The sequence below is a fragment of the Neodiprion lecontei genome, chromosome 6, assembly GCF_021901455.1.
Source record: "Neodiprion lecontei isolate iyNeoLeco1 chromosome 6, iyNeoLeco1.1, whole genome shotgun sequence".
NCBI lineage: Eukaryota > Metazoa > Arthropoda > Insecta > Hymenoptera > Diprionidae > Neodiprion > Neodiprion lecontei.
In genome coordinates, this window is record NC_060265.1 from 7,798,242 (window position 1) to 8,086,599 (window position 288,358).

At 40.6% G+C, this 288,358-nt stretch overlaps 6 protein-coding genes and 1 long non-coding RNA gene across 18 annotated transcripts; 4 read left to right on the forward strand and 3 right to left on the reverse strand.

Annotated features, from left to right (window-relative positions):
- Positions 1-25,820: 25,820 nt before the first annotated feature.
- LOC107227261 lies at positions 25,821-30,005 on the reverse strand. Its single transcript, XM_015668361.2, has 4 exons — positions 29,906-30,005; positions 27,678-27,864; positions 26,818-26,988; positions 25,821-26,553 (listed from the first exon to the last, which is right to left on the reverse strand). Exons 2-4 carry the CDS (start codon positions 27,751-27,753, stop codon positions 26,351-26,353), a joined length of 450 nt encoding a protein of 149 aa, XP_015523847.2. The 5' UTR covers positions 27,754-27,864; positions 29,906-30,005; the 3' UTR covers positions 25,821-26,350.
- A 22,684-nt stretch (positions 30,006-52,689) lies between these two features.
- Positions 52,690-195,097, forward strand: LOC107227262. 5 transcript variants are annotated; one of them, XM_046743409.1, is made up of 33 exons: positions 52,690-53,092; positions 57,685-57,855; positions 87,283-87,331; positions 103,867-104,125; positions 108,763-108,973; positions 109,663-110,624; positions 111,630-111,849; positions 111,923-112,216; positions 114,002-114,320; positions 115,390-115,693; positions 118,340-123,148; positions 159,773-159,989; positions 162,589-162,746; positions 166,035-166,180; positions 174,245-174,289; positions 174,382-174,561; positions 179,889-179,981; positions 181,012-181,257; positions 181,929-182,009; positions 182,300-182,449; positions 182,549-182,816; positions 182,985-183,473; positions 184,480-184,620; positions 184,839-185,029; positions 185,181-185,414; positions 185,580-186,107; positions 186,339-186,521; positions 186,604-186,706; positions 186,812-186,946; positions 188,464-188,575; positions 192,522-192,537; positions 194,290-194,351; positions 194,925-195,097. In XM_046743409.1, the coding sequence occupies exons 1-32, from the start codon at positions 53,058-53,060 to the stop codon at positions 194,335-194,337; spliced, it is 11,397 nt and encodes a 3,798-aa protein (XP_046599365.1). In that variant the 5' UTR covers positions 52,690-53,057; the 3' UTR covers positions 194,338-194,351; positions 194,925-195,097. The 5 variants fall into 5 exon arrangements, 4 of the variants coding, with proteins under 4 accessions (XP_046599365.1, XP_046599368.1, XP_046599366.1 ...); XR_006904975.1 differs by lacking the exons at positions 192,522-192,537; positions 194,290-194,351; positions 194,925-195,097 and adding an exon at positions 187,952-188,027 and having other exon boundaries at positions 188,464-192,454; XM_046743412.1 differs by lacking the exons at positions 194,290-194,351; positions 194,925-195,097 and having other exon boundaries at positions 188,464-188,591; positions 192,522-192,650.
- LOC124295085 lies at positions 108,887-114,088 on the reverse strand. Of its 2 annotated transcripts, none has more exons than XR_006904979.1 (3): positions 113,404-114,088; positions 112,055-112,273; positions 108,887-109,349 (listed from the first exon to the last, which is right to left on the reverse strand). It is a non-coding gene; the product is annotated as an uncharacterized LOC124295085 (long non-coding RNA). The 2 variants fall into 2 exon arrangements; XR_006904978.1 differs by lacking the exon at positions 113,404-114,088 and adding an exon at positions 112,767-113,362.
- Positions 195,098-195,133: 36 nt separating the features above from the next.
- LOC107227264 (endochitinase) lies at positions 195,134-202,035 on the forward strand. Of its 4 annotated transcripts, none has more exons than XM_046743414.1 (10): positions 195,134-195,276; positions 197,089-197,174; positions 197,374-197,718; positions 198,943-199,165; positions 199,942-200,065; positions 200,161-200,358; positions 200,442-200,523; positions 200,767-200,978; positions 201,066-201,356; positions 201,836-202,035. In XM_046743414.1, exons 2-10 carry the CDS (start codon positions 197,099-197,101, stop codon positions 201,959-201,961), a joined length of 1,677 nt encoding a protein of 558 aa, XP_046599370.1. In that variant the 5' UTR covers positions 195,134-195,276; positions 197,089-197,098; the 3' UTR covers positions 201,962-202,035. The 4 variants fall into 4 exon arrangements, with proteins under 4 accessions (XP_046599370.1, XP_046599374.1, XP_046599373.1 ...); XM_046743417.1 differs by lacking the exon at positions 195,134-195,276 and adding an exon at positions 196,301-196,600; XM_046743415.1 differs by lacking the exon at positions 195,134-195,276 and adding an exon at positions 196,741-197,003.
- Positions 202,036-202,909: 874 nt separating this feature from the next.
- On the forward strand, positions 202,910-207,738 carry LOC107227275. Of its 2 annotated transcripts, none has more exons than XM_015668381.2 (6): positions 202,910-203,896; positions 204,314-204,611; positions 204,781-205,022; positions 205,237-205,452; positions 205,684-205,868; positions 205,967-207,738. In XM_015668381.2, the coding sequence occupies exons 2-6, from the start codon at positions 204,382-204,384 to the stop codon at positions 206,375-206,377; spliced, it is 1,284 nt and encodes a 427-aa protein (XP_015523867.1). In that variant the 5' UTR covers positions 202,910-203,896; positions 204,314-204,381; the 3' UTR covers positions 206,378-207,738. The 2 variants fall into 2 exon arrangements, with proteins under 2 accessions (XP_015523867.1, XP_015523868.1); XM_015668382.2 differs by lacking the exon at positions 202,910-203,896 and adding an exon at positions 204,077-204,201.
- A 3,074-nt stretch (positions 207,739-210,812) lies between these two features.
- On the forward strand, positions 210,813-218,434 carry LOC107227271 (branched-chain-amino-acid aminotransferase, cytosolic). The gene is made up of 7 exons (XM_015668374.2): positions 210,813-211,286; positions 213,775-213,882; positions 213,963-214,172; positions 214,284-214,514; positions 216,365-216,674; positions 216,758-216,912; positions 217,514-218,434. The coding sequence occupies exons 1-7, from the start codon at positions 211,266-211,268 to the stop codon at positions 217,703-217,705; spliced, it is 1,227 nt and encodes a 408-aa protein (XP_015523860.1). The 5' UTR covers positions 210,813-211,265; the 3' UTR covers positions 217,706-218,434.
- Positions 218,435-234,975: 16,541 nt separating this feature from the next.
- On the reverse strand, positions 234,976-248,529 carry LOC107219749 (proton channel OtopLc). 3 transcript variants are annotated; one of them, XM_046743172.1, is made up of 15 exons: positions 248,435-248,529; positions 246,721-246,894; positions 246,188-246,362; positions 245,949-246,107; positions 241,925-242,054; positions 241,104-241,284; positions 240,016-240,124; positions 239,534-239,657; positions 238,658-238,821; positions 238,436-238,555; positions 237,007-237,144; positions 236,670-236,898; positions 236,006-236,231; positions 235,655-235,904; positions 234,976-235,589 (listed from the first exon to the last, which is right to left on the reverse strand). In XM_046743172.1, exons 2-15 carry the CDS (start codon positions 246,810-246,812, stop codon positions 235,263-235,265), a joined length of 2,424 nt encoding a protein of 807 aa, XP_046599128.1. In that variant the 5' UTR covers positions 246,813-246,894; positions 248,435-248,529; the 3' UTR covers positions 234,976-235,262. The 3 variants fall into 3 exon arrangements, with proteins under 3 accessions (XP_046599128.1, XP_046599127.1, XP_046599126.1); XM_046743171.1 differs by having other exon boundaries at positions 248,386-248,529; XM_046743170.1 differs by lacking the exon at positions 248,435-248,529 and adding an exon at positions 247,166-247,478.
- Positions 248,530-288,358: the final 39,829 nt, after the last annotated feature.

Here is a 288,358-nt window from a genome sequence, read left to right on the forward strand (position 1 = left end):
GCGTAAACTTCCTGCGATATCGCTTTGAAAATAGAAGATGTGTAAAAAGTTGAAAACGACTTCTTTTATGTACCCGGCATCCTGACGCCTCTTTGATACGTATCGCGAATTCCCGCGAAATCGCGCATGTGTAATATTCTCGTTCTCTCAGCGAGTACGTTGAATATTATACTCTGTAAATAATACGTCTCTCGGCTTCTTCCATCCATCGCCTTTCATCAACGCATTACTTGAATAATTTTATTCTCGACCGATTCTCAGCTTCGAAAGACTCTCTTTCGCTATTCTCCTTTACGAAAAATCACATTTCATCAGCTAACTTTAAGACGTTTCAAAACTTCCCGCTCGAAGGTCAAATCAGGGAAAGTTATCGTATAATTTATTCTGGATAAAAAGTTTGACCATTTTTCGCAAAAATCAGTTGTAAATTTGTCGAACCATGCGATGTATTGTACGAAATCCTTTCGTGTTTAAATAAAACGAAAATAATACTTGTTAACATCTCGGATATCCTGCGATTAATGATTCAATTTACATCTTATACACATTGAGAAATATAGATAATTATTTTTCGCAGCGATTATCGTAAATCGATATCCGGACTTAAGATGGTCTAAAATCCTATCTTGTCTCGGATAACGTCGGAAACAGTCGATAAAATCGGCTTGTTATGTTAATTTCGTCCGTTTGTGTCAGAGCCATTGACCATCGAAAGGTGACGACTAACAAGTATTTCCGTGTAGGACCAATGCCATTACGCGAACCGGATGTGCGCTAAATCGAAGATACGTTATGAATTTCGTTACGTTATTTTATAATCGTGTGTACAAAAGAGATGCGGTCATTGCGTAATCGTGTAACACAGTAATTCTAGATTCGAGGACAGTTTATCTTGGTGTTCAAAACACCCGACATTGATTTTTCATTCCTTTTATCAGTAGATCCCTGTATAATCCATGCAAAAAAAAATGGTCGAATAGAATTCCATAGAGCAAAAACATTTTTCTTTCACGCAATTTCGGTGATTTACTCAGGTACTATTATTGTGGATGTTGAAAATACCCTTGCAAAATCTCCGGGCAGGCGACATGTCCCATCTTTTGTAAATTGCATAATTTACATCGATAGATGAGTGTAGGTTTAGGTAGGTGTAGGTAGACGCTCGAGTGTGAGTCAAATTCTTTCGACCGTTCGTGCTTTTGGATTGTTTTTTATTTTATTTTATTTTTTGTTTTTTTTTTTAGTTATTTTCTCCTGGGAAGGAATAATTAACGCGGCCCGATGCACGTGTATATATGTATATGTATACATATATTATATATATATATATATTATATATGTTATGTTTATAGTTAAAGTTTACGAGTTGTGTGCAAGAATATTCGCACACAGACGTAACGAAGTGGCTGTCCTTGCCAACGGCGTATAATTTCGTAATTATACCGGCAGATTATATACAACGGACTGCACGGAAAGACGGTTTGAATTTTGATTAATGCAGCCTTCTTATTTTAATTTTTTTTTTTTTGTTAAAAACGAACATGTCCCTTCGCATTTCTAGATAAGATTATGTAGTCGCGTACATGGTATATTCTACTATCATGATTTTTTTTTTTTAATTTCCGCGTGTAATTGGATTTTTAGTACACGAGCAATAGAAGCATTCGCAGATCACAAGGGAAATAAAAGTTGTTCAGTTGAAATATCTCATAACTTAAGCATATGTATGTATAGTTAAATATGGGATATTCCATGCTAGTTTCATTCAACTTCACAGTCTTGTTCTGTTTTATGTATTACGATTGTTTCTTGCTTTTTTTTTTTTTGGCTTCTTTTTATTTTGTCAAATTATTACCACAAATACTGTTCATTAAATACCATTAATGAATTATGCACGTTGCAAAATTTTATGGGCTTATTGCAGGTAGTGCGTATTAAATTTATTACACACGAACGAAACTTTGCATGGAATAATCGAATAAAATATTATTCTTAACTTTGGAAATCGTTGGATAAATCGTACAGTCGTTAGGTACCTAAAATTAAGCACGAGAAAAGTACAAAGTAAATAAATAAATATTTAAACAAACTTAGATTTTTTAGCTAAACAGTAGAATTTACAAACGAATCGTATTTCGAGAAAAAAAATTTCAAGAGTTTTGGGACAATAACGTTACGTTCCGGCCGAGTTAGCTGACGGAATGCCCTATACGCATGTGACAGCGTACGTCGGGTCCGTACGGCAATTACATCCAAGAATCGCTTGTGCAGCGCGAGCGCGAAGTTCAGTGAAGAAGGAAAACGAGTGTCAATGACCATATCGACTATCCCCGTTTCAGAGGCGCTGCAGCTGCTGCAATTGCTGCCTGAAATTACATCCAGCATCGGTAAAAGCAGCAGCAGCGGCAGCTGATACGTACTACCAGCGATGAAATACTGTGTCCTTCCACGATTATCCCACGCCGTGTTCTGAATTTTAAATTAACCATACCTGCACGGAAAAAGTTCGTTAAACTTATTCCGTAAATGATTTATTCGTAGAGGTTTTTCAATTTTTTCTTTTTGTTTTTTTTTATTTGTTTCGTTTCTCTACCAGTTTTCAGAACTTTTTTATAACTACTAAATCTATGTTGATTCGAATTGCTTCCGTAATGAGTAAAGGTGTGCGTTGAAGGAAGCAGTAAGTTGATAATAATAGAAATGGAAATTGAAGTTCGCATAACAAATTAGAAAAATATGAAACTGTGTCGTCGGGTTTAAACAGAGTTCTATCAACATGGGCATTATTTCTCTGGACCCAGTTAAACCTGCTGGGTTTGTTGCAAAAAAAAAAAAATTAATTATGATGATAATAATAATGATACATGTGGAAGGCCCTAAAAGAAACTTGAGAATATATAGAAAGTAAAAAATGATTTTATACACCATGGAAACTTTCGTAGTACGGACTCTCATTAAGAGGGGAATCCGGTGAAATTTTTTATCATATCGTGTTTTTCATTTTTTAAATGACTATAAAAGATGGGATAAAAAATTCAGATTCTAAAAGAAATTCCAATCTTCCGCGATGAAATTTTTTTTTCCGAACGCGTACTACCAGAATCTACATTTTGCTGGAAGGAATTTCAGATCATATTTTTTTTCAGTCAATTTGTAAAACGACAAATTCCCCCTTAACCAAATTTTTATGAAGTATATACAATACTATATATATATATATTATATATTATAGAAAACTTCAAATATGGCAAGAAGAAGAAGGATTTGAAAGAAAAGAATATGTGGCTTATAAAATGACCGATTTTGACTTACGTTTTTCGATGTTCAGTCATAGATATAACTAACATGCATGTTAAATGACTGTAATTAATTCTTTACCGAAAATCAATGACAATTCCGTCGGAATTGGGAAAACTCCCCCCCCAAAAAAAAAGGCGTTGTTCGACTAGTCACTACGGCCTGCTGGTCGTCCGTAACGAGATTTCCAATGCTAATCGACGCATCACAGCGTACGATTCTGCCTGACATTTGCCTTTTTTTGCTTTCGCGTCGGAAAAATTGTCTAATTTTTTTTTCCATCATTCTCAATCTTCTATGCATACGGCCAAAGATTAACCATCTCTGGAATTTCTGTCGTGGACAATAATCAGCCGGAAGTTATCCATTCAGCTGAATCGTTATAGCTGATTTTCATGAACGTAAATTGAGAATCGCGCGAGTCTTGATCGATTTTTCAACCTCGTTGTTTCTTCAAATTAATTGCTGAAGATACCGTTTTTTTGGATGATTTTTCTTTCATTATTTGTACATTTTTTTCCTTATTGCTTTTTATGTTTATTAAGGTGAATTCGTGGTTTGTATTTTATTCCGAGAATTATGTGTATCTGTTATACTTATAAATATTCTTTGTGAATTATATTTTGTACACGTACTATGAGTATAGGTATACATTTAATATGCACATATAGAGCTATAATACCTTCGTTGATTCAGGCGCAACATATATCGAAATATTTCTACCTCTGGCTCTGTAAGCTGATTGGAAAAACGGAGAAAACAATATATCGTGCGAATTACGCCGCGGAATTATAGAATTGCAGAAGCGCGGATTTTTTTCATCCCTTCATTTTCCGGTAGATTTAATCATGTTTATCTCTGATTGCTGAGCTGAAAACGGTTAAATCTCTAATAGGGATTTCCTCAACAAAAATTGCACGATACTCGCTGATTAGGTTTATTGTTGAAAAAATGTCACCAGTTTTCCGAAACCAATTACATGATTTATTGTACTCGAATCATGTTGCGAGTGTACCTTTGTAACTGAATCCTTCTCCCAATTCTTTAAATTAAAAATTGGTCATCAGGATTAAAGGTAACGATCTGTCTCGCAGGATTTGTGCAGGCGATCAAAAGTTGTGCCTCTTAATTTCCTTGGCCATGCATGCAAGACTTAAATCTGCGAAAACGCGGTGCTTAGTATTCGCGATACGGAATAAATTTTTGCTTATTTATTCCCTCGCTTTTTCCCCGCGAAAACTCGGCGTATTCCGTATGCCGAATTCACGGAGCGTCTGCGAAAAAGGAAAGTACGAAGATCGAGGTTCGGATCCTCGATTTTAGGGGATGTCGGGAGAATAATTCGCGATCTCTCGATCGCGGCATAAACAAATCGTGTCTATCTGTAAAAAATATGGCCAAAGATCGCTGGGGAATGTAAATATAAGATTTTATCTCGTATTTCTGATGCTGCTGCAGTCGTTCAACGTTTAAAAACCAGAAAACCACTCGGCTGAATGATTCTCTGGCTTTCCGGGCTCTCCGGTCTCTACGTGTGAGAGAGTAGTCGTCCTTTTCCCGCATAGTTATGAGGATGCTGCGTAATGTACGCAAATGTCTTGTAACGCACGCGTTTAAATAAACAATTGCACAGAGAAAGAATAATCTGTTGAATTTAACAAAGTTTGCAGCGGCAGGTGGAATAATTATTTACAGTTCCAATTGTTTCTTATTGGCTATTGGAATCAATTCTGAACGACGATTTGTTATTTTTATACAGAGATTGTTTAAATTTTTTTACGGTTTACCGAATTTTAGACAATACTAAAGTCGCAAAATGATGACTTTTTCCCTCAACATGGTTTTATACAACGTGATCACATAGTCGTTGTTAGTATATACACAAGTTTTCTCAAAAACTAACGTACGAATTTATATATAAATTTATCATTTCACTCGTGCAAAACTTCAACGACGAAAACTCATTTGGTTTAATAAGTGGCTTACGTGTTTTCGTTCGAACGAACCTTCGTAACTTCAGGCACATTTCTTTCCATCATCGTTTCGCAGTTATAAAAATTAGCGGCAAAATCTTGAGAACTGGTGGTTTTTGATTAATTGAATTGAGTAATAATAATTTTTTCTTCCAACGATTACAATGTCTTCTGTCAATGCTCCTGTTTCTTTCTACGAGTTAGTTTAAATTTACCATCGTTATAGTTTCAAGTATCACCGATTGGTTAAAATTGTAAATAGAAATCGTTTTTCTTTCATTAAAATTGTTTCGCTAACTTTTATTTATTCCTTTTCAAATACTCTCTTTATCTTCATTCATTTTCGAGTATTTTTATTCACTAATCATTTATTACCAGCAGAGCAGTTCAATCGATGTTACCAATGACGGTGTCAGGTTGGTTCAAGCGTGTATCCGTGTAATTACATCGTTGAAGATACCTCGTATATTCGATGTTTTACAAATTTGATTTGATTACGTGAAACGGAATCTTCGGATCGATAAATTATTTCATTCGTTATCGAAGTTGAACTCTTCTTCAAGAAACATAAACTAACAGACACATATCGGGATAATCAATTTTACACGCGGTGTTCCAACAATGAAGGCCTACACCACGTGACGTACAATCAGGGTCAATTTCAACGGAGTAGATACTTGTTTCGGTTCGAAGCGGGGATATTCGAATCGTTACAACGTACGGACAAGACCAAATGCCCAGCTGCGATGCAGTCGGGATTGTAATGCCTGTAATTACACCGGGGCGCGTGCAGTGCGTTAATTGTCGACGTTGCAGCGATAAGCGGAAAGGGTGCAGGGCACCGGTGTAAGTTGTAACCCCGGGGGGTCTTTAAACCCGGAACTCTAACAGGGATCGTCCGTCTTGCCGCATGCACTGACATTATACTTAACCCGTTAACAATGATAAACAGATGTTCCGTTGCGGGAGTTCCGGTGCGAGGATACCTTATTATATACGTGTGCGCCTACCTATGCATACCTCGCGATGTGTTCTAACTATGCATGAATCGTGCATTCGATATTGCGCACGCGAAGCTGCATACGCATTGTGCGTTTCGGATGTATATGCATGTAATGACGGATACGCTTAGGTGTAGTCATTATCCGGAACAATGTTCTTTGAAATTCTAATTCAGCGATGTAACTGCGAGTACAGTAATTAAAAAGTGAGAAAAATCGGATTGAATATGAATAATTGTATTGTTTAAATTGTTATTAGATTCGATTGTGACTGGTTTTTAATGTAGCTTTTAAACCGAAAGCTTTCCCGCAGCGATTCCACCTTGGTCTGAAAACTGTCGTTTTTTTATTCAACAAGGAATTCATGAGAAACATTCAAAGCCAATCGATTGGGGGCTATTCGTTAGGGAATTAGGTTTTCGAGGTTTTGGGAGCAGTAAAAATCAAACCCGTGGTTCATAAAAAGCTCAAACTCAGTGACAGATGATTTATTTTCTACTCTTTACATCATATTTAAAAATAAATAAAATTTTCAACGGACAGGGCCAGACGTAGATCGGTTTGGGGTGGAACGCCTCATATATTGTATCGGTGAAAAAAAAAAACATAAGAATGTCATTTCCGTGACGACGTTTAAACATTTTTATCTGAATTTGTACAAGGAATTTTTCAATCAAATTCAATTGAATCTTTTTTGTTCAAGCTTCGGTTTGTCATATTTTTGTTTCCCCTCTGTTATACGTCTCTGTATACATTCTCAAGCTGATAGAACCGGAAAGTTGTTATTCACAGTGTAGGATCAAAGTAGTCACTTTTAAGTTTGACGCAAGATATTTGTATAAAAATTTTTACGAACCCAACCGCAGTAAGAATATTAGAACAACAGCCATCCGATAATTCTTACGGTGATCCATAAGCCATCGCCTATACTTGCCGAATTTCCGTTTCTAGCTAAAGATGCGAAGCAAGCTACAAATTTAGGTACATTACACGTATCTACATGCATGCGTGTATAAATTCCGTTTTATTTACGGGGTATAACGCACATTCGCGAGGCATATCTCTGACTGAACATACGGCAGTGAGAAAAAGTATAAAAGATTTCACTGGAAGTATGCAGACGGCCGAGGCGCCCGACGATCCGCAGCCGTTGCTGCAGCATCCTGGCAAAAACTAATTTTAACGTCTGCACGCGGTTGAAACGGCAGGCATCGCTGCATCTCCTCTCATCGACGCCGACGAGAACGAGGAGTTTAATATACGTGACCATTTTTAACGAGCGTGTACCGAGAGCGAGCTTTGCTGCTGCTGCTGCTGCTGCTACCGCATGATTAGGTTTTATACGTATTTCGCAATTCGGAATTATCCAAATTTTCATTATTCCACACATTGTTCGAGACGCTTTTCCGTTACTCAAAGATGTACGCTTAACATTGTTCATATTAGCGAATATCTCGGGGCGCCGCGTCTTCTCCACTTGTATCCTATTATACGCAGCAACAGCAGCCGCCGCCGCATCCGGAGATAAGAAATACACTCTTGGGTTGTTGATCTTCGCTCTTCCTCCGCGTATCGGAACAGAACTCGGGACCCACGATAAGGCCCAAGTTTCTATAACTAATCTTATCCCAGACGCTTCCGTGCTTTTATTACGATGTTGATTAATAACGTTTCTCAAATATCGCTACCGCCAAGCGTCGCTATTTCGAAGTAAAATGGGAATTGACAAAGACGTCGCAAACGTGCGATACTCTCGAAATTATTTGGACTGAAATGATACTTTTCTTTTCTTAGGACAAAACTACTCACAGATTTTATCTAAGAATAAAAATGAAAAATTCACAATTTTCTAGACACGAGTGAGATTTTACTCACGAAAATTTACCAACACTTCTAATTTGCTGGATATTTATTCAAAATTTACTGTATTCAAATCCCACTTCGCAACAAATAGAGAATAAGAAATTGACAATTTTAATTACCATTGCCATTCCGATTTTTCGTCCGTAGTTTTTTTTTTTTTCCCAGCACATTCAATGCGACGTTACAGCGTATTTACATCGTATGAAGCCGCGTAAAGACAACCGGTTCCATAAATAAAACGGGGCATATTTGTTGGTGAATAGTAATTGTTGACTTATCCGTTAGCACTGAAGTTGGTTTCTTAGGGCGTACGGTGTACAGACTGCACGTTAAATTCTATGTAACATTCATCGAGACGAAGAAGAAGAAGAAGAAGAAGAAGAAGAGGAAGAAGACCATTTTACGAGAAGGACAGAACAACGTGACACGTGTAGCAGACTCCTCGGTACTTGAGCAGAAACCCTTTCAGTAGCACTTTGGATCTGGTCTTGGAAAGTCAAGTCACTGCAGACAGGGGGGAGATCCTTCTGTTTATTATAATATACCCTCTGGGTACATCCGGTTGCGGTGAAGATTGTCATCAATTTTGTGGATGACGCGACCCTGTTACTATCTGAAACTAACGAATTTGTTCCATTTAACTTCCGAATTGGAACGCGGGTAATTCGAACCGGCGAAATCGTTCGTGCGGATAATTTATTGTTGCACGGTTTCGAAGGGCATTCCTGAGGAGTAATTGGCGATATTGTGAAGTGTGAAGTTTGAAGTAGCCGAGTTGAGCTTGATTTTTGTGTACGAGCTTTTTACATCGCTAATAGGTAATCGATCTTGTCATCCGGAGTTGGGAGTTACTCGGGAAACTGTCAGAAACTGAACCGTACGAGAGACGAGAATATTGCAATTGTCGAATATACAAAATTTCCTTCCTCACAAATTGGAGCTCAACTTATTATGATTCCGTTGAAGGGTCTTCGTTGACTTGATAAACAACTCCGTAAAGCTTATTGGAGATTCTTACAAAGCCGGAAGCCGACGTGTGTTGACGAAGAAAGTGAACGGCTGGATTGACGGAGAGAATTAGTACATCTCATTGTCAATATATTATTACGTTTTCCGAACAGACGGTCAACAATTTGATTCCGCGATAGGAGCAATTCGAGAAAAGAAAAAGGAATAGAGAGTGTTTGCCAATTTGCCAAAGATCGATTCGCGATCGAGAAAAGAGAGCGAGAGAGAGAGAGAGAGAGAGACGTTTACTCGAAGCAAACACCCCAGCTTTTCGAGCTGGTGAATTATTATAGCTATATATCTAAGGCTGTGGCCGAAAGACGGAGCCGAATTCTCGTGAGTAACGTGGCAGTTATTTTTCCCGAGAACGTGTGCGAACTTCGAAATGTCTGCAACAACATCTGCTGGTGGGTGATGATCGGTTGAGAGACGGAAAAGGGGACGGAAACTGTGCTGTGCTTAGCGATAATACATAATTAGACATCAGGATCAGGATGCCGCGGTGCTGCGAGTGCCTTGGAAGTCGTCGAAGGGTCGGTGGAAACGAATTCTTCTTCAAGTCGTACGAACCCCTCGAAGCTAAGGAGGTTGGTCGGCCAAAAATCGATGCGTGTTATCAATTTTATTCCCAGATAGTCGTGCACTGAGTATTGATCAAATTGTTGGCTTCCAAAGACACGAGAATCAAACGTCAAAAGATAGAAAGTACTGAAATTACGATAAACGAAAGTTTATAATTAGATATTTATGCTTCGTTCCAAATCCCTTCAAAGTTGTTAAGAATCTAGTTAATCTGGTTCGTTTTTAATCTATCAAGGGGTGTTTCGTATCGTAATCTTCGTAGTTATATTTAAATCAGTAGTATTAAAATAACATTCCGCATTAGTAATCATCAAGGTATTCATTGGTAGTTATGAAAAATCATGTAGGATTACAGGAATCTCTTTGTAATCTTAAGAAATTATATGAAATCTTAGAAATCATGAGAATTTATACCACGACTCATTTTGCAATGTTACCGAAACAGATTTTTTTTTTTCTAATGATCACAATCCGTGTCAGAAAAAATTTTGTAACATTAACATGAAAAAACATGCTTCAGTGAACTTGTAATAAATAGTCTATTACAGAATGAAACTAGCTGTCACAGAACGAAGTTGAACGAATCTACTAGATTTTTATGAACTTTGAAGTTATCCGAAATGAAGCAACGACATCCAAGCTTTCGTTTACAATTCCAGTACCTGTACCTTCTATTTTCGTATTTTCAAACAAACCTTTAAAACCTTACACTGAGAGAAATTTTAAGTTGCGGTTACCGGTCGGTCCTTAACTATTTTCATTTTTTACCACAATCGAAAAATATAGTTCTAGGTAGAAAATGAAAATTAGTTTCCTAGCCGTTACCGGAAAGTCTAGTATCCGTTACTATTCTTTCTCATTACGATCACTGTTGCTGTATTTTCTTACAACTGTTGCGAAAATTTAGCGCTTGTGCAGGAATAAATCGACGTTAAAGCCTTGCGTAACTAAAAAAGTAGAGTAAACTTCAGAAACTGATTTTGCGTTGCAATAACCAAAAAAGGATCGACGATAGCGCAAAATGGTTAGGCGTACCTCGTTTTTCGTAATTCCAACGATATTCAAACAGTTTTTTTAATGTAACAAATGAAATTTTTCTCAACGTACCTTACGAATATAAGAATTTGATAACGACTGAAATAAAATGACCGAACATCGTCGATTGTTGGCCAACCAATCTCCTCAAGGATCTGCACATTCAGACAAGAGCCGAGGGATCTCGGACGCCCAAGGATCACGCAAGGAAGCTCAGCGTCCGCTACGACGCGGTCAGACCCTGCGGCAGGAAAGAGAGGTAACCGTCGATACTCCTTTTATAACCAGTGCCCACCGACTACACCTACCATTAGGGTTAGGTATTAGCTAACGGTTAGCCGGGTCGGATTCCATTCGGGTGGCTGAACCTCGAGCCCACTCTAAACTTCGGACAGGTCGACCTTCGATCCTCTTTTCAGCGAACGAATGCCTCGATCGGACAAAATATCCCCTTGATAGGAGAGACTCACGGACCATTGATTAGTTCGATGCGTCATTAGTTCTAATTCTTATCAAGCGAGGGACCGGATCAGGGAAAATTCTCTCGAACGGATAGATACTCGGAGAAATTTCGTCTCTTTACGAGTGGTGTTGCATCGCCTGTCTGATGGTATGAGGACGTCAAGGTCACATGCACCATAAGTGTACGTGATTATTTTTCATAAAGTTTGCGATAAAAGGGCAAAACCGTCAGTACTTACGACCTTTTACCGTTTATTTATCCATTTTTCAATTTCAACGTTTTCCAATGTATCCTCGTATTTTTCGCGTCAATATAAAAGGGGAAAAAATACGCCTTCTTACCCTTAGGCGTGGCGAAAGTTCCTACAATGGCGCATACGTCCTTATACCATTAGACACGCCATCTGAATATCAGGGAAAATTGAACCTCTTTCTCTCCGATTGACCTTGACATCATAACCGGTAACTCAAGTCCACCAATCTTGGACGTCACTTCGACTACTAACCCGCAGGAACTTATCTAACACTTGTCTCGCGAAACAGGTTAATCAATATCACATAAATCGAAACACCTTGGAGTTTCGCTGTCGCATACAGCTGTTCCCTTGAGAAATAATGAAAGGGAAAACGTTGACCGGCGGTTTGTGCGTCCTCAATTGAATGCAGGATTAGATGTCTCACAACGTCTGTCGATTTCTCTATATCCGAGGCATCCAAGTGTTCGCGTTTTGTTCGATCGTACGGATCGAGTTTGAAACTGGATAGAAACTGAAGGGATCAAGGAAGCGAAGTTGGGCTCGAGGAATGTGCATCAGGATCAGGACGAAGGGATTCTCTTTACCGATCACCGTCGAATCGGCTTCTTCTGTTCCACCTCCTCGCTTTATTCCACTATAAACGGTAATTCGATACGTCGGAAGTATTGGAATAAGATAGAAGAAGAGAAGAGGGATCTTTTCCGTACTGCGTATAAGACTGCAGTGCAGAGATTTATCGGCCGGCTGCAGTCGCGAGCAGATACTAAACGGAAATCGAATCGAACGAAGAAATAAGGTCCAGCAGCCATGAACTTATACGTATAACGCGTTCGAACGTCCTGCAGGACGTATATGGCGGCGTGTCCTGGAACTTGACCTGCGGATTTTATAACGTCTAGACTCTAGACGGATACCGTTGCCTCTAAATCCTAGTCTGGTAAGCCACAGAATTTTTATACGATTCGGCGGCGTCTTTTTCCGTTCACTTTGATGTCGCCACTCGCATTTCCAACCTCCGTCCGATCAATAATCAAAAATATGTCGACAAATTTGCGTCATTTTTCTTTTTTTTTCTTTCATTTTTTGTCAGCGCATTATACATTTTTTCTTCAGTGTCGTCGCTGTCGTCTCAAGTTTTGCAGCTGTATATAAATATGTACATATATTGCAAGTTTTTCCATACAATTTTTTTGCACATTGACTGCATTTATTATCTCGTTGACCCCGTTTCGAGGGCGGGGCAGGGGGGGGGGGGGGGGGGGAGGGGCGGTCAGCTTCTTGGATGATTGCGAAGAACGGCTTCGAGAGATAAGGAATATGTATAAAAACGGCCATGCCTTCGCCTGGTCAGCCGTTTTTCTCAGCTACTCACCTCTTCGTCGCGACCCGCGCGTATTCGTGTTTTTTTTTTTTTTTATTCCTGTATTCTTTTTTTATCTGACAGTATTTTTTCACCCGATTAGGCGCGTGCGAGAGAGTGAGAGAGAGAGAGAGAGAGAGATCGTGATAATCGATAAGACAGATACCTGAAGATCAATGAGGCGTTGGGTTATTGCTGCTCGTTTGTACGAGACCGAGTAGATATTTTTTTTTTTTTTTTTGAATAGATTTACGGATGCGGAAAAAAGCTTGAAATTATTTTTCGCGTGGATAATTCGCGCAGAGTGTTCGGTAAATGGTACACAGGTAAAATAACAGTACGGGAAAAACTGTAATTCAACTATAATTAATCGTACCGCGAAAGGCGTTATAATATAGGCGAGATAATTTTCCGCGCTTGCGAGTTTCTCGATCGGTTAATGAAGAATCCGGGAAGAATATTTCGCCGCCTCGACCGATGGGATAATTAACGTAAGCTCAACGGCCAGCATAACCGCTGTGTTACATCAATGTGTGTATTACATGTGTGAAATAAAAATATCTTCTCGATGTTATATCGCGGATCCTTTATTCCTTTCCTTTTGTGCAATAAATTACTCTTAATGTCGGGTGATCGCTTCATACATATACATATACATTATACATGTATATACGTATGTATGTTTAAATGTGTATAATATGATTTTTCCTAAAGTTGTATATCTATAGATATACCTAAATATATTATTATGCACGAGTATAAATTATTTTGTCGCAATTCGAACCGTTTGCAAATTTACATAATTCTCGATTTGATCGGTTATATATGTATGTAGTTACGTGTGTGTAAATTCAACGTGCAATATAATACAGAATTTTGTCACTTCACTTTTACTTTAAGGATATTTTTCGGCAAGCATCCTTATATCTATATTCCAATCCTAATCTATGCTCAGGTTTTAAATCCGCTTTTAGACACATCTTTTTGATCCACGCAGAGGCAAAATTGTCGCCGTTTTACAATCTGCGAACTTGAAATTATTTCTTACACCCAGAGGGGTTCTTGAATCGAAAACCCTTCATTGTAATTCTGCAAATACTACGATCGTTGTATGCGTGATGCATGTTTTTCTTTTTCATCTTGTTTTATAATTCATCGAAATACGGAGCCATTGCACACTTATCGAGACACGGCGCTTGGGCGTTTAGTATTTTCCTAATTATCCATTTGTAACGCATCGCGCGCAGCTGAGGGTCGAATACGTGTGGCTGTTGAAATAAACGCGGTTTCGAATCTCGCCAGGGTGATAAGAACGAACTAATTCCGGTGCAGTTATTGGCTTATGCAAATTGGAATCGCGTTCATTGTGTGTGTGTGTGTGTGTAACCTGAGACGGGTTTCTCGTTGAGCAATACTTATTGCCTACTTACCTGCACCAGAGAAGCCGTTAACGACGATACAGAATTTACACTTACCTCACTGCTGCTTGCTAATCCCGAGGGAACGAAGCGATCCCGGCTATAATCGAGTCCTCGTTACCGGTTCCAATATTTCCTCGTTTCAACGATAGAAGCTCAATACTTAATATCGCTTCGTTTTATTGTGAAAAATAAATTTTTTTGTTTCTTGCTTATAGGTAACGTTAAGCGGTTGAATATTGCTGAAATTACGGCTAGAAATTTCTTTTGTTTTTCAAACAAAATTCTCTCGATGACGGAAGAGAAATTTCAGTCCGATCCTGGGTTGGAGGTTCGAAGATTGATGCGTCTTTGCCACTCCCTCGTTTTTTCGCGCTCGCTTTCTGTGTCTGGATTTTATCCCCGTAATTTTTTTGTATTCAGGAAAACCGATCCCTCTGTATAGCTGGTTACACGCCGCCTCGCCGACTTTTCAACTCATCGCTTTTTCTTCAACGATTGAATTCTTCGCGTCATAACTTTTTCCACGCCATAAAAACTTTTCCTCCCCTGTATGGTATATTCGCGGGGATATCCTCTGTACGCAAGGTAACGTGTTACACGCACGAAGAAAATACTTTTTCACAGTGAGGGAATAAAACAGCAATGCGATTGAACATCGTATTTAGATTAAACGCTTTTTAGATTTTTAGTTTAAATGTTTAAATTTACAAAATCTGAAATAAGTATGTTAGTTCATTAATTACATGCAGGCGTAAAAAAATTGCATAAAGAATCTCTTTGTTGTAAAATTATTTTGGATTTGAACAATAATTTATATGACGCGATTTGTAGTGAATTTATTTATATAAACAAAATGAATATTTATTTGAAGCTATCAGAGTTCTGAATTTTTCATTTCATTTTTTTTTTTCACGGTAAAATACCAACGTCAGATTCCAGGTTTTCAAAGCTGGCATTATTTGTCAGGATAAAATTTCACTTGACATTGAATTCGATAACAGTTTTCGTACCTTTACAGTTTTTTTTTCTTCTCTACACTCGATCCCATAAATCCCCAAACACTTCGATTTCGACGAGTATAAGAAACCGTTGTTACGTCGCTTTATTTTTCTTCCCTCAGCAGCAGCTTCTGACGGCAGTTTCAAAAAAAGATCCGAGCCACGTGCCAATTGTACATCTATAATATTGCAGTATAAATCCGTAGAGTCTGAATAAAAATCGTACATTTTCGCCGAAGACGCGTGCCAAATTTTCGGCAATAACCATATTTCAAAGAATAATTAAAAACCGGATCTACACCTTACACTTATCTAAAAAAAAAAAAAAAAAAAAATGTAAAATCTTCTGTCCAGAAAAAGTAAAACGAATAAACAAAAGTATTCTGTTCTCCGAAAAAGTAAATCATTGCCAGATTAATTCGCATATTTTCTGCACATTTTTCTCAGACGATTATCCCTAAAATAGTAGAATCACATTTTACAGATTTACGTGATACTTATCTTTCGGGAAAAATTTGCGACCTGATGACGAAGTGACGAAGCAAAAAAATAATAAATCAACAATGAAAAATCGTTGAAAATCCGTGAAACAACAACAATTTTAATTAATCTGTAACCGCGTATATTCGTGCAATACGAGACTTCAGCCAAGCCGGGGCTGATAATTCACGTATCTCTCTCTCTCTCTCTCTCGTTCTCCAATTCGATCTCCCTTCTCCCTCGCTCTCTGGGGGTTGCGGCATGCGCAGAAAGCGGCCCCGAGCTCCAGGAACTCGATTGTCGCGTGTCGTTTTCTGCTGCTTCCTCGAGTTAGTTCAGTCGCGCGAAGGCGGCCGTATCGGAAACCGCGCTGAACACCGCCCTGAAATTTCCTCTTCTTTTTCTTCGTTGTTTTTTTTTTTTATTTTCAAGCAACACGCAGGATTTTGTCAAAACGGCGAAAGAAGTGCCGACATTCGAATACAGTGCGGAATTGTTTTTGCAACCGCGAAATTATTCGCCTATAAATTGCGTACCACACACGTATATTTGACGAACAAGTGCAATTCGGGTGTGACCCGAATCACCCGGATGAATTGCACGGGATTTCGCATCGCCAAGTGTCAACCGCATGCGGAAACCTGACGTGCGAGAGAGAGAGAGAGAAATTCTTACAAACGTAACTGGACTTATAGAGGGAATATATCGAATCAGTGAGTGAGTGAGTGAGTGAGTGAATGAGTGAGTGAGTGGTGAGAGTTTTCCTAAGTCGTTATAAAGTGCGGTAAATCTATGTGCGTTATATACGTCATGTTTATAACCGGGTTATTATTTTGAACGAGTTTCGTGCAACATTCTCGTGCTACAATTTACAATGTAATAATTTATCGCGACGGTTACTTTTACAGATTTATTTGTATGTTATACGTGAGAGGTATAATTTATATGTATAATTAACGTAAAGTTTCATCTCCGAAGAAGCGAAATTCGCGATGGGTAAGAGGAAAGGTGTAATTGCTTTTGGAAATTCATCCTGTATCCATGAAATCTAATAAACCTCCTCACAGCCTTTGTGATACTCAAAGGAGCTTATGCATATACCTATAATGTCCTGGGAAAATTGCCTCTCTCAATTCTCGGTTCAATCATCTACTTTAATCCGCGTTGTGGATAATGTATAATACACAACCTCTCGTCTCGTTATTTCTCGCATAAAGCGAGGAAAATTCTCCTTCACGTCACACTTTCACGTTATACAACTTCTCGATGACGCGTATTTTTATTTTTTTTTTTTTTCCTTACAAATTTTCACTCAAAATCGTCCGTCTCAGTCGAGTTCTCGAAGCAGTTCGTTTGAACGGAAACTTCGCCAGTATAATTATAAATAAACCCCCATCACTCCAATCGCGTGAAAAGCGAGGTAAAAAAAATTGTGAAAATTTGCAACAGTGATCGGGAATAATTGGTGAATTTTTCTAATCGGAAATTCAGCGGCGTCTCGGAGTCATCGTCGTCAGGCTGGATGCGGCAGAATCGATGGATAAACCTGCGATTATACTTTAACCGCGGTGAGCGACTTGCCTACCTTCAATATCGTTGTTCAGGTTTCGTGCCTCGGGTTTTACGGTGCAGGTGAAAGTGAAAAATATTTGCGAAAGTGTACGGCAGGCTTAAGGCTGCAGGCTGCGGGTTTGAATTCCAGTACACTTTACTACACTGGATAACGGATCGAGGTAAGAAGCCGGGAATTTAACATGATCCGTAATTCTTCTTCTTCTTCTTCTTCGGTGTCGTTTCAAAAATGCAGGCCATTCTTTAAAACTGACCAAAATTATCACTGTCAATGTTCGATCGACACAAAAATTTTTCTCTCTGTAAATGCAGTGAAATTTTACATTTACACGTATACAATTTATATTATTAAATCACGTATCGGAAGAAACAAATAAATCGTAATTATAAATATTTCACCGGTTTATTGAAATCGATACACGCCATACATTCTTCACGGTTGCATTATTATAGTTTTATCTCTATTTTTTATTATATTTATTGAATATTACGTAGTATTTCTTTTCTTTTTTTCGTCCCATTCAACTTTACATCCGTGATATGATATTTTTCAAAACCGTGGAACGTACCGTGCGTGTTTGAATATAAAAGACCGGTGCAATCGGACGAGGTATCATACCTGCAACTAATTTTCAGAAATGCATATGCGTATATATCTAGATATTGTACAGGTATATCATTTTACGACCAGTGCCGCATTTTCTGCGAGGCATCGGACCTTTGATGCATCGGGAGTTCCCGGCTGCTTTATGCGAATGCGGAAATACATGTTATACTCGATACGTTACTAGCAATGCGCATTTTTCATGCAGTCTGATACGATTTTTTCTACATCCGCAGAGCTGGACTGCCAATATTGTTAATGGTAGCTGGCAGTGGTTCGGTTTAAATCGCTGTACATTGCAATGTCATATATTCGTGAAAAATGACGAATTTCAGATAGAATCAGAAAGTTCCGGTGAATCATCGAAATTTCGATCGATCGATTGTTAATCCAGAAATTATTGAACGTCGAGTAATGAAAAAAAATAAATAAATATACCAAAAAACAAACATGTATAATCCCCTAAATTTCGAGCCAATTGAATAATTTTCGTACCTAAAACATTCCTGACATGCATTCATGTTTTATTTCTCCGTAATTTATCCGATTGTCCGATCGTCGGGTGGAATCTGATTGCTTGAGGAATTAGCGGTTTCGCGGTTCTCAAACCGCAGATTAATTTTCGTGAAGTTCGAAGAGGGGCCGAGAATTGGTCGCGTTTAGATCAGGAATATCATACATCTTACATCATACATCACGCATCATATTACATAGTATTAATGTTCGAAACCAAAGTTTGGATGTTCAGAAAGTGACGTCACCCAAAATTTTTTTTTCTCGACGTCATCGATCTATAGTAATCGTCGACGACGAAAATCAACCAGCCGAATTCCTCAGTCTGGAAACAACCGCGCAACAGAGCGGACGGATGAGAATCGCTCTCCGCGAATTTCGAGTACCGGGTTCTCTACCTCCTAGTTCCTGCGTTCCAGGTCCGCTACCTGGTGGAACTCTACTTCAAAATTAAAATTACGAAAAGAAGTCGGTCAAGTATTTTCAATCCTTGAAAACAGATAATTATTGTTTGATTATCTGTAAAATTGCATATTTTCGGACCCAAAAAATGTGCTCGACAATTTGGTTGGATTTGATAAAATTCTAAACTCTCGTATTACTGGTATGAAAAAAAAGAACGCGATTGATAATACAGGGTTCTTCATTTATCACGCCCTAATGCGGGCCGCAAAATCTAAGATGCGACAAGGAATCATATAATTATATAATCCCGTAATCCGGACATTCGGATTTACTCGAAGAGAAAAATTTCCCTCTTATTCAATTGTTGGACATTTTTCCTCTTGCTGATAACTGCAAAATGTTGAATAAAAAATTCAATTCTCGCAAGCGAGTCGTTACAAATGTTTGAACGCGTGTTTACGGCTTTGAAAACGTCTTCGGAACGTCCGAATCGAGCCTGCTCTAAATAGATTCCCGAATAATTTCCTCGATACCGCAAATAAATATCTATCAAAAATCGCCGATTTTCGGGCAATGCAAATTTGCCAAATCGGGGTCGATACTCGCCCCTTTCGATCATCGCTCGCGGAGTTTAACGGGCACTCACACGTTCTTATCAGAGGCTGGTACGTGCGGCGGCATCGGTTATATATCAGAGCACGGAGTGTATAAGGGATCTGCAAGGCTAAGCGGAGGAAGCCGAAAGCTATGCGAGGAATTGCGCGCCCGGCGTGTCGACGGTCAATTTGCACGAACCTCGGGAACGTCGACGTGCAACACGAATAGAGTCGGCTGCCCGTTGCAACTTCGATTACAACTTTTCCAAGTTATCGCCCTGATGGCTGGATACGCCCGAGTCGAGTCCCGATGTATCAAACTTTGGAATACTTACGGAAGCGCTCGGCTGGCTCTGAATGTAGTTTGTTAGCTTTTAATTATTTATTTTCTTTTTCTAATACTTTTTACCCTTCATTTTTTAATCAGGATTTTCTACTCGTCGATATGCTCCTTTTTGTTTTTTTTTTACCGTCGATCGACGAGGGTGAAACAGGCGTGCGGTTCGAGTCGAAAGATGGAGGAAAGAAAAAAGAGAAATTCTAATCGCGTAAGCTGAGATATCGACAATTTGAAAATGTTTCAACTTCGTTGTTGGTATCTGTTCTGATTTCTTGTTGTACTGACCAGGTAAATTATCGATTTTTATTCAATGAAACCAGAGGAAAAAAGGACTGGAATATTTTCTTTTCATTTTGTAACCGGTGTGCACCGAGAGAAAATTTCATTTCCGGTAACCGTTCAGTTCTTAACTATTTTCATTTTTTACCACAATCGAAAAATATAGTTTCAGGTAGAAAATGAAAATTACTCTTCTAGCTGTTACCGGAAAGTATAGTATCCGTTACTATTCTTTCTCATTACGATCACTCTTACTATATTTTCTCGCAACTGTTGGGAAAATTTAATGCTCGCGCAACGATAAATCGATGTTAAAGCCTTGTTTAACTAAAAACATAGGGTGAACCGAACAAATTGATTTAGCGTTGCAATTACCAAAAAAGGATCGACAATAGCGCAAAATGGTTAGGCGTACCTCGTTTTTCGTAATTCCAACAATATTCCAACAGTTTTTTTTTTAACCATACCTGTTTTACTCGATTTTTCTAGTTACTGTAACAAATGGAATTTTTCTCAGCGTGATTACTCTGAAATATTTTTAGATCGAGAGAAATAAAAATGAGAAGAGAAACGATGTAACGTAGAAGAAAAGAAGCGATGACAGAATCTCTGTCCTTTCACTTTTGACACTATGTAACTATATAAGGCTCGCTTTAGTCTCTTGGGACGAAGTATGTTTGCAGTTGTAATGGCTCCTCAGCGTGCAACGATCTTTGTCACAGCGAATAGTGACGCACGCCTGATATTTGAGAGTCTTTTAAGATCGGAAAAAGTCGTTGTATAACGCACGTAGAGAATTATAGGGGTTAAGAGATGTTCCGCTCAAAGTCACGTTCGGCTTTAATTCACCTCGGTATACTTTTTTTTATCTCAACCGCTCCGTGTAGGTTTTATTTTTTTAATGTTCGTTTTTCTTCTGCACGATCCTACAATAATGTTTAAACATGTTTAAACGTGTAAATCACAGCTGGGTGGGAAATTGTCCCGTGCGGTTAGGAAGCTAAACGTTTCATGTTTACGCTTGTAATCTGTAAAAGAGATAGAACAAAAATAAAGGGATGCTGGAATCATAGGTTTTTTTCAACGGGTACCAACAATAATTCCCGCAGCAATCACGTGTTTCTGATCTATTGAAAATTATACCGCCTGTTTAACCCTTTGAGTCATAGTAGTAAGTATTCTTATCACCTATTTTCAATTCCTTTTTTTTTTTTGTACATTTAGAGAACTTTTCAACATATTTCTTTGCAGTTTTTACTGTTTTTGATAGTATACTAATGGGTTTTTAGTACTCGAGAGTAATTATTGCGACATAATGTAAATTATTATCGTTAGAAACAAATTGTTTGAAAAAAATCGTGAGAACTGAAGCAATAATTCATTTCCGAGAAAGTTACTCTAAACATATACATGTTTTACATAGATTATAAGTTTTTTAGATCGCTGATTACCAATCTAAAATCGGATTTAAAAAATTTAAGATGCCGGATCCAACATGGCGGATGAAAATTTCAAATTTGATCGAATCCGCATAAAAAAACTCTGTCCACGGGTTTTTTGGAGTCGCTGATTACAATTCAGTACGGCGAATCCAATCAGTGACCTCAAAAACCCCGGTATAGAGTTTTTTCAATATCCGTATTCGATCAACTTTGAAATTTTCATCCACCATATTAGATCCAGCATTTAAAATTTTTTAAATCTGATTTCAGATTTGTAATCAGTGATCCCAAAGACCATAGAATACTGTCTTGGTATAAAAGTTGACTCAGCGCAATAACGTGTGACTTTAAAACGTTTAAACGTCCGCTTGATCATGGTCTAGATGCGAAACAGTCGAAGGAATTATGTGTGTAATCATGCGATCGGAACAAGAAACGGAAATTATCGCTTCAACGGACATCGATTTTCATATAGTTATGAGTACACAGAAGGAGAAGAACCGAATTTTGCGTGACAGATAAAAATGATAATCAATATTGTACGTATATCGGGGATATAAATAGCCGTTAGCGAAAGATAAGAGACAAAACGTGTTTGCGGTGTATTTATAGACGTACATACTTACACAAAGTAACGAATTGAGGCTGAAATAACACATCGGCCAGATGCATCGCGACGTATGTACATACCTATATAATATAGGCGATAAGTTCACGAATCGGAGAGGGATTAATTCGGCTTATCTTCGCCGCGGGGAGAGTCACGTTATCCGGTTGTTATCGGCCAAATTTGATGGTCTCCTGGTTCATAAAAACTAAGGAGATATTCGTCTTCGTACGAAAATTTCCAACTATCAAAATTGCGCGGGTTATATGAGGAATTCGAAATTTTCGCACGCGACAGATCGTGCCGTACGAAACTTCTTTTTTACATTTTATTCTGATTCAAATCACGGCCGGAATTTTTTTAAAATTAGCAAATCGAATGAATCTTGGTACGAAACGATGTGAATCCTTTTAACTCAGGACTTATTAGTTTTTGAATGAAACCGGCACACTTATTCCCAACAATTTAACTTCTAGTTACGAAAACTCGAGATCGGATAAGACGATTTTGTTAAAAATTAGTCGGTTGGTTCGGTTTTATTCAATTAGGAACTGGTTAAATTTTTAGCAAAATTGGTCTAGTCGTCTCTGAGTTATCTGCAAACATGTAACTTTTTTGTCGGATAAAACTCGAAAACAGTGAGACTGATTTGGTTGAAACTCGGTGAACAGGTTTGGCTTAATTTATCTTACAATTAGCAAAGGTCAAATTTTCAACGACATTGTAGTTATTTATGTCAATGGGGGAAAAATTGATATTTCGTAACTTAAGTATCGTCAAAACTCGCGTAAAAAAAAACTGCAACAAATGATCGAAATTTGCTTGGATTTTGGAAAGCCACGATCATCATCGTCATTCGAAATTTGCTACAAAAACATGGCTAGGCAAGCCATAGATGACGGATGTTTAAACGGCGTAAAGCACGAGGCTGAAGTTAGTAACGTCAACGTAACGATGCGTCAGGAAAGAAAAATCATCATTGGCCAATTTTCGGACGACTTTCAAGGATAGTTGATTTTTCAGGAGCAGTGTATATTTTTTTTACAACGGTATATTAAATTTCGGAAAGTTACAAAGGTGCAAAGCGCATTTCTGCTGATGCCGCGTGTCTCGAGAGACGTCGTCTCTCTCTCTCTCTCTCTCTCTCTCTCTCATCAGAGAAAATGGGGGCCCCGCCTTGCACGTTATCTGTTTCCCACCCACCGACTTACGCGTCGTTTCCCGACGCGCATGATGTGTCACCCCGGGAAACAAAGAGAAAAAGCCACAACAAAGCACCGGCAAGCTCGGAGTGAATTCATTAGCGCGAGGTCTCCGGACGTTTCAGCGTTTAATAACTAAATAGCTTCCTTATATCTTACGGTAAGGTGATCATGTTCGAAAATATTTTTAAACGCTCTTATGCTCGTTGTCTGTATCGGATCAATACGCGAACGATCGACGATAAGTTGATTTTATCATTGCGGCTTTTGCACGACTGAGTTGATTAATTACGCCCATCATCCTCCACCCTTACACTTCAGACTTGTGTTAATATTGCTTGACCAAGTTACGCGTCAATTTTGAAATTGCATCGCATCGTATCGAGCTTTTCAACGAAAACTTTATCTCGAAACTTTACAGTTGCAATCTTGCATTTTTGCAACATTGTAAAAGGCTTTGATTGCCGAAGCTTATAATAACGGCGTGTGGTAAAAGTTTCAGTGTATAGAAAAAGAGAGAGAGAGAGATTTTCTTGCAGTAGTAAATTCGCGCCTCAAACCACGGTGCAGCACGATGATGAGGCTGTTTTTGTGCACTCAACATTTTCAACATCTCGCATCGTCGCAAGGAAAAACCAACGGCAGCTATTTTAAAAAACGCTCCGAAGCCCTCTTTCATACGCAAAGTGTGCCACACTCGTTTTCCAACCAACCACTCGGGGCTTGAATGTGTTTTTCTAATTCAAAGGAACTTTTTACCATGTGGTTGGTACACACACGGTATTTCCATGCTTGCCTTTCGCTGCGTTTCTTCAACGGGGTCGAGGCTTACCAAAGCTCGGAGAGTCAAAACCTCAGCGACAACATTGCCAAATCTTTTCAGCATTTTCTTCCTCTTTACATTTCTCCCCTATTCATTCAATCTTCGCTTTAGCTGCTCGAATTTTTCTTGCAAGCGCTCTATCCGTGCGAAAGATAAAAGGTGCGAACATTTTTTTACGAAATATATATATAATACATATAAACGCAATATTCCCACCCAAGTACACACACGCACATATATATCTCACCTTTTGCGATACGTCTAACTTTCATTCGTGTTACACACGCGTAACACACATCGCGTAATACGTAATTTCTCTTGACCCTCTCGTAATTTCCGAGGGTAAAGTTCTCCTTTTCAGTTTCTTCCATATACGGCTTGGTCACGGTTTCTACATAGATGTACGAATGTGTACATACCATGTTATACATGTGGTAGACCCTCGGCAAGTATTACCGCAAGCAGAAAATGGGCAACGATTTACGATTACGTTTCTACGTCGTGATTCGTAAATTTGCCTGCAGTATATATATGTATACATATATATAGCAGCAAACCCGTTTTCTTCACGCTACCTATAATGTAGACGGCAACGACGCACGTGACTAAATTCGTTTTTTCATGGTTTCAAAACCACCCCCACCCGTAATTTCTCGTCGGACCTTATGTAAGATCCCAAAAAAGTTGACACGAATTTTCCCGGCTATGCGGTAATTTTTTTCGCCTCTACGTACGGAGAGAATAGAAGAAAAAAATGACTTTTTCAGAGCTGCGGGAAATATGAGGGACACGTCAGGATTTCTTGATAATATATGCATCGTAAAATGTGGAATATACTCTAGAAATGGTGAAAATCATTGTGTCAAAGTAATATCCGATACGTTTATAGTACAAAAGATAGTTGACATGGGTATATTTTACCAAAAAACCATTTTATTTCCTGCAGTTTTCAGTCAGATTTACTCTTTTTCTTTTCTGCGTGTGCGCCTAAACGTGTTTCTAAAGATTTTTATATCCAGATTAGGAAAAATGTGGGAAGTTAAATATATCTCTCATCCTTCGGTGAGAGAAATTTGAGATCCTCACGAAAATTTCTTCAACATTATCGTCCATCCGCTGCAGGTATATTATGTAAGTACAATTTAGCTGGGTTATAGGGTGTCAGAGAAGCCAAACTCGGCCACTGGGCAGCGCGACATAATTTTTATTTTTTTTATTTTCATTTTTTTTTTGTTACTGGCGCAGTCGCTGCCCGCGGGTAATCTCAACGTGTCGTTACGTAATTGGTACCGATTTTTTACCTTCTTTTTTCCCCTTCGCCAGACACCCTCGTCTACTCTCGCTCCGTGCACTCGACGAAGCCTTAGAGAATCGACGCCCTTTAGACGAGAGGAAGGCTACGTGCGTGTTGCACGAAATTTCGCAAATATTTCGTACGTACGAAGCCCGCGGAAAATGATTTTCTGAATAAGCAAATAAACACCGATATCTGTATAAAACGTCACTTTATGGCCCGATTTTACGATTCAATGTATTTCATTTTTTCGTAAAGTATCTTATGTTTGTACAGATATTTGTTCTAAAAATATCAACGCAACTTCAGAACCGCAAAGTATCTGGTACTTTTGCACGAATGATTTTGCAACAAGCCAATTGCATAATTTGATATCATTTTTTGAGAGATATAGCGAAATTCGACATCGTATTCAAGTCTAACACTGCAGACTATCGTTTATTGGCGCACATTATTACTGGGATTATTTTTCCCGACGAACAAATGTTTATTCTTGTTCATTCGTTTATTGGTACACCAAGATTTACTTCTTACGAACCGACTAAAATATTATACAGACAAATATATTATCACATAACTAGTACAGGTACATTGCTTGATATTACTAACATGGATGCATATTATACCTATATAGGCACACGTATTATATACATGAATATTCTTATTAACCATAAGCTTACACCAAATTTTTTTTCTCCTCCAGAATACAGTTTAACGGTATTATTTTACAAAACATATCGTCTCTATTGTACCGAGAAGTTGTATAAATACTTTCGCTCGTGGCCTTTCCAATAAAACTCTCGTTTCCTGTAAAAAAATTATGAAAAAAGAAAAGAAACGAAAAAGGAAAAGAAAAAAAAAAAAAGTACGGAAGGTGAACGAGAGCCAAGAAAAAGCTTGAAATGCGTACAACTCGTCGGAAATTTATCAGAAATTTTAAAATTTCTCTAAAAACTCGTCGGCGATGGTGAAGTTTCGGTAATATTTCATCGGTTCGGTAAGATTGTTATATTTCGGTGAAACGGGAGTTCTGCAAGAAAATAGAGAAACGAAACTGTAGGTGATGAGGGCTAGGAGAGTGAAGATTAGCAGGCTGATCGTCCAGACGTAAGCAGCGCACGTATCTGCTGTCAATGAACCTGCGGTGCGATGTAAGAAAAAGAAAAAATTATACACGGAGAAGAATTCGCGGTGCGAAAAGGGGTGTGGGGGTGGGGGGGGGATGAAACGGAATATTTCACCTTTCAGGTTATCTTACACGTTATGCACGTACGTACAATGTTTTATACACCCACTGCAGCGGCATTTACTGAATCCATGGGTATTCAGCCCCCCCCCCCCCCCCCTCCCCTCATGTACACGTATTACAGATAATTGCAGCTGCTGGAAATCTGTATGCTAACCTGATATTCGAGCGATGCAAATGCTCCGATTCAATTCCGGCATCCATCCGTTTGGACATACGCATAAATTATTCTCGTTGCAGAAAAACGGTATCCAATTTGTGTCTGGACCCTGGATGATTTTCGGATAGACCGCGCACTCTCTCGAATCGTTGCATTTCTTCTCGTACACTGGAATTACAAATACTTTTATTCGCGATATGTTGCAAGTAACACGAATCGGATTACATTATTTTTTTTTGTTTTTTGCATCGTGCTTGGTTACTAAACTGTAAGTTCGATTCGGGGTGAGGATTGAATGTGGAAAGGAAAATTTTTCAGACATTTGCGAGTGGGTATCGAAAAAAACAAATTATTCCCGATCGTTTTTTTAAACAACGATTATCGTAGCAAGAGTCGTAACGTTGAACTCGAATGAAATCTCGCGTAAATAACATTATAATCGCGTATCAGATGATATTGCTGTGCGTGTAGACGAAAGCAAGAAATTGTATGAGGCACTCATGTTGCGGTATAAATTCTAATAGAGTCGAATTGATAACAAACAAGTATACATACATAAAGTATGAAACGCGACAGGTCGATGATTAGATAAATTGAAGGTTGACTGAAACGAAACGTTGAAAGAATCGTCATTTTACTTTGTTGCAATTTGATAATAAAAAAACTTTACTGGAGGTAAATTTACCCAGTATGACTTTTTATTAATGCTCGATTAAAGTTTAGACAATAGTTAACAAATTTCCTTAAAACTGAATACTTGCAATAATAACTTTACGATCTTCAACCTCACAGAAAAAAATGTAATATCGTACGCACAGCACAATGAAACTATGTTGTATAGTCAGCGTCTCTCTCACCTGATGAGGCGACAGCCAAACTCGTCAGAAAAACGACGGAGCAAAATGTTCGTAAATGAATCCGAAGAGGCTGCATTGTTTTGGCTCGGCTGAATCGGACACGTCTTATTGCGAACCGATGACTTCTACGGCCAGGAGAGAACTGCTCTGGCTGTTTTATCCTCGTGCTTTTACCGATGACGACGTTCTGTCCACACAAAAGTACAGGCGTATAAAATTACTGGCGCATTTGTATTACGCCGGTGAAAAGTGGGGACTACACGTGACGAAGTTGTTCGTTACGGTTCGTTGGGTTTTCTTTTCTCTCTCGGTTTGCGTTACGGTAAATTCCGTACTATGCGTATAGACGGTATGTTATACGCCGTGTTATCGTGTACGACGTGCGTGATTCAGGTCGATTTCAAAAGCATTTCACACATGCATCGCGAGGAATGCAAAAACGCGATAGATTACGTCTCGGTTTTTATATTTAATCAAACGGACTAGTTTGAATTACTGCATTTTTTCTTCGCTCAAGCTTTTGTTAAGAGTTATTTTTTAATATATGACAGTTACTGTTCGGAAAATCGATGGAGCAATAAAGAATTGTAAGAAAGAAGTTCACACGTAGAAATTATTCTGGTTAGTTAAAATTGTACAACTAACTTCCGTTACCATTTTATGAATTCGATGAATAACTAGCTCAACTCATTTATTCGCGAATCGTTATGTTTTTTTTTTTTTTTTGTCACGTAAAGTTTGTTCTCCAAGTATCGATGTTCCTCCTTTTTTTTACCGCGCAATTAGCGGTTCGTGATCAACTATGTCGTTCCGAGAACTAGTGATCGCGAAGAGGAAAATGAGGAGGAAGAGGATATTCTTCGTGATATTATTGAGAACTCGAGGGGTCTTTTCACGGGCTTGATAATTCAGCTTTTCTGCGCGAAGTGTAACTTTCGCTATACGTTTGGGAAATTATACGAGAGGTTGTTTCACCTTGTGTTGAAGAGAATTAAATTTCTATAAAGTAATCCGAGACAAAGGACCTTGTCAAGTTTCTAATTGAAACGATAAAACTCGAAGGGTCTCTTCTTCTCTTCCGATGCTCCTTCACTTACCGATTATACGCGAAAGCAAGACGGATAAAAAAAATTTCTATCCCCCACATTCATCGGCTCAGTTTTCGGGGCCGAGTTGAAGTTCCTAATTTGAAAATTGAAACAAAGAAATGAAACTTTGACGAAACAACGAAGTTGCGGATGGTCGGCAACCCGATGGCTCGAAATTTGGAAACGCAGGATTACGAAAATTCGAGTTACGATAGAACAAAGTTCCGAAAAGTTCCGATAGAGCAAAACACCGAAAAATAAAGTTTGGGGTGAGTAAAATTCCAAAAGTTAAAGTATCCTCACTCAGCGTAGTTTACTCACAGAGTGGGTGCAAAAAATCAGAAAAACCGAAAACCAAAATGACGAGGATACCGGACGTAAAAACGTGGAAAATCTAAAACAAAGAAAGATCAAATTGGTGGTGAAATTTCTCCAAGTCAGAAATTCACGGAACTGAAAATATTGTCTCATTCAGAATTTCGGTCTATCAGTTTTTAAGTCTTTCGAAACTTTGAGCGTCGGGTTTCGGAGCATTCGAAACTTTGACGTTTCGTTAAAGTTTCATTTCTTTACTTCAAGTTTCGCTAGCAAAAAATTCAGAATTTGGTGCTTTCGGAGCTTTTCAAATTCGGAATATGAATCCCGCCATCAATTCTCTCAAATAATCGCGTACAAATTTTTTTATCGGAATATCGTCTCAAATCGTCTTCAGTCAATCATCCGCAGATCGTCTCGAAGCGTATATTCGACAATTATCACTTCGACTATTTTCCGCATGTACCAAAGTGCAGGGAAATCAAGCCTTCGAACTTTCCGCTGGAGAATACTTCAGTCAGCATAATTTCGGAACTCTCGAAGAGTTTCATCATCCCCGTGGGGATGAAGCAATTTATTAACATCTCTCTCTCACTTCCGGCGCATATTTCATGCATAATTACGTATATCATCTGAAATCGTCGAGTCAGCCCGACGATAATTTTACCGTAGAATACGATTTTCGTATTCGCCTATCCGTGTATACTTATATTATATATTACGTACACGTGTCGTCTTTCTCAAAACCGAAGCGACATTCGTTGGACGGCCTAATTTTCTCCGACAACTACGCAGATCCGATTCATCATCGTATTTTATACGTACATTGTGTACCTGCGACAAGTTCGACAAGCTGAACACACAGTTGAAAAATAAATGAACTTGAAGCGGAGTCGAGCTGAGTTTTGCAGTTTGTTTTTCGTTGTGCAAGTCATCTCTGCTGCAGCTGCGCGTGCAGTAAATATAATGTATATGAATACATATGTGCATGTATAATTGTATGCACATAAGTGCAAAACACATGGATAAAATTGATACCAAGGGTAAAAAGAGCGACCTTGATTGCCGGGGAAGAAATGACCTGACGTTGTTTCGACGTATTGGCGAGTTTCTGCTGCAGTCTTTGTAAGTCGAGTGGAAAATTGCGGTATAAGGTAACGTTTTCCGTAACGCTGTTTTTAAGTACATCCATGTAGGTGCCAGTGCTGTGCGATTGATCGATTAATCGCTTTTCCGATTAATCTGTAGAATTATTACGAGGCAACGTCGATTAAGCGATTGATCGGAAAGATGGTTAATCGAAAGCTGGGATTAATCGATTAATTGAAATGTCCGTAATTCGGAAAAACGATTAATCGATTAATCGTATAGCACTGGCAGGTACCGTGTTTAACAATCTTTACCGAGAATGTGTATTATTTGCACAATCTCATCCGATACTTGCAGGAGGAATCGATCCTCGCGGAGTTGCAGGTACAGGAAAATTACGATAAGAATGCCGACAGTGACAAAGACGGGCATGGTTTAACCGTGAAAACATTCGCTGCAGGGCAGGAAAAATTGACGGTGAGGAGACGAGTTTCCGATTGGCCATAAATTTCGTTCTCACGGCTCTACAGGCTGTAGGGGTGATTCTCGTTGATCGAAAAGAAGCTGCGGAATTGTCTACGGAAGTTGAGATCATTGTTCGAGGGGATGCGTGTAAATTCTCATATCGGATTAGTATTGTATTACATTCTTGAAATCAGTACTTTTCGTTTATTTGATCAGTATGCTTATGAAAGAGAAAAAAAATACCGAATTTTCATGAACGAGAGCTTGGATGTTGTCGATTGGTTTTCCATTTAAGGTCTGTTCCAAATTGTGAAAAATATAGCAGATCCGTTGGATTTCACTACACGATACCGGATTACTTATTTATTTATTTATTTCACAAATTCAAAGAAAGTAATTTTTTCTAAAACGTCGGTTCTTCGGTACTCTTTTACAATTAATATCGGTGCAGTAAAAGTCAGTAGGTTTCATAGTTTGACATTGACTAATTGAATATTTTCCAAAACTAACCGTGATGAAAAAAGCGTCACTGTGGAACTGTAGAGCATAGTTTTCGGAATAAAACCATTCGCTGCCGAGTTTATACAAACGAATACGCTAGATTTTTTTTTCACCGTTTGTAAACGATTTGAGAAAAAAGAAAAAAAGAAAAAAAAAACTGGTATCAAATTAGCAGTTGTTCATAATTTTATTACAACACTTTCTCCTGGATTTTCAGGAAAATTTTTGTAGCTTACGAATACACACAATCGATGAATAATTAACGAACGTACGACTTCCTTGTAGCAAAATGACCAGCAAAGAATTGATTCTTGACTCGGCAACCACTGTAAAATGTATTTCTAACATTTTTTTAACCCACGTTCTGGATAGAGATCTATTTCAAGCAGGTGTATTTTTACCACTTATTTAATCATTTATTTTCCACGGAATCGGCACGCTGATCAATATAATAGTTGTACTCACGCCTGGATGAACACGAGATCCGTTAACGTATAACGGTTGTATAAAATTGTCTCAGTTTCCTGGATCTGCTTTACTTTAAAATTTTCGTGTAATAATGCTGGGTGAGAAAAAAGATTCTTTTAGAATTACATGGCAATTTTTTTATTATCTTTTTCAGAAAGAATGCTACTCGACTGCTTTTAATTCTCGACTTTTTGGATCGCAAAACAGAAATCTCACGTTTCGAATAATTAAACAATACGACAGAATTCTGGCCGCGATGTTGAATCGTGAGAAATGTTCGCCAGACGGTGAAATCCGATCCCAATTCTCCCTGGCCGATTTGACGTTGTTTACGAGTAATTATGCACGAAGTAGGTACGGAGGAACCAGAAGCCACCGCTCCTCGCGTCCTTCGTGACTGCAGATAATTTCTAGAGCCAAGAGCGAAGGCAGCCGTGCGACGTAAACTGCTCAGATTTCGTGGCCTGGCAAAGCCAGAGAGCTAATGACGAGATCGAATATCGCCGGCGATTCTTTTCTTCGGCCGCGGTTTCCTCGAGGACGAATTAAGAACGTCTAATTTGGCAAAGCTTTCGTTAAATTCCTAGCTCAAGGATCGAGAAATTCAATTTCTACATTCATCACAGTAAAAACGTACACGAGGAGCTTATAATGAAATGATGTAAAAATTCACGCGGTCTTTAATCTTTGGACTGCCGGGATTTTAAGAGCTTTATTCACCTTAGGAGGTCTCAAAAATATGTATATATAATTATATAACGTACGACTTTCCGCCAATCCAGAGGTTAATAGACGCGGACGAATTATTTAACCCAAACGCTGCTCGTCGTTTCGAGAATTCTTAATGGCACGGAGCTAGCTCTCTTCGCAATCAGACTCGGCCCGAAGAGAGGCAAGAGAACGAAAGTTTTTATATTCTGTTCCCCCGGCAACGGCGAGCGTTGTTATATACTCCCAGAGAAGAGAGAATTTCCAGGGCGCGATAAAGAGGGTAAATTGGTACGGACTACGGGATTTTCTACACTGCAAAACGACTCCCGGACTTACTGTTATATTCATAAGATGACGGGTTGTCCTTTCTTGTAGGTGTTTCGGTTGCGTATTTCCTCGCTATCCGCTTCCAGCACTCTTTGCACCGGAACGAATTCCCGCTTTTTTATAAATAAAAAAGATGAGGTCCTTCGGCGATGACTGAAACTCGCAAATCGTACCGCAGAATTCTTTTAGGCGAAAGGCTCGTTTGTTTGTCTCCTTCTTCGTCACGCACGCGGTACGTACAGGCTAATAAAAGGAGAAAAATATGCAACATCGCGAGGTTCGAGCGAAACATCCACCAGGTTCTGTGAACTCTTCCTGCACAACCCGCACTTCCGGTTTTTGAATTTTTTACGCATTTCACGCAGGGAAAGTCGCAGAAGCTGGACGGACGAAACACTTTTCTTCCAAATCATCCCACCTTAAAGTTCACGGAGAGACGGGTCATGTTTTTACGGTTTTTACGTTTAAAGCTGCACGCGTCCTCGTTCCCGCAGCTACCAGGTCTCTGCTCCATGCTCTCCTGCAAGGTAATATCCTGTTGCAGGCTACCGGATATTTCGCCATTTCCTACCTGCCGCCTGCGCTCCCCGCCACCCTACAACCCTCCGAGTAATTAAATATATGAAATTTCACCCGCAGCCGGCAGCAGCTACTGTTTCCAAATTACATATCCTCGTCATTCACGAAAACTCTCTGATCTTACGTTACGTGCAATTTCGAATGACAATGTGAGAAAACGACGGGTTGAGAGGAGCTTTTGAAAAAGTTAATGGCACGAATCGTTATCTCAACATTCAATAAATACGCATATTCGTTTACTCTGACGCAAAATCCAGACACTTTACGGGGAATTTATTCAGTGAGGAAAAATGTCAGTTTTTAAATCATTTTGAGGGTTTTTGTTATAAAATTGTTTCTAATCTTTTTTCAAAATAATCGTTGATATCCTTAGCCAGTGTTGTCGAAACTTCTTCAGATTCTTATACTTTTTGAAACGGCGTTTTCTCTCTTCCCAATTTGTATCGTACATCTCTTTCTTCACGGTGGACTTAATCTGCGATCTGCGGTTTCGGTCCGTCGCTCGGTAGGGTTTGATAATATTTGAGAATGGTGCCCCGGGGATCTCGTTGAGCCCGGATAACCCGAACGAATGTTATACATACTCGCATGCCTATTTCAAATTCAGTTTATACGCTGAACAGGCATGGCGAATCTTTACACCACGCGACCCGAGAAATCCTCGTCCATAGAAATTATTCCATACCTACGCAGAATCTCTTCAAGTTCCTGAAATAGTACTGTACAATCCTTTCAGATTTTATGAAATCTTTTATGATAAAGAATCCTGAAAAATTGCGGTCCTCGGCTTTCTAGGATCTAAGAGTCACTTGCGATTACTCGAGGTACGATAATTCGTCACGACAGATTTTAATCGAATACTAATTCCAACTCGGAGTGTAAACCAGCCGTTTCTAATAAATATCTTTATCGGTATGCTGAGAAGAGAACGCGAGAAGCATGGTTGACGTATTTTAACTTGAGACTCAGTACCGCGAAGATGATCAAAGCGTCGTCTTGATTAATCTGAAATTTCAGTACCGTCGGAAATTCATTCTCTTTATCCAGTTTTTCATGAATCTGAAATTACCTGAATACTTCTAATGAGGCAAATAAAATTTTACGTTTATCACATCGCTAAAATAAAGGTACCATAATCATTTACATACCTACCTTTTATGTTTCAGGTGAGAAACAATTCCAATCTCATAATCAAACTTACACCTTTAATCGCAGTGCGATCCAGAAACGTAAGTAAACCTCCAAATTATATACACAGCAGGTCAATTCTTGACGGGTGATAAAGAAATGGACACATAATTTGAGAAAAAAAATTGCGGTACGTGATTCGAAATATGTAACATTTGTGGATGTTTAGATAGGGTGAAATGATCTTTCTCACGCGTATCGGTGTAATGTAAACGTCGCTATTTGTTACACGTATGCCGGATTTGAGAACGGTCCGGGATTTTGAGAATTTCGAGCTCCTCTTCGAGCGACGTCTGCAGTCAATGTATAAGGTATAAGCTGGGTCAAATGGCGTTGAGCCAGGACACCGAAGGAGCCAGCAATTCGATATTACCGCCGTTTTCGCGACCCTTGTCGCGAATCTATCCATCCCGTTTGTTCCTGTTATGCAACATTCTCACCCCCGTTTCAACCGTTTCAAATTCTACTTCTATGCATTTCATTCCGCGATCCGTCGTCGCCTTGCGTCGTTCGATATACTTTTGGTTTATATTCACCCCGGAAGTTTTAGGTTTGTATATTACGGTGTTTTCGCTGTTTCTCATCGAATCGTATCGTGTAAAATAGAGCGAGAACAGAAATTGTTATTCAAAAGGTGTGAGAAAAATTTTACGAATCTCGCAAGTCAACTTAGTTGTCTTTTTTCGTTTTCGTTCTGTCGTTTCTTATTTATCGTTTTCTTCCTCTTCTTCTTCTTTTATCGAAATTTCGCGACTCGAGAGACGACGACCGTTCGAAAATTTCCCAACGGTTTTTATATCGCGAGTCGAAAACTGCGGGAGAAGCTCGTCGATTTCGTCAGTCGTAATTTCCGATTCGGTAGGAAAATGCGCCGTTGTTACAACAAGAGGCAAAGCTGGGAATTGCGGATGGAAAGGAAGACTACGTCGTTTTCGGTTTGCACGAGTACCTATAAGCGAGTGGTGAAACGGATTCGGGAAACTGAGAAAAGGAGTCTGCTCGAGGGTAAGAGGACGAGGGTATCTGGAGACATCCACAACCTATAATCGTCGCCTCTAATTTCATGCCAATTGCGAATCCCGCCTTGGCCCTTGGAATCTGCAAGTCAGAGTGGCTTCCATCCGATCTCTCCCCTGCGATACTTGAACATCGGTTCATAATATATGTACGTTGAACCGGATGTGCTATCACAATTGCCGGAAGCAAGGTGATCCGCGTTAAAATTCGCCTGCATGATCATTGATCCAGAAACCCAATTTCGCGGATCCTTCGACGATGCCGGAGAGAAGGATCGAAGTTCGATTAGGTATTTCGAAAACGTCGCTCGAGAAACGTTCCGCGCCTAATTCTCTCCCCAAAGACAGTATCCGACTATCCTACGAGTATCTCTGCTTCGAGGGGTTGCAACCTCATCTTTACTCAGCTACCACGAAATCTCGATGTGTCGGTTCGGACGTGCCTGGGAAAAATCTTGAGCTGAATTTCAGAGATAACCCTGCAGCGGCCCCTCAGACCAACCGAATTTGCGTTTGACCACGCCGTTAACCGAGTCCTTCATCCCCCTCCCCCCCCCCCCCCCCCCCGCCGTTTGTTCGTCGAGGGAAACGATCGATCATAACGAGATACCGGTGAAACGGATCCGGGGTTTTTTTTCTTGCTCCTCAAAAACTGCGATGCGTTGGCTAAGCGGTTTTGTCGGATCGTTGGGGCGGGATTTGAAGTTCCGAATTTGAAAAGCTTCCGAAGCGCCGGATTTCGAATTATTTGGTGGCGAAACTTGAAGTAAAGAAATCAAACTTTGAAGAAACAACAAAGTTTCGGATGGTCGGAAACCCGACGGCTCAAAGTTCCGAAATGCGAGATTCTGAAAATTATACTTCGATGTTTCACAAAAGTTTGATTATTTTATTTCAAGTTTCGCCGCCAAATATTTTGGAACTTGACGCTTTCCGAACATATCAAATTCGGAATTTCAACGCCACCTCGATTTCTTGTCCATACCGGTTTCTTTTCTTTCGAGATCTCAGTCGGTCAATGTTTCGAAGAGATAGAAAAAGGGGGAAGAAAAAGGAGAGAGAGAGAGAGAGATCGGCGCCCTTCGCGTCAGCACATCTTCGCAAAATCTTGGCGGGTCTCTCGAGATTTCCCGTGATCCTCAGCTGCCATCCAACAGGGTGCAACTATAAGGCTGATGAACAGGCATTGCTCAGCCGTGTTTGGAATTCGGGATCCTTCGGGCTTTTCCGGCATCCTCTTGGCTCCCCGCCGATATTTTCGCCGCACGGGGTATAGTCGCCTAGTCGTGACGTACGTGATCCACTATTCCGCCTTTCCGCATCGGCTCCTGACGGGATCCTTTTTCCTGCAGCTAAAGTTCGACGACCCCGAACCAGAACTCGCTCCGTTTCTGACTGCGGAGGAAAAGTTCAGACCCTCTCTGCCCGCCTGCCTGCCTGATACTGATGATGTAAAACGTCTCGAGGAAATCCCCCTGAGGGTATAGAACTTGTTTTTAGCTCTTTTTTTTAACTTGCGAAGGAAGACGAGACTCGGAACGAGGAAAGTTATTATAATCATCCTCGGGAAATGAAAAGCTCAATTTTCATTCGATGTCAGTGGTGTGTGTGCCTGTCTGTCTGTCTGATACGCTTTTTGTCGAAATATATCTGGAGAACGAATCGAAGGATTTGGGTGATTACGGCCTTGGTCACCGGAGATTTGCTCGACTCGGTACTGATTAGATTTTGGATACGATCGGTTCAACAGCTGTCGAGTCGTTCGATTAAAAACACGAAAAAAAATATCTCGAAGTGGATCGAAGGTTTTTTTTAATTTTAATCTTAATTATATTATCGCGACTTTTTTTTTTATCTTATAACTGACTAAATTTTGGATTTTATCAGTCATGCGATTTTTTAGTTATTTGAGTAACAACAGAAAATTCACTTGTTAATATGTTATAGGCTCGAAACGCATTCCGGTTGGAAGTTCTTGGCTAGTTCATTAAGGTCGGCCAAATTAGCCACTTGGTTTTTTTTTTTTTGTTTCACCAGAATTTTCACATCAATTTAAATACGAACGATTTCGAGAGTATACTTGGAAACTTTGCGAGTATACTTGTTGATAGACTACAATGCCACCTTTTACGGTATTTTATTTTTTGCAGTTTATATACTTGACGTAATTTTACTATTGAGGATCGTGTATGAAACGTACAGTCAGGTAAAAAAAATTGTTTAAACAGAAACTTGAGGAACCAGTGGTTCAAAAAATCTCCGTTAATCTAATCTTATTATGTCGAACTATCGATAAGATATAAATGACCGTTATAGGAAAAACTTTTTAAATAACTAGATTTCCTAAACATAAAATAAATTGTGGTAAAATCATTTACAAATGAAAAAGTTGTTATCTTTCATTAGGACTTCGAACAAACTTCATGGATTGTTCGGTAAATTTTTTTTATACTAGTGTAAATTTTTTGACTTTGTTAACGACAAGCTTGTTTATTTATTACAGTAGGAATTCAATGTTTTCAAAAAAATATAGTTTCAATCGTGCGTTCCAAGTCTTTGTTCTGTCATATTTTTCTTATGACACATTTTCGACCTTACTGTACGTCGTATACACCCGTAATCATTGATCAAATTGTTGACAGAAATAGCTGATTCGTATCACATTAGCAATTCTTTCACGTGACTAATGCACGATTACGGCGAGTAAATAAACTGGGTAAATTTGTTGCATTTAGTGCATGTAAACAAGAACAACTGTAAAGAAGTTTTTCGACCGTATTCGATGAAATTTGAAATTTCCGTCCACCATCTTGAATTATTTAAATCTGATTTCAGATTCGTAATCAGCGACCCCAAAAACCGTAGAATACTATCTTGTTGTAAAAGTTATCACAGCACAATAATGTGCGATTCATAGGGTTAAAAGGGTGAAGTTATCTACCGATGGGAGAGTTTACCCTGTACTTTAAACCTGCGTCTGACTTCTGTATGGTTATTTCGAAAGGCATGCCACACTATTTTACGTAGCTTCCAAGCACGGAAAAGAACGAACGGCACGGTTTTCAGACCATCGGGACTCTATCATCCTCTGTTAATCTCGCGTGTTTGTCGGCTGCTCGAAGCGTGCGGCACGAATTTGCGAAACTGTCAGATTTCTTGTGCGAGTTCAGCGCGGCTCTGCCTGCTTTTGCATACCACGGTATTAAGTTATATCAGGAATGGAAGCGGTTGTTCTATTTCCCCGACATTTCTCGTCTGTTTATTACTCATCAACTTGGCCTGGTGGACTTGACGCCGGCATCGTCCGTTTGGTTTCTTTGTTATTGTATTATTTCTCAGCGGACTGCATCTTCTACTTGCGTACAACAAACCTAGAATTGCCTTTCTTTCCTACTGTGCGTGATCGTATTTGTTGCATGTTCGTCGAGAAAATATCCATCTTTCAAAGCTGAAAAAAATAACAAATGACGAGTTTATTTCTATTATTTTCATGTTTAAAAAAAAAAAAAAACATATTTATTCAAATGTTAAAATAACGGTGAGTGACAATATTTCGATACATAATTTTATAACGACAATGATACATGACTTAAAAAAACCAACTCGGGATTAATTCGGTTCAGTAATTATCACCTCGCAGTAAAACTCACTCGACTTCAATTTTGAACGACCGCGTTTTATTCCCTCGAATTAGAAACGCGGGTATAGCCGACAACTTTATAATCCTGTATATAGGGCCGTGAATTTCGAATTCGTTTTGAGAAGAAAACTTTTGAAACGAGACCGAGACCGAGTTCGCGCAGCTGCGAGAAGCCCCGAAACTTTTCCCCATTCCCACCCCTAGTAATTTAATCACCCCCTGAATATATGCGCGCTCAACTAATGATCTCTATTATTGGATAATTCTCTACTCGGCAATTGTTTGATGTACTTTTAGCATGGAATTTACTAGCTTTATTCGTGCAAGTAATTTCGGAGTTTCTAAGTGACTGACAGAAAACTGTGCGCTATTTTTTCAGGCTTTCGGCCTGGTTAGTTAACCTGATCTATCGGAATATTACGATAAAGCGATCGATTTCTCGGAAGGGTCACGGAAAAGGAAATTTTTTCATAAACCAAGATCTGGAAAAGAGGGATAAAATCAGTTCCGATGCATGTATACCTTATCGTGTCGCCTTTGAATTTTTTTTTTTTTTTATTCTCTTCCTCACTTTCACTTTCAAATTATTCTACCTACCTTGTACTCGGAGGACGGAGATCAAAAGGAAACTTACGGTCCGTTTACACTCTAAGGATCTGCGGCCTCTTCCGTTTACTCGATTGACTTTGTGAGAAAGAAAGAAAGAGAGAAAAAAAAAATTAAAATAAACAAATAAATAAATAAATAAATAAATAAAAATAAGGAAGGAAAGAAGACGCCGAGGAATGAAGAATGGAAAAAAGCTTCGGGGAAAATAAGTAGGAAAAGCGAAAAACAAATTCCTCCCCAATTTAATGACCCCGATCCTCCTCCCACTGCGAAGACACGTCGTCGTTTCTTTACTCGTGTCTTAGACGGATCTTTTTCTTTATTTTATTTTATTTTTTTTTCTCGCTTTACAACGTCACCGAGAGTTTACCGCGCAATCCCGAAGCCAGATGGATTGCCGAATCGAGAGCTTTCAGGCGACGCGACTCCCTCGCACAACGTAAATTGCAAATAAGAAATTCTACCGGCGATTCGATCCGGGCATAGATCATTCAACGGAAAGAGAGACTTCGATGATCACCGATTCTCCGGATTTCCGCTACCTTCCGGAAACTGCCTACAACCTACCCTCCCATCCTGCGGGATGCCTTGACCCAAAATTATTGAATTATTGGACCGCCATATATGCGTATTCTGATCACCTGTATTCACCGACAGTCCCTGACCTGTAATTTCGTATGATTTTGAGCAGATATTGTTCATGTGGTTGCGTCAATTTCAGCAGGAAATCTCGTCTTCGGTCACTCTTGACAACAAGATTTGTATTTTTAAGTTACGCTAAATTTCCGTGCGGAACAATAAAAGTAATTGTGGGGTTTGAGAATTGTTGCGTAAGTGACTCGGGATGAAATTTATTTTATACTTCATTTTCACGTTTCATCTACGTAATTCTTGCAAACGAAGAGCTTTTCACACTGCGAAACCATCAGCCACCGTTTAATAATTAGATGTTATTGAAATTATCTTGATAATTAAGAATCGTTTTAAGTCCGTATGAAATTGATTGCAATAATCCCGTCAAGATAAAATCTTTCGACTTGTGTCGGTGTTACTTTATTTGTTTATTTATTTTATTTATTTAGAGCGAGAGATCTACAGATAAAACTGTTACGAATAACATCAATATAAAATATAAAATAAAATACATCGCCGAGTTACAAATATCGCTACTTGAAACCACACGAAGTTAAGGAGCGAGCTTAAATTCATGCGTATTGTACCGCACCGAGTACCTGAAGTAAAAATTTAAATGTAACGAATGAAAAGATACGAAGGAGAGAAGTAAAAGCATTCCAGTCGTGACGATGAAGGATACAAATGGCGCGGGGTGTTTTTTGCGACTGAATTTTTGCACCTGGGGTTTCTTGAGCTTTGCAAGCCCGGCTTGAGTGAACCGACAGAAAGATCTATGAGCCTCTTATAAGCGCTGTGAGGTGTACCAAACGACTTATACGCGTAAAGTTTTACCGCTGCGCAAAAAGCTCAAGAAATATTTATCAGTCAAATACTCTAGCATTAAAAATTTATGGTTCGTACAGCGATACGGTTGGTTGGATGCTGTCGCTACCGTGTCTTTCTTCCTTACCATCGAATCTTGTACGCACGTCACATTTTAAGCTCCGGCACGTGACGTAATTACGCTGGTACCAAGAACGTATCTCAATTTGTTTTTTCAACGAATGATAATGAAACAGGCTTTAATGTAAAAGCTGCTTTCATTCCACCGAAGATTATTTCCTATTATAATTATTCTTATTATTTTTTTTTTTTTTTTTTCAATTCTTCCCGTAGGTATCTCTAATTTGAAACGCTTTTCCGATATCTGTAAAGAGCAAATTTTCCAACACCTCTTTCGTGTCGTTGTGATTAAATTTTACATACATCCTCTCGGAATTTGTTGCAAGTTCTTTGAAAGTTATATTCGTTAAATATGTCGAACTTATTTTTCAATATCTACTGTGTCAATTATTTTTGTACGAACGATTTCGCAATGATTTACAGCAGCTATGAACGTGTGTATGGGGCATTCCATCACATCTCGATCAAGATTCCACGTCGATGTCTCAGATTGGCTTTATAATTTTTTCGTATCAAAGTACATGGCGAAAAACGCAACCGCAATTTTTTCAGATGTTTTCGACCCAGCGTATCTGAAGTATGATCTAAAAAATTGAAACAAAAACCCTAACTTTCTAAAATCTGCAAAAATTTAGTTAAAAACCTTATGGAATGTAAGAAAATTTTTGACACCTGATTTAGAACATGGCGATTTTATAACTTCGGAATATAAATAATAAAAATGAAGAACAAAAATCTTTATTATTATTTAAATTATAATATTATTATTATGAACGAATATTTTTCCGTTCATTCATATGTCAAAAATGCAATCGAATAATAATAATATTTATTTTTCTTATTTATCTTTCGAAGTTATGAAATCTCCATCTTTTACACGTGTCAAATCTTTTGTTATATTTGATAAGATTTTTTTTTGAATTTTTAAACGATACTTCAGATCCGTTGGGATGAAAAGTTTTGAAAAAAATTGCGACTGCGTTTTTCGTCATGCACTTAAATAACATACAAGCAATTAGAAAGCCAATGTTAAGACATTAACGTAGAATCTTGATCGAGATGTCACGGAATGCCCAGTATGTATGAAAAATGCATAAAATATGCCGCTTAACTAGTTCGTTGCTTCACAGCTTGCAGACGTTACACGTATCCGTAAGTTTCGTTGAAAATTCATGAAATCTCCTTATTTTTCACTTGAGAAACATACGTACATGATATGTAAGGCTCGTCGGGATCTTGAAATGTGATCGAAGCCGGGAGTTTAAATTTCAGTTTCAGTTTCAGTCTCTGTCTCTGTCTCGGTGCTTCTCGTCACTCGTCATTTTATCAAGTCAATTTGAATCCCAGAGTTATCTCTCAAAGAGGGACAATTGACGGAATGGAAACGAGCTTCTGACGAAATCGCGATATAAGTGGGAAACCGGATTTGAACAACGGTTTTCATTTCTCTCCGAATGTAGAAATGCGAGAGACCGAAAGAAATGAGAACCTTTGAACGAGAGGAGAGAACGAAGAGAAGAATATACCCGACTACTTTGCTCTCCGAGCTTTATATCCTATCCTAGCTACTTTCAAGACGTATGAGGGGAAACTTTTCTCGTATATATGCAGCTTCGAGTGCTACCGAAATATGGTTTCAACTCGGGGTAACCTCCTCCTTCCTCTTCTCAGCTATCCCATTCACGTCTTCATTCTTGCTCGAACAACTGCACCTACTTGTATTTATATTCTTTTCGAACTTCTCCGGAGCTTCACAGTTTTTAATTCTCATTGTTATATACCGTCTTTTGTGTCTTGCATTCTCTTCTTACACACGCTTCGGCTTTGTTGCTGGTTACAATCGGAGCTTCTTTACGATTTCTTCCCGACTTTCTGACCCTTTTTATTTCTACAATGGTTAAAGTCGCATCGAGGGCGGGGTTGAAGTTACCAAAGCGCAAAATTACCAATGTTTTGGTGGTGAAACTTGAATTAGAGAAATCAAACTTCGACGAAACATCAAAGTTTCGAATGGGTCGAGACCCGACGCTCAAAGTTTCGCAAGTGAAAATGAGAAAATATGAAAATTTGAGACTCGGAAATTCCGAATCATCAAAAATTTTGGATTTTGTGAATTTTTGCATTGGTGAAATTTCACCACTTTGATCGTTCTTTGTTTTGAATTTTTGATATTTTTACGTTTGGCACTCTGGTTTTTCGATTCCTCCGACTTTTTACACCCACTCGTTGGGTAAACTACGCTATGTGAATATATTTTAACTTTCGGAATTTGACTCTATCGAAACTTTTCTGTATGGTAACTTGATTTTTCGGAATCTTGCATTCCCGAACTTTCAGCCGTCAGGATTCCGACCATTCGAAACTTTGTTGTTTCGCAAAAGTTAGACTTCTTTAATTCAAGTTTCGCCACTAAATTATTCGGAATTTGGCGCTTCCAGAGCTTTTCAAATTTGCAACTTAAACCCCGCTCCCCGCATCGCATTGAATCGAAGCCAGATAGAGAACAAGCAAATTTCTTTCAGCATGCTAATAAGGTTTTTTCCTTGTCTGTAACATATTCAAAGTTGATCTTGTGGCGAAAATTCACGTTCAGAGTAACAAAAAATCTCTTATTTATTTATCTCTTTATCTCTTACACCATTTACAACAGCGATAACATTGAATTTCATGCACGATGAAATTTAGGCAAAAAAAAGGTACGAAAAAAAAGAATCACACTCCATTTTTCCTCTTTCTCAAAATTAACACTACTTTCAAACCGTAATTCAAAGACGGAGTATAATTCGAATGAAAAAACGGTATCACAATGCTTGCACGATATTCGCAAAAGAGAGGTCAAAGCTCGAATCTGATCCAAAGTTGGAAAGATGCGTCGAGATATAATACGGAGGTAGCAGGGTGCGCCTTTATTATCCTTCCATGTACATATATACATATATATATACGCTTCGGGAATGCCGAGAGATTCCTTCCTTCCTTCCTTCTTTCCTTCCTTCCTTCTTTCCTTATTCCTGACGTATGTATTGAATTTGTGCAGGTATAACTCGCGGATATATATCTTGCGATTTAACATCCATCCTGCTGCGATCCGTTCGTTCAACTTTTCCGTACACTGCGTACATACATACATGCATACATACCGCATGTACGGATAAACCTACGCGGGATAGAAGCTTCCGAAATTGATTTTGGATCCGCACTACACGGCCTGAGGAGACGACCGGGATATTTCGTCCGGGTTGCATTCCGCGGATTCTTTGCCAATAACCAGCCACGCGAGATTTCCTATCTTGCCTTCTCCTCCCGTTATTCGAGGATCACAAGCCCAGGACGTTATCATTATGCTGCCTCCGAAGTTCAGCCCGAGGGTTTAAATTCACTTAAAAATCAATATTTCAGGTTTCTTTTCTTTTCTCGTTTGGTTTTTTTTTTCTTTTTCTTCTCTTGCTTTCTATGTATTGAAATTATAATAATTAAACTCTCTCCCGCATACTTGCTATTATATTTCTGGAGCGCTTATGACGGAGGATTGAACAAAGCGAACGAATGACATTATAAATTGCATTGCTTTTTAACCTCAATACCTCGGGGACTTTTTCTCCAGCGCATTGCAACGTTGCAAATGGAGACGAAGAAGAAGAAAAAAAATTGCAATTATACGGTTTTTCGCTGTTTTAAATCTCGTTAATCAATTTCTTTCGCTGTGCATGCTGCACGGAAACTTTTTATCCGCATTAATATCTATACGTATTTTAGAATGCATGGAAATCCGAATTCCAAAGGAGCGGATTTTCTTGCGCCAACAAATCTTCCGCTAACCCCGCGAGGGAAAAAGTATACGTCTATACCTATACGGAAACTGTAAATAAGGATGGGAATTTTCTGGAACGGGTTTTCTGAGCCTCGTCGTTTCTTTTCGAGCAACTCTGGCCAGGGTCTGCACAGGATGGAAGCGGCACATGGCCGTTGGCCGTTCCTCTCAAGGGTCATCGAGTTTGCTCAAATAAAAAGCGAAACTAAACACACACACTCGGATACACTACGGGAAACAAAAAGAGGAAAACGGAAAGCCTGGAAGCCCTCGTCTTTCCGCTATATCGACCAGTCTTAAAGAAATTTACTTTTCCTGTATAAAGACGTCAGTTTTGTTGGATTTAATTGAGAAGGTATATCTCTCAGTTTCTTTTGTTAATTCGAGTTAGTTGAAAATATTTTCGTCCAGTGATTCGTAAATTTGAGTAAAATCATGAGGAATAGAACATCGTAGAAATATATTATATTTGCAAAACTATTGATGCGATCAATTCAAATTTGCCGCCTTTCAATGTTTTCCCACGTTACGTATATAAGAGTGATTTTTGGAGAATCAATCACCGGACTAATTTCACTTTTTAAAACTCTAATTTATGCTCGGTGTTTGTTCGATTAATTATTTTCATCATTTTACGCCTGAGGATTGTTCGTCATTTAATCGTATAAGTTAACACGCAGAATTGGCGACGATTCGATCGTATTGTAATCAAATTAGACAGGTTGAGTGCTTCGCCTGCTTTTCGAGGACTCGTAGCGTTTACCGATCTCAAATCGTAGACGACAAGGGGCGGCTCGTAGTCCAGGCACGAAACCGTCATTAATTCAATTATTTAGGGCCCGGTGAATAGAAATTTGGTATTCCTTTCGCGTTTATAAATCGTCGGAAATCTCTTGTACACAGAGATATTTTCCACCACGAAAGAATTTCCTTTTGTCGTTGTTTCCGCCTGTACAGGTGTACGTACGTAACTCGAGTGTCTGTGGGATTATCACGTGACGTTTCTACACCTACGTACATACGTACGACGAATACCTACCAAAGTTTCAACGGCTCATGGCTATAACGTATCATACCCACGTACAAACAGAATGAAAATTAATCCCTTTCATCGTACTGGACTTGAATTTCTCGTTGGCAAACAAACGCTGGAGCTCCGAACTTTGTCATACATACGCTTTGCACGGTTTCGTACGGAAAGTGCAATACGTATAGCTGGGTATATAACCTGTTATTTGAACACACAAGAATTCCTCGCCGCACGCGGAGTTTGGAAAATCGTAGAATTGAGGCGTAAATGATTCATCGGACAGTATATACCTGCATCAAGTGAGGACGCGAGTCCAAAATCAATGTAAACGAATAATGAAACACGACTGAGCAGAACACTTAAGCAAAGAATCAAGGACGGTAATTATCCATAACGGACAACCAGACCCAATGCAATAAAACAACGAGGCAACGAATAAACGAAACTTGAACTTGAACAATATTGTACGTCGAAGAAACGAATGAATCCAGTCTCAACAATGATCATTCAAACTTACGAATTAAGTTGTTTCGGACAGTTTCAGATTCGTCACGAAGTTCCCGATCATTCCCATGCACCTAATTAGCATCGCAGGTTTGAATCGCGTTGATTGATTATATGTATAGAGGCTAATTGTTAATTGATTATACGTATAGAGGCTAATTGTTAATTGATTATTCGTCCGCTATAAACAATCCGTCTTCGTTCATCGCTTTTGCCTTGTTGCTGCTATTCGATAAATTCAACCAAGTTAAATTGGAAGAGTTTCCCCTTAATTACCATAGTATTCGGAAATTAATGTCCGCACATCAGACCGCGTCACGTGAATACTTCGTTGTCAGGGATGAATTTGACCCTACGAATCTCCACTCGTGCGTTACACGGAAAATCGGCAAAAGATAGGTTTATACTTTTGAAACTCTCGATGAGACGGAAAAACAAGCAGAAAGAATCGAGATCGGCCTAAGAAAGGAAAAAAAAAAGAAAAAAAACAATCAATAAGAACTGAGAATTTTCGTTATTTATTGCGACAGTAAGAATTTTTGACAGTCAAATTTTAAATTACACAGAAAAACTTAAAATTCAATCTAAATCAATTCTTTTGATTCGTCTTTCAGCTTCAAAACTGAGAGATAACACGGCCAATTTCTCTCAAGGTCTTATCAGATCTGAGGTAAATAATTACCTCAACTTCTCGTATTCGTGTCGATTTGATTATATTCACGACAACTTGTAGTTGAAACGGAGCTCTCCGAAAAGCGTGGAGCCACAAGCAAAGAACGAAAAGTCTCAATTACAACCTGACAGCGAAAATTCGGAGAGAAACTTTTACTACCCTGAACGAGTCGCTTCTCTCCGAGTTTCTTTCCTTCTCGCCTTTCGGAGTCGAGATTACGGGTGTCGCTAAAGTCGGATAGTCAGTCGGTGACTTCCTCCGCCTTTGTTGACGGCTCGAGAGAATGGCCGGCGGTTACTCTTGCGCCGTTGGAAAATAGAGAAGGAAAAGGTGACAAAGAGGAAAGCGGAAAGAGGAGGGCATTAGCGTTAGTTGCTCGTTCCTCCGTCCGTAGTTTCAGACTTGTAAAAGGGAATCTCTCCTCCCTCTCGTACCTCGAACAATTTTCCCGGCTCTCTGCCCTTCCATCCGTACTTCGGATCGCCGTTTACTCGGAAATACAGAAGGTAGAGAAGTAAGGAGAAGTATCACGTATGGGTTTTCAACCGGAAAAGTGTTCGCCAAAATCGAGAAATAGCGATTCGACAAATCCCTTCACTTTCTTTTACAGGGTTCAATCTATGTGGAAAATTTCCTACATCAACGCCACCTTAATTTCACTCTGTTTTATTTGTAGAGATTTTCCGTACACGGCGATATTCATCCTTTACCTTCACCCTCCGTATTATACTTGGAAACAATCGCACTCCGTGACTCGAATCACATTCCTTGTGCAATTGCTCGCGGATTTCGCGCATTCTTAGCCGCGCTGTCTTGTCGCATTGTTTCCTCCGGCGTTTTTTAGTCTCCGCAAGTCGAGTCGGGCTTTAGCAGGAGAAATCTGCATCAGCCACTCGCTCAACTCGTCTTGCCCAACTCTCTACTAACGAGCAATTAGCCAAGTTTTCAACGTTTCAAAACTTGTCTGGTTTGTACGAACGGAAGCAACTATCTCTATCTTACTCGCTCTCACTCGCTGTATTCTAGTTTCTGGCGTTTTCGAGCTTCTGCAGAAATTATTTCGTCACACTGCGGCTACTCGAGGTACCGGTCAAAGTGTTCATGGCGCAGTCAACGAAACGCAGAGTTAACACACAACGAGAGAAATTTCTAACTGTCTTTACTGTCACGGTACTTAATTGTTGTTATTTTTTTTTTTTTTTTTTTTTTATCACCAACTAAAAACATACGTCTGTGTACATGATGAAAGTATACCTATGACTAGAAGTTGTAATACGTTTTATTATTATTTACAATTTTTCTCACTTGTACTGTACTTTCTTGAAACCATTGCGATAATTTTATGTTTGAAACAATTCCGTCGATCGAAGGAACAGATGTAAGGAACTTGCAATAAGCAAATAACTTGTCATTGAAAACTATAATTACACTAAATATCGTTATTTGCATCACATTTTCTTGAATAGTTCCGACAATATTCAAACAGTAAATCAGTCAAGACATCCATCTGTCTAAAATTTTCCAATAATTGTAACAAATGAATATTTTCCCATTACTTTGTTTTGAATTTCATTTTTACCCGAATCGTCAAAAAATTCTAAACGGTTATACTCGGTTGCAAAATTTCAAACCGATTACCTTAACAAACGTTTTAATCATAAAAAATCAATCAATTTTTAAAAATTTTCATCCTCCCAAAATATCAATAATTCAGAATTTATCATTGTTACAACCGGATTCTCTTGCTGTAAATCAGTAAAATCTCCTTTCTCACTATTCTATAAACAAAACCATCTGTTCTTACCTTACCTTGATTTATTTAATTTATTTTTCTTCTTTTGCCCAAGGGGTGGGGGGAGAGGAGGGGGGGGGGGGGGGGGAGCGAGTATAAAGATTTTCGAACAAGATATTGCGACAAGTGCGAGATTTCTCGCGGGTTACACAATAAGAACACGAGGAACGATAACAATTCGTTAACGGTCCTCGGATCTTTCAAGTTTGTGCAAAAAGGTTGTTAGCAGGCTTTTACCGTCGTGTCGAGCTTTTTGGCGGTTTACAACGGGCTTCGTGGGTCGTAAACCGAGTCGGTGGAGAAGCGAGGCTTTGTACAAGGTAGCTAGCTAGCTCTTTGCTGTACGCTTAGACAGCTCTCTGCTCGAGGTAGGCGTATGTTGTTATACCTGTCTTACCCAACCACCGCTGTGTTTCGGGTCCTTCCTCTATACCTCTCCCACTTTTTTTTATTTTTATTTTTTTTTTTTATTTTTGTTTCTCGCTTCCACCGAAAGAGAGGGAAACGATTTTCCGAGCTTCTGCAGCGGGCAGCGACGATTTTCTCTTTCCTGGAAACTCTCAGTCGCGAATATGATATTTTCACGTTTGGATCTTTCCTGCAAAAAACAGCATCAGCAGACTGTCGTACGTCCAGTATTTTTACAACATCTAAATTCGACGCCATTGCCAGATACGATCGGACGATTCTTTTACATCTGTTTTTTCTTTTTCTTCTCTTTCCCGTGGTACAGAGTTTTAAAAATTTTCTCGAGACCGATTTCGACTTCGGTTTAGATCCGTCCGTTCGTTCGGAGTAATTTTCTCCTCTTGTTTGGTATTTTATTTTATTTTATTTTATCTTATTTCCAGTTTCACAAAAATTACGTCACTGCAGAACGCCTCGCTGCATCGCTGTTCGAAAATTTTGCACGTCTTGTCAATTGTTCCAAAATTCTTTTTGTCGAGAGTGAAAATCTACAGCTGAATATCGTTGCGATGATACGTAAGAATTTGATTGCATAGGTACCTGCACGAAAGCGATGGATAGAATCGGCTCTACGCCATTGCGTGAAACGTCTGCACCTTTGGCTGCAGGCATTTTAAATTACACCTGACGAAATCCCCGAAGCAGCAGGTGAGGTAGGTAGGTTTATTGTTAGAGGGGCAGGTAAAATAATCGGCCTTTTCTATTGTGCTAATTTACAAAACTCCCATCGTTGAGGCTAAACAAAATGTCTATACATGTATACTTTGTGTACCTACAAATATTATACATGGACCGTTTGTTTATAACTTCCCGCGATTTTACAATATATATGTGTACGTCCATTCAAGCTTCCGTTGTTTCCTCTTTTAATTATACCGTGGCGGTTGAATTAATCTCGCGAACGAATGAATGTAAATTCTTTATTTTTTTTTGGGGAAAGAAAAAGAAAAAGGAAGAAACAAATCCGGGGGCAAACGAATCGATACAACAATTTGATACTCACGCGATTAAATCCTTTCGCTCGTTGGTACTCGAGTTTATGAAGTATTTTTGCGGATTTACAGTACTGTACAACCTTGTTAAGAGAGGAATTTAATTGCAAACGATATCCGTTCATACGGATGAAGGCGTCCGTATTTTATGGATGATGGTACCAGCTGTAATGTACCTTTATACGCCAATTTGTTCTTCCCTCTGGTTTTACATGCATTGCAGCGCCACGTCGCTCTTCGGATAAATGAATTTTTTAATCGAGGGCAGGTGTACATGCCGGGCTTGGAGGGGTGGCAATCAAAACCACCCTTTCTCCGCCATTCTCCTACCAACGTACAAATAACAATGCAAATTGGGGCTGATTCGGGGTCAGAATCCTTCGACGGGTCTCGTTCCCCTGTAATCCTTTGCAATTGGCCGCAAGCTTGACGGTAACAAGCCGATGAAATTTGCTGAACGTCATGCCGAGAATCTCAAATGTGGTGAAATATGGGTGAATTGGGAGAATTACCGATTCACTCACGTTGCGTTTAGGTTTTCGACTCTCGAGCTGATGCAACATCCTCTTTGGACGTATCAGAACTAAGCCTCAAGCTTTTCCGAGTGCATTGCAATGTGCATTAATTATCATCAACCGATGATTATTCTAGCTGTACAGAAATGAAAAACAAATTGTCATCCTTCCGATTCTCTTCACAGATTCGAAACAGACCGAAACGAACTCTTTAAAGCTGAACTATCAATCACCAATAAAAAAAAAAAATTCATTTACTCTGCCAGAGGATGACAACAGTTTTTCCAATTTTCCGGCAAGTCAACTCGTAAAGGCTCAAAAATAACAAGGAACCAATGTTCACGAGTAAGATACTCTCGGACCAATTTCTCAGACTGTCTCAGCGTTATTATTATCTCTTGATCATTGAGTGTTCCTTCGCGGTCACGTGCTTGAGACATATCCGAAGCATACGAGTGCGAGCTTAGCGGCCGATCTATAACCCCAATCATCAGGAATTCCGATGCGACTAACAATAAGAAAGAGGCATTTTGCCGACGTCGCGATCTAATATTCCCTCCTCTCTTTTCACCTCTCCGTTCTTCGGTTCAGTTCACCCGACTCGGTGCCGGACACAATGGACTCTGGTAACGGATGAGACGAGACGACGAACGGATGGAGAGAGTCCTTCCTTCCGTTCCCTGCGGAACGTGGACGGTCTCTCCAATTAGAGGGACGTCCAATTTTAACCGAGTTTACCGCACGGCGTGTATATCTGTACGGTTGCCTCCGCGTTTCGGGTCCCTGGCGGTTTTCCTTCGTGCTCGAAAGGTCTTAATACACTCCTAGGAGGATGACCGCAAAGCATGGCCGACCGCGAGACGAACCGCGGAAAGAGTGGAAAATGGAGGATTATGGAAGGAACCTGAGGAGAAGAGCCGGGGAGGAGAGGAGAGAAGGATCCAATTTTCGCCGAAGCCAACAAAGGACGAGGAGGCGAAGACGCTGGTTAGCTAAACTGAGACCGCGAATCGTCCGAACTGAATCGCAATTATGCGAACCACGGAGTGTCTCGACCGATTTCATAATCCGATAAAGATCGTGAACGACTCCTTGGAGGTTTTTCTGAATAATGGTTGCGAATATCGACAACGTTCAAACATGTCAACCTCGTTACAAGACCAAACAAGTCGTAATATTTTCACCCGCGAACAGCATCGTTTCGACGGTACGTACTTTTTTTAATTTTTAAACCATCACCAGGTAACGATCCTCGAACAAGACCCAACGGTATGTAGCCAGACTCTCCACAGTGATTGATTTACCACAATGCACGAAGTGACCATGACAGCAGTCTCAACGTCCGTAAGCTGGTTTGTTTCAAGAATGAAACATGACCCAGACTCGTCGGAGCAGGACTGGAATGGGAGGAAAAGGACCTTTTCTCGGTAAAGCCATCGGACCCTTTTCGTGAGCGTGGATGATCCCTGCACTTCGTCATCCCTTCGAGGGTGTCGGAATACTCCGAGAGACCCGAAGACGCGTCGCTTTGGTTGGACTATGGCTTGACGCCTGTGGTTCGGTGTGTCGGGTAGCCAGGGAAAGAGGGGACAAGTGGTCATTCAGCGTGGCTCAGAGCTCGTCAGTTGCCCTCAGGCCGCGTGGGTAAGCGGTTCACGGTTGTCAGGTGCCATGCCGAAAGTTATATGAAATGAAAGGAAGCACCGGCGATACTCCAATTCGAAATCCTGGACGTTGCGTGTTCCTTTGTGGGATCAATGGAGTAGACAAGTTCAGTTTCTCTGCGTTTTTCGATTGGTTACCTTAGTGGAGTGATGCTGTGTCGTTAAAATCTGTGGAGGTATAATGATTACGGTGTTGGTTCAAGGTGAATTCACTGCGCGTTTCCGAGTGTGTGTGTGTGTGTGTGTCTGTGCCCAACAGTGCTTGTCGGTGAAGGTGTGATGCGAGTCTCTCGAGTTCAAGGCTGGTGGTGATCATTCTCGTCGTTCCGTTGAACTTATAAAACGGATCTCAGGAAAATGGTCAGCTTTAAGAATTGCAACAACACGACAAGGTACGACAACAACTTTATAACCATTCGAAAGAGAAAAAGAGAAGGCTATCATCCGTTCGGTGCGGTAACAACGTTCCAAACAACGACGCGCGTGGCTTTCGCCCTCGGTTTTTCCCTCTTTTCTTTCGGAACCCTCCTCCTCCTTCGCTGCGGGTACTTAATCAACAATTTGCTCGTTATCGCAAAGCGCTCGTCGTTTGATCGATGTTATTCCTTCCTTCCTTCCTTCCTTCCTTCCTTCCTTGCTTCGTTCATCGTTTTCGATATTTTACACACCACCGACGGGTCTATCTTATCTCGAACGAACTCGGACGCTGTTATTATAATTTCCGGCGGAACATCTGCCCTTCGAAACGCCGGTACTTCGGCACGCATCGTGTAATACACTCTCACACATTGTTCCACTTGGTGTATGCTCTTCATGCAGGTACGCGCTTGTTACCCGCACCCTCGTCCACCAACACCAATCTTACACCGACAATCTACCATACGCGCATTTGTTCTCACAATCAGATGGTTGTACGAGGGGCACGCGTTTTTGGACGGTTTTGGGAAACGGAAAATTTTGATTTCCCTATTTTGAGAGGTTCTGGATCCGGTTGAAACCCACCAACTATTAAATCAATCCTGCGTTACGTCTAGTTTTCAGTGAACTAATTTTTTCTGCTTCCGCTGTTACGAGGAGGAAGATAGTAAAAAATCAACCATGATAAATGAAATATACTCATATTTTGCAAAAACAATTCCTTGAAAGTAATTCCAAAATTGCGCAATAATGATTTTTACCTGATGTTTCGTTACGTTAACGTTACTAACTTCAGCCTCATCCGCTGTTCTATGGCGTATGAATGGTTTTCGGTAACTGCAGATCATGCTACACATCGTGTACAGTTAACAGTAACTTTATACATAAATTTGCGAAGTGAAACGAGTCACCATTTACTCATTTCGTCATCGAATCTTCATTCAAGTTTATTAAAGACCACGATCATTTATCGTTCAGATTAATTGCGTTGTACCAACAAGCAATCGGATTTTGTCACCTTCTTAGTAAAAGCACACAGGCACCCAAGAAAAGAAAACAAAAAACAACACCGACATGTGATTATCTTTTTCTCGTATATTGTATTTCGGGCGTTATTTTCTCACCTGTGCGCAATTAACTAGTCGCCGGGGAAAATAACTTCAGTCTTTGTTGTTATTTCCGGTCGCGAAGCAGATGCAAGAGTTACGTGGTTGTAATATCCATTCGGTACGTTAGAAACGAAACTGTGCGGGCATGCGTGCGGTTGTGATATCCATGGATACCTGCGCTACGCAACCAACATACGGACAGCATCGCTTCGCGTGAAATTTACCGATCTATACACGTATATACGATGTATAACCTGTAATATGTTTCATACAACGTAGGTATACGGAAAATAAATGACCCACGCATCATCATTTCTTGCTCACTACACGCTGGGATCATATATTTTTCCATTCCTCCGTTCTTTTAATCTCGTAAAATTTTTCCACCGTGTATAACAATTTTGAAAAAAAAAAAAACAAACTATACTCCGCACAGTTTTCCAACAACGACGCACCTCGTTTATCATCCCGTGCATGTACGTCTGTTGCGATATCATTTATCACCTGAGCTCTGCACGTCGTCGGCTGCTGCACATGTCGGTGTACTCGTATGTAGTACTGCAGTACATGGTATATAAAATGGTTGTGATATATATACATATATATATACACATATGCGTACCTAGCTGGTACGTTATTGTGTACACAATGCACCTCACACTGCTCTTTTATCAGTCTTTACCGCGGAACGCGTAAACAGCCCTCCAATCCTTGTTAACGGTTTGGTCAGGGATCTGTTAAAGGGTCCTTACGGCTGTTTGCCTCCGCGCCGTTCTTCTCCTTCCTTATATCCTTTTCCCGTCGTATAACCTTTTTAAAAACTCGGAGTAGATCCGAAGTCTCACACGGCGTCTTTCCTATCGTCGATAACGCTTATCACTCGCCACCTACGCCGAGAGTTGTTTTTGTGTGCGTTACGGACGAGCTTACGCACACTTGTACGATTATGTGTTTTCTCACGGTATAAGGAACCGTTCAGTTTTGCGGTGCTATTCGAGGCTCGATAAGCTGCCTCGTTGTTCGTGAACGCGCATAATAAGGCACCGGTACCTACCTACTTTTACTCTTTGAAGCTTTTATAGCGATGAAAGGGGCAAACGTATCGCGAATCATTCTTTCGTGGTGTAACTAACCGATTCATTCAAGTTGTCGCACGTCGTGCATGATTATCTTGATTTTATGAGCGGAAGTAATCAGGGATTAGCTGAACGAGAATCTGAGGTAATCGGTTTTGATGGACTATTATGGAGAGAGCTTCCAGGGCGAGTTTGATAGGATTAATTTGGTCATAGTTAATTTCACGGTACGGTTATTGCACTTTGCGCCGTCTTATACTGAAATCGGTGATGACGATCACCTGGTATTTTAACCTGTGAATCATATTGCACGGGCGATTATACCGGATATTTCAGTCACAGAATTACTTGTACTTTGTTAGAAAGTATAAAAGTTGTTATGCGTCGTTGGAAGATTTTTAAAAAGTGTTGTAAATTTTTTCCAATGTTTGATTGTTACTTGTCGAATCACGGATACGAATATCAAGGATTAAGATTGAAAATAGTTTGGAAAAATGTTGGAAAATTAAAAATGATTTTGACTGTTGCAGTTAGATTTTTATACAATTTACGCCAAGTTGAAAAAAACAATGAATTCGAAACGTTCCTTGCACTATAGATTTCCGGCAAATCAGTTCCGAATTTCAACAATTGAAATACTCTCTGTTCACCGAAGATCTTTTTGTCGACCGAGAAAACGGACCCAATCGGAGCGACAAGCGTAAAACGTAGCTGGCAGATCTCTCTTCAATATTAAATCGCAAACGTTTAAAAATACTTTGATCCTCCCGAAAAACCTTCACCGTTTGAATCACCGTACGATGTTTGAATGAAAAATGCGAAAGACTTGTAGTACCTGTACTAAATAATTTTTCGCATCAATCAATTAACCGTTGTTTATAGAAGATGATCATTAATACTTTGTATTACTGTAAAGAGACTATTTGGTTCACATACTAAGTTCGAAGTTTGATTTACGGCTGATCGTAAGAGGTTTAAAGGTGCTGTATTATCCCGTAACGTTCGAACGACGTCTTCTCCCTACCGGAGATTAAGCTCGTTACCCGTCCACCAATATCATGATTATCTTAACCAAGACCGGCGGCATTATCTCATCGCGGTCTAATGCTATACACGGAATTACGTGCGAGAAGATAAGATACGAACAACGTGTGTATGTACGTATGGATGTACGTATAAGTGTCACACAAGGAACGTCCCTTTTTAAACGCTTACGCTACGTACATTATTGTCAGCGCTTCTACTTACACGTATAATATGTTTGCTTTATCTAATACAAGTCGTGATGCGTGTCTATTTATGATTTTGCCTTTTTCAGTTGCGTAGCAGAAAAAATTGACTGATTTTTAACCATTTCTTCGTTGATGATGTAAAAATTTTATACAGTTATGTTTGTACTGATTCGTTCAGAATGTGTCGAAATATATGGGCACGGGTTCGATTCGATGTTTAAAAAACAAGCGGGTTTGGGATAACCACGAGCCAGCCTTTGAACTTCCTGTTTTCAAACTCGTTTTGACCTGAAATCATGATAATAATAATGTAAATCGTAATAAGACTTTCGCAAATCTGACTTTAGATTCGTGGTCAGCGACCCGAAACCTCTCGTGGTGACAATTTTCATTCGAATCCGTTTATCTGTTTTCAAAATATCATCATTTTGTGTTACATTTTTATAATTTTGTTATTCAATACTATTCGAAAAGTACTGAACCTGTCTAATTCAAAATCTAATCATTTCTAAATTTCGATAAGACACGTTGGTTGATACCAAACTCATTGAAATCCGGTCAATCGTTCTCGAAAAATCGTCGGACAAAGAAATGTATCACATAAGTACGTACATGCAAGCAAAACACACAGACGTCCATCGGCAAGTAATTGGAGGCGATTTTCTAGACTTCAAACGTGGAGATTTAGAGAAAACTTAACTTTTCATTCGGTTTTCCTCTGAAAACAGAGTAACGGGACGGTAAAACAATGCAGTTGGAAAGAATCAGTGAATTGTAATTCTACTGAAATATTGGTAATGAAATGGAGCTTTAAAAATAAATAGTAAAATTGATAGAGTCGAATGAATCTGTCTTCGGAATGGAGAAAAAAAACCTCAAAATCGCAAGTTCACACACATACATAAAATAACTGTGATATACATCGTTGGTGTGTCGAACCCAATCTCAAAAACGTGTCAGCGTAAGAAAAGAAAATGATTTTACGTGGCGTAGCGAGCTGTATTACCGACCGAGCCACCGTCGAGCTTGCGAAAGTTGTTGAAAACGAAATGCCGGGGTTGAAAATAGGTCGGGAAAAGCTCGGTGGGTAACCCAAAGGAATCGAAGCTCGAGCTTACTAACGCCGGATATTCCGGGTTTGTTTTTGCAGTGAGGAGTCCACGCCGCATCGCCATCATCCGGGGACGCTGCGAAGCTCCGTCAACTCCCGGAAGTACCATCAAGGTCATCAGCATCGAAATGAACCTTCTCTACACGTCTTACCATCACGCCCGTCGACTCACTCGTCGTCAACGTCGCGCGTCTGCGCTCTCCACTCCAGGTAACGTTGCACTCCGACGTAAAATTGTGCCTCCATTTGAATCCGTTTCCGTATCGACTGTTTCCCGGGGCGGAAAATCCACTTCCGGTAATCTCCTACCCGTAGGGATCTGCAACTACGAACTTTAAGGTCAAACATCGGCTCAGGCTTTCGTTCGTTTCTGTTTTACCCGTTTTTTTGGAATGTTCTTATAATGCCGATGTCAAAACGCTTTCGTAATTAATTTTGAAAATTCCAAACATCGTACACGATCTTATATGAAATACTTTGAAATACATCCAGTCTTTGCTTTTTCAAATTTTGACGTTTTTTTTTCTACTCTGAACGAATTAAATTTCCTTGAATCGTGCAGATTCGTTATTTAATCCGGCATACTGTCTCGATCTGTTGTGTTTCGTTGTCCACAGTCTTGGGATTTAAAGAAATACGACCGAACTCTATCGTGCGTTTAATAGGTTGAGAAAATTACTGTAATTTACTTTTTCCTCGATTCTCTTGGTCAGATGTTTTTTTCTCAGGGTTCAACACTTGAATCCTTCGTTATTTTTCGACTCGTAATTTGTTGTAATTGGAATCTTGAGACCACAAATTAATGCAACGAACGAATATTCGGTTCCACACGATCATTTACCAACATCTGTTCGAAATAATCGTTTTTCTCAAACAGCTTATTACAACCAGGTAATAATCTACTAATTTCGACCAAACGATTTTCATGTGAAAAATTTAGTCTCATAACAGAATAGTTTAAAGTCCAGTTTGAAATTCTGCGCTTCATTCCGTGATGCTCAGACGAATCAATTGATTCTGCAAAAATCGAACGATTTGTAACAACATTGTGTACATATAAATGATCATAAATGTAATTAAGCTTTTCCGTTTTACGAATGCGGTATTCTATAATAATTATCTGGGAATTTTTTCCCATCCGAATAAAGATATTGAAACTGCAGTATAGTGTAACGAATCGGCGTATCGTTTGTTTTCTTTCTTTGTTTTATTTTTTACTTTATCGCGCCGGTTGGTTGAAACGGACGGAAATGCGGGAAACTGTGAAAACCGCGACGTCGAGGGGATGAGTCGTGAAATTGTTGTACGCCTGCGAAGTGCAGTTCGTTACAGAAATACCTTTGCACACCCACACCTCTGGGCATATTATACATTATACATCGTTACCGGTAGTTCATTAAATCGGCTCTCACCTCGTCTGCATTTCGCATCATTAATTCGACGGTTCTGTTCCGTTCCACTCGTGTTTCCGCACTGCCAGCATCCAGAACGCGGCTTACCTTTGCTGAATCCGCCTTCCTCAAGGACACTCGTCCTTATCCTTGCGACTCTCTCTCTCTCTCTCTTCAATCGACCAATTACGCCTGTCCTTCGCTGGCTCTGGATAAATCTGCAGAAACCCGTGCGATATTAAACGGGAATTGTTCGCGGCGTGTAGATGCCCGGAAATTGGGTGGGCGGGGTTCCTCGGTATTTGCGAAAGTATGAAATACGTGACGCCGCCTCCATCTATGTTATATACATGTTTCATTTACATCTTGTGTACCTGGATTTTGATAAAAATTCTTTTCGATAAATTCATATATTCGCACACGATCGTTTTGTGTATGTATTACTAGGTATGTATATGTACAACAGTAAGCGCCTCACGTAACTGCAGGAATTCTGTTATTAGGGACGAAGGTTTTTGCACTCTGTGCATTTTTGGTGGGCGATAAAATTCAGGGAAATAAATAAAATGAAACCAGTTTGGAAAATTTTGTGAATTTGGCTAATTTCATCGCGAGGTGGCATTGAAAGTATATGGGAATTGGTTTGTATTGTGTAGTTTTTTAAAACAGTCTTACTACGATCTCGAATATCTTCTTATATTTTTCTATGTATGTACAAGAGACATTGTTGTTGCAAAAATTTTGAAATTTTCACACCGAAGAAAATGGATGAATGACTCTGAAAAAAAATGTATATTGATATTCTTTACAACAACAAATTCAGATCGGTAAGAAATAAAAAAAAAAAAGACATTTTAAGTCGTTGTAAAATAGTTGTTACGTAAAGAATTGTTCTATGTACAGTTTTTTCAATTCTACGATTTTTGTGCATCAAATTTTTATCGGATGCTTCCTCGATCCAACGTGGAATATAGAGAAAATGTGTTGGATTTGAAGAATAAATTTGGCAAAAAGTGGTGGGGAAATTTTGAAAACTAGAGTTTGCGATAACCCGGGAATTTACGAAAGCGAATCGTGCAAAATATCAAACTCGAGCGAATAATACATCTTTATATTTGGCGAACATGGGGATACAAGGTGGTTGAACGGATAGGCGCGGTTCGACATCCCGGACCCATTAGCGGTAATAATGTGACCCAAAAGTCACGCGATACCGCCGGTAATTCTGTTTAGGAAATAATTTATAACCGAGACGTGCCGCCGCGGAGTTTCTCGTTGAAAAATGGGATCGGGGATGTTCGTCAAGCATTTTAACGCGCCTCATGCGTGGCGGTGAAAATTACCGAGTCATTTTTTCCCCGTCTCTTCTTTGACGCGGCGGTAAATCAGGGAGAGACATAATCGACTCGATTATCGTGTGTATCAGAAATGAACGACATTCACTTCCCGAGAAATCGAAATGACGAATCTCAGGCTAATTTTGGACCACGATTACATTTTCATGTAGCGAATCATTCACGAACGGAAATGAGATACTTTTATCCTGTCTTACGGTTAAATATTTCCGTCAACTTTCTCACCCATTTTCTCTGCAATTTAATTATTTTCTTAGATTTTTTATTCTCATTGCACGTACAAAGTCTGAAAATATAGTTTCATTCGTTTCTTTTAATGGTTTTTTTTTTTTTGTTTTTCATGCAAATGTACGGTTTAGTGATGTATGAATATCTAAACTTTTTTACAATTCCCCTTCTATTTAAATTCTTAAAAAATGCTCAAGAAATTCAGCGTCTTGATAAGATAATTTTTCTCTAGGCATAGTTTTTAGAACAGTTTGGAGTATTTTTAATGCTATGAAAATTTCAATTCTACTCACAGAAATCTTGATTTGAAACTTTTCAAACGTTTCAAATCATGTATTTTGCTTGATTAAAAGTTGCACCCTTTTCTAGGAAGAATATTTTAGCAAACAATCGGAGTACAAAAAACAAAAGACTGATTATTCAGAATCTTTAGAAAAAGGGAAGGATTATAAGTAGGTCAGTAGAACGTCGATGACTCAAAAACATTTCGATGAAAAAAAGACACGAAGAAATGAAATGTTTTGGATACATTATTTATCGTCTACTGAAGAAGTTTCAATCGAATTAATTGAAAAAAAGATAATCTTCGAAACGCACTACTTTCTATTAAAAATATTAGAATGGTTTTTTCGCGTTATTCTCGACCGAATTTGAGTCAGCCAGTCGTTCCTAATTATTGAAAAACCGTTTCCATTCGTCCTTAAATTTCGCGCGTCACCTTTCAGGAATACTCTCGGGTATCGGGGTGGACGTCGAGGGTCGCAGGTTTTTTCGGGGGCGGGGCGTCGTCGTTGGTCCTGCGGGGTGGATGTGACGGATAACGCGATCGTTAATCACCCCGCGTAGCGTTCACGCGTCGAAAGAATACGATGCGAGTTATAATAAAGCCCCCTGTGCATCCTCGTCGGCTCTTTTCTCGCGGGCTTAAAATCCACGTCGTGCCGTGTCGTGCCGTGCCACACGCCTAATGTCGTGCCTTCACCCTCGCTTCACCCTTTCGAGAGCACTCCCGGTCATAAATAATTCCCGCGGTGTATGCGGAGAAGAAGAACGAATTCAAAACCAACCAACCAACCCCTGCGTAACAACTCGATGCGGCTTTTGTCATGAAAGTCTCGCCCGCGTTTGCAGATTTTTTTACATTTAGAAAAATTCTATATCTTCACGTACGAACAATGCTGCCGATTAATTGCGATCGTTGTAAAAATTTCAAACGAGCCCTCAGAACTGACGATGAATGTTATTTGTAATAAGTTTTGTCATTCCGTTTTCGTTTTACTTGATGAAACTTTGTTTCATTGTTAAAAAGTAACGATCGATCGTCTTTACTTACGTATACGATGTATACGTGGTAAATAATTTCATTTAATTTAAGGCAGTTTTACATGAATTTTTATCAAAATATGGATTTATACAATCGAGGTGTATACCATATCTATACTGTACGAAATAACGATCTAGAACAACAGAGACCCTGATTTCTTGGAAGAAATTATTTACTGCGTTGTAAATTCATAAAAGAGATATTGCTTAGCGTAAAATGAAGCGTTTTCTCAGAGTCAGTTACGAAAAAACAAAACATCTTACGATAGATGAATTTTTTTTCCTCATCAGACAGATTTTTATTAAGAAACCGACGCTAAATTATTATAATATCAAATTTCAACTGATTTATCGATCAAATGTTGAATCATAATGACGATAGGTTGATTTGCATTTAATTCAACGTGATTCACCTTGAGATGTATATCGTTTTTTATACGTATAGCTTAAAAATGTGACGATAAAAAAAAAATTGGACAAATGTTTGTGATCTGCAATCGCAAACTGGATTTTATATTGAATATGAATTTACCGCAATCATGCTAAGCGAATGCTTTTGACGTTAATAATAATTGGAATGACTAGAATTGTCTGAATAATTGTTCATTGTATACAAATTTTTATATAATCTCTCAGCTCGTAAACGTTGAACCGTGGAATTTTATTCGTAAAATTTTCCACCCCAGCCACGTTTCACGTCGTATTGCTATACCGTAGACGTATGGAATGATACGACTACATATAACAATGAATAATTGAATTCCGTACCTACGATAGACGTACGTATTCGAAAACTCGATGAGGTCACGTTTTCCCTCCATGATATTTTACCCCCCTTTATTTTCTACGCGAGAGTCGCCGTTTACTATTTCGAATTCGAATATATTCGTTCATTCGCCTTCCTGGTTTTCTCATTCATCTCTGTTTTTACTTTTATTTCATTCTTTTTATTTCACAGAACGCCTTCTCTCTACTCATTCGTTCACTACCTCTAGATTTCAGATCGAGAACGACGAGATCGATCGCATCCAGCTCATATTTAAGCGAAAAGTGAAATTGATCGTGGTGTTTGTCTAATTTTATTGAAGCTAATACGGTTACCTGCTTGTACCCCAATTCATCGAACTAACATGTATATGTATAACCGAATCGATAATTGCGATCCGTTAAATTCCGAAGAGACAAATCTTGATAACAATAGTAATACAACCCTGCCATGGGTATACATACACCTTCTGCACATTGCAATTACAAGAGAGTGAAAAGTTCACAACGTTAATGTAACAATTCAGTTTCAGGGAAAATAATTATTTCGCAACTGTAGGATCGTCTCGAATTGAGTAGTCAATTTTTAAGAAGCAAAGTTTATACAGACTTTGGGAATTAAACTCTTTAATAGTCGTTCTAAATTTTTAAATCAATGGTTTTAGCTTCAATATTTCGTTACGTTGATCTTACTAACTTCAATCTGATCCAATTATCTACCCTTCCGCATGTGTATCAGATGGAGGAAATCGCGCGTATTAAGTGGAAAGACCCAGACGTGTGCAAATTCGATTGCAATATTACACCCCAAGTCAGCTCGGGCTTGAATTGAGTTTTAACGACGCGAAGGTTACGAAACAACTCCCACGTAAACGGATGATCGATAGTAGATAATTAATTATTTACGTCGTAACTTTATTTACTCCATTTTGAAATTTTGCATTTGTAACCGCTAATAAACATCAAGCTTACCAACAATCGCCCCGAAATCTCTTTCCACTACCTGTGTTATAAATTGGGCAGTTCGTAGGCGCGATTATAGACCTGCTTGTGCCGCTCACGAATGGGCTCCTCGTAATATTATCCTTCCTTTGACGTTTATGCCGTATACTATCCGATCCCCGCCTAGTCCGTAATTCGCTTTCAAAGGTTTGCAACTGTGTTATTGGTACGTTATACCCGTGTATACGATACGAAAACCCCGCTCGGTCGAAAAGCCGATTTATTTTTTCACACCGCGAAATTGTCTGAGTTCGAAGTCCGTAAGCTGATAGGTGCTCCGATTTCGATTACTCAATAATTCAAGGTAGCGCCGTGTAATTTGTGTTTGTCCAATGAGACGACGCCGTGTAATTTATATACCTCTGTTATTATAAGGGAGTTTCAACCCTTATTAAGACTTTCTGCAGGATTAGTTTTGGAATCAACTCTGTACGCATATGTACTGTATACGTATGTATGTATAGGCGCGTGTATACGTACACCTAAAAATACCACATCGTACAGAGTGAGACACTTTATCACCGTTTAACGAGACTATCACCTACACACCGAACTCTTGCCTGTGATTGGGAAAAAACTTTTAACAAGATATTTACTCCTAACTTCTCGTCGTCACCCGAACTCCGCAACCCTCGGCAATTTACTCGAGGATCTAAATGAAATTTTTTATCGAGTTGACGTCGATTAGGAAAATGGAAAAAAATTCAAGGCTTTCGTCGACTAATTAAGCTTCATCTTAGAAATCTCTGTATTCAACTAACTATAATATACACTTCTCGTGTTCTATCCGACGACTTACTTGTCACAAGTGTTTCAACGGCTGGTTAATGAAGAAATAAAAAAAATTCATATCTGTAAATTTTCACCGAAAATATCGAGCAATTAATCATCGAGAACGGGTTACATCAAAGAGTTGTTGCGTGTTGTTAGTGTGAAATTTGTATAGTTTTTTCTTGAACTCGTGTTTGTAGTTTCATTTAGAGAGAAACTCCCGTTTAATTCGGAATCTGATACCCTATTCTTGATTCTAAAAATCGTGTGCAAAAGTGATTTCTCACGTCCATTTAATACGTATCAGAGTGAAACTCAAGAATGCGGTGCATTCGGGAAAGGAGAAGAGGAGCCTTGTAGGTTTGTTCCTGTCCCCCGGTGTCTATAAATATCTGAACTCGGAGCGATATATCGCGTCGCGGCCCATTACCCGTTGCGGTTCGCACCACCGACTTAGTTAGTGCCTGGGATCTAACCCCCGGACTATCGAGTCTATCCCATCTTTTCCAGACTTAACCGAACCCTTCGAGTCGGACTCCGGAGAGTCTCGCAGGAGTCTCGCTGCTCGCTGGTCAGGGATAAAAACGCGGCGGAAGGAACCTCTTGCAGATTCGCTCTTCGGTTTCGACCGGATTTTCCACCCCTTACTTTTGCGCCTTTTCTTTTTCCCCTCATCTTCCTCCTCCTTCTCGTCCTTCTGCTTCTCGTTTCAACGGCTTTTCTGGTCTTGGTGCAGCACTCTAACTCGGCGCTTTTTCCCCTGACTTCTTTATTGCCCCGCGATATTTTCCTCCGGATCGGCGCTGCTTTCTCTCACTCTCTCGCTCTCTCTCTTTTTATTTTATTTTTTTTTTTTTCCTTCTTTTACACACCGTAGGTACGACTATCCTGCGGACCCGACCTTATCGCTACTACCTATCCTCGAAAGCTCTGCGGACCATTTCGCTTTCGTTTCTTTCGACGTCGTTATTCCACGTGTGTTTTACAACCCGTTATATATACGGGTGTCATTCTATACTCTTAACCCTACGAAGGTGATGTACGAATCCCAACGGAAGTTCTCTCTGGATTATGTACGGAACAAAGGAAAGGGAAAGGGAAGGATGAGACACTTTAACAATTCATCGATGCATTGGCAATTTTTTTTTTTTTCAAGACTTGAAAAAGTTTAACAGTAACCGCAACATGAAATTTGTAACAATTTTTGCGATTTACGAATTTATTCTTACGCGTGTATAACGTAACCTGATTGCCCCGAATAATTGCCGCAATTTCGAATAAGCTATCTCTTTCTCTCGAATCGAGGTATACGTATAACGGGGGGGATGTTAACGAGACATGATTACTCGTTGCGAGAAAAGAGAAGCAGTGAGAATTTATCTTAATAAAATTAGTATCTCAATCGATGTAATCATCGTCCTTGCGCGGGGTTAAAAAAAATGTCCTTTTTACTTTCGATCTGTCTCCGCGTAGCTATATTCATTATAAATTTCCCTTCGAGTCGGTATAATATATTTTATTATTCACCCTCGGGTAATCGAGTTTACCGATTCTCTGTATATTTGCTGCAGGAGAGGTAAAAAAAAAAAAAAAAAAAAAAAAGAAAAAAGTGACGAGCGACGGAGAAGGATGAAAATAAAATGAAAAGAAGGAAAGGAAGAAAGAAAGAAAGAAAGAAAAAAAAAAAACAACGAAAATGGAACGAAAAAGATTTACTCTCTTTATATGCAATGATGCGGAATTGAGAGATATCCCTCATCGAATTATTATTATCGATAGCAACTTTCCTCGGAGTTTCTATCTGAAGTTTTCGAAGAGTTTTCTTTGCATAGGATCCGCGGTGCGTATCGAAACCGTCGCTTGTAATTCCAGGTTCAAGTATCCATATTATATGCACATATTTGAATCCACCTGCGAGTATTATTACGTGATCTCATATATTCCAGGGTTCTCCTCTCGTTCCACGAAGGATAAGGTTGTTTGTTCTGGTAATTAAATTGCAGGGGTTTACGTTACGAGTTTTTCTGATACGTACGCTCGAGGATGAGAATATATAGTCTCTTTCTAAATGCATACCTATAATACGTGCATAGATGCCTAGATCACACATACCTCCATGTGTGCATATAACGTATCGTAGGCAAACACAATCTTAACGATCGATGGTAAACATGAGAAATTTCAATTTCGTCGTAAATTCCATATTGTATCCAATTAGCGAATTTTAAGTTTAAATAAACGTTCCTCCGTCCTAAATTATTTCCCCGTTCTTACCTTTTTCATTCCCGGAAGCGCGACAGATTTCCTCTCTGATTTTCTTTCTCTCTCTCTCTCTCTCTTTCGATTTTCTTTGTCTTTTGTGGAAAACTTTTCCTTCAGCATCAATTTATCTATATATATATTATATACGTATCTCTCCGCAGCCTCAACATCTCGGGGTCTTGAGACAACTCGTGCTCGGAAATATTACCGACATCACGCCGACACGGTTCTCGATCCTTTGTTCAAGATACGGAACCGCCTCGTTTAATTTAAACTTCGAAATCTGTAAAAAAAACTTCAGGTTACAGGTGCCTAGGAAATGAGGAAATGAAAAGACGCGCGGCAACGCGAAGAAATTGGGTTGCGAACGTGTATTTGTATGGCTTGGGAAATTTGCGATTCGTATTTTCCTAGGCATTGCGTGTTCCCAATTCGTCCAAAAATTGTTTCATTGTTGCATTCACAGATAACAATGCAACCCGCTCTCCACGAAGCCATATCCAATCCAATCCAAATATTCATCCGAGTGAGCCAAATTTAAATAAAATCAAAAATCAATCAACTGCAGGTTTTCGCCGAGTGATCGATTGATTATTTTTTACTAAATCACCGCAGGTTTATGCGAATACGACAAAAAGTAAATAAATAAATCGAAAAATAAAACCAAGATCATGCTCGGTGTCGTACCAATCACCTATAGTTTTTATTTTCGTGTTTGAAAGTGACGAGTTCTTCTTTCTCTTTGACTCTTTCCTTCTTTAGGTATACCGTCACTTTTGTTTTGCCATTTAATCATCGTCCTCGTCTCGTCTCTTCCATGCTGCTGTATATTGTGTGTATATACATGCGTTTAATACAAGTTGTACGTAATAAGCCGAGCAACTTTTATTTGAAAAATTTTTTCATCTCGACAAAATATGCCTGGCAGAGTTGCAAGATGAAGAGGTTGAGTAAAGTTCGCTCGAACTCTGAAGTAAAATATATTTAAATACATATTTATATGTATATCGTGTAAACTCCATCGTATTTACAGGCATAATCCATTGCTTTTGGTCGATCTAATTTTAACTCGGGATTTTAAAACTTATAATTTCAATGATCGTTCGCGTCTACCGCAGGAATAAACTTTTATTCATACCATGTAACATTGCTCATTGTCAGTTTAGGTTTAGGTATACATGTAATTATTCGTTTCGTTGATGCCTGTTTAAGTATTTTTTCGGTGTAGCTGGCAGGAGGTGATACTTGAAAATCAAAGTATTCTAAGCGGAATGAAAATTACGAGAAATTTGAAATGAAGAAGAAACGAACGTGGAGACACGACGAAAGCTTTACCTTGGACACGGTTATTTGCTCGAACGTGCTCGACTGTGTTTTTAGGATATACGGTGAATTGGGACGGCTTTTCACCTGACGTTTGTCACACTACAGACGGGGAATTCTTCTTCCCGACTTTTTCTCACACCACTTTTAATATACCAGGCATATAGGTGTGTGTGTGTGTGTGTATATATATATATATATACACATGTATACACATACACCCGCATTGCCAAAGATCAGTAAAAGCCTCGAGATATTACGCGACAGCGTTACAACGCGAGACGAGAAGAGAATGAAACGAAAGCAGTATATATATTTAGTTATATACATTTTATACTTATATATTACATATACATGCAAATGATCTGTACAAGTTACAGATACGAATGAAAAATTGATAAAAAATGATGAAAAAAAAAAAAAAGAAATAAACGAATATCGTCAAAGAGAATATTTATACGTCAAAGAGATGTGCTCGAAAGGGAAATTCGGATTCTCATATGGAGGCGATGAAGTTGAAAACTCATTCGCGAGAAAGCCGTGTGGTAAAAATAATGAGGTAGCTTTTTAATTAAACATCGTCAAATTTTACCGGCATGATGTATTTTTTTTACCCAGTATCGCCTCGTTGCCTTATAAAATTAACTTGCGTAACGTTTATACATGGATGTTTAGAGGAAAAAATGTTATTTTCGAGGAATTAAAACAACGATTTTTTTATAACGATCCTCTGATCACGCAATGATTATACATATATTTGATTTAGAGATATATATCCCCCCCCCCCCCCAAAAAAAAATGTAGTTACTCTACGTACACATGTTCACAAATAGATTTATTGATTTGAAAAAAAATATATTCTCATCATCGACGCTTTGAAAGATGTTGAAGAGAGAAATTTTGGCGACTCGTTATCTTGATTTTTTCGGTAAATCTTTCAGCCGTAGATTGTCATTTTCGATAGTAGACTCCATCTGCTTTCACGATTTCTTGTAAACGGTGATACACATATACAGTGTAAATGATAAAATTTCACATAGAAATCGTCGGGAATATTCAAACCCTGATACTGCGGGAACGCGATAAACGTACGATCCGTGAATTTTATACCGCGAAACGTGGCTTCAAAGTTGAAATTCGACCGACTATGTATTCAAACATATGTCCACCTAGTAACGGAGTTTATTCTCCGATTTCCACCCTCTCGATTTTGCCATTACTCGAAGTCGTTCTCCTCGAATTTCGCGCGTGTAATTATCTACTACTTACACCTATAATAACCTCTGATTCAATTTTATTATACAAGTGTCGTTATTTATGTATAGTTTTTTTACTCTGAACCAACTCCCCTGAAATACCTAGGTAGAAAATTATCAGACCACGACCGCAGGCTGACATTCGCGATTTATGTATTACGTAGTTTTTCGCAAAAGATGTGAAAACAGAATGTCGAACTCGGTGGTCGAAAACGGGTCACGCTCAGTATCTATACGCGAGCTTTATTTAAGCTAAGAAGAAAACTCCGATCTTTGATCCAGTTTCCTTTCCTACATTCGCTGTTTTTATTACACACTGACCCATATCGTATTTACCCACATCCGTCTTAAAGCTGCGAAATATTTTCCTCTAGCTGGCAGTAATCCTTTACGTTTTACCTGTATTTCATTGTCAGGGAGAAAAGATGGCGATGTGAGGAAAAGGGGGTGAGTTTGATCAGACGTTTAGATTTGGATCCTAGATTAAATACGGATCCGGTCAGCGAATCTCGAGTCTAGTTCGCTGAATTTACACCTCGATAATATAGTATGTACAGTGAAGAAAACGCAACTGGTATTGATGCCAATAAAAAAAAAAAAAAATGTTCGAAACCCTAGTAAATTGATAACAAACCGCGAGTGGAGGAAGAATCGAGTTACTTACACGAACAGCAATATTCTTTTTGAAATAAATATAAGCAATGCTCTTATTATTGCACGAAGTAACCATGATCAAAGATTTCAAGATCTAAAGATCAAAGGAAAGCCATGCCTACAGAGATGCATTACATCCGGTTCGCGATGCTATCTCGGCGTTATCTGAGAGTGGCGATAAAATCCGGTGGAAATTCGCCCCATTGAAAAGGCTAATTACGTTTCTCGTCGTATCCGGCATTCTCTGCATGCAGCGTCTGACCCTGATGAGCGAATCGAAATACTGCAGAGACGAACTGCAGCAAAATTGACAATTGGCTAATTAATTTCCCGCCGGCCGATGAAAGGACAATGAGCTGAATTAACGAAGAAGCGAAGTTGCCTTATTTTTCTTTCCCCCCACGGTACCTCGTATTTTAATTTTTGTTGTTCTCTTGAAGGAAAAATGTGTGTAAAAAAATGAAATCGGCTCTAATTGCAGTTTTTTTTTTCCATCGTAGCGTAATTTGTAGATATGTTAACTATTGACTCAAACTAACGTTCAGTTGCAGCGACTAAATTTTTATTCGCCCTTCCGTGATCGGCCATTTAGGCAGTTGATTCGACTGATTTTTTTTCTACATACCTTCAGTGTATCGGTATGTATTAAACCGCGGAATCCGTGCGGTGATTCGAAAGCCGTGTCACTCCGGCATCGTGATAAATGGAGACGAGCGACGACGGGGATAAAACGCCGAGTCAAATTCAAGTAATTTTTTCGCGCTTTATACCGTCGCAACGCCCGATTCTCCGTTGAAGATTAACCGCAACATCGTGCGGTATGCGGATAAGACGCGCGACGTTGACACGCTCGTAACGTCTGCTTTACATTTTTCATACGATAAATTTTATTTTCTCTTTTCCTTCCACGCGATGCGTAGGCGTTTGAATGTTTTTGAATTTACTATTTGAACGGGTAGAAAATACCGCGAGACGATATTATTGGTATAACTTTTGATTTTCATCTTCAAGTTATAATAAACAACGTTTCAAAGTGATATTGTCATTCAAGTTAATTGTCAAAGAAGAATTTGGCAAACTAAGATGAATTAAAATGTGCCGGCGGTACCGTTTTTTTTTTTTTTTTTTTTTTTTTTTCATTCTACGAGCGGCTGTGGATATATCAGTGTTTAAAAATGTGACACAAGGAGTTGAAAAAAATGTTACGGAATACGTAAGTGTATATATTTACACACATACCTCGGTCCACGTTTTCAATTCAGTCTATCGAGCCATCGCTGAAGGAGGAAAAAATTTTTCCACCGCTTGTTCAAAAATTCAATTTCGCCATTCCCTGGAAGAAAAAAAGTTGACATTCTTTCGACGAGAATACCATTTTTTTAAACTCCTTGTGTCACATACATACGTGTGTATATATATATATATATTTGTTCGTGGGCGAAAGTCTTTATTCCCCTGCAGATATCAGAATAACTTTAAAAAGGTAGGGAGAGTCCTGATTTACGAGTATTATTCGAACTTGCCCTCGTCACAAAACATTTGGAAAAATATACTTAGGCTCGACAAACTGTGTGACAAGAGCTGCTCGTATAATATACGGCATGTTTCTCTTCACTCCGCGGGTTCGATTCCGTATCCGTGCAAGGGTAGAAAAATTCACAATTTTCTTTTTCCTAACGAGAGAAGAGAGCCGACCGAGAGAGTGAAAAAGGTGGTAAAAAAAAAAAAAAAAAAAAAAAAACAAGCGAGAAGAGACTCGAGTGAAAAAAAGCACGAGCTTCCTGCCGGGACACGCGTCTCTTGGGGTAAAGTAACCCGCATTATTCTTCCTCCGGGCTTGCAAGTTTTTCAGATTAAGTATCAATTTTGCGGCAATTCAATCAGCTTTACTTACTTGGATTGTATATGTATAAAAAAATAAAGCAAAATAGAAAAAATCAGCTCTCACTGATTTGGGGTAGAATCAAGGCTTAATAAAGTATTGGTTGGAAATCGTTTTGTACATTCTGGAAGATAATTTAAAGTTGCATATGTACGTGACAGTATATCAGATTTGATGAAATATACGTACATGTCAATTGAATTGGCTTCATTTTGATACATGAGTATTACATGTAAGTGTAACCTGTCACTTTGAAGTAATCTTGTAAGTGAGAAACTTGAAATATAAGTATGTTAATATATACGCGTTATTCGCGAATGGTAAAGAGTCGCTAGATGAAGCGCGGCGTATATTGAAAAAAAAAAAGAATCGATCCTAAAAACCCTTTTACACACCTGTTATACTTCGAAAGGATCATAATATTGAGTTCGGAAAAGAAATATCGTTCGAGTGTGAAATTGTCCACAGTGCATAATGTAACGAAGAACAATATCGAAAGATGAAAATGACCTGTAGGTGAAACTTTAGTCGAACGTTGTTCAATTAACCGTTAACAGCGAGGGGCATTCTACGCCTGCATCTCGGCGAATATCGAGTCAATACAACGGGCGAAGAAGGAGAGAGGGAGAGAGAGAGAGAGAGAGAGAGAGAGAGAGAAAGACAAAGACAAAGGCTGACGTGAAAGTAAACGCTGCACGGCATGCACTGGACGATATAACGTCGAACTGGTACGATATGCATAAAACGTTGCCTGTGGGGGAGGTGCAGGATGTTCGAGAGGAGAGGAGAGGAGAGGAGCAGGGGAAGAGGGCGAACAGAGTCGCGGTCGGGAAGAGCGGCGTGCGCGGTCTGCGTCGTGGTTTACCCGGGGGTGGGTCGACGTCGGCGTCGGCGTCGGCACCCCGAACCACCGGCAGTCGTTTCCTCGCCGCGAGCCGGGGAAGCAACCCCACGCATCTTTCGCCTCCGAACGGCATCGCCGCACGCTCATTTCGCGCTTCCGGTTACCCGGGTGACATCTGCTATTTTTGTTCGTCTTATTTTTCCCCATTTTCGTCGAAAGAAAGTGCGGCTCGAACTCCCGTAATGTCACCCCGTTCTATCGTACAAGTATACCCGTACAAGTGCATCTTGTGCGCTAAAGTGCAGTTCAATATGAAAAAATCGGATCGGTGATTCGACGTATTATTTTCGACGATATTTCCCAATCGTTGATTTTATTTTGTTTTGATTTGCAAGTAAAAAAAAGCTGTTTTTTTTTTTTTTTTTCCTTTTAACCCTCACTTTTCATACCGGTTGCATCGTTTCCAGCTTTTAGTTACGGTAGCGAATTAATTTACCCGAAAGCTCCGATGATTATCGTGACAAATCGGGAATTCTCGTGCAGCTGTGCGAGATGAATCGGGGATGTGGGATTTAAAATATTGATGAACGTGGCGGTTGTGAGACGGGGACTGTGAGTTGCCGGGACGGGGGATGAGGGGAGGGAGGGAAACGGGGGGATATTATGAAGAGTGGAATTGCTTGTTTCGCGAAAGCAAGATGGTGAAATATTTACGGGGAATGAGATTAATACACCTGCCCGCAAGTCGGGCGGGCGGGCGACGAAGCGCAGATTGCGGGCAAATTTCATATCAACCGAATTAAGCGAAGTATAAATGGAAAGAATTAGCGTACGATATAACGAGACAATTGTGCGGGGCGATACTTTGCGTGCGAGATAATTGTAATTGCACGGATATGGTAATTGAAACGAGGTTTAACGATTGAAAATCAAACATATTATTTTTGCCATTTGTGGTGAAACACGGTTTTTTTAAAATGATTATTTTCTTTTTTTTTCTGATTATTTTTATTTCGAACGAGCGCACGTGCGTTATTACAACCGTGTTGAACTGTACCGGCAGTGAATGTTAATTTTTGTGAATTTGGTCCGATATTCAGGAGCGAATTTCTCGCTCATTGGGTGAGAAACGGGAACTAAAAGAAATACGAGAAAATTAAAATAATAATCGAAAAATTACACAAAAAGAGAGAGAGAGAGAGAGAGAGAGAGCGAGGGTCGGAAAGAGTCGGGAAGGGATAGAAAAAAAAAAAAACAAAACAAAACAAACGAAACATCGAAGAGGAAATGAAAAATGTGCGAAAAAATTTCCATAAACCCGTTAACCACACCTGGTGAAAAGTGTCGGAAAATGTGACACATGATCGTAATTTTCATGCATAAAGAGAGGGCTGCTATGCTGCTGCTGCTGCTGCTGCTGTTGTTGCAGCTCTCGGGGAACGAAGGAGGGGAAAAGGGAAAATATTGCCTTATCATAAATATGCATAAAGTAATGTTATACACATTTATATACGCCGTATAAAACATACCGACGTATAATAAACTCAGTTATAACCTGTGTTAATCATAGCATTTGTGATGTGAAAATGAAACGGTGAAAAGTTAACTTTTATTTTCACGTGTTTTTCTTTCTCCTGTTATTACACACTCCAAGATTTATATCCGTGATCGTCAAGTTTTTAATCAAGATGTTTACCTGCCTGTGGAACTTTTTCGACTGGTAAGAAGATCGTTGAAGTATTCAAACCTCTTTTACCCTTTCTTATAAGCATGTTTGAAAAAAAAAAAATGTTCTTTCTTACTACAGCTTTTCGGATGTAAATATTTTACTTGTTTTCGTTCATGCGGTAGTAAATTTTTCCAAAATCTTAACAGTTTGGTCAATACTCACATTGTACAGTCTTTTTGTTTTTTTTTTCTATATACACCTACACAGTACTTTTTATTAAACGATGGAAGAAAATATTTCATTGTTTCTCTTCAATTGATAATAATAAAACCTTTATTTTCTTGACTCTTAGATAACAAACTTAGATGACAAGGCTGAATCTAGAAGCCAGAATTAGCAGTCACACGTTCTATAATGTTCATTCGAATAAATTATCGAAGTCTGAAATTCAAAATTTTGTTTTCCATTTCCAAAAAACACACGTTTGACCGCTGACTCTGTCGGCTAACTTCAGCTTCATAAAAGTGTGCATTGTTGTTGTGGAAAATATAGTCGAAAATGAAGCGGCAATTGCCTCGAGATAATTACGTGTTATCGATCGATTGGAATAATGCAGGCTGGCAGGCAGAGCCGAGCAGAGCAGAGAGGCAAAACCCATCCTTCAAAACAGTATACGTATACATATATATATATCGTCAGCCACTATAATAAAACGACGACGGGGAAATCGAATCTTATAATTAATTATTTTCATCATACAAGCGCGTGGGTTTTTGTTGGTTGTGGCGGTGGGGGTGGGGGGAGAACTTGTAGGCGGAAAAGGTTTGCTCACCTGTCATCGTTCATTTGTTATCAGAATCATATCCGATCGGTGGAAAACGACGCATTTAATTTACGTGTCTTCTCTCCTCGCGTTCTTCACTCGATGATCGCGACTCACCGATGACTGCGATGTTCGGCCTCTGTGCCCACGTCATTATGTGCCGAACAATATGTGTGTGTGTAAATATATGTTTATACATATTTACAGAGTCGGAGGAAACGGTTCGCAGGGTGAATAATTGAAGAAGAGAAATCGCAGGACGAACGTCGTTTGCTTTGTTTCTTTCCCCCTTACATCGCTTCTATTTCTCTGCTGTCATTCCGTTTTTTTTTTTTTTTTTCGCTCATTACTTGTTAATTTTTCACTTTTTTGTCGCTCGATTCGTTACAATTTTCGTGCGATTACATTACATCGGTTTGTGGCAAACGCGAGCTATTCATTTCAAGCATGATCTTTTTGAATTCTTCTTCTCCCTATCGCTCCGTGTTGGAAATTGAAGCTCCAAGGAATATAAATTATTTTTCGCACGTCTGGAAAATGCGATCCTCTTTCCTTGTGGTCGCGAATTATTATACTCTGATCGTTGCAGGGGGATCAGCCTCCCTCTCCCTCTCTCTCTCTCTCTTTACCTCTCTTTCCCCTTCTCTGTCGAATGACTGTTCGCAAAGTGAGGCACTTGAAATAATTCACGGCTCGATCCGATTGTTTGTCAAACAAACGAGCAGTTTAGTGATGCAGGTTCGGAGCCGAGGGTTGGTTCGTTGTTTCATTGGCTGGACGGTTGGCTGTAGAGGATTGGAAATTTGTGCGTCGAGAGCGAAACGCACTCTCCGATGCGGTGATGCCTCGTTCGGAAAGTGATCTTTGCGCATCGAATGAAAGCGTGTTCGAGTGAATCCGTTGGAAAGAATCGCTTGCACGAATTCGCTTTTCGTACCGCCTACCGCACATGCATTTTCCTGTGTTAATTAAGGATCCAACGTCGCGGAAAAATGAAATAATATAACCATACTTGGTGTAAAAAATATTTATTCTATTTCTTTTTTTTTTTGTCGACGGTTCAAATTCGAACCAATTCAACGTCGCGGGTTGATTAAAAAGCAAACCTTCGAACGTCGTGCTGATGTGAAAAATTCGTTAATCGTGCGGCGGAGACGATGCTTTTTCTACACTTTTGACACCGGACCAAATCCCGTTTCCGTCGATAACCGCAACCACGGTCGTGTTTCTTTCTTATTTTCACTTGGCTTCTCTTCCCTTTGCTTCTTCGTCGACAACGTCAACGTGACATTCCAGCTTGGAACGGAGAGTAGAATTATTTATGCCTTCGTAGATTTTTCTAGTCGTCTGGCTAATGTATTACATGTTATTTATATTATTCAATTATTCAAACAAGCAATATATCACGAAAATAGAGCTTGAAACGTGAAATTGAGATTGGTTTAGTCGACTTTTGTCATGGGAACGCCCTTTTTATTTGGGGTTCAGTTTTTTAAACTTACAAGTTGCATCGTTTGTCCAGTCCTGATCATTCAATGCATGTTTATTTTGTGATTTGACTTCTTTACAGATTGTACTGAATCAATACTTAACAACGTTCGTGCGATACTTTTTCTGATAACGGAAAAACTTGAGAACTTCTGATCTGACGTGAAACAAGCTTCAAATTCATTAGAATTGAACAAACGAATATTATAGTTTAACGGTTTTATCACCAAGCAAATGCTTAATAAAATGTTTGAATAAAATCGGTATTTTTTGTCTGCAAAATCCGCGAATATCAAATTTTCTGTTCTGGGTTTATAATTATTTTCAGAGATGCTTCTTTTTGAAAAATAATTTACGTTACAAAAAGACGCACACACACAACGTTATAAATCTTGGAGATCCTTCCCGCTTGTATATGAGATGTGTGTAAAGCCCTCTCAACAAGTTCCTTTTTTTTCTTCTTTACCCTTTTGTGCCTTCGAGTATACGCCATGTCGTATAATAATGGGCGGCATCGTGCAGCTTCTTTTATTGAAATTGGTCTATCAAAGCTTGTTTCAATGTCAGTACATAGCACGCATGTTCCTGGGGGCGTAGTCGAAATTCCGAATATTTGGTGGCGAAACTTAAAGTAAAGAAATCAAACTTTGACGAAATATCAACGTTTAGAATGGTCCGAAACCCGTCGTTCAAATTTCCGAAAGTACAAAGTTCCGAACGGGTGAAATTCCGGAAGGGCATAACTCCGACAAGTCAAAGATCCGAAAGTGAGAAAATTTGAAAATCTGAAACATCAAAATTCCGAATGATCCAAGATTTTCAATTCTGTGAATTTCTATCTTGGTCAAATTTCACCACTTTGACCTTTCTTTGTTTTGGATTTTCGATATTTTTACGTTTGGAATCCTGGTTATTTTGATTCTCGGTTTTATTGATTTTTTTATAACCACTCGTTGAGTAAACTACGATGTGTGAGTATATTTTAATTTTTGGAATTTTACTCTATCGGAATTTTATTTTTAGGAATTTTGCTCCGTCGTAAGTTTACTTTTTGGAAATTTGCTCTATCTTAACTTGAATTTCGGAACTTTGAGCCGTCGTCGGGGTTCCGACCATTCGAAACTTTGTCGTTACTTCAAAGTTTGATTTCCTTACTTGAAGTTTCGCTACCAAATAATTCGCAATTAGGCAATTAGGCGCTTTCGGAACTTTTCATATTCGCAACTTCAACCTCGCCCCTGTTGCTGATGTTATTACCATGCCGCAATGCGTGCGTCGCATGCATGCCGCACGTGATACTGACGTCTAGTGCAATTCTGATTAGTTGCTTGCTGCCGGGTTCCGAGTTCCGATTAGAAACCTATTGTGTGACCGCGCTTCGAAATGCGACTCGAAAAGTTCCACCTGCTCGACAGACAATGAAATTCGAAGCTTCAAAGGGTGTTTTTATACAAGTAGAAAAGAGGGCTGAAAGAGAGGGTGAATTTTTTTCGGAATTCATCTCTCGGCAAAAAATTATTCATTTCGATTGAGATCTTTCTGATTCAAGTGTAATTAATAGACAGAACTGTCATTTGCGTTATTTTTTAACTCAGAAGTAATTGTTAGGAAGCATTGTTGTTGATGACAACGTCGACCATTCCTATCAAGACTATTCAAAAATACTGTTTACAAAATTGAAGCAAATCGGTTTCAGCCGATATATTTGATTTTATTGCCATTCGTAATGCGTTCTATTAATTAATTCATAGCAATGAAAAACTTCGCAAACGAAGTTCGAAACGAATACTTTTGATCAAACTAAATCCCAACCAAATCGAACAATCGCTTGTGGAGATACAAAGTTCGGAAATCCAGCTACTGTTTCAGTAATCTACACTCGTTCGAGTATCCACTTCATTAACAAATTTCGGATAGAATTTTCCGCGCAAAAGCGGTGTAAACTATAAACTATAAACAAAAATCGCGCAGCCTCTGCTGCTGCCGCGGTATATAATTAAAACGATAAAATATACCTGACCCCCTAATGTCACGACGATGTTACCATAATTCCGACCTAACGCGTGTTATCCTATCTCTCGACTTGTTATCTTAGCACCAACAGCTAGAACCTCGTGCCCGAGGTGATGTTCAACCAGCTCCGGCTTCGCGGGTCGGGGATGAGAAAGAGGCGGTTGGTGGAGTGAGGAGAAAGGAGAGCGGAGAGGATGGGCTAAAAATACATTCGAACGGCGATGTATTGGTTTCCTCCGTTGTGCAAATTTCGATGTTTTGTCAAGTTTATACGTACGAGGTATTCACTCAACTCGAGCTTTTCATCCAGTTCTCGATGTACGTACGTATCATCGTCGATGCCTTGTTTCTACCACATCCATTAAATAAAATCGGTAAATTCCACGCCGTTGAAATCAATCATCCGTGATAATATATTTAATATAATACACACACATAAAATATTCCTGTTTAATTTACCGTGAAATTCCACGCTCAATAGTGGTGCGAAATCTGCATTTTTTTTCATGCAAACTGAATATTCGGATATAATACGCTGCTGCATAATTGCATAAAATTTTTGCATCAATTATCACAGATGTACGGAACGTTTGTGTCGAGGTTTGTGTGCTTCCGGTTGTTCGTTCGTTCAGAGTTGAATTGAAAAGGAAACGTGCGAATTTTTTAAGCATCGTTGATTTTATCTTTCAATCGATTTCTCCGAAATCCCCGTTGAATTACAGTGGATTTCACTGCGAAGCAGAAAATTCTAATCCGATTAAAGAGTTCAGTCATCCGATCATTCATTACACGGATTGAAAATGGTCAAGTATTTGTAAAAAGTTCCGGAATATCGATAATGAGATTGTACTTTTAAAGAACGCGAAGAATTAGTGTACAGAAATTGATCGATCGAAAAATTAGAGAACTTACCAAATGGCCCGAAATTCCAAAGAGAGAAAACTTTGAACGATTAAAATACACAGGCATTTCAATCACCGAAAGCTTTCAAGTTTATTCAAACTTCAACTCATTCCGGAGTTTCGATAACTGCGAGTTTTTACACCAAATTCGTTGCTATATTCGGGTCAATCGTAGTTTCAGCTGTAAATTTCGATCAATGAGATTCGACCGCACAACTTTTTACCGTGCAGATTGTCGATGCTTCGCTCGAATTTATCATGCAACGAGGAATTCGTTGTCAACGCCAAAGGTTGAATAGTTAGAGGCGAAACGAGTAGCGTGACGGGTAGTAACAAACGTGACAATCCAATTGTTGAAATAAATTGAGAGTAATCAGACACCGGCTCGTCTTCGCGCCTCAGTTTATTGTGCATGTATCGCGTGTGAGGCGTAGTTTTATTATCATCAGTCCTCAGCCTCGGGATAAAAGAATAATCGAAACAAAAAATGAAAACCCTTCGCGCAACGTCTGCATCTGGTTCGGTAAAATTTTGCCGTGTGCCGGCTTACTAAAATGTACCGCACCTCCTGTTCGTCCTTCCGCACGGTTGTAGGTTGTACGGTCTTGCGATTCCTGTTTTCGGCACGAACGCGTGGCAGAGGCGAGAAACGGCGGAAGAAGGGAAGTCGAGCGGAAGGGACCGGAAATATGCTGGAACTTGCGGATACGCTTGCATTACTCAATTATAACAGGTACGCGTACTTTACGCGTCAGCCTCTTCGTTCGTTTTTTGCAGACGCATTTATTCCCGACTCAATTGTATAATGTTCACTTTATTGACCCGAAAAGCGGGACGAAATCGGCGTATTATTCCCTCCTTACTTTTTGCCCCTTCATCGGTGGAGAAAAAAGTAGCACTTTTTTCCCGCATTTACTAATTCGATTTTTCAATTTTCCTGTTTTCGATCTTTCGTTTCCATTTTGAACTACATTTGTCTCGATTATTTACAAACTTTTGGTAATTTTATAGTATTCAGACTGATAGATCACACTTACTTACGAGAGAAAAACACTTTCAAGTCAATAACGTGGCCAGAGTTGAATCGTAAAGTCCTGTGTGTAACCCAGGCAAAAAACGTCGCTTATTATCTTGTTACATAATGTAACATCGTAACCGTCTGAAGAAACTCACTACAACTCGCTCGATTCGAATCCTATTATGTGATAAATTTTAGATTCGAGAACGTACGTGTAGCGGAAAAAATTAATGAAGCAAGAAAGCTATACGGTTTTAAAGAACGAAATTAGTGATGCAGGTTGAGATCGTATCGAAGAGAATTGATGACGCCGTGTGTTCGACATTGTTGCGAAGAATGTTCGATTGTTGAAGACTTTAGAAACCTATCACGTCATGTTGTATCGCGTTTTTTTTTATCTTTTTTTTTTTTTTTTTTATTTCATATCATTTGTAGAGAATGTCTTGAGGGACGTTACAGAAGACGGATGGAGAGTACGATGGACTCGCGATAGTCGCTGCAGCAACGTATTTCCTAGATGAAATTTGGTCATATCTCGATCTCTATGATCAAACGGAGGGAAACGAACTTGCGGTTTTGAACTCAGTCGCAAATCGTTTGAGGAACGCGGACATAACAGGCTCGTCGTGTGCAAACGGTCGTAGGAGATGAGGAATAAAGTTATGGGATTGAAATCGAGGCAGGACGGTATTCTATCGATGATGCATTTTTCACTACGGATACTTGAATCATGTGTGCGATATCGCGATATTCGTATAATAAATCAATGAATAAGTGGGTAAGTGAAAAAGGAGCTGTAAGAGTGGAGTATCAACGATACTTTACTAATCGATTATGTCCTCTGTTGTTTCCTTTCTACACAGTTCGGAAAAATTTTTGGGAGATTAAGTTCGTTTTTATGAAACGGTCACGGGCAGTCGCCAAATTTATAAAATTTCTAACTGAAAAGAATGAATTTAAGGGGGAAATGAAACTCCTACCGATTCTATTCGTTAATTATTGATTCAACTGACTTTCCGGGTTCACAAGTTGATTGCACATCTCCAACCGGACGGTCGCAGTCAAATAGCCAACCCGATATGGCAGCCAACTACTAGAATAATCGATAAATGTCCGAGGGGAAAGACGACACGCGGTTAATGAATTGGAAAAGCGGAAATATCTTTCTGTCATAAATTGCGGATAGTCGATAGGTCCGTTGATTTCTTTCGCCTGTACTCGGCTGAAGGGTGAAAAAATGCTTCGGATCAGTTTCTATTCTGTAAATCAGTTCACAATCAGTCGAGGATTGTTGAGGAGGCTGGTTGGTCGGAAATCGATACTCTTCGTTAAATTTATCATGATATTCGTTAATTTAGTATTTATTGAATTAATATATTCGTAAGGTAAAAAAATCTATGTAGAATATTTTTAAATTGTTGATGATCTAGCGGATTTATTCGACTTTACTGTACGATGTCTCATTTTATTTACGAGTACAGTCGGGAATCCCAATTTCTACAAAGTCACTAAAACAGATTTTCTTTTTGCTCTTTTAGTAGTCAAATCAATACAGCCATTTGGTCGTCGTAGTCATTATCGACGCAATGTTGTAAAATTAAATACTTACAAACGATTTCAACGTGATAAGATAAAAATGTGTTTCAATTAATTTTATTTGAATAAAGAAAGCAATCATAGAATGAAATCGAACGAGTCAACGAGATTTTCAACACTTCTGAATCAATTCGCAACGAATCATGGATATTTAAACATTTGTTTGTACAGGTAATTCCAGTATTTTCTATATTTGTATTGTCAAATAGATGTTCGTACTTTGGTATATAGAATAATTCCACAGATATAATCCTGATCGTAAATAAATGATTATTTCGCAACGGTATTAATAAACGGTATTGATCTTCCACCAGACAAATACCTGTAAAGCTGTTTTCCAAAATCGACGATCACAACGACTAAAAACAAAGAAAATCGTTATTCACCACACTGTTTCGTTATACAATACGAAGAAAATCATCCGCGCGAATTCGTTTCGATCGATTCGTCGCATCGCATAATAATGTTGGAAGCGGAAACGCAGCGCTTTAGCCGTTCGTGCGAAACGCGAATAGGAGGTAATATTCACGCTTCTTCCACTCTATAAGGCTCAGACAGTCAGATCCTGCCCTTGTATTAATAATGCATCGGGGTTCGAGGGTTGGCGTTCCCGGACGAAAAGCCTCGGAAATTCACTTCTTGAAATCGGGGTGGGGGGATCAAATCGCCGTTGAAACTGACCCCTGACTCTTATTCATTACTTATGTGGGGCTCTTCTGCTCCCGGCTGACGAACGTTAAAAATGAAATCCCGCCAACTCAGGGTGGATATGTTTTCCCTTACAGAAATTTTCCAACCCTGTCACGGCATTTCCTTCGGGTAAATGCATGGCTCTTGACCAGGGTGAATATTCGCCGTGCGGCGATTAGCCTCGATTTAAAATACGGAAAAGGCTACCGAAAAACAGATTCGAAAAACTCGGGAGGGATTTTTCACCGTTCTTACAGGTGGGAGAAATATTCCGGCTTTTTTTTTTACTTCTTTTTATTTTTTACTTCTTTTCGGTGAAACCTGGCAGGTACTCGAGATTTATAAGGTACATATTATACGTAAGAGGAGGTTGAGAATAAAAAAAAAACCTACTTGTGTTAAAGACGAATGATCAAAGCTTGCTGATAATGTGGCGCTTGGTATCTCTCTTCACGCTGATTCGTACACTCGAAAAAATGTTTCACGTAGTCCCGTGAATTATTCCCGGAATTATTCGACACATAAAACGCTACCGACACTGGTCAAATAATTTTCAAACGGACTTTCATCATTTATTTGCCCCGATATGTATCAGTTAACTTTGTTCTGTACGATTGTAATACATCGGGGAAATTGTATCGTGGCAGGATGTTGTATCCTCTCGTGTAATATACACTCAGACTTCGGTAGTGTTGTTTTAGTTATGCGGAGGTTTCACAATTTGTGTTAAGTGCCAATTAAAATCGCGATATTGTCTTACGCACGTGTTAAATTACAAGATTTATATTATCGAACGAAATTGTTGTAGGCACATTTTTTTTTAAAAAGCATCGTTAATATCGCACTAAATGTTTTCTTTCAAGGATATATAATCCTGCTGAATCCCGCACTCTTCACGCATACTAAAATATTTCACTGCCGCGGGTGAAAACGAACATTTTCTACGTTGGGAAACTTTTTCCACCAGAGAGTCTGTAAAAGGAAATTTTTCGCAACGCGAGATTGAAAACTCACTGCTTTAATTTATTTCATTCCCCGGCTAACACGCTTTATACACATATTATATATAAATATACATATACATGTGTATAAATACACGTATAAGTACATGAATAAGCTTTTCAGTTCAATTTATCGCACTAAAAGCGACGTACAACGACGGCGTGTCTCGTCGCTGCTGCCGCTGCTGCTGGATGGAATACAAACCAAACTAAATTTAGCGAAAACCCCTTCGTCTTATTTTTATTTTTCATTTTTATTTCTCTTCTTTATCAACGTAGCAAATAAAATCTCCGACTTGAACGTGCCGTTTCACTGCCGCGTCCCAAATTCTCTTTTCAAACCTGGATTTCCCCGTCCTTGATACACCACGTAGGAGTCTGCCCTCCATACCTACAATACGCCTGGGTACACCACACCGTAGAATTCAGGAAAATATGCACGCGCACTCGTTCGCCTATCAAGGGATAAGAGAAGTTTCACCGTTGCATCGTGGACGACGAAGCAGAACGGTAAAATGCTAGAAACAAAGAGCAAGCCGGCATTAATTACCAGAGAGTGTCGTTTCTTTTTTCTTCTCTTTTTCTACTTTTACCCCAACATGTTTGCGTTTCATCCTCTTCTATTCTATCATTTATTTATTTTTTTTTTCTTCAAATTCTTTTCGCGGGATGCGGGCAGCACTTCTCCACGTGAAGTTCGTGCAAATACACTCTGTGCACGATTCCATGATCGACGAGACAATGAGACAACTCGAAAATTGCTCTAGACACAGCGTGTGCGAGCTACTCAAGCGTGGAAAAAAGATACACGTGTACTATACCTGTATACGTGTACGAATTAACGTTTCGCGATTCAATTCACAGTCACTAATTGTCCGAGTAATTAATTACCTGTATCGTATATGCGTTACTATGTTAAAAATTTTAGACTTTTTTTTCCGTTTCAAAACTCCATTTAACATTCCATTCGTATAAATGTAGGTAGTCTGCAGTTGTTTCGATTATGCTATTTTATAATTTTCTTTTTTCAGCGGCTTCTGTCTTCAAATTATGTATTGGAAGTCATTTATCACTTGCCAAGATTCCAGATTCTTTGTATTAATATTTCATATCTTTGAATTTTCAAGATCCCGATTTTACCTGTCTCTTGCATAGTGGGATTTCATAATTTCCAATTATAAATCTAAAATGTAAACAAACAAATTTAAGAAATTAGATGTATATTAAAAAAGAATAACTCGTGAAAACATACATCCGTTTTAAAATTGCCCGTATTATGTATCGTTCTTGTAAAAAATAATATACGCAACAATATAAGCGACTATAGGATACGCGGGGTATGAAATTTTTTCCGCAGATCCGAACGACGTTCAGTCATTTTTCTGAGCCGATTTTATCGAATTTATACCTCACGGTGGCCGGGGTGAATGTGAAAGGTTTTACAATATGCCGCTGGAGGGTGGGAGGAGTCGCGACGCGTCGGTGAGACGGGAAAGAATAAAATGAAATATAACGAAACGACGTCATGCGTGGATACACTGTAGTATGTATAATATACATATACATACACATACACACATATATATATATATATATATATATATATATATATATATTCGCATACGTGTATACAATGTGACGTGGGCTCGAGAATTTATGTGCTAATCTTTCCGGGGTAGCTGAAGAAAATTTTTCTAACGTTGAAAGTTTAAGAAAAGTTGAATAATTCGCTTTAATCTCGAACGGGAAAATTTCGGGTCAAGTACAACAGCTTTACCGAATAAATTTTCAGGTCATCGGTTACGAGTCATCGTGTAGCTATAACCCGGTGTATACACCTACAACCGCCGAACCAATAATTGATTTTCTCGAGGAGGAGGAGGAGGAGGAAGAACTGCGAGGACAAATAGAAATAGAAAAAAAAAAAAAAAAAAATAGAAATCGAACGAAAGCAGGAGAAGAGAAAAAAAGGAAAGAAGAAATTGCTGCGAAGGAAAGAAAAAATGAGCAGGATCAAAGACCTTGCGAACAATAAGCGTCGCGGCGTTCGACGTCGTTTTTCTGCCTCCCGCGTACACCTTGTCCAACTATTCCGTAGTTGTGGAAATCCCTTTGAAATTTATCCGCTCATTTCCTACAATAACGCAGAGCTGAATATGATGTCAAGATTTGTCCCCCAGTGAACATTCTGCTGCTGTTGTTACCGTCTTTGCGGTTTTTGTTTTTCATTAACCATCTGAATAGTAACTTATTTTCTTACTAACTTCCGTCGCGTCGCGGCGTCGGTCTATTAATTCCTTGCAAGGAAACTCAAGTTAAGAAGCTTTAGGTTTTACCTACCCAACCTTTAAGGTTGACTCAAAGCGTTTGTAGTTCCACAATATCGGCTCGCTTTTTTTAAACGATAAATTTGAGACGATAACGGGATAGCGAGGACTATGAAAGCTTATTAAGGCATCGCGCATCGTAGCTTCTGTGCTTTAGACTTGTAAACTCTGTGAAAATCACAAGGAAAAATATAATGAAGAAGTGACAGAGAGGTAAGAAGAAAAAGAAAGAACAAATTGTCGAGAAAGTATTCGTGGGATTAATCGCAATTCGTAACGATGCTGCACTGCTGCCTGAAAATTCGATTCGCGTATACTTGCCACAATATAATTATGCATTTTGCATTTCCTTATTAAAATAAAATTCCGATGAAAGGACCCGCGTTTCGTTTCTGTGTGGTAAAGGAAGCGAAAACTGACGGCCGAATTACTTCTACGGTAATACCAAGTATGTTTTTATCGGTAATAAAGAAAGAAAAATCTAGTTCTTTCGTGTGACAATTTCCCTAAAATTTCCCTCTCGTGACTGCGTTATCAATTTATATCCTATAATACGACGGCTAATCTACCCTCCGTTTCTGGTTTGTATACATATAACCCACGAGACTTTAATGAAGACAAAGAATGATCGAGACAACCGCCCGACTTTCCCTTTCGTCTGGTGGTCTTACTTATAATAGTTCGAACTCAACAACAGGGTTGTTAATTACACGAAAGGGGTTGGGCGCGGTTGTGCTGCCTTCTGCAGTTCAGTCTGCAAACTTCCCGCACACATATAATACAAACTTATTAACCCCCTGCCGCGTTGTTTTGTTGCTGACAACTTGAAAGCTGGGTACAAAGCTCGCCTCTCAGACTTCGGACTTGTTCGTATGTTTTCTCACACATCCGTTTTAATCAGGCCATTTTCAATCCCGAAATACCATTCCTCGAGAATAATTACGCTACTTCTTTTTTTTTTTAATTTTTTATTTTTTTTTATTTTTATACAACAAGTGGCTTATGGAAATTGAAAGAAAAATTAATTAAGGCGTAATTGTCATTTCTGTTTCAGGCTGGACCAGCCGGTGACGAGTTCAACGCCCGACATGGACAACAAAAAGGTGAATATTTTTCATTGCTCGTTGATGCGATTAGCCGTCTATTTCACACGTCATTCAAATTGAACTACGAGACTCGTGCGGTGTTGATGAGCTTCAATCCTGTTTCATGTATTTCATTTTTTCTCTTTTCATTTACTCGTTTGTCAAATCCAGCTTTTTATAATCGAAAACGGCAATAGCCCGCAGGATATTTTGCAATGTTCGTATATAGTAGAAAAAAAGAAAAAGAAAGAGAAAAACAACAACAACCACGCATATAATCAAAAAACCACCCGCAGGCGGATTCTCGTATTTCATTTTTTTTTACTTGGGAGGGAGGTTTTTCCACCCCATTTACCCCTTAAAAATTGTTCGTTAAGGTTAAGGTCCGTCATACCGTTAAGCGAGCTTTTAAACGTCACGCGCGCTTTAGCTTGGAGAGAGAAGAGAGAAGGAAGGTGGGAGGGTTGGCGGAGAAACGAGTACCGTCACATTTCTTTCTGACAAGTAGTGTCGGTCATAGTAATAATAATAACAATAATGATAATAACGTCGATAATAACACTCGCAATAACAGTAATGAAGACGATTATGATATGGGAGAGACGATGTGCAGTAATCGACCTCGGTGATGTGAATTTGCGACAAGGTCCTCTCAAGGTCGACGTTAAGCGGTTGAAAAAGGAAAAGAAAGAAAAGATAACCGAGGAAAATGGGGAAGGAAAAAAGATAAATTGTATAATCCGCCTCCGCGTCGGCTGCTTAATGAGTCCAGGTTCCACGTGACGTTAATTCTGTCTCTGGTTATATTGCCGGGGAAAAATGTACCTTTGTGAAATATTGATACTTCATTACCGAATACAGACGAACGGTACGTGTGTAGATGGGTGTATACCTTACGCGTATAACACTCGCATTGAGCATCTCAAGGAGAATGTAATTAAGGGGACCGCTGATAGTGAGTCGACTTTTATAAATATAAATTGGTGAAACGGTTGGAGAACTCCGTCACGTGGTTGTAATTATATTTTCCAAACGAGTGTCGAGTTCTTCGGAGCGACGAGAAAAGGTTTGTGATACGAAGAAAATGTCTTAATTCAGCCTTTCTGAAAATCGTTTTAATCTATCTGTCTCCATTTACATTTTATTCTTCACGTCGGAACAAAGGATCGGTTTTCTTTCTTTTTTCTTTAGAGAGAATAACGAATGCACGATGACAGATTTCGATACAATCGTAAGGGAAGTTTTACGGCATCGGGGTTTCCGTAATAAATTCACTCGGAATATGGAGGAGATCGCGAATTAGCGAGCACTGTGGCGAATGAAAAAAGTTGACTCAAGTCCTTCGTTAAAATCAAATTTGCCAAAACTCACTCTCACTTCTCTACTTCTCTCTTTCTTTCAAGTACCTGCCTTATTACTGCGGTGCAGGTTACTCAAGGCCTAATTAACGGGGGACAAAGCAATTCGGATATAGAAAATTATAATAATACTTCGCGATACAATTAAACTTGGAGTGATTTCTACCACGGTGAAGATATTTTCAATCGGATGAGAGTTCCGGTATAGAAGAAAGAAAAAAAGAAAAAAAGAAAAAAGAAAAGAAAAAACGGGTTCAATCGCAGCTGTTATTGGCCAATTTTGGCAAAGCCGAGGAAAATTCTGACTTGTACACCGATGTATATTCAGAGGCTGAGTACACGAGGTTTTTTTTATCCTTGGGTACGGAACGAGGCCAGGAAAAGGAAAGGGACACACTTTCGTTGCGGAGAAAAATATGTATACCGTACTGAATGTGGAAATAAATTTTTATACGTACCGAAACTGCAGGGATCGCGCAGCCTCGACAATGTTCTATCGGGGATATTTTTCACTCTTTCTTTTTTTTTTTTTGTACGCGTTTACCTTACACGCAAGCGAGCATCCGGTCGTAATATTCGTTATGTAGGTTGTACGATCTATGCTTGCCGCAAATATCCGCGCGGTATCGAGAGAAGTTTGAATTATTGTAACGGAACGTAAATCCGCGGCCGGTGTTTCCTGTGCGGAAATTTTTGTCACGAATTTTTCAACACTCAACATTTCCCCAAAATTGTCGACGTGGCGCTGACCGGCATCCTGTGTTTAAAAATAAAAGCTATCACGTGATACCTACTGTACAATGGTTATTGTCAAATCTTTTGTGCAGGTTTTATGTCGAAATACGATCTCGCGAGAGTTCAGTTTTTCATTGTTTATTTTTATTTATGTCATAAAGTACGCGCGGCGAGCACCTGCGGCTCTTTGATCTTATTGAAGTTGCCAAAAATTTATTCATTTCGAGGATGAAAGGATCCTGCAATCCGAGATAACAAAGCGGATGTAATAACCGCCCAGGGCAGAGCTTTGAAAGGCCGTTAGTTGGTTAAATATACTTGTCTAGTTTGCGTTTTGTGGGTAACGAAACGATGAATCTTCGTCAATTTTTCAACCCTCTCGCTGTATAACCGCCCCCGGATAACCAACGGCGAAATTAAAGGTACACACGTATATCCGGAATTTGCCCTTCGGTTAAAAAAGGATCGCTCTAGTTTCGAACCTTTGAACTCGCCGCAGCTGGCCGACGATCCTTTCTGTAAATGGTAAATATTCACTTTTATACCATTAATAAAAAATCACGCGGCAAATTCGCTTCAGAGTTCTTGAAAGATTCATTCATCGCTATTCAAGCGGCGCTGCACTCCAGGTTATACACCCAAAGATGTTTACCGGCTTCGACACAAACGGTCCAAGGGACAGGAAAAAACCAACTCGCGGAGAAAGGGGAAGAAAATTGAAAGATGAAAGGGCGAGGGTCGGAAGTTTCTCTTTCTTAGTCCAATCTGTGCCCAGATATTATATATTGTTTGGGTTAAGCTCCAGGCATACATACACGTGGACCTTTTGTAGGTATACGTGGATACCTACCGCGGTTTTCGGGGCGAGTAGTTCGGAGCAGAGCCAAGGAAACTCTTATGTCGAGCCCATCGAGCGGAAGTAACACGTGGCGAAGAGTAACCACGTGCCCATTTTTCTCCGTTTCAACGATGAGATTGCACCCTCTGGAGCTCTGCGTAACCAATAACTTCATCAGGGTGGCAGCCCTCCGTCTCTTATACCCGACGCCTCCTCTAAACCGCCCAGTATTTACCCACGTCGATGCGCGCGTGTGTGTGTGTGTGTGTTTGACTCAGTGAAAGAGAAACGGTGGAGAGAAATTTGTTTTTGGGTAAACGCCGCGAGGGAAGAAATCGCGCTGGGTTTCTCTAAAGTGAAAAGAGGACTCTGCGGTCGGTAGGATCCCCGTGTTTTTGGATAGCACGGAAAGCTCGGAAAGCTTTCGCTCCGAGGCTGAAAAAAAGAAAAAACTTTATCTTCCACGGTGAAGGCACGCCTCGATCGTTTCTTATCTCTGACTCAATAACACCCGGAAGCACCAGAACGCAAGAACCTGAAACCGCGCGTTCTATGCCGCATCCAAATTACCCTACCGAGTCCCGCACGCTGCGCTTGGATTTCTACAACAATACATTCGAACTAGATCTCGTCTCTCGATCGTGTAACTTCTATATCCATTCAAACCCCGGAGACCATCCCGCACGTTTGGACATCCACGAAATAATATCGGTAGCGAGCGTCTGACGTCGTAGAGCTTCTAACGATATTCGGAGCTGAGATGGAAACCGGGCTTAGTGAACCGTGTCTAAATATTTATTATACTAGGTGCGGGGCTGGAGGTACACCTACATTAGAGAGAGAGAGAGAGAGAGAGAGAGAGAGAGAGTTGCCGGCGATTAGAGAAGAAGGGGTTTGTTTCCCGAACACGCGATCCAATATTTACGTTGTAAGAAGCAGCCGGGACCCTGTGTACCGATCATGGAAATTCATCCGATCGGCACACAGCTCGGTCTTGGTTTATTATTATACCGGGAGGGGTAAAGTCCCAGCGACACCTGATCGAAAAGTCAGTCGATGAATGGCGGCTCGATTTTCTCCTACGGAATTAGGTTACCACTTGCAACGGCAATGAGGAGAAACCCTCCTCTTCCTCCTTATCCTGCCGCTGCATTCCCGTAAATACTGCAAATTGCTCTCTAACCAAATCCACTGTATATCCATCCTCGATCCAGACTTGCCTGCTGCGTACTAGGGTACCTGTAGCTCCGCTCTAGCAGACGCTTCTCGACCTCCCGACTGCAGCAGCTAACTTCGTGACTTACAGGTGAGCTCTAAATTGCCTCTATTCCACGACGAGGACGATGATGGTAGCCAGTATGTGCTATGCTATGCTATGCTTTTGCTGCAGGGACTCTGCACGAGGACAACCGGATATTCGTTCCGCTCGGTTAGCCACGTTGTGTCGCGCCTGACTCAACACGTTGATTTTAGCTCACCCAATCGTTCTGCTCCGTATTTTTAACCCCCATTCTACTTGTTTTTTTGTCTAGCTCATTTTGAGACGCCGTGACTCGGTTTTAATACACCGTCATCTCGTTTCGTGCTATTCATCCAGTTCGTGGGTCGTCGATGTTCGTTATTCCGATTTACAGCGTCTCGCTCGAAGTACACGTTAGACTGTTGTTGAGAACTTTTGTTTTCCAAAAACCTTCGAGTACTGTTTTGCGATTGCCCTACACGAATTTGATCCGTGAAAATTGAGCCAAGATCTCGGCAAGGCTCTTTTATCCTGTGACCTGTCCGGTTCCAGTCCCCGTGCTCAAAGTCTAACCTTTGAATATTTCGCGTCCGTTTTATCTGATTTATTCTTCTTATTCCCCGGTCTGGGAGACGGATCAGGAATAGAGTTTCCCAGAAGGACATGATCAAAGGACTCCACCGTCTTATCGGCGATGTTCTCGAGGCGAAACCGTGGGACCGTGGATCGAGCCCTTTCCAGCTCCATCGTCAGAAATAAGACCTTGACGACGGTGTCTGACGGTTTATCCTCGATCATCAAAAGTTTCATTATTCAGATGACGCGGCCGAGCCGACCGTCGTTGCGGTAGTAAAAAAGTAAAAGCATCTTTTCGGCTCTCGAAAACTTTGGATATCAGGACGAGGGATAGCGAGATTCGTAAAACGCGAAAGGGTCTCGGTACCGGAAAACTGAAAACGACCCACGGGGTCACGGCGATCGTGTCGCTCTCTCCTCACGTTTCATCCCCCTCGCGTATACCTACCTTATACATACACGACTTGGGATATTCACCGAATCCACCTGGATTACCACCGAAACTTTTCAAACGGCTTGCCAGAGCAGAGCACCGCGCGTAAATAACTAGCTTACCCTTCAACTTTTAAAACCGTGGATGTTACTTGTAGCCAGACGTTTTGCCGTCCAGCTACATCAGTCCAAGCCAATTCAGTTTATCGTAATATTTCTACGGAAAAAAAACGGAAGGAAAACAAATTTCGTTACACTTTCATCGATGTTTGTACCGTACTGTAAAATCTTCGGCGCTGTTCAGTTCGAAGTTTTGCCGTTCGACGATGTTATTCGTACAACCGGATGAATACGAATTGACGTGTGCACGTGTATTTCAAAAAAATTCAAACAGGATATAACGACAGTCCATTTGATATGGAAAATTGCTCTATGCAAAGAATATTCTTAAAGTATATGAGTAGCCATCAATCGATATTTTGACTTTGTAATATTTGGGGGAGAATTTCGTTTGTGGGAACAATTCAAAGTGAGTTACAGAAGAATCGGAATAAAAAAAATTCTGAATCGTGGACCACGATTTTGCACAGAATAACCTTTAAAAACCTTTAAAGGGTCGAGCATAGTTCGTGGAAAAATGCTATGCAAACAAGAAAGAGAAGAATGGTCGAAAACGAGGCGTTGATTCAGATGCTGATTTTGTTTGCCAGGAAATAACGGCTTGCAGGCGTTCAGCGGGGATTTTGCCCTGATCAACAAGCTGCGGAAATTTCACCGGGCGTATGTGGCGACTGCAGGAGAGCTTACTTCGGTAATCCCGCTTTGTTTGTACCTACGTACATCCGCGAATAACATGTGGATTATACGGGAACGTATAAACTCCCGAGGAGTGCGAATATGTATACCGGGTGCAAACTGCCGGCTGAATGCAGGATTTTCACCGGCCTCGAGCTGAAAGATCTTCCCTTTTATTCTCGGTCTTTTCCCTCATCCCTCACCCGAGTAATCGATACCAGAGTCCCGGTTGGCGTGTACTTGGCTTCTTTTTGCTGCCCGGTTGATCCCGCGGCTCGATTTCGTTCCATCTTGAAGGAACTTTCAAATTCCTCACCGAAAGGCTTCGTGAAGTTTCGACAGATATTCCCGGACACCCTTCCGTTTTGGTGTTTGTGCGGCACGATTTGGAAAATATCTCAGCTATAACGCGGCGCCTCGTTGACTCAAGGGTGCGGTAGAGGGGGCGTGAAAAATGGAAACAGCCGAAAAGGAGGCATAAAAGATACTTTAAGATATCCGGGGGCGTTGGTGGCAGCGGTGGGATGGCGACGACCGCCCGAAGATGAGGTGCGCAAAAAATTGGTCTTGCCATTTCGTTCGCGAGTCCCGCGGCTTCTCCTGATCCGTTCTCCTCCTTGTCGCCTCTCTCTTCGATGTGTGTTGCGAACGGCTAATGTGTTTATACAAGGCGATGCCGGTAGGGTTTCCCTTCGAGTCTCTCTTCTCCCTTACCATCTGCACCTTTCTTTCAATGTAAACGTAGCGTAAGAGAAGAAGGAGAAGAAAAAGAAGCCCTCGTCGTCGTCCCAGGCTCCGGAACTTTACGAGAGTGGTAACCCATTTTAGGTTCTTCGAGAAACGTTTTAGGAAATCCGCTAGAAAGTCCCAACGAAAACATCCGTCGACTCGTGCAATCGTGTTATGAGTTACCGATTGAGTTTTCAAAACACTCGGAGCGTGTATTGTAGTGTCTTTTTATCTTCCTTTTGGAACGACGTCTCGTTTCTTACAGTCATTGCCACGAATGAATGACAATCGCACGGTTAGGGGTAAAACATTACCTCTCATTCTTGTCATTTCCGAATAGATGAAGAGGAAAGTGGAAGGCGGTTCAATTGATTATATAATATAATACAAATTCGCATTATTTTCTGTGACATCGTGTTTATTCGGATTGATGAATAAGAAGAAAAAGAAAAGCATACGAGGTAAGGAATGGAAACGAATAAGTAAAGCGAAAAACGCGACGCTACGAACGACGAGTGAAAAGGGAGAAAAGTATCATTGGTAACAAAACTTTCGGTAAGATCTTTCCCTCTCTCGTCTCTTTCTCTCTCTTCCCGACTCAGAAAACTCTTAAGAACCTGGAGGAACATTAATATTAAATTACTTGTCGAGGTTCGCTACCTGGAATTACTTCAACTTTCAGTATCGTGTGCTTCTTTCTCTTTCGCGGAAAAAGTTTCGAGCTTGAGCCTTGATTTCCTAGTTGAAAATTTCCGCTGTGTTTCTCTTGGACGAAGAACCGGAGTGAAAAGAATAGACTCGAGGATAGGGAAGAACGGGGATTTTTCGTCGGCACGTAGAAAGTCGGTTTATTACAGATAGTCCACCTGGCTCGTAGTGAAAGAGAGAAGAGATTTATTTAGATTTAATCACCATTCTTAATCGAAAATCGATTTGTCGTCAACGAAAATAACTCTCCAACCGAGGCCGTAGGGTAATGTTCTTCGATAAATCATACAGGCTCGGCTAAATATCCCTTCGTTATATACCTATAGGTATATCATCCTTGGGTTAGGTTAGGTTATACGGGTAACAAGTTTTACTCGAATTGCGTATATTATACCCGCTCGCCTATATCCGGAGGTGAAATGAAAAGGAAAAGGGTGAATGAGCCAGCGAGATCGTAGAGAGAAAGACAGAGTCAGGGAAATAATGGAGAGAAATGATTACTTACCGTAAAATTTCTCGTGCATTGTAAATTGCCAATTTTGTGGCACAATAAGTCCTCGACGACCTTAGGCGCCTATAAATATATATATATGTGTATATATATATATATGTATATATATGTATATATATATATATATATGTGTGTGTATGTATGAATCACAGGTATACATGTATACGAATCTATGGCAACGCGGAGAGAAATAATGGGAAATTTATTGATACGCCGCATCGTTTTCGGAGCCAAAGAGTCAATAAGTAAAGTGGAAAAATAATATCGCTGGAATCTACCTTATATATGTATATATCATACTACAGATTAAATTTCTGCTTCCCTTGCCACTCCGAATTAACATCGTTTTTGTTATCAAATACGCGATAGTTATTGCAAAACGACGAAATATGTAAATTGTATTCTTGAATTCATCGGGTTTCACCTTTTATCAATATGAATGGCTACACCCGACACGACTTGACCAGAGATAATATCTCGCAGTTGTAATTTTTCAACATCCGAATGCAACGACGTGAAATCAACATAAATCTATATCAGAGTTTCCCATTCCTACACTCACACATCGATATTTCTTATTAACTTCACCCCGGAGAGTATCTTTCAACTCCTGAGTAGATATTAATGCTGTCATTATTATTCCCCCTTTTCTCCTTCCTATCTTCGCCTATTTATACGACGACTGGGATATTATGGCAATGAGATTAGTACGGAGCTTTCTCGCATTATATTCTCGCTCTTTCATCCAGTTTGTGACAGTTGTAGCATAAGGGCGTCGCGACGACGAAAGGGAAGTTGATTAATTATACTCGGCGGAGAACAAGGGACAAAATGCAGCTGGTAAAAGGGCTTGTTCTTTCTCGAGATCGGCGAGGATCTCGAAGTCAATTAGACCTAGTGCCGAAGCTCAAAGAAGTCGCGAGAAGCTGGAACGTCTGCGCGACACCGGTTATGAGAAACCTGGAAGCCAGGGAAGAAGCAGGGAATTCGAAAAATGATCAAGGAAGTCGGGAAAAAGTTGGGGAATTTTATGACGGTACGGAAAGGAAAGAATAAAGCTTCCCCCCGTAAAAACGTGCGGAATTCTAGGAAGAATCTTTATCAATGCGCTCGGTTCCATTACTATTAAATAGATCATAAACGTATTTTTAAACAATCATCAATTTGGACTTGGCACCGTCAGTTTGTGTTCTAGTAACGAATGAATTATAATCCGGTCAGGTAAACTCAAGTAAAATTCATATAATTTCTTCGACTGTCTTTAGTGGCACCGTGCACGAGCTGTGTAACATAATGCTTAAAAAACGATATCATTCACGCCATCGATTCACCCTTCGTAATGTTTTCCGCGGAACTGCTATCATGTACCGGACGGGGTTCTGAATTGAAAAGGATGAGAATTTCCAGGGATTGGAAGAAGTAATCTCACGTCTTCGCCGTGCATCAATGGACTGCAAGCAATATCTAACCGAGGATGTATATATCCTCACGTATTAATAGTTATTATTGGTCTTCTCGGATTCGGTATTACAGTGTTCTAATACTCGAACGTTCGTCTTTGGCCGGTGCATTCAGCTCCGGCAAACTCGAAACCACTGGGGGAAAAGATACACGCGCAGTTTTGGGGTCGGGAAAAGGAGCTTCATTTTCATCCAAGCTCGGCGGTATAAATACGGTCCGGGAATATTGCACTAACGGGCTTCACCGAACAAGAGTGCTCTGCGTCTTGAGCTCGACTCACCGAGTATACATTCAGGGAAACAGATACGCCTCACACACACTCCGGTAAATTGTTAGACAGTAATAATCGACGGTGAGAGTAAACTAAGGGATGACTGCATGCAGCCTGTGAAAAATGCATCCCCGAGGACGGAGTCCAACGGAAGAATAAGCGACTGCAGTTAGAAAGCGAAAACCTCGTTTTCCGAGTCTCTCTCGTACAGCTAATACCGCACTCTCGAGTTACCTTGGATTGCGGGAAGTTTCGGGATATATCAGATTCGCCTCAGGTATCGTTAGCTGACTAATTTCTTGCAAACCTAGGCCTCGTATCCCTCCCTTCATCCAAACCTGTACACCCGACCCGACAAGAGAGTTGTTGGCGCAAACAGAGGGTCGCTAACCTCAAAGAGGTTTGGCAACTGCTCTTCGGGCAGACTTCCAGGGCGACCTACGCGTCAGGAACTCCGAATCAGGAGGTGAAAGCTGAGAGGTAACTCGGCGAAAGGGGACGAATATGTATGTGTAGACAAGTTGTCGTCGTTATTAGCGGCGGTTGAGTCGCGAGGGACGAATCGACGAGCTGTTTCGTTCAGGGAATTATTGTAAGACTGTGGAAGAAAGTCGATCGTACGATCTGCGAAGATTCGGGGTGAGTATTATACGAGGCGTTTCTTCGTCCCTCTCCACCCTCACGGCTGGAGACAAGGGAATGTTTTTTCTACAAATCGGCGAACGATATTCGAGGAACATATGGCCTACTATACTTTCCTTGAATAATGGGGGCGTGTAGGTGGCGTGGGACTTGAAATATCGCGAAACAAATGAGAATGGAGAGAAGCTCGGTTGTATTCTTACTTCCGTGGATTCAAATCTCGTATACCTCGTGGAATGGCGTACTTCTCATCCGGAACGCGGCGATGAAAATAAGTATCAAAAGCCTTGAGCTTCCGTTTTTGAAGAGATCGCTCTGGTTCTCGCACACTATGGACTCCTATAGACGACGGTTTGGTGTCAATTTAACACTGTATATCAAGTGTCCATCCAACGTTACGTTTATGGTGCTAAATTTCCGCATTGACTCGAAAACATTTTTCTTCAAAAGTCCGCACCGGCCAGTTTGAACAATTAATTTTTTACAATATATCGTCACGTGCACGTTTCAACAAACTCCACGACTCTCAGCAGCAACACATTTTTCGCATGACTTCATTTTCATTCTATTCTACTTTGAGCGATTCGTGTTGCACAATGCGAGCTTTAACGAGACAAAAGGGAAGACCTTGACTTTAGCCTGCATCAACGTGGTGACGTCACCGCGCTTTGTCGTGACGCCTCGAGAAAGGAAGGCGGAAGTGCGGAAAATAGATAAAGATGGAGCCTGAAGAGGGTCATCGATGTGACGCCGTCTGTTCATTCAGACCCGGGGTGAGGGAAAAAGGTCGTCGTGCAGCATGCCGCGTCGGTAAGAAAGTCGGAGGGATATGAACAGGGAACGTGAATCCCGCAGGAATTTCATTATCCGCCTCAGCGATGCCTGTGTAAACCCAATTGAGGAATAGTTTACAATTTTTTATTCATATTTTCATCTTCAAAACCGTTTACTCCCGTCTTTCTGCCCTTCCCCCGAGCATTGAGTTATATCCGTGCCTTACGATACAAAATAAAATACGGATATAACTGTTTTCAAGCAATCGAGCCGTGTTTTTTTTTTTTTGCACGCAAGAATTATTAAAAGTTACTGGTAAAAACTGGGCTATCCGTTCACGGGGGCAACGAGTTTGATACTTGCAGTGGCTCAGGGGTTGCTTTCATTCAGAAACGGATGTTCAAGGGGACTGTTCGCGTAACCGGGGCAACAAACTCGGGGGAAAAATCGCGAGATCTTATCTGAGTGGCGATAAACTGTAAACCACGGTAATCAAAAGAAATTGCTCGATAGGATCCTCCGGGAGATGTTGTGCAGCCATTGCTCGAAACGTCCTCGGGTAGACGGAGAGCAGGATCGATTAACTTGAAATGGAATGGGTGCCGTTCGAACTTCAATGGAACACAAGTGAGGCCAACGAACAATAGTGAATTCTGTCCCCCCTCATCGACACACTTTCGTCGCGAGTGTCGTGGTTTTTTATTTATTTATTTATATATTTTTTTTCCTCGTGATCGGTTACACGCTCTCAGAGTTTGTTCTCGATGTCCTGCAGAAAGTGCAAAATTTAAGGGCTCGTGAAATCTCGAAAGATATCAAGGAGACTGCTGGGAGTTTAAACACTTTGTACCGAATCTGGGGTGCGCACCTTTTTTTTCTCTTTCGTTGATACGTGATACCATATTTTATGTACGTGTTTGGGAAAATATCTGGCTCGATTATTTTCCACTTATGTTATAGGTATGTACGATGAACAAAACGAAACGAGGTGAAGAAGAGTGATCGGTATACCGATGTCACGTTGCGCCGATATCCTCGCTGGGTTCACACGCGATAAAGTGGAGATATTTTCACCTTTGCGCAGTAGATAAACATAAATAAAAGATGACGCCTGTGTTGTTAGGGAGGGTTCGAGATACGACGAGGTTTACGACGGCTGGGCGTCGCCGATGGATTTCACACGAAAACCGTTGAATGACGTGACTCGGCTTACGTCGAAGACCTCCTTCTCCTTCTACAGGCTAATCAAGGCTTGGATATTGATACCTACAGTTTCGAACCTGTGGCTTTTACATGCTTAGAGTTTGCCGAGAGCTCTGGTCAATTATGTATAATTTATACCCCGTAACAATGTGTGTTCGAGTACAGGATTCACGTACGTGTTAATGTAGAACCGTAACTTTTCTGGCTAAACTGAAACCGCGGTGAACTTGAAATAAAAATAACGAAATATTCTCTGCTCGTTTGCCCTGCTCGTCGGAATACAAAACAAGTTTTAATCAGGTCGTTGTGGTTATTTAATCAAGGTTTATGGAGTCGTATGGCTAAATGTACACACGTGCCTGAAAGTGCGAAAGGGTAATAAGTTTATTTTTGCAAAGGTTATGATTATTTATATTCTCTGTGGAATCCCTCATTTCTTAATTATTTAACAAGGATGAAAGGACATGTAAAATCAATGATCTCACGAATGAAGGTTCAATTTGATAGAAGACATTGATGAAGTATTGAATAATGAAATTAATGCACATCTTTTCCGAAGAATTGCCGAAGAGCCTAGAACTAAAGCTTCGCGGCAGTAACCAAGGGGAAGTTTCTTGGGAAGTTTCCTCGTAATATAACGACGAAACGGCCGGATTCGTATATATTTTCACGACACAGTCATTTAACCGGAAACAAACGGCCGCAAATAATCGAAGGACTTCGTTAATTTGTCACTCAGCGTATCGGTTGTTAAATTACAAGCCTCGAAACAATTCACCGTTCATTTTTTATGCAGAATGCCTTATAATACATCAAAAGGTGAGGTTAATGCGGGGTGAAATTCTCTCTCTCCATTCCGGCAAATTTAATCCCGACCCATCGCTTCCACTTACCACAATAACGTGGATCAGGTTTAACAATTACAATGATCAAAGCATTGCGATTAAAGCTGCGGACTCTGCGTTGGGAGCTTGAAAGTTTCCGTGCGGATACTTGCCGCAGATCGAACGTTATATACGGAAAGTATGCCTCGTATTAATCCCATACAGAACGTCAGCTTCAAGGCAGGCGAATCCGCGGAGAAACTTATGAATTTTCCTCATATGGTACAGGTGGGATGTATCGGCGATCCCATAGAGCCTGCAAATGTTATCGGAGCGAAGTTATAGTTTTACATTTCCATATAAATAGTACACGTGCGGAAGCTTCGCGAGTATACAGCTATTGCCCGCGTTATATCCGCAGCCTGTTTCTTAATATCATCCTCGTCTACTAGACCATGCGCGATATGAAAAGGCGAGAAAAAAGAGAAAATGAAAAACAACAACGTTAAAGCATCGGAAAGCGTCGACGAATTCTCGAAACGCGATTGATTTCCTCGCGTTTCGTATTTGGAAAAACGTCGAGAGTGCGAATAAATAAAAATCGTACAACTTTTTTCACGCTTAATCGCGAGCGGCCGAGAGCCCGGAAACTCGCGAACCGGAAGCCCGGCCTGAAAGAATGATTCGAAACGCTTCGTACACGTCGTAATCCTCGTGATCCGGCGCTTCGCCGAGGGTGCCGTATAAAACTGGCGGAAATATTTCGTTCGTTTTCAGGTCATTCTTTTTCCACGGTTTTACAACCGCCGAGAGGGGCTGGAATTGTGGAAAGGGTGAGAAAAGTAGGAGAGGGATGAAATTTGAGTGCGAAATCGTGCCCCGTAGTCGTCGCACGCATTTGTACGGAAAGTTTCTCTTTGCCCTTGCACGCGGGACAAACGCGAATAAACGTCCGATCGGAATGGGAAAAAGGATCTTCTCAGCCTTCGGCGATTCCGAACGCGGGGGCGTTGAGCCGGAAGCAATGCATGACGGATCGCAAATGGCTTATTACCGCAAACACGCGCCACCGACGCCGCTCATTCTTTCTTTCCAACTTTCGTACGAACGACACGGAGAACGGCCAGATTCGCCGGTTGATCATCGGAATTGAGTTGCCAAGCCTTGCGTTTATTCCACTTATTCGAGGGTTGAGGGCTGAGGTAGGCCGTTGTTATGAGAATGCCATGCCGGGGACTCGACTTATCTTCGCTGTCTAGGCGGCGAGCCCGTGTCGATAAATTCGATCTCTTCCCCATTTCCCCGTTCCTTATTCCGCCGTCTTACCGCTCGCTTCGCTCGCTTTTTCGCTTCAACAATCCGTTGGACGCGGTGCCCTTATAACTCGGGGTTGTTCTACCGTGTCGAAAAAAACTGATTGGCTTTTCGGGGCCGATTGGTGAATCGATGCCGAACCTAAGTCTCTCCCGGGGATAAATTACCCATCCCTTTACAAATTTTTTTTCTCGGACATGTACGGTCCGAACGATGAAATGCCGGAACGAGGAGAGATCGAAGATACGGAATTCGCAACAGGATTTTTTTTTTTTCTTACACGTCTCGATCTGTTTGAAACCAAGAGACCAGGAGACGAGGCTTTGACGATGTCAGCAAGGTTCCTGCAGTGGAAGGAGAGAAGGAAAGAAGCGAAGAGGACGGGTGTACGGGATGATACAAGGTAAATCCTTAAATCCGAAAAAAGGTTCTGAGCCATCCCTCGGGATCTGTTCACGGCGACCGGGCGTAAAAGCATAAGCTGCGCGTTGTCGTTACACGACAGGAGAAGACGACCCTGATGGTCGGACAGTTTCTCTATCGCGTCTCTGTTACGCATTCATGTCCCTGATGAGATCATACATTCCTTTTCTTCTCCCGCATTTCCCCCTCGTTCAATCTCTTCTTTGCAGGAAAATTTCATCACGCAGTACGTGTGTGTAATAGTAGGTAAAATTTAGCTGAACGCAAAAATTTCACCACCGCGCTCAGGTTATACATGAAATTAAGGAAAGTTAGAGTTTAGATAGTCGTGTACCTGTGTAAAACCGACGGTGATGCGATGCTTGATGAGAGAGAATTTTATGGTATGAACTCTCTTACCTTCGTTGATGTACCTCGTTGCCTTGGGGCTGGAGATGAAAATTTAGGTACCCTAGTACAGTGTAACGTAATATCTGCCTCGTGAAAGAGCTAACTGACCCAATTACCTCGAAGCTGACCAATTTAACTTGTTACTGAAATAGTAAAAACGCGAAATTTTTCACAACTTGCATTTTTCGTACGGCACGAATATTATTCGCACGGTTATATTTTACCGTAGGTTGAAAAATGCGTCGAAACTGATCGTTCGGCGGTAACCATTTGACTTTGAATTTCAAGAGATGCCGCGTCGTTTTCGCCAATCGGAATCCTTTCCCATCGTCCGCATAACAATAACACGCGTGTTCGGGAATAAATTTAAAGTCGAATTTCAAGAGCTTTTGAAACCTGAAACCGCCCTCGCGATATTCTTCACTCCTGATTGAGTTACCCGCAGCCATGGCGACCTTTGTACGACGATCAGAAAATTAGTGGATACCAGTCGAAGGCGTAAGAATCCGGGTCATCACCATCGGGACAAACGTGCGGTACTCTATGCAAATTCCTCTCCCCGACAACCCGCCTGGGGTCCTCTGTGTATGCAAATTTTCTCAGCTTGCCCAGACAGCTAAACTCGTACACGAGTGCAACCAACTACTCGCGTTGCAATTCGAAAGGGAGACTTCAAAGCGCCTCGCTGCCGTTTCCGCTCGTCGTTACACCTGCAAAACACAAATACAACCACGGCGAGGGGTCTGTTTTCACAATTGACTAAATCGGATTGTACACAGAGTCGAGGTATTCAACCTGATTATATTCCGATTTGAAAATTGTTTTGTTCTTGGTCTTAAATCAGTTTGGATTATCTTCGAAGATCCGTTCCACGGAGGGTCTGGAAACGAACAAAGTTTACGAACGTAAAGTAATAATGTTCAAACAAAAGCTCACGAAGGATGTCGACCGAAGTCAACGATGTTCAGTTTTAGGAACAACGTTAAGCTTTGCTTTAATTTATTGTAAAAACGAAAATCGCATCGAAAATTCCAAACGAACAATTGTTCGAAATGTTTCGATAGTTATACAGTGACTTGAGCGGTCAAATTCGAATTTAAAAAGATCCTACACTGATGTTTCAAAAGAAGCACGTTCCTGGCAATCATTCACATTGCATCAGACAAAGACAGAACACAATTGTTTCGGTAAAATATTAAGTGAAAAAACGCAATGTCACCTTGACTGTTCGCAAAAAAATCCGGAGGTCATTTTATCATTTTCTATATCATTGACAGTGATGTATCATTTTGTTCGACCCTTGAAGAGCTCTTATATTTATTGTTTCAGGTTGTCCAAGGCGCCGCTTCGCCAGCGCTGGTCCAGATGCGCCGTAAAAGCGGCGGCGGTGGCGATGGATCAGGAATCGCGGGCTCCGGAATTCGCCGACGGAGTGGGCCTCAAGGGTTGCGCTCACCCGCTGCAAAGAGGCCCCTTTCGGCCCCGGTAGCCCTTCAGGGCTGGCTGCACAAACAGGGCTCCGAGGGTCTCATGCTCTGGAAGAAGCGCTGGTTTGTTCTCTCCGAGTACTGCCTCTTCTACTACAAGGGTGAGTTTCGGAATCGATTTATCGGCATTCGGTTATTGTTAACCCTGAAAAACAGGGCAACATATGGCAGGATTACGGAGTCCATGTCATTTTCAACCATTGCGTTATAGACTTAATTACGATGTGTAACGTACGTTATTGTCTAGGAGAAAAGAATTTATTTGATTTAGTTGAACAACCCGTTTTAAAATAAAATTGACTTGGACGGGGAATAGAGAATGATGATTAAGTTAAATTGGAACAATTTCAGTTGATCTAGTTGAATTATTTCGTTAGAACTTGCGATGAAATATTCAGTCAATTTCACGTTAGACTTGTAGAATATTCACTTTTCAACTGTTAATATTATAGTTGCCTTAAATCAAATTCTTTCAGCTGAGCAAAGTTTTATTACCTTTCATTAAATTTATGAATTCTTTTTTATACGCAATGTTTCTTTGACATTCTATTTTCTGTGGATCAAAGATAATTTTCTCGATAAATGACAAGTTGAATAATTCATAATTTCATAATTACAAGACAAAAATGGTGCACGATTGCTGATCTAAGAATTTTTTGTTGAAAGTGGAAAATTTTGTAGAAAATATATATTTCTATACATCTATAATGGAATTACCAATTATATCTGTAAATCGGATAAATTTTTTTTCTTCATCAGTGTACCAAGCTTTGATTTTAACACCATATTATAGAAACCTGGTGTTAAACGGTATAAAACTGATAAGATCCAGGGAGAAATTTTTGTCGCATTGATTAAATCATCAAAGAAAATGAATCCTTAAGCTTCTTATAAAAAGAATGTTCAGCTCATTTTCGGCCCGGAAATACGTTGACTAGAATAACGGAAGTTCGGACCATCGGTCAGATTACGTTTGAATAGTAAAGCTAACAGGTTGGGATAGCCGTAACACGATGTGCGCGGACAATAAGTAGGGTTAACAATAAGCCGGGAGTCCCGGGTGGGTTGAGTGTAAGTTAGCTTAACAGTTTGTTCGGTTTACTCGAGGATCGTTGCTTTCGGTTATATAAGTATCAGGCAACAGCGCAGGGTCGAGTTGTAAATACCGAGGCGAAGGGGGCATATTTTGTACAAAGAGGCGTATTAACACAATGCATAAAGCTCGAGGCGACGACGACGACGGCGAAGTCGATCCAATTAGCAGGTTGCTCAGCTCGCTGCATTAGCGGTTAACTCGTCCCTCGGGATCTGCGACACCATTCGACCGTCGACGAGGACGTTTTCAGGGTAGGCGTTTCTCTAGGGGTTAAACTATCCAAGTATACCGTCTTCAAATTTTAAGCAAATCGGCTTGATCGTTTTCGAGATATCGGGGGGAGGCGAAAAACAGGTTACGTTATTCTCGGTAACATTGCTTTTTCTTACGTGAATTAATTCTGTGGTAAAAGAAATTTGTCAACGATGCTCGAATCGAAATGAATATTTCGTTGTCAGGATACAAGACCCTGAACTTCTTCATCCGATTCCTCAGCCGTCTGTAGCTTCTATCACACCCGCCTAAATAAGGACTCGAACGTGTCTCGACGCAAAGTGTCGTTATCTCAGACCTCGCGCTACTCTTTCGCCTTGTCGTTACTCATTAGATATTCTCCACCCCCGTTCACCCCTGCGAGTCCCTTCTACTCTCTCGGCGCTGGGTGATCGCGCACTTACCACCTCGCAGGGCTGATTATTAAACCAACAGCCAGTTACCCTGTACAAGAGGATTTAGGTTGAAAATTAAACGTGTAATCATGCGTGCGGCACGTGCGTGACTCGAGGTGAACCTGCTATCGGACCAAGTGTAGTTTCGACAAACAGCTCGTCTGAAAACATTATAATCTAATTTCAGCGAAGGATGATACCATTTATTTATTTCGGATAATTTCTTTACACAGTCTACAGTCGCAGGAAGGTTGACACGACAACGAAATTTGTAACTTTTAACGAAAGCGACCTCACACGGTTATAAAAAAAGTCTCCCAGCAGGTTCACTACGATTTTTAAGTTGGCTTAACCATTTTATTTTTTATGTGTTAGCAAGTGAAAAAGAAAATGAAAATTGCAAATTTAATCTTGATATTACAAAAATGTGTTTCATATTCACCAATAGAAATTTAACGAATAACACAAATATAAAGTGCACCTGTTAGGATGTTATGTTTAGTTCAATTTCTTTAACAGTGCATTTCACTGTCGGCAAATTAAAAAGGGGGAAAATTATCTCGGACTATTTTCTTATATTCTCATAGCAAGAGAAGAAGGTTGGAACCTCAAAATTACCCTCATCTTTGAAAACACTGCAGCGATTATCCATCGCTGACTAATTTTCACTGTTGTTTTACCCTCATCCCCCGGATTTCGCATTGAACAATGCACTTAATTGCCCCCACCAGATGCCGGAAACGACCGAGGAGACTGAAACTAGGGACCAATTACACGAACTCCTTCATATCGCCTGCACCGGTACGCGGAACGAGCCGTTCTCTTCGTTCCTCGACGATTCTCTCATACTCTTCTTCGCTGTTTTTCCGAGTCGAAGCTGCAGTCGCGGGTTATTGTTTCGCCTACCTGCGATGTCATGGCTCTACGTGTATAGTCGCCGGTCCTCCACTCGCCTCTACTCGCTTAACAATAAAGTTAATCAAGGATCGAGTATCGGGCGAAATAGCACCGCTGCTCCGGGGCTCGCGTAATAACCGGCGTGAATTTAGCCCCGATATCTGATGCTCTCTGATAAGCTTCTGCTTCCGTGAGAGAGGAGAGAGTCCTGCTGCTCCTGCCATTGAATTTTGTAATCTCACCGCGCGATCCGGTAAACGTATTAGACGCGCACGTGCCACCTTCACCATTCGTTTAACTTCTCCGCTAACTAGCTACCGGGGAAATCTGCGATGTCCCGGTCCCACTTCCTTCCCCTATTAAGCGGGAGGGGTAAAGTTACCCAAAACCCACTAATCAACGTTCCATATAATTTTATTCGGAGTTTCGCGATTCCACGTTTAGCAAACCTGTGCACTGTGACCAGCCTTTGGATGCAGGGTGGTTGTACCAATCCTTGCGGGAATCGTCGTCCCGGTAGAGTCGGAGAAATGAAAATATATTCCACCGAGGTGACTGGAATTGAGAGTTATGTTCAGCGTCGACTTTTGGACGAATAACTCCCGCAGGATCTCGGATGCTTGGAAAGTCAACATTCCTTTCCAAGAGAGAAAAAATAACGACAGTTTACGGTCAGCTTCAAGCCTTCAGCTTTCAGGACTTGACTAATGCCGATGAAATGAAAGCCTCGGGTTTTTAGGACGTTACCATCAAACGCTGCTGGCTTCATTAGCGGGGACAAACTTGCCCAGGACTCGGGGGTCGATTGGCAAGCCGTCGGGTCGGTGCAGGTAGGTTGTTGCTTGGTTCGTACCTGGGGAAAACGGAAACGTAGCCTGGCAGGATGACGTCGAAGAGGTCTGCCCGCCGGGCCTTGCATTAATAATACCACCTCGGGTCTCTGGAGTTTCATTTTTCCACAAGCCTACGCTTTCCTTTGCTGGAATTCTGTCTGTACGTGTGAGCCTTTACAACCTCCGGGACTTCAGACTCCTTAGCGACGATGGAGAAAGACGCTGCCGGGGAATCGCGGGAATTCAAGATCAAAGCTTCTCGCTGCGCGGTGAACGTGTGCACGGAAGCTCAAATCTTGGCTTGTTTGGTCCGCGATCTGTCGTTCGTGTAATCGTTGCGGGTTTTCATTCACTAGTAGTTTGTAGCGCGGAGAGATCTGTCGCAGAGACGTGCGCTTGAAACAAGAATTTTATACAACTCGTCAAAGAGTTGGAGAATGGTTTTTGGAAAATGGTTTACCAACTGTCATTCTTCAGTTTTTGTTTTGTCAGATTTTACCGAAGCTTTAGAGAAGTTGTGGCATGAAACTTGAACGACTTGACTGATTTTTGAAACAGCCCTGATAAAAGATCAATCGCAAAAATAACCTTGGATGTAGAGTGCAATTCAATTTCCAAAATGATTATGAAATGGAGGTCAGCCGCTCGGTCACCTTAAGAGGCTTAAAAATAATTAAATGTACTGTGGTAGGGATTCTACATTGCAAAACGCGGCCTGATACACCGTTAGATCCGACAAATGTTGGTATATAGCGAAATTGTTGGAATTCTATTCGCTCCACGGATAGAATGGAACGCGGGTAACTACAAGCGGCTTATTACACACGTATATAACGTGTACACGTGTACCTACGTACATCTCGGTTACCTCGCTGCTGGGGAAATTAATCCCCATTTATGTGTATGTGTGTATATATATATGAACATGTCCAATTTATGTATATATGTACGTTTGAGAGAAAAGTTAGATCGCTCCGGGCTATCCAATATCGCCCATTCTCGATCATAGCGCAAAAATTTGACCGCAGTTACGGTGGGAATTCCATCAAAAAATTGTTATTACTTGTTGATAAAAAATTACCAAGTTTCGGACCAAAGGTCATACCGTTTTGGCGACATCACGAATGAAATGATAATTTCAAAGAGAGTAAGTTTGGATAGGTATTGTAGGTACAACGAGCTATAGCTGTTTGATGTGAAAAGAACTCTGAACTGAGCAATTTGTCGTGTCGCTTTTGTTGCAGGTCCCGAGGAAGAGAAATTACTTGGCTCGATACTTCTGCCGTCGTACCGGGTGACGGCGTGCAGGCCGGAGGACAAAGCGAACAAGAAGTTCGCCTTCAAGGCGGAGCACGCGAATATGAGGACATACCTCTTCGCCGCAGACTCGAGGGAGAGCATGAACCAATGGGTGAACGCGCTGACACTGGCAACCTTGCTCCAGGACCCAAACCCGTAAGCTCAAAACATGCTGTACTTATAAACGTATAAAATGGAATGTGGTAGTAGACAAACTCGCGGCACGCAGTGTGTATATATGGATTTAATTATCGCCCCGTGAATCAGGGTTTGAAAGAGGATCCTGAAAGCGTTCCTCAGCCGCTCGCTTCTCAATGGTCTGCGTGATGTACGATTTTCAAAGAGTAGCCTCTGCAGAGGCGGAACTCCGGCCTCCTCTCAGTCTTCCTTTTACTTCTGAACAGATGAAACACAAACATCCGTGATCCCGGCTCACCAAGTTGCCTTGCTGCCTGCGTACCAGCGGGATTCCCACTCAAAGGGTCTGCTCAGGGACCTTGGAAACCGGCTTGATATTTGCCCATGGTGGTCACTAGTTAGGGAAAATTAAACGTCGCTTATGAAAATGCACAGTTCTAAGATTGAATTTTTTTATCATAAGCTGGGTTCTGTGATCACTAAACAGATGATAAACGTGTTTTTGCGTATTGATAAATCAGCACTATAATTGGTTCGAGTTTCAGGCTAGGAAAACTTGTACAATTTGGTCAGGGAGAGTTGGACAGAGGTCAGAGAATTTTTTTCTATTATACAATTAGTGTCACCATGTCAGGTCCCATTCACGCAAACATTCCAATCATCTCCGTTGCGATGCATAACTCGAGCCTTTGTCATTCTGTTTCCAGGGGCGGAGGCGATATGGCGATAGCCTTGGAATTGGCGGGTCCAGCAGATGGCGAGCGAAGCGCGCGTCCGAGCGTCTCCTCGATATCCTCTATCCTGAACCAGAGCGCGGACGACAGTGACAGCGGTTTCCACGGTTTCCAGTCGCGGGATGACCCGAGCCACGCCTCGAACAACAACTCGAGTCCAAACAGCGTGAACACCGCGTCCTTCGCGACCTTGAACAACGTCCACGAGGTCCAAACGCAACCCGTTCAGCCGGTGATAAACGGGTGGATGCAGCAGTCCCCGCAGTACTCGCAGCCCGGGACTTCTCAGCAACAACAACAACAGCAGCCAGGGGCCTATACCCCGTTACCGGGGCCCTCGCACCAGCACAAGCAGCAGCAGCACCAGCAGCAAGGCCCGCAGCCAGGGCCCAGCAACGTGCAGACGGTTCAACCGATGCCCCGGAACTTTGGCCAGCCGCTTTACGCCAACGCACCCCCGAAGCCGCGCCGACTGACGGAGGGATCTAACGAGTACTCGACACCCTCGCCGGACCTCGACGCCCTGCATCCCGATTGTCGTAAGTCCCCCGTCTCTCCCGACGTACGCGCCGCCACCAAGAGTCCTGGGTCCGAGTACGAGAGGGGCAGCGTCGTTTACGTTACGCGGATGTCCCAGCCACCCCAGACCCTCAGGACCGACAAGTCGGGACTCAACTACGGTTATGCCTCCGCTCAGTCCCAGCCTACCGAGAGACGTACACCCGACACCTACGGTAGGAGCGCCAAGCCAAGGTCATCCAGGGGGAACGGCGACTACGAGGACGTCTACGGCGCTCCACAGCTTTATCAGAGACCAGCGGGTCCCGTTGGATACACCAAGGGACCCGCCCCGGCACCCATACCGATTCCCGTTTACGCCCAACAAAGTCCACCCCAGCATCCGCAGATGTATGCCGTTCTTCCTACGCAAGCCGGTGAGTTTAGGCGGTTTTTTTTTTTTTTTTTTCTCTCTTTGTCACGGGTTTGTGACTCTTGCTTGATTCGATTTGCTCGGAACCATTATACACAATTCATCTGTTTCAATTTTGAACTATACGCAACACCGGGAGAGATACGCGAATCGAAGGCAAACGCTTTTCGTAGTCATTAACATTCATCGACAAGGTTTGAATCTTAGGAGTTATTCAAAAGCGGGAGAAAAATGTTATCACACCCAATGACTTATACTCGTCATTGTTTAATATTTCACCGGTGTCTATTCACTCAGCTATAACACATATTTACGTGCAGAACTGTACGTGAAATTGACGCCGAAGGAACAAAAGCCAGTGTACGAAAAGTTTTAACTAATAATTGATCATTAGACAGGATATTCCCGTTTACAATCAACTCGCTATCGATAATCCTGGTATAGGAGTGCGGAGGTTTGGAGAAAGAAGTCTCAAAGTCAGGTACAAGCCATTTGGTCCTTGGGCGCGTTAAAGTTTTCAAATGATTGCGCGCTTAGCGATCGTTATCGAAATACGCGTCCGTATTATTCTAGCAGAGAAGATGGAGGGAGACGGTATAAGGTACAGCAAGTTGTAACTGTCGGCAACTGCAGGGAGTGTTGAAAAGTTTCAAATCTGAGGTTTGCGATCAGCAGTTAAGTATAATACACGAATCGCGAAGCACCCTCTTCCCACCGTCTTCTCCATCCTTGACACGTTTCTTCGTCTAATTACCCGTCAAACAGCGCGCGTCACGTTGTACCTGTTTTCTCCCGTTAAACTCTTCCCGCACGGCGATTGATTGTTCAAAAACTCTCGGCGCCTATTTACCTCTCAACGACGACGGAATAAGGTTGGCGAATGAAGAAGGAGCGAGAAAGTTAATTCTGCCGCCTTCGCAGCCTCTTTATCATCGTCCAATTCCCCGTACCTTTGTTTTACTAATTAACAAAGGGGTAAGATTAGCGTTAGCTTTCATTTTACTTTAAGCTCCTGTAATGAGACAGCCCAGGGCGCAACCCCCGCCTCGGCCGCACAGCGCTGACTTCTTGGAATACGAAGCGACGCGGAGGCCTCAGCAACAGCCTCACGTTCAACCGGGTATCGTTACGGCCCAGCAACGCCGACCTCAGCGACCCAAATCGAGTCTCGATGTCGTCAACCCGTCAGACGCGCCGACTAATGACGGATACTTTTACTCCGAGGAAAGGTAAGACAGGGAGAGAGTTGACGATAAGACGTAAATCGTCGATGTTTCAGTAAAAATTACGGAGGAGTCAAAGAAACGCGAATGAATATTCAAGGTACGCCGCCCAGATGCGCCAGTCCGCCGTTTACTTGCATCAGACGCCTCAGCATCACCAGCAGCAACGTAATCAGTCCTTATCGCGCGCCACTACGCCATCCAAACCCACCTCCTCGAGAGAACGGGACGCCGAATCCAGCGTAGGCAGCATAAGCGAAACTTCCAGCTTGGCCCTCAGACGATCTCAGAGGGATCAGAGTTCCGCCTTGCAGCAGCAACAGCAGCACCACCATCACCTTATCTCGTCTCATTCCCTTCAACGTCACTCTGAGTAAGTTTCATTCGTAATCATTTTCACCACCGAGTATGAGTCGCACTCTCAGTCTATCTGAAAGAAATCGTTTCAGACAAATTATTCGTTTCGTTAGGTCCAGGTTTCCTTGACTTTGTGGATGACTAATGGTATCGGCCTTTGACTCATGGTTCTCAATTCTTATACCCAAATTTTTCGCTACATACACAGACCCTTTTTTTTACACCTACTGCAAATATCGCTGCTTTATCAACGTCGACGAATATCATCTGAATATTTTGCCCCGAACACAAGAAACAAGATGAAAAAAACAAATTGTTTTTTCAAATCCTGATCGTTCGATTCGTGTCAGAATTTCCGGAGTTGATGTTGGGAAAATATTTTAACCTGCGTACCAATACGCACGTCTATAGATTTTCAATAAATCGTCTGATTGGTTATCGACGGATTTGTGTTACACGTATAGGTATAAACCACCACCGTGTAATTTCATATTTTTGGTATTAGGTACGTCGGTGCTATTATTCGTCGCTGATGTTCGGACGGTTTTCCTCTCAATCATTATTACCTATATCCCGGATTATCATTAACGGCCGATAATTTCCAACCGCGTTCTAAATACCAGTTTCACCGTACTCGTCACTCCATAGATAGAAATATTTCCCGAATTGAATCAATCCGGTAGATTAATACTTCAAGCTGTTATACCTTCCGTGCAGAAATTTGTGTAACAAAAGAAAACGGTCAGAATGTTTTCGCGTAAAGTGTCACTGAGTTACTCATATGGATGAAAATATTTTGGCAATATTATTCAAGAAAATTAATGATCATGTAAATGAACAGTTTTCGTGTACACTTTTTTTTAGTTTGAATTTACTTTGAAATTCAGTTTTATGTACAAGTCACTTCTCGTAGTATGATTGTAAATCGAGCGCGCTCACTTTGGTCTTGAACTTTCGCCGTAATGGCTGTTCCCCAACTTTTGAAACATCAATTATTACGCATCGATCGAGTGTATTATTATTCATTTCTTCAACCTCATCGCTTGTTCACTAATCTCCTCTTTCACGTGTGAACAAATATTTTTTTTCTCGTATATCTGTGCATACTCGATTCGTTCGTTAAATTGTCACGCTCCGATGCGACAAGTAACCGATTGAGACTGAAGCGTGCATACGAAACTCACCTCACCTGTCGTGACTCACCTCACAGTTGCTGCCATGTCAGGTACAGCTGATTGTTCTTAGAAGTTGAATTCCGCGATGCGTCAGGTGCGCTCCACCGCACTTATTCACACACACACACACACACCTCCGGAATACCGTCGTAGCCGAATGTCTCTCTCTACCTACCTGAATTTACGATTAGATCATCATTTGCCAACGGAATAACCAAACAGACCGTTCCTCCAATAGACACATTGTTATTATTTGTCTAATTTTCGAGAATTTAAAAAATTTTCCACTCGTAAAGCATCGAGTTTAAATATTTTTTTTCAAGTTTTCCACGTTTTCTGTCGTTTTATTGATTAGTTTATAAATTGGTCTAATAACTCTGCGAATCGGTTCAACGACAAAAGACACAAAGAGCCAAAAATAAGGGAGGGGAGAAACCGTTTCACCCGACGAGTGTAACGCGTATTCGTCAGACTGGCTCGAGACGTGCGTTCTGTTATAACACGCCGCACGCATTATTCTACGCGTCTAAAGTAAACGAATTTCTTGTATAATTAAATCCATCGCGAAAATCGTGTCTGTGCTATGGTTATAGTCCTATATGTGTTGCGAATACCTGTGTCTACAGAATAGCAAGCGAGTCACTGGTGAGACGATCGCTCCGAGAGCGAAGTTACGAGCAGGCAGTTCCCTCCGGCAGGGAACTTTTGCTCGGCGGTGTTCCGGGTGAAGGGGCCACTGTGCCTCGACGAATACAACGCGATTCTCGTACCGAGTACGACACGTCAACCGGTGGGAGGGCCAGGCGGTGGAACGAGCAGCAGTTTGCCAGGTCAGCATCGGCTCGTCTGCCCCGCACACGGCATCAGGTAGACCGAGACGAAGACGATTACGCGGAGCGATCGTCGGGACAGGATTCACGCGATGGGGAGCGGAAGATCCAACAGGTGAGTAGAGGAGAAAAAACTTTCCTGTGATACGTTTGAAAGAAAAAGTTTGCCAGTTTTTTTTTTACCCACCCCTGTACTTTTTCCCTAATCATCAACGCATTTTGTATTCAGCGTTATTCGCGAAATCGTTGATTATCGTTGGGTACAAGCAATTGGAGTTTAATGGTATTATACATATAACTGTGCAGTGCAGCTAGTTGTTCGGTCGAAATTGTAGGAATAATTTCGCAGCAATATCGGGATACGTCGCTTGTTAAACAAATATCAAAACATTGGTCTATTTTCGCATGTAATCACGGTGTGCATCTAATGGCTACAATTTTAAGCGGGAATGCAGGTTGGCTCGTATTTTGGTTAAATAATTACTCTCTCTTTATACGTCGTGTTTGTAATCATCGTTTACCGCTGTGTCGATAAATCACTAATAATCACCGTTAATAGTCAACGCAGCGGGTTGGTTTATACATGTGTTTATTGATATCCACACACATGTATAATACATCTTGTACGCGCCGGTTGTGAATTATAATTGTTATCGATAGTGGTAGGAAATTTTTGCCATTCGATTTTCCCATTTCAGCAACTATTACAGGTACCAACTGCACTGAAATATTCCCAAACGAACAAGAGACGCCGTAACGCGTTTGCGATGTAATTAGTCACGGTTGTTCCACTTTGCCGTTTAAGCGCACGTCATACGCCGGCAGACAGGCGGCGGCAACGTGTTGTTAGGTAATAATTCACGAGCTAGCGTGTTCGTTGATTTTTTTTTGCTGACAGTTCGGGTTTGCGGAAAAGCCTTCGCTCGTTTTAATACCTCGAATCGGCTGCTTGATCGCTCTGAACTAATTGTTCAGACGCATAATTCACACGACCGCACATTGCATCGCGTCGCGGTGAAATCGGGTGCGCTTTACCAACATACCATTCATACATGTGCACAGGTATAAGGGAGAAATAATCGCCGTTTGGATTCGTGAAAATTCACCAGCCGATTTTGTGTTTGGGGAAATTTGAATTGCCCGCGTCTTTTGGATCAATCTGATCGATTGATCTTGATCCGCAGAGAGAAGAGTCAATGAAGCGACTACTCGAATGGAAACAGCGAATGCTGCAGAGTCCGTTAACGAGGAAACCCGCTAGCTCTGGAAGTCGTGTACAGGGAATTGCCCAGAATGAACTGTCGAGCTATTACAAACAGCAGGCTTTCCTCGAACTCGCTGCCCACGAAGCAAGCCTCGCCGAGGCTCGGCAAGCCAGGAGACGGGACGATGGACATCGGACTCATCCTCGGAGCAAAAGCACTGACGGCAGACGATCCGTCACCAACAACGTTTCCCGGTACAACAGTTATTCCAGCGACGACGAAGGTAGGGACTCGTCTCCTGGTTTAATTATTTAAGCTTTCGTCATTATTTTACTCATACATACAAATACGATTTCGATGTGGAATTTGGGGATATTCTTTATATTCTCCATTTTCAAGCGCACGAAAATATAGGTCCATCATTGTTTACGTAGTGTTCTTTTCATTTTATTAATTGTTTTTTTTTTCTTCTTCTTACTCGTCTACTGTGTACACTGTCGGAAAAAATATGCTAATTTTAACCAGTTTTCCAATTTTTCCGTCCACTTGAGGAATGTTCAGAATCTACTGTGACATTTCAACGGCATAGGTATAATGTTTCAAAGAGAACAATTTATCTGCAGGTTCAAATTAACGAAATTCAGTGTTTAGTCAACAATTTGTTCCGTCAAAGAACGTACATAATTACCATATTTCAGTTGATACTCTATTGAAATACAAGTCACGCTTGAAATGAGGCAAAATTTATTGGCAAGCTATTCAATGGGAAATTGTTGCTCGGCAGTATTTAAATTTAATTTAAAGACTTAAACTTAATTTTTTTCCGACCTGTAAAAATCTGCCGACAATTTGATATCGCTTAAAGTGATGAATATCTTTTGAACTCACCCTTCAACACGCAACTTCAGGTTATTGGTGATATAAATTATGCGCGCAATGTCAAATGAATCTTAGAAGTGTGTTAGTTTCGTCACATGAGAAATTTAACGTTGACAAAAATTATTTCCGACTGTGTAAATACGTAGGATTTGTCGCTTCTTCGACGCAGGAATACTTTATAGTTTAAAATAATCTAACGATGGGGTTTAACTTACGCAATCGGCTAGTAGAATTATTAGTTTTGTTTACTATTACCATTATTATTATTATTATCATTATCATTTAGCATCATTTTTAGTTCTCTGTAATAACACAATGTTTATTGTATTAGCGCCTCTTTGCCTCTGTTTCTGTCGTACCTATTGTACATTTATATATACATTGAAATGTGTATGATACAATTTACATATATGTATATATTTCATATATACGAGTAGATACACGTATTATTCAACTGTACGTATAATATCTTTTTATGGTGGATTTTAATTAACTTGCTGAATAATGTCCTCGGGGTTAATCAAACTTGAAGATATCCCGCATCGCGTTGCCTCACAGCCTTGACTTCAAATTTGATTGCTGCAAAAGAATGGCCTCTCCTTTTGCTCGGTGTATTTTCATCCTAACTTTCATCGTCCTCTTTAGATCCATCCTCCCTCTCACTCGCTCTTTTTATTACTCTCTTCCTCTCCGGCTCTCATCTGTCTTCACCTCTTCCACTTTTTTCCCCCCATCCGTATAATATGTCTCTGGTTCTGACTTCTCCTCTACATAATACGTATACCCTGACACTGAATCTCTCTGTCTTTCTCTCCACCTATCGCTCTTCACTGAACTTTTTCACCCCTGTAATCGAGGGAATCGTATTAATACAGAGTAATACAGCAGTGTAAGAAGATTCTCCCGCCTGAAATGAAATTACCAAAATGTCGTTCTCTAGTAGACACTATATTTTGGGCACGACGCTGCATCGTTGACCCAAAGCGTCGCGGAGTAAATTCTTCCGCCAGTTTAACATACCATGGAGTGATGCAAAATTCAACACTATCAACGTTTTGCACGTTTTGCCCTATGTTGAGTTAATTATGGTGTGGTGACGTGGTACCGATATTTTCAATTACACGTGGGGATGCAACTTGTTGTCAATGGTTCGGTGCTGGTGGTTGGGCTGGGCTGGGCTGGGCTGGGTTGGAAGACTAACACGATCGAGAGGTACGGCAAGACGATAGCTCGCTCGAATACTCTAACGAATGAAACACATAGCCTGTCTGAAAACGGCAACGCACGAAGCTCTTCAATATATAGATAAATCATATCGTATTATGTGTATATGTATATTATACATAGCGACTAGAGTCGAAACTGCATACCATACAGCATGTCGCCGCCAATCCAACTAACAAAAATATTCTTTACCGACGATTTTTCGTGGCCTTAATGTACCGTGATAACAATTATTACTTATTTTCGTACATATCGCACACAGTCGTAGACTGTGAATTCTGCACACTAACTCTCAGCTTCTAAAACCGTTTCCGAGCCAAGATCACTGCGCAAGATTGCAACAAAGTTCGTGCAATTGCCTCTATAGGTGCCTAGATCATTATCAAAACTCAAGTATACATGTATACCTCTTCTGAAGAATCAAGATTCGATCACGCTTTCGTAGTGCAATACACGCTATCCGATAACTAGTTTCATGTTTAAAGTTTCAAGTATTCTATTTGCTATTGGATCGAATGTTGAGGGATAGTTTGAAGGCTAACGAAGTTTTGCCGAAGGTTACTAGACACGCCCAGGTAGAGGGGATAATTTTGATCCCAGTTCGCTACGTTATTGTTGTAAATAAATCGTCGTAACAGTTTAGAACGAACGGGTAGTTAACAGCGCAGTAATCTTGTCTTGGACGGAGTTCGAGCGACCTCAGCTTCGTCGTTATATTCTCGGTCTGGCTTTCCTAACAATTCTAGCGTGGTGGAAGGTAACGAACGTTCGTTCCGGTTGACTCGAGAGTAACGGAGGATATTATTATTGTTTGACCATAACTCAGAGTTGGGCAACGTGAGGCACAAGCGAACCCGTAGACCCTCCCACGCTGGCAGGAGCCCCCGGCAGGTTCTGGACGAGCGGACGTTGTCGTCTGCTGCCTCTTCTTCCGCAACCTCGATCACCACCACAACCACCAGCACCGCCATGATCACGACAGCCGCAACAAGCGCCGCCTTGAATTATCCGACGAGAGTGAGCGCGAACGGCGAAACCGTTTCCTCGCCAATTCATCCGTCGGCGTTCCCTCCCCAGTATGAGAACAGCCGACATAAAAACGCGTCCCGGGGGAGCCGTCAGCCTTGCGGTATCCCGCCTGACGCCGGATACGGGGAAATCGGCTTCTCGCCGTCGTCCTACGAGGCTATAAACAACCCGAGATCGACGGTGAGGAGATCGACCCGGAAGGAATCCGGGCCGGAAGTTGGCACCGGGGTGGATCCCAAGTGGCAGCATAATGAAACGCCGAAGAAACCTACAGGGATTCTGAAACAGACGAGCGCCCTTTGCCACCCTCCGTGCAATGACCAATCGAGCAACTCCGAGGGGAGGCTCAGCACTCTTGCCGGTTACATACCCAACGACACTTGGCACGGGCACAAGAACGTCCAGTGGAACTCTACGAGAGGTGATAAGGATGACTGGGAGACGAAAATTGACGAGGCCAAAGTAATCAAGGAATTCTCTTATCAGTACATCAAACCTGAGCAAAACCCCCAGGACTCAACGCCGCCCGATGTACAGGCCGTAAATCTCGTTCAGTCCAGGATCAAGTCCTTCGAGTCAAGCCTGGATGAAACACCAGGGTCGCTGCTCGCCATGCAGGAGCCTCTCAAAGTTTCTCCGCCCCAGGCAACGGAGGCTCACGTTTCACGACTCGATCCGACACGGAACACGACCGTCATCCGCGACTTTGCACTGGGCGATTCGAGCCGGGAGACCAAAGATTCCGTCGGCGTTGAGGAGGAAGCCTCCACGGACGATGGAAACAAGTCGGTGAAGGACCTCCTTGCCGATTTCGAGCGGAAATCGCAGCAGGCTCAGAAACAGGAGAATGACAAGAACGAGGAGTATAAACAGCAGCAGAATCGCGGGGTGTTGAGCGACACCGAAACTCTCCTTTACGAAACGGGTAGCGACCTCGATCAGCCGAGTAAAAATGTCGCGGAGGAAGACGAGAACCGGGAAATCCAGAGGTCGGTGAACGTCGAGGAGAATTTTACGGGGACGATAAGGAGGAGAAAGGACCTCGGTGACAAGAGCAGGAAAGTCAAGGATTCGAAGGCTGGCTCGGAGAACGAGGCGGAAGCTGCAAACACCCAGGAAATTTCCAACCCCTGTTACACGCGGCTGAGCGTTACCGAATCCTTGGTCACTCACGACGATCAGCTGTCGGTGGAAAGCGAACTGACCAGCCCGGCCTCGAAACCAGATGACTTCAACCCGGAGGAACACTACATGCCGATGGCACCGAGGAAGGCGATTCTGGACCCGTCGAACGAGCGTCCAAATTCAAAGATGATGGAGAGCCTCTTCGCGAGTCTGGACCACGAAGAAAATTCTTACGTCGAAATGAGCCAGAACGGCATCGGGCACTCACTTCTCGCACCCGATGATCAAGACCGGAAACACGACTCCGGTGATTACTCGACTCTCGATCCTCCCCACTACGAGTTCGTATGTGTTGCTGACAATAAAATGGAGCCGGTCTACATGGAGGTCAGCCAGCTTGCTGACAAGGAGGACACCGAGTCGTCGGGGAAAAAAGCCAAGACGAAGAGAGACTCGGGAAATGACGTTCTTCCGCCGAGGCCCGACCTTCCGGACATCCTGACTGCCCTCAAATCCGACAGTTCCGACGCTGACGACGAGTCATCCAAGGACCTCGACTCCCTCGACGCTCCTCGGCATCCTCGGTTCAGTCTCTCCGACACCTTTCGCCCGGCCTCGTATTACTTGGGAGCCAGCCAGGCGCTCATTGCCGAGCTCCACGACTCGTCGGACAGTGAACTTGTTTCGCCACCGCCGATCCCGACCTCATTGCCACCCCTGGACGACCTCGATTCCCTCGAGATTCAAGACTCCTTAGGCGAAGCGAAGAAGGTCGCGCCTCAGGTGGCAGCGAGTCGGGACAGCCTAAACAGCAGGGACTCACCAAAGTCCTGGAACAAGCCCGCGGGTCAAGTCGAGACGCACAGACCACCCTCGAGGTTCTCCGATACTACGATAAGCTCGACCTTCCGCGACAGTCGAATGTCGCTCGAGAGTGCCTCGGGCAGCGATTCTGTGGAGCTTAGAAGCCCCGAGGAGGAGGCCAGGCACCGTCAGATGAAGCGACGCCCGGTAAGCGACGAGGTCTGCGAGGTCCTCGACAGTCTGGACGAGCTCGAGTCCCTTGGGAGCCGTTTCGACGGGGCAAGTATCGACCTGGATCAGTACCTCGAGGAACTCCAGGCCCGGGACGCGTTCAACGTTGATCTGTACGCAAAGGACCTGAGCTACAACAGCATATACGGATTGAACGAGTCGATGCTCGCCACGGATAAACACCTGCGAAAAACAACGAGTCAGGAAATATCCGGCAAGGGTAATCTCCCCTCGTACAACACCCTGGATCAGCCTTACCAGTACGGTGCCAGAACGAAGACGAGCTCGGCCAGCAGTCTGCCGTCGATGAGGGTCAGCGACCTACCCCCGATGCATCAGCACTCCCAGTCCTTCACCGGCGACGTTCACTACGAGAACGTGGTCAGCTTTTCAACGCTCCGCAGTTCCCCCGGCGTTCGTTCAGAGCACGGCGACGGTTCTAAACCGGGGGAAAATTACCGCGGTCAGAAGATACCGTCCCATCAGCGACCCAGCCCCTTGATTTCTCACAGCAGAGACTCCAGCTACTCTCTAATATCCGGAAATGCTTCGGTATCCACTTCCGTTGCCTGCCAACGACCCAGTAGCGCTCAGTCATCCTCCGTCATGTCGCAGATGGGCTCCGTTTCCCCATCCGCGCCTGGTAACGGCATTCCAAACGCTTCGTACTTCGAGCAGAATCGCCGATCGCAGGGGCGACACTCCCGCGAAACGAGCCAGGACTCGGCCCGCTTCTCTTTATCGCCGAATCACAGATCATCCGCGAGTCAGGACTCGGGTCAGTACCCAGCGTCCACTTCCACCGTCAAGCTCAGCCCCCAGTCCGCGTACTACAACGCGAGCCAGGTGCAGAACGACCAGAACGGGGCGCCGTACTACTACAGCGACCTGCAGGCCGGTGTGAGCGGAATAGACGCGCTGATCAACCGCAACTCGGCCTCCTCGAGGCTTCCGCAGCTAAACAATCAACGCGGGGACGCGGCCTTAGCGGCCAACAAGAGGAACGACATCGGTCGCATGGTGAATCCCATTCCGAGACAGATGCCGCGGCAGATACAGGTCGAGGACATCGACGAGGCCAGGCGGATTGCCGCGGAACTTAGGAAGTCCAGCACCCAGTTTCTCGCTGAGAAGAAAGCCGGGCTTTTTCAGGTCGACAAGCGGAACATATATGAGGCCGACACCCTCAGGAGGGTCAAGTCGACCGACCCTCTACCTGACGTCTCCATGATCCCGGACCTCAACTCGCGGAACATTTACCCGCACGGTATCCGCGATAAGACGCAAGATGAGCCCAACACAACACCGAGCGGATCACGTTTTCAGGTGGAAATCGGCACCCGGTACGCCGCTCATCGGAGGTCAAGGTCGCTCGAAGGCCTTCTGGACGATGCCGAGCTACAGAATCTGGTCGAGCAGAGGTACGGCACCGGGCAAATGATCGGCTCGAGGCAACAGCGGGAAACCACGGTCCATCCTTCGCCCGTGCACAACCAGAACAGATTCAACGGCGAGGATCCCTGGGAGCAGGACTCGCTGTGGAGGGAGAGTCTGCGCAGGGTCAGCCTGAGGCACGCGAGATCCCTCGACAATTTGGAAGCCTCCGTCGGTCCGTCCGCTGTTCAAGATGGGCGGATAGCCGGAGCGCAGGGGTCGAAGGGTCGAGCGCGTATCACGAGGGGCGCGACCTACGTGAACGACAGCGTGATTCTGCGGAGGGAAGCCTCGGAGGTGGCCGGGGAGAGTCACAGGATGCGAAGAAGACAGGCTGCCGCGAAAGACCGGGATCAAAGCGAAGCGCAGGGAATGCAACGTGGGGAGGAAGTCGACGAGGGTCGAAGAGAGGAAGAGGAGGCGGAGGAAGGGAATCCGGGGCCCGAAGAAGAGACCTACGAGAGGCTGGCCATGGACAGAATTGGCGTCGGCGGTTACATCTGGGACTCGGAGAACGAGGCGTACCGGAAACCGGGGACTGCAGCGGCGGCTGTCCTCCAGCAACGCGACACTGAGCATGATAATCGGCAGAATTTTTTAGCCGAAGGCAACCTTCCCCCAGCTCCGGCGATGGCGGAGGCGTCACGCGGGTCTACGGCAACGTCCGGTTCGTTCGAAATCGACCGGGAGAAGCTGCGTCAGTGGGACCTGCTCTCGAGCGCCTGCTTACTCCAGGAACAGCAACGGACGTCAATGTCGGAGTCGGGGCGAGGGTTGCCGACGACAGCAACGAGCAGGCAAGAAGACGGATCGGCGCCGGCGCGACACCAGGAGTCGACGGCAGACTCGACGATCCCAATCGCGAACGAAACTTCGGGTGTTTTAACGTTCGATACGCGCCGTGTCCCGCCCGGTCATCCGGACGCCAACGAGGCCCAGGGCCAGGACGACGGGACGACGGTTACTCGCGGAGCGGCGACGACGGACGGCTCCAGCAGTGCAAACGGTACAGGTGAGTGGCCTTTGGGGACTGGGATTTTGAGGAAGTAGGCGGAAGGTCTGTGTTCCAAAGTCGCCGCTCCGGAGCCGCTCGCGCGAGTCGTCGTCGTCGTCCTCAAACTGTATTAGGACCTCCGGTACGTCTGTATACCAGGAATTCGTTTTTCCATTGTCGAGCATCACGCCGCATCACGCACATTCCGGTATCGTTTTACAATTGGCCACTTCGGATACACCCGAAAAAACCTTGTCTAAATACCATTTTCACGTCATTGTTATACCTGTACATGTTGTTTGTTAGGAAAGGTTATTCATAAATTATATTTGCAACGTTTTGAATTATTCAGATAGTGCTAATCTCAGGGAAAATTTCAGCTCAACTCCATTTACTCTCAGCATCCACATTTTATTATAAATCATTCATATGTATTTGTCATTTTACTGTCTCATCGTCAGTGTCTTTCTGACATATTACTTAATTTCGATTAGTTTTTTTTGTTACACTTTACTGTCGAGGAAACTTCGTATACGTATACTCTAGAATCTCAATCCAATAATCGTACGGCAATAACAGGTTCCGATCAAGAGATGCTACGAAATGCAAATCAAAAATCAGCAACGTATCAAATCGTGAAACGTAAGAAATGGCTAAAAGTAGAACTGAGATTAGTGACTACACGGTAGCGGAAGAAGGGTTTTTTTCGTGACGAGAATAACTCCGAAATGTGGGTAGTGGGCTTTTGCAGGATGAAATCGAGGATCAGTAAATTTCGCGTCCCGTTTAAGAACATTAAAGGCAATAACGCCCATTCGCAGATATTTCACAAGCACGTTCGCGGGTTCCAACTCACCGTAATAAATTATTACAACACGGATGTTTAATCGGACGAGTTAGCTTTTCCCATCGTATTTTTCGTCGCAACGTATCGCTCGGTAGAAATGGTATTCTACGGAGCAACTGGGTTGAAGTTTTTGCACAGTTTTAATCAAGAGTACAACGCACGTGTGTTTTATACATATATGACGAATTGAATTCCCTTTTTGCCGGAGAAGTTGAGACGGCGAGTTGGAACACGGCCTTGCGTCGCGTCTCGGTGGCGGTTGGGCAATTGCCCGATAATTTTCAGCCCTCCTCCGTAGTTCCTAATCTGCGTTTCATCCCCGACGCATAACGCGAGGGCCTCGATTCGTCGGAGGATATTTTTCAAACCGAAAGAGTAGGGATCTCCTGATGCATAATTGCGCTTTGTTCCGACGTTGGAATCGGCAACAATCAAAATGATCTGATAACTGTCAGCATCGGTAGTCGATGCACCCTCGGGAAGAAGTTTCAAAGTGTATAAATTGTAGAGAGGCGACGGGGAGAGTCGAGACCGACTTGTAGGCTAATTTCAACCCTCCGCATTCTTTCGTTACTTTTTTCAATTACCACCGCACAAAGGAAAGAGGCCATTCCGGTGCGAATAGCGCTTGGAAAAAGACTTGGCGAAGAAATTTTATTTCCTCTCTTTCTCTCTCCCCCTATCGTTTCACCGAATGGAACGTAACGCAAGGAAAGGGGAACTCGGGCGTTTCTCACGAAAGAGTACGAAACCCTCGGGAAAAGTGATTCTCATCCTCCATATTCTTCGCTTCCTCTTCTTACTCTTCTACTCCGAGCCAGTCGACTGGACAAATGCAAGTCGATTCTTCCGACCAGCTAATGTCTTTCGAAACTCATTTGATGAAACTTAATAAGTTTGGGTTCAAATATCGGCGCTCTCCTCGTTGCACTTTTTCAACCGAGGAGATACAATGTTGCCTGAAATTAATTCGTCACCGCGTCACAACTATTACCTTATGTAATTCCGTCTAACTATATCTGGTATCTTTACACATGTTGTACCTTTACAAAGATTCTCTAACGTACGACTTATTATACATACATATATACATGTTTTGTACAGCGATAGATAACTCATTATTAGAATAGATAAAGCACGACTATAAACATACATATTATATATAGAAAATGTCACGCCAGTGGACATCGAAGTCCTAAAAGAGAACAAATTTTTATATTTTAACTTACTCGTTCTATTTTTTAATCAATTTCTCTTAAATTTTTTTTTCACGCAGGACATTTTACCCTTTTATCAAAGTTTTGTACTATTTTTTATTTTTTTCTCCTTGATTATATAAAATGTAATTTAGACACACAACGTACGCGAACGTACAGCTAACTAGGCGTAAACACATGTAATTTTAATACTAGCATTTAAAAATAATTCTACCCTACTATATCCATCGGATGATTAATTACTAAAGTATATAGATTTTTAACCATAATGAGTATTATATTATTACTTACAATTGTACATATATAAGAAGAAAAAAAAGAAAAAATGCCAATTGTTGTACAACGCTGCGTATACAGCAAAAACACGCACAAATACTGACTGAGAATATAATATGAATATATACATACCCAAGCCTGCATACACGAGGCTCGAGGAACTTTCTTACATAATTTCGTATGCATTATGAAAATATTTTTTTTTTTTTCTATCTCTCACACATTTTTCCTCCGCATTTTTCTGCGAACCGTCTTTCGATGCAACCGCATATTTAGAGAGCTCGAACGGAAGATCAAGCCTGAACTCTTGGCTAGCTTTCGACATTATATTTCGCAAGACACCGATCGCATACCTCGACTACGTATTGCACCTCATTTGAAAGGTCATCCGCTCTTAAGCTCCGGTTATAGCTAGCGGCTCACCTCAGACATCTAGCCGCGTTAATTCGTCTTTAAAAATTGCTCATCTCTGCGCAGTTTCCCTTGCAATTGCCTCGTTGCACTCTGGACTCGGTTCGATAACGCGTTTCCACCTATTGGCATCGCTGTTGCGGTAGGTACAACGTCGCCACAGGGCTCGGGTGCATTAGACATTAGTCGGTAGCCGTACTATCTGCAGCTACTGTGGGTGTGTGTAGGTATCTATAATGCTGCAGGAGCTTAAAGCGGAAAAGCTTTCATGCGCCGCGGTGCGGGTCTTGAATTTTTTATCAGTACCCCCATTCGATGTATGTACCTGCAGTCCGGTAATTCGCGCATTATCCGTGTATGTGTAACATATACGTATCCCAAAGTACCGGGTCGCCATTTCGAACTCCCAGAGTTCGATCCGATGTGCCAGAGGATATGACTCGTCAAATATTCAAACACCAGAGCCGAGGAAGAACCGCGTTTGATATGCTGACTTCGACTTATAATTCCCATAAACCTTAATATAATGCCTGTATAAAGCCGCCTTTCGAATTCCTTGGATTTCTTGGAATTATTCTGTTTTTTGCCGTTCTCTTCACGCTTCCACAATTCCCGGCACGTGTTGCTCGATAGAAAAATTGTTGACAAACGATCGCTTCTGAACTTTCAAACTTTTTTTTTTTTTAGGTACTATACCTAAAAGTTTTTCTAGACGGATTTCACTGGAATGATATTCTCGCGGAGGGAAACAACGAACTATTAACTTGTCGTGAAAGAGTCGCAAAATTAATTCGTCGTTTTACTAATTTCCAACGAACCTAAGCTCGCTATTCCGCGTACATCTCCACCATTGAACAACGCAATTATGAAACGGTTAAACGCGCGCAATCAGCAAACGAATTGGGTCAGTCTCGAACCATGGCACGTATGCACAGTGAGATCTTGACTTGAGGAGTAACGTAGGATCGCGAAATCGCGAAATAGGGGACACTGGGAAAGTCGAGAGTACGATTGGCCTCCCTCTCTCTTTCTCTTTTTCCAACTTGATGTCATAACTCGTGGAATCCTCGAGGCACCGCCGAGGATGTCGGGGTCCAAGTGATAAAAATGAATTCTGTGTAATCTGCGTTGATTAACGGCGAACCGGCGGCACAGCGAGGAGCGAAGTACATCGTCCCTTTTTCCAAGGGATGCGCCGCAGATGCTACGAGGGCGATTTGGGACTCCGGACCCACCCGTTTGCTCTCTCTCTATCTACATCTTTGCTCGTATATTTCTCACCGGCGTATTCACTCGATCCCCCTCACGTATTTCGTTATCTTTTCGACTTCCAGCATTTTTATATCATATTTTCTAGTCATTTGTTATGCCAACTTTCCTTTCGCGGTAGATAAAAAATTAAATTATAGCCAATGTACGACACGCTTGGCAATATTTTCGCTTCTTTTGTGCAATGAACACTTCTGAGAAACTAATCGGAGAAATTATGTGCGGCTGAACAAACCGTAGGTAATAATAATTCTAGACGTTTGTTCAAAAAATTATTCGACAAGCTGAAATTCGTTTGGTTCTTTGAAAGCGATTGCACGTAAAATCATGTCTGGATTAATTATATTAGTATTCTTTTTCAAGTATTTATCCATGTAAATATGGCGTACCTCAAGAGTTTCAAAGCCTTTAAAGGTATAGAATGCCTGCACGAGTAGCCTAAAGGTAATAAACACATTACAATCAAAGCTGGATATTCCATTGGTTTTCAATATTATGCAATTTACGCAAAAGAATCGCACAATTTTGACCTACAGAGGTACGGAACAGTCAATTACAAGCTATAAAATTCTCAAGACAATATAATCGATTGTGAATAATCAGTTTATACGAATGAAGAATCGACGAGCAATTGGGACAATCTTCTTACACCGACGCCAGAATTTCTCGTTCTCGTCTCTTTGAAGAGGCTAAAAACCTGCAAAGCTTCACCGAGCCCGTGCACTCACACACGATGCATGACACGAATCGCGAAATCAATCGTCAATGTGTGCGTGACAAACAAAACCTGCGGACACACACGACTCCCAGTTGGCGTCAGGGCTCCAGGCGAAATCATACGATGTTTTGGTGTGCGTGTCGTGTGTGACGTAAGAGTTTCCGGCGTGTCGGTGTAGCATGCCTACTACTCAATGGGGACAGAACGAATCATATCCCTCTGCCGGACTCTCGGCCCCCCGAACGAGCATCTGAACTCGGCAGTCACTCGTTGGCGGTCCGACAGATACGACGCGATTTAACGAACGGCGACGCGTATGCGAAGCCACGTGTGCAGCGTCGCGACGCCGACACCTGTTCAAGGTGCTCGTTGTTGTGAGTCGACACCATTCGTCCGGTCCGACTCACGATCGGTCGTTTGTTTGCGTAGAGACGCGATGCTCGGGGTGAAAAGAACCGGGTCGATGTCTTTTTGTAGCTGAAGAAAATCAACATCGATTACAGCCTCGTGAATTATTGCACCGACGACTGTAGTGCGCGTGATTGATCAAGGCCGAAGGAAGTGTTTGTTTCACTCGCAGCCAAGTGAAGACACAAATTCACGGTAGTATTCGGTTGGATCGTTCAGGGATGAAGGTGATATTTCGATCGGACGAAGCTTGATAAAGCTGAATGCACGATGAATCGGGGTGGAAACATTGAATACATCGATACAAGTATCGTCGAGTGAATAAGTGCTGGAAACGGAGTGTCGTCTGGTGATATCGCGTTTTGAAAACGGGTTTCGTGACTGCAAACGGTAAATCAGAATCCCCGAATTATGGGACGTATATGACATCGTAAAGCGACAGCCGGAGCTAAAGAGACGGAGACGGGGTTGATGTTTTAGTCGGGATTTCGATCGCCCGTTTAACCATCTAAAGTGAGCATAAACGCTGACCTTTGAACGTTGATTATTTCATCAAGTGTGAAATAAGGTAATCAAGGGTTATACGTTCTCGTAACAGTCAAGCGAGTCTTGCTGAGAAAGACTTGAACACCGTTTCGGAGCGGGTGCAACGATCGGGGCTGTTACTTTTATTATTATTATTCTACTACTACTTATTCTTCTTCTACTTCTTCATCCGTTCTTCTGCAACTTCACACCGTTGCAAAATGGGAGGAAAAGTTGGACTGATATGCGGAAGCTGCTGGTCAGGAAAATACAGTACGTAATCGACACAAACTTTGTTATATGTTACTTTTTACGTACGTAGTTTGTTTTTCAATTTTTAAATTTTTTTTTCCTCTCCCCCTTCTCTTTTCTCTTTCATACCACCTTCACGTTTCATTTCGCTCGTAAGTCGCATTTGGTACTTTGCGGTTTTCTTTCTACCCCCTGCAACGCGTGCGGCTATAATTCCTTGCTAAGGAAAACCCGCGATTCGCGCAGCGAGAGGCCATGCATATGTGTAATAAATCCGATCAAGCCGCACGCACTGCTATGGAAACGGAGGCTATGAAAAATTATTCATTTGATTAAATTAATTGAAACTATCCAGGTGATTCTCGGTTATTAGAATTTCCGGGGGAAAGAACGAAGTGAAAACGGAAGAAGAAATAATTCAAGGGGAATTCGGTGGATATAATAATGAAAGTCCGAGAGCTGCTAGTCGAACAGAAAAGTTCACGTCGATCTGTTTACATACTCGCTAGCTCGATCAATTCTTCACAAAGTTTTATCTGTACCTTACTTGATCGGTCAGATTTAACGGCTTGCTAATAATAAAATTTAGACGGTAGAAACGTAAACTCCAACGCCTTGGAAAAACGATACAGTGACGGTCTTTGTTCGCTCTTTTGTATTTCATCAGTTGACGAGTTTGCAATTAATTGTAAATCCTCGCACCTGGAGGACTCGATGCTATAAACATAACCATCAAATTAAATTCCTTCGATTATACGTACACTTTGAGTAACTGATTCATCTCACTTGGACAAATTGACTTTTTATTGTTATCCGAATGTATACACTTTGGTATATACTTTATAATACACTTTTATTCTTTGCACCTGATCACGTTTTATCAGCAGCTTTGAAATCGATCGAATAACGAGTTCCGATAAAGTCTCAGAGCTTTCGACTATCGTGGTTTGAATGATCATCGAAGGATAATTGGGGCGGCAAACGAACCGGAATTTAAGATGAAGAATTTCCTTCCATCGAAACCCTCGCGAATCGTTGTAGGACTGTTTCAGGCATATCCTCGCGGCCTTTTCACCGACGACGATGACGGCATTCGTGTGCGAGCAGCTTCGTTTTCGTGATCAGCGAACTTCCCTCGCGGCTTGTCGTGCAGAATGGGGATTTTAGCACGCCGGAAAATACCGAAATACCAAACGATTCTGAATTCTTGGAATGTAGCCAGAGAAAATCTTCCGGCTTGTAAGCTTGCTTTTTCTTGCCTCCCGGCAGTCAAAAGTGAAACGCAAGAATACGAAACTTGTGATTCTTTCCCTTTCCATTGCGAAATTCTTTTATTATATTCAATGTCAACTCGCGAATACTAGGAGAATCGACTATTTATTCTGCTTTTTATTTCAACCTCTCCATCTTTGGCTTGTGAATGTTGCACTTTTGTGAAAAAAAAAAGAATTCTGCATATATTTCGAGGAAAGATAAAATACCTACGCTTTTGAAATCCAACCGTGGCGTTTCAGCGTTGAAAAAAAAATACAGAATCGAATGAATTACCAAAAGCTCTGTTTTCATCGTGCTTAATTCAATTCTTATTCTAATTATTCCTCGTAGTAGACGACAGTTTTTTTTCCTCTCTCTATACCTCGTGCAAGTGATATATTTGTTTCTTTAAGAAAACTGCCGGAAGTTGGCGTCGCGTTTCTTCGTGGAAATCCAGTTTAAATTGATTTAAATAAACCCTTATTCCTCATTTGTATATTTATTCGCATCACCGTAACGACAACATCCTACACCAGCATCGGTGGATGAATTTCAGAGGCAACGTTCCTGTTTTGACGTTCAATACGGCATTACGGAGATCACCTATACGCATTATATATAACCATCTATTACGGGATCTATTATAGTTGACGCGTGCGATTATTGCCTAGGGAATCAGCGATATGAGGAGAATCGTCGAGCGATGGATTGATGGTCTAAAAAATTCATCCGACGTTCGATTTGGCCGCATCAAATATTGACAATCATTGAAATTAGTATCGATTATCGGGGTGGGTAGCGATTTCAACGTATCCACATCGATGCCAATTCGCGTGCTTACAGCGTGTGGAAATGCTATTTTCCAGCCCACACTGATCGGGGCATGTGCATTTATCTAAAATTAATCGACTTTCTGTTACACGCTTCGAAGGAACTCCTGACTTGATCAATTCCCAGTAAATTGCAGTAATTAAAAAAAGAATCAGGGTGTACGTTCCGTTGCAATTTTATTATATCACCGAAATTTTCCCACCAAGTCAGCCATGGACTCCTTCTTTTCTATTTACAAGACGCCAAAATTATCATCGCGTTTGATAATTCAAGATGAAGCAATTTCGATAAGAGGAACGAAACACGCAAGCCGTCACGCAGGCTGCTTGTTCTCAAAGTTCTCTTCACGCTTCGTTCGCAGTCTCTCCTCGTCGAATGGTTCGTAATTTCTTGTCCCATATAACGCAGACGACACACCTGTTACCTGCGTCGCTGCTACTGCGGCAACGTCATTCGTGAAGGAAAAAGCGAGCTTTTCACGAGTGCGAAAAGTAAGAGAGGAACGAAGAGGTGTAGAAAATAAATGTGCGGACAAAAATTGAGAGCAATAGTTAAGGCGAGATGAAACGAGACGAGATTCTCTTTGTGCGTATTCGTATAATGTTGCCTGTATCCGTGGGTTTCTCCTGCTGAAAAGAGAGAATCGAACAGCGAGCGAGGAGAGCGGAAATTCTCGACCTCATCCCGGAGAGGTAACTGGACTTGTAACGGCGGTTACGTTCAAGTTGGGAAAGAGACTGCGCAGTTTCGAAGGGCCTGTAAATAAACAATAACCCACTCTGCTACTTTTTGACGGATCATTACTCGGCTCGGTAGCCGTGCGCGGATGCGGGTCGTTTCCTCGGGCAAAAAAGCTTTCTACTTTTGTCTCGTCTGTTTATTATTTATATACGTATATCGCATAGTTTCGGAAAGAGCAGTGAAACAGGGCGAAAAACATTCGGAAAGTATAAAAATGAAAGCCTTTCAATTTCTCGTTATCTGACCGCGTATTGCAAGAATAACAAAACGGAAGGATGTGTATATTTTTCTTTCGTCGCCATTTTTCGGTTAGATATAAATAGCGTGAAATGGATGGAATTGCATTGAAATCGAATCACGCTGCAGCTTTGCAGGATCGTGACAGTTGTGTATATTTTACTCAAAATGCTCATTCATTACGGCTATTAATTTTCAGCCTTCTCTCTGCAGCGACCGTGCTTTAAAAATCGATTCAAGCTGCGTGTGTAAAATTACACCTATACCCTTTGTCGAAAGACTGGCAGACTTTTGTTTCGCATCGTTTCGAAATAAGTTTTTCTTTGTGTCTAGTACCGGGAAAGAAATGCCTTTCTTCTGCTTTATTTGATTGGTAAAATGAAATCGTAATTTCATTTGCCAACCAGCTGCTGTCGAACTTCCGTGATTAATCATCGGCTGATCCTTAAAATTTCTGAGAATAAAAAACCGCAGAAATTACCGTTCCGGTGTACAGTACGAGAAGAGTGAAAAATATTTCATTCTCCAACGTCAGCCGTTGTGTTAAGACTTTAAAATATATATTGACCATTTTTTTTCGAAGCAATCAGCTGCTCAACCCGGATTAAAATAATTGCTAAACAGGGATGGGCTTGACTGTAATGAACTGACTGAAACAAAGATATTCGATTTTCTTTTTTCGTCGTTTTGTGAAACATGGCCAATTTCGATCGGATTCGGCATGAGTAACGAGACACCGTTACCGACATGAAAAAAGTCAGACGAAGTCAAAGTACCGTGCAGATGTGTACAAGGGTATCATCGGTCAAGGCCAAACGGCGTCAAGGCACGAGTTGCCTTGGCCTCCGGCATCCGCGTGGCATCTCTTGTCTCATTATACGTATACCTATGTACATATGTTATGTATATGGATATCCTGGACGCGCGTAAGTGGAAACGGCCGCTCCGGTCGGACGCCTTGGCTCTGGAGCCGCGTTTCGAGCAAACAAATACGAGTTTCCGTCGTGTGGACACACGGGTACGCCGTATACCGTTATCCTATCCTCTCGCATTCACAAACTCGACCTCGGACGATTTTTATCGCCGGATTCTTGCGCCAGATGGAGTTGCGCGTGAAATGACGCTCGAACGAATTAGGCTGTCGTCGTTTTTGATATCAGGAAAAAAACGGCGGACAAAAGTATCGAACTACTAGTTTAGCTAGAACTAGTTTAGCTTTGTTCTATAGGCAAGAGAAAAATCTTAGTCGAAATTACGGTCGCACGAAAATGATTAGGTTCGAGTTCTGTAACGGTGCAACTTTCGGAAAATTCATCATTTCGCAACTTCGGGATATTCTAAAAATTTAGTGAACCGTAATCTAGCAGTATGGTTGAAAAATTCATATTCTACAAGGTTATTTTTCGTGGGATGTTTTGTTGCATTAACGTTACTGATTTCAATATCGTCGGTAATCAGACGCGACGATTCGAACGCTTTGATTATTTTATTCTTGTCGCGATTTTCCCGAGTATTACGGTGTACGAAAGAATGACGTTAAGTGACACAGACGCGAATCCGTGTCTGTGCTTGGGACTCAATTGTTGCGCAAAGACGAAAAGAAACTCGTCGTCAAATCCTTTGTCGAGGAAAATAAGCTTAAATGTAGACAGATGATGTTTTTCAATTTGCTGAAACATTGCGAATACCGCTGCATGAAATTTGAAGTCAAGAATTAGATGCGCTCTTGAGGAAAAATACTGCTAACATTGGCTGTCGAAAAGCGGAGGGACGCTAAAGTTAATGTCGCGATTAGCCTTGATCAATGTCTGGAATTTAACGTACGGCTCATCCGGGAAGCGCTAGGCCCGTTCAACTAGTCAGTCCATATTCCACTGTCCTTAATTTTTGCTTTGACTTCAACCACCGATTTCTGAGTATTCGGAGATGATCTTACAATCAGGATCTGATCCGAATATCGGGGGTGAAGGATCCGGGCCCGTCGTATGTAACCTGTTGAAGTACTCCGATGGAAATTATTGCTGAGAAAATAGCGAGGTGTAAACACGTGAATTCTCGGATCGTTTTCGCATCAAGATTCAAGATTGTGTAAATGGCGAATCTGCGGCAGCGTCGGCGTCGCCTCTGCAGGCGTTTCGGCCTCTTTGCCTTTTAGGTATAAAGGTGGCTGCGACTCCGCTCTCATAAATATGGGCGCGAAATCGATCGAGACCCCCCGGCACCAGGGGTGAAGCGAAACTTTGGGCCAAAGCTGCGAAGCTTATGCGTCTCGCGATTCCGCGACGAACGAAACTCGTCCAGGATAAAAGTAACCCGTTGCCAACTGGGACACGCTCCTTCTATATTTGCCTTCGCGGCTTATAAATATAATCGGAAATTCAGGTCGCGATGCTTTCAAGTATTTGTATAATTCATTTCGATTATGGATACCCATATGCAAAATCGTTACGAACTTTATGAAATCACAGATGGATTTTACACTCGATTATTCGTACATTACGGGTGTGCAAAAATTCTCGGCGTTGCACGTAGACGACGATACCTAACGTTGGTTGTAATCGAGACTTTGCTTTTTTATCTCAAGCACTTCTGTATTGTACGCACTCCAAAACTGACCATATAGTGTAGAGAATATGGCTTGTTCTTATCGTGAAAGTTTGTGCGAAAAATGAAAATCGATAAAGTGTACGTTCGAAATTGAATGTTGTTCCAATTTAATCTCGGTAAAACAGCTGTGGATTTGAAAATACTAATTTGTTCTGTACATGGAGAATCTGCCGTTAGTGAAAGTAGTACGTGTTAATGGACAATTCTTTCATGAAGAATAACCATTTTGTATTCTAAAAACCAATAAAGGTTTTTCATTTTTAAAAAAAGCCGACAACTTTTGCTCACCCCTAGTATTTTCGCTGACATCTTTCCCTAATTCCCTAATACATGGAAGATCGAAACGACGACGGGCTGATTGAGAAGCTAATAATACACGACTTCCGAATTGACACTCAAAATGATTTTGACGGAATCTGGAATTAGATAGAGCGCGGTGTGTTCGTAATAGAGTATCAGTGGCGATAATCAATGTCCGAGTCTTCGATTATAGAAATTGTCAAAGTGCAGTTGAGGGCTTGATTAACGTCCCGAAAAGTGAAAAGCTCCTCTCAATCGAATCGAATATAATATTGCGAATGAAAATTCCATCGTTAGACAAGAAATATTTAGTCGTTTTTTAAAACTCCAATCTTGAATTGACGGCCCGAGATTTCGGGCTGATTGCCTTGCATTAGTTATCGCGATATAATGTTCGCAATATAAGTTCTTGTACAGAGGCGTGAGTTCGATTCAATCTTCCGCTTCTCAAGTCACCGTGCAGCAGCAGCAAATCGCTGTGCAGTAAATGCTTCGCGGAATTGTGTAAATTGGGAACGTTTCTTCACCCGTAAGCGTGTCCCCGGTAAAATATTGCGAAATGCCGTGAGTCGTTTTCTTCCAGAGGATAGGTAAAAATTCAATCAACCGGAAATAGAAGTCTGTAACATCTCTTACGACTCTCCGCTGCGACCCCTGAGTTAATTTACAAAATCATTAATTGGCAAGAAAAGTTAGTGTCATACGAATTCGGCGATAAAGACCGCCGGGGAATTGGAAGAAAAATAAAGGAGATGAAACGGGATGAAGAAATAAAAAAACATGGCCTCGGTGTCGTCGAGAGGAAGAGGCGACGATTAGCTGTCTCTACGCTAATTAGGCACGTCGTTACGTAACGCGTGGGGGGACAAGCTAATTATGTTTTCTCGGTCAGGCTTTATAAGTTAACCGCGTGCAGTAAATTGGTACTTCCGGCCGTGACCTACCCTCGGTTTTCCCCCGATCGTGCTCTACCCTTCGGTAACATTACACGCACGCACGTTTACCCACGTACACATATGTATTCCCGCGTTATGAATAACGCATTACGTTTTGCGCGTATGTACGTGTATATATGTATGTATATGTATTCCAATTCGCACGACACGACGTATATCACGCGTTTCACGCTCAGCGATACTTTTAATTGCCTTCAATTAAGAACATTCGCTCGGCAGAGAAGCTCGTCGCGGTGTCCAATTAACGCCGATGCAATTCTCTGCGACTTTGACTCATGTTACGCATTTCTGTCCGTTTGTTGTGTTATACAAACGTTTATTAAACAATTCCATGAATTCACCCGTGGCGCCTATCTTTTTGCGTGTGAAACTTGCCAGTTACGGTCATGATGTATATTCCACGCAATATTACCGTATTAATAACAGTCCGGAATCGCTTTCACTTTTTCCCGTTTATCATTTACTTTTATTTTGTCATGTACGGTATTACGTTTTCACATTATTCACCCTTTACAGTCGAGCTGTAAGTGTCTCCTTATTTTTTTCGCTAAACAATCGCAGAACTTTCTTCAATCTCTCGTAAAAATTGAAAGCCAGAAAAATTCACGCGTACGAGCCTTTCCTCCATTAAAATTGAATAAGAATAAAAATGAAAATAAAATACGCCGAGCTTCACGCTTATTCGCAATTTCTGGTGAAAAGGACCGTGATCAATTTCACACAACACGCACAGAGCGCCGCGTGCATCAAATCGAGTCGTTGCAGCAGTCAATCGCTGAAGTACTTTACCGTAGGATTGATGGCCAGTTCGACTCGGTTCAAATTAAAACATACGCCAAGCAATGCCCGAATCCACTCCTACCGGGTGGCGCGTGTCTGGTTCTCGTCACGATTATTCTAGACCACCTAAAGATAACCATAGAAACTTCGGAGCGTGTGAATGTTTATACAGTGTACGAAGGTGTGCACACATGCTTGCGTTGTTCGAATAGTTTGGTTGGGTTGGCCAAGGCGTGGCAACGCTCTCATTTCTCTGGGTCACGGCCTATCTGGCTTCCGGCATTCGTACGTGAAGCGAGAAAAAAAACTGCAGGTACGAGGCACGAAAATTTGTCCGTTAAAAAAAATTTGTTGGATAATTCTTGGTCAAATTGTTTATTTTCCGATGGCTAAGATCGAGGGTTCAACCATTTTTGTGCTATTTGAAACGACGGCGTATGTACTACTTCGGTGTATGGTTTTTTTTTTTTTTTTTCCTGTCTGGTGCAAAAATGTCTATCATATTCGTTAAACTTGGAGTTACCAATGTTAAAAAAAAATGTGTACACATGTATGGATAAAAATATGTCAGAGAAAGCAGAATAAAAAATGAAAAAAAAATATCCAGCGTGAATTGCGCTCCGAATGAAAAGCAATTCGCGAGAATCGGCATTATGTACGACGATTCAATTACCTTTTTGACGCCTCAGGACAATATGGCCGACGATGGGAGATTGTGTTTGGTTGTTCGAAGAGCGTCGATGCCTTGCAGGTTTTGAGGCTTCGGGGGGTCGAGGAGAGAGAGAAGGAAGGGAGGCTGAATCGAAGGGTTGACTTTTATTCGACGCCCCCCGTCGTCAACGGGAGCCGTTTGTACTTGGGCCTTCGCCATTGTGGTGCTTCATTGTTCCGCATTCTTATTGTTCACATTTCCACGAGTGAAATCAAAGACTTCGCGTTCGTCCCCGCTCGTTATACCCATTCATTCGAACACCCTGTATAAGGCTGCACCGGCGAAGCTTTTTCAAATTCAACTTTTCCGTTTTCCTCCGTTTTTTGTCGTCGTTGTTGTTATCATTTTTTCGTATACAACAGACGTTGTGACGTTTTGTTTTTTCTTTCGTCGCACAAAGCTTGCGGGGCGTGACTTAATGCATATTTTATCGAGGTTAAACCGAATCCTCGCTTCTGCGACAAACAACGACCATCCGCATCGTGTCGGCTTCGATTCGGCCGGTTTGAGACTCTTTTACGCTCGATGTTAGAATAGCTGCTACAGAAATCCGGGGACAATAGCTTTCGCGATCTGTTCAACCGCTTGTAATATAAATACGCGTTAGACTCTCTGAGCTAAAGAGCTTGTCTTAGCCGTGACATGACGCGAATCACACCTTTCAGCTAATTCATGCTAATTCTTGAGTTACTTCTTATTATTCTGCTTGTTTCGGCTTTCCATTGTCTCCGCTGTTAGGCATAGACGCTTTACAAAAGAAAATGTTAATAAGAAGGCCAAGGCGAACTGAGATACGTACGTAAGATAACGTACAATCGTGTACAATTACATTTAACGCCCTTCGCATGACAAACTCACTTTTATTCTCTTTAATTATAATAATCATCATTTTTACAACCTCGATCTATACAATATGGCGTTGATAAATTGTCAAGAAAATTGGGTTGCCTTGGCTGCAATAAATCTTTTATCGTAATTGTTATCGGCGTTATATTATACCGAGGAAAAATTGACTTCATATGGAATCCAATGTTGGTATCTATTTACCAATGAAAGCGGTTCGGTAAGAACAAATTTTACGATCGAGAAATTGACTTTGTATAGAATTTCACTGCGAATTAATATAGCTTGTCCGAAAAATGTTCTATTCATTTAAATATAACATACGATTCAAATTCGGAACCTCACATTTGCCCGCATAAACAGGTGATTGGCTCGAGTTAGATTAGATTATTCCCAGCATTGAAAATTCCAACCATAAGTGCCGCCCAACAATGCGAACAATGTCTTTAGCAGCTGGTAACTACATAGCCATACACACCTATAGCGAAAAAGAGGTCTAGTCAATTTATCATCTCACAGCAAAAATTCGCGGACAAATTACGACCGCCAATTTTTATCCCTCATTGAAATTCCACGGTTTCGTTGAAATAGTCCAGAAACAGCTTGCGGCGAATTACACCGAATGGAATTTTTTTTTTTTTTTACAGACACGTAAAACTGCGCAGCTTCAATTGATAATGCAACCGCGTGTATTATCGTAGATTTTCAGGGTAAACTCATTGAGAATTGCAGGCACAAATAACGGACACACCCCAGGCATGTGGAACACGAATAAAGTGGAAGCTGTCTCGCGGCTTCCGGAGCTTGGGCAAAGTATGCACAATATTTCAAACCGCTTCTTTGCCTATCCTGCTGTACCTGAATAACTTTCCCGAGTTTCTGGTACCTATCCAGGAACGTTATACTTCGCAAGGACTCGCCACAGTGTGGCCGGATTTACCTGACTGCAGTTACCGTAAAGATAAGGGATATATTGTTCGCGATAAAAGGGACAACCGCGTATTATAGGCATTGAAAACTTTTCCCGAAGACGCTGCGGGCGTACACATACATGCGGTCCGATAAAGTACGCGGGTGTAAGGTACGAAAGGAAGGAACTAGTCGGATGTACCCGAAGAAAGATTTGCCTTTTCGACCAACATCCATTTTTACATTCACTTTTTATCAAAGGATATTTCGTGCGTAGCCGGATGATTTGAAATTTTTATCGAAGCTTGCGTCGCTTTTGAAAACTTATTTTTTCCATGTATATATGAGGTATTCCGCACGAAACAGACCTACGTATGATCATCACTGTCGGCGATTTTTTCTATTTTCAAGTATGGTGCAGTGTGTATAACAAACAAAACAATATTTTCCAGCGAGTTTCTCCCAAAAACACGAAAACTCAGTTTTCGAATGAATAGCCGCAATCGATTGGCTTCGAATTTTTCTCACGAATTGTTTGTTAAGAAACAAAAATTTTGAAACAAAGACGAAAGTGGGCAAGCTTTTGGCTTAGAAGCTAGAGGCGAAACAAGTGATGGAAAAGTGAGGAAAATGTAATTGAATATAAATACAAATTTATATTTTATACGTTTTTTTTCTCACTTTTCAATTACCTGTTTCGTCTCTAGCTTCTAAACCAAAAGCTTATGCATTTCCATCTTGGTCTCAAAATTTTCGTTTTTTAACAAAGAATTGATGAAAAAAATTTGAAGCCAATCGAGCGGGACTATCAATTCGATAATTGAGTTTTCGTGTTTCCGGAAGCGGTAAAAATCAAACCCGCTGTTCAGAAAATACAAAACTCGGTGAAAAATGTTCTTTTTGTACGGTCTACATCGTACTTGAAGATTTAAAAAAAAATCGCCGATGGTGAGGGTGAAACGTAGATAGGTTTGGGGTGGAATGCCTCATATTTTAAAATACAACTTTGTGTGTTTGAAAAAATATCCGAATTCAATTTGCAAGTTTTAGATGACCCGACGTTTTTTTTTATCATTACTTTCGTCATCGAAGCGACGTTTCTCTGTATGACAATTAGCCGAAAATGCGTCGTGATAAGAAACAAAACTGTTGTAAATTCCCGCACGTGTAAATTTCTCGCGTAACGTTTTCGCGTACGTATATATGCGTAAGTATGCGTTATACGAGTAGATTATACACGTATAAACGTCTCGCTCTCGCGAGGTTGCAGAAATTGTTTTGGTAACCCGAGCAGACGGACGTAAATACCCGCTTGCAAACAATGTTTGTCGTTTCTCGGAAACAATGTTTGCCAGGGTAAATATAATTAACATATAGACAGAGCGGTTGCATTTGTGTAAACCGTTTAGAAAATTTTCCATTGCTTCTACGTGTGGAACAATTGTCATAAGGTAGGTATAATTATAACGGTTTTTGTTAGAAACAGAGAGAGAGACAAGAAAAAAAAACCTAGAAAAACTATTCAAACCCTTGAATTAAACGTCAGTCGGACGTATGAAACATTGATGCGTTAAATTTGCTGAATATGAATATTGCACGCAGCGTTTCGTACATGTAACCGCAGATCGCATTCACTTCCTGCGAGGCGTACGGACTACCTTTACACGTGCAATTCCGCTCTTTGATTACACATTTTGTACAGTTTTCCTCGGTCAAGATTCCGCCCATTCTTTACCTCGATGCACATCCACCGTGCAGCCCGACTGCCGAAGGGCATCTATTGTGACGGAATACCGGAACGTACAGCAGCTTTACATTCCGCATATGTGTATCAAGCCTCGATTCAACCTACCTGCCGTCTACTCGTGCAAGTTGTCGCAAATCGTACAAACTGCATCTGCATACGCCGTGAATGTCGAGTGAACCGACGTCTTTTCGAACTCGTGAACATACAAAACCCGTCCTTATAATGCAGTCATTATCCGTCCTGACGACCGCCTACGGAATTGAATACTTTGCGAGGAAAATACGTTGGCGTGTATGCAGAAATGGAGTCAATGTGGCTTATACTTTCCGTGTATGGAAATGCTTTTTTAATTGTCGTGTTTGTGGTTTGATGGTGAAGAGGGAGGGCTCGTTACACTCTCGACAAAATTAAACTCAATTTGGAATACTGCGAATCCCTTGAAATTTGGCCGGACCTTGGAACGACGAACTGATTTTCTTTTTCCAATGTACCCGTTGGGAATTTTCCATCCGAGGAAAAGCTGTTATATGATCAGCAACCTGTAATTGGATCATCGGTATAATATTTCGTATTAAAGGCAGAGCGCGAACGGTGTAATTAGTAGAGCAACAGCAATTAATTGGGGGCGCCTAAGCCTTCCTCCACGAAAAGCCCGGCTCTTAATCGGCTTGACATTGAAATTGGGCGAGGACGCTGATTCAGTGACCGAAATTCGCCGATCTGTTTAATTAACGTGCCGCGCACGCGAGCCTATTGGATCAATTTAAAACCTGAGTACTATGAGCCTGGCCGTGATATAAGCATATAGGTGGGTCGGAAGGGAGAGGGACGGGAGATCAAGAGAGAAAAAGAGCGAGAGAGAGAAAGGGAAAATTCAAATCGCCTTTCAACTCGGGGCGCAGCTTTGGACGTTGTAATCTCTTCACGTGGCTTTGACAGGCATTTCATAGCTCTCGCTCTATTTTTCATTGTGATCGTATATTAATATGCATATCTACGGTACTCGAGGGGAGGAAATCGGAAAACAGTGTGACGCACGAGGCCAATCTTCGGATGCCGTAGGTCGCAGCTGACGTTCTATCACGACTAGACTCTATACTCGGGAGTGTTTTTTAAGTAACAAACTTGGATTTGTTGGAAATAATCATGTTCAAATCATTGTCGAAATTCGGATCGATGGATAATGAGATTGTTCGAGATTTTGAATTCTCCAAATTTGATACAATCCATAATTTTTTTTCCTTCGACACAACTAATTTTATTCGGAAACTCGAACTTTCGAAACGATTGATTTGCATATTGAATTTTTCGAAACTTTGCAGCGATTGGCTTTGCGTTTTTTTTTTTCGAAATTTCAATGCTCTCAACTTAACCTTTCATCTACTGATTGAATTTTGATGTGAATTTTATGTGTGAAATTTGACTTTTTGAATTTTGATTTGTTGAATTCTTAATCGTATGGAATTTTGGTACCCAAGTTTCCGGAGTTGCTATTTTTAACAATGAATCCATAGTTACTGTAGTTTTCACCCGTTTCGAGCAGGTCGCGAACTTCGTGCCGAGATTGCAGGCTCGTTAAAAACTGCATCTACCACAGTTTTCTGGTTCACGAAATCCGGCTTATGCAGATACCCGGATAGTTGGCTCTGCTAAATATCGTGTGATATGTATCACACTTATTCCAGACTTAATCAGCGCTGGCATTATCATAACGCGGATGACAAATAAACTGGCCACGTAAACAGATTTTCGAAATTGCTGGAAATGAAAAATCTAACCCTGTCAGAGCCGAGATGAAACCCTGCGTTTTTCAATGCCGGAAACTTAACGCGGTCTAAAATAGATGGAGCGAGATAAGGCAGAATCGACTCGCTGAAATATCGAGGAAAAGATATCCTCAATATTCGTTCTAAAATACTTCAGACTATATCCTCGGACAGCTTTGCGGATCTCTGGGTTTCACTTCTGCTTTCGCATCGGCTAAACTAATCCTCCTCCCTTTTCGCATAATTTTTTTTTAACCCTGCACGAATATCTGATTTCTGCCAGTCGATGCTTGATCGAAGAGATGAAATCGGAACGCTATGAAAGCTGGTTTCCGAACAATTTTTCTTACCGCATTATATAGAAGCTCGCGAAAAGAAAGTGGTACGAGTCAAGAGGGTGGATGGAATTAAATCCGGTCCTCGAGATTTATCGGCGGCAAACGTCGGCCGGAAACTAGTGCGGCTGGATTAGTAACTAATTATTAACGGCTTATAGCGTCGGAGATTAGCTAATAACTTCGGGCCACCGGAAGGCGAAGGAAACAGGGTCTCCATTAGCAGCGAGGTGAGGGCTGAAGAATTAGAGATACATGGAACGACCGACGACCGGCCTCCACGTCCTGTTCGCTTCGCGTTAAACCTTTGCTGCCGCTGCACACACCTCGACAAAATCCATTACCGCAAGAGAAAACTGGTTTAGTAACCACACTTTTAGATCCGAAGTGGAAACTTGGCGCCGCTATAAACATACGCGACCGATTCCGAGTTTAGAAATTGTGCAACGCGAATCTTGCCTAACCGCGCGTTTAGTGCTTTTGGCACCTGCCGCTGGATCTGCTCTTCGATTCTCTGATATTTTCTTCATCTTTGATCTTATTTCCGGCTAGCTTTGTCCTCTGTAGCCTTTTCCTCCTTCTTCTTCGCGTTATCTCGTCTTATATAACGTGTGGATTATATTACTCGAGTGAAAAATCTCTTGGGAGTAAATACGCTTCGCTTGTTTTACGACCAACGATGCGCCGCTGCACTTATCAAACCGACTTGGATGTAATTAATTTCTACTTTTAGACCCGCAATTAATCATTCCATCGAATCTCGCTTAAGACTAGATCGCGTGTTTCATGGGGAGAATTTATTAATCTGTTATAACCCAGCCTTGTACTCTCTGCAAAGACCGACTTATTCATACGTTTTGAGAAACTCTTCTTATCGTTGGTCCATTTTTAAAAACTAAATCTCAGCAAAAATTCCTTCGTTCAAAAATTCTACCCAAAAGGAAGTACGGAAGGAGTAAAAAAAAACTTTTCTCGACAAAAGAGCAAAGCGGCGCCGGGGGACGGTATATTTGATATTCGGATGAATAATTTCTCAGCTTTCATCCGCACAGCTTCGTTCCACGTTATACGTGTACAGTGTACCGAGAATAGTGAAGCGGCGGAATAGTCGGATGCTTGCACGACGTCGCTAAATGGCAGTAGTTTGATTAAACTAATTCAAAGTAGGTACGAAGCTGAGAGAAGGTTGGCGTGCTGCTGCAGAGAGGAGATGAAATTCTCACCGTCGTCGGAGATTTCATATCCTCCCGTCATGCACTCACCGACCTAAACCTACCTGTAATGCGTACAAAGGTGACGTCCGTACGTCCGCAACTGCAGATTTCTGGATCTACGCGGTAGATCCATACAACGGGATGAAATTTCGGAAAACTTGTAATTGCAGAAATTCTCAGACGCAACGGAACTATTTACGCGTCACTACGAATTGTGAGTCGCGTGAACCGTTCGACGGATTTGTAGAATTTCGACTCTCTTCCGAATAACGTCGCGGAATATGCGGAGGATGGCAAATTTCCGTCCTGACGAACCGCGTACCGCGGATTTAACGAGCGCACTGCGACGGAAGGTATCATTTCCGCTTCCCCGCGCCCCGTTAATGCATCATACATACATATACCATCGTGTTCCATTCCACATACGTTACGGCCAATAGGCAGGTATAAACGACGCGACTGCGGACGCTCCGCAATCCACATTGTCTTCCTCTAATGGCCTGTCAGGAGATACCCGAGTGCACCTAACTGCCGCTGCATCCATTACTAGCCTCGACTAGAGATCGCGAGTGGAATGTCTGCATCCGCGTATAGATCGGGCAGGTATGCCAGGCCATGTACCGGCAATTTGTTCGAGGGTTTCCTGCTACCGTTACGTAACTTCCGACCCGGCAAACTGCTGTTGACGCTCGACTGTTCCACAGATTTGAGCAAATTTCAACCTCAAACAGGCCAATATACGCCTCGAATTGTAGACGCGCGTCGCATTAATGTCTCTTATTAATAACAGGTTGTATATAATACCTGATACTACGCGTGCGGTGGAGTTTAATTTGACGCGACTTGCAAGCTCGTCGTTCCGAATACCGCGAAGAAGCCAGGGGCTGTTTTATAACCAACATTTGAGTTCTATACTCGACTTGACTCGAGCTTATCGCTATTAGACTTTATGGAACTGTTATATACGCTATTGAAAATTGTTCAAAGTACTTCATCACTCATTATTATTACCCTCCGAATCCTCAGACTTAGGCGCAGAAGCCGTGACGTAATTCGTGCGGTTCAACCCGTTTGCTCCGCAACGTTGCGTGGGTGGAAATACCGTCTAGACAGACTAGAAATATCTCGCTCCTATTCGACGAAATATCTTTTATTGTGATGTGTGCGTAAAGTTTGGAAAGTTCGAATCTAAGAAATGGGTGTTCTCAATTCTGAGACGAAGATTTAGCGGCTGCAATATTTTCAGCTTTTTTTACACTTGACTAACGCGACCGAGTTCGTCCAGTTATAATCGCTTATTCATAGGTCTCTGTACGGACATTGCATCGAGGATAAAAAATTGTATCCTTGTTGAAGGCAAAAAGGACATCGCGTAATTGATTTCTTAAAAATTGCCGGCACACGTCGCGGCGTTTTTCTCCCTTTACACCTAAAAACGGTCCAACTCTACCACTTTTCCCGCAGGTATAATATACGACGGTCGGGAAGTTGATGGTCCTCGATTTCCATCAATTAAGACTCCCGCCTCGCGTGGCGATCGAGCTAATCCGGCGATCTCGGGACTTAGGCGGATCAGAGAACCGTTCTCGACTGTTCATTTTTTTGTCTTCGCCTTTCCCATTCGGCGCAGAACTTTTTCCACCGACAAGTCGAACTTCCCTGATTCACGGTCGGGTGTGTTTCATTTGTCGCCAAACGTTGTTGAAATGTCGGGAAAATTTTTTTCGACACACATTTTTGCGAATCACTGCTCAGCGCGGAACCAGCATAAATTCACATGGTATTATCCTCCTCGTTTTCGCGACAACCCGACGTGTGTTTATATGTAAATACATTCCGTGGTTAGTTTGTTGTTATTTTACAACAGCTTCATGCCACGGCTCGTGTTCGGCGGACCTCGAGGATCGTCGGATAGATATTGGCACCCGACCCGCAACAGTGCAGATATAATAATAAACGCGGAAGTTGCCCGGCGATCCTCCCTTTGCTAATTTCATCAATTCGGGGTCAATTAATCCCCGCCGCGTGTCGCGAGCTCCTGCTTTTATTTTTATTTCAAACATACCGGTTTAATGGGGGGGGGGGGGGGGGGGGATTGAATTAAAAAAAAAAAAAATTAAAAAACCGGATTTATAAAAGTTCCCGGCCTGTCCGAGAATTGTTATAAAAATCCTTACTCATACGACAGTCGGATAAATTCAAAAACTCGAGGGGCTTTCAAATTATTGGATTTCCGCTCATCGGTGACTCACGTTTTCCCCGCAACGTGAAACGTTAATCCAATCATAATTCGCCCTCAGCTGGATCTGACTTTCCAAAGAGATAATTGTCAAAATCTCGAATATACGTTATACGAGTCTGGAAAGTGTTGAACGATTCTATTTTTGATACAATGTTGTAGAGAAAAAGGAATTGATTTATTTGAAATTCAATTTTTCCTTCATTCGTTGACAAGAATTGTATTAACGTAGGTTGAAAAAAATCAGAAACAAAATGCTTGGGAGGAGTAGAAAAATTATACTCGTTCCATACATACAGGAAGAGGATTAGCCGTGAACAGGGAGAAAGTTGTAATTTATTCAGCGAGCTATCCGCTCGAATTCCCGTAACAATTTGTATCGAATTCCCCAGGGGGGGTGTGAAAATTTATATGCATACATGTATACATGTATATATACATAGATATAGATATACATATGTAATATGTATGTATAAATGAAATTCAATAATCATCTTTTATTTACTGCTTCGGGGAAGGGGACGATTTTAATTCGATTTTATACCTACGAGACAGTTGAATGACATTATTATAAAACGGAAACTTGACTGAACTAGTAGCATAATGAATAAATTGAAAAGGAAGATGGTCCTAAAAATTTTTCCCCCGATCCTTTCGCGCCTTAATTTGACAAATTGATTTAATTTTCGCTAGATGAATTACGAAACGCAACGCGGCGACGGTTCGCGCTTCATCGTTTATTCAGTAAACGATCTTCGTTACTCTCTGCGCCTCGATGCAGGCCATCTAACTGTTTGCATTTAATACCGACTAGCAAGTACGAGACGAGGTTGCGAGATGTTTGAGGAAAAAAAATGGAGTAATCTGCAGCAGGTTCTATGCGGTGTCCAGGAGAATTATTTACTGTTAAATTATACCTAGAAAACAGCGTGGCTCGGTGAAATTCGTTTGGTAATCAGAAGGCGTTTCTCGTCTCGTACGTGACTCGCCTGTCAAACTTACTCGCCCCTGTGCGGAAGAACACCGGAAAGCCTCGATAATACGTACTAAGGACGAAACAAGGAAACGGTAAACACCGCGGCGAGTCCGAGTGACGGCCGAGTCGTTAGTCTTATTTCTAATCGCGCGTCGGTCCGTCGGAATTAATTGTTCCGGTCTCGAGCTCAACATACGGGATAAATCGGTTACACCCTCCCTCCCTCCCTCCTTCCTTCCTTACCTCCATCTACGTCTACATCTCCATCTACATCTGCACCTATATCCATCCGTACGCCTAACCGACTACGTACACCGCAGCCTTTGACCTCGACGCTCCCTTTCGCGGGGAAAAAACGATCCTCTTACCACCCCGGAAGCGCCGGATCGTTAAGGACTCACCGAGATCGAGAAACATCCCTTTCGAGGTACGCGAACTGCTCGGTTGGTTCGTCGGATGGTTGTCTAGTCGTTAACCGCACCGGTTCCCGGCAAACAACCGACCATTAATTCACCCGAACCTAGGTGGTAAAAAAAAAGCGACAGCTTCTCCCTGCTGTCGATTAACCCCAACTCAACTCGGCCTTTTTAAATTTGCAGTCCTTGCTCGACGGAGCTCGGCGATAATTTTCACGACGTGTGTACGTGTGAAAACCGAGCAGACTCCCCGAATAGCGATAACATTTGTCTCTCACGATACTTTTATTCGTTCGATGTACGAATCGCACGCGGATACTCTGACCCTTGTTTCAACCGTATACGTGGAGTTTATTCGTTTTTTAAACGCTTTAATCAGGTCTGATCTCGCGTTGTTATATATCTGGTCGGAAGCGGCCTCGTCTTAATCGAATTCGGATTATCACTTGGACTGGTTTTCGTCCATGTAATCCGGGAAGTAATTACATTACCTTCTTGAATTCATAGCCCGAGGCTTTTACAAGTTTGTTTAGCTCTCGGGGTGCTCCTGCGGGTATAAACCGGGTATTTTGGGGTGTCTTGATCCTGCAGAGAGCGAGAGAGAGAGAGAGAGAGAGAGAGAGAGAGAGCCGTAAGTCTTCTCAAGTCTGAGAACGAAGCGTCATCCAAAAATTATTACCTCAACCCAACTTCTGTTCTGTGTCGCTGTCGTATATATCTATATTATACCTTTTAGGCTTTAGAGCCTGCAATTATCACGGATACAAGCTGCGATAATTCGGTCAGCTTTACACACTCTTCTCGAAAAGCATGATATATATTTGATACCGTTCGACACAGATAGTCCGATGCGACTGCGAATTACGGTGGGATTCGAGGGGCGAAAAGAAAAAATGGTTCTTCGGTAAATCCTCGTCGTGTTTGCAATCTTTGTTATTTCCCTTGCTCCGTTTTTCTCTCCGGTCCATCGTATTTTCTTCTATTTCTACGTTTTCTTCTTCTTCTTCTTCTTCTTTTTTTCCTTCTTTGCAGAGTTCTATCGGAATTTACGATTTGCACGAAATTTACCATGAAACCGAAATAGTAGGGTAGGGTCCTTCCTCTTTTTGATACCGGACTCTTTTCGATCTTCAATCTTTCTTTGTATATTCGCAATAAAAGTTCCACCCTCAACTTTCATCTTCAAGTTACACGTATACGTACATATATGGTATACACGTACATAGGTTTTAGCATGGCTCAAACCCTGCCGCGAATCAAGTCAAATATATACCAAACATAGCCGAGGTGTGTGTCTAACTCTGCGAAAACTCGATTTTTTGCCAGATACAAAAGACGATGATAACTAATATTTTCTTATTAATGTTTGACGCGTTGTCAATACATCCTTGGCGACGATCTATTTCCAAAAATTCAACAAGAATACAACGTACGAATTATATGTGAAGTGAATCAAATGAGAACTTGCGAAGAGGTCGACGTATAAAATCTCGGTTCGAAAATCCGGTTGTGAATAGGTTGAATATAAGAGACGCGATAAACATGAGCGAATGCATAAAAGTCAGGATTCTAGAAGAGCCGAGTCCTTCTTCTAGGTAATACTACGTCACATAAATTCTCCGTAATATAATCTGCGCTGAAAAATTCATTCGCGGATGCGTACACGTCTCATACACACGCACGCACACACACATGTATAATTCTTGTTATATATGTATACCTATATGTACGTATGTATAAGTGTCGGGATCAATTCGTTCGCCGTCTACCGTTCATAAAGCACAAACGAAATTTATCACATTATACTCCTGCTAATATTCATTTTACCCTCCCCCCATCCCCCATCCCCCATCCAGTTATTAAAAACCCCACCGAGGAATAAATTTCAGCTGGAAGATGCAGATGGTACCCTAACTCCAATTTCAACCTCTGTTTTCTCCCACCCCTCGCGATCACTTAGACCTTCGAGGGGTTTCTGCGGGGCTCGTGCTTGTGCTTGCGCTTGCGGTTGTACTTTACAGTGCCAGAGGCCGCCGCATGTGCTCTGTTACGAAATTTCCACCCCACTGATCGTTATCTTAAATCACAGAATGTACCGGTTCGCCCGTATACTTCGCTCGAAAGGAATCGCTAATTGCAACATCCGCGCAGTTTGGTAAAAAAAAAAAAAAAGAAAGAAAGAAAGAAAAAAAGTATAAGGAATCCGACTTTGGAACATTAATGAAGGGACCTTGTATCGAGGCACCGCGAATCGCGGAAATCGCTACAACTGCCGCAAGGCATTTTTTGCGGACGCGAAAGCTTCCGGCTAAACGCACACGGAATGGGCATACACCTGCGGTGCATGTGTATATAAGGAGTCGGTACGTGGCATATAGTGCATTTACACCGGTCTGCAGTTTCTCCCCTTATTTTCCTTCGCGATGCTCCAGATCCGTTGTTTTACCCGAACTACAATCCAGCCAGACAGATTTTATTACCTACCTTGAACTATTTCAGGTCGAAGGTAGCAGGGTACAATACGCTGTTTCAGCGCAGTGCAGCCATCATGGGTAGAATAGCAAATATTTAATCGGAATTCAGGTGAAAGCGCAGAGCGGAAGTGTAATATTAAGTAACGTTACCGAATGCAGTTTATTGCAAGGAAAAAAGAAAATTGACGACAAAATCGAGTTAAATTTCAGAAACTTTTGAATTTGTAGACATGGTATATTAGGGACGTTGTACGATTGTAAATCAATACATTTTCGGTGATTTTAACACTTCTGGTTACTTTCGAGAAGGTGCAAAAAGTTATAATGAGACTAAAATTAACGAAAAGAGCTTCGGTATAACGATTTTTCATTTGGAACCGCTTTGAATATGCAGTGAAAAATTTAGCAGGACTCGTTTGACTTGACTCCAACGGTGCAGGTTTATATTTTGGTTGAAAATCTGTTTCTTATTTTCTCTTTATATAAGTCAGTTCATTATTCGTCAGAATAAATATCAATGCGATCCGAAAAAATGAAACGTTCAAAGATACTGTTTGGTGACTGAAGATCGTTGGATGTCGCGCCGTCGCGGCGCGCGGCGTCGTAATTTCTCGAGATCGCCGAGCTCTATCGGCTCGTGGCAGCACTGCTGTTTGATTTTTCGCGAACGAGTGAGCAGACGCGCGCGCGAATTTGGAGCAGTCGTCGGAACGACGCGCTTCGGAGAACACGTTCGCGACAAGGCCTAAGGCCGATACACATCCCACATTGTGTATGGTCGAAGCTTCTTCGATTCGAAGTTACTCCGGATTGAAGAAGCTTCGACCATACAGATACCGAGGCGATGAAAAAAATTGTTGCGGTAGGATTGTAGAGAATCATTTTCATCAGTTTTAAGGCGATTCATTCTAGATGAAAAATCGTTACCCGAACTCTCGTTTATAATTTCGTTTCATTTTCTTCTTCTTTTGTGTATTCTAATCGAAAGAGAGTTACCAAAACCTCTGAATGTAATAATTTGATGTGAACTCAACGAGCGACCGTTTCTTAGAATGTATTAAAATGATGGATTTTCAACCGACAAATTTTCGTTGAACGTTAATACAACTCTCGAGCTTATCTTTACTTCCGGAAATTCACGGTCCCTGAAAACATAGTTGGAGTAAATTGAGGTGGAACTTACTTGGCTCCAATTGCAGGCGGTTGACGTCACGAGTTAAAAGTTAACCGCGTTCCGTAGGCGGTTGTACAAGGGTCGACCTGGTGGAATATAATTCGAGGCTTTAAACCTACATCCGTTAGTTCACCCATCAATGTAATAGCCAGGTTCTCTATCCGATGCAGCAGGCTTAGGTACTCCACTGTTGTTCTCCGTGATCGTTTACGACGATTTGACGTCCGTCGTAACGGCCTCGGTTTACGACAAACCGTAGGTATCGCGTTTGGCCCCCTTTTACTCCCAGACTGCATTGCCTTACATCCCCCGTTCGCCTATCGCCCATTTCTCTCATCCTTTCACCGCCCCGCGCTCTCCCCCCGCGACATTCAAATTTTACTACAGCCAAAGGATCCTGTACCCCCTAATTTCAAAGATCTCATAAACGGCACGCACCTTATACGATCTGCAGGTTTACACATTTTCCGATACCTCAACGTCGATTTTCATTTCAATGACAAAACAAAGCACGCGCGGAGAAAGGATTTTTCGACTTCACCAAACAGCCGTTTCGTTCGGGAAAAAAATGGTTTAAACAACAATTGTTGCGATATCGATGGTATAAACCACATCTACTTTGATTAACTGAAGATTTATTCAATTCAATACATTTTCAATATCTAATTTTACTTGGTGCAAAATAGATTGAATTTCGATTGAAAAATTCCGTTTCCTAAAACTTCAAGATACCGTTGAAGATGGTTCGGTTTTTCCATTCCGACGGGTCCTTAGTTTCCCTGGATTCCCTTTTTTTACGCGTCAGAAGGATGGAGATTCCGTACCTCCGGTATAATAATTCGTCAGAGTTCATATCGCTTGAGAAGTGGGACAACCGCTCCATCTAATAACGTCTTAATAGTCAAAGCAGTAAAGTAGCAACCGTGAAAACTTCATTTCCGCTCTTATCGTCCGATGCGACGACTCTTACACCGCCAACTTTTCGCCACGGACTGAGAAATCGTCGTACCTAAATCCCACGCGTCGTTACTTTTCCATGCGACTCTGCGTATTATCCAGAGACACCGTATATATAAATGACGAAAGTTTTTGAACCGCTATTTATAGTTTCGACTTTCGGCTGAACGTGTAAAGCGGGAACGCCGTAACCTTCAGCAAACAGATTAAGACTGAAGAATGTAACGAAATTGGAAATATTGGGGCACACGTGATAGTTCCGAAACTACAATCGGTCAGAACTTTATCGCCTGCTAAATTATTCAACAATTCCACCATGTTATATCCTCAATCGCGTGTCAACTCAGTCCGTAAAAAGAAACTTGTTTGGAAACTTTTTCCTATACAGTTACGTTAATATTTTTTTTTTGCCTTTTTTCCCGTACTTACATTATTACACCTAACCGAAACATATTAGTAGACTCGTTCGGAAAATGTTACAGCCTGTAATGTGACGTGGCTATATACTGTATCGCCTCAGATCGGTCACTTGGTTTTGTATGAATAAAAAATAAGAGAGGAAAACGAAGAAGGAAACGTCACGGTAAAAGTTTTACCACGTCTGCTTATTGCGAGTTTAGATAATGCAATCTATTTTTATGAGAAATCAATTCACCACCACTCGTGCGGACGAGGCACCCGTTTGTATGTTCAACATGGCTCGTGTATCCATATGTGTACGTATGTATGTACCTACACCACTTATCGAAACACAGAGAAAAAGCTCCGCTTCGCGCTTCGCTTCAGTCCGAGGCTCGTACATTTTTTCTTCTAAATTTACCAGTGACCTTTTTATCCCTCGGCTATTCTTATTATTGAATGAGAAAGCGACTCTCTCTCACTCTCTCTCTCTCTCTCCCCTTCTCTTTACAATCCATGCCTCTGTTCCTCTTCGTTGTCGATGAGCTGCCTCGCCCGATGTGCACGTATGGAGCTGGAACAACGGAGTTTGGCACGTGCTTTGCCTACCCTGTGAATCGGCGACATTTTCCCCCCCACCATTCCCTGTTTCGAATATTTTCACGAGCCACCCGAGGCATCTGGATCACTCGGGAAAGTGCGTGCGAGCTTTTTTCGAGTATCCTCTCTGTACGTAATTTTCAAACCCTTTGAAAATTCCGTGCCGATATCAGCCCCCGTGTCTGAGCTTTTGAGTAAAACGAGGATGAAAACGAATTCCTGTTGGATATTGCTACTGCACGCGATTGTTTTGCACACTCCACTTTCGGATGCCGACGTTGGAATGATAGGGAAAGGTATGATAAGATTCGAAAATTGAAACCTGAGTCGAGCTATTTTGATTTTAATTGCAGAATTTAATTGCAGGCATCAAACGTTGAATATACGCTACTCCAAATTATTTCTCATGCCGATCACATTGTTGTAACATTTTTTATAATGCAAAAATCATACCGTTCGACCAAAGTTTTGACGGTTGAGGGATCATTTCGATTCACGAATACCTAAAAGCTGATTCTTTACGAATTAATTATTATCTGTCAATAAATTATTCTGAACATTGATACGTCGGTTTTTATTGAAACAAAGATTTATTCATTGTCACGAGGTGCAATTGACTCAGCAAAAGGAGAAAAGATAATTCACTTTGTACGATTTTTATAAAAAGAATTCATTTAGATCGTAAGAATAATCATTTTTTGGTATAAAAAACAAAAGATAACAACATTTGGATGAAATTTAACAATGCCTTTACATTTTCTCCGCTCAAACCGTGGGGAAAAATTAAGGAAAAGTTCATCGGTCGTGCTAATATTGAGTGATAAGTTTTATTCCCGGAAGAGTTGAAATGGGTTCGATACATCGGCACGACAATTGTCAAGGGTAAGGTCAAGGCCACTTGGCGTTTCTCGCACCTGCCCTCCGATAATACCATATACCGGAATATTTCCGTGGAGTACTCAAGGCTCAACAACCACGACGAATCGATTTCTTTCACCAATTTCAATGCACGGTTCGTATATACCAACATACAATTTGAACCACCGCTGAGCGTGTTCATTCGTCCGAGAACCTGCGAAATAAGATAGATGTGACGGGAGATTAGACGCGGTTGCGGCTTTCGCTGCTGCTTCTGCTTCTGCTCCGAAATCGTCACGCTTACAACAGGCGTCTTCTACCTTCCTTCATTGCCTCAATAACGATTTTACCAATTTGCCTTATAGCGATTTTTCGAATCAGCCAACTCGAACTACTCGCTGCTCTTGGTTAAACCACTTCATCGCTTCAGCTTGTAGAAGATATCTGATGTGAAGTAGTAATTTTGAAGAAAAAAGACCAGCAAAAACTAAGCGGTTGATATTTGGCGGCAACTCTGACCGATTCATTGACGAACCGCGTAACGATTTCATCCCTGCAGCAGCAGCACCTAATGGAAATTAGTCAACGGGTCTATCGGTCAATTAAGGCTGGTAAATTACTAGGAGTATAAATTAATATGTTTGTCTGATTGAGGGGGCTTAAACGGGATCCAATTATCGCCGGGTCATTAATGACTTATTGTTATCTGATTTTTCGATACGTCAACCAAACCCCCCCCCCCCCCGTCGAAGTGCGCAGTATTTGTCATCCTGCAGTTTTGCCGGAAGCGAGGACGCGCACCTGGCTGAATTTAATCGAACGACTCAACGGTGAGCACTCTGCAGGAAGCGTAATGGCGAGTAATAGAATTTCCCCACTTCCATTTCGCAGCGAATCACCGACCGAGTGCATCTCCACACCGTGTGCTCATGTGTCTCTCTCTGTGTGTACGTAACTTGCGGCTGTGTGCCTTTAACGTATCTGCATAATACGTAACAGGTTTATCGATTATTAACCCTTTCATTGCAAAGAGCGCTTCCTCCTCCGCGCCTCTACTTTTTCATCTTCTAAACTTCGTCCTTGTGCCCTCGCTATACGGATCTGGGTATTGCTCTGCCCCTGACACTCACAATCAGTTTCAATTCAATCTTCCCCGGCACCTCTTCCGTTCCTCTATCCCCAAACTTCTCTGCCTTTCCAGTTTTCATCCGATTTCCCTACGTGCATCGGCTCAGGAGATATATGGCGTGACAACCGTTTTCCAACTTTGCAAGCTCCGGAGAAAATGCAAAAATGAAACTGGACCGTTGAACAAAATTGTATTGTTGAAAATTGATATTTTTTTAACAGTATAACAGAAATTGGAAAAATTTCTTTACGTAAGATCTGTCAATTGCGTAATTCGTCTGTCTAGGTAATTCGAACTGTGAAAAGTATAGTTGTCGAGTTTTAAAATACTTGTCACTGACAGCGAATTTGCTTGTTAACTTATTATCGTTGAAACAGTTTTTTTTACTCAACCGTCGGTTTACTGTATCATTTCTCTTTTCCGTTTACCCAATTATCGTTAATTGTCGACACGTTCCAGAACCGCAAAAGCGACAAATTGTAATCTCATTGCGTTCGCAATCTGAACACACGTTACGGCAGCTATCGTACAGCGGTATATTAGAATCCCCTGTACAACAATCGTCGGGAGTTCAAGAACCTTAAATGCAGAAAAAAATGCGGCCAGTGGTCACTCGGCTATAAATATCCTCTTTTCCTTATCCGCCGAGAGCAATATGAAAAAAAAAAAAAAGTCAATAACCGAGCCGCCGTCGTAAGAATGTGGATGCGGAGTAAATAAGAAATCAATGATAAACGTATATCTACGATTGAAAAGGAAATATGCTCTTCTTTCTCGCTTTGCTCTCGGTGCAGAAAAAAATGAAAGGAATTATTAGGAAGGCAATCGGGGGTTCTTAAGAGTTGAGAATGTAAGGGACAGGCGGTGAAGTGGAGAAGGGTCGTTGCGTTCACCCTCCTCCTCCTCCTTCTCCTTCGCGAAATTCGCGGGTCATTTGCATGTAAAATAATCCCTCGAAGGATCCTCCTCCTGCAAAGCGAATGGAATTACTTACGCAAAGGGAGGCGAGGAACGCGACGTCGCGTCGTCCAGGGGGAAGGTAAGGAGGAAAGGGGGACGAAGGGCTGAAGTTGGTAGGTGACTGGGCGAAAACCCTTTCTTTAAACCCGTCCTTCGCGACGGCTTGAATATTCAGGTTCACCCTTTGGCTTGTTGGACGGCTTGATAACCGACACGTGTTAATTTGCTACCGAATCGGACTCTTAGTCCGGCTGAAAGGCGTTCGCGATGCGGGTAGAGATTCTGATTGGTCGAAACTCAGGCCGACCATTGTGCCCAATCACGTCGGACTGCGTGGTTCGAATTATCAGAGGGTCAAGTTTTCAGATGATTATAATTAAGGAAATTGACCGGCCAAGAATTATCGATACTTTTCAGTCGATTTTATTAGAGGGCTTGTCGCGAATTAGGTATTTAGCGAGTTTTTATATTCGTAACCTAAGACGATATTCCGAAAAAAAATACTGGTTATGTAAAAAAATTCTTGAATGCCGAGGCTTCATTTTGAATTATTTAAAAATCGTTGAATGTCCTATAGATTCTATTTGACTTTATTCTACGATGGCTCGTTTTATACGGAAAACTGTTTTCTACCGAGTCCGTGAAAACATATTACTTTTTATCACTTTGGTATCGTTGAATATTTAATTTTGCACCGCTGCCCCGATATTGATTGTAATTGACAAGAAAAAAAAAATCTCTCAGCGGCTTTTCAGAAAATGGTATTCTGAATAAAATCGTCGATCGTAGATTGAAATCAAACGAATCTACTAGATTTTTAACAATTTCGAAACGATTTCACGCAAAGCATCGATATCCAACGTTTCCTTTACAATTCCATTACGTTTAAAGAGAATCTTCGTAGCTTACGTCGTTTGGTCGTTCGAATTTGATCCTGAATTTCGCATCACCCAGAAATATGGCTTCGCTTTACGCGCCGCAGAATCGATCTCCGTTGTTTCCGAGCCGATCCCTGAGAGAGGATGGACTTCTCTCGGTCCTTCGAACTTCCGGTAATCGGTTTAAGGCCACCGTTGAATTCATTCGGCGGATGAAACGGAAATTGCCATAAGCTCCCTTCCATGACGCAGTAAGTTCTCCTCTTGCCCATCGCCTTTACCGCTGCAATATCAAACGGTCCAACAGAATCTGCTTTCCGCGTTGCGGAACCTCCGCGTGTATTCCCTTCCGACAAACCAAACTCGATATTGCAGAATAGAGGCATGTCGCCGCTGTGAGAATTGCCGAAGAAACTTGTCAAACGTCTTCGCGGCTCGTGCATCTATTTTTCACAGCATGCGTTCCCGCCTGCAATTGCTGTTATTTCCGCTGGCGAAAGCTCTCGCGTGTTCTCTCGACGTTTCCGAGGTATTCCTCGGCCGGTTTTCACCCTCTGCATGTCTGCGTCTCCGCGTCCATGTGTCTCGGAGTTCTTTGGCGAATGAGATCGCGTGACGCGAATCCTCGGCACACGCCGTCGATCGATCGGGCTCGTGCTCTCACTCTGATTGAATTGAGCCAAATAACCGTCGCTGTTCTGACATCCAATGGAATATTACCCTGTATACCAGCGTTACGCTCCTCGTAGGCCACGAAACCCGGATCACGTCGGATTATCCACGGCGACGGAACAGAAATTGACCGTAATTGCGGATCGATTACTTTTCCTTTCTCTGCGGCGCGCGTGGATCGTTTCGTTAGAAACTCCGTTTATCTCGAAGATCGGTTAAAATGCCAGCTCTCCACATCGCACTGTTAATTAGAAAAATTTCATTGCCACACGGGGAAAATTATACCAATTTGCCTTAAGATCCTCGCTTTTAGCACACCGTATCGGAAATATTACGAAAGAAGTAAACAAAGTGAGCGTTGTACGACGTCGAGCGGATGGGTTAAACTTTTTACACTTTTATTGTAACTTCTTTTTTATTGCCGGAATAAAAACGGAGCGAATAAACTTATCTCACGACTATTGTATATGGAGAGAAAAGTTGGCTAATTGTTTAAAAAAAAAAAGAGTGTGAATCGTCATTTTATTACTATTCTTCTTATATCTTCTTTGCCAATTTTATTATCGAAAGCATGGATATACCTGCTTGGTCGATTTTCAAATCATTCGAAAGCGGCACTCGGTAAAGTTTTTATCGTTTACATCGGATAATCGTACTTTTCCACTTATCCCCTTAATTGATATGGCTGAAAGTGTCGGTTATACAGGTATACGTATAATGTGTGCAATGTGGATGTATACATGTACATGTATATATAAGAAGGAACTTATCGGATTAAATATCGTCACCGAACTCGTGACCGGCGATAAACCTGTCACGAAGAGTGAAACTTTTTGTCAGTTATAAAAAATCTACCGCGCCTGCAAAGCCTAGAAAACTTTTTTCACCCAGCCCCCCCGCTGTTTATTGGATAAACTTTCGAGTTTGATGGCTCCCGAGCCTCTTAATTCTGTCGTCTTCTTATCTCCGGAGCTGCTCCTTGTACCCTATAACTTTCGTTAAACCATGATCCGCACCCATGAGATGTATATTCCCCCAGAATTACAAGCATAAATCAAACTTTTCGAACCAAATTATATCACGCCCCATCAAAATAACGTAGGTATAAGAGTTTTGCGTGTAGGATAAAAAAAACAATAAAACAAAGTGAGATAAAATATATATATCCAACAATTTATTCATCACGCGTCATCAGCGGCTGCAACGCGATCCTCGCGCGTCTCTACGAGGGTGAAAAAAAATTTCTCGCGTATACCTTCGCTCTTGCGGAAACTCGCTTTACAATTCTTCGGTGAAAAAAAGTCTCCGGCGGGACTTTGCAGCACCGCCGCCAATGTAACGCCCGATAAGAAGAAAATGTTTTCTCGATCACGTCAGCGGCTCGATACCTGCCCACAGAGTGCGGTCCATTGTGTCCATGTCCCCTCGGCCTCGTCGTTTCAACCGTGCGCTCAACCTCGAGGATCTTATTTTATTTTCTCGTATTTCATTTCCTCTATTTTTCGCGTAGTCGAGAACGAGTCAATTTCGCGAAGCCTGCGACTAAAGAAGAGAAAAAGAGCGAGTGAGTTAATCAACGACTTAAGGATCGTATTCGACAGAGCACGGAGTAAAATGTGCTCACGTGATTTTTATTATTCTCACTTATTATTACCGTGGTTGGATCACGAATTGATTGATAACTCGAGGTGAATGACCGAGTTATCTCGTTTATTCCGGGCGTTAACCGGGGCCTAATTATTGGTTTTATTTCAGCCTCCGGGTCGGGATCGGTGATCGGACGAGACCCCCTGCCACCCAGAGCCATCAGCACGTCTCAGCTACCCCAGAGAACGCTGACGCAGCCTCCTCTTCCACGAGGAAACGCGCACCACCCGGCGCATCCGGTTCAGCAAACGACACTTCCGGTCACCCGCCCGTTAGAACGTACCGCCGCCGCTAGCCTAGCCGATATCAGGATCACCTTTGCCGGGTGAGTGTATCCTCCGATACTCGAGATTAATACTACAGAGTTTTGGGTAATTGATAAGGAGTCGAGGAGGGTTAGCCATCTTGGTCGCAAATCGCGAGCGCAACGTCGTTGCCACAATCTTGTGACCTCCTGAGGCAAGCACGAGTTGTACGGTAGAAGAAAAAGTGGTAAAATCGTTGAAGGAAAGACCTCCGGCAATGTTAGGGCTAATCGGACAACATCTCTGCTGTGGATTGGAAATTAATGTGAGAAAATTTGCTTGGCAAAAAACCTGAGGTGTCAACAATTTGAGAAACGATTTTACAACAGTAACCGTTCACAATTATCAAAAGCTGGTGATTTCTGTCGTATTCTAACGTTCGTGGATTCATTTTCTCTCACCATAAAAGTCCCCAAATATTACCTAACAAATTTTGTTAGAAACAGTTATCCGCGCACAGAGAAAAGGATTCATTGAATTTGTCATGTATGGCGAGAAAAATATTTGTTCGATTCAAATAAATGTTGTCTGATGCAACAAAAAAATTTTACGAACAAAATATTGTATTGTCAAGTGAAAACACATTTATTTGAAGTAACAAAACATTTCTATCCCCGTATTTGATCGCCACGTTTGGTGAGGACACCAAACTTTTTTTCGTACGTAATATGCATCGAAATAAATTTTTCAAACGTTTGTTTTCTGTTTTCTCAACTTTTGACTTCGAGAATGTGCATCGTTTGAGGAATTTCATGAACTTAGAAAAAAGTTTTATACCTACACTTGATATTTCGACTAGAATACTTTTACACCTGTTTCTTTTTTTTTTTCTTTTTTTTTTATGATAATTCATTATTTATCCACAGCCCACTTCTATAAACTCCCTTATTGTTTTGTTAACGAAAATATATTTGTTCTTCGATTGACGTAATTTTTTGAAACACATTTACATTCAGTCTCCTTGTCGAAACCCTTGGATCAGTTTTCTCCATCATTTGTTGTCGAGGAAAGATGTAACATGTGTCTAGTCGAGAAATAGAGTTATTCCTGTAAGGAGCCAAAAAAATAAATGACGGCAACATCGCTAACAAAAATGTGGATTTTCCTCGTTTGTCTAACAATAAGTTGTTTTACTCCCGTTCTCAGCTTTAAGCTCGGCAATAAACACCGGAGAATTCAAAATGCTTACTGGTATAATCGGAGTTGCGAGGGTAGGTTAAACTTCTGCCGAGTATTAACGGGTTTTATACGGCAGTTAAAGAGGGCGGGATCCCGGGGTTGCGGTAGGTTTTAGATATAACCTGTGACGGAGGAAAACCCCCTGGGGCGATTTTCGTCTAGCCGAATATCGAGTATAGGTATAAGCTAGGGAAACGGACAAAGCCGAACAAGAAGCATTGTAATGGTCGATAAAAGTTTGAGCTCACGCTGCACATCGTGTTCCTGTGATAAAAGTGTCTTTTTTGTACATTTTTCCCCACCCTTTATTCGCTCTGCGTACGTTTTTCGACTCGGTGTATCGCCGCTATAGAATTCAATCGATTCTGTCTTCAGAGCCAATTCGTTTATTTCAATATTCAATCCGACCGGCCCGGGGCGAATTAATCAACCCTTTGAACGGCGAAATTATCTGACATCCCAGCAATTTTATTCGCGTTCGTAGTCATTAAAGCGAAAAATAAAATTACGATTGTTGGAATATTCGTATGTAATTTCAACTTTTATTCCAATTATTTCACATCGCATGAGCTCAACGTTCCCAAAGTCTTTGAAAAACTTTTTTTAAATTTGTTATAGATTTTGATCCTTACGGTTGTCCAAAGTTGATCAGGCTACAACATCTGGAAGTTTTTTTTTTTTTTTTTTTGCTGTCTCTTAACGTAATTAGAATTCCGAGATACGGAAGTAATGAAAATTAAAACAAGTGCTTAATTTGATTGTCCTGCAGAGTCTGAGCCAGAATTGCACTCGAGGTGGGTTCGTTTATTTTAGCTTTTCGGTACGTTCGTCCGTTCGTCGAATTGGACGAGATCCAACCAGTGCTGAAATCTGCAGTGGGAGACAAAAATCCCGCGACTAAAAGTTTTGACAAATAAATATTACGCCCGCTGTACATATTACACGGATTCAGCATAATTTGTTCCCCGCAGAAGTGTACCTTGTACAGAAATAAATAAACAGCATCATCGACCGAACGGATCATTTCGCGGAATGTGAAATTTCTCAGGGGAATTTCTTTCTCACGATACGTAATATAACTAGCGTCTTCTTAAAGAGAATAAGAGACGTATTAATTGACCAACAAGAAGGCACCAAATTTTTTTTTCTTCTTCGCCTTCTTCTTTGTACGTCGTCGTTCCATTGCTGGAGATCAGAAACAACATCCGAGATCGTTACCGCGTCCCGAGCGCTTCGAATAAATTTTATTAACCATGACACGGAGAGTTTGAAGGCAGCTGCCGGCTGTGGTGTTTCAATTGAGAGTCGGATTGGCGTATAACTGGCTAAATAACAGCTCGACGCTTGGAGGCTGGTGGATCCGCGTTGAAGGTGACTCGGTCGGGTACTGTTATTGTATAAATTGAATCAACGCCAGTTTGTTTGTGACGCTTGTTACAGGGAGGCGAGAATCACGTCGCCAGGAAACGGCCAGTTGAAGCAGCAGCACCAGGACCAGTCCGCTCAGCGCAGGATGGCCGGACCCTTGAGGGTTATTTCCCCTAATGGACACAGGGTTTCCAGTCCGAACGAGAGCGAGTCCCATTCGCGCAGTCCAAGCAAGTACTTTACTCGTTTTACAGATGGTGCGCGGTTAAAATTAGAGGCCCGTTTCGCCCGTTCCTGATCTTGATCCCAACTGTGCCGCAGGCGCGACCCTTCTCCAAATGGTGCGAAAAGGCACGTTGATCAGTGACCGATGTCCACCGTGATGGTTGCATTTTTTACTTTTGTTTTCGTCTTTCAAACATGAACAGTTTCGACCGTTAACGCGCTGCGGGTTGAAGATTCCAACAGGTTTCGTACCGAGCTGTTGTTCGAGCTTTTCCGAATCCCAATCCCAATCTCACCGGGTATCTCTAACCTTCCTTGCTTCGTACGTGATTCGAATCGCAGAGTAGCGAAGGTCGGGGTTCAATCTACTACCCTGGGATTTCCTATTGTTTCCAAACGAACTTCCCGCGAAGGTACAGGTGTACTTCTCGGTGTGCATTCACTGCGTTATACCGTCGTGAAACTCGCTGCAACGGTCCAGATTATTATAATACCTAGTTCTGATTGTGCATTGTCGTCGCACGAATAGCGACAGAGATACCATCGGATTAATTTACCCTAAGTTTTCCCTTTGCCTTCTGCCAGCGCAAAGGCAGCATGTCCGGTTGTCGAGTTGAAGTCACGTATTCCCTCTTTCTCCTCGTTGCCGTTTTCCATCACCGATAATCACTCACCGCGTGCTGGACTGCAGGTAACGTCGCGTTCTCCTCATACTTTTTCAGAAGACGTAACGATTATGACACGCGATTAAACTTTGCGCGCAAACGGTTTGTGCCTTTACGGTAATTCGGTCAATTCTACGGTACATCGTACCGATCGGATTTTTCAACAATTAACGTTATATTTGACGGCAGTAACGAGTTAAACAGAAGTTTGTCTATAACGGTGTCCACTACTGATTATTATACCTGTAATATATATCGCGTGCTTATGGTTTTACGGACGTATGCGCCATTATACGACCTTTCACCACGCGTAAAGGTAAAGCGACGTGTTTTTCTCCCCTTTATATTTACGGGAAAGACATGGGGATACATTCGAAAACGTTGCGATTGAAAAATGTATCAATTAACGGTACAAGGTCGTAAGTACTGACGGTTACGCCCTTTCATCGCGAACTTTATGAAAAATAATCACGTACATTTATGGTGTAATCTCGCCTGTGCCCACATACGACCATATACCGTGTTACGTTCGTTATCATTTTTTGAGGAAATTAAAATTTTTTAATATTCTCCCGTCGTCGATAAATCTTCACGTTTCGAAGGTTCCTGCATCGTTTATGATGAAAGCACTTAAATGGCGGATGCGACTGTATACCAATTATAAATTTGACGAATAAAAATATATTTTTGCGTTGAAATGGCGTATCCACCAAACATAAGGCCTCTTACCTGTATTTATTTTCTCGGCTCGTTTTAGTGTAGATACGCGTTTTCGGTACTTTCGTAACGAATTCACCTTTTTGGCGTCTACGTCCTTATACCATTATATATTGGATTATTCGACAGAGCACCAAATCAGTTTATGCCTCATGCTTTCGCACACCGGCAGATGAAATAGCAAATCGCACGGTATTTGCGACCAGAATTTCACAACCATCTCACAGTGCAGACGCGACGACGACGAGCCTTGATTCGGCCCTAGGTCTCTGTTTGCCAAGCGCAAACTCTGCAGAATGCAACTGACTATAATGGTCAAATTTGTTGATCTGTAAACGGGGTTAATAATTACGCGAGGCTACGTGGGTGACACGGACGCAGAGGGAACGGAGCTCGAGAGTTCGGAATCGAAACTCCCTTCCACGAAATTTAAACTCTGATAATAACCGCCTCCGCAGCAGGTCCGGAGGACCAAGTTTCTGGTCCCTGTGCCACCTTGAGAACCCTTCGGGGTTTCGGACGTAAGTCGCGTGTCGGGTTTAATTATTCAAAGGGCAAGAAAGAAGGACTGCGGGACGTATGTCACCGCGGCGCAGGTTGGCTCTGGAATAATGGAAAGGCAATGCGGAGCCAGTGAATTCATTCGCTTCGTACCCTACCGTAACGTTAGGGTGCTCTTTGGACGCTCCTTGTTTACCGTATGGAAAGGAAGGTAAGGACAGATGAATTCCGGTAGGGTTTTAGTCGCGACAGCGACCTCGCCGCTCGCTGGTTCAAGGTACATGAACCAAAAGCTGCTCCGACCGGCGCAGGAGCCGGAGAAACGATGAATAATTCATTGTTTGCAGTTGAACTGCCTTTGGCATGCGAGCCATTATGGCTTTAGGCAAGAGACCTTGCGAATCGTCTCGTTGATTTCGCGGATTTCTCTTCGACGAACGACTTTAACCTATTAACCGTGAAAATACCGACATTTTCCATTAATGTCACCCCTTGTTTCCGCGTCCTCTTGCCACGTTTCACGCATCCCTCTGTCGGTATTACTCGATTTTAAAACTGCCGTGCGGCGATGGCGGGAAACCAAGTTTCGAATAAATCCGATTAAATTTCATAGGTGCACCTCCTACGAGCGTGATCCTCGACGCTTCTTGTTTTACACCTTGTTCTCAATGTCATGAAGTTTAATCGCTTTGCTCGCAATTGTCTTTGTCCAAATCATCTAATTCCAAAAGTTTCGATCCTTCTACCCCATCGCGATATGAGGGGTTGATCACGGTTCAAACTTTTGTTACTTCAACTCACGGAATAACTTTACGTTACGATCAAACAATCCTTTTCGTCTTCTTCTGTATATCCAGTGTTACACTTACACGGGTATGTACGGATCTCGTCGACGGAGTGTTTACGAGTTAACTCAACCCTGCAGCTTGAGTCAACTTGACTTGAGGTTTAAACGTGCTGATCTTATTTATTCTTTCGTACGTTGCGATAAGTCGAGCATGCAAAACATGCGCAAGACCAATAACAAATCTTGATAACAACTACGCACCCGATAAATCTTCGTGTCTTCTCACTTGTTGAAAAATCTACGAGATTCCTAGCAGCTGGAATAAATTGCGCAACAATTTTACGATCATCTGTTTCGGCAATTGAAATCCGGTTAATAAAGTACCGAAAGTACGCATAAATTGCCTTGCTTGATTATCTTCCCATTTACAAATCAATCTTTGTCGTGACCGAATCTGCCTGAGCGATACTTTTTTAATCCGTTATCTCTGTTTCCCAGTTAAAGGGATTGTTGACAATACGTTCGTGTTTGTGTATTGTAATTTTTATCCACTTTCTTTTTTCATTCGTCACCGAAACTCCAAAAGTGTATTTAACAATTTGATTTCGAACGAATATTTCCAGGCGAGCGAACAATCGGCAGTCCTGTCGGTCGAGATATCGAGAGAATTGAACGGGGGGGCGGAAGCGGTGTCGACGTAAATGGTCACGGCAGGCAAAACCATTGCAGTGCCAACAATCGGGACAACAATGAGCTTCTGAACAAAAGGGTGAGTCTCCTCAAAGCTTCGGGATAATAATATCCGTCGGCGTATTGAAACGTCGTAATATAAACTCGTGTACGAAATTATGCTGTCAATCTGTTATGTTTCGTTTAAACTCTGTCAAATTGTCTCAGATTGATTCCCTTTGCGCAGAATTATATCGTCGTTACACGCGTCGGTGTATCGATATCCATTTATCGCCATATGCATGCATCTACCTACTTACGTACCTACCCATGGTAATTCAAGCCGAGCTGTTAATCCTCGCGTCAAAACGTAGGGTTTCCTTACAACATTAAAGAGGCGCGATGCCAGCGGCTGTTATGTTCCATTATAGGTATACTGCATGTACCACGTGCAATAACCCATGTATTACAGGCTTAATCGACTAGAAGTCTGTTTAATTAATAATCAACTGGGTTACGTAACCCTCGTGTTAAATATGTTACCGCGCATGAGTCGTATTGCCCGGAGACCATATATTGTGTTCAAATTTCACCCTGCGATAATTACACGTGTAAATCGTGGTATAGCTGAAATTTCTGAGCACCAACAGATCTGAAAATGTTTTGGTTTTTTTCTCTCTTTACGAGATCATGGAATTCGTTATTTCAGTCTTGTATCACGTAGGGTGTTCTTTATTTCTTATTTTACAATTATTAAATCCGAATATGAGACTTCAAGCTTATGTAAAACAGATTTTACATACAAGCGAGGACGTGGAAGAAGTAGAGATGAAACGATCTAGCTGCAGATTTATTTATCCACACCGTGTGAAAATCGTTGATTATCTAATCGCTATTTCGAACAACGAACGATTCGAATATTCAGAGAGGATTCATCTGTTTCCAATTAAGTTCCAATCACCTTCGAAAGCTTTTCGTCATTACTCATTGGCGGAAAAACCGACGAGTAGGTATACTTCAGACCGACAAGTTCTGTTTCAAATTGAGAAATTAGAGCGGAACGAGTGGTAGGGATAAAAAGTGAGAAAGAGAGAGAGAGAGAGAGAGAGAGAGAGAGATTTGCTGCGGGCTGAACCGATAGCGGGATATTGAAATTAACTTTCAACGATATTAAACACGATCCAGCGCATTTGGTATAACACACGCGTCAACGTCAATTGTAAAATTGTAAAATATTGAAGCACACGAAACACGCCATGCACCGGACGCAACCCGAGCAGCACTCGACTTCCGCCAATTGTGTAGAACAAACCGTTTCACGGAAGACAGAGATAAAGAAAAACGAAGAGAAAAAAGGGCACGGATAAATACACTATTCTTAACTAGTTATGCTGCCGCACAGTTGCCAAATGCAAAGCGGAATTACGTTTCGACCTGCCTGAGCAATTGCGACTAACGATAAAGGAACTCAACGTTTTTACATGCTTGGATAAATATTAAGACTCCGCCAGCAGCAATTTTACACTTGTGCGCGTGTGTGAGTGTGTGTGTGTGTGTATGTTTTCTTTTTCTTTTTCTTTATTGTACTTGGACTATACAACGCACCGATGACTGGATAAAGTGATCGGAATTTCCGGCGACAAACGTTTGACGATGATAATTGGTCAGGCACGAGTATCGTTTCGTTTCGTTTCGTTGGGTTTGATATTTTTATCGAAGGATTTTGGGGTCGGAAAGTATCGAAGAACGTTAATTATTAATTAGAAAGATTTGCATCTTGCACAGTTTCATTAACAGCTCTCTTGTGCCTGCTTTGAATATATAGTAGAGCGGTGATAATTGTCCGCTGGTACTGCACTGCCGCTAAACTCTGCTGAAATAGTTACAGTAACTAGTGTCCCGGTAATTGTTATACTTGTCCTTAACAACGCATTTCCACCATTGCTCTACGTGTATTTTAGTACGTACGTAGGTACAATGTACGTACATACATACCTGAACTTCGGTACAGCGGAATTCGGCTATGTAGGCTGCTTTCGTTGGTGGACTAATCAATTTGAATCACGTTTCCAAAATTGTCGAGACCACGCACACTGGCGTTGCTGAAAGCTACGACTAAACCACACTTCATTCGCGGTATTTAACCCCGTAAATTTACTCGTTTCATTTCGTTTCTAATTACTTTCGTCCAGAAACATCGACGAAGCTTTAAGTACCTACTCCTTCTACAATTCGAATGCGATACAGTTGGCTAATCACCAAACTATTACTATAGTTACAAACTTCGTCAGGTTTGAAAAAAAAGAAGAGACAATGGTAGAAAAACCTTGGAACTGTTGGACTTTCCCCAAAATTCTCAACGGAACTTTACTCTTATTTGACTTACGGATGTGTGTTATACACGCGTGTGTGGGTGGGTGCGGCGAATCGATAGACAGCGAGGGGATCATCCATCTCGTTTGTGCTAATCGTTGGAATTAACCGGAGTAATTCGACAACGATAATTAACCTATATCCGTAGTAAATCGCAATTATTGCACGGAGACGAGATTGCGAGGGGACGATCAAGTCGCGAAGGCTTGACGAATATCACCGAGGATAAGATATTTCTTGAAATTTCACGTCTCTAGGGGAAAATCGTTGGAGAACATTGCGTTAATGCACACTGGCAATAACTTGCGCACGTGTTACAGTACGCCGAGTTTAAAAATTTTTTTTTGCATTCTTTGAATCGTTCATTGCATTGGCGATACAGTTTAAATTCTCTGGAGTAACACAACGCCTGGCGAATATATGTGTACAGCTAATATGTAGAATGTAGATGCAGGTATATCGCGTATAGCGTGTTGATTAATGCGTCAACCCTGCCACATCACTCACCCAGTCTCATAACACCTTCCACCACCGTACACTCTGCATTAATTACTGTATTAACTCTTGCGCCTGTCACGATGCCAGGGTATGAGAAGGGGTGTACCTATTTATATTCGTTGCTGTTTGCCGCTTATGTCCATATGCTATATTTTATAATACACGCCTCCCCATCAACGATGTTAAAAATGCCCTGCAACGTAAACCGTGACCTCAAAATTCCCACAAACGTGACACCCCGGCAAAAACTAGAGTTTGGTCGAATTTTAATTTATTTTTTGTTTTTCACTATCAAGTATACTACGATTTTTTTTTTTTTTTTTCATTGCGCAAGGAAAGTCTGGTGGTCTGTAATTAAATTGGCGGAGTAAACGAGCCTCGTTCTTTTCAATTTGGCTAATTTTCTTCACATAATTGCGGTCTTGATGTAAAATTGGGCTCGTATTTCGGCCCTCTGTAAATTGTATACAATATGCCATCAGGTATGGTTAATAATTCTTACCCCACGGGTTTCCGGATTGCGATGATGATGGTGACAGATTCTACCTCCGCCAAACTCTGGCATTAGTCGAAATTATTCTCCCTTGGTCATTAATTAATTTAATTTTTTAATGCATCAACAGCGATAACTTTTATTTAACATCGCTGCGACCTCATTCCGGAAAGAGTAAAATATTACGCTTTATTATACACAGACTGCTGTATGAAATGTACGTAGATTTTTCGTGTAAAACCCCGTTCGCTCCGCGTAAGCGCCTCAGATCCCATTCCTGATTTCTTCGCTCCCAGGAGGGGAACAGTTATACGTATACAGATACATTTGTACAGGCAGAAAAATGAGATAGTAACAAGTGAAGCCGCCTGAGGATTGTAAAATACAAATACGGATATATCGGAGGCATGTTACCAAAGTAATTTCCTTCTATCTCTTCGATGGCTCTTCGAGTCGGATAAATTCAAATAAAATCACCCGAGTCTTTCGACCTACGTTCTTGCCAGATTTTTTACATACACGTGTATTTTGTACAATCGTAAAACTCGTAGCCAAAGAAACTTTTTCGATATAATCTCGGTTGAATTGTCAACGATCGAAATTCACCCTCAATTAAAACAATTATTTATTGATACAATCGTCAAATCCGTCTCTGATTCTCTGTCGCTCAAATGGAAAATCGCTGCAACGAAACGTAAAAGCCGGAAAAATACCAGCAGCGATACAACGGTGATTAGAATTTATTTATTTATTTATTTATTTTATTTTTTTTGCCAAGAACCACGGCGCCTAATTATCCTCCAATCAGGCCAGTCCGGTTCGCCTGCACCAATCAACGGATCAATTCGTGCGCGGACTCGACATGCCAAATATAAACGGACGGGTCCTGCAGCTCTCCGAATTTTCTCTTCGCCGCAGTATCGTGCCTGGAATATAAAGTGTGCGCGTTTGAAAAGTGCGGCGAACAGTTCAGGCGGCTACTTTATAGCTCGATGTATATTATCGTGTAAAAAATCGTTGCATCCGCGTTCCGTCCGACGCGTCTTAATTGAATTCCGATTAAAGCTCGTAAGCGGGCATCCGGTATTGGAAAATAAAATTTTCCGTTTGCGGATGAAAGACTGGAGGGTGTGATACGAGAAGACGAAAGCAATCGTGCGATGTTATTATGCTGATTGGGTTCGCGTTTGAAGAAACGAGAAACAAAAGTGACGACACGGGGATGATCGAAGAGCCTGACGATATTTAAACGCCCTCGAACAATTCCGGAATATTCAAGGCGGATCGGAGATCAAACAGCGAAGAAAAGTAAACGCGTGAAAAATTGAAAACGCGCATGAAAACGCGATCGTTACTTCTATCGAAATATTATTGCATCGAGGTATTTGCAGAGCAGAGAAATACGCCATGTAAATCCGGTGTTGTAGGATTTTTTTTTTTACAAACAAAGATCTTCTCGCCAATTTCAATGATGGATCGTACTCCACTGGAAAACAACGAAGTCGCGTCTTTTGATTTATATTCGGAATCAGGATTCGCGAGTAGTCGATTTACATGCGACTGATCTGAATTTTGGCTCGACAAGACCGATCTAATTGTAAGTGAATCCCATCCAATGGCCGGAAGTATTTATTATGTAAGCTGGAAAGAATTTAAATTGTTACTACGTCAACAGAAAATTTTAGGCAAAATTGGTTTATGTTGTATTATTACAATAACGATTGAAATATAGTTGGAATTGCAAGAAAATATGTAAAAGTAACTGCTTAGTGTGATTAAGTCGTGAATTATCATATTTTATGCTTATTGCAACTTTAAATCAGTTTGTTTAGTTAGCTTGACTTTTGAAACCAAAAAATCTCTTGAAATAAATTTCTTCATTGACCAGCTACGAACTATCGCAGGTGACAGTAAGATTAAAATCGAAGATGACAGTAAAACTTGCTAGAATTTCTAGTTACAGCTACGCATCTCATTCATAATTCGCAATCATAGCAATATGACATTTTTGTTTCCTCGATTTATGGTAAAAAAATGGAAACAGCTGGTTAAGTAGCAACGTGCATGCGCCAGACGTCTATCCGATCATTGACGCGGCTGGCCGGTTATCCGAGCACATGAACGCACCCCGAGGTTAAACTCGAGACGTGATAGTAGGTACACCTAATCCATCGTCATGGGGATGGAATGCCGCAGATTCGGATGAATTATTCGGGACGAAATCCGCGCAAGAAACCTTCGGGATTCCCGAGGCCAATTGGCAGACCGCCCGATCCCGACTCCCAACCTGGTACTAGGACTGGTTCCTCAAGCTCTGCCGGGGGAGTAAGAAGAGATGAGGGCAGAGGCCGGAGCGAACCGATCCCTCTACAAAAGACACAAAACGAGGACAAGGAAAGAGGGGAAGAGGGGAGGAGAGGAGAGGAGACAAGACACCTACACCTACACCATTCGGACCAAACACACCTCTTGGACTCTCCGGTCTCCAGATACTGCCGGTGATCCACGGGACGGTTACGTCCAGTTGCAGTACCGGTTCCTCCGGGTTAGGAACGCCGTCGAGACGCGTTCGGGGCTTAGTTTAATACCTGAACCTTCGAAACTACTTGCGGTTGCGCTCGTTTTAAATATAGAAGTGAAGTTCATAATCTTATACTCTCTGGGTACGTTCCTTTCTCTTAAGTGAATATTTGAATGCGATGAAAACGCGGATTTTTCAAGAAATCCTCCACTTGGAAAAATTCCTTGTTTTCTTTTTTTTTTTCATCATAGTTACGCAATGCTAGAAGATAGTAACAGAGTCGCCGTCGTTGTTTTAGTGATATTATAGTTGGCGACAATACATTTTCTGAATATTAAATCTGTTTCTTCGGTTGACTGAATTTTTTTTTTTTTTCGTTTTTTTTTTGACGTCATCATTTGACGTTGCCCTAGTATCAAATTGTCATAACAGTTGCCAGAAAATATAATACTAATGTCGACAATCAAAAACCATGGTAATATGTCCCAGATTTTCTGGACCCGTGGCTACAAAACTCACAATCATCTTATACCAGGAACTGTATTCTTTCGTTACGGTAAAATTGATAATAGCTAATGACTGTATAATAACCATAATTGGAGGAATTTTGAGGTCATTAGCTACGTTTGGAGAAGGTTGACAATCAGGTTAAAGAATTTGATTCTTTTAATCGAGTTTCATTACCAATCAATTAAATAGTTTATACCTGCAGTTGGTTATTGAGAGTCGAATGGCTCAGGATTATTTCATTCGCCGCTCGAATATTTATACGTAGCTTTAAGTTTAACGAAGATCAGTTAATTGTTTTACCAAATGATTTGAGTTAGCTACGAATCGAATATTTTATGCAAGTTTAATTTTAACCTTTGTCTCGTTGAAACATAGCGCATAGTAAATTATTTACGCTAATCAAATCAACGAAGCTCACTTGTTATTTGTACGCAATGATTCGTTATAACATATTTCAAACTCAAAACAACGAACAGTTAATTTCGAAAAATGAATCGATGCACGTTACGTAACAGTTCTTTGCTTTTTTTTAAACATTTTTTTTTTCAAATTTTAATTTTAACCGCTGATTAAGGCTTACATTATACCTACAAGTGAGAAACTAATCCTGTTTAGAGCACCGCTTGCGCTCGCAACTTATGTGTATAATAATCGTATATGAGTCCGTGTTTATGCCTCGTATACCGAGCCGGCAAGGTTGATCCGGTACTGGAACTAAAGTCAGCGAGTTGTAAAACTTGGTCTCGACGTCCGTAAAGTCGTCCGAGCACGGAGGGCAGTTTCAACTGGAAGAGCCGTGAGCCTGGAGGAATGAATGGCTTCCCCAGATTAAGGGGGTTTTCCTTAATGCCGACACCTACGTCGCTCGGATGGCGTGCGATGACCGCAACAAGGGAGCTTTTGGTCCTTAACTTTTCCCGCTTATATACTAACAGCCACGCGAAAAGCTCAAAAATACAGTATTTTTTTTTCTCGCCATTAGTTTGTCTTCATTAAAAGGCACGGCGTTTAATTTTTTTTTTTTTTTTTTCTTTTCTTTCTTTCATTGTTTCATATATTTTTATATATATTTTTTCTCTCGGACTCTCTAATACGTTTTTCGGAGATACCATTGTGTGTCTTTATTATAGATATAATTTACCGCGTCACGGCGAAAGCGTTGGCTATAAATTTTTTCCACTTTTATATACCGTAAATAATGCAATTTTTTAAACGTTTTTCTCCAATTTATCATTGTTGGTATTATTTCGTTTCTACGTTTACGTGCGCATTTTTATGTAACGTTTTTTTTTTCTTGCAGTGACAACTATAAGTTCCCCCTTGGCAGAGTAAATATTTCTATGGGTATTAAGCGTAATCCAGATCGTACCGTTATTTTATAAAGCCTCGCATCTCGCCCAGCTTTTTCTATACACGCATATTTATAGCCGAAATACGAACAGAGTATATCTCTATCGTCCGGGTAGCAAAGTAAGCCAAGCCTAGTTGTACGATCGGGATTAATATAAATTCTAAACGGGATGAAATAAATTTGACTGCAGAATCTCAGACCCGTCAAATTTATTTCGCGTTTTATCGTGCTCGCAAATCAGCCATCGCGCCCTTTCTTTCGTCTATAGCCATGAAATTCACGATATCAGGATTCGATAAAATAATTTACGAACATTTAGTTTCCAGATTGTATCAATTCCCTGCACAATTTTATACCCGGAATCTATCTGAGACAATTTTTAAATATTTATTGTTAAACTGTGATGAAATTTTGACAGCTAGAAACGCAGAGAAGCCGTCTGGACAAATCGTTGACGTTTACTGTAATTGATTTAATTTTATTTAATATTTGATTTTACAATGTATGACTCAAAAATACCCCCGAGTTTGAAACTTGTCGCATGCCCTCGTGTAGTCTGGCGAAAATCCTCACCGAGGTGGAAAAGGATCAGGAGGTGACCTGGTCCAGGTTTCAGCCGGAGAATTGCTGGGTCGAACCCACGAGGAATTGGTTTTGCTACTGATCCAGCTACGCCGGCAAAGTGCAACGCTCTGCAAAGCCATGGAGACTTGTCACGTCGAAATTGAATCTCAGGTGTTTATTTTAACCGTCTTGTAACGGCGGCATTTTACAGGTCACGGTGGCGGGGTTGGATATTGTGGCCTGGGAATATTCCGTTGCTCACTTCCCATGGAAGACGAAAATTGCGGGTGCACGTCGTTGGGAGCACGTGGCTGGCCGATTAACCATTAACCAAGTCGCAGCTTTTATTCACTGCATTTCACACCTTGTACGCCATTAGGATGGCATATATAGTGAAAAATAACGCTGTCGTACAAGTGATAATAATTACTTGTTCTCCCTGATTTGTTTTCATTTCATTTATCCGAATAATACGTAATTGAATGTCGTAAATTTACTAAAATCAAAGCAATGGCTGTTTGGTCCAATTTCTCTTCTCCAACGACTATATATTGGCTAGTTGTAAGGACTGTTCAAATAATTTGAGGCATTTTGAATCTCCAAAACAGTCAATTGATTCGAATAAACAAATGTAACGAAATGGAATTTTTTTTATTCCAGTCAAGCAAGTATCTTGGGGATTTTAAAAACGTCTCGAATTATTTTAGTGGACCTTGGAGAATACTTCGACTTTTTGTGAGAAAAGAAAAATTGAATTAAAAAAAAAAAAACCATTGCTTGAATCAAACGAATTGTTGATGAAACGAAGAAAAAATTGCGAGAACAGGCGAATACATTTGCTTGTTAAAAAGCAACGGTTTTTTCCCAATGTTGTACAAGCAGACGGCTGAAAAAGTGTGTCAATTTTAGGAAGTTACGCCTCAACGTCTAATCATTCAATTGGATCGGAGTTTGTTTTATTAAAAATTAGTGCGCCGAGCCTGATGTGCATAATTTTTCACCGGAATGAACAAATATAAATCACCTTTTCAGTCCTCTGTTCATACGTACACCCTTAAGTTGTGTCCTGCTTAAACCTGCATCCCTTTCATATCGCCGCCATTTTATTCCCCCTGTGTATTAAAAGTGGAGGATATATTTGCATTGCACTTGACGAGTTTCTTCAAGTTCTCTTCCAATATCGAAGAATAGTTGGCTCGAATATTGTTACGGTCGTTTGGAAGTATATTCTGAATGGTTCTTCTGCAGTTTGAAACGCGTAATGGAGCATAGCACGATCGTTCGGAAAGAGTTTAATAACGAATGCAACAACCTGTGAGCTTATCGGAATAATTCCATCAGCGCGATTTGATACTATAGTCGATACGGCGAATAGTCTCGTTCGATTCCTGTTCACGAAATCAAATCAACTCTGAAAATAGAAATGCACGTTTAACCATTTGCGAACGTTTTTTAGCTTTTTAATTTTTTTTCCCCTCTAGCTCGAAACGAGAAATACAATTTTACGTATCAATTAGTTCTACTCTATATTATGAATTATTTTAAAATGCTTAAGTCTAGGTGATCGATCCTTCGTCATTATTATACAGATTTACCAAGCTGTTTTTCTTTCTGTTACTTTTTTTTCGTATAAATTTCAGGCGTATTCTCCTTACAATTTTCAATATTCTTTTCTTGTTCATGTATTAATTAACGAATGCAACGTCTTAATCGTCGGAGCGATGGCATTTCACGCGAAATAAATAAGTGGAGGAAGGAAAAACAGGTGCCAAAATTTGAATGACAATGTTGAAGAAAGTAGCGAAAAATGGAAAATGAAACTGTAATTAGAAATTCCCTTTCTCTCTATACTTGACTGTCTATCTGTATCTCTCTTTCTCTCCCTACACGCGAAACGGTGCAAATTAATTTTTTGTCAAACGAATTACGGGCATGAAATTGAACGAGATTGGAAAATATGATTATTTACGAATCGGTCTAGCCATGATGAATTTTTCACCGAATGAACAACGTTCAGGGAATCGTTTGCACTTTGGTTGTAACGTGGAGAATTTGAAAAAATTTCTACTTCGTCTGTACAAGGTCTTGGGCATTTTTATGGCTGCTTATGGACGCAAGCAAGCAGCAAAACCGTCTCTTTCCGGTCGGCGTGACTGTCTCATAGTCTTTCAATCCATAATGTCAGTCTTTCGCGTTATCGCGACAAAATCGCGTGATTAAAAAACTTGATGAAATCCAGGGCGTTGATTGTTTCGACGGGGGAATGTAGATTGGAGCCGCGAGGCCATCAGGAACTTGAGACGAGACTTAAGACAGTGGCTGCAGAGAGAAGACTGACGTTTAAACCAATGAATCGATAAACGGATTCGCGCGGTCGGAGGATGAAGGAGGCGGGAGGTGAAATTTCAATTTCAGTTTCGAATTTCGAACAGCGTCGATTAATCGTCGACGAGTTCGTCGCCCAATGTATACATAGACATATGTACTTATACACGTAGGTATATATATATATACATATATATATGATGGGCGATGGTACGTTTGCGGTTCAAATTTAATTAACGTTGTAAAAAGTTGTAACTCGGTGAAAATTCCTCGGTATTTATACACTTTGGCTATGTGTAAGTATGCGTATACGCATGCGTGTGCCTTTGTTCCGACTGAAACTTCTCACGGATTATGAAAATGTGCAAAGGGACAATGTTTAATGGAGGTTGGGAAAAATTTATCTTTCACGGTTGGCAAGTTTGTCCCTATTGTACGTTATATCTATATACCATGATATACTCAAACATCCGTTAGCTTACTTACGAGTGTAGAAATTTTGCGTATTGTTACGTTATACTTGCATTAATAGTAATTATTTTATCAACCGTGAAACTTTAGTTGAGACGAGTATATTAACTTCGCGGCTGAATTAACCAAACAGAATACGAATTAAACGCGATATTCGCACATGTATAACATGTAACATTTTTCTAGATTGTATCTCTACGCGGCTTTTATTAAAAAAAATTAATTTGCCCAGAGATCCGGAATTAAACAATTAGTTCGTGCCTGCAACACAGCGCAGTTTCACACTTTTCGCAATACCTACGTGTGTCATATGTAGCAACGGATATGCTACAGAGGAAACAGTTCGAATGAATGTGAGAGATAAAATAGAAAAGAGAGAAAAAAGGTTGGAACAAATGGTATTTCGCAAACTTTTCAGGAAGCGTCGAATTAACCCAACGCTGACGAATCACCCAAATTATTCTCGATCGCGTTTTTCTCTTCGTTTTTTTTTCTTTTCTTTTTTCTCTTACTTTTTGCGCGTACCGCGGGCAGCGGTGTTCACGAGGCTAGGCACGATCTCCAATTTTATTTATTTTCATTGTATTTTTTTTTATTCTGTTATTCTATTCTCCCGTCGTCGAAATCCTTTTTCTCCCTCGCTTCGCAGTCGTCGTCCTGTTTCCTTGTTGAATGTATGTGTTCCATCCTGTTTCCCGCTGATCCAACAGATTCGGTCATGGGCTGTTTTTTTTTCTTTCTCTCTCTCTCTCTCCCTCTCTTTCTCTCGCTTTTCTCCGACGGACGGATCTTACACAACGTCACGTCATTAAATCCCATTCCGCGTTCGTCTGGCGTCCGAAGGAATCAACCTAACGCGACTTCGTGCAATCACTTCGATAAGTAGACTGCGAAAAGGCGTTCAACTCGATACGGCCGAACGTTGATCGTCGAATTGTAAAAGCGCAACGTCGCCCCGTTTCCCGCTTTCTTCCGCCGATCTAATACCGCAACAACGTACCGGACAATAAGAAACAGGTAGAACATCGAAGAAAAAAGCATAAAGGCGAAGAAAATTATAACTCTGAAAAAATAATAAACCATGTCAACGAAAGTGGAAGCGAGTCAAACTTTGTTACGGGAGTGACTACCGTGCAACGGCTTCGCATTGATTATCAAAGCCACAAATGGACGGATACCTATTTTATTTTCTCTTTTTTCCTTAATTTTTTTTTTTTTTCTCATTTTACCTTTTTACGACCACGCCAGGCCAGGCAAAATTGAAGGTGTCGGTTGACTATCAGTCGTCGAGAGAGAGGCAAGGCGACGCGGAACGTCCGGGACGGCTCGTTGTGGACGGCACACTGCCACTAACGTAAGCCACTTAGGCATGCCGGCAAAGATCGCCTTTGCCTTTCTATAATAGAACTGGCCGGACGCTTGTTCGGTACTAAATAATACCTCAGTTCGCGTCCGCTCGATTCAGGCGAACATTCGGAAATCTGTTCGACGTCGCGCGGTTTTAAGAAGCTTTCCGAAATCGGCTAAAAATCGCAACCTCGACTGTGGGAATATATAATTACATTCGATTCTGCGAACGGTAAACAAAAGTGACTTAATTTAGTTAATCGTCTTCACCTGTAAAATATCAATATGGTTGCTCGTTTTAAATCGGTGTTTCTAATCCCTTAACACCTCGTGACAGGTGATCCACGTGATGACGTTTTGTACTTTAAATGTTCTTAGACCAGAGGTGAAATACAGAAGGTCTAGTTTCTGAAAGGTAAAATGTAGGAACTATCCGATATTATAATACGTTATAGATTATACGGCTATTTTTCTTTGCGGGGAGAAATAGTACAACGAAAGCAAGTAAACGTTAACCTAAATTATTTCTAATATTTTGGAGCATTGCATGAATTACTCTAACAACCAGCCATTCTGATTATTCAACGGATATCAGAGACACAGTTTTTCTTTCTTAAATACATAGATAGAGAGATTAGAGAGAGTATAGAAGGAAGGAATCTTCGAGGATGCAGCGGTCTGTATCAGACGGTGCGATTTCTAGGCAATCTCTCTGACCCATTGGTACCACGACAGTTCTTCATCTCCGTGATACTTACCTGGTATATAAGAGAGAAATCGCGTGGAGTTCCATAATCGAGATATTGAATTCCTTTACTGCTACGGTGAAAATGTTGTATCTAAATGCTGAGGTGAGTCTGGTGTCACGTTTGTGACCCAGGTTTACCGAATGCCCAGGGGCCCAATTCTAAAGTCACTCGATAGTCATAGTATCCAATGAATTGTAACAAACGACTTGTATCCGTGCTCTTAAACGAATTAGTCGCAACTAGAATCTCGCGTGCGAGTCTCTGCAGTCGAATCATTTAAGAATTGGGCCCCACGGTCCAGTTTTCTGCACCTGCCTTATTCGCTCTAGATTTATATTTAATTACGCCACTTTGTGACATGGACTGCATTACGTAGGCACAGGTATGCGATTTCACCTTTTTCAGCGCCTTTGGGTAATCGGAATCGCTTCAAATCTGTACACTGTATTTATACCGTCTTTGGGTTTCTCTTCTTGGTGTATAAACTTGATCTTCTGTCCTTTGTGACCTCTACTCAGATACACAGACTTGGTGAACGGGGCTGGAGACTTCTTCTTTCGATCACTTTTTAACCCAGTAATATTTACAGTGTACTTCTGTTTTCAGGCCAGACTAGCTGAACTTGATACACCCAGACGTCTCGAGAATTTGCAAAAGCTCGAGGAACTCAAGAAGCATCTAATGGATTTGGAAAAACAGGTGAGCCCCTCTCACAGCCGTATTGAGTTTTGAACCCGTTTTCCAACATCGGTGCTATGTTAACGCGTGTTAAGAAATGTCTAAAAGAAAGATGGAAAAAAGGCTAATTGGATACGTGTCGCTTGTGGATTCTCTGCGTAATTGTTACAAGCACGATGACTGTCGTGCGGAAATTTGTGTTAAAAAAAAAAAAAAAACAATCTTGTAGGCACCGACAATCCACCGTCGAATAAGTATTAGTGCAATTAAACATGCTCTCGACAAAGTTTAACAATTGCAATCCGCCGCTCGAGTGAATTTGCACAAAGCAGGATAGCTGGGATGGTAAATTTTCAAGACGCAGCGAATGGCGGGAGGGTGAATCGTGGACCGTGAACCGTGAACTGTGAACTGCGACTAACTCGGAGCTGACAAGGCAACGAATTAAAAGTTTGCAATCCACGGGGTGGACGGGTGGTTCGGTTCAATTTGTCCGCCTTTATGCAAATGTTGTTTATGAGGAGTTTTCCTCTTTCAACATCCCTGCACCGACCAGGAACTTCCTCCCTGAAAGACGACGTCTGTTCGGTTCACCGCCTGGTCGCGGTTACTAGACGGTGAAATGAATTATCTACCTCGCCAAACCGGGCACGTAATGACGCGACACCTCGCCATGCGTAAACGTTTTCTAAACTCCAGCCATGCTGCAACGGCAACCTGGGAACTCCCGCATTTCGATCTTTCTTCAAAGGCCAACAGAATCCTCTAACGCCCGGAAGGCATTGAACAATTTTCTTCCTAGTTTGGATATCATTTTTTGCGGTTAAAAGACCGTTTTGTGGTATCCTGTCGACTCTTCGTCAACTGCGATATTTTAACTATACAACTAGTTAGAGAAATTTTCTCTTCTCATAGTTTATAAGATAAAGTCTTCTTTTTGCTAGTGAATCATCGAATGAAACACGAAGGATCTACTCGAACCAAGTGAATTTTTCAAAAACTTGTTCCACCTTAATGTCTACCTAATCTTGTTTCGAAACATTTGTTCTAGTACGAGAAAGGCAAGCCGATGGTTAACCTTGTTGACAATATGGTGAAGCTTGGCTCGTTATACAACCGCGGTACGACGACTAACGGTACCGGTGGAGTGTCGAGTTCCCGTCACGACCTCGTCCAGGAGAAGACTAGGGAAGTACGAGATCGTCTGGAGTTTAATCAGCGTGTCCAAGAGCAGCGACTCCTGGCCGAGGAACGTCGGGACTGGGACAGGCTGAGTCCCGATCACGGACAGCTCCAGGTGCGGAGAAAAAGTTGATTGTACCGTGTGTGGACGGAAATATTCAATGCTGTTCAGCCTTCCGTCCTTTCGTATTCAACATATCCGTGAATATGATTGCGAGAGTAATAATGGGGGGAGCAAAAAATGGCGGACGGGAACGATTACGAGGTTTTATTTTGGGAACAGCGAAACGATTGTTCCGCGACCTCACGCGCCGAGTGAATTTTCATTCGTACCAGCTTTTTTAACCCCACCACGGAAACGCCGCGGCGTCTACCGGTTGTTACTTAACCCGCAAATGTGCGGGGACTGCAGATGCTGTAACTGAATATCTCCGGCTAGGTCACGCCGCGCCTTCTTTACACGCAGATACTACGCCAACTCTCTGATGTACACATTTAATGCCCCCTCTAATGTGGGACTTGGATTAAATTCCATGGCAAACAACCGGCGGTTTTCAAGAGCTGCGCAGTTGTTTTCGTCCGCCGTTAAGTACGTTTTGTACGTCCGCGTGTTTGCGGGGAATAGCTGTTTTTCTCGAGTAATTACTTTTCCAAGTTTATTACAAATGTTCGCGTAAAGTTCTTGTTAGGCACGTGTGCAAACTTGTACTTTGACGAATATTTCTAGGTAACATAAGCGGTCGTCATTTGCGAGTCTTCAATTTATCAGATGCCTTTTTTCCCCAGGCAAAGGTTCAGCAGCTTTACAAGTTGGATCGGTTACTCCAGGAGGAATCCGGGACGCTGCACAGTCTCCAACAGGACAAGGTGAGACAATATCTGCGGAGCATAATTATCACGAGCAGTAGGTCAGAGCTTTTGGACCTGCAAAAATAGTCGAATAGTTTTTAGAAAAAGGGTGAAACGCGGAAGCTTTTCAAAACTCGGTCCAAACTTGAGAGAAAAAAGAGAGTGGAAAAAGGAACAAAGAAAAGGGAGGTTGGGGGGTTGGAGTAGTAGCGAGATAACTTGTCGCCGGTTGAACGTGCCGGTGAGCATCGTTCCTCCGCGATTCTTGAATGGGAAAAATTAAAACCTTTTCTTCTCTTCGACCGTAGGAAATATTGGAAAAGGCTCTGGGCGGATTGAGGAACAAACTTCAGGGGAGCAGGAGCAATCCGGCCGAAGTGGAGCGCTACCGGAAACAGCAGCTACTTCTCGAGCGGGAATTGAGCAGAGTCAGATTGCTGCTTGCCCACAACTCGAAGGTATATACCGGACGCTGTGTCGTTGCTTCGAGAACTTTTGAACTATTTGCAAATATACGTTATCCTCTTCTTATTACTCTCTTTTCTCTTACTCTCCAGAAACTCGAGGAGACCGTGGCTGAAAACGCTCGCCTCGAACAGGAACTCGTCGTCCTGAGACAAAAGCTTCAGGCGTCCCGACGGTACGCCGGAAACGTGACCAGGGATCCCTCGGGAACAACTGCCGCCCTTGAGGCTGAGCTTAGACGAGTTCAACAGCTGGTCGGCGACCTGCAGCGACAACGTCAGGAACTTAGCATTCAGGTCCGTCAGTTGACGGAAAAGTCGCACAGCCTTGTGCAGCAGATACGACCGCAGCATGTGACTTGTGAGTGAGATCTCGGTTCGACAACGTGTCGCTCAGAGGGATTTGGCTATTTCTTGATACATTGACTTTTCTATTCCCTGAACTCTGTTGTACACTCTTCTCGCCGTCCCAGAGGTGGAAGTAAACAATTACAAACCCGAAATGAATCAATCCGACTTTTCACTTCAGCTCCGCAGGTTCATCACCATCGGTCGAAGAAACGCAGCCACAGTTCTTGGCTCGAGACCGACCTTGACTCGGGGATGACGCTGGACCATGGATTGGACTCGCCGACGAGCTCCGTTCCTTCCGGCTCGCCAGGCATCCGGCAAAACGGAAGTCCCCATCAGCATCAGCACAGCGCTTCCTCTCCCCAGTACAAGGACCCCCCGCCGGTACCTTACAAAGAGCACAATATCGGCGTGGGTTCGACGCAGCACAATGCTCAGACGTACTACAACCATTCGTCTCATAACCAGCAGCCCCAGCATTACCATCGAGTATCTGCCCACTCGCCCCAAAGCCAAATATCCGCATTGTCGCCCCAGCTTCGCGAACAGATCCATCAGCATCAGCTGAAACAGCAACAACTCCGGGACCAGATGCAGGGCAAGGGAAGTCCTGTGCAGAACAATGTCCCAGGACCGCTTTACGTCAATACTGATTCCAGGAGACAAGGTAGTATGCTTGAACTAATTCGACTTCCGGTATTGTATTTACGGTCCCACTGTACCGTGGAGCTTTTTCTCTGAGAATCGCGGATTATTCTGAAATTATTTTTTGGCCTACTTTACGGGTCGCCTTGCGTGGATTGAAGTTTCTTTTTTACCGCGAGAACAACGAATCTTTGACCTTTGATACGGTTTCCGGTTTTAGTCGGGTCAAAAGTCGTCCGAATATGAGAGAAACAATAGAGACCGCCGGGTGAATGAATGTAATGAAGCAAACGAGAGAAAAGAGAAGAAAATAGAGAGGCTAAAACACTGGGTAGGAAAAAGAAAGCTGAAGAAAAGGGCGCAAGAAAAACGCTAGGCAGAGCAGTGGGAACGAGTCCCTTTGTTGGACGGACGAATGAGCGAACGAATGAAAGAAAGGAACCTTGCAACCCTGGCTCACTCCCTCCTGCAGGGTCTCGTCTCACTGCGGACAAATACTTTTTAATTTCTGAAAAGATCCGAACGCTGTCTCGTTCCTCTGAAGGACGCCAGCCTAGCCCTTCACTTCCGGCTTTATAATAAGCTCGCCTTTCAATTTATTATATATACGTACTAGACCAATCTTTTAGCCTCTGCTGTATGGAGTAGACGTTTTTCTCCCAGTATCCAGTATTTGCCGAGTTTCGTATAAAAATTCGCTTCTCACTTTTCCGCCGACCGTGATTTAACGAGATTGAAGTTCAATTTTCAACTTTACAATGCCTACGAAGGTTTCGTTAAATTTTTGGAATGTAAGATATGTTTTTTTTTTTTTTTCGTTACGGCAATTACTTAATTTCGAACCATCGTAAACTTGCGTGATAACAATTTTTCCGGAAACAGAAATTGTCTCATTATCACGTTGCGAAATTCAATGTATAATTGGGCAACGCGATCCGTAAGCGATTGTGCCACTTTCGGCGTCGTATTGCTGATCAGGTGTAACACGTGATCGCGGAACTAAATTCTTTTTGGTCTCTCTTTTTCAGACTCAACGAAATACCTTGAGTCTAACTCCGGCAACCCTCCAGCTCCACCTCCAGAATACGTGCCGCCACCACCACCTCCGCCATCCGAAGAAGCGCTTCTTAATGGAAATTATGCGCAAAACGATGAAAGCAAATTCAGTGGTAAGTGGAAGAAAAATGACGAATCAAACTTGAATTTAATTTAAATCTATCTATAGCGAAGCATTGTATAAAAAAAAAGAGAAGAATAATGCCTAGTTATCGTATCGGCATACGAATGGAATTGAATACCTTGTAAATAACGCTCGCCAAATTCGGGAAAAATGTTTTGTTTCCTTTATTTCCTGCGATTTTCCGTACAAAAAGTACTTTTTTTACAGGCCTGATGCATGGACGTGAAAAACAGGAGATAAAAACTGTGCGAATAGTGAAACGGGAATCCGAACGACGGCAAAGGGATCGAGGCGACCGGACGGGAAATATTGGGATTCCGTTGACGAACGGATTGCAGGTACCAGGAAGCGCGAAGAGGCTGAACGAGGATGACTTCGGAGGCTCGCAACAGTTTGAGGTAGGAAAAAGACACTCTCTTGTTCGCCCCTGCAAACCAAGCATATATACATGTATATATGTGTACATATATAAAAGTTGAGGGCGCACGCTTTGTAACAGTTTTAATCCATATTGCAAACATGGTGCGAATCTCTATGTATCCCCCTCAGAAATCTCAGCTGGACAGGGTGATGGAGGAGTCAGCGGCAATGATTCACGCCCAGAGCAGCGTTCAGCTTTCGGAAATGGACGACGTGCAATTCCAGCGCAGCATGTCCCTCCCACGGGGATTTGGCGGGCAGCGACCACAGCCAGGAATTCATCAGGGTCCGGTGCCGGCGCCACCGCGAAGTGACAGTATGAACGCCCTCAGGAACATGATGGTCCGCCGCCACAGAGTACGGGTAAAGAGGAAACACCCCTGAAGCATCTATAAAAATTTCCCTTACATTTGATCGTGTTGAACTTTCGTTCTTCATTTCTGTTTTTTTAATTCCTGTAATAATTTTCGCTTCCTTAAAGTTTTATTTCTTCATTTTGTTTCTCATTTTTCACAACCCTGTATTTAGTTTGAGAACCAAGACGGAAGCTCGGACAGCACATTATCGCCTCACACAGAGAGTCCAAATTCTGGCTCCCAAATGGCGACGATGAGTTCGCCGAATTACTCGATCAGCCCTCCGTACAGTCCGAGTCATCAGAACTATTCGCCTATTCAATACTCTCGAGGCGGAAGTGGCGCGAGCGGGATTTCCGGCCAGGGGATGCCGGTGCCCTCCCAATATTATCCTCAACCCGCCGTTCCTCCAGGGACGAGCTTCGCGATATCCTCGAATCCTGGCAGTCCGGTCGCCACTTCGCCTCCAACCGCCCACGAGAGGCTTTTCGGATCGGCAGCAAGCATCAACAGTCTTCGTGATTCACCCCAGCTCTCTCCCGTATTCAAAAGCGAAGCCGCGAGGCAGATCATCAAGGAAATGGCCGAGAAGAGGTCCGAGGGACCAAGGAGAAGGCCCGTGCCTAAAGAAAAGAGGCGACACTACACGGTGTCCAGCAGCAAACCGATTCTCGATCTCGAGGACACCTTTTCCAAGATGGTACACGACCCTCGAAGTATCTTTTTGTTCATGTCATTTTGTTTTTTGCTTTTTATGTTTTTACAACAATTGGTTCGTCGTATTTCTGTTTCGTTTTTAACGGACATCGCTACCCCGTAGAATATTTTTGAATATATACCATCGACACTGAGACTTGAGAGTGAATGCATTGCTTGCCTGTTGTTCGTTGTTGTTGTCGTCATCTTTTCTTCTGTTTTTCCATTTATAAAGGGAATGGGTCGCGCGAGAGACGATCTTGACATGGAACGAGCTTTGAGGCCGCGTATCAATGCTCCTGACGTGGTCAGGTCGACCCTCAGCCACAAAGAGCTGAAATACAACGAGAGCACGATTGACAACCTGCTTGGTACACCAAACAAAATTCTGATCCCGGAACGCTACATTCCGGAACAGGTAGGAATTAATCTTTCAGGAATTTTAAATCGATACTTCTGTAAGGAAATAGATTTTCGAATTTTTATGTAATTTACTGTAGACTCCGGAGCTAAGTGCAGAGGAGCAGGAACACCGTCTTAAGAAGGCTGAATCAATTAGAAAGATGCTATCTGAGACGACGGTGACAGCGCCCGAAAATCCTGGTGAGTGTGTTCAGCTGCATATTATAGCTGCTGTTAGCAGCTAGCCGACTGAGATTTGTAGGAGATTGGCGAAAATTTATACGCAACGTTTTTGTTCATTTTTAGAGGAAGAAGTTGATCAGCAAAAGTCAAATACCTTGAAGAAAAAAGTTGCTGAAGAAAAACGACAAAGAGAACATATATTACAGCTTAATCAAATTCTAGCTAAGCAAGTTATGGAGAAGAGTAAGATGGTTGCTGGTGAGTTTTTTTTTTTACATAAGAGACGATAGGCTTATTGTTTAAATTTTGTCGATACTCATTTAGCGTTTGGCTTGATGCATGGCCCCGATTATTATTACTGTTGCCACAGCCATGTAGCTACGTATATCCGGTGAGCATGGTGACGTAATTGTTTTTCCTAATTGTTCCTTGTTTTTTCTTTGTTTGTAATTTCTTTCTCCGAGTAACTTTCAAAAGTAATTTCGAACATAGGATGCTTTATATAATCATTTATTTATCCTTTTTTTTTACCCGATCGTATATTATTTCGTTAATTAATACATATCTACAGTGGAGCAGAGATCGACAAGCTGGACGCACGATTTTCGGCGTATTATAATTTCGGTTGATCCTATTTTACGTGTTTATAAACCTTAGAAAATCAATTCAGATAAAATTATATTCCTATTTCTCCCGATTTTTCAACTTTTACTATCCTGATCAAATTATTATTACGTGTCTTTTTTTCGTAATCAAATATACCTTGGTGGGATTTTTTCAATGGTTCAAATTCCTTTGCAGAACCATATAAATGTTCCGCAAATCCGTCAATATTTATTTCCTTTTTTTTTCGTAAACCTCTCTATTCTTTCATTAGAATGTCGTGGAATTAAAATTCACTGCACGGTTGACATTGAAAAAAATTCTACCAAGATTATTATGTTTTAACTGTAGGCGTATCTTACGTTAAATGGATCTACACGAACTCTGATTTATATTTCACGAGCTGTAACACGTTACGCAATATATTATCGATGCGTGATCCATAGCAATTGCAGAGCTGGGAAAAATAAACCTCTCTTATCCATTCAAAAATGCAGCGACAACTATCAAATCACACGTGTAGATCCATGGATGGAAAAATTGGCGTGGCATGACATCAACGTTGACGTAAAATGCGTCGTTTCGAGCCGAAAAGTTTTTTTTTTTGTTTTCGAGTGGTTTATACATAGAGTTGCTGGATCGTGTTTGTGCTGTGTGTAGGTAACCAGGCGCACTGACATCACATGCTTCCATCTCCATGTAGGACTACTACACACGCCACATTATATGTTTTCAGGTTTGTTTGTTTTATTTTTTGTATTTTCTTTCTAATACCTTATTCGTTATTTGCATACTTACATACATCGATACATTCCTACATTATTATTTCTATTTTTGCTTTGCAGAAAACACATTCTTGTTTGTTCGCACATAATCAATGAATCGGGGAGTAATAAAATAATCATGCGAGACAATAAACAACTTCCAAGAAAAAAACAAACTCAACACTCAATCCTGTAACTCGTTATCTCTTCTTAATTCAGTTTCGACAGCGGGAAACACATTTTAATATCGAGATTGAAACGAACGAGTCTTGATTAATACCCATGTGCATTTATACCTTTCCATTTGTACGAAGATTGGACCCTACACAGTTTCATTATTAACCAATTGTCCATGTTTTTTTTGTACCTCCATTTTCTAATCTATACCTCGAAAACCTATTCCGGCAGTGAAAGCACTGGCAACGCTTCCGTTGGCGCCATCAGAGCCAAGCTTCGAAGAAGATGACCTCTCGCCAGTGACCCCGTTACCCCTTTACCAGCAAAGGGAGAATTTTTACTCGTAAGCACAAAATAAGGTATAGATATTGCACGCTGCATAATCAAACGTATTTTAAGTTGGTACAGTCGAAAAGGTACAACATAAACCCGTACGAAACCGAAGGGAAATTACTGCCAATTATATATATATAGGAATATATACATATATATATTATATGGGAAGAATAACTTGACTAAAAACATCGCATAAACTAAAGTTCGACGAATAAACCGATATATAGTACATCACTTGTGTAGTACACGTCAATAATTAACTAAATTACGGCTATATGTATAATTGAAAGAAAAAAGACTTGCTACAAGAGAGGAAACGACGTGTATCATAAAATCATGTAATAAAAATCTATATATGTACAGTAGGTATACATAACTACCTATCTAGGTAACATGTTAAGAATTGAGGACAGAATTTACATTTGCAATGATACGTGCGAATAAAAGATATATAATAAATGTATAGAAAAAATTGTTGTTGAATTCAAATATCAAAGGACTGAACTTTTATCATCGCGCTAACAATAATTTAATGTAGACACACGATATGAGTAATATGTGTGTATGAAAATAACGTAGAATTATCAATGGTAATAGTATACGAAATTAAATTCCGACTGCATACAAAATCGGCCAGTATTGAATCATTGCACAAATTTTGGTACATCGTAACGAATACCGTTTTCGTTTTTTAATTGCTTTTACTATTCTTAATCTTTTTCTTCTAAACTTCTGGATCTAATTACGATTTTGCGTTTAGATGAGGTAAAAATTTTAGCAATGAAGGTGAGAAATCACCGCGCCAGTTTTTTTGAGTTGCCTATAAATCTTGAAATTCGATTTTTCGATAATGAAATAACGAATAAATGTACTCGCGATCACAGCGCGACTTGAAACTTCCTTTATTACATTACACATTTGTATATAATATAGTATTCACAAAACTATTCATAGAATCATGTACGTTAATTATTGTACTATAATATTATTATTATTAAACTAACTATCGAGATGATGGAATACTTCAAAAGCGTAACAATTCACGTAAATGAAACGGAGTCTTCTCTTTTTAGTAATAAAAATACTAGGAATGTACGACAAAGCATTTTTGAAAATAATACTACCATTACTATGAACCACGTAATAATCGCTGTAATATTTAAATGCATGGAAAAATCAAAAAACCAAACACGGAAATCCTTGAATCGCAGAAAAATCTATAGTTATGAAAGAAAATGAGGCAATAAATAATATCGGAATTAAATTACTAACAAGTGCCAAGTTTAATAACCAATGAATATGTACGTGTAGATCGCAAGTATTATTTGAACTTGAAATTCCATTCGGAACGAAACTGACCAATTGTAATAACTGTATTAACATTGAAGAAAAGTAGCTGGATTATCGAATGAAAACGTGACAGGTATAATAACAAATATCGTGTAACGCGTGGCGTGTAAAACATGAAATTTTTCATCTTTATTTCCGTAACGGTATTCTTTTAGTTATTATGCGCAATAAATAAAGAAAAAATAGTCTACGTTACGCTTGACGCTTGTGTGTACGATTATATTAACACCGCATATAAATATAATAATTCATACTTATATATTTACAGTCTTGTAGTAAATGTTTAAATAACTAAATAATCAATTAGAACGAATTCTGAAATTATTATGTACTCGTTTGCTTTCCTATTCGTCTATTGGCCGCATACAACGTCAATGACTTCGGTACAGCTTTAAATCTCATAGCAGCGTACGTCGTTTAATGAATACAAATATAATATAATTATATTATAACTATATTATATTAGCAGCGTATTTTCAATCTCGTATTATTTTCGAGATTTTTTAATGTAGCCTGTAAGCATATTAAAGCCAGTTGATACGCCTAAAGTGTCGGTGCATGCACTGTATATAATAAATATACTATCGGTAAAGCGCGCTGTGATCATAACGGTTTTATTTACATCACATTTACAATTTTTTTAGAATTTTGTTTTTTATCAGTTAGTTTTTAAACTGAGTAATATTTTAGAAATTAAGAATCAAAATACAACATATTTGATAACGGACTAATCTGGTATTGTCAATTGACACAATAATAGCAACTTATTGCAATTTTTTCATACCCTTATAAATGTTATGTATCATTCCGTTACACTATAGAGGGAGTTAATTGCGGTACACTATCACCTTCGCTAAAGAAATACATTCGATTTAATTTAACGATATTAAATTGTTCGTTCGCGCGATTTACTCAAATTATAATTGTAAAATTATCACAATAACCGCGACTTGCATCAGCTGTTTAAAATTAGGTGGTAGACAATCAATTTCACTCATCTAGTGAAATAACGAATATTACATTCAAAAAGGATTATTTTAATTATCATATTTCCGTTTAATTTTCGTACTTGTACGTTGTTATTTCTTCGAATGCGTATTACTTTCAACTATCAATTAGACAATAATAATAAGTGTATATCGATGTTAGGATTATATAAATATATACATATTAGATAAAAAGTAACAAATACCGCGAAAGATAGAGAAAAGAGAAAATTAATTTATAAAAATTATAAGGGCATGTATACATAAAATCGACTTTTATCGCAGATTATAATTTCTGGGTGAAAAATATTGTAGTTATATACATACGTGTATATGAATATAGATACATGAAAATGATTAAATATTGTATCATAAAGTTATATTATATGTATGTAACGACGTGTATCGGTTTCGTAAAATAGACATACAATAACGCAGAGTATTATAATAGATATGAATATCGTGTAAATACAATGATCGTATAATATAGAGTAGGTGAATTAACGGTATATAAAAAGATCAATATCAATGATATCATACGTACATACATATGTATACATAAATATGTAAATGTATACAGATTGCGTGAAATTTCAACCTACGTCTTTTACTGTTTTTATTACCTCTCATTCCGAACTATGCATACAGTAAAATGTACCAAGTAAATTGCAACAGTGTTTGTCAATTCAGAGACTTCAAAATGGAGTAAGAAATTGCCGCTTCACACAGAAAATTGAGAGACAGGCAAAGTTGTGAATATTACAAAATACAAATCAATAATGTTTTTTATTTCCGAAACTCGTCAGTTCTATTTCCTTTTATTTGTGAAAACGCGATTTCGCTACTTTGTAGATGGCATGCCTGACCTTTCGCGTACATATGTATACTACGGTATATCCGTAGGTATGCAAAATATCAGTAGGTATTTACAGATGTATAGTTATGGATACGATCAATCCTATTACGGATTATAACGGCAACGCGTCGACAGATACTGACACAGAAATATGTTATATATGAATCATATACATATACATATATATTAAACAACAAAGAAATATTCGTTAATTATAGTCCGCGTGGTTGAAATTCTCAAAACTCGAATGTTCATAAATCATTATTATTATTATTGTTATTATTATTATTGTTATTATTAATATTATTATTATTATTGTGAGAAACAAAAAATTGATCCCCGTTATACGCTCAATTATATTGTTTTTACGTTACACTGAAATCTGTTGATTATTGCATAGCTGTATTATAATATACATATACATATATATTATACACGACTATAATATTTTTCAGTATTGGTCAGAGTGTGTATACATACTTTATACCCTCACGGCTGTTTCATTTCTTCAAATTTCATTTTCTTCTAAAATGATGTGAAAGAAATACCTATATGCCAAAAGAAACACGCCAAATAAGCTTGCGGCAGAAATAATTAAAATCGAGATGGTGCATCACAACGGTTGAAAATAAATTTCCCGTTATACATACTCTCCATATACTGTTTAACGAGAAATAAACAAACTGGTTTTTAACATTATCGTCACCTCATTCTGACACGTTTCAATTCTGACGCTGTTATCTGTTTGTATATTCCTTCAGCTCCAGCCATGCGACGGTATGTAAATACTTCGAGAGGAGTTGATCCATTTTTCAAACATCCCATAGCCACGAACCGATCATGTTCGAGACTAGATCTCAACATCTTTGGGGCCAGTCGTTGGAGAGCCACACGGTTATTGGTGTGTCTGGATTGGCAGGTAATCGAACACAATCTAACACCGTGATACAAATCCGTTTTTTACAATTGTTTATCGTCTCTTTCATGGCCAAAATGATAAAAATCCAGCAGTTCAGGATTATGCATTCAGGTTGCACTTTCTTGTTACATTTTTTTTCATCCTTCGCCGAATTGCAACTTTTCTGGTTCTGCAACCTCGGTAATTCTCGGGGTCAATGACACTCGGCCTGATGCCGTAGGACTTGCCCTCCGAGATTAAACAGAGTGCAAATAAAAGTTGCTTCTGCCTCGTATGCATAACATGTCGGAGTATATTTTGAAACGAAGAAGAAAATTCTGCGATTCCTATGATGACGAATTTTTAGACTTTCCGAGTTATATTTATTCATATGAGTATCTGATCGTAAATTATACGTTAATCTCTCTGTAATTGTTCAGAAAAAGACCCTTTATCATACTAACTGAGAAAATTATAACTATTTTTCCACATTCATAGGAAGAGTAATACAGGCTTCTGTTCTGACAATGAATCCCAATCAGTTTCGAACTAGGATAATGCGCGAGGTCTTTTCCGCGGCGATTTTATTCTTTCCTGGAATAAAAACTCGAGTTTCGTATAAACAATCATTACAAAGTGACTCAATCTATACTTTCCACATTTCATAGAGTGAGTTCACGGTGATCCTATTAAACCATGTCCATTATAAATCTGACGTGGTACCAAACGATTTTATTGACTGTAAAGTAAATGATGCGTAAAGAAAAATTCGGTTGAAACGGGCAGGTAAACCTCGTATTCTTGTTTGCGGAATTTTGCGGCGAAGAATATAATTTACTTACGTTGTACACCCGCATTCTGTACGCGGGTACAACCGATTGCAAGAAAGATGATGATACGGAATACTTCTGTAGAAGGGAATGCGAATTCTTGTAAGTTGTGCACGAAGCCACGAGCGAGAACAAAGGAATTAAATTATTGTTGGATTACGCGGACTACTCATAAAATTTACTACATACCGGAAATCGTAAAGTCGAGGGAAATGGTCGGGAACCTTTTGATCGCATGCTAGTTGTAAGATCACGCAGAATAAAAGAAAATTTGTGTAAAAATTGCACCGTCTAGATTCCTTCTGGATTTCTGAACAGCGATACCCAAAAGTCGCGTGTCATTGTTCTTCTCCGGAGTGCAGGTAAGTTTCTGCATTGCATTCCAAGTTGACTCACTGTCGTCGACGGAATAACAAGTTATCTGACAAAAACAGGAACAGCATGGTCTTAAAGCTTTGCATATGAGTGCAGTGGTCAGTGACTTGATCAACTGCACAAGTTGAGCCGTACCTGCACAACCCGCGATTTTCTTCAATCTTTCCTTGAACATCGACGAGCTTCTCGGTGTTCTGTATGCGCGCGATGCTCTGTCCTCTGTACTATTTCATCCAGCCTTGGTTTCAAAATCATAATTTAAATACTTCATACACACATTACTCATTACTGACTTCGTGATGTTTGCACAATAGACACCGCAAATTTCGTACGACAGAGTAAAGAGTACATATTGGCTTGTCTTGACATACTTATATCCTAATTTCCTCGAAAAATACAGCAAAGTGTAAACTCTTTTTTATTCAGAGTCCAAGAAGCGGGAGAATTGGGAACAGCGATCGAAATCAAGACTGAAAATCTAAAACAATGTCAGAATTTAACAAATAACAACATATATCTGTATATATCAGTTCGTCGCAGAAATGTCTCGAGGCGGTAGGTGACCCGTTTTTGGTCTAACGATGAATTTAATTAAGTATTGATAACGAATCAACAACAACCGTCTAGTCATCGATTTTAGTTCGTATTCCGAAATTCTATTTCCCCAATTTGAATCAAGGATTAGTATAATATATTATACATATATATATAATATATATATATAAAAAAGAAATTTCAATTTGCGAATGAAAAATACAGCGAAGCAAGTACTATTTCAGACAAGCGTTACAGTCACGTGACATTTAAACGCGACATGCATCCGATCTTGTTACATGGCGTGTATGTAAATTTTCGTCCAGGGCGTATAATATTAAACTCGTCGAAACGCCGAAGTTCGCCGTCGATTTATTATTTTATTTTACTTTTTTCATCATCTTTATTAACGGTTACGCTGACAAACTGCAGTTATCTCCGTAACATTACCGCAAGCGTCCTCTACAGTTTTAGAATCGTCGGTTGACCAGTTTTCGTAATGAATTTACGTTCCTCCCCGGATATAGATAACTTGTAATTGAACGCTGCGAGGGGTAAAGAGAGATGGGGGAAAAAACGAAATGAGACCACCGGTGCAACAATTTCCGAGATAGAGAAGCTGTTCGATGAGACCTCTGTGTCACGTATCGGATTACGGACGACGACGGTCTCTTCCTTGGTGCACATACGTGATGGAGGGGTGGGGGGAGGGGAGGGCACGCATGCTTCTCGATGGACTTGTTGCTGGTTCTCGGGTCGTCGAACCAACCGACCAATCGGCAAGACTCTGTGAGCCTGAATCCTAATGAGGGCCCCCGGTATATATTCGCTCACCCTCGCATCACCTGGAGATTTTTCAAACCACGCTCGGCGGGCAAGGTGAGTGAAGAAGATTCGTTTTTATTCGTTCTATCTGTGTCAGGTCAACCCCCCGACGTCATGTTCTTGTCCTACTTCGGTCTTCGATCTGGTTCAATGAATCTCTCCTCGAGCTTTTTCAACTTTCGCGGCTTGATCGTGTGGCGAAATCTGATGCGGCACACGCGTCTTACGATCGGTTTGAAAAAAAACAAACTGCTATTTGTGTGAAAAAAAAAAAAAAAAAAAATTAAATAAACAAACAAATGTCCGATTTGAAATTTCGAGACGCAACCGTAACTCGATGTTTATATGTTAATATAGAAGAGCCGAATGTTAGGCATTTTAAACGTATAATGAAGATATGTATGCATATAATTGTTTTGGAACAGGTTTTAAATATAGGTAAAAGTTCACATATGTTAATTAATTAACCGCTATAACATTAGCTATACCTTGGACCTGGAAATTTTAACACCTGGTTAAGTAGAGTTTTGCTAACTTATACGACGGCTTTGTCGCGCGCATATTAATTTCATGATGATTTTCTGTGACGAAATATTATGTGGGACTCGAGGGTCGAGCGACAAAATTATGGGAAGAACGCGAAGCTTGGATAAAACAATTGATTTGTACCGATTTCATATTGTCACAAGAGCGAGATATTTTTCACGACGCTTTTCTGTTTCTCCATAATTTTTTCATCCAATATACTTAATTATTAATTCGTCGTTGCTATGCGAAGAACGATCGAGGAATTTTTAATACATTCTGATCGTGGCTACCGGAACAGAAAACCGAAGGTTGTTACTGCGGTGTAACTTGCATTTTAATTCGATAAACAAACGATCCTTTGTTGCGACGAGCTCAGCTTGTAAGAAAGCAATCGGAGGCTCGAACTCAACAAACTTACAAATACATCGTACCGTAAATAATCCAATTTGCGGTAATCACGCAGAGACGGCAATTAAAAAATTGAAACAAAACTTGACGCAATGTCACAGATTGTTTTTCTATCTGTTTGTGTCATCCAAATTAATTGCTGAAAATATTTCACGGAGTCGATTAGCCAAAATCAAATTACCTGTAAACATCAGGCACAATATCGCGCGTATTGTTGCGAACGAATAGTATTGTGACATTAGAAGTGTAACGGGAAAGAGTCGAGTGACACTTGATGATCTGTACGACCGTTATTAGCCGTCTAGATCTTGTTGACGGAAACGGAGAGCGGCCGGAGAGCTACCGTTCGCGAATTGCGGTTTACCAACCAACACGTTACGGTACTTGGCGTTAATCCTCTGCATCATTGCACAATCAAAAAGCAAGGAATTATCAATTACAGGTAATTTATTTTGAAATCTAAAGACCGAAAATCATCGTTACGCACTCAACACTCGACAAGTCTAACGCAATGTCTGTATAGTGTACCCGTAATAAAAGACCGCGCCCAGCAGTGCAAGGTATCGCCTCGGTGAATAACTGTTAGAATTTTCTCCAACTGAAAACTTCTCGAATAACTTCCATCTCTTCGTAGCAGAATGTCAACCTGTGTCTGGAAATTTACGATTTGAAAACTAGTTTCAAGGAGCGACTATGTGTAAAACACGCTTGTATAGATACTACTGACAATAACCCACTACAAATGTGGAAAGAATTCACAACTCGATTCGTTGTATGCAATTGATCGTTTCGACTGATGAAAAATTTTTGGTATTGAGGTTTATTGGGACAGTTTTATAATTACGGTATGTACAATAATTTACGGAGCATACGTATAGTGATAAACCGCCAACATTTGGGATCAGTGTGTGATACGAGTAAACGTTTCAGATAACCCAAGATGACGTGGATGGAGCAGAAACTGACGATATTCTTTGTCGTATTTTCAGCAGCATTCTGCAATTATGCAATTGCTGGTAAGTAATATTTAAATCGTGATTAAATTCAAGGACCACGTAAAAAGTGGTTCAATATATTTTTGGCAAACACCTCTTCTGTCTCGGCGGAATCGGGCTGGTATTTCAAATCTTGGAATGTCATGCAAAGGTAGAATTATTGCCGGGACTGGTTAGAGGGGTTTAAAAACTTTTCTCATTATTTGACCGCAAATTTCAGGAGGTAACGAAGGAGAACCTGGAAGAGTCGTGTGTTACTTCAGTAACTGGGCGATATATCGTCCAGGAATAGGAAGGTACACGATAGATGATGTGCCAGCGGACTTGTGCACTCATTTGATTTACTCTTTCGTCGGTGTGAGCAACGTGACCTGGGAAGTGCTGGTGATCGATCCAGACCTGGACATTGAGCAGGATGGCTTCAAAAACTTTACAAACCTGAAGAACAAGTTTCCGGGATTGAAAACTGAGCTCGCTGTCGGCGGGTGGGCCGAAGGTGGACGAAAATACAGCAACATGGCTGCCATACCTGAACGGAGAAGATCATTCATCAGCAGTGTTGTAGGTGAGAGAAAAATCCAGTCGAAGGCTTTCCACCTAAGGGCACAATAACTAATTTACATACGTTAAACCTCTTTTATACTCTCTCGTTTCTCATTCTCTCCGCGTCTTGACCAATTATTCATTACATCTACCATCTTAAGAAATTCCTCTTACCAAGTTACTCCTATACATTCACACTTTCTCGCTGCATCAGATTTTTGCTACACCTTAAAAATGGAAAAGGAGAAATAGCTACCAATGAATCTGATGGGTGACCAAAGTGTCAGCGTGTCGTCGTTTAAATCTCTGTGCACACACGGCGAATTCATAAGCGCGTTGCGGAAATGTCGTAAATTAATTCTGATTCTTTGTTATTATAACGGCTCAAGAGGCGCTTGTAAATTTACACCAAAAGCACGTTCAATACGTCGGAATTAGTCGAGTTCGTCATTCAGTAAGGACAACAGATTTACAACTAGGATTGTCTAAATTTTGTACGATGTGATACGTCTATCCTAGTAATACGTTAATTACGGTTATATTTTGATAACCCAGACCTTGATTCAAGAAAAATGTCACCGCTTGTTTTTTTGAATCCTGATTACTTATAACTCAAGTAACAGAGTCACATCTACACGTGCACGAAGTGTTTCACTCGTAATTATAGCATGATTCTGCACATCATTTGCGCTAATTCTCGTGTCAGACAATAAGACTATGTTTTGCGTTTACACGTGGACGAGTTTTCGATTATTCTGGGTAAAACTGTAGTGAAAATTGATCGAAATAATGTAAACTGACATTATTCTCGAATAAGTTAACCTAGCAGTGCCCCTGAGAATATCTACGATAGATACACAATACCCAGTACATAATTGATTCGACCTACATCCAGAATCACAGTGTTTGCAAGAATCATTTTATCTCTGCAAGAGACAAAGTTCCCTTGTACTCGTGTTCGCATCAGCAAAAGGTGTTGACTTTTTAAAATTTTATTAAACATTTTTCTCAGAATCTCTTTTTGTATAAATTAAATGACGGACAAAGGTCCCAACCTCTACATAGCGATAAAAATTTGTGCATCTTGTACGTATGCGTGATACGAACATGTTGAATGTTAGTATGAATAGTCGTAAATAGAAACATTTATGGATAACGTGTGCGATGTTTGTCCGTGGGTATTAAATTCCGTGTTATATCACGCGCGGCATTTCCAACTCTCTTGATATTCTTCTCCTTTTTCCAGAATTTATGAACAGATATGGCTTCGACGGATTCGACCTTGACTGGGAATATCCCGGGGCCGCCGACCGCGGTGGTAAATTCTCCGACAAAAATACGTTCTTCTATTTTGTCGAGGAGCTGCGACGGGCCTTCGACAGGGAGGGAAAGGGCTGGGAAATCACCATGGCAGTACCACTTGCTAAATTTCGCCTTCAGGAAGGTTATCACGTTCCCGAGTTATGCCAGTGAGTCAAATACCTCGCGTTTTAAAACTGGAGAGACGAGACGAGAATGAAATGGGATTAAAAAAAATCCTTGCATCTGGTTTCTCTCAAGTATAATTGCATTTTTGTCTGAAGCATGCCCAACCGATGTATGAATAACGTTCAAAACAAATACCCCAAACCTTGGCAAATACTCGATATCACCACGGAACAATAAAACTTACGCGGAAAACCATTCAAACAATTCTAACCCTAGTCACTTACACCTATGGAAACTTCCACATTACTTAAACGGGGTCACCCAGACCCCGGTCAACTTTGGAAAGTCATTACTGTACACATCATTACGTTATGCACAGTTACGACTTGTACAAAATTCTGAGACAAAATTTAACGATCCAGATGTAGACTTCAATCTTAGATTTAGAGAAAAACAGTGGAGGATGTGGGAGCAATACTTGAAGCAAAGAAAGTAAAACAATATGCGATACACACGCGGGGTCTTTGAGACCCCAAAGTTTTTGGAATCATTCGTCATTTTACTTGCACAAACAACCCTGACTCAAGGAGGCTGACTTTAAAATTGTACGTGAAAGTCGGCTCTGGAGTCAACTGGACCCCAGATCAGTGGCTAGGGTTAATTTTACTCTGCTTGCAGTCCTTCGATCAAGTGTAAGACAAATTGTTCCACACCGTAAATACACTATTGAGTATCGGTATTTATTTCTCTTCGCGTTTCTTATCTCCAGCCTAATAACCAATTATAACATTAACAACGATAATTGACTATTACACAGGCTCGTAGATGCGATTCATGTAATGGCGTACGATCTGAGAGGAAATTGGGCTGGATTCGCTGACACCCACAGCCCGCTCTATAAACGTCCCCACGATCAGTGGGCCTACGAAAAACTGAACGTGGTAAGTGAATCATTCGATTAGTGTCTCTAACGCTCTCGACGACTGAGCTTTGAAGTATAAGCTCTAGAGACGTTTCCGATAAAAATTTCTTCCAGAACGACGGCATGAGGCTGTGGGAGGACATGGGTTGTCCAGCGGACAAGCTGGTGGTCGGAGTGCCGTTTTACGGACGCAGCTTCACCCTGAGTAACAGTAACAACAACTATAATTTGGGAACGTATATCAACAAGGAGGCCGGTGGAGGAGCTATGGGCAATTACACGAGGGCGAAAGGGTTCCTCGCCTATTACGAGGTGCGTAGAATAGATGCGCTATTCGTGGTCGACTTTGACATGTGCTTCTGGTCTATGAATCATTCAAATTCAAATTATTGCAGATTTGCCCGTATGTACAAGATCCGAATTCCGGATGGACGACCGAGTGGGACGCAGCGGGAATGGTTCCCTTCGCGTACAAAGGTAAGGACCACCGAGGCTTAGATGTTCAGGACATTGACGTTGAATCGGGATTTCAAGGTTCGAGGCTTGGAACGTTTCAGTCCTTAAGACGGCCCTTGCGACCAATTTTCAATTTGCATACAATGGTGCGAACGGGCAGTTATCCATGACATCTGCGCCACACCCTTTGGCACATCTTGAATTTTACCCAACGTACTCGGTAGCTCGATAACCACTCCTTCCCATTCCCATTTTCTGCCGCAGGCACCCAGTGGGTCGGATATGAGAACGAGAAGAGTATCCAGATTAAAATGGACTTCATAAAGGAGCGTGGCTACGCCGGTGCAATGACTTGGGCAATAGACATGGACGATTTTCATGGTATTTGCGGAGACGAAAACGCACTGGCTCATATTCTCCACGACAATATGAAGGACTACATCGTTCCTGCGCCTAAGCGAGAAACGACGCCAAGGGTTTGTGACCAATTGCAGTTAATTACACGGTCCATGTGATACATTTATGGAATACTTGATAAGTTTCGTTCACTTATCAACTCTTAGCCCGAATGGGACCGGCCACCAAGCACTCCGGCTTCTCCCGAAGACAACAACCGTCCATCCAGGCCCAGCACAACGTTCGCGGTCACGTCCACCACCCGAAGGCCGACTCCAGCGTACAAACCACCCAGTACAACCAGCACGACGAGACAAACCGAGGAAACTACTCGGCCAACGCGACCCTCGTTGACGCCGACGTCCCCGAAACCTGTGATTATAAACGAGATAGACGATACTTCGAACGAGATCACATGCGGAAACGAGGACTTCATGGCATCCAAGGACTGCACACTGGTACGAAAATTAAAATTGGAGATTCGTTGAGACTTGTTTTCGCCAGACGTTACTCTCTCTTTCTCTTTCTCTCTCTGCATAACTTCCTGTGGGAGGGCGGAGTTCGCGTTGTGCGGTATAAAATGTAATGTAGATTATACATCTGTTTGGTGAATGTATGGATAGCACTTTTCCAGAGACAAATCTCCATCAATTGTGGTAGATCTACCTAAGAATATTGCAACTCATATTAGCGGATTTGTAAATCTTGCCATAATTTATGATGATTTTACTCCAAAAAAGTGCAGTATGTACATATATTCAACACAGGATATGTAAAGTGTACAATATTTTTCTGTCCGTGTGCGAATGATGGTGGGAATGTAGTACAACAAGCAGGAATTAATCAACGCTCAGAAAATTATAGAGATACGGAAATTATTTGGAGCAGCACAATTTGCGCAGGCGTGACAGTAAGTACCGCAATTTTTCTGTTTCAGTATTATCGATGCGTGTATGGAAAACCTCTGAAATTCCAGTGTCGTGAGGGGACCGTTTACCATGCAGAAAGGTCAATTTGTGACTGGCCGAAGAACGCGGATCGCCCAGAATGCCGGAACATATGAATTTTGCAATTTCTGTTGTAACTGATTTCTTGGATTTAGATATTTTTTAACAATGTTCTGCACATTCACCTTTATCCAGCTGTATTATATTTTTAGCGTATGTGTATAGCTATACGCAAAAAAGTCTCAACACGTGTGCAACGAGATTAAGCACGCGGGCGATTGAACGTTCGGTCTAATTCCCAATGTCGTTTTCACTGCGAATAGTTTATCAACCGCCTCACTGACTCTGGTTTGGTTGCATATGCGTATTGGAGAACAATATCGTTGTTTCAGACACAAAAGAATAACTCATTCGAGTTCATTCAACGCCGGAGTGGGGTTGAAATATTAATTGAACTTGAAATAGAAATATTTACAACGCGAACTTGCGAACGTCATGCGGTCTGTTATCAGGTTTTTATACACAATCGTGTTATAATATTTAGAGCATAATTGCGATGAGATTTTTTTCATACACGCACGTGCACCGAAATTTTCTCTGAGAAATAATTATAGTCTTTTATCTTTAAGTACCATTTCTCATTTTTCTTATCGTTTGATAATTACACCTATATATTATGATTGGATTGAACGATGTTGAACAATAACGAATATTGTGATATGTAACTTATAAATATAAATATTATGCGTGTATCGTTTATAAAAACTCATTCTAGATCAAGCTTTCCTCGATGATGGTATCAAACTCAACTGTCAAACGTATCACGGACTTTGCACATGCTCCCGTATTTTCATTTCATCACAAAGCAAAGTATGGACTGTGAAACGGACAACTGGCCTTTTAATAAACCCTGTGTGGGATTATAGCTAATAATGCTATAGTGTAATTGCTATGAATTTTAGCATTGTTATTGCTATTACAATTGTCATTCCGATCTCGTCTGGAATCAATTGTTACTGATTTGGAACTAGTTTTCCTGCAGATTATATCACACGATTTTGTGAGGAAAAAATGTTTATTCACAGTTTATAATCGAGGTGGTAAAAAACGTTATTACAAGCATTGACAATATTGAGCATTGAATATCCTGCTATAAATAGACAGTTGGTATCTTGTGTGTTTATGTTGCTTGCGTGAAAAAGAGAAAAAAATTTGAACTCGAATTAATAGTTGGCGCTCGATATTAATATGAAGATACAACGAGCAAGTTAAAAAAACATTAGATCTTTATCAAAAAAAAATGAAGAAACGAGACGAGTAGCGAGGAAATCCCAGTAGACAATTTTCAAATACGAAAAGAAAATACCACGCGTGGTTTGACGACGAGTCCGAAAATAGCTGATCTAATAAAATTTTCACAGTCGCATGGCGAGTAACAATTTCTCAATTGTAATGCGTACAAGCGTCGTCCGCCCTTTAATACGACTCTTGAATAATTGATATCAGATAGGTTTAAATTTAGTCTGCGCGAGCGTGTCGCGGTCAGGTGTAACGCAAACTCTCGCATGTCAGGTGCAACGTCGACGAGCGAGGCTGCTGGCGTAGTTTTCGTTGAGAAATCTTTGAGGGAATATCGGCGTTTGGCCGTTAGATCGGCAGTCGGAATCTTTGATTATTTGTAAAGTCTGCGAGGAAGCGCGCGGTGTTGAATTGATGAAAATTGCCGGCGCGGATTGTGGATTTGAAAGTGAAACGCACGAGCCGAACCGGTTCGCGTTTCGTCGACGATCGAACTTCGGCTAAGCTCGGCTCTCGGATCTCGAATCTCTGACGTCAAGGCTTGCTCACCTCACCTCACGATCAGCAACCATCAGGCACTGAACTGTAAACATCTCTGTCTAACAGCCTCCGTGCGCTAGCGGTGCTTAAATAAATCATGAATTTCTCATCTGTTAAGTGATTATTCGTTTCTACTCGCCCACTAAACGGGGAAGGATAAAATGGGGCCTACGATCAGATTACTTTGATCGTTCAATAACTTCGGGATATAGGTATAATTAGAGAACGTTACTGTCGAGATGCATGCATTTTTCAACAACTTTTTCTTTCTTTCATTCGTTCGTTCTTTCTCTTCTGCTGTTTTTTTTTTTTTACTCACGTTGACAGGTTGCATTCACCATAATACTTCCCATAGCTGCTCAAACGTTTCTACCTAACACTATTCGGCGTTGAATTCATCGCTGATTCCTTTCTACCTGCATTGTCTGTGCCAGACAATGTTTTTCTAACCCTTGAACGTGTAATTTGTTCCAATTTTCATTGTGTCGTGAGATGCACGAGGAATAAGCAGCACTGGGTAAATGCCAGATGTTTTTTCACACGAAGTTCAATAACCTTGGGTTAATGGCACGACACCTCTGTGATATGCTTTTGGTTGCAAAGTGAATTGCCTTGTTTGTTTCTTCCAGGGAAATGAGCACTTGAGTTATTGTTGACAACTTCAACACAGTGTGGATACGACGCACTTGTTTTCAAAATGTTGGTGCGAAGTAGGAAGTATGATAACGAAACATTGGACGTTATCAACAAAGGATGTCTCGATCTTTATGACGGAATAGCGTGCGGCAGGGTTAGCATTTTAGCTCTACTTTGCCTCCTCACGTTCTTCTTGATCGTCTTGAAACTAATAAAATACCATGCGTGCAAGCACTCCCAGATGCATCACTATGCAATATTTTACGTATCGGGGATAAAATGTATTATTTGGTAAGTTTTATAAAATTACTTTACAAAACGTAATCCGAGGTTTTGAGTAACAAATGGTCCTGTGATTAATGATAATTTTCAAGAATATCTGCACGATAATATTACTCATTTATAAATTTGTGGTGCTACGCAGGATTCGAGTTTCATCAATTTTTTTTTGATTTTTCAGTGCCACAAGTTTCATCATCGGCGTACGATATCCTCAGCTGGATTTCACTGCAAATTTCCTGAAACTATTACAATTCATTCTGATATGCCATCTTCATTGGTCATCTGCGGCCAGAGCTCGGCATAGAGATGACATTGTCCAGCACGTCGTCAACCCAGTCCTGTCCCTTTATATACTCTATTGTACCACAGTGGTTTTAATGGGCATGGTCGACATTAGTGGAACCTGGACAGAGTGCCTTCGTAAGTTTTGTTTCTTAGTTATAAATAGTTATTGACATTGGAAGATTTATCTCTGATCTAATTTCTGACATGGTACTTAATCTGAAATTCTCTTGCATAACTTGGCATAACTCTTGCTGCCTGTTGATTGTGATGATATTATTCTGCTACTGATATCTGAGAAGAAAAAGAGTGCTAATTACAATTCTAATTATTACTTATCACGCTGTTTCAGGTCCCTACTGGCTCATGCTATCAAGCGCAGATTTTATTACTGTTCAAATGTTTGCAGTCGTTGCTCTCTACCTAACACATAGCAACAATCGATCTGTCATTTCAACACTCATGCTGCCTACTGCTTCATCTCAAACTAGAGACCTGTGGCTTGTCACGGCCGTTTATGAAATCTCCGCAGTTGTTTCTGTTGTCTTTGACGCTGTCATGTCATTGTGTTAGTAGTTAATTTCTTCTGGTCTATACTGTGCTGACTATGAATCAAATTGCGAAAAGAAGATTGTATTTGTTTACTTTTGAATAAGACGATTAGCTTTAAATTTGAGAAGTGCACTTACGTACTTTGGCAAATTGGAATTTAACTTGTAGTTGGCACAAGAAAGTTTGATAGAGATTATCATTTTCGTAATTCAATCAATAATTCATTGCTATTTGAATCTTTCAACAGTGGGCAGAGAAGAAACTGGTTGCAGCGGTATTTACAATCATGCACAAATCTACTACAGCGCATCAATTGTGGTAGTAATGATTCTAAAGTACCTTTTACCGACCTGGACGTTACTCTCTGTTTTTCAACCAGCTCGTGTGAAGTCAAGACCATCTGAAGTCGCTTTGACTTCACACTATAATACAGTAAGGAAATTTTTCAATCATTGAAGATCAATGAAATTTCTTATATAGGTCTAAAACGGAATGGTATTTTTTCAATGGGAATAATAAATCTTTTCCAGGATGGAACTTGTTACAATCAATATCGAAGAATGTTCTTTTCTCAAAACGGAGGACAACCAACGTCAATGTCGTATCCAACAATTCCTTACCCGTCCGAACCTCCGATGTATGAAGGATTTTGTGATTATTCGTATCCCGACAGTTCCCCCGACGAATCGCCAACAATTGACCAAAGAAAAGGGGTAGACATTGATGATGCTTATGAAAAACATTTTATCAGCATTGACCAGCATAGAGATTGTATACTTGGTAACCAGTACAGAATTGATAACAATAGACGAAACTTGCAACGGAGTTTAGACATGGATGATGATAATGATGAAATTGACAAACGAGCCGCACTTAAAAACAGTAATTTAACAACGATTAGCGAAGAGGGTAGTAATAACCTTGAAAGCCCTCAAGAGTGATCGGTTGCTCAACAATTCTAAGTCAAACCAGTACCCTAGTTTTAAAAGTGCCTAATGCGGTTAGTGAGTTATTGTGCTACACAGTTGTAACGTATCAACTACCAACCATGACGAAAATGGTTAGAAGTAATATTCGGAAATGCTATGCATACATTTGCGAGTCACTTTGCGGATGCGATAACATCGGCCATTAGTTTTACGTCTCGTGACAGTACTTTTGTCATTGAATGCGGAATGCGTGAATCAATTTTGAATCGATCGATTTAATGTACTTTTTTTTTCACCAATGCTATATACGTATGTGATATCTACATCAATGCATATGTAAATATAGAGGTATGCAAATCTATATGCAAATTTGTTGATAATAGATGAATTCGGTATTTCACTCAAAATGCTTACCGTTCAGATATTTTCAAGTATGAAAACATTCGTGGTGAGAATCTCTATGAGTCTGAGCTACTTACTAAACTCAGCTAATGCATGACTAATCATAGGAACTTTTTAAAGGGCTTGTAACATTGGCGATACTAGGAGAATAAGTTTACGAAATTGAATCGAAACAATTTTACATAAACTTGTATCATATTGATCTGAAGTTGAAAACATAAGACTTGTTTGGTATGAAATTAACGTTAGAGATAGAATTAGACGTTCCTGTAGAAAATTGAAAGTTTTTTTATGAAATGTATTTTCGACAGGTAGTATAATAGTCTTTCAAATTCATCCAAGGTTTTTTTTTTTGTTTTTCAACTGAAAGTCCTGACATTTACCGTGTAAACTGTTGCAGAGGTTATTCCAAAAATAAGCTGTGATTCGTTTTCTAAAGATTGAACAACGAAAAAAAGAAATAAGTTGCAAAAGCATTCTGTATATCACAGAAGTAAATTTTTCGGCGATTCTTCGATTGATGTAAATACGATGTGAATATAGAACCATCGTTATTGGATGATCTATATACATTTATCAATAATTAGCTGTGAAGTAATCGTATCGCTATTGTGTAACGTAGTTTTAATTACCTTAAAATAGAATACTTCCATACTCTATATATGTATATGAACAACGTGCAACAAGTTTGGTTGCTTTGTTTCAAGACTGTCTTCATGGAGAATTATAAGTAATTAACTGCTATAAGAATCTATGACAATTAGGAGTTAAGTAATTACGAAAATAGAGGTGAATTTTGAACTATTACGTTCTTAGCTTGCTAATTATAGTTGCATATAGTTATAATTGGTTCTAGTAAAGAGTATCTTCATTTCTCTGATAATTTTAAGCAACGACTGTCCAGTCCATAATAGCTCGATATCGAATTTTACTGTACGTACATAGATACAATCGTTGTTTTTTATCATTTATATTTTTGTTTTTTTTTTCCTTGTATCTTTAGTTTGTTCCTATTCATATTTCTATAAAATAGATCATCATTTATGAATAACGTACATAGAATGCATGTTCAATCAAGTTTTTATTCTCATTCTTAAAGTGCATTGCAATACATGAAGCACATAATTTTCGCAAGCGGAAATAAAATTCTCGGAATGCACTGGTTGTGAATTGTCATACATATTTGATGAATTAAAATAGGCGAACTCAATATTCTATTACATATATTCAGTTGAATTGAGTTTAAAAGAAAAAACTAATTTTTCTAAGACTTAGTAGTTAAGTACTCTAACATATTAGATCACACAAGATAACTATACAGACATGTTGTTTAAGTTAATCAAATTGTACAGATAACGATGAACTGTGTATTTAATCGTGAGCGATTTTTCTCAGTTGTTTGGTACTAACTGAAGCATATATTCAACAATAATTTCTCAGTATCATATTTTCAAACTTTTAACATAATTAGCTATGCTCTAAAGAAAAAAAAGAAAAAGAGAAAGCCAAATTACTTCATTTTTTTATCATACCGATAATGATTATAATTCCTCAACTGTCACATCAAGATGATGAAATCGAATTTACCTGTGTTGGCAGTAAATTGCAATTGCTCGGCATTGAATGATGAAAAAAAATGAGCTTACATATTAATCTGGCCCTGCATATAATACAGAAATCGAGAAATGAATTGGATTTGTGGTGTGCTCCAGTGAATCGTATTCAATATAATAACACGTTCGGCTATTTTACGCTTGTAACAGTTTATCTGCAACATTCTTGACTTTTGTGTTCTACTGTCAAGAATAAATATCGCGCCATGTAATTTTTCAAACTTTACTGTAATAACACGTCCTCGCAGTTCGCAGCTGCATTATTGAACATCACTTTTAAACTATTCCTTACAAGCTTACCGGATGAATAAATTACCAGCATATATGCAGATAATATTTTCACAAAACTTGATAATCGCAGCCGTCCAAATTCCAATTTCTAATTGTTAAAAAATTTCCACAAATTTAACAACAAATATTGAACGCTGCTGAAAAGTAATAACGTACATTACAATTAGGAACAAAAATCCACAAATTAGGGAAAAGTGTATTGTATTATAATATTCTTCATTAATTCACACTACGAATTGAATGGTGTAAAACGTATACAATTGAAGCTTAATCTAAACGAGCATATGGCTGTTTTGTGGTGTACATATTTTCATTCCGGAACAAATAGATTTTGATTTATTGGTATACATACACGTAGTATATATATCATATATATACATATATATGTACGAAGCCATATGTATGTATATTCTTAAGATATGTGCAAATCAACAAAAAATTCTCGTATTATTAATGAAAAAAATAAAAAAAATTACAATTCTTTGAGATTAGTGATTAAAGTATTATTGTTTATTCGTATAGAAGCATTGCGTGGGTAAAGAAAATAGGTATGTTTATGAATTACGAACTGGTATGATCTTTACCACATCGGATGAGAGATGATATTATGTTTTCATTCGCTATATGATCCTTGAAATCATAACAATACGTGCGTATGCAAATACTATACACATCTGATTCGTATTGCATTTAATAAACAGATATTACGCGATAGACGATTCGTTTCTTCAAGTTAGCTAATTACGTTAATCCTATAATGGCGGACTGCCGTGTTCAACTAGAGAGTTGATAATTAACTGAGTGCAATTTATATTTTAATTGACTGTTTTTAACCAAACGAAATGAAATTTCTCGAAAAGTAGTAAATGCAAATAAATATCCTTAAAGTTATAAGCGCCAATTTTATCTATTTTCGAGGTTCTTGTGAATTGCGCGAAAAAAAAACAGAGCGTCGCGTAGTTTCAAATACTTTTACGGAATGCAAAAACACAATATTAGTTAATTATCAGCATTTGATTAGCGAAAATAACTCTTTCATATGAATTCCGATAAATATCTCTACGATGTGATATAAATTACTCAATCTATGTAATGACGAAAATCGATTCGCTATCTTTGTTTTTCTAGTTATTTCAAATACTGTGCTTTTCGTCATACTGACGAGTATGACGCGTCTCGAGTAATACGCGTTTTCTGAATATCTACATCCATAAACCATCGTTTTATATGAATGAATAAACAGGCGCAAGGGCATGCGTTACGTGAGCAAACACTATCGTAAATTTCACCATCACTAAATATTGAAAACAGCTGTGCATATTTTAAAAATAGTATAATAGAACGAATATAATTCGTTTACCTTTTTTGTATTTCCGCAAAAGAATCCTCTCAGTTTTCGATTCTTTAAAACATTTCTTTCGCAGTGTTTCGGATGTGAATGAAGCGACGCAAGGGGTCGTTTCGTTGTAGATACAGTAAAATCATAATGAATCTACTAACTCGAATTTAGCGCTATTGCGTCTTTTTTGCGCGTTTGTCGTATGTAGCGGGGACCTTGGAGGTAAATTTTCTAGTAACGCTACAATTTTTGCAGCGTCATTAAACAAATATTTTTTATCCTATTCGTACACGGTACCAAGAGGGGTGGTGACGCTACGCCGTAAGGAAATCATTATACCACCTCGCTCTTTAATAATGCACAACACATGTAAACGTGACATGAAATTGTTGACAATATTTATCACTTTTCTATTAATGTCGTGTATTGTATATCAGTACGTAAATCCACGCGCAAATGTTTGCTTTAAAGTGAAGGTTTGTCGAGAAGAAGATAAAATGTGAAAAAAAAAACATTTAGAAAAAAAAAGAAAACCGAAAAAAAAAATTAAAAATGTTTCAAGAAATTGCGGCAGCACGCGCACTTTAACTCCGGCAAAGTTAACACGGGATACGCGCGTTTATCAGTATTACACATATTTTTTTAAATTCTTTTTACTTATCTGAAGCTCCCCCTTTTTTTTATTCAACGCCAAAACGATAACATACGTCAACATCGGCGTGCAATAAAGTGGGGGATACCATGTCTTAAGCGTGGTGCCCTGATCTGAATAATTAAAATAACAGCTCGTAGTTATTCAAATTATTCGAGTCGTTTCGCACGAGAACAACGCACGCTAAAATCGTTCATTCTAGTTTTGCATATTCGTGCTTCCGCCCGTGTACATACATATATATATATGTATGTGTGTGTGTGAATATATAGATACGCATGCATGCGTTTCTTTCGTAATTTCTGTTCACACCGTGCTCCGGCGAGCCTCTTCATAATAAGCATTCTTTGTCGCTGGCACATTTGCTTTGAACTTGAACCGATTGCCCGCGTGGCCGCGGCTGCAGCACGTCGTTGCTGATCGAGTTCCGTAAAAGGGCGGATTGCTTAAAGTGCATTTGAAAAATGTTTGTGACAAATTTTCTTTCTCTCACACTGACGCTGGTTCATCTCTATGGAATTCTTATATAATGGACATTTTCTTCGCTAATTCATTAATTTGAGACAAAGTGTATTTTTTGCAATTATTTTACAATCAAAAAGCATGGTTCATTTTCGACGCAAGGTACGTTAAGTCAGTTTTTCAAGTTGAGCCTAACCTAACCTAACCTAACCTAACCTAAGATAATCTAATACTTTCATTTATATGCCACGTGCCGGTTGCAGTGCTTTTAACTTCAATTCTATTAATTTTTCGTAAACTTATGTGTTTGCTACGCAATGATGCTCTACTAATTAATTTCCACTTCAAAGTGTAAAACGACAAAGCGTGTGAAAATGCATAATAATTATGTGTACTTGTTTTGAAGGTGTATGAGTATGAGTATTGTAACAATTGTTCGCATAAAATGAATTGCGCGCAGTTATCGTCAAAACTGGATGAAAAACGATTAATCGCTATCTACGTATCTGAATTTTTGAAATTGATGTCATTCAAGTTCATCACTGATTTCTGTACTAACAGAGATCAGAGCCTAGATTCTTGAAACAAGGATCTGAAATTTCTCATGCGATATCCTATGCTTTTGCAGACGATATCACACACGATAACCAGGATCCTAGTTTCAAGAATCCAGGCCCAGTGAAGTTCTCATACAGCTCATATGCCTGGAGTAAGCGGAGAAACCGATCAGTCATTGGGCACTGAAAAGTCTAAATGACGTTTAGAGACATTAGCTGTAGCTGTACACATACGGAAGTTGTTTCTGCAACAGCTAATTTTTCACCCTAGTCGATTACATTGGCAATGGAGAATTTCAACCCGTAGAATGACCCGTTACGCCTGCCCTAGGCTATTTGTTTGAATATCGCGCTTCGGATCGATTATAAGTTATGCTCATTGGCATTAAATATTGCGACCAATGCGGCAACTAATATACGCTATCTTTTAGGCATAGTAATTAAGGAATTAATAACACATTGCTTTGAACAACTCAAACTCGTTGAACACCCGGCCCGCGGTGGCGGTATGAGAGAGATATTATACATAGGGTATTGGCAAAGGGGACTGGACGATAAATAGAGAGAGAAAATCGAGTAACCTATCTATTCCTTTCTGTCAAGCATGCGCAGTGTCTGTTACTGCGCAGGGGCAGAGCAGGGTAAAGATTCTGTAATTTCATTTTTCACATTTCCCACCATCCAAGCATTCTGATTGGTTGACTAAACTTTGCAAACTAATCAGAATGCTTGGATGGTTGGAAATGTGAATAGTGAAGCTACAGAATTTCCACCCTGAACTACGCTTCTGACGCATGAGTAAATGAGTATGCAAACAAGAATAGACCGTCGCTCGATTATCTTCTCTTTCTGTCCGTCCGATCTTTCCACTTATGCTTAACCCCTGTATCTCTCTTACGCTATGTATAACATCTCTATGGTTACGAATCATGCTTCCGGCTGAAATTCTCTACGGGAAAAAATTATCTGTTCCAGAATCCATGTCCACGTTAGAGCTGTTCAATATTTCGGTGTAACAAAATTTTCTCGATAATTTTGTTTCAAAATATTTCAGTATCAAGATCATCTTTCAACACCTATAACGAAGTATCGATATGATACCAAATCTTTCGTACCGAAAGTTGAAACTACCGATATCAAAATATCGAAGTACTGAAACCGCAACTCTCAATTACAGTGACCGTAATATTGGAATACAGATTTCAAAAAATGGAATATTACATGCATTCACAGCACTTCCTCTACGTTTCCTACTATAAATAATCTTCGTATAATGTTGTATTTTCACATAATTCTACCTTATTATTAAATGGAGAATTTCAGACCGTATAGCGCGTCGCCGTTTACGGTTCAGGCGGCGTGTTACTGGCTGAAGTTTTCCATTGCCAATGTAATCAACTAGGGAGAAAAATTAGCTGTCGCAGAATCAATTTCCGCACGTGTACAATAATACTCATAAATGCCTTAACTTTACGGCTAACTTTTTTAAATCACGTCACTGCTACGTGGTAGCAGGTGTTAGAGGCTTCGACGAACAATCGGAACAATCATATGAGGGAAAGGTGTCCTGAATATCGTCTGTCGAATGCCCCGGTAATTCAAAAGGGTGGTGAAAAAAATTAGAATCAGAGTTTTCACGCGAGTTTAATTTAGTATAAATTAAATTTTTGTTTTCCACCGTTATAGAGCTGCGTCATTTTAAATTATATTCGTAATCACGGCATTGTAAAAACAACGGTAAACTCACCGACTAGAATATAATGTATGTAAATAAGTGTAACCCACGACTTCTGTCGCGACGTTAATGGATAGTGAAACTTGTACGTATATGTAAATATCGGCCCATGGGACTTAGATTGAACCTATTAACTATGGATGAGTGTAATTCCAAATATTTCGCACACGTACACTTTTTTGTCTAACTATTTATCTGTATACATTTCAAAAGTATTTTTATCTTGTGTTGATTTTCATCCTCCAATAAGATAATTTGATATCCAGGTGTTATTTGAATTATCATAATTGCGCTATGATAAGAGTGTGTTATTCGTAAAAGTCGAAGTATTTAGATCGTAAATTTTATCTAATTTTAGCTCTTATCGCACGGAGGTCTTCTCCGGCAGTTAAAGCAACATATCAGGTGGAGTTCATCGTTGAAAATTAGAAACGATGAAGTGGTCAGTCCTGACCGTTCATTCAAGGTACATTTCACTGCAAACTTACTAGTGGGTCCTAAGAAATACCTGAATTATCTAAGCACAAGTTTCACCACTTTTCATAGTATGCCGATCTCTCGGTTCGGCTGGCTGCTCCACACCAACTTCATCCGAAGCCCGAAGTTAGTGCCTTGAGCTTTGGAAAATACTTCACCGATCATATGCTGAAAGTATTTTATTACGAGGCACTGGGCGGCTGGCAAACGCCTGAAATTACTCCGTTAGAAAATCTTGTACTTCATCCCGCCGCGAAAGTCCTCCACTATGCTGTCGAAGTGAGAATATGTCCCATTAAGAATACGAATGAACTCTACATATAAAATTATTGACGCACTTTAAGAGTTGCGGTAACTTCTGATCATTGATAAAATGTCATGTATCTCCAGCTCTTCGAGGGAATGAAGGCATATCGAGGTGTTGATGGAAAAATCCGACTTTTCAGGCCTGATTTAAACATGGACCGCATGAATGCTTCTGCATTGAGGTCCGGGCTGCCAACATTCAATAGTACAGAACTCATAAACTGTATCAACAGATTAATCAGTATAGATCAGGAGTGGGTACCCCATTCAGAAGCATCTAGTCTCTACATTCGTCCAACTTTGATTGGAATCGATGTAAGTATTGCAAAAAAATGTTATTTTAACGAACGTGTTACTTTCACACGGTGAATCAAAAGTAAATTTGTAAATATTTTGGAATATATATAGCACAGTTGAGTATTCATCGCCTGTGCGTGTTCCGGAATGTCGCAAACTTGAAAAAAAGGAGAGACAAAGATTTTTCCTGTAAACGCTTCAATGTTGAATTACTTAATATCTCATTTAGTTATCTCTACAACGGTATTGCATGTTCTACTTATATCTAAATTTGACGAAATACCACAATTATCTGTATATATCAAACTTCTTTCACAACATTGCAAAATTGAGTTGAATGTGGCATGATACTGTTTGTTATTATCATCAGATAACATTACTGCGTCCTCAAGTGCTAGGGAAAGCCTTGGCTTGGTGCCTCTAAAAAACACATAACTGTCAGCATGATTCTCAGCTACCTTAGAGTAAGATAGCGTACAATAGTGGGGGTATAACTTCATAATGATTGATGAATTATTATAATGTTATCGTACATCAATCAAATGCCCCGATATTCGTGGACGGAAGCTTGTGCACCTATGCAGTGATTGTGCGCAGGAAACTATATGATTGTAAAATTATATAATTATTGTTGTATTCATTTCAAGATGAATATTAACAACAAATTGCAATCAATCCACCATGGGCAAACGATCGCAAAGCATTTAGGTACGATCCAGCATTTGGTACTCAGTCTAAAAAAATTTCTTTTTATTTTAACAAACGAATTTTGGATCTTATGGGAACGAATGAAAATGAATACTTCCGGGGGTAGCAAAGGTTCTTTGATGAAAGCTGTATATGAGCAGCAAATATGCCGTACTGGCCTTCAACATGTCTACCTAGGCAACGCAGGTCAATATAGTAAACCATTTATCTTGTGTCAGTGAGCAGTAACCTTTGACAACATTACGAAACTGTACTCTCTCGCTTATAGCAGTTGGAAATAGTGTCTGATGTAAAAGTTGGGAGTATACGTATATTCTATCTATCATATTCGTTTTCACTTTACAGTTCATCATCAGGTTATCACTTAACGGTTTGAAGATTGCCGCACATTATGTTTATTCAGAATTCAACTATTGTTATGTGTTTCTAAATTTTCTCAGTCTCACATATAATACTTCGATTGTTAACTAGTTACAATACGAAATTGCCTACAATAAATTATATAGTGTTTCGGAAAGAATTGTAAAATACATCATGTTATTTTGTTTCGCATTTCAAACCTGCAAAGTGGACGTGCAGCAATGAACTTTTGCATTCCATGAAAAAATTTCTTCTAAAATAACTACCAAGATATTTTTTTCAAAAGTTGAGATATTATATGTATTACAGATGTGATGTTTAAAATTTGTAAATTTGGCAATTGTCTTATCATACTTTATTTTGGTTTCGATATACTGAGCAAAGTAGATTTCTTGCCGATTACTTACAGTGCTGGTGGCCCCTATGAAAAGTAGGTTTTATCACATCTGTGAACGAACTTGACGTTGTATTGGTTACAAATTTTTTACTCCCTAGGACCATGCTACTAATGAGACAAGGCTAATGTCAATGATACATGACAATTTATCGCGGACTAAGCATGAGTGAGGAAAGAGCGTAGGTATACCCGAATTATGATGCTGAAATTGTATTGGGACTTTCAATGTTGTGAAAATTTTTGTTTGTGCAGTAACCGAGTAATTACAAATGTCTGGTAGATAACTACTCTACAATGTCAGCATGAAATATAAGTGATGCGGCTAAACCATTGTTACTAACAAAAACAGTAGTCTCAGATACTTTAACGATCAAAACGATTTTTTCTTTGTTTTCTATTTTAGCCTACTTTGGGCGTTGCCTCGTCGGAATCAGCTCTCTTGTATGTTATTCTCTGTCCTGTTGGGTCTTACTTCAAAACTTCTTCTGAGCAGGAAGGTGTTTCGCTACTTGCAGATCCTCGATATACACGAGCATGGCCTGGTGGCTGTGGTGATCGTAAAATGGGAAGCAACTACGCGCCAACGATTCAAATACAAAGAGAGGCTCTAGAAAAAGGCCTACAACAAGTACTGTGGCTTTATGGTGATGATGATCAATTAACGGAGGTCGGGACCATGAACATTTTCATGTTTTACATCAATGAAAACGGCGGCAAGTTCAATCTCTTGCTAAGGAACTATATGAAAGTTTTTTCTGTATCGATGAGTGAGCTAATGATCTCTCATATGTTACAGAGAAGGAATTGATTACGCCACCATTGAACGGACTGATCCTACCAGGCATCACAAGGCAATCTATTCTGACGTTGTCTAGAGAATGGGGTCAATTTAAAGTCAGTGAGAGAGTGATCACTATGCAAGAAGTCTGTCGCCTGTTATCTGAGAATAGGGTAAGTTCTTTGCATCAATTCAGTATTCTATCTGAAGCAAAGTGAATCGGGAAAAATTTCTAATCGTTCAATTGTATCGTTTACTACGTAGAAGTTAAGTTTATACACGCATTTATAATGAAAAGTATAGCTCGACTTCCAAGTGTTTCAAGGCCGATGAGATAGCATACTTTTCTACGTGGCTTCTAAAACATCACTATGAAAGTCGTAATAAATCTGTCTCATTTGAAATCTTTTTACTGCCGAATTTACGTAAAACAAACAGAATTTCGTTATCACAATTTTGATAATGGCATATTTGAGTATAACGTTATATCTTTTTCAATTAAACCAAATGACACGAGATACGGATTATATTATACCACAGAGCAAATGGCGTGATGACAGGTGAATTTGAGCAGAAACACATAAATTTGTGAGGGTAATCTCACGTCGGGATGAATTGAAGCACTTGCCTCGTTCATATGTAACTTGTTCTGGACATTTTTGCATTTATTTATAGATTGCCCGACTTGTTTATACTTCTGATACCGTCCTGTATAATCGAAGCTGCTTCGTTTCCATTCCAGTATTATGAACTGACGATTGTTTTTGTTTCTAGTTACTGGAGCTTTTTGGAGCTGGTACAGCATGTGTAGTTAGTCCCATTTCATATATCAAATACATTGACCAGGGACTACATATTCCAACGATGGAGCAGCCAAACCCAGTCTTCAAAATGTTTTTGAAACATTTGACTGAAATCCAATATGGATATCTGCCAAATCATCCCTGGGCATTCCCACTGGATTAAAATAAGTGACTGAATATACAACGATCCCAATGAACTTTCCTGTTTTGTACGCAGTTGGAAATTGTTACAAAACAAATCCTGGATCTTGTATTTTCATGATTGAATTCCCAACAATATGTCGAATGAATACCGTGAGTTTTAACCAATTGGTGTTACAGACTAGGGTTCACGTTTTTTTCTTGTAAAATTAGATAGGATTTCATAATGTGATATAAAAAAAATTGTTTGATTTCCAACTGATTTTATTTATTTGTGATCGTTAGTGCACGATAATTTGTTTTTAAATCTTAGATTGATTTTACAATGTCAAAATATCATCAGACTAGATAGACAAGTTGATCTATCCCTGCTGTTACGTAAACTTGATAATGTTGTCTCAGTCACTTGTACAGCACATATCTTGCACCGTTTTGCAAGAAATTATGAGAATATGTGAGTAAATGCAATGTTATAGATATACTTTAAATTAAGTGCAATGTTAACTAGGTCATTTTAATTTTACATTAAGTACTTTTGTATAAATACATGCTTTGAAAGAATAGAGATTGAAACTGAAAACCTGAGTGAGGAGGCAGAATCTGAGAATTCAAATTTAACACTATTATCAATGACGTAGTAATTCATTGCAGTATTTATTTTGTTGATGGATGAATTTGAAATTGACTGAATCTTTTTGGAAAATGACGTTGATGTAGGGTACAAATAAATTGATTTTAGCGTTGTAAAATAGTCCGGCATTTTTGGGGTAACAAATTATTTGTGTCAGAATCAATTTTAAAAACCCTTTTCCCACTGAACGAGAATTACGAGCAAAATCCTGGGTCCAGTTGCTGGAAAAATGTGAAATTTCTTTTCCGCTTTTCAGGTACATCTTCTGACCCGCTGTTTGCAGCATCTGTAAACGATAAGTAATCGTTCTTTATCGCACAATTACGGCGATACAGGATCTGAAAAAAGTATTCGGATGTTTTTAGTAAGGGACAAATTTGCGACCGCACAAATTTGAATGGGCTGACTTTCCCCTTTTTGCGATTTATAAAAGCACGAGCTTTCATCTGAGGATCTACATACTTGTAAAAACGGGGTTATTTTTTTTTACAAAAGTTTTATTCTAATTGCAAGTTGTTACTTGAGTTTTCACTTTACAGTTTGATATGTGTATTTTTGTGCTTAAATTATACTTGAATCTCGAATTCACTTAATTATTTATTATTATTTGTTTTGGACTTTCACTTCTACCATTTCCGTACACCTCCAACCACCTCCGACCACTTTCGTCCTCCTCATCCCCCTGCTCCGCCATGTATTCTATAACATTGATATTCATAATTATTCCAACAACTTTTCATTTGCTCTCTCCGTCTTGAATTTTCGTTGGCATAGAATCGGAACGCTGTTTTAGCTAGTCGCAAGTAAAGTATTTACGTTGGGTGGAGAAGCAGAATTATTTTTCGAAAAGTGTTCGTATGGAAAAAAATTCGGAGTAGCTATAATACATCACGCGTGCGCTAATTTTGATCCAGATGAAATGGATGCTCCGTATATTAGACGGTGTTTAACGCAGTGTCCTGATTTAAAGACTTCAAAGGTGATTATCAGCGATTGTTTTTTTTGTTGGGGACAGCATCCAACTGTCATAGAACGGCAGCATTATTAGCTGACCCGTTAACTGAAGAATATATCTAGTCAACGGCTGACCATCGAAGGGCCTAGCCACTTGAGTCTCGAATCAGTAGGAAAGATAAAATGCGTATTTCTTGTCTCATTGTGAAATGTTGAAACTAAAACTGAAATCATTATGCATCATATCATATCATCGTACATCATACATCATACATCATGATACATCATACACAGTATTGAAGTTCGAAACCAAAGTTTGGATGTTCGGATGTTCGAAAAGTAACGTCACCAAAATTTGACGTCATCGATTTGAGATTCAGCTAACCGAATTCTTCAGTCTCGAAACAACCGCGCAGTGGAGCGGACGGATGAGAATCGCGCTCCGCAAATTTCGAGTACCGGGTTCTCAACCTCCTGGATCCTGCGCTCGGGGTCCGGTACCTAGTGAAAATCGACTTCCAGGACAAAAGCTACGTAGTTTTTGCGCTCCAGGTCCGCGACCTGGTGAAACTCGACTTCCTTGACAAGCGCTCCGTAGTTCTGGCTGTCCAGGTCCTTGACCTGGTGACTTTTGACCTTCCGGACTAATTTTCAAGTTTACAAGTTTGATTAATGGAAACGTCATGTTTTATACTATCGAACCAATAAGCATGCTTCGGAGAACATTTTGAATCGGTAAAAGAACCAAACGACCAGAAACAAACATATTGCAATTGCAATTGGGCATGAATCCTCACACAATATTTTTGACGTGTTCTAATATTCGAAATATTAATTAGTATTCGAGGTGTAACCCGAGGTGGTTATCGGTGATTGTTGGAGGTAGTCGGAGGTGGACGAGGATTTGTGCACGGTGAGTAAAACATTTTCATGATATTTTCTGGCATTTGTAATTGTATTTTGTCTAAAATATTTCAAACTTGTCATGTTTACAATAAATTATTTCAATTCATTTTTCGCGCAAGCACAAATTCAATAGTTATAAATGCGCTAATGATATTTACTATATTATTAATCAATTAATTAATTATATCAATCCTTACATAATGTTTTTGATGTGTTCTTATACTGAGAATATTTATTACTATTCCAGGTGTAACCCGAGGTGGTTAGCAGTAGTCGTTGAAGGTGGTCGGCGGTGGTTGGAGGTGGTCGAGCTAGACTAGGAGGAGGACGAGGAAGACGAGGAGAACAAGGTGGACGAGGAGGACAAGGATTTGTGCTCGGTGAGTGAAACATTTTTATAATATTTGATGGCAATTGTAACTATATTTCATCTGAAATATTACAAACTTGTCAGGTTTACAATAAATTATTTCAATTTATTTTTCGCGTAAGCAGATGTTCAGTAGCTTCAAATGCGATTATAAAATTTATTACATATTAATTAATTGATTGATTATATTAATACTTACATAATATTTTTTATGTGTTCCTATACTAAAAATATTTATTACTATTCCAGGTATAACACGAGGTGGTTAGCGGTGGTTGCGGGTGATCGAGGTGGGCGAGGAGGAGGACGAGGATGACGAGGACTTGTGCACTGTGAGTATAACATTTTTATCATATTCATTAGAGTAGGAGTAGGATCAGGAGTGGAACTAGGAGTAGGATCAGGAGTAGGTGTAGTAGGAGTAGAAGTAGAAGTGGTAGAAGTCGGAGTAGGAATAGGAGTAGTCGTAGTAGTAGGAGTTGGAGTAGAGTAGGAGTAGAAGTAGATGTATGTGGGGAGGGGATATTATCATATCAAGTTGTCAGTAATAAGCAATTGCGGGTAAAATATTAGCTTACTTTTGTAAGTATTTATGAATATAGCCTCTATGAATATTCATTGTTGGTATGTAAGGTCTGGCAACGTACCTACTTTCTGTAAGAAATGTTGAAAATTTTTAACATAATTATGTTTCAGATCTGTGCCCCACCTAGTGATCCACTAGTACATATCCTCCGATGTGACATCGCTCCGCTACGTATGCAGAAGAAAAGATTTATTAAGATGCAGATTGCTCCTCTCTTCTTGCTATTGTGCTTTCAGCCATTGTTGTGCTGTGTGTTTAAAATTTAGGACAGTATATAATATAGAATAACATGTACATCTACGAATATAGCACTGCAATAAATCTTATAGAAATGAGCTCACATTGAGATTTCTCTGTATTTATAACTCGACGCGAGAAGGCAAAAATCAATGTAATGCCATCTGTAAGGTAATTGGACTCGTATTTGCACTACGAGAACTCGTTGGGCATTTTGCGGTGAAATTTGAAGAATTGTTGTACAAGAAATTAAATAACTATAAAAATGGATAAAAAATATTATCTCTAATAGTGAATGTAGCTAATACAGCTTTAACCGTATATTGATTATGTTAATGATCTATTCTGACAAGATCGGAATTAGATAAGCTCTCTAAATACCCTTTTCTAGTCTATTAATTTATATCATGTATATGTAAATGTATATTTCTTCAGTTTGTACCATCACTGCACTAGGATTACCCTTGCCATGTTTTATGGTACGCTTGTGTAATTTGTATACTATTAACCTTACGTTTTACTCTATTTGCGACAAGTTGCGAGTGTTTCTAATTTCTTGGCAATTATTTATGTACATGTATGTGTAAATATGTATATATATATATACTTATGAATGTGTATATACATATATGCACATATTTAAAACTAGACTTTTACAATAAACACAGAGGTTTTAGTATATTCACATACGGATTTCTGTGTATAGGTATACTTGAACTAAAATATCCTTATCTCTAATACGGAGTTCTTCGTAATTCGCATTTGTTCTTGTAACCCAATGTCCTACATACAATGGCAAAAATCGAGATCCAACTTAGCTGAGTCTCAAAGCCCTGTTCACATAAAAGCAGCTATTCGATAGAAATTATAGTTTATAGTTTACACAGCCCATTGCATGATATTTCATTATAAATACACATGTTTCAATGTATTTAGGAATAATTTATCAAATGTACAGAGGTCATGTGCAAATAATAAATGAATTGATTCGACCGCAGTTTGATGTATTCATTAGAGCTATAACAATAAATTTAAGCTTTGTTACTTGTTTTATTTTATTATGGATAATCAAAAACATTACCGACTATTCGTGCTGTGGAAGCATGGGGATTAAACCAAATGTAGCAAAAGATTAGAAACAGTGTACGTAGAGTACGGGTATTTTTCTAACAATGCAAACACGTGCCGCTAGCTTAGTTTTGACATATCTAGAATACCACGCCTTGCGAATTAGCTTTCCAGACAGAGATGAATGATGAATTTTAAGGACTGCATTATCGTTGTTGAATACTCTATGCCTCATGGAAAAAGAAAATCTGTAACGATAAAATTGATGCACCGGATCATCGTCGACTTTAAATTTCGAAATGTCCTACCATTTCCGAACACCTCCAACCATCCTATTTACCTATATTACTAGATTAGCTATGATACGAAAAGAGAAGAATTATTCATTTCGAAATGGGATTCTATTCGACGCGCGCTCGATGTATTCCATAACATTAGTATTGATAATTATTCCAACAACTTTTCATTTGCTCTCTCGATCTTGAATTTTCATGGGCATAGAATCGAAACGCTGTTTTAGCTGGTCGCAAGTGAAGTATCTGCGTTGGGTGGAGGAGCAGAATCGTTTTTCGAAAAGTATTCGGATGGAAAAAAATTCAGAGTAACTGTAATACATCACGGATGCGCTAATTTTGAACGAGATGAAATTGATGCTTCGTATATAAGACAGTATTTAACGCTGCGTAGTGATTTAAAGACCTAGAAAGGTGATAGGGAGAGAAAGAACGACGCTTCTTAACACTTCGAGTGTATTTTAACACACATTTGAAAGATACGAGCGAAATCTTTCATCATCCAACTGTCGCAGAACGGCAGCGTTATTAGCCGACCCGTTCACTGAAGAATATATCTTCAGTCAACGGCTGACCATCGAAGGGCCAGGCCGCTTGAGTCTGGAATCGGCAGGAGAGACGAAGTGTGTATTTCTTGTATGAAACGTGAAAACTAAAAGCATTATACATCATATCATATCGTCATACATCATACATCATACATCGTACATCATACATCATCATACATAGTATCAAAGTTCGAAACCATAGTTTGGATGTCGGATGTTCGGAAAGTGACGTCACCAATTCAAAATCAGCTAGCCGAATTCCTCAGTCGGGAAACAACCGCGCAGTAGAGCGGACGTATGAGAGTCGCGCTCCGCAAATTTCGAGTACCGGGTTCTCAACCTCACGGATCCCGTGCTTCGGGTCCGCTACGTATTTCGAGTACCGGGTTCTCAACCTCCCGGATCCCGCGCTTCGGGTCCGCTACGCGGTGAAACTCGACTTCCAGGATAAGCGCTCCGTGATTCCTGGTTCACGTTTACAATAAATTATTTCAATTCGTTTTTCGCGCAAGCCCAAATTCGGTAGCTGTCAGTCCGCTAATAAAATTTCTCGACTTCCAGGATAAGCGCTCCGTGGTTCCTGGTTCACGTTTACAATAAATTATTTCAATTCGTTTTTCGCGCAAGCCCAAATTCGGTAGCTGTCAGTCCGCTAATGAAATTTCTCGACTTCCAGGATAAGCGCTCCGTGGTTCCTGGTTCACGTTTACAATAAATTATTTCAATTCGTTTTTCGCGCAACCCCAAATTCGGTAGCTGTCAGTCCGCTAATAAAATTTCTCGACTTCCAGGATAAGCGCTCCGTGGTTCCTGGTTCACGTTTACAATAAATTATTTCAATTCGTTTTTCGCGCAAGCCCAAATTCGGTAGCTGTCAGTCCGCTAATAAAATTTCTCGACTTCCAGGATAAGCGCTCCGTGGTTCCTGGTTCACGTTTACAATAAATTATTTCAATTCGTTTTTCGCGCAAGCCCAAATTCGGTAGCTGTCAGTCCGCTAATGAAATTTCTCGACTTCCAGGATAAGCGCTCCGTGGTTCCTGGTTCACGTTTACAATAAATTATTTCAATTCGTTTTTCGCGCAACCCCAAATTCGGTAGCTGTCAGTCCGCTAATAAAATTTCTCGACTTCCAGGATAAGCGCTCCGTGGTTCCTGGTTCACGTTTACAATAAATTATTTCAATTCGTTTTTCGCGCAAGCCCAAATTCGGTAGCTGTCAGTCCGCTAATAAAATTTCTCGACTTCCAGGATAAGCGCTCCGTGGTTCCTGGTTCACGTTTACAATAAATTATTTCAATTCGTTTTTCGCGCAAGCCCAAATTCGGTAGCTGTCAGTCCGCTAATAAAATTTCTCGACTTCCAGGATAAGCGCTCCGTGGTTCCTGGTTCACGTTTACAATAAATTATTTCAATTCGTTTTTCGCGCAAGCCCAAATTCGGTAGCTGTCAGTCCGCTAATGAAATTTCTCGACTTCCAGGATAAGCGCTCCGTGGTTCCTGGTTCACGTTTACAATAAATTATTTCAATTCGTTTTTCGCGCAACCCCAAATTCGGTAGCTGTCAGTCCGCTAATAAAATTTCTCGACTTCCAGGATAAGCGCTCCGTGGTTCCTGGTTCACGTTTACAATAAATTATTTCAATTCGTTTTTCGCGCAACCCCAAATTCGGTAGCTGTCAGTCCGCTAATGAAATTTCTCGACTTCCAGGATAAGCGCTCCGTGGTTCCTGGTTCACGTTTACAATAAATTATTTCAATTCGTTTTTCGCGCAACCCCAAATTCGGTAGCTGTCAGTCCGCTAATGAAATTTCTCGACTTCCAGGATAAGCGCTCCGTGGTTCCTGGTTCACGTTTACAATAAATTATTTCAATTCGTTTTGCGCGCAACCCCAAATTCGGTAGCTGTCAGTACGCTAATAAAATTTCTATAACTTTATAATCTTCTCATAATCTTTCTGGTAGATTATATCGATAAAAAAATTATATTAAACCTTACACATTATTTTTGATTTGTTCTCATGCTGAAAATATTTATTACTATTCAAGGTATAACCTGAGGTGGTTGAAGGTGGCCGGAGGTGGCCGAGGAGGAGGACGAGGAGGACGAGGATTTGTGCTGGGTGAGTAAAACACTTTTATAATATTTGATGGCAATTGTAATTATATTTCATCTGAAATATTACAAACTTGTCACGTTTACAATAAATTATTTCAATTCATTTTTCGTGCAACCACATATTCAGTAGCTATGAATAATCTTACACAATTTATTATATTATTAATTAATTAATTAATATTCTTATAATATTTGATGGCAATTGTAATTATATTTCATCTGAAATATTACAAACTTGTCACGTTTACAATAAATTATTTCAATTCATTTTTCGTGCAAGCACATATTCAGTAGCTATGAATAATCTTATACAATTTATTACATTATTAATTAATTGATTAATTACATTAATCCTTACACAATATTTTTGATGTGTTCCTATACTAAAAATATTCATTACTATTCCAGGTATTACCCGAGGTGGTCGGAGGTGGACGAGGAGGAGGACGAGCTGGACGAAGAGGAGGACCAAGTGGACGAGGAGGAGGCGGGGTGGGTCGTGGGAGAGGACCTCTCCTCTCCTCAGAGGAGAGGAGGGGGAGGGGTGGGTCGTGGGAGAGGACCTCTCCTCTCCTCAGAGGAGAGGAGTGGGAGGGGCAGGGAAGGGGGAGAGGTGGGCGGGGAGGTGGAAGGGGTGGGGGAGGGGGAGGGGGAGGGGGAGGGGGCGGGGAGGGGGGAGGGGGGGCGGGAGGGCGGGAGGGAGGGCGGGCGGGAGGGAGGGAGGGAGGGAGGGAGGGAGGGAGGGCGGGCGGGCGGGCGTGTAGGGGGGCGGTACTGCTCTATGAACTCTGACGGGCTCGCATTGACATCCGACCTCCACTCTCTCCCTCTCTCCCTCCCTCCCTCCCTCCCGCCCTCCCGCCCTCCCGCCCTCCCGCCCCTCCCCCCCTCCCCCCTCCCCTGCCCCTCCCCCTCCCCTTCCCTGCCCCTCCCCCTCCCCCTCCCCCTCCTCTCCCCTTCCCTTCCCTTCCCCTCCCCTCCCCTTCCACCTCCCCGCCCACCTCTCCCCCTTCCCTGCCCCTCCCCCTCCTCTCCTCTGAGGAGAGGAGAGGTCCTCTCCCACGACCCACCCCTCCCCCTCCTCTCCTCTGAGGAGAGGAGAGGTCCTCTCCCACGACCCACCCCGCCTCCTCCTCGTCCACTTGGTCCTCCTCTTCGTCCAGCTCGTCCTCCTCCTCGTCCACCTCCGACCACCTCGGGTAATACCTGGAATAGTAATGAATATTTTTAGTATAGGAACACATCAAAAATATTGTGTAAGGATTAATGTAATTAATCAATTAATTAATAATGTAATAAATTGTATAAGATTATTCATAGCTACTGAATATGTGCTTGCACGAAAAATGAATTGAAATAATTTATTGTAAACGTGACAAGTTTGTAATATTTCAGATGAAATATAATTACAATTGCCATCAAATATTATAAGAATATTAATTAATTAATTAATAATATAATAAATTGTATAAGATTATTCATAGCTACTGAATATGTGGTTGCACGAAAAATGAATTGAAATAATTTATTGTAAACGTGACAAGTTTGTAATATTTCAGATGAAATATAATTACAATTGCCATCAAATATTATAAAAGTGTTTTACTCACCCAGCACAAATCCTCGTCCTCCTCGTCCTCCTCCTCGGCCACCTCCGGCCACCTTCAACCACCTCAGGTTATACCTTGAATAGTAATAAATATTTTCAGCATGAGAACAAATCAAAAATAATGTGTAAGGTTTAATATAATTTTTTTATCGATATAATCTACCAGAAAGATTATGAGAAGATTATAAAGTTATAGAAATTTTATTAGCGTACTGACAGCTACCGAATTTGGGGTTGCGCGAAAAACGAATTGAAATAATTTATTGTAAACGTGAACCAGGAATCACGGAGCGCTTATCCTGGAAGTCGAGAAATTTTATTAGCGGACTGACAGCTACCGAATTTGGGGTTGCGCGAAAAACGAATTGAAATAATTTATTGTAAACGTGAACCAGGAACCACGGAGCGCTTATCCCGGAAGTCGAGAAATTTCATTAGCGGACTGACAGCTACCGAATTTGGGGTTGCGCGAAAAACGAATTGAAATAATTTATTGTAAACGTGAACCAGGAACCACGGAGCGCTTATCCTGGAAGTCGAGAAATTTTATTAGCGGACTGACAGCTACCGAATTTGGGGTTGCGCGAAAAACGAATTGAAATAATTTATTGTAAACGTGAACCAGGAACCACGGAGCGCTTATCCTGGAAGTCGAGAAATTTTATTAGCGGACTGACAGCTACCGAATTTGGGCTTGCGCGAAAAACGAATTGAAATAATTTATTGTAAACGTGAACCAGGAACCACGGAGCGCTTATCCTGGAAGTCGAGAAATTTTATTAGCGGACTGACAGCTACCGAATTTGGGGTTGCGCGAAAAACGAATTGAAATAATTTATTGTAAACGTGAACCAGGAACCACGGAGCGCTTATCCTGGAAGTCGAGAAATTTCATTAGCGGACTGACAGCTACCGAATTTGGGCTTGCGCGAAAAACGAATTGAAATAATTTATTGTAAACGTGAACCAGGAACCACGGAGCGCTTATCCTGGAAGTCGAGAAATTTTATTAGCGGACTGACAGCTACCGAATTTGGGCTTGCGCGAAAAACGAATTGAAATAATTTATTGTAAACGTGAACCAGGAATCACGGAGCGCTTATCCTGGAAGTCGAGTTTCACCGCGTAGCGGACCCGAAGCGCGGGATCCGGGAGGTTGAGAACCCGGTACTCGAAATACGTAGCGGACCCGAAGCACGGGATCCGTGAGGTTGAGAACCCGGTACTCGAAATTTGCGGAGCGCGACTCTCATACGTCCGCTCTACTGCGCGGTTGTTTCCCGACTGAGGAATTCGGCTAGCTGATTTTGAATTGGTGACGTCACTTTCCGAACATCCGACATCCAAACTATGGTTTCGAACTTTGATACTATGTATGATGATGTATGATGTACGATGTATGATGTATGATGTATGACGATATGATATGATGTATAATGCTTTTAGTTTTCACGTTTCATACAAGAAATACACACTTCGTCTCTCCTGCCGATTCCAGACTCAAGCGGCCTGGCCCTTCGATGGTCAGCCGTTGACTGAAGATATATTCTTCAGTGAACGGGTCGGCTAATAACGCTGCCGTTCTGCGACAGTTGGATGATGAAAGATTTCGCTCGTATCTTTCAAATGTGTGTTAAAATACACTCGAAGTGTTAAGAAGCGTCGTTCTTTCTCTCCCTATCACCTTTCTAGGTCTTTAAATCACTACGCAGCGTTAAATACTGTCTTATATACGAAGCATCAATTTCATCTCGTTCAAAATTAGCGCATCCGTGATGTATTACAGTTACTCTGAATTTTTTTCCATCCGAATACTTTTCGAAAAACGATTCTGCTCCTCCACCCAACGCAGATACTTCACTTGCGACCAGCTAAAACAGCGTTTCGATTCTATGCCCATGAAAATTCAAGATCGAGAGAGCAAATGAAAAGTTGTTGGAATAATTATCAATACTAATGTTATGGAATACATCGAGCGCGCGTCGAATAGAATCCCATTTCGAAATGAATAATTCTTCTCTTTTCGTATCATAGCTAATCTAGTAATATAGGTAAATAGGATGGTTGGAGGTGTTCGGAAATGGTAGGACATTTCGAAATTTAAAGTCGACGATGATCCGGTGCATCAATTTTATCGTTACAGATTTTCTTTTTCCATGAGGCATAGAGTATTCAACAACGATAATGCAGTCCTTAAAATTCATCATTCATCTCTGTCTGGAAAGCTAATTCGCAAGGCGTGGTATTCTAGATATGTCAAAACTAAGCTAGCGGCACGTGTTTGCATTGTTAGAAAAATACCCGTACTCTACGTACACTGTTTCTAATCTTTTGCTACATTTGGTTTAATCCCCATGCTTCCACAGCACGAATAGTCGGTAATGTTTTTGATTATCCATAATAAAATAAAACAAGTAACAAAGCTTAAATTTATTGTTATAGCTCTAATGAATACATCAAACTGCGGTCGAATCAATTCATTTATTATTTGCACATGACCTCTGTACATTTGATAAATTATTCCTAAATACATTGAAACATGTGTATTTATAATGAAATATCATGCAATGGGCTGTGTAAACTATAAACTATAATTTCTATCGAATAGCTGCTTTTATGTGAACAGGGCTTTGAGACTCAGCTAAGTTGGATCTCGATTTTTGCCATTGTATGTAGGACATTGGGTTACAAGAACAAATGCGAATTACGAAGAACTCCGTATTAGAGATAAGGATATTTTAGTTCAAGTATACCTATACACAGAAATCCGTATGTGAATATACTAAAACCTCTGTGTTTATTGTAAAAGTCTAGTTTTAAATATGTGCATATATGTATATACACATTCATAAGTATATATATATATACATATTTACACATACATGTACATAAATAATTGCCAAGAAATTAGAAACACTCGCAACTTGTCGCAAATAGAGTAAAACGTAAGGTTAATAGTATACAAATTACACAAGCGTACCATAAAACATGGCAAGGGTAATCCTAGTGCAGTGATGGTACAAACTGAAGAAATATACATTTACATATACATGATATAAATTAATAGACTAGAAAAGGGTATTTAGAGAGCTTATCTAATTCCGATCTTGTCAGAATAGATCATTAACATAATCAATATACGGTTAAAGCTGTATTAGCTACATTCACTATTAGAGATAATATTTTTTATCCATTTTTATAGTTATTTAATTTCTTGTACAACAATTCTTCAAATTTCACCGCAAAATGCCCAACGAGTTCTCGTAGTGCAAATACGAGTCCAATTACCTTACAGATGGCATTACATTGATTTTTGCCTTCTCGCGTCGAGTTATAAATACAGAGAAATCTCAATGTGAGCTCATTTCTATAAGATTTATTGCAGTGCTATATTCGTAGATGTACATGTTATTCTATATTATATACTGTCCTAAATTTTAAACACACAGCACAACAATGGCTGAAAGCACAATAGCAAGAAGAGAGGAGCAATCTGCATCTTAATAAATCTTTTCTTCTGCATACGTAGCGGAGCGATGTCACATCGGAGGATATGTACTAGTGGATCACTAGGTGGGGCACAGATCTGAAACATAATTATGTTAAAAATTTTCAACATTTCTTACAGAAAGTAGGTACGTTGCCAGACCTTACATACCAACAATGAATATTCATAGAGGCTATATTCATAAATACTTACAAAAGTAAGCTAATATTTTACCCGCAATTGCTTATTACTGACAACTTGATATGATAATATCCCCTCCCCACATACATCTACTTCTACTCCTACTCTACTCCAACTCCTACTACTACGACTACTCCTATTCCTACTCCGACTTCTACCACTTCTACTTCTACTCCTACTACACCTACTCCTGATCCTACTCCTAGTTCCACTCCTGATCCTACTCCTACTCTAATGAATATGATAAAAATGTTATACTCACAGTGCACAAGTCCTCGTCATCCTCGTCCTCCTCCTCGCCCACCTCGATCACCCGCAACCACCGCTAACCACCTCGTGTTATACCTGGAATAGTAATAAATATTTTTAGTATAGGAACACATAAAAAATATTATGTAAGTATTAATATAATCAATCAATTAATTAATATGTAATAAATTTTATAATCGCATTTGAAGCTACTGAACATCTGCTTACGCGAAAAATAAATTGAAATAATTTATTGTAAACCTGACAAGTTTGTAATATTTCAGATGAAATATAGTTACAATTGCCATCAAATATTATAAAAATGTTTCACTCACCGAGCACAAATCCTTGTCCTCCTCGTCCACCTTGTTCTCCTCGTCTTCCTCGTCCTCCTCCTAGTCTAGCTCGACCACCTCCAACCACCGCCGACCACCTTCAACGACTACTGCTAACCACCTCGGGTTACACCTGGAATAGTAATAAATATTCTCAGTATAAGAACACATCAAAAACATTATGTAAGGATTGATATAATTAATTAATTGATTAATAATATAGTAAATATCATTAGCGCATTTATAACTATTGAATTTGTGCTTGCGCGAAAAATGAATTGAAATAATTTATTGTAAACATGACAAGTTTGAAATATTTTAGACAAAATACAATTACAAATGCCAGAAAATATCATGAAAATGTTTTACTCACCGTGCACAAATCCTCGTCCACCTCCGACTACCTCCAACAATCACCGATAACCACCTCGGGTTACACCTCGAATACTAATTAATATTTCGAATATTAGAACACGTCAAAAATATTGTGTGAGGATTCATGCCCAATTGCAATTGCAATATGTTTGTTTCTGGTCGTTTGGTTCTTTTACCGATTCAAAATGTTCTCCGAAGCATGCTTATTGGTTCGATAGTATAAAACATGACGTTTCCATTAATCAAACTTGTAAACTTGAAAATTAGTCCGGAAGGTCAAAAGTCACCAGGTCAAGGACCTGGACAGCCAGAACTACGGAGCGCTTGTCAAGGAAGTCGAGTTTCACCAGGTCGCGGACCTGGAGCGCAAAAACTACGTAGCTTTTGTCCTGGAAGTCGATTTTCACTAGGTACCGGACCCCGAGCGCAGGATCCAGGAGGTTGAGAACCCGGTACTCGAAATTTGCGGAGCGCGATTCTCATCCGTCCGCTCCACTGCGCGGTTGTTTCGAGACTGAAGAATTCGGTTAGCTGAATCTCAAATCGATGACGTCAAATTTTGGTGACGTTACTTTTCGAACATCCGAACATCCAAACTTTGGTTTCGAACTTCAATACTGTGTATGATGTATCATGATGTATGATGTATGATGTACGATGATATGATATGATGCATAATGATTTCAGTTTTAGTTTCAACATTTCACAATGAGACAAGAAATACGCATTTTATCTTTCCTACTGATTCGAGACTCAAGTGGCTAGGCCCTTCGATGGTCAGCCGTTGACTAGATATATTCTTCAGTTAACGGGTCAGCTAATAATGCTGCTGTTCTGCGACAGTCGGATGATAAAAATTTTTGCTCGTACCTTTTAAATGTTTGTTAAAATACACTCGAAGTTTGAAGACGCTCTGTTCTCTCTCCCTATGAAAAAAAACAAAACAATCGCCGACATTCACTTTTCAGGCCTTTTAATCAGGACACTGCGTTAAATACCGTCTCATATACGAAGCATCCTTTTCATCTCGATTAAAATCAGCGCATCCGTGATGTATTACAGCTACTCCGAATTTCTTTTCGTACGAACACTTTTCAAAAAACAATTCTGCTTTACCTACCCAACGTAGATACTTCGCTTGTGACTAGCTAAAACAGCGTTCCGATTCTATGCCTACGAAAATTTAAGATCGAGCGAGCAAATGAAACTTGTTGGAATAATTATGAATATTAATGTTACGGAATACATCGAGCGCGTGTCGAATAGAATCCTATTTCGAAATGAATAATTCTTCCATTTTCATATTGTAGATGTATTATTGTAGGTAATCTAGTTTGTCTCCCGGAAAATTATTAAATTTATAGTATGCATCACGTATTCATCGTAAATGGATCATATATATTAATATCGTACATGGACCGCATATACATAAATACTTTTTGGTCTCTGCAGCGTTATTACATCTGATCTACTAGTATTTATGATTTAAGTATACATTCTTCTCTCGGTTACTTATACTTTAATTAAATCCCTGTTTTTCTACGAATGTTTGAAGAAATTTATTCTCATTATCAATTTCTCGTATCGCCGACAAGTCGGTAAGTACAGACAGGCTAAGTACTGGCTTGGGCTTACCATTTTTCGAAGACTGTGTTACTGGGAAGGAGAATGCATCCAGCATCACGTCGAAATCGGTAACTCTCCGATGTTCTGCAATAAGTTCTCAACTCTATTGTTGGAATATCTCCGGGAGCGCAAGCGCACGACGATTTTCGGTTGCCACACCAAAGCACATTAGGGCAACTGTCTTTATTTTCTTCAGTCAACGACTGATCCTTGTGGTACACTAATTGTTAATTCGCCTATTTGGCAAGTTCAGTCACCTATCCTTGTTCTCTGTTGTTTGTTTCCAAGGCAGCTTTCAAACCATTCAAAATGCGCTATTCCTCTGATCCCCTAATTTTTATTTCAGTTGAGGTAATCTTGCTTTAATTGCGATTTTTGAAGCAAGAACCTTGTCATCTTAGAAACGATTGATATCACCGTATCTAGGACTCATTGGACCCTCATGCACGCAAATGAAACATCAGAGAGAGCAAAGGACCGGCAGCTTGAAAATTACAAGAGAGATATTTCGTTTTTCGGCTGTAACTTTTCAGACGGTACTCGCAGCGCATTGGGACTGCGCTTAATCAATTTCTCCCGCAAAATTACGTCGATATAGTGCATCAAAGAATTCAATTCAGTAATAATTAAAATCGGCTAAATGTTGATCCGCAAAATATAATACGTGTTAGCCTTATTCTTTTTGCGATATCTGAAGCAGAAAATTTATGGATCCTAAGGATTGCGGCAAAGACATTTGTAGCAGTGCAAGACTAACAATTGAGGCAATACATCCAAAAGATGCAGAACTTCTCACGATTTTTAACTGTTTTTTCTGATATGTCGTCTGCAATGACATTAAACTGTGCGCTGTTGTGTTTTTTTTCACTATCAATACGTCTATATCAGGTTTCGAAAATCCGCTGGGAATAATCCAGCAATAATTAGATGGCCGCAATGTGTTTCGTACTTTCCGCGGCAAAGACTCACGTTCCTATAAAAATGAGCCCCAGAGCACGTCCAACCAGAGTTCTCGAATCTACAGCAAAAAATAATTGTTTTCAAAATTCTGACCTTTTCTTCTAGAATTTGATATCGAATACTATTTTATAGCTCCAAATTATTTTCAAGACTGACTTATATACCCATCTCATACGTGCTTGGTTTTTGTCCCTTGAATCAAAAATTCCTCAATTATGATCAAAAGTGTGTGTGGTAAACCTTTCAAAAAGGAATCAGTTCAGATCTCCATTACATCTAGTCTTTTCAGGCTGTTCATTGACGTTAATCGATCAGTAAAATAAATCAATTTATGCTTTTTTCAAATGAGGCCATTTCCCAAATGAGGACAGTACTAAAACCGGGAACCGAGGTAGATCCCTCCAGCAAAGCTTGCAGATGTCGGTAAAATATCAACTAACCTTTCGCATGCCGTGTTTTGCTTCGGATGGTAATTGGCAGTGGCGTTTCAGTCTCTACCTTACGCGCTGAAACACTAGAGGAATTATTTTTTTCATCTACCACTAACACTCATCGAGGACTCGTTGGAAAAAATTATCGGACATATGGACGATGTTATCCAACGAAATGCACATCCATCGAACAAGGATTCCGACATTCAAGAGTACATATAATCTCTATTTTACACTGAGTTTTTGATAAATTTGTATTGCGATGAAACACCAATAGAATGCCAAGGGTTCTTCATCATTAGAAACTTCGTGCATATATTAATTTTAATTTACTATTTACAAGACACAATCATAATTCTCATGCACACAGTACACGCATGATATAATCTTACACGGAATTCCTTAAGTACTAGTCAACAACGATACTATACTCTTAGGGAGTGACATGCTAACATAGGACAGTAAATAAACAATTACAAAGGTGTTGTGAATTTGTCTTCGACCTGTCGAGTGTAAAAAATGTTCGGTAGAAGGAGATCGGGTAATTATTGTAATTATCATTTGTTGGATATCAAAAGCGATCTAACAATAAGTTAATGGTGATCAAACTCTCCTGGTACATAAGCACTCTTCCAAATATCAGCCAAGCAGACGGAGCTGTGAAATCGGTAGAACATCGTCAGCGGTATGGTCATATGCTTGAGGATAGTCCAAAGAGTAAGTCCGTAAAAATCGTATCTGTCGTCCTGCTTGCTCGTCGACTTGATTTCGAATGTCTCGATGATCCAGAGAGCAACGTTGCAGATGATCAAGAACGTGATCAACTCTCGACCGGGCCTCTTGCTGCGCAGCTTCTTCGTGTTCGAGCAACGTCTGAGACCGTCGATGATCAGGGGGGTTTGAATCATGATCTGAATCATCTGGAGAAAGCAGAATCGAGTTATGAAATTTGCGATAATTATCGTATCAGAAGCGTCAAACTCACCCCTATTATAAGTGTGCATATTTTCAACCAGTCCTGTTTCTGCACCGCCGGTACGATGCTGAACAAGGCGTACAAGAAAAACGCCGGCACAGCTATGAACAGCAGGATATCGTCCAGCAGGGACACGGGGTGATGATTCACGTCCAGTTGCTTTATCTGATGGTAGGCAAGGAGGGCCGTGACGGTCATTATCGAGAGCAAAACCAGCTCCGTCACACTGTTAATCGTCTTCCCGACTTGTATGTACTGCCTGCAACGTACCAGGAATGTTTACTCGCGCTGGAGTCCGCGTTCACCGCTCGATTAACTCGAATGAAAATGCACGGATCCGTAAATCCGTGATATACTCACGAGTCGCTGAATGCTACGAAAAATAGTATTATCGATACTATAGAAAATACGAGCACCAACAATCCCGCGAATAGGCCTCTGTTGGCATGGTGGCAATCCGCGTGCACGATTATGTTGCTCCCGGCCGAGGGTCCGGCCAAAGGAGGACAAGGTACACCATCGGCGGAACTTCCACCGCCTCGTTTACAGTTCCCAATGTTGTCCCAAATTACGTATAATACACCGACTAGAAATCAATGACGATGGTATCATGATCTGTTGACTCGCAAGAAAAGTACCTCAAGTGTAAATGTATCAAAAAACCGGTAGACTTTTATTTTTCTACGCGGTAATGGAGCCGTTTAAACGGTAAAAACCGCCCCCAGAACTTGGCCCCAAAAATCAATTTTCTTAGTACGCTCTGACAAAACCAATTCGACATTATTTTATTGTACATAGTTTTTTTTCTCAGGGGTGGCATCGCTTATTTTTTCGTTTTTACCTCTTAAACGGCCGAACTGGCACGTTAAAAATACGCGCGTGGTCTTTTCTGACGTATTAAACCTTGTCACAAAATACAGAAAAACCGCAAGGCATATCCCGGGTATTTTTCTTGTCAGAGTCCTCGAGGTGCAAGGAATCTACATTGAAAAATGCGTCCGTTATGACGAATGATGCGGCTTACCGATGAGAATACTGTACTCTATGGTGAAGGGGTATAGGTACGGAGAAAACCATTCGTAGATTGTGTTAAGCCCCGTCTGGTGACATTCGTTGGTGAAATAGCTTCCGTTCAAGAATTTTATCAAATCTTTCGCTCCCCTCTGCTGGTAGGAGGTTAACGGCAGGGCGACGGAAGCCTCGCCGTCCTCAGTTATGAGGGCTGTTACTTCGGATGTGTCTTCCTCGGTTTCCTGATAAAAAGGTGTTCGATACAGAGGATTATCTCGGCTGTATTACCATTCGCAATTATTATTCTCCGGTCAGAATAACGCGAAGGATAAAGCAAGTTGAATGCTTACCGCGTCAGCAGCGTTCGCGTGTCTCGACAACGAATCGGTGCTCTCCCTGAATATTGCCCATATCCAAAAGCATAGGCTAGTCGCTATCGTGTGCATAATCAATATCCTTGCAAGCTCCTTGCAGTGGTTGATAATCACCTGAAATATCACATAAGCGTTGAGGAAAATTCTCTACGGATTTTTCAGCTCCCTTGATTATTACGAGGAGACTCGATTTTTTTACAATGGGATAAAATGCAGGTAACTAAAATAAAATATCAAACGAGAGTTCAGAGAATGTAAAGTAAATAAAAACAATAAAAAAAAAAACACTCAGGAAACATCGCACAGAATTTCTTGAGTAATTTGTCGAAACAATTTAAAGGATTTTAGTTAAAATTTGAACGCAGGACACAGAATAATCGATAACTTCGGAATATTTCAAATCGTTTTAGCGACTTTGAAAGAGGGAAAGAGGAAGTTTAGAAAAAGATATATTCTGCACACTTTGGCACACAAATCTACGAAAATTGGTGAGAGAGAATTTAACTCCGAAGGATACAAGGTGAAATTGTTTCTGAGGTTAATATTATTATAAGCAATCGTTGTCGTATATACACCGAGGGGATAAATGCGCGAATTACAATGAAAGAATTGGAGATGAAAATTCGCTTGCGCATATTTGCGTTTAATTCGCATTGGTGTACGTGAGTTCAAAACACGATGTGCTATGCTGAGTAATCTATTTATACATAGATAATTGGGCTTGGTTCGATGTGTGCAGCGACTGGAATAGTGCGAAATCAGTTGCATTTAGCAAAATTACAGCCGGTACTACGGGCTTATATATTTTCATGAATATTATATTTCGAGGCAATCACACTCACGGTGAAATAATAATATACTAACCGGTGAGTAAAACGAGTCGTATATGAGGTATTCCAAAAACGACCAGTTTCAATCCACGTTATTTATAATTTTATCGGATTTTTATTAGATAATACTAACATCTCTAAAACATTTAATTAGTGTTCGTTAAATTTTTTTTTTTTTATGGGGTCAATTTTTAGTTACAAATAATCGAACCTTGTTTAAAATTCTCAACAAATTATAAAACATCTGATTTTCTGTTCCAATTATTTTACGATTGATTTCATGATGGAACGAATTTTCCGAGGATTTTTAAAAAGATGCAACATTAGGAGGATTTGGATATTCATACTCAAAAGTGATTGAATACAACGAATAGAATAATAATGAAGTTCTCGAGCTTCTACCGATCACCTAAAAAATTTTAAATTGATTGATTTTCTATGGAATATCCGATATGCAGGCCAATAGAGAGACATTTTTCGAATTGCGACTTGTAAGCTTATCCTAAAGCGTCGAAATTGCAGACTATCATTGGGAAACTGTTAATAAATTTTTCAAACATCAACAATATACTTACGTTTGAATATTTATAGATGAAGAACAATAGGAAGAACGAATAAGTAGGGTATAAGATGTCGAAAGTAAGGGCAACGGCACTGAAGCACGCGTAGAATTCTTCGGACGTGAGAAACAAGATCTGGAATTCCAATTAGAACGGGTTTCATCGTGGAATCAATGTAATTTCAAAAAGAAAAGAAAATAAACGAGAACAACTTAAGAATTTGCACCTCCTCCGTACCTCGTAAAAAAGTATTAATCCACTATGTATTAAATGACCAAAACAGAAAATTGTTGCACCAACTCGCAAGTAAATACTGCCAGCATGTCTCCCTAATGCAAAGCAAAATGCATGATTCGGTGCTGGGATGTTGTTCATATTCAGATCCACCGAGTTGACGTCATCTGAAATTAGATGATCTTCAATTTCCTTTTATTTTTCCTACCCTGTTGCCACATTTTAATCCAAATTATTTCCGGATTTTGAATATCGAGGAAACAGTGGTTGATGTATTGTTGTTTAATAAGTGTAATGAATTATTAATCAATTCATCATAGAATATTGAACCATGGTTAGGGCTTAGAATCAACAGTACGTCATTGTGCGTACGTGAATAATTATTTATTTTTGCCAATTTTGAAATCTATTATTTCTACTGATCAAACACGAAATGAAAAACGAGTATAAGTCTGTAGAAAATGTAATAACGGTTGGCATCAAATTATTGAGCAGTCGAAATGCAGCTGCTTATAAATAATATTATCAATCACACTAGGAGAAGAAAAGCTAATAATTTATAATTGGTTTAAAACTATTCACGGATGAAAATCTGCTTTTATCAATCCTGAATATTGACAATGATTGACCAGGTGTACGATTATCGATCGAGGCGTATCTAAAGATCTTACGATTAGTATACACGAGATACTATAGATTGAAGATGCAATTTGAGTAAAAAAAAATTATAATCATTACCAGCTGTAAAAATATAAATCAAATTTCAATAAATTATAGAACGTGATGTAATCGAGTGGCAATCAGTGACAGAGAATATTTATACTCGGTCCTTGTTTATAATTGATCGCACGTCATCCCATCGCATTAACACAATCTTACCTTCTTTATCGTAATTTGTCGTGGCTTTGAAATATTTTTTTCCTTTACTGACGTAGAACCGTATGTCAAAGAACAGATAAATCAGGTACAAGAATCCGACGAGGACCAAGTACAGATTAAATGCCTGAAAGAAAAATACGACGTGAAAACAGGTCGGAAACTAATACGATGGATGAGAGTTCACATATGTTTTGGCAAACTTTTGATGTGTGTGAAAAAACGAAGTTCAATAATTAGTTTATCGAACAATTTGTAACGGCGGAAAAACCTGAATTGGAACATAGTTAATTGCCGGCAAAATGTATCAAGCTATTGGTACGTAATTATTGGAAATCCATTAACGAGCGAATAATTGCAGGAAATACGATATTCCGAGATACAAAAAAGTCCAAAGTAAAACGTGTAATAATTCTATATTCATAATTTGTTAATAAAGGGTGAACTTATCGCGTTGGATAGAGTCGTATGTGCGTGTAACTCACCGAAGCCAGCCAAGAATTTTCGTTCAAAAGGTCTGCGATGTAAATAACCAAGGCCAATGGGATCAATATAACTGCGTAAATACAGGACAGTACCACCGAGACAGTAGTTCTGTGGTAAGAGAATAAAGAGTAAAATTAATGAAAATTCAGCACGATTTTCACGGTAGAAAATGTGCACCTCAAGTTTGTAATCATCATTCAAGCTTACGGCTATATTACGAGTTTACCCGAGAGTGTGTCTATAGCGTGCAGATCAGTCACCGCAAAGAGTACCGTTTAAACGTGAAATGAGAAAAATGAGAGAAATAAAAATTGAATAGATGTTTTGCAATTATTAGCAAACAAGATATAAAATATTACAAAATATCAGTCGATACTGCAACGCTGTACCGTGTATAAAATCCCACCGCGGTCTCTGGTTTCGACAGCCGCGAAAGTTTGAAGTATCGTTAGTTCCCAACCCGTAAATACGCGTTATTTATTATCTTCGAGGTTTCCTCATTTCCTTTATTATTATCATTATCCCTCAGGATGCAGAACTGTTGCTTGTTCGATCGCACTTTTCAATACACGACAATACAAACGTCGGGAACATGTACAAAAGAGAATAAAAAATAAACAAATGCATGTACATACATCCATGCATAACTGACATAAATTCTATCAAGAAATTCTACTATTCAGCGATATAACAAATGCGGCAACTGATTTTCCTCTAAAATATGTACCTTGGGTGTAATTCTTGAAATTTGATTTCACATCAGGCATAATAATGATAATCTGATGTGTTTCTGAAAAGTTAAAAACGGTGCTGCAGCGACGATAATTATGGTCGTCATTTTATCGCGAGTTCGAAAATCGCTGCGGGGTAATCGAATGCCGTAATCAGCCGTTTCACTAACACCGTTTCATTTGCTTGTATGCTAATTTACGCACAAATGAATATGTATCTCCGGGCAATGATCGATCTTTGCGCGTAATTGTCACTTTGCCAAAGGTGAGTTTCATCTTAATCTTGATATTACTCAGGATGTTATTCACTACGTCATACGCAGATAAGATATGCAACACGTGTATCGTTACTTCACCTGAACTTTTGTGCTTTTTCATCGCACGAAGATGGCGGTGGATGATGTCCGGGTGTGCTAACAGCTTCGCTATGCAAACTTGCCGAGCTGTTAAAGTCTCTGCTGAGTCCGGGCGACTTCAAGGAGTGGATTTCGGTCCCACGACCTTTACTTCCGATCCCATAACTGACAACGCTTGGGGCTGAAAACAAGGTTTTCCTTTTGCCGCGGTGGGAGAAACTTTTGTTTGTTTTTATTACGGAGGTTGATGGACCAAAAATTCATACTTTTTATTAACTTTATTAGAGTTTGATCGTGCATTGAGTAGTTATGTACGAAGATCGTTTCGTGAATAGAAAATACTGAAATTACAGACCAGAGCTTAGATATCGATTCTTCATTTAAAATTTCGTTAAAGTGGTGAATAGTGTAATAGGTTCGTTCCTTTTCTCTCTACGATGACTCATTTTATTCAAAAGACTATTTCCTACAAATTCAGGAAAACACTTTTTTATCATGTTGGAACCGTCAGACATTTCATTTTACACTATTGCAATGATACCTATTACGATCAGAAGATGACAAAATTGAATTCGCTATTAAAAACAATAGAAATTTGTTCCGACTATTAATAAAAGGTATCGATTTTCGGCCAATCGACCTGTTAAGAACAAGGTGAGCTTTATATAGTAACAAGAAAACCCTGCAAGCGGCATCGTTGTGGAGGTTGCAATTCCAGCGAAGAGGACTACATGAATATAACGTAAAAGAAACTATACCGAGATGTAACGATCTGATACGAAATGGGCCAAAGTCCGGAAGATTCAAGGCTTGGAACTTACGTCGTGTGTAATATTCGTTGGGAATGTCTGTAACCGATGAGAAATTCGGACTTCCGGATTCCTGTGTCATGTCCCTCAGGGCACCCGGAGGCAGCACCAGCTGCAGTACCATGCTGCCATTACTGCTTCCCTGTGTAAACGGTCATTTTCTATTGTATACTTTTTATTTGTGATTGCAGAAGATATCCGGAGATGATTTGAGGCGAAAATTAATTTTTTTTTTTTACAATCCTCGAGATTTTCATGCATTGAGAGATATTCCAAATACGATCCGACATGGAAGACGGTCGTAAACGATGAAATCATTTTTTCTTGTTCCAAAATCAGTTTTTGCAAGCGATAGAATATCTTTGAAATCAAGTAAAGGCAGACTCCTTTTTATTCGCTGATTCAAATCATTCGTTAAACAATTTACGTTTTTTACAACTTGGTATACGATCGAATTTATCTTATTTTATACGGTTTAGAGCTATCGGAGTGTGGTTGGATGAAAATTTATATAATACATCGTAACTACTTCTCACGCGATAGGGAAATTACTTTTTATATGCATAGGCGTGCTTTTTTTAGTATGTATAATTAGCTTGTAACAATTATTACGTGGGGAGAAAGCGCGCGGATAGTTTAAACATCAAAACTTGGTTTAAAGACTGACTTATCGTAGAAGGATATACCTGCCAAGTTTTTACAAGTTAAAAACAATCCGTTAACCGAGAGCATTCAACCGGATAAATCCCCATTCTCTCATTTTTATCGAAAAACTACCGAGTAAGCCGACGAAAATTGTGCGTGGTTTTTACGTTAAGCGAATCACCGGCTCCGAAACCCAGTTTCGTTCCCATCGATTCTGGGACATTATGAAAAAAGACAGAAGAAAATTAGATCATGTTCTAATTTCATTTTTAACATTCTATTGCAGACGAAAATTCAGCCGGAGTTTCGACAACCTCAACGCTCAATTACAAATAATGAATCATCGATTCAGGTTATGGAAACTTGGAATTTTCAAGCCACATCAGTTTTACCCCACTGTCCGATATTCGTTCGTTACTTGTGTGATTCACCGCCTCTGATTTGTGCTCACCGTAATATTCGACTGCAATAAAAGTTTAGAAAGGTTCCAAGATTGGGCAAAGAATCCCTAGAATCAGTCCTGGACATAGCCTGATTTTGAAACCAAATAAAAAGCCCGAAACGACAAGTCAGAATAATAACTCGATGTTTTGACATGCCTCGCGAACCTTTTTCTGCCACTATTACCGACAACGCAACTCCCTATAATTACAATAAATTTCTTGTTCGAAAAAAGATTCAAATGTGCAAACCACCTGAATGGCAAAAGAGAAAACTGAACGAAGGTCGTAATTCATCAGTTTCTTGTGCTCGGTTAGTAACATTCGAAAGTAGTTCACATCATGCACTCATCCTCCGGTCAAGGAGTTCGAAAACTAAAAATTTTCAAACACAATCGATCGCTCTAGGTGTAAAAATACGTCTAGCTTGTGCATTTGACGAAAGAAACGAGCTGCAAAGGACAATTATCCGCAAGTGTAAATTGCGTAACGGGTTGTGCTGCCAGTTTGTGCATATAATTGTCCGTGTATTTTTAGTAGAATATTTCCGAGGAGTAGAAAGTCCCCCAGGATGCGCTCCACTTCGCTGCGAGGCGTTGAAGCGCGAAATGTAACAAGAGGCACGCTTCAGGGCAACGGGCAGCGGGTGTCCGATACCGAAAGTAGATGACTGCACCGCCAACGAAACCCACGTAAATATAACTATCGATACCCGCCTCGATTCTGCTTCGTCGCGCGGATTTTAATTACTTCAATTTTCGCGACACGACGCGCGGAGCTCGCTTCAAAGACGAAATTGACGATTCGTGGATAATTAACGGGCAGGCAGGCATCGTGTCGGGGATTAGGTACCCTCTCCACTCAACCAGTCATACACGAGCTAATGAAAACAGGCTTGCATTTTGGGGACGACTAGAACAAAAAAAAAAAACCAAAAACAACCTGCGAGGACAGGATCTACTCGTCTATAAAATCGTTCTCCTCGTCTGATCGTTTCACCGCGCATGATTATTCATTATTCCCGGTATCCTCGAACCGGAAACTGGAACGGCAGTTTCCTCGCCATTAACTTACGCGATTTCAATAAACTTGTCAAAAAAAAATAAAAAATAAATAAAAATATTCAATCAATTTTTCCTCACCGGCGAATGAAATCGGTGACACTGACGTGTCGATAAATCGACGCTTTCTCTGAACTTTGTTAAGGATTGTTTAAACTATTTGTAAATCTAGTAAACTTACAACGCGTCATCACCGAGGCCAGCATCCTTCCGCAACTTTGAGCCAACTTTCCTTGTGCAAGTAAATGCCGATCGCGTTATGCAAAGATTAAACGACACTTTCAACACTTCCTTACATACAAACTGATTACATCAATGTTCTTTTTTCGCATCTAAAACTTTGAGATATGTTTTGTTGGTAAGCGTAGTTTTGTGTGAGACTACACTTCGTTCACTGGAGGTTCAAGAATACCAACTGTTAATAATTGTCCGATAATTTGGCGATACTTGGATCGTTTCCAGGAATGGACCATTGCAGATCAAAGACCAAACCGCACTGACCGAAGCGTTCGACTAGAACTAAGATAGTCTCATGTTTGCGGCTTTCGCTGCCCTGACTTTCGCTTCGAGTAGAACATTGGTGATTCTCAATTACCGATAGAAACGAAACACAAGCAGCAATGTCGCTTTGTTGGAATTAGCGCAATTGTGAGTACACTTGTAGTCGTCTTTTACTTGACTGCTTAATTCTTTCACAAGGTGTTCGCTGTTCTCTGTGTCAACATATTCCGTGAAACACGTAACCCTGAACCCTGCGTAAAATCAATTCGTTCGAATTAAGTGCATCGGTTTTTCACACCTCTTCTCGCGCTGAGAAAAAATGTATACTTAAAGATAAGGAGCGGGAGAAAAAGAGACAAGCAAAGAGAGGGGGGGGGGGGGGGGGGGGGGGTAGGGGGGTGAGAGAGGTAGGAAGATTTCTTGACAGCAAATTCTAGTTTCAAAGCAATTCAACTTTCCCTACATACATTTTTCTTTAACTCAAAAGCTAACGAGAATATCGACTCGTGAAACTTCATTTGCCGACATAAGTAGGTTCGGCCTCGTCGCCTTTACTTTGGAAAACAAGTGACGCTGTAATTCCACTTCCGTTTTTTTTTCTTTCCCTTCATTTTCTCCTCGTCCCTGTATTATGTTCGCTTTAAATAGTACCTAAACCTAGTCAAGATTTTTGAACGATAGAAAGACGCGGAGTCCGTGATCAGACTTTGGGTTAACGATCACGAGAATGAACGTTCAGCTGATCGTTATCGATTGATAGTAATAGCAATAATAATAATTATAGGTATAATTATCCCGATGAGCGGAAATGCGAAGAAATCAAAATATACGATGTTTATCGGTACGACGCAGGTTCATCTGTACGCGATAAAGTCGCACATACCGCGAACCTGTTATCTGACCAGCGATCGCTCTTAATCTAATTTACAGATTGAATCAAGGCAACTGTATAAATCGGTTTTTAATCCTATCTTAATTCTGCCGCCTCGATGTTCGCCGCATGCGTCACTTATATTTATTAATGTCTCCTGCGGGACGGAAACAATGCATTTGTCAACTTTGAGTAATCGAGGAAATTACGGATTCGCTCACGTGAACGAAGATTCAAGCCGTCTGGAATTTGTCTTTTTCGTTCATCAATCACGGTTGATTATACGATGACATGTGGTTGTTCGAAAAGAATAACGAACTAACAAAACTTCCGTCATCGCAATTTTTCAATTCCGTTCGAAATTTTCAAGCGAGAAAAATGACGTCGTAGAATTATTTTCACGATCTTAAACTAATTCACCGCAATTTACCGCTTAACGTTCTATCTATTCTAAAAGTCATGCAGTCTTGTAGTTAAATCACGAATTCGCACATCATTTATAAATGACTTTGACTTACGTTGGGTTGGGAACTGATTCTATCCAAGGTGATACTTCTGTGACTGGCATTATCAAGATGTAGACTAGCCGGTCTTTTTGGAGTCCTGTAGCCCGACTGACCAGAGTCCAATCTGCGTCTGTTGAGTCTTGGATCGGAGCCGCCGTTGCTACGAAGACTCTGTACAGAATTTCAAAATTGCACGAAGTTGCTTATTTTTGGAATAATTTCAGTCCAATTGCAGAACAATTTTAGCCCACCTGGCTGTTCACCCTCGGAATTGTCGGACCGAATGTATCATCCTCTTCGGAATGAAAAGCCGGATTGTATTTCCCAGCGTCTCTCGTCGGGTCCTGATCGACATTAGGAGAATTCAACCTTCCGTCGTCGCTATTTTTGTACACATTTTCCGGCAATGCGTACTGGGAAGCGGTTCTGGAATGAAAATATGTTTTTGAGAAATACACGCCCTGTTTTGCATACCTCGTTGATTCCTTTATCATTTGATCAACGGAACAACAGCAGACAAAATTCACTGGCCTCGTAACACGTTCTGACATTTCGCAAATTGCTCGGTAGCGAAATTGCTCGTGTCGGTTTTCTTGGATTTCGAAAGAAAGGTGTCACCTCACGATAAAGAAAATACATTTTACCTATATTTCACGTCAAGGCGTTTACGACGATTTTTCTTTTTTTGTTTCTATATGATAAAAAGAGTGAATTCTTGAATTCCGTTGCTTTCCTTGCGGTAAATAGCATCGAATCTCAACTTCAAGACGCAATGTGTACTGACCTCAGATACGGTTGCTTGAAAACAGGTTCGGGAGAATTCCGTTTCGGTGTTTCATCGGGGTCTCGTTGCGGTTCCATCGACAAGTTGTCCATTTCGGTGTTAACCAAATTGGCTTCTGAGCTGCGGTCGCCGAAGTTCTCAACCGATGTATCGTCACTCGGAGTAGCGCAAAATCTGCACAATCCAACAAAGGGATCAATGAATCGTAGAAGAGGAACGCGAGTTGCAGTCTGTATAAACACGTCAAGGCCCCGCGAATTTCGACGAGGGATAAATGATGTTACAGAATGTCACACGCGGATACGTGTATACGTTATTTTTTTTTCGGGAGGTATTCTTTTTTAATTTTTGCACAAAGTAATTGCCGCGCGACGAGACAAAGCACGTCGTCGCAATTAGAATGGTTCGTCAGAGAGTCATTTACGTCTTGAGAATTTCCACTTGCCTTCCGGCCACGAATCCCTCGTAATCGGGTTCCGGTTCCGAGGGTCGATACACACCCCGATTGATCATCGGGTTATATTCTTAACGAAGAAACGAAAATTGGCCTGCTCGCGATTACAACTGAGGCGAATTAATTCGGACCTTCGAGTTTTCGCGCAATATCAAGCCGCATGCCCGAATTGGTTTTGGTGAAAATTGCGTAGACGAAAAACTCGGGAATCCTTTGCAACAGTGAGGAGAGCCAGACGAGCGGAAGCCGTGAGTCGGTTAATCAGATCCGAGTCAAAATGAACTTAGAAACGACGACAAACGGCTGTCTTGACGGGATCTTTTACCAACTTGTGAATTAGCCAAACCGATGAGCCCAATTTTGCCAACGCCAATTCTCGCTACCGCAAATCTCATTAAACCTTATCGCGAAGTTATTAATCCGGTAAATCGCACGGATTATAATTGCCTCGAAACGTGACGCGATAACAATTTGTTTTAGGGAATATTTCTGCGTGTATCACATGCAGTTACAACCATCGAATTCTCATTCATAAATTTCCAACTATGTGTGGATGTTTCTCATCAAAGTCCAAAATTTCAATTAGGATTTTAACAAAATTTTTTGTACCAAGCTGATTATTTTTTATCGCAGAAATTCGAAGTTTTACTAAATCAGGTCTATTTATGGTCTTCCATATTTTTATTTATAACATATAGAAAAATAAGTTTGAAATAAATTATAAAGTGAGGGAATAACTTCTTTCGTCTTGCCGTTTTTTTTTTCGCTAGACATCGGTTGATAATTAACAAACAAGCTACATAAGCTGAAGAAAAATAACAGAGATGTCTAAACGACAGTTTTATACAAAGTTATGAAGATTTAGTATTGCTTTTTTGCACAAACTCATTTCAGTGTTGGAAAGAAACCGTCATATTGACACATTAGAAGCGTTGCCAGGTTATAAAAACTTAAGATTCCGTTCACAAATCTCATTCAATGCGATCATGAATGGAATATTCTTAACACGGTGTGGGAATGATTTTATTTTTCGGGACATGTATTTCAATTGATTATCCGTTTTCTGCATTTGCCGTAGTGCAATAAAAGTCAATAACTTGCATTTAAATAAAAACGTTACATCGATAATAAATGCATGTGACTCAGAGCTAATGACTAGGGACTCGAATTTCGAAATTCGATGAGAAATACCCGTCTTTAGTTACACGCACCCGTTCACCGTTCTGTCGTTCAAAAGATACAATAATTAGCAGTGCTCACTTCCAGCAGAATAGATCGCTCCTTTGCAAGTTGATTAAAGAAAACCACCGAGCACTTCACTTGACGCGCGAATTTCGTGTCCCGGAGGGTCGTCTGCGTCAAGATTGGCAAAAGTACTCTGCAGACAGTGCCAAAATGATTTAAACCTCTGGACGATTGTAAATTAGACAGATCAATCAGCGGACGATTCAAGATTCGCAAAGAGATATGATCTACAATCATCGTTCCGAGAGTTCAGAATATGATTTATCGCTATAAGCTTTTTCCAATTTTCTCACTTGCAAGATCGGTTTCTTATCTCCGCTAAATATTAATTTGCGATCAGAATTTCCGGGTATTTGTTTCACGGATTAACTCGAGGTGAGCCAGCCCTCGCATTAATACTGATCGAAAACCACACGAAATGATTTTTCACTCCCGACTATAATCTCCGTATTCTGTACGGATCGACATTTTTTTCCGTTCAATGTATTTCTTGGATCGAAATTTTGATGGATAAAATCAGAAATAATTCGAGCCGAGCTTCAAGAATTTAACCACACTTTCCTTCTTACCGCAACGTTTGTTACAAGATTCACAATATCTGATCCAATCATCGAGAGCCCAACGTCAGAATTATTGTAGTATTTTATGGCGCACTGAGAAAAATTTCAACCATTACATAATGCCTACAAAATTGTAATGTAATGGGTATAGGTAATAAAGTTCTAAACACTGTTCGAATTACAAGAAAATGTGATACAAGCAGCTATTTTCTGCAATTAATTAAGCTGCTTTTTGAGTTTCATACATTTTTTTCAGTTAAATAACGTCTTACTATCAATTTATTCTAGTGCCAATATCAAATCATCGCAATAATTACAAGAAAATATGGTACGACTTGACCATAGTAAAAAAGAAATATAACGCAAACTAGATATTCTGGTTACAGTTACAAAATGCACTCTCGTTTGGTAGCCAAAACTATATTTTTCGGTCATAGTAAGAGATGAAAATATTCAAGGACTGTAGTCCAACCGTGACTACAAATTTCTTTTGGCGTAGCTACATTGCTTGCAGTTTTTCGTCTGGAAGAAATCTCTGACGAATCCTACGAAAATATAAAATCCTAAAGCATTCTACCAAGGTAGCATCTTCTCTATTTCTCAAATATTTTGTTCAAGCTTCATCGTTTGAAAGTTAAAAAATGATGACAGGGAAATGCGAATGCTTGCAGCGACCGGCCAAAGTTGGTTTGTGTTTACGGGAAAAGGAGAACAAAGTGATCGGTTAAAGTTTGAAGTTCGAAAGGTGACAACCGCGCCCATTTTTACAGGGGCGACCGGCCCCCTCGATAAATCGGATGTAGCAATGTTCACGCGGGCTGCACTTTAACGCACGTCGTATGTGCTTTGGAGCCACGGTCAATTCAGTCGGCTAGTTTCATCGACACACCTCGCCAGTCACGACACAGGCATTCAAAATTCAGATGGGAAGTGTTTCCTGTTCGCCATTCATTCCATTCACCCATTGTCCTCGCAGTTCCTACATATATACGTTTCGACTCTTATTGTGTTAGTTTTACCTCTCTTTTCTGTTTAGCTTATTTCTCTCTCTCTCTCTCTCTCTCTCTCTCTCTTACTCTCTTCCTTTTCACCAACGTTATTTTCCTCATGTCGCTCCTCGCAAAATGTCTCCGAGTTCTCATAATTTTATTTCGAAGTTAAAGAATCCAACCGACAATGTTTACTCATCGTCGGATAAGACGGAATCACCAACTCACCTTTCCAATGCTATAGAATCTTGGCTACCGTTTCTTCACCTCAGGCTCGTCCAAATCTTGATAACATACGTCCAAGACGTCAGGATGAAGACACACTGCAATTTTTGACAAGGTTAATTAATTAGCCCTGCGCGATAAGGCGCTGCGGGCTGCAAAATGCTAACGACGCGTTGTTGAATAAGACCTAATTAGTCTCCGGAACAATGTGAATAACGCGATAACGACGTTTATACGGAAAAATAAACTGTCCATATCAAATTTTGCACTAGAATTTACAGCTGTTTGCAAATGAAAACCATGGAGAAATTGAAATTAGGATTACCAGATCAAGTTTTCCACTTTTCAGCCATCGTGTACAGGAGATGAACCTTTTTATGCGATTCAGGGTTTCTTCTGAATTTCGAACTGGATACACCGAATGAAAAATCCATCAACAATTTTCTTCAAGTTCCGTTATGAGGCCAAGATACCATGTGTTGGGTAACTGAAACGATAAATCAAGGGGTTAAGGTTCTGCATAACATATTTTTCTTTCGATTCGAGAAGAAAGAAACTGTTGTAGACTTTTAAGTGCCGAATTCGTATTCTGCTTTTAAAAACGCTGATTCGTTTGAAATGCTTGAAAGCACAAAGTGTCTTCACTCACTCCCAGTTTCACTTAGAAACAGCGGTTGATACTAATCGGGATCTGTGTAAGCCGCGAAAGGATTAGCGAGGATGTTCGGTGCACCGTTCGGCTAGTTATATTAGATATGCGTGAAAGAAACTTTAAGTCTACAGGTGAGGAATAAGGTGTGTAGGTGCAAGTAGACGCGAGGGCGAAAGTCTCCAAGGCAGACGCATTAGCATAAATTTACTTCCCCGAGTCCCGGCCGAGAGTTTTCCCCGCGTGTCTTTTGTTTTTCATTTTGTGCGTTTGTGCATTTTTCTCCCGTGCCTTTATTTTCTTCTCCTCATTTTTCGCCTCGGCTGCACAGTATCCTTCTATCATCCCTGCAGCCCGAAGTTTCCTTCCATCGTCTTTTACCTTGCAGCTCGCCTCGCCTCGGAGCGGGAAAAATCTTAACGAATTTCCAACGCCTCCTCGTCTGCGGGGCAAGACTGTTCCCTCTTGGCTATCCGCGAAAAAACAACGAACGACGATATTCACCCTGCGATAAGAAAGACTGGGAGAACGGATGAAGGGAATATGAGTCTAGGATTCGACACTTTAGCGCTGGATCTTCGTACTTAGGACTCGGAAGCTCGTGCTGAACAATCTTCACCAAACGCTCTCGATTGAACTGTTGGCAAACGATATTGTATCGCAAGATTTTATGGCTTTTGATGCAGGTCGTTACGTCTTCATCTTCGACCCGTTCTAAACACGCACTGATTTTCATCGAAAAACGGACCTTGAAAATATTTTTTTGAAACTCATCAAAATTGTGTCAAAATAGCGCTTGTATTGTTCATTGTAAACACTTGAATGTCACTGTAATAATATATCTACAGAGGAGGTTACAGGTGCTTTTATTTTTAGGGGTTGGAGGTTCGATGCAGGGATTGATCTTAAATTTTTAGGAGTAAGAGGGTCGCAGTAGAATTCTTAGGTTCAGTTTTCTTCAAAGTAGGTTTGTGTACGAACCTTGGTAGGATCGAGTTTGGAGGCTGAATTTAGACTCGTATTGACACCGATTTTCAGTTTCCTTCTTTCTGTCATTTTTTCGAAGAAGAGACTACGCCGTTCGCAGAAAAGCATGCGAGCATAACAAGATGAGTGAAAAGCAGGCTCGCTTTACGTTGCTTCCGTGACTCTCATCGATCGCAACTTAACTTTCTTTTCCTCGTGGTTTTGCCTTTTACCTTCTTTTTTAGGAATCTTTCAAAGACTGGGTATTGAATTCTAATGAATGATCGGCCCAACAAGCAGACGGATAATATTCATCGCGGGTTTCTCAAAGCCCGCCGCGGGAACAAGGTACGAAATTGCCGCTTCGGTTGGATTCATCAATCCGGCGCAATCGGAAACGCGTCGTAAGTCAAGTCCTGTTCACCCATCCTCGGTGAAACCCTCACGGCCGATAGCCAAGAACGTCGTTTGGAAGAATAAATCTCACCAAGAGATTATTGTCCAGCACTGAGCGGTTGTTACACATCGACCATACGCGCCGCTTCCGGTCCCACCCGGAAAGCCGCACCCGTCACGTTTCGCTCCGTGGGCACTGCGGCGATGAGGCCCCGGAGGACAGAGTACCCGGGGACTCGGTGTGTCGAACATCGTTCGAAATCACTTCCATCGGCGACCCCCGCGGGATTCCGGAGTTCCTGGACTTTCGGTTTGCATTTGCACTTTGACCGGGTGACGCGAAGTTTGAGAAGCCCGACCAGCGGAGAGGAAACAAAAGAGAAGGTGAGTGAGCATACCTGTAAGATAATCGACCCACGACACCGCAGCAGGATCGAATTCCGCATCCCGGGTAACGAGTTTCATCCCGATTTACGAGCTTTTGGAATTTCTTCTCAGTGCGAATTTTATACCCCGGTGTACAAAACAATTCGTAAATACAATTCGTCGGACCCGTCTCCGTTGATGACATCACGTTCGGACGAACTCTCTTAAAGCCTCTATGCAAAGCAAGCAATTAGACAAGCGGACGCGTAGAACACGAAGTGGTCACACTTCTGGCCGGTTTAACCGAACCCTTTTCCCTCGGCTCGACCCCCTTTTTTCATCCGCTCCGCACGCCTCCCGGATTCCGCGTCTCCTCGACGAATGACGACGAATCTCGGCCACACTCCAGTTCGAGTAACGTCATAAGGGCGGGCGTTGGGGTGGCTTAGAGGCATCGCGGGGGGCCACAAAGTGTATTTGCATTCCCAGCAGCGGTCAAAGGCTTTGCTTAACGCAAAGCACGTAACTTAACCTCACCCCGTGCGCCAGGGACATCCCTCGAGGAGATCCCAGAACCAAAATGATCTTCAAAAATAACATGCGTTCCTCGTTATTCCCAGTTTTCCAAGAGTAGGAATTCAACGTCCAAAGCTACGCGAGTTGCTGAAACATTTCTGTCCGGAAGCTATAGTGATTTGAACGAAGAAATCGCTTCGTCTGGAAGTGCCGAACTATCGTGATTCATTTTCCAAAAACTTGAAGATACGTAAAAGTAAGTGTTGAAAAAAAGGACTTTCGATCCCCGTGTGTACAGAATATTAAAAAGCTTTTAACTGCAATCATCGGTGTAATTAATGCCATATATGTATATAGCTCATGGTGTTCCGTATAGGGAAGACTTGGCATATTTCTATCTTGCGGAAAAGAATTAAGAGAGGAAAGGGAGAGAAATGAATTCAATAGGGAGTGAAATCAGCGGTTATCAGTAGCGAAGGAGATACAGTACGGTATTGAGCTAGCTGGGACGAATCGCGAGTCGAGGTCCTCTCTGGTTAGGATGGAAATTGAATTCCACCCTCAGCCATTCCTCATCTCTGTCCCACCCCCGCCCTCCTTTCACTGCACGGAATCCGAATCGAGCCTCACGTTCTCCGGTAGGACTCTCTCCCCGTTCTGCCAAACCCTCTGGTGTATTCTACCGAATCTCAAGGATTTGGGTTACCTGTAATAGCCGAACAACTTCTATCTAGCTCAAGGATGGAGATACGCAGATCTCTCGATCGTGACATGTACCACCTACCGTGAATGCGGCGTAATATCTCCACCTACACGCGCTTATCTACGACAGACGGAACATCCTGCGATATCCATTCTCGTCAGTTGCCAAATTTTACTCTCTCTCTCTCTCTCTCTCTCTGTCCTTCTATAACTGTGTTTCACGAATGCAGATATGTACAATATTATGTGTGTGTGTGTGTGTGTGTGTGTGTGTGTGTGTGTGTGTGTGTAAACGTCCGCTTTGAATATGGTTCATTAATCGGGCTAATTAATAGCGAATTGCCACCAATTAGAACGCGACAACTTTTCGACACAACCGATTCATTGAAATAAGTACAATAATATAGCAAACATCGGTAAGATAGTTTTTTAATCGCTATATCCGAGAAGAAAAATAATCTGATTCAAATCGTTGTACAGTGTGTGTGTGTGTTTTTTTTTGTCATTCTTTTTTATGACGTACAGTCTTTTTTAATGAACTGTTCCCGAAGATAATTTAGCTTCAAATCGTGTCTTGTACAATTTTATTTACGATGAGATAAAAAAGTTGTGCATTTAACCGCGAGTGAAAATTGATCTATAAGAATTAGGTTAAACGAAACGACTCGCAACAGAGATTTTCGTTCCTATATCGAGCATGGCTCATTGTCAGTCTTTGCGATGCATATACATATAGCCGTTTCCCCGTCGCTACCGAAAATTCTTGCGCCCAGGGCGAAACTTGGGTAGCCGTGCATGAGTTGATGGTAAACGACAGGAGGGGAGGTCTGCTCTTCCCCCGTGTTCCTGGGGCAATTTTGACACGGAACGAAATCTGAAAATCAAGAGTCGCCCTCGAGTTATAAGCCCAGGATCGAGTCGGTCCGATTTCAGGGAAGCTCGATTGCCTCGAAGAGAATATCGTCGCTCTAGATTTCGGTATTTTTCAATATTATCCACATCGCACCTTTAGACACTTGGAACTAATTGCTTCTGCTTCGCTGTATAAAATCATGAAGTTCACCACTGTAACGAAAAGCGATTTCTCTCAGATAGTTTTGACTATATTTTGCTTTATAGATTTGTAGAAGTAGCAACAACGTAAATGTAAGAAGCTTTTACACGTTCATTTCGTCGACTCCTGTCATTGAATTGCAATGATATTTGATGATTCTCTTTTGACCGATGGTGAAAATAATTATGTTTCGAGTTATCCTAGTCGCGACTAGATAAATTACCGATAACGACCATCCCAAGATTCTAGGCGCAACGTGAGTGAATAAATAAAAAATAACAATTGCAGTTAACGAGAGTAAAAATACCGCAATCTGAGCTCCCTATCTCACGAAGAGATAATTCGCATGTTCTGCATTTTCCCCCAAATATCAGGGGAGCGAAAGAAAAAAATTTTCAAATGAGTAAACGGGATTTTCGGTGCTGAAAGCAGACCCGCGTGGCTTCGTGCCTATACATAAACATATCCCGGAGCTGTCAGGCCTGTGCTTGAAAGATAAGTCGTACATGTGGATGAAAAGGGAGATGTATGCCCGGAGCAATAAGCCAATTGAAACCGCTTTTAACAGTTAACAAGATCATCGAATCAATAATTCATCCGACTGACGCAACATACGTCTAGTTTGCTGCCCGTGCAGGTCGATCTTCGAACACGAGATGAAGCTTCCTTCTGCCATCAACGAACGTACAAAATCGGTTTGACGAAAGCTTTGAACCGATCTGGTTCACTTCGGAACCGAATGAACAATCCCAATTAATCAACATTGATTCCGTTTGACTTTTAATTTAACGTTGATATCAAAGGTTATCTCAGCACGTTGCTAACGATTTCTCAACGTTCTAGGCAATTTTCAGAGATTTCTGCGTTGGACAGAATCGTACGAAAGCAGTGTAAATAATCCCGAACGTTGGGGAGTCATTGGAAATGAATGAAAATCACTGGATTAATTGTAAATTAACCAAAGCACGTAACAATATAGAAATCGATAGAACATTAACGAATTGAGACCATTCGGCGTTTACTGCAAGAATTATACAACGATTTTTCTGATTTCCAAAGCTTTCCTCGCTGATATTTCCCGAACCCTATCTCTCAATGATTTCCAACGATTATTCAGTTATCCGTACTGACACCCCGCGATTTAAAAGAACGTTTCGGTAATTCGGATTCCTTGTATATTAACACCAATCTGATTTCCAACTGGTAAAATGTATGACTTTCTTGAGTGAAAGGGTGAACGGCGGCCGGGAGCAAGGTCGTTGTAGGTTACAATATAAACTGGCGGGAATAAAAAAAAGATACGTGGGAGGACGGATATCCTCTCGAAATGCGAATTCTCCGGGCTCATTTTTTCGCGATTTTCTTTCGGTGGGGAACGGCCTCAGGGCTGAGAGTCTGCGGCTCGGGTATAAGGAAAGGTGGAAAAACGGGGGTAATTGCGTGTCGGCGTTGACTTATAGCGTCTAAATCAGTGTCATCCAGCCCCTCGCCCTGTCAGCCCCCCCCCCCCCCCGCCCCTCGTCCCGGCACCCTTGCGGACACAGCGAGGGCTTTAAACAAACACTTGTTCGAGCGCGCGTTCTAACCGTGCTGCGCCCGTAAGAGAATCGCGGCGCGGTTTGCGATTCGGGGGTAAAAGGGCGAGGGGAATAACGGAGATCAGGCGCAGATAAGACCTTAGGGATCAGGTGCAGATCGCGGGGAATCGAGTCGGGCCTCGATCGATCCGTGACTCGGACCTAACCGCCCTAATAGATAAAAAGCGTGACAAATGACGCGTGCAAAGCTCCACTGTATGCTCGATGAAATGTACCATCCACTTTCAGCACCTTGCTTTCCACCTGCTATCCTCGCCCCGGGAATACCGGACGCTTTAAAAGCGCTTCATCAAATTCTACCGCAGCCGAGAAGAGTCTTTCATCGATTTTTGAAACGAAATAAATGATTCGTTGTACATGACCGGGAGGTACGTTTTTCTTTGCTCGTTTCCGAAGAACCTGTTCTCTCCGCGCCTGTCGATAATGTAGCGAATAGTGTCGTAAAAAGTTTAAAATCGCGTAAATAATATACACCGTTTCTCGTAAGACGGAAGCGGGGGCGTTTTCGCTCAGACAAAACGATCCCCGAGCCGAGCTTAAGGGTGAAACTTTATTAAGTGATATTTCTCTAATTATCTTCGTACCTGCCGGTATAGCGCGTAATTCTAGAACAACTCAGCGATGTTCTTTCTCAGCTGATACTGGAGGTATAGAAAGCGGTACAGGTGGGGAAATGTCGGGCTGTAAAGGTAAACATTAGGCTAGATCCCATTCAACATCCGGTTCTCCGGTCGTTAAAAGCCAAGCGTCGGAGGTTGCGCTTCCACAGTTCTACGTTGAAAACTTCTGCTCTTTGTCTGGAAAAAGTTTGCAAATTAAAAACAATCTCCGAATGCGTGTTACAAGCCGCGTTATCTCGCCTCGTGTTTATTGGTTCTGATGCAAAACTTTTCAATTTAAACGGAAATTGAGAAGATTACAATTTATATATATGAATGCACATGATAAGTGAATAATAATTTTAAAAATTCTCGTTAATTATACAAGTGAGACGGGAAAATCACGATGCTCAATTAATGGCTGGTCGACTCGGTAGAATTAAAGAATAGTTAGAACTCGAGAAAGAATTCGACGATATTTTATACAGAGATGCACTCGATGAATCGATCGGCAACAACTGTAATAATACGCGTGTGTAAGTATGTGTTACAAATGCGCGTAATTTATCGGTTCATGTGACACACACCACTGCGTTATATTTTCAACGATTTATATGGACTAAAGTATACATGGACGATATAAAATTCATGAGGAATGGGAAAGCGAGAGGTAATTACATGTAATTTATATTACACAGCATTGACATGCAAATTTCGTAACCTGGCTAGATAAATCCAACTCTATCATTCTCCGTCTCTCCTCACTTTATCTTTCCGCCCCTCCCCCTCCTCTCCCCCTCTCTCCTTCCCTCTCTTCAGGTAAAAGTGAACGCAGCGTATGGCAAACCGCGATTTCATACCGCCAGTAAAATCCGAAGGATATCCTGCGTTTTTGACCAATTTGCAAGAAAATTTCTCGATTTCGCGATTTGCTTACAATTGTATACGTATATGGGGAGGGGGGGGGGGGGGGAGTGGGGGGTCCTTCCGGGCATGAAATTGATAAACAGGGATAATCGAACCGTGAACGTATTTCGCAGTGGATAGATGCGGGAGAGAAACCGGTCCAAGTTCCAGGTTTGACAGGCTGGGTTGGCTAATTAGGTTGTACCTCTACGGGGTGCATTACCCCCTAACTTCCTAACGCCACCTCGCATCCTCTATCTATCCTTTTCGGTCTGCCTCCCTCGCGCCTCGCAATATCCTTCCTCATTAAAGCCTCCCACACACCATACACCGACGAAAATTAAATACAAGGGTTCTATTTCCCATTTTCACAATAATTACAGATCAGAGTTAACCGCGACTAATGGGCCGAGGGAATGCTTCTTCTTTTTAACGCTGCGTGGTGGATTATTTATATTCCGTTTCGAACGCGACGGTTGGAACGTGATAAGACAAAACACCGATCGGCCATGCTTAAAGATTGCGATAATTGATACACACTGCTGAAAAATTTACGGCATTACGAGTATAAGGGTGGAGCGTCGGTGTGTTTACGAGAAATTATTATCACCCTGGCGCATTTCTATGCTTGCAAGCTTCAGGATTTAGGTGTTTGAATCCCGTCGAATCAGTACGGGACTTATAAACGATATGAAGTAAACGTAACGTTTCATTAGAGTTGAGAAATTTCATGTAGGTTATTTTAGAAATCCATTTACTTCAGATACGAAAAAATGTTCGGGTTTTTTCCCATATTTCCTTCGCTTTTTCATTGGAACAAGGCAATTTGCGTTCCTAACCAATTACTGTACATTCAAGGAAACGTAGGTATAATGATTTAAATGAGAAATCTTTTCACATTGTTATACAGTTGAACGAATTCATATTGAATTTGAAATAATATCTTGTTGGTTCTTGTTTATGTCACATAAATAAATCGGTTTTTTGTCTCAGCTACACGAATTATTGAGTGTGTGTATCCAACCAAAGTAAATATTCGTTTCGGAGAACAATTTATCTGCTTTATTGAGTCTATAAAAAATATTGTTTTGAAATAAACAAATTCCTTGGAAGAATACTTTTTTTTCAACAGAAAGGAGCTTCTTTTTTTTTTTTTTTTTGCACTTTCAGAAACGAAACAAAACTCTGTTTACTTTGGACACCTTTTTCGCCTCAGATCGATGGGAGGGATTTAAAAAAAAAATCATGTTTTTTCATCTTTTTCTTTATAATAAATAATCGTGCTCCCTCGAGTGTGGAAAATAATTCGGTCAATTAAAACTGTATACTAAAATTGTTTCAACCTCAAGTTTCGGGATCAAAAAACTTGTTTGTATCAAACGAGTACCTGAAACCAGTTCAGTTTGTTCGTCCCGGTAAATTTGGCTAATTGAATGAAGTTATTTCGTCCCAGCGTGGCGTTACTTTCAACGTAAATTCGGGATTAAAAAGCTCGAGAGATGCTTCCGGCATCTGGATCGCACGAGCGTAGAGCCGGTTATAAATTTGTCGTAAATTCGCGGAGATCTTGACGGCAGATTCTCGAATTGGTTCGCTCGCAATCAGATCACACGCTCAATGATTGCCTGGCTGGCATCACCCGGCTGCTACGCTCTGCTCGACTCGCCTCGACGCCCCTTCTTCACGCAGACGCGCAAAGTAAATCGCTTCGCACCCTTTACCCACCTAGCTTATGTATGCCAAAGGTAAACTTCGCCCCGGCTATCAGCATCCCAATATACCTACGCACTGCCATTCCCGATGGTCGGGGAACGATCGTATAAGCCGCGCCATTTGGTGGTTTCGAGTCGTTGGTTAAACAATATAACCTATATTGTTCCAAGAAACATTTTTTTAACCATTATTGTAATTGCGATGAAACATTATTAAATGCTGCGGTATTAAATTGTACGCAAATACCTTGTCTCGATATTCTTACTAGTTTCTTTCCGGCGGTAGAGTTTCTTCGTAGAAAACGTAACTCGGAAATATCGGCGCAGTATAGAAGTTTGAAAGAAAAATGATTCCTTTTTTATTCTCCAACAACGAAACCTTGAGGCGATAAATCATCGTTCGTCCGACAAAGATCTTTGACGTATGTAGGCCACGAGATATAAATCCATGGGTGTCATCAACCGTCGAAAGGAGGGACGTGTATAAGGGCGGATGAAAGGATCCGATCTTCTTCGGGAATAGTTTTTTTTTTTTTTTTTCCACTAAACTATTTTGGTCGCCCGATGCAAGTTCGTTCGAGACCGCGAATCCGTGTAGAAAAAAAAGTCGGATATAATTGAAGGACGTTAATTACCGTGTAGCACTAATTGTAAGAAGAAACGAAAGAAATCCGAAAATTAAAAATGAGATGCATGTGTAATTAATTACCGGAAGAGTCGAGGAACCTAAATTTAAAGAAGTTCGAATCCTGTGTACCAGCTGCTTTCACCCGAATTGCGCTTCGCGGCTCGATAATCAACCGTGAGTCTTCCGATTTCAAAATTTCGCGTTGTACAGTCGTAACTTCTAGGTATAACCATGGCGTCTATTAAAAAATCCGTGAAAAATTCAAGAACATTTCGAGAATATTTTCAGGTTATCCAAGGATATTCGGGAAAAATAATAATAGAATATTTCCAGGATAGAATAAGAAATTCAGGGATATATCCATGACTTTTTAAGGACAAGAAAAATTTAAGGACATTTCCAGGACCTCGAGGACTTCCAGGACCGCTTCGCCAACGTGATAATGAAGAGCGTGTGGAAGCAAAGCAACGGCGATACCGGCGAAAGCACAAGAGAGTAACGAAAGCCCGACTTAAGCACGGCTGAATTGAACGGGAATGCCTCGTCGAGTCTTTTGATCTAAACTAGAATGTGAGCCCGAAACAACGCCGGGACCTGGCAAAACCCAAAGCAAATCTGTTCAAAGTGTTCACGGGTCTTCAAAGTGCGAGGCGGTGCACCGACACATCCTGTCTCTTACTATCATAGCCGAATGACCAATTATCTTTGTATCTTTGCCGGTAGCTAGTGAACCGCGATTACACCGAGGACGCGGCGAAAAAATTAACGAACGTGGGGAAAAAAATAAATAAATAAGTATGGAAAGAAAAACGAAGGTAAACTCGGTTGTGCGGAGTTTCTTTTTTCTCCGTTTCCGTCTTCGTGGTAACGAAAAAACTGAATTTACTTTTTCACCGTTTCACAATCGCGAAGATGAAAGAGCTTTTCACACGGTTTCGTAATATTGTTTTTACGCGTTACTGCGAACGTTATCGCAACGGAAGTACGTTTAATCGAATATACAGTCAAGTCGGTGGAATATTAAACCCAAAAACATGATCGATCAAAGGTTTAAAAAGTGTCACTCAAGCTAATCCAGTTTATACGTGTAACTAAGAAAGTTCTCCCGATGCAGATAAGGAATGGTAAAAATGGCATGAATCCTAACTGAGAAACACCTCGTTATCTTCGCGTTGAAAGAATCACATTATTCTATCATTCTTTCATCGAAAAATCCATATTAAAAGCTCATTTTATTCGTCAATGAACTCTCGGCGAATATTCTGACAGTAAGTAGTATAAGTAGATTTTGGACATAGATAATCTGTTTTTCGCTGAATAACGAGTTCACTATGAACATGTTACGCACATATCCAATATTATCCAGTAACTGATTGAAACGAGAAAAAATGTATTTTAAACGATTTGTAGAGAATTCATCAACGAATGAAATGAGTTATTTTTTATTACAATCAGACGAACTGTGAATTTCTCGGTGAATGAATGTTGAAATAATGCAATTCTCCTGGAATTGTTAGTAAAGAAGCGTCTACCCTCGAAAATCAATTTTTTAATATTTTTCCTGAATCACACCATCTTTTTTTAGTAAAATTTAACCAGTTAATTGGCTTCAGTTGCAATTTTGAAACCTCTGCTTTTCTTTCGAAACGTCCTTACGATACGACCAAAATAACAAAAGCGTTGCAGAATATTGTAGTCGATTTTTAATCGCGTGATCCTGCGGCTGACTTGAGAATCCTGCGAGAGACAAGGCGGACAATGGCAAAAGCATAATTTCAGCCAGGACACTCGTCTTGGTTGTAAATCGCATGTAAAGCGTCTCTCTACCTCAGTTCCCCCTCATCTCATCCTTTTCCTTATGAAACAGATCCAGGGCTTTGATCTCGATCGAGTTTTCCAAGTAGTGCACACAAGTCTCAATATCCCTCACCTAGTACCAGATTTTCCGGATATCATGTGCCTACATTCTTGGTTTAAAAATATTTCCGTATAAAATTCACAACTTTCCAAAAGAATTCGAAACAAGCTGGTCGATTTTCGATTTTTCGGACGTTCATTCGTCGCCTTAATTGCAGTGAAAGATGTTCCAAGAAATTAACTCTTGAAACTTTGCGTTGTACCAGGAAAACCATGTTTCGGAAAGCGTTAACGTAAACTTGAATTTGCGGAAAAAATCGTTTCAATGAAAGAATCTGTCTGAAATCACTTTGAACGGAAGTGGGAGGCTCAACGTCGTAGATTCGAAATAATTTGTCGAAATTATAGACCCCGGGTTCCGAGGTTTACGACCCATCATCCCTCAGGAATGATACCCGCAACACAATGAAAGGATCGAAGGTATTTAGTGTCCATTTGCGAAGACCCGGTGAGCTGAGTGCTTCTGGACGTGACATTGTTCATCTTCCGCCTCCTTCACCTCGCCCCTAATTCGATCCCTAATTCCTTCAGTCTGTTACAACAATATCGCGTAGGTCTGACGTGTATATACATCTAACAGCGACATCTGCGGGCAATCGAGCGCTGATTACCCTGATTAATTACGATCGAACGATGATCATTTTTCAATAAACACGGGAAACGTGTTAAAAGCCCGAACTTTCAGATATTCGCGACCGCTTCGATCCAACGGCACAAAGAGTCACCGAATCGGATTTTGTGATGAATTAAAATCTATACATCGCTGCAGTCGAGACTCGAATATGTTGGTACATATAAGGCACGGCTTTATTGGAGACGCTTTGTGCTCCCGACTATTACCTCTTTGTATATATTCACATGTCTGTGTATTTATATCGATTCTACCGATGGGAAAATACAAGCGCGTGCATAAGCAAATGCCCGTCACGTGACGTAATCCAGATGGTACCACCCACCATCATTCTATGTATCGATACACTACGGTCAATTTATTGTTGTACATATGTATACACACACACACACACGTACCATATATTCCTGTACCAGAGTTACGTCAAGTTGAAAACCATAGACGTATAGAGTATACACGGGTTTGTCTATAACTCGGCCAGAATCAGACAGAAGCATCGCTTTATTATCCTCCATTTCGTGACAGTTTCAAACGGACTACGCGATCCACGTTTCGCAAAACTCTACACACGTCAAGCAGTTCCAGATTTATTTGATCCAGAAACTCCGCGATCAATTTTAGTCGATGGATAAAAATGAATCGATGTGTCGTATGCATGTAGAAAGCTGGATAAAGTTTAGCGTGTTCACGGTAAAAATTTGAGAGAAGATTGTCGTTAACGACTAGTATGAGCGACGGGGAATAAGTCAGAGTTGTTTGTACAAGTTCTTGGAGGCGACAAATTTTCACCAAGGCGTGTATTTCTAATCCGGCACGAGCATCGTGGGTGTGTAAAATATGAAAAAAGCGGAGAGGAGTAAGCGAGAGACCGAAGGTAGATAAAGACGTCTTTACGCGTTGGTAAGAAGGACCGTCGCGTTACGCCCTCAAAGGTGGTGGTGGGTAGTATAAATCCTTACAGAGGGTGAAGTTATAACAGGTAATAATAACGCGATCTCTTATTGCATGGCATGCGAGGGGGTTTCCTCAACTTTCTATTGCGATGCTGTACTAATTCCAAATTGGTTTTGCCCGTGGTGAGGTTCTTGAACGCCGACCGGCATAAAGGATCACTGATCCAGGCTATCCGGCTTAGCCCTGTTGTAATTACGGCTCGACCAGGCGAAGGCTTAGACCTTATTTATACGCAAGCCATGTGACGGTTGTCTACTCTCGCACGTTTGCTAACAACGACGGTCTGACCACCGCTAGACGACATCCGGTTTTCAGGTGGTTTCGTGACTTTTTGAACATTTCATTCGTCGCTACACTGAGAAAAATTTCATTTGTTACGGCAACTAGAAAAATTCAGTAAAACAGGTAGCGCTAAGAAAAACTGTTTGAATATTGTTGGCATTACGAAAAACGATGTACGCCTAACCATTTTGCTCTATCGTCGATCCTTTTTTGGTAATTGCAACGCAAAATCAGTTTCTGAGATTTACTCTACTTTTTTAGTTAAACAAGGCTTTAACGTCAATTTATTCTTGCACAAGCATTAAATTTTCGCAACGGTTGCAAGAAAATACAGTACAAGTGATCGTAATCAAAAAAAAAAAAACAATAGCACGTATTGAATTTTTCATTGCTGTACAATTACAAAAGTGATCTTCGTTTAGTACCAAGAACTTTATTTTTCCGTGATCATACAAAATGATAGTTATGTTAACTGTATAATAACAACAATGAGAAATTTCAGTTGTTGTGCAAGCATGAACAAAATTATTTAGCTGGTAAACACTTGGGTAATTTATGCTTTTGTATACATAATCTCGTATTCTCGCATTTCAAGAAATCGTCGATGATAATTTACAGGTAAAAACTGCGTCGAATTAGAATCTCACCGACTCAGTGTTCAAAGAAACTAACTGTGGGAAAACCCCGTTAAGTGCCTGCACTCAGAAACCGACTGTTTCTCATCCTCTTTTTTTATTTTTTGTTTAATATAACTTTCACTTTTTTTTCGTTCCATTTCGGTATACAGCAGAAAAGCCAGAACCACCCGCTTAGAATGTTTCGCTTTGAAGAATACGAAAGATACATATGTATATTATGTATACATATACATTATATAACGAGAGCGTTACTCCGTTTGTATAATTATGCAAACGGTGTTCGAGGAATCTCCTCTCCAGAGAAAGATGAAACGAGATTTGAATTTCCCGCGAGAGTACAAGTCGGAGAAAGTTTTACGTAAGCAGTCTCTTGTCAAAGAAACTCTTATACCTCAAATCTCCACCTTCCAAATTTTAATCTAAAAATATTTTCTTATTTTACGCAATCATCGAAACGTTACCTAGCCTTGCAAAAAACGCCACACGAGATTTGACGGAATTTCTTTAATTTCTTTCATTTTCAATCAATTGTACAGTACCGATTTTTATTGGTCGATAAAAATATGCCCAAACTTTTCGCGGATATCTTTAAAACTTTTCCGAATCATCGAGTAAAGTTGGACGCTAAAACAAATATCATAGTTCGGAATGGAACTCCCTGGCAAAAGGAAAGCCGGTCCCCTTGAATTTTGATAAACGATTTGGGACAGTTCTTGAAATATTTTTAATCCAACCAGACGCAAGAATCACGTCAGTGATTCTGAAACACGAAAAAGTGTTGACACGGTAGAACCTAAAGTCGATCGGAAAAGGCAATTCCAAAAGCTCTCTGTCAAAATTCGCCGTTCGTTTCCTCCTGCAGCGGATAAAAAGTACACAACGTATACACCTTGAAAGGGGATGTTTTTGCGGGAAGAATGCGCCCCGAGGGAATTTTTTCATGACCTCGTTCTACGACCGCAGTTTACTGGTGTTTTCGAGTACGGTATAAGGATGAGTATAAGGATCTGCGATACGACGCCTCTCCAAGTCAGTAGCCGTTATACACCCATCAAAAATTGAAATGTTCCACATGGTTTTCTTCCCCCATTAATTCATTTCTCCATCCCACATGTCTAAGTATTTTTTCTGCACTTTCGTAAATATCGAACAACAATATTTTTACTCTTTCCTCAACGAGCATAGCTATCATTCGTAATCTTACCCTCGGTAGAACGGCTCAAGAGACGATTAATCTGCACCGATACCATAACATGCTGTTAAAAAAAAAAAATAAAAAAATAAAAAAAATTCCCGGAAGGCAAAATCCATCTCCAAAAAAATATTCCTCAAAGAAACATTTCAAGAGGCTTCGTAACGGTTGTAACATTTGCGGCGAAAATTCACGCCTTTGTAAAATCGTTTAAAAAAATCCATCTTAAAAAAAAAATGACTCACTGTCGTCGGAAAAGATCAAGTTTGAAAAAATCGATGGCGAGCTTTCGTAAGGTTGCAACGGGGTTAATTAGTTGCAGTGTATCCGGGAATATCGCATACTAAAAAAAAAGACGTCCCAGTCCGCCCGACCGCAGGTCTAACCTGTAAGGGTGCAGCAGCCGGCAGTCAGTCTTTCAGGGGCGCGCGCGCAACACTAACGGGGAATGAAAACGGGGGTAGGAGGGATTGTGGAAAGAAAAAGGAACCCGTGGGGTGGATGAAAAAAAAGGGGTGGGGGAAAGGAAAGGAAAGGAAAGGAAAGGGTGTTGTAATGAAGCTGAAGAGAAACGGGACACGAGGCGGGGTGCGAAACCGAGAGAAAAGAGGGGCGGAAGGGGTTGACGGGGGTGGAGGAGAGAGAGAGAGAGAGAGAGAAGCACAAGAGGGTTGATGGTCGCCCAACGTAGCCCCAGTTAGTCAGTCGCGCGCCAATCTTCCGAAGGCAAACACGTACTTCGCGTGAAAAAATTGCAAGCACAACTCCCGGAGCTTGCGTATCTGCGTTCCACAGAGGAGGAATAAGGAAATTAAATAAACGATCAAGCTCTGGACGAAAAGAAATATCACGGGACAAATACGACAGAATAGAAAAAGTAAAGAAAACCCGCCACGCTAAGGACCGACAACCCCTGCGCACCGACAAACTTCTGTGAAACTTCATTCGTCTCCGAGACACGATTAACTCCGAATCGACGACAACTTTCAGCTTGTTGCTCAACCCCATGAGAATCTGATTCCAGCGCGGTAAATAACGATAATCTTTGTTGCTGTTGTTGTTATTGTTGTTTTTATTATTCTGCTTCTTCTTTCGCAAGTCTGATCAGTTTGGCAAATTTTATTATTCCGGTTATTACACCGTCTATATATGTATATATAATCATGTAAAACTTTTTCAAGTACGACTGGAATAAAGTTTAGCAAAGTTTTTTAGAACGTGCAAATTCTTCGTACTTACAGTAAGTTGTACGTACTTGCTCTATGAGTTGGCTCGTTTTTTGTCTCTTTATTTTTCCGTTTTGTTTTCTTCTTTTTTTGTTTTTTCTCACACATCTTGTCAATTACAGTAACCTTCGTTGTGTTTCGGGGCGTGTGAAAGAGATAAAAGAAAAGAATGGAGCGAAGTCTTTTCAAACTGTCGATAAAGTTGAGGAAATCTTAAAAACGAGTCTCGCAGATTCGTCGGATTTTGACTGATACAAAGTGGCGTTTTTATTCGCTCAAAAATAAAAATCGACACAAGCCTCGAGCTGTTTTATATTGAAGGGTAAACGTAAAGCAAATTTCTATACCGCGCGAAGAGTGAAATATCGGGTATAGAGGATTTACCCCCGCCTACCGGAGGAATGGAACAATTTTTTAGTTAATCCCGTAATACGCGATGAATTTTTAAAAACAAATCTTTCGCCGGTGAGCTCGTTTTATATCATGTAAAATAATCCACGTATAGGCGATTAGTCGAAACTGTTAATCCAGCTACGGAAAATGAATGAAATTTTGTATCGTGAACGTAAAAGACTCGCTTCATCGTTAATAGTAACTGCAATTTTCGGTAGAAATTAAACGAGAGAAATTTACTAGGAAAAAAAAAATAACGCCGCGATATATAATTACTGTAAGATAAAAAATATAGATTAACCCTTACGCTGCGCATCTCCTGTGTATAAGACTGATGTCACACCGGGATCGGAAGCTGGAGAACCCACATCAAAAATCGTTGCGTAGAAACGAAGATTCTAATTCAAATAAATTGAGGAAACTCTAGAGTATTCATTAACTGTTATATTTTAAGTTAAATTGGTTAAATATAGCATGAAAAATAAAAAATTCACGAAACAACTAAGTACCGGAAAATGGATCGTTCTGTTCAAAAAATCATAACTCACTGAATACTCGATATTTTAAGATGAAAATTCATTGAATAAGGAAAAAAAATATGGAGATACTACCTGACGAAAAAAATGTATTTCTTTGCACGAGTGAGGTTGAATTTTTGGAAAGAGAATGAATTAACGAATTTTACGATATTTCGTTATTTATCTTGCATCAAATCAATACTATTTCGGATGTTATTCATACGAAATTCACGGTGAATACGCCTTGAGATCATTTTGACCCCGATTTGCAGCGTAAGGGTTAATCGTGGAATCGCAGAATTTACGAATTTGAAGAGGATGATAAACTACAGGAGGGCAAGTGCGTTTGATCGTGTGAATAGCTTATTATTTAAAAGGTGTGACTTGGTAAGCTGCATTAAGGTATAGAGCGAGGTGATGAGGGGGGAGAGGGGGGAGAGGGGGTGCTGGCGTGTGCCTGAACACCCCGTTACCGAGATTAAGTGCCAATTAAGCTCTTACCGGGGATGAAATTCCGCGGCTATTAAAACTTCTAATTTAATGAGCGCCCATTAATATCGTATTAAACATTGTATTGAATATAATGCATTATGCATGCATTGTTATACGCGGGAAGAGTTGGTACGCCTGCGTAGATATTAAAAGTACACCCGTCACTTCCTCGACGAGATATTTCCCGTATTCTGTAGAAACTACCCCGAGGTCCTTGATTTGCAAGGATCGAATCGCGATGGCTTCTCGAGTTCGTTGCGGTTACAATTTTTATTTACGTTCCATTTTGTTGTTTTCATTTATCCGCTTTACCTGCATACTTTTTCACAATTTTCACAATTTTCGCGTAGCGTCGATCGAGCATCGAAGCGAGTACCTTTCAAGTATCTCTCTCAACTCTCGAGTATCGATCTCAACCTGTACTGATAACACGCCTTGAAAATGAAAGAAAAGGAAAGAGAGAGAGAGAGAAAAAAATGAAACCAAATTAATATAGAGTATTCGTATTAAAAACTGCAAGTGCGAAATAAGAATAATCTCCCGAGGGTGTGTAATTTGTATCTGGATATAATCCACGAGTATAAACATCGATCGTTTCCTGCGGATATGCGGCACGGGAGAATATTTCGGGAACAAGTTTTCTACGTCACTCTCTGCGACTTGATTTGGTTTAATTAAATTTTGATCCCTTCACTCGGTACGAAGGTATATAAGAATATATATATATACATATATATACGTATATAAGTACGAAATGCGATTAAATTTGAAAATGGTTTAAAACTCTCTCACTCTCCCTTTCTTTGCTTCTCACGCACGTTTTATTTATACTTGTGTATATATATATATATATATATATATACACACGTATATTTAAGAAGGAACACAAAACAGGGTTTGATTTATATTCACTGAAACGGCTCTTAAGCTTCGTCCTACATCGCATTTTATTATCGTTATTCATTTCCCATTCGTTCCGATTCTTCTCGCGAACGCTGATCAATCAAGCAGCTGATTCAGGCGCGAAGATATACGAGATAATAGGTAGAAATAACAAAAACAGAAAGAAAAAAAAAATAAAAATAACAACCAAACGATGTAACTTCGAAACGAAGAAATAATCATCCCCTGCACCGAATCACGCATCGCGTTGGCTGCGCGTGTCCGAGTGGTAATAGCGTCAATCAAATGCACCTTTTGAACCTATTCGCTCTATACACTCGGCTCGTCTCTCTGTCTATCGATCAAAGGATACTACAGAACCGCAATAAAACGCGAACCGCATGAAAGTGACGCAATATACGCTGTAGGGTCTGCGAGTGGAGAATTGTAGAAAAAAAGAAAGAAAAAAAAAAAAGAAAAGAAAAAATCTGGAAAGAAGATGAAAGAAGAAAAAAACTGAGTACTACAACTCCGAGTACGTTATATATCTATATTCAATTCGCACGATGGATTCAGGGGAAAAAGGAGTGCCTTTCATTTTAATACGGCATGCAGAATATATTTCCGGAAGTCAAGAAGGAGGAAAAAAGCACTGATATGAATTTCTACTTGCGGTTACTGTATGCTCGGACCTGAAATATTTTCATTATTTTTACCGTAATCGAAAATTATAGTTCTGGATATAAAATGAAAATTAATTCTGTAGCCTGTAGGTAACCGGAAAATTTAACACGTGTCACTGTTCTTTCTGACAATGACCGCGAATTCGTAGTGTAGTTGACAGATGAAATACATGCTATAACCATGTGGCAAACATAGAATACAACGAACTAGCAAAACATACTATACAGAATGGCCAGCTTAATAAACAAAACAATAAAGCACAAGCAAGAAAAACAATATTATACAACAAAAAGCATGAAACGTCGAAGCGAAATGACAAAACTGAAAATTTAAATAAGGTAATAAGCGAGGAAAAGCGAATAAAATTCAGATAGTACTAGAAACCAGTCGAATCGATTATAATTAGTTAGTTGCACGTACAGTCTACAAAAGTGAAAAAAAAAAGAAGAGACCAATGTAACGTAAAGTGATAACATAACGTAGAATAAGTAATTAAGGTCAGGTAAAGATAGATCGATAAGAAATACTCTTCAGTTGAATAACGAAGATGACGATGATGCCGATGATAATAAACACTCGGTAACGCAGAGAGAGAGAGAGGGAGAAGATCCGGCACCTTATCTCTGAGGCACTAACAAGTCGAACGATTCGCCCCGCTAGCCGTCTCGCTCACTCGGCAATTGCAAAGTCGCAAATGTTATTTAAGAAAATCTTGTATTAAGTCGAAGCCCCGGTTGGCGGGGCGGCTAGCCCAGGGCGCTGTTTAACACAATTGGGGCTCATTTAAAAATCCCATCAAAAATGTACTTAGAATATTTCTATCTCTGTCGGTGCCTGGCTGCTCGCCCACCGCTTCCACATCCACACCCACGTCCACGTCCACATCCGCATCCACTTTCAGCCCCCCCCACCCCCCGACTCATCCCGAACCCTCGACGCTCACGGCGAGCCTCCGAGGGTAGTAGACAGAGAAGCGGGGTGCCTGATTGGATTGTAAGCTCAATTTGCGCTAGCTTCAGTTCGTTCCTTCTTTTTTCGAGTTTACCCGGGGAAAACTAGGAACTAGAAACTGAAAACTGCACGGTGGGAAAGTCTTCGCGGACTCGGGGCCGAAGCGAGCCTGAAAACGGGAGAGGAGAGCCCGGATTTCATGCCCTCGGTAATCGAATATATACCTAATTTTTCAACCCATCTATCCTGCTATCCCCGGAAAAATTCGCTTCCCTTCAGCGCCGTTCATGAGCCTCTGCTAGGTAGATGTATACATGCATACGTGTGTACGTACATACGTGTATATAGATATACATATATCCATCATACCTGAGAATTGGGCATTTTCACGGAAAATCGGGGGACCCGCGAGTTAATTCCGTGGCAATTTCCTGCGAAATTTCCCTTCGCGTTATTCTATGAACGATAACAACAACAACAACGACAACAATAATAATAATGACGACGATGATAATAATAGCAGCGAAATTAACTCTATATACGTGGAAGTAAATTTGGATCCGACTCGAGTAAGTCATCGATTGGCGTAACGAACAGATGAAATCTCAAGATTTTTTTCAACGTCAATTTAACTATAACCGTTTGATTTTTAACGCGAGAAGTATTATTTAAACCGATGCGCGTTGTTACCATCACCATTTTCTAATTATTTACGTTTCATTACTCAATTGGTTTCAGCTGATTCGTTGCTTACGGTGAAATCAATATTTGCATCAGACGATCCCTTGAACATGTTAAATTTGCGAAAAATTCATTTTCAACGGTCAGAACTTTTCATTGCGCACGAATAAACGTGTGTTTTTTCATAAATGACGAACATGTTACGACGATCAGATTTCCCATTAGCCTCAAGTTGTTACGCGGACTGAAATATCTGTGAGGAATTTATTTAGAAAATTTGATCGATTATTATCAACAAAAACAAAAAAAATAACTTTACAGAAAAATAATACATATATATATATATGTTACGGCTGAAGTCTGATATTGGCTAAAACTAGGTTCAGCCGGCTAAACTTATTGTTAGTTACACCCACACACAACATACATACTACAACTAGCTTTAGCCGGACTTTGGGCTTTACCCGTAACATATATATTATATAATACATAATAATTCGTCGGTTAGATTTTTCGGAAATAAAAAGTTCAGGAGCCTCGAGTTGATTGATTAAAAAACTTTGAACTAGAATGTTGAGCTTAAACTACGACGCGCGTAGATCATACAGCAGCGCTGTGTCTGCGGGTTATTCGCGTTGAAAGCTGGACGTATAAAAATGTGGTAGAAAAATATTTGATGAAACGTAGAAAGCGCGAGACTCGAGGCGTCGGATATTCTTTTCGTAATATAAAACGACGCGGAATCGTGACTGCAGTAAAACTGGCAAGAGCTTTCGACGACTTTGTTCAATTTCTAAGGATATTACAACCGCCGGCCAATAGGCTATGGAAACCCGGACGACTGTCCCGTGATTGGGAATAATAAAGTGAGCAGCTTTCGCGATTTTAAGGATCGAATCAAACCCCGCATAAAAGCTCATGATAGCATTCGCTCGCTACTATACGCTCCCTTTAAATAACCCCTGAAATTGAGGGCGCGGCGACTCTGCGACACACGATATTACACGATACGGAAGAAAATGCCAATTCCGAACAAAACATTTTACCATTTCATCACTACTTAATCACGTACATCGAATATTTATCAATCTATTATATTCCGAAGGATGAATTTTTTTTATCATTTCACACAGACGCTAGCATTCCGCAAGGCGGGAAATCGTTGAAAATTATAAGATTGTAATTCGTTATTGGTAAAAAGTTCGTGGAAATCTGACGACCGGCTTAATAATATTTCCCTATCCAAGGAGGATATATATATATATATATATATATATAATAATAATAATAATAATAATAATAATATGATGCATATAAATCTGGGGAAAATTTAAGCTTAGATTACGAACGGATTAGAGTAGAGACTTTATTAACACTTTGGTTGGTGCATGCCTTGCCGGGTGTCCCTTTTAAGCCAAGTTTCCAACGTTAAAGTATCTTAATCTTTAATTAACGCGCCTCCCTTAATTATGACGTAATTGCAATTAGATGCTGTAGAGCTCAGCTGGGTGTATCAACCCTCGGAAAAGTTCCTCCCCCCCCTTGGGGAGAAAGGCGCCCGGTCTTCATCGATTCTGATACTTCTAATTATTATAAACCAATAGCCTATAAGAATCCGCGGTTATCTCCCCGATTTTCTTTCCCCCGCTTTTGTCCCCTCATTTTTCACCCCTGTTTCTTGCCGTTGAGCGGTTTTATTCGCCGAACAATAAGAAGAAGTCAAAACTGCGGCAAATACTTTCGATACAGCGAGTTTCAGCCAGTTTCAGCGCTTTTAACGGGAAATCATATACGCAGTCAGCATCTTGCCAAAAATTAAGCTTTCGAAACTGTAACTAATTGCAGTAGTTACTAATAGTCTTCGCCTCTCCCCGAGAGGCTCCTACACGCGTAGCAATCGTAATTTAATCTCGGAGAACTGTGAGGGAAACTAGTTCTTCCCTAATCCCGTATACCGAAAACTAACTTTCCTAAACTGAAACTAAATGACTACTGGTGGAAACTTGAGTAATAACGAATTGCACGAATACTCGAGCTCGGTGTTACACGGGTATAATATATACGCCTTGTTCCCGAAGAAACCGTGTTTAAATGATCGAAATTTTTGGCGCACGTGATTTTACGTGATCTGATATGAAAAGAAATTTAAATCGCTACGATATGTAAATCAGACGTAAAGATATTTCTTCTTTTTAGCAATTCACAAAAAATTGCTGCAAGCTTATTATTAAGCTATTCGTTAAACCACTGAGAGGTAATGGAAGTGTTGTTTTAACAACAGTGAAAAAAGCATGCGAAAATATCGCATTTACGGAAGTTATTTCTGAAACAAAACACCGATATATGTATTCTGGTGTCATAATCACGTCGAGTGAACACATATATTATGCATATAATGTCAATTTGCCAGTTATACATAATTTACAAGGACGTAACAACAAATCAGAATCCGACAATCGGTGTACACAGGTAGGTAATCAATTATGTATGCCTCGTAACTCATGCATAGTGGCTGGAAAATAAAGCAGCAACGGATTAACCTACGAAAATACAATCCGCCATGTTAATACACTGTATATGAATGCTAGATAAGAGTACAATTTCGAAATTTTCAGGTGAGTTGAAAAATTAACGACGGAGCCAGAAATCGAACCTGGTATCTAGAGATGCTTTACCGGAGACTTACTCCACTAGACCACCTAGCCGCCCTGACTACAGTGTCGTTAATTTCTCTCATCACCTGTATTTCGAAGATTGTTGTTTTCGTGTGCCATTGAATATGTTTACATATTAGAGATTTGGGATTCGTCGCGAGAAGACACAATTTTTGACATGTGTGTAAAGCTTGTTGGTATGCGTACACATGTGCTATATGTGGATATTTATGTGAATTAAATTTAATCCACTTACCACTTAAACGGCCCGGCCGTTTATTACTGTTGGTATGAAATACAACATATCATATTTTTAGCGAAAAAAAAAAGTTATATATGAATGCGTGAAAATTGATTGATATCAATAAATTTCCACTGCAGACTGTGTGATTAATGGTGTTATGTTTGGATAATGCGCGAACGAGTCATAAAAATTAAATGCCAGAAACTTCAAAATTTTAACTCTATAATATAATGTAAAAATGTTTACTTCGAATCAACGGAAGTCTTTCTATACATATATATATATATATATTTTTTTTTTATTCCCACAAATTTACTCAATATTTCGTTGGAAAAAATTAATTAGTTTGCCTCGTCTAACGATGAGATAAAAAAAAATGTCCGAAAATTTTTATAAGCTTCATTATTCCAATAATAATACTAATTTTCCATCGGCACTTGATTTTTTTAAATGCAGTTGGTATGCGATGTGAGTTGACACGCCGCGCACACAAAGACGGATTGTAAATTCGATCGAACGCAGAGCTGTTCGAGTTTGATGAAAATTCAAAGCTTGGGGGTCGTTGTTACCAAAACCGAGGAAACCGGGGGATGCACGCAGAGAGCGCCGAGCTTCCCATGCATATTGGCTAGTTAAAGCTCCCTCTTCTCGCCATCGTAGATTAACTCGTAGTGCAGCCTCTGGCCGAGCCGAGATTAGAAAAAGACTCGGCAGGCGGGGATTCCCCCGGAAATAGGGAACGAAGAGAGCGTGGAATCCACCCAAATTGGGAGCCGACGCGACGACGTTGAAAGCGATCAAGGCTCTGTAAAATCGTACGATTACATGCAGGACGAAATTACGAAATTCCTTGTTTAAGTCGGAGTCGCGAAAGTGCGCCCTGCGTCGAAAAATCGTTTAATTAAAGATCCGAGTATTATGCGGAACGTTTTATCAACGATTTTCCGGTTACAAATAACAGCGCGCAAAATTCATCAGAAATTATATTTTATTTGAAACGTTTCTATTTGCTGTAAGAAATCTAACTCACAGCCAGACTTTGCAAGAATTTTAAAAAATTTGTGACCAAGTTTTAGGAAGAATTCACAGCGAAATAAAATTCTCGGAGAATTTTTTTTCTTCAAAAATATAAACTAAATCTTGACGCCGAGACTGTGTGGATACGTCGTAGTTATTTTTCTCAACAGATTTTTCCCGAAGAACATTACTTTCTCTACAAAGCACGGATATCAAATCTCTTTGACGAAGGATTCGGAAGATTCGGATATCGAAAAGTATTTCGAAGAGTCGATTTGTGAGAAAATTGAAACGGAGCTATCATCTAATTGTTTTCATCGTGAGAATAAACGCGGAGGCTACGAAGCGGGGATGGAAGTTTGAAAGATCGAGCTCGGCGAGAGAAAAGTTTGTAAGCTTCGAGCTTACCCGACGAGCACCGAACCGACAATGAATATACGAGGGGAAAAATTCACAGCTTATGCTACGGATGTAAAATCTGGGGAGCGAATTAGAAACGTCAGGTTAAAAAGAATCGCGAGTCTGCTGCGGACAGTCCGAGAAAAATTAGCAAAGCGAGGCAGTTAGTAAAATCATTAGCTAAATACCAATTAAACAAATGAAACCGCGCGGCAAGTTTATTATTATACTTACGTATACGACTACGCAGCATCGGCTTCTCGCCTAGATTAAAACGATGAACGTAAACCTGGCGATAAAGCCCGTGTCCTCTGTACGAAACCACCCTAGGAAAAGCCGCCTTCTCGCCGGTCATCAATCTCCGTAAACTTCCACCCTTTACCGCGGTCACTATACCTGTATACCGGCCTCTTCCAGCCGCCTTCTAACCACCTCTATAAAAATGAACAGCACGCCTCGAGAGCCTTAAAATCAAAGCTTCCAGGGAAGGGTCTCGATTAGAAAAGTCCGAGTTCCTTTACTTCCTTTCCACTGCATTTGGAAATTATTTTTACAAATAGAAGAATCGGTTTTTTCATACTGTTCGCATTTTTTTTTTCTTATCGAGGAACTTTCTGAGACTGCGGGAAAATTGGGAAATTCCCATTTTTCCTTTGCGACGCAAAACGGACCGGAAAATTAATATCGTCTCTGACGATCTGGTGAACATTAGAATGCAGCGGAATCTTTTGAAATGGTTTTAAATCGCTCGAAATCTTTCGAATTCTTTGAACATTTTTGACAGCTAGAGGAATCTTTCGAAATCTCGTGACACGGAGTGATTTGAAACTTAGCGAAAGCATTGAAAATGACATGAAACTTTTTAGAAACCATACGAGACCTTGTAATTTCTATAAACAACGTAAAATTAATCTCGAAATCTCGTAAAATCTGTCAATCTCTTGAAATACATGACAATAAAAAAAATTGATTCATTCTTACCTGTAATCTTGGATCCTGTCTTATTGTTAAACAAATATAAACAAAAGGTTAACCCGGTAGACACAAAATGCGGTAATTCAAACAGAGCTTAATTATGCAGTAGTAATTATCATAACGATTAGTAGCGCATTGGGTATAAAGTAAGAAAGACCGGTAGATCCGTAAGGGTTAATTAGAAAGGACAGCCGTATTCGTTTACATCTCATTTGATTCCGGAATATTGTACTACGACAATAGGCGTACTGAAAACAGCGTTAGATACTTCCGAACCATACAAGGGACATATACGAGTATATACATACATACATACATTCACGTATACGATACAAGCGTAGATATACGTCGGTACGTAGAGATAGAGAAGAAGAGTTTGCGATAAAATTAGAAGCAAAGCTAGAGATAAAATTTCATTTTATATCCCAAGGGTGGCAATTTTAGCCGTAACGCAACGGCGTGCGCCGCGATTCGTTTTCTCGGTTGAGCCTACCGGCGCATTCAGGTAAATACAATTTTTACCAATCTAGTATGGGTACCTAGGTACATACATACGCGTATGTACACGCGATAAAAAAAAAACTACCGCCAGGAACTTCCCTGGGAGCTTTGCGAAAAGAGAAAGAGAGCGATGGAGGGTGGAGGTGGAGGGGGGGCAATAGCTGCGAACCATCTACCGGAAAATCCCTTTCGTTGAATATAATGTAATATGTACCTTATATACCCGCAAGGTATATGACATTGTGGTATAATAATACCGGCAGCCTGCAATGCATACCAAATTATCCCTGTGCACTGTTCAGTGTCCACGATGCGGGATCTCATCTCATCTTTTACCAGCCTATTATTAGAGCTTTGCCTAGATCCTAGACGCCAGTTTTACGTCCGTGTATGTATATCTCGGACTTTACTCACTTGGTATGAATTTTATTTTTCATTTTTTCACTGTCTCTTTTTTTTCTTATATTTGCGCCTCCTTTCTTTTTTTTCTTCTTCTTCTTCTTCTTTTTCTTTGGTGAAAATTCGCCTCGTTATATCGGGCGTTATGTCGATTTTTATAGGACGATACGTGCTTTATAATACATACCTATATGTTGTAGCTGTGATACACATTTTCCCTCGGGAAATTTTCACCTTTTTTATGTACTGACGAAAATTTAACGCGCGACACTCTTGATTGAAACTATATGGAAGTAGAAAGAAAAAAAAAGTATCCTGTACAATTTCGGGGAATACACTTGTCGTTTTTTACGCACTCGCCGCATATGATATTTTTCAATATTTTATTTCAGTAATTAAATTTCGCGTGGTTATAACACGTATTATAAATGTTACTGATATACCGAGTCTGACGCGAAACTTCGTATAAATTTTACTTACAATATTGGCGATCACTTTTCGACGCGTTGTTTAGAATGATTTGTTCCTTAATAAATGGGAAATAAATCTGTGTTCGCATGCATTTTTCTTTATTCTTCAGATAAGGCTGAATTTCACGATCTTACGATTTCACATTGTATTGATTGTATTTGTAAATTCGAAAATCGTACGTTCAAAAGATGCCGAATAAAAAAGTTTTCGTTTTTTTATCACTTATTTTAGACTGAGAATAAATAACAGGATAAGAATTTTTCTTTTCCTATCCTAATTTTTTTCAATACATAAAAGCTGGAGCTTGTTGATTTCCGTGTACATGTAGCTATGAAATCGGTAACGATGAATAAACTGTAAGCTAATTAAAATGTCGATTTGCACAAGTGACGCGCTATTCGTTCGCAGAATTTCTCTTCGATAAAAATAGTTACCCGCAACGAAAAAAATGAAACATCATAAACTTTTCAAATGTCCGATAGAACCGAGACGATAAAATGACTCGTAAACGGGGTAAAAATCGAAGCGATCGCGGATCGAGTTCGAGTAAAAAGTTCGGTAAACCTGGCGCGGCATGAATCCTAGTTAAATCCAGTTTAAATCGTAAACTCGTAAATTCGGCGGTAAACACCATTACTATTTCATCCGCAAAAATTAGCGGTTTAATCCCCCGGATAAAACAGGAGTAAATGGCCCGTGATCCGGGCGTAAGCCGGCTGCACCCGGCCAACAATTGACAATGTGGGGAAAGTACTTCTCTCATCCCCTTCGAACCCGCCCCAATACCGAAACACGCAAGCTTTCGTTATCGTTATCGTCAACCATATTTCAGTTACAGCGGGCAGTAAAAAGCCCTACTCCACTATCTTTTTTTATACCACATACAGTTTTACCACCATGAAATACTACGCGGTGCAGGTATTCGTGCAAAAGTATCGAACCAACTTCGAAACCACTTCACCATTATTTTGGAACTATCTTGGGGCGGGGTTGAAGTTCCGAATTTTAAAATCTCCGAAAGTGCCTAATTCCGAATTATTTCCTGGCGAAACTTGAGGTAAAGGAATCAAACTTTAACGAAACAACAAAGTTTCGAACGGTCGGAAACCCGACGGCTCAGAGATTCCAAAAATTTAAGTTACGATAGAGAAAAGTTCCGAAAAGTAAAGTTCGGTAGACTGAAATTTCGAAAAATAAAGTTTCGACAAAGTAGTATTCCGAAAGTTAAAATATACTTACACACCGTACTTTACTCAACGAGTGGGTGGAAAAAAATCAGAATGACCAGGATTTCGAACGTAATATATCTATAACTAATAAAATAACAAATAAACATCAAATTTCATCAAGCCAGAAATTCATGGAACTGAAAATCTTGTCGCATTCAGAATTTCGATGTATCAGTTTTTTAAATTTTCTCATTTCGGCACTTTCGGAACTTTGAGCGTCGGGTTTCGGACCATTCGAAACTTTGACGTTTCGTCAAAGATTGATTTCTTTACTTCAAGTTTCGCCACCAAAAAATTCCAAAAACAATTTAGAAGGTCATCGAATTTTCAGACGAAGAGTAACAATTTATTTATTTATTTTTTAATCCAACTTAGAAAGAAAATAAACCCATTTCTGAGAATTTGTCTTTCCTGAAAATCTATTTGTTAGGAATTCACCCAAAGTTGAGAAATCGCTTAAAAGATGAAACTACTAGAGTCAACATTGTCCTTAAAATTGCCGTTTCTTTTTTTTTTTTCTTCCACTGTAAAAACATCATGTGATATCGGTGAAATAGATAACTTCTCTTCATTTGAATATTCAAATGAAACAAGAGCTTACCGACATTTTTATGCCAGTTACTTAAGAGTAATGTAAGAAAGTCAAATATCGAGTATTTCCGCCGAATTATTCCTGTAGAGAGAAAAAAAGAGAAAATCACCTGCAGATGAATGAAAATAATAAGGACCATAATTTTGAGAGTGAAATACAGGTTGAAAAATCATTACGCGAACATACAAAATATGTGAAAGAAATTGTTCGGTGAATCGCAATAAGAAAAAAAGAAAACACCGTAAAAATGAGAGCAAAAAAAAAAAAAAAAAAGACGTCTGAGGAAAAAAAATAAAATTGAATCGGAAGGATAGAGGAGATCTCGTTAAGTGGCAGGGGTCATTTCCGGTCCCTCTATGTGCCGCAGGTACGTTTAGATCCTCGGCTAGTTCCGGTCCCCGATGGTTCGTGGATTCTCCAAGTCGATATAATTGAGGGAACGTGGGGTGAATTTTCCTCAAGCATTTGTGCAGAAAACGATTTCGCCGTTCTATAGGCACCTTACAGGTGCATGTAATATATACGAATATGTATGTATGTATGTATGTATGTATGTATATATATATATAGCGAACGTATATAGAGCGTTTCTGTACGATGGCAGCTCGAGGACTTTTTAGAAGGACGTTAAAAGCAAATGTGACAAGGCCTCGAGCGGCGAGCAGCTCGAACGGTTGGCCTGCTGCAGAATCTGAATGCGAAGGAGGCAAAACTGAGTTTTAGCAATCGTAAAATTTCAAATTGCCAACGAGAAATTTGCATTTCGCGTTTTCAAGGGGGAACCGCCGTTTTCCACAAATTTATTCCAACTCTTCACCATCGACTTAAACCACTCTGCCAACGCCTTCAAATCATACCCATATTTATATTTTCGCGTGTGCTTATTTTGTTAATGTACCTGATATCAATCCAAAAGTACGGATACTTAGTCCGCATACTCTAAAGACTCGATTCTGATATATAAAAAATCAAAAAAAAAGACCAAGAAGAAGAGGAATTTGCGGTTTAATCACAGCCTTAATTGTTGCGAATACGACCCTACCAATTTATTAATTCAAAACGGATTTCTGACGATCACGATACCCGGCATATTTTTCGGAGTCCTGGGTACGGTTAGCCTGTTACTAAACTACGCGATGAATTTTTGCCTTTTATTTTACCTTTCTCTCGTACTTTGTATTCAACGGTGATTTTATCGTTGATTTACCCGGTTTTTTTTTTTTTTTTTCGTTTTTGTTTGTATTTTATGTTTGTTTTTTTTATAATTTATTTTCATTATTTGTTTATATAATTGCGGCAGTGACCGTTTAATATTTGTTATTATTATTATATAATTGACGGAACGAATGAAAATCGAGAAATAAGTCGGAAGGTTGTTATTTACTTTTTAGGTGGAAGAGAAAAACGCTTGAAATTGAAAATTAAAAATACAGCAATTAAAAATGAGGGGTAGAAATATTTGAACTAAGATTCGGCGTGAATCTGACTGCGTCTGGAAAACATAACATCAGACGAAAGATGAGCCTGATCGATCAGCGGTTTCCGATTCCTTGGAAATTGAAAGAAAGCAATTTCAATATTTCATTGATGATTCGATGATAATTCCGGTTATTATCGGCTGAAGTGGTGTGTTGGTTTTAAGCAGAAGAGGCAAAGCGTTGTCTCGATTCAAATTGAATCTTATTAAACGATCGAGTTGATATTCTTTTGATTAAAACCACGAGAGGTTTCGAATTGGTTGCAGGTTGTAAATTCATTGCCCTTACTTCCGGCGAATTCCCATCAGTACGATAGAATGAGTTCGCGTATCTTTGCCGATACACATATACGTATATATACGATACGTATGTATATACAAACGTAAATTTTATGTACAAGTGAGATATAAATATTGTCTTATTGGAGATGGTAAAGGGGTACAGAGTGTGGAAGAGCCATTTCAGAAGCCAAAGACGATAGATATCTACATTCATTACGGCGCCGGTTGCTAGAAGTTTAATTAAATAAGAAACAAGCGTGTATATAACACACACCCACACGCATACACACACACACACACACACATATATACACGTCGAAGAAATACGAGACAAGGAGGAGAACGAAGGGCGCAACGAACAAGGAGAAGAAGATAGGAGAAAAGGGGGAAGAGGGAATAACGAAAGGAAAGCTTGTTACATTTTTCAATCGGGTGAAAGAGATCCGAGAACATATATATATATATATATATACATATATATATATATATATATATGCATAGATTGATGTAAACCTTTTGAAGGGAAAAAAATATTCCCGCGATTACCGAAGACGGTGATTCACTCGCTTTATTTAAGGTATAGTACATAACAGGTACATACGTGTACGTATGTACGTGTAAGAACTTCAAAAGCTTAAGGGTGGACCCTGTGCCTTCCTCTCGGATACACGATATTTTATGTAATGCAGTTCAATTCTCGATTAGAATTCACGACGGTGTAATTCCTACGGTAACTCCGATTTGCGATTTATAGGATTGATTATTTATTACAGCTGAACATTGTAACAAACGTGAACTCGATGCGTTGGACATTATTCTTTTTATCCATACGGGAATGAGAGAAAGACCGTTTGCAAAACGAATTATATTATCGATGTGGTAAAAAGAGAAATTGTCAACTTCGAATGATCGACTTTTTGTTCATAACTCTGACGAGTTGTTCATTTTTTAATTGCATTTCTTTCGATCTGTAAATAAAATTTGCGCGATAATGAATTATGAAATTTTCTTTAAAACGTTTCGAAAAACTTTCGGCACAATAACAACTCGTGATAAATGTACAATAAACTTCCTTACGAAATGTTGTTTTTAATTTTCTGCTACAACCGCGAGGAGAGAAGTTTCTTTTTCACCGAAACGTTTCTTCCTCGCGTGTTAGCTACCCCCAGCGAGAAAACAGAAAGTCCAATTCTACATTATACTTTTTTTTTTCTTTATTTTCTCGTACGGTTTCTCGTCCCCGTTCAACCCTTGGAAATTCATTCTTGCACAAGCCTCCGTGACTTTACCAACTACTTTGTCCTCCTTTTCGCCAGAGAAAATACTGCAGGCGGAGTTGAAACTGAAATAACTTCCTTCTTTGCTAAGGCCGCTTTGATTGAGTCTAACACTCGTGTAACGATTGACATTGCGTTTGCAAATCCGAGGAGCTTTTCTTTTGGAAAATGGAGTGAATCTGAGACCGCGGTATTATGACGGTTGAAATCGATTAAAATACCGATCGAAAAAGTACAATTGTAAGCAAGAGCTTGGTTATCGAATTCTCAGTTCGAATCGTTCAAAATTGTTAACAAATCTAATAGGTCCGTTCAATTTTACTCAGTAATGACTTACTCTGTTTGATAAAAATGAAATAAAATGACATAAATATTTGATTTTTTTTTTCAAGAGTCAATTCAATATTGCTATATATTTGTTGATTAAAATGAATATCAATGTCAGTGTCTTCAAGAATTAAATACAATATTTAACTGGACAAACGTGATAAAAGAAGTGTCCAATTATAATTCTAAACTAGCTGTAAAACCTTCGCTCGCTAAAGCTCGCTCGGGGTCGGATGCCTAGTGTAGCTGATTTTTGTGCTCGTGCGCTCGTTGCGCTTGCTCGTTATCAGTGTTTTTCCAGATGATATGAGATTAATGACATACCTCACGATCTAACTGCTCACTGCACTGAGCAGGAACTACGGAGGACTCCTCCTGGAAGTCGAAATTCACCAGGTAAAGGACCTGAAACGCAGGAACTACGGAGCACTGGTCCTGGAGGTCGAAATTCACCAGGTAGAGGACCTGGAAGTCACAATTCATCAGGTAAATTACCTGGAGCGCAGGAACTATGAGGAACTACGGAACGCTGGTCCTGAAGATCGAAATTCACCAGGTAGAGGTCCTGGAAGTCACAATTCATCAGGTAAATTACCTGGAGCGCAGGAACTACGGTGCGCTTATCCTGGAGGTCGAAATTCACCAGGTAAAGGATCTGGATGTCGCAATTCATGAGGTGAATCACTTGAAGCGCAGGAACTATGAGGGACTACGGAGCGCTGATTCTGGAGGTCAAAATTCACCAGGTAGAGGACCTGGAAGTCACAATTCATCAGGTAAATTACCTGGAGCGCAGGAACTACGGTGCGCTTATCCTGGAGGTTAAAATTCACTAGGTAGAGGACCTGGAGCGCAGGAACTACGGAGCGCTTGTCCTGGAAGTCGAATTTCATCAGGTAGCGGACCTAGAGAGCAGAAACTACGCAGCGCTTGTCCTGCAAGTAGAGTTTTACCAAGTAGCATACCTGGAGCGCAGAAACTACAGAGCGCTTGTCTTGGAAGTAGACTTTCACCAGGTAATGGTCCTGGAGCGCAGGAACCACAGAAAATTACTCGTAAAGTTCAAAATTCACCAAGTCAAGGATCTGGACAGCCAGAACTACGGAACGCTTGTTCTGGAAGTCGAGTTTCATCAGGTCACTACCCGGAGCACAGGATCCAGGAGGTTGAGAACCCGGTACTCGAAATTTGCGGAGCGCGACTCTCATACGTCCGCTCTACTGCGCGGTTGTTTCCAGACTGAGGAATTCGGCTAGCTGATTTTCGATTACTACAGATCGATGACGTCAAGAGAAAAAAAATTTGGGTGACGTCACTTTCTCAACATCCCAACACCCGAACATCCAAAATTTGGTTTCGAACCTTAATACTAAAGTGATCGGAGAGTAAAATGTAACAAATACGTTATATTTTTCACGATTTTGGGACTTCTAGAATAATTAAAAAATCGATAGCTAAGCTTTTGTTTATGATTCAGATATAATTTCCTTTGTATTAAAAAAAAAAAAAACTATCGCATATGTGAATATATTAAGTTGGTAAATACCTAATTCACTACTAACTCTTGGTCAAGTAAATGAACAAGTACTGATATTTAACGTATCATATCAATATTACCAACACCGTTAATATGACGAAAATCTAGAGTTGAAGAATCGATGTACATTTTCCAAGTTTAATCGAATAACACCCGAGTGAAATAATGAGCTTATTTGATAACGACAGAGCTTTTGTACACCACGATTTCTCAGCTACAAGGAAGCAAGCAGAAGCCATCGGAGAAAGGCTGTAACTGCAACTGAAAATTGATAGCATTGAGAGCTTTCCGATCGAGTTTTACGCCACGCGTAAATATATCGCATAAAATTACGGAGCTTTGTGCAAACTGCTCGGAACCTCGTTACAACGTACGACAAGAGTGAAAACGCGGATGGAAAAGCAAACGCATCGTTCGTACGTACCTGCCCTGCATTTCTGGGGAACAATGAAGCGAAAGTTAGCCGTTGATGTTGCGGTGTGCACAATGGGGTGCGAAACACCCCCAGCTGTCAGATGGGTCTCGGTAATAAGATATGGAGAAGCGTGTAACAAGCCGTGGTGCTTCGCAGATTGAAGGGAATGCTGATTTGCGGAATTCGCCTGACTTCTCGCAAAATATGCCTCGGCGTGCGGCCGCACAATCGTATCGTTGTCACCGGAAACCGACGCCCCGCGCCATTGTTTGCGTCTCGGGGATAGCGTCGCGACGCCGTCGTCCGATCTCTCAGCTCTACGGTGATGTTATATTGTTTTAACGCCACTTTGGTGGGGTATTTTCGAATGAATGGCTGCCAACGTCGAAGGCGACATCGTTATTCGATCGAACGTGGATAACGATATTTATTTTACAACGATCGTACAGTGCGGAAATTTAATTAAGGTTTAAAATCTTTCGTTTCGAGCTCAAGTTAATTGAACCAAGATTTCCTTAACGTGAGTAAGAATGCAAGGAGAAATTTGTGAAAGAAAGCGTGATATTTTACGCAAAGTTGTATTTTATATTCTTTATCATTCTTTAAATAAAATCGTGTATCGTTCGTCTGATTACAATTTTAATTAATGGTATGTATGATCAAATAATGTTGCATGCGTAATCAATATAAAGTTATTTATTCGGAGGCTATACATAAGGATTTGAACTTGAAGTTATTTGTTCCGATTTTCGATTGAAAATTTTTTTCAATCTCAGGGAGAGAATATTATTAGAATAAAATACAACTTTACATTTCACTTACGCTTTTTGAATCTCAATTTTATAATTTCTGACTTCTATATTTTCTTTTAGTAAAGCGAAATAATTACATAAAGCTGTAACGCGAACTTTCGATTTCACATATTTTTTCGGTCAAGCTACTCGCTTTCAGGGTTACAAAATTTGTCAAATACACCGGGAACCGGGGAATCGGACTCTGTGCAAGCCTTTGATGAAAATTGGCCATTTACTCGGATCCCGCGAAAATTAATAACCCTTTGTTCATCATCCCGTGGATTTTCAATCGGATTTCTACACTCCTTTGTATCTTTTATTTCCATCTGTTATGATAAAAGTTACCAATAATGTCAACTACTAATCAAACTTTTTGAAACTTACAAAGAATATTTAACAAAAGTCACCTTCGTCGGTTGAATAACTTGGACATCGTAAGCCTTGAAGTTGATTCAATCGTTAGGATCTGATTTGCACATTTATAGTCTTTCTAAATCCTCGGAGCAAAGAACCGAATCAGATTCACATAACGAATTCTGAAGAAAGTTTCTTGTTTCCATAGAAAATTCGTTACCGTTTTTCACCAGCATTAAACAATCTCGACAAAATATTGTTCGTATAAAAAAGAAAGAACAAAAAAAAAAAAAAAAAATAGGACATTCACCCGTTGACGCGAAAAGAGTTCGATAATTACAAAGAGTCAGAGATACCCTTTTGAACCCTTAAACAATTTAGCCCGATTCCAAAGCTCGGTTAAAAATTTGTATCAGCATGATAATCTCGAGTATTTCGATGATGATGAAATTTACCGCAGGAGTTTCTGGATTCACCGGAGGTTGGTTGTTGGTGGGGGTGGTGGTCCGCTTCGAAAGGGTGTAATTGAGTTGAAATTGAAAAACGAAACAAGCCCAACGGGAAAAGACAGAGACGAAATACCAAAAAAAAGAGAGATAGATAAAAGAAGAAGGGGGCGTCGGAAGGGAGGGGAAAAAATGGAGCCGAGGACGCGGGTGAGCATTAATTTGGTTAAACGAGTTGTTTGTTAACTTAGTTAAATGCGCGTGGAGGCTCGGTCGGTTCGGCGGCGTATAATGGTTTGACATGGTTATTGACGTTTCAGACTGAAATCTAATTATTCGATCATATACGTGCCTGTCTGCCATCGCCGCGACGCGAACCTCTCCCGCCTCCCCTTGCAAATCATATACCCATAGGCAGTTGTAGCGCAATGGATCTACGCAAGTATATTAGGTACACATTCCCACGCACACGTCTAGGCGTAACACGCCTACGAATCCCATCGTACGAGTCTCATTAATGCGGTAGAGATCGGTGGAGAAATATGTCAAGGATGCCTCGTCTCTGTCGCGAATTTGTTGAACAATGTACGTGCTCCTTATCATTTTGCAAGTGTCGAGAATGTCGAGACTCGCGTAAAACTGACAGCTTTTTCCGAAAATAAAAAAACAGAAAAATAAATAAATAAACAAAAAATAACAAAAAGAGAATAACACCGAGTTTGAGTAAGGGACAGAATTTCGTATCGCTGCGGTTTTTTTTCGTTATGCGGCGGGGAATTGATACGTGGAGAAAAGGGTGACATTTTTTACCTTCTACAAAGGGCAATTGATAGCTGCAGTCGCCTGCAGCCATTACCGCGTGGGGAAAAAACATTGATTGAAAATTTTTTTAATAAAAACAGTAACAAAAAATAAAAATTTTATTTTCGCGCCATTCTACGTACAAGAGACCTGACGAAGAAGAGGGAAAAAAGCGCTAATAGATCAACTAACCAGACCCGCAGCTCTGTCTCTACTTTGTACAATGGCAAAGAATCCAATTAACCGGTTTTCCACCTCTGAAAGCGTATACTTCACGTTTAGCAACGTTTCCGCGATTTTTTTATGCTTTTTAACAACTCGCGGCCAGCACCGAATCCCGTATCTTGCGAATACGCGTTTCACTTTGGCACGAGAGTTTTCGCTAATTCTACAGTTTCGATTCCGTACTTCGACGCTATTTCGAAAAGATCTTTGTCGCAG

Bases quoted from the DNA above. Each gene is read 5' to 3' on its own strand.
- LOC107227264 (XM_046743414.1), top strand. From the start codon at position 197,099: ATGACGTGGATGGAGCAGAAACTGACGATATTCTTTGTCGTATTTTCA. The intron at 197,719-198,942 runs GTGAGAGAAAAA...TCCTTTTTCCAG, and splicing joins ATTCATCAGCAGTGTTGTAG to AATTTATGAACAGATATGGC. The intron at 199,166-199,941 runs GTGAGTCAAATA...ACTATTACACAG, and splicing joins CACGTTCCCGAGTTATGCCA to GCTCGTAGATGCGATTCATG.
- LOC107219749 (XM_046743170.1), bottom strand. From the start codon at position 247,233: ATGATCAATCGGGGTGTGTATCGACCCTCGGAACCGGAACCCGATTAC. The intron at 240,125-241,103 runs GTGAAGTAACGA...CTCTTACCACAG, and splicing joins GAAAAAGCACAAAAGTTCAG to AACTACTGTCTCGGTGGTAC. The intron at 236,232-236,669 runs GTAAGCCGCATC...ATTGATTTCTAG, and splicing joins AGAGTACAGTATTCTCATCG to TCGGTGTATTATACGTAATT.
- LOC107227271 (XM_015668374.2), top strand. From the start codon at position 211,266: ATGGTTCATTTTCGACGCAAG. The intron at 211,287-213,774 runs GTACGTTAAGTC...ATCTAATTTTAG, and splicing joins TGGTTCATTTTCGACGCAAG to CTCTTATCGCACGGAGGTCT. The intron at 216,675-216,757 runs GCAAGTTCAATC...CATATGTTACAG, and splicing joins TTACATCAATGAAAACGGCG to AGAAGGAATTGATTACGCCA.
- LOC107227275 (XM_015668381.2), top strand. From the start codon at position 204,382: ATGTTGGTGCGAAGTAGGAAGTATGATAACGAAACATTGGACGTTATC. The intron at 204,612-204,780 runs GTAAGTTTTATA...TTGATTTTTCAG, and splicing joins GGGATAAAATGTATTATTTG to TGCCACAAGTTTCATCATCG. The intron at 205,023-205,236 runs GTAAGTTTTGTT...ACGCTGTTTCAG, and splicing joins AACCTGGACAGAGTGCCTTC to GTCCCTACTGGCTCATGCTA.
- LOC107227261 (XM_015668361.2), bottom strand. From the start codon at position 27,753: ATGCAGCCTCTTCGGATTCATTTACGAACATTTTGCTCCGTCGTTTTT. The intron at 26,989-27,677 runs GTGAGAGAGACG...TTGTAATTCCAG, and splicing joins TTTGGCTGTCGCCTCATCAG to TGTACGAGAAGAAATGCAAC. The intron at 26,554-26,817 runs GTTAGCATACAG...ATCGCACCGCAG, and splicing joins TTGCATCGCTCGAATATCAG to GTTCATTGACAGCAGATACG.
- LOC107227262 (XM_046743409.1), top strand. From the start codon at position 53,058: ATGGTCAGCTTTAAGAATTGCAACAACACGACAAG. The intron at 115,694-118,339 runs GTAGGGACTCGT...ACCATAACTCAG, and splicing joins TTATTCCAGCGACGACGAAG to AGTTGGGCAACGTGAGGCAC. The intron at 186,522-186,603 runs GTAGGAATTAAT...AATTTACTGTAG, and splicing joins AACGCTACATTCCGGAACAG to ACTCCGGAGCTAAGTGCAGA.